At 46.6% G+C, this 283144-nt stretch overlaps 4 protein-coding genes across 5 annotated transcripts; 2 read left to right on the top strand and 2 right to left on the bottom strand.

The window, feature by feature from the left end:
• Positions 1 to 3633: 3633 nt before the first annotated feature.
• Positions 3634 to 35865, bottom strand: LOC141988539 (uncharacterized). Of its 2 annotated transcripts, XM_074954340.1 has the most exons (7): positions 35666 to 35865; positions 34927 to 35008; positions 33647 to 34582; positions 31767 to 31989; positions 22197 to 22247; positions 17965 to 18474; positions 3634 to 7247 (listed from the first exon to the last, which is right to left on the bottom strand). In XM_074954340.1, the coding sequence occupies exons 3-7, from the start codon at positions 34469 to 34471 to the stop codon at positions 5758 to 5760; spliced, it is 3099 nt and encodes a 1032-aa protein (XP_074810441.1). In that variant the 5' UTR covers positions 34472 to 34582; positions 34927 to 35008; positions 35666 to 35865; the 3' UTR covers positions 3634 to 5757. The 2 variants fall into 2 exon arrangements, with proteins under 2 accessions (XP_074810441.1, XP_074810440.1); XM_074954339.1 differs by lacking the exons at positions 17965 to 18474; positions 22197 to 22247; positions 31767 to 31989; ... (1 more) ...; positions 34927 to 35008; positions 35666 to 35865 and adding exons at positions 8348 to 8451; positions 12171 to 12253; positions 13831 to 14529 and having other exon boundaries at positions 3634 to 7463.
• Positions 35866 to 55018: 19153 nt separating this feature from the next.
• On the bottom strand, positions 55019 to 229367 carry LOC141989671 (E3 ubiquitin-protein ligase rnf213-alpha-like). Its single transcript, XM_074956604.1, is given in 70 exon segments — positions 55019 to 55608; positions 56982 to 57142; positions 58841 to 58930; positions 61398 to 61601; positions 63547 to 63624; positions 65121 to 65316; positions 68624 to 68792; positions 69417 to 69491; positions 71717 to 71858; positions 76310 to 76558; positions 77508 to 77599; positions 78134 to 78299; positions 78497 to 78647; positions 78931 to 79025; positions 80976 to 81010; positions 81693 to 81774; positions 84065 to 84280; positions 87528 to 87629; positions 88660 to 88871; positions 91615 to 91798; positions 93026 to 93140; positions 93240 to 93336; positions 93783 to 93958; positions 97819 to 97992; positions 99377 to 99477; positions 100843 to 100963; positions 102908 to 103101; positions 115085 to 115288; positions 115838 to 115995; positions 117283 to 117416; positions 118668 to 118841; positions 119616 to 119757; positions 121954 to 122104; positions 122794 to 122858; positions 123619 to 123747; positions 124987 to 125102; positions 126430 to 126525; positions 126646 to 126779; positions 128840 to 129981; positions 129984 to 132468; positions 133609 to 133764; positions 134423 to 134613; positions 135688 to 137158; positions 140810 to 141001; positions 141912 to 142049; positions 146555 to 146772; positions 147814 to 147979; positions 149250 to 149836; positions 150579 to 150710; positions 151312 to 151491; positions 152160 to 152364; positions 153205 to 153327; positions 154887 to 154985; positions 155065 to 155187; positions 169510 to 169705; positions 172610 to 172683; positions 175925 to 176123; positions 178182 to 178376; positions 180034 to 180254; positions 191595 to 191860; positions 193689 to 193909; positions 197281 to 197457; positions 199222 to 199261; positions 204893 to 204959; positions 209858 to 209967; positions 214385 to 214490; positions 217416 to 217534; positions 224289 to 224373; positions 225497 to 225630; positions 229352 to 229367. Coding segments are annotated over 70 exon segments (15186 nt in total). The 3' UTR covers positions 55019 to 55436.
• A 19185-nt stretch (positions 229368 to 248552) lies between these two features.
• LOC141988537 (uncharacterized) lies at positions 248553 to 251393 on the top strand. The gene is made up of 2 exons (XM_074954335.1): positions 248553 to 248597; positions 249426 to 251393. Exon 2 carries the CDS (start codon positions 249429 to 249431, stop codon positions 251391 to 251393), a length of 1965 nt encoding a protein of 654 aa, XP_074810436.1. The 5' UTR covers positions 248553 to 248597; positions 249426 to 249428.
• Positions 251394 to 260157: 8764 nt separating this feature from the next.
• LOC141988556 (uncharacterized) lies at positions 260158 to 263874 on the top strand. Its single transcript, XM_074954364.1, has 4 exons — positions 260158 to 260280; positions 260899 to 261540; positions 261907 to 262114; positions 263191 to 263874. The coding sequence occupies exons 2-4, from the start codon at positions 260992 to 260994 to the stop codon at positions 263802 to 263804; spliced, it is 1371 nt and encodes a 456-aa protein (XP_074810465.1). The 5' UTR covers positions 260158 to 260280; positions 260899 to 260991; the 3' UTR covers positions 263805 to 263874.
• The last annotated feature ends 19270 nt before the right edge of the window (positions 263875 to 283144 follow it).

The following is a 283144-nucleotide window of genomic DNA, read 5'->3' as shown; positions in this document are numbered from 1 at the left end:
TCCAGTTATGTCAAGTCCAGTTCTCTCATAACAGGGTGACCTGGCCTCAATTTTTTTGCTCTGCACAGGACTCCCTTTTGTGGCACTCCCTTTCTGTACCTCAATTCCGCATCTGTAAGGGACAGGGAGTTTCTGAGGATAAATACACTAAAGCGTGTGAGGCACTCAGATATTCAGAAAAGAGGATGGGTACAAAGGTATAGAGGGCTATAAATGCAAAAGGAGGGATTGCTGGAGGGGGATTGTAATGGAGTGTCATCTAGTCCAACCCCCTGCTCAAAGCAGGACCATGTAAGTGTGAGAATGGTCCTGCTCTTGTGAGGAACTTTCCTGGCTTCTGCACTACCCCAGTGGACTAGGATACCAAAAGGATGAGAGTCCTCACTCCATCTTGTTTTATCTGGAGGCCTGCTTGACCTCAAGGATTCCCCTTCCACTCTCCTGTGAGGCAGAGTCCTCCTAACGCTGACAAGGCTGGGCCCATGATTCCTGGAAAGCTTAACCTCCAGTCTTCTCATGGTCACTTAGAATGGGGCTAGGGTGTCCCCACTCCAGGGTGCTTTCTCCACACCAGGCATTTCCCTGACCCACTAATCACTACATTAAGCTCAAAGCAAATTTATGAAACCGCAATTGTAAGAGGAATAAGGGGAAATGGAAAAGGTTAAAGGACCAAAGAATCTGCCCTAGGGGCACAGGGAACACAATAAAATAGAAAAGTTCATAGTCTCTTCGCAGCTGTGCGAAGGGGTCACTGTACGGGGAGCTGCTCCCCTGTCTGTCCAACCCCCAGGCACCTGGAGTCTGCCTGCACTCAGACATCTCTGCCCAGCCCCACCCTCCTGCATCCAGACCTCCACCCCCTGCACGCAGACCACCTCCCACTTAGTTCCCCCATATTCAGACTCCCACCCCAGTGAGCCCCAACCAGCTGAACCCAGACCCCTGCTAAGCCCCACCCTCCCCCACACCCAGACAACCCCTGTTGAGCTACAACCACCTTCACCTGAAACCCCTCAACAAGCCCCTGCACATCCAGATCTCCCCACCACACCCAGACCCCTGACTGAGCCACCCACACCCAGCTTGCCCCACACAGAACCCTCTCACCCCACATTAAGTGCTGCCCCCCCCCACACTTGGATCCTGCTGACCTGAGTCTGCTTGCTCCACACCTGGAGCAGGGGCTGTGGCTGGGCATGTGTGTAAGACTCTGTCCCTCTTGCTTGCTATCTTGTTGTGCCTGGCGTGGAGGGGCAGGCCCAGCCCTTGCATTGTGTCAAGATTGGGTGCAGCCTCACCACTGAGTCCATGTCCTGGGAGGGGCGGGGGGCTGCAGGGTGAGCACCCACCTGCGTGCAGCCAGTGTCCTGTGCTCCCCACCGCCATGCTGTGGGGATTTATTTATTGATAGACAAATACAATATGCAGAATTTTGCAGAATTTTAAAATAGTGTATGAGAATTTGTATTCTTTTGGCACAGAATTCCCTCGAGTATTTTTACAAGGGGAGACTGGAAGAGCTTGTCTTGTTTAGCCTAATAAACTGCAAGCAGAGGGGGGATCTGATTGCTTTCTATATATACACTAGGGTGGCAAACACCGGGGAGGGAGAAGACCTATGGAAGCTAAAGGTCACACTGACTCAAGAAGAAACGGGGCTAAACTGGCCATGACTAAATGTAAATTGGAAATTAAAAGGTTTCTCACCATCAGAGAAGTGAGGTTTTGGAACAGCCTCGCAATAGCAGCAGCAGGGACACGAAACTGAGCTGGTTTTAAGATGGGAGTTTGGATTATATGACAGGGTTGGCAGCAAGAGCTGGGGACTGGACCTCATGACCCACAAGCTCTGTTCTGGTCGGTTGTTTGTTCCTCCACTGAACCTGGGATAAGGCTCCTGTTGGCAGACTAGCACCAACCTGCACATACAGCAGAGACAAGCACAGAGGGGTGATTCTGCAAACTGGGCTGGAGCTATCAGAGATGGCACGTTTGCCATCAGACATAGCACCCCCAGTGTGTTAACAGGAAAGGGCACCAGTCAGTGGAGACCCAGGACCAGGGTGTGTGGATACTGTCATGGAAGGGAATTATAGGGCGGGGAAATAAGCATGGGGGTGGTTGATGGTGCCTCTCCACTGGATGGGATTTTAATCCAATTCAGCCAATCCAGTTTAAATGCAACCTCTTTAGTTAATTTTGATTAATTTTCCTGAGCGTAGACAAAGCCTTCGGAACTTTGGACAATCCCACTCACATGGATGAGAGCAGCGCCACTGTATTGCTCATGGCTGGGGAGGAGGGGGGACTCTTGCCCTACTTCATCTGGCCCTAGCTATGCAATGAGTTCTGGATGTCTGCCAGCCAGAGAGAAGGGTTTTAGCTGCTCCTGAACAGAGGCAGGGAGGTAGCTGGGCGCTCCATGGGGAAGCCAAGAGATACCACACTCAGGTCATGCTGCTGCCTGCCATAGCCCTAGCCATTCTCTCTAGGCAGCGGACACATGGGGATCAGAAACATTTTGTCCACACAGGTGCTAGCTGCATACAGGAAGCACCTGGGCTACAGCACCTTTGTCCTTGTGGAAGTAATGTGGTCAGTAATCTGGTCAGTTAGTTGTGTATATAGGGCTGTGGGAAGTAAAACCTGTGGATGAGACAGTGATGTCACATCTGAGGACTCAAGGACCATATGGGTCCAGCTACTTAGTCTCAATGTTTCCTTACCAGTTCGGAGGGGACAGGACCCAGCAGCTTCTGAGAAGAAAATCAAGACTGGGATCAGAAGTAAAGGAGTCACCTCTACTTGAATAGTAACTGAGTCCATTCATGGGTTTTTATTAACCAAGTGCAGAGTGGCGTTGTGGTGACTGGGGGTTTGTGGCTGTGGCCTTCAAAAAGTACCAACCATACTTATCAGTGAGTCCCCCACTCCTTGGGACAGCTACCTGGGGTGTAGGAACTCTGAGGCCATACAAGTTCTCATCATCCCTTCCTGACCCGTCATTCAGGAAGCTGTTGGGTTTGGATACAGCATAAAACTTTTCTCACTAAATCTTTTTCTTTTTTAAACTACCAATGTTGCTGTTTGCATGTAACCACTTCTTCTTAAAGCACAAACCGCTCTGGCCTGAGCTAAAAGACTTCCCTGTTAATCAAGGCTGGAGCAGGTTCATCTCTGGCCTCAACATGTTTTTTACACCCAGGACACAAGAACTGGGGCCAAAGCATGCTGGGTTGAGGGGATCCAGCTGAGGAATGAATGGCCAGAGGGGACTAAGTGAATGCAAAGTGTGAATGTCTCCAAGACATGCTGCCAAACCTTCCTCTGTGAAAAGGCCTTTACACCATAAGAATGATAATTGCAACCCTGACCCTGTCTATTCAATAAGACCCAGATCTGACCCTTCTATCCCCAAATCCCAACACTAACCCCCTTTCTACCTAATAAACCCCAGAACCTTGTGACATCTACTGCTGACCTTTTTGCAACATTAAAAATAGACCATTTTCCCTCCTTTTTGTTGCTGCTCCAGGACGGTACTTTGCCATTCATCCTTCAGAGCCTCTCATGAAGTACCTGGGCCAAAGCCTTGTTAAAAGTTCAAGAAATGACATCCATGACTTCTCCTTTAGTCACTATTTTATTGACACACTCAAAGAATTCTAATAGGTTAGTGAGGCATGGTTTCCCTTTGGGGAGGCCGTGCTGGTTAGACACTAGCATATATCACTATCTTCTAGATGTTTGGTAACTCTATTTTTGTTTATTGTTTCAACCGGATTTAACAGATACGGTGAGGTAGGGCTCACTGGTCTGTCATTCCCGAGATCGCCCCAACAGCTTTGGTAAAAATCACTTGCAAAAGACATACATAAAAGAGAATCTTTCGCCCCTACACTCTGCATTGATGTAGGGATTTCTAGTTGAGGAACTCAAAAGCTCTTTACTCATAGATGAATCCTCACTAGCCCAGACGGACAGGGAGAGGGGAAGTCAGTGGAAGGGCTGCTGAGAGAACCCAGGAGTCCGGGCTGCCCGGCTCCTGGCCTAATCACAAAGATGCTGCCTAGATTATCGTGTTAGAAAATAAAAGCTTTTCCCAGAAAGCGGTTCATGCTTACAGTGAGGTTGTCTGCATATCTGTCTCAGAGCAGAAGGAATGAATATCATTCCCTGCCTGTGTCTGCTCTACAATATTTTGTCTAGCCTAGGTGCTCTCATTATAACTGCATATTAGTGACAGGAGCGCTTTCAAAACCGGGACTGCCAGACTGTATCGAACCAGGGATTCATCTAGCCCAGTGTCTTATCTCTGACACTGGACTGGCACCAGATGCTGCAGAAGAAAGTGAGAGGAACCCATGTTTGGGATCATCTACCCACATGAATGTCTCATCCTAAATCATAATAGCTAGAGATCACCTTAAACCCTGGAACTTGAGGTTTAATATTCTTTCCAAACCCGCTTCTTTATCATTTACTATCATACAGGTCTTGTTATCCACATAAACATCCAGTCCCTCTTCGAATCTGGCTAAGTTCTCAGCTACAGCAGCAACCTGTGGCAGGGAGTTCCACAATCCAACAACATACAGTGTGGAAGAGTCCTGAGGAATTGGTGGAGGGCTGGAACCTAGTTTTGCAAAAGGACAAAGATGGACATGCAGGTGGCAAAAAAAGGTGAGGGACCAGCTCGAAAAGGAGGCTAGGCACAAAGATCAGGTTTCCAAAAAAAATCCTCTAAGCTTAAAGGTCTCTAGTTTCCCTCTATAGCTCTTTGAATACAGGAAGAGGCTCTCAGTCTTTGGCAGCCTGGTGATTAGGGCTTTGCTGTCTTCCTGAGCCAATCGTGGGTTTGAAGCTTGTGGAAACTGTCCATTTCTTCCCACAATTACTTTCCTGTCTCTTAGCTCCTTTCCGATTCACAATAGCACCTCACCTTTCACCCTGTGGTTAACAAAATTACTTAGCAGTCTTCTTAGTTGTATTAGACCCCAAAGCACAATCTCTCATTTCCTCATCCTTCTTAATAACAAAACTCCAAAGGAGTCAGCAAAATGAGAAGTTTAGTTTCAGTGTCATCAAAGATTTGCTAAAGACGAGAGTTGTACAATGGTCACCTAACAGAGAAAGTGAAATCTCAGCCACTAGGGATATGCAGAACAAGACCTGGGCCAATACACTGTTTGATCAGTCCTGCATTGGACAGGGAGGCAATGGACAGCAGTACATGTAAGTGATGTAAACCAGAGACTGTGGTTGACTGTGTCTGTGCAGCGCCCGGCATGACGGGGCCCGATCTCAGTCGCTGCGTGTCTGTGCAGCGCCCGGCATGACGGGGCCTGATCTCAGTCGCTGCGTGTCTGTGCAGTGCCCGGCATGACGGGGCCTGATCTCAGTCGCTGCGTGTCTGTGCAGTGCCCGGCATGACGGGGCCTGATCTTGGTTTGCCTCCATGTGCCATGGCTGCATCCTGCTTCCCTTATGGAAAGGAACAACCAGGGCCATCCTGATGCAAGATAGGCTGGGATCTCCAGCATGTCCATGGGATGTCCTGGTGGTCTCTCTATAGGCTCCCCTTGCTCGGAGGGGAGAGGGGGGAAGCAGGGAGGGGTCCCAGTGTTGCCCTGGCTCCTGGGGATCCCCATATGGGGTCCATAATTGGAGATGGAGCTTGGTGATCCCCATATGGGGGGACCCGAGAGTCCCAATACAGGGCCCCAGGCTCAGGTAGGTCCCAGCACAGCTCCCCTAGCTGAGATGCGTCCTCTGGTGTTTGCTGAAGGCTGAGCTCCAGCAAAAGCTCTTGCCACACTGGCCGCACTGGTAGGGGCGCTCGCCGGTATGGGTGTTCTGGTGCTCCAGCAGGTTGGCGCTCTGGCGGAAGCTCTTGCCGCACTGGGGGCAGCGGTAGGGGCGCTCACCAGTGTGGGTGCGCCGGTGCTTGATGAGGTGCGAGTTCTGGCAAAAACTTTTACCGCACTGGGGGCAGGTGTAGGGGCGCTCGCCAGTGTGGGTGCGCTGGTGCTGGATCAAGTTGGAGCTCTGCCGGAAGCCTTTGCCGCACTCGGTGCAGCGGTAGGGCCGCTCCCCAGTGTGGGTGATCTGGTGCTTGGCCAAATAGGAGCCCAGGGCAAAGCTCTTGCCACAGATGCCGCAGCGGTGGAGTTTCTGGCCGGCGTGCGTGCGCCGGTGCTCCGCCAGATTGGAGCTCTGGCTGAAGATCTTGCCGCACTCAGGACACTTGTAGGGTTTTTCGCCGGTGTGAGTCACCTGGTGCCGCAGAAGCTTGGAGCTCTGGCCGAAACTCTTGCCGCACTCGGGGCACTTGTAGGGCTTCTCAGCCATGCGGCAGCTGCGGCGGTGCTCAGCCAGCCGGCAGCTCCACAGGAAGCTCAGGCCGCACTGTGGGCAGCGGAAGGGTTGCTCTCGCTGGTGGTGTCTCAGGCCAGCACTCTGGGCATAGCCCTTGCCGCACTCAGAGCACTTGAAAGGTTTCTCCTCCCCGTCGGCGCTGTGCCGGGTGCGACGGTGCCGGGCCAGCTTGGCGCTCTCCAGGAAGCACTCCCCACAGTCGGAGCAGGTGAAGGCCTCGTCGCCGGCATGGGTGCGCTGGTGCACCAGCAGCGTAGCGCTTTGGTGGAAAGCCTCCCCGCACTCGGAGCATCGGTAGGGCTTCTCGGCACCATGCTGGCTGGCTCGATGGGCAGCTAAGGCGGCGCTCCAGCCAAAGCCCTCCCCGCACTCCCCACAACGGTAGGGGCCTTGGCCGCCGGTGTGGGTGCGCTGATGCTTGGCCAGGTCCGAGCTGACTACGAAGCTGCGTCCACACTCCAGGCAGTGGTACGGCTTCTCGCCGGTGTGGGTTCGGCGGTGGGTCACCAGTGTGGACTTGCGGCCGAAGCTGCGCCCGCACTCGTCGCAGCGGTAGGGACGCTCCCCGGTGTGGGTGCGCTGGTGGTGCACCAGCGTGGAGCTCTGGCTGAAGCGGGCGCCACACTGGTGGCAGCGGAAAGGCTTCTCGCCGGTGTGGATGCGCTGGTGCTCCAGCAGGGTGGAGCCACGACTGAACTTCTTCCCGCACTCTGGACAGCTGTGCGGCTTTTCGCCAGCATGAGATTTCTGGTGCTCCAGCAGCGATGAGCTCCAGGTGAAGGCCTTGCCACACTGGTGGCAGCGGTAGGGCCGCTCCCCGGTGTGGACCCGCTGGTGTTTGATCAGGTTGGAGCTCTGGGCAAACCCTTTGCCACACTCAGAGCACCGGAAGGGCTTATCCTCCTTATCGCAGGCCTGCTCACCCGCACCTGCATCACGCCATCTACCCTGTGGCCTCTCAGAGCTCCCGCAGGAGTCGTCCCCTTCGGAGCGGGCTGAGAATGGCCCTTCTGGCTCCCCATCATCGTCGTCCTGCTCCTGCACATCGTCCGCCTCCTCGTCCTCACTCAGGGCGCCGTCATCTGGCGGAAGGAAAAGAGAAAGGGAACCTAGACACACGTCAGTCATGCCAAGGGGAGGAAGTATCTAATGGGGAGGGAGGGCCCTGCACTGAGTCATAGGTGTCAAGGACAGAACAGCCCACTGTGCCCATCGAGCCCGGCCTCCTGCCTAACCCAGCCCAGAGCATCTCCCCCAACCATTCCTGCCTCCAGCCCAGTAACTCCTGGCTGAGCTAGAGCGGTGCTTGGAGGAAGACACCTCTAGGGTTGGTCGGGAATTGTCCGCCAGAATGATTTTTCTGACGGAAAATAACTGTTTCTACAAAATTTAAAATTTGCTACGGGAAAACTTCAATTTTCTGTTACAAAAATTGAAATGAAAGCTCCAGCTCAGCAGCTCTTTGACACTCACAAGGTAAAGGTGCAGACCCAGGGCTCCCAGGGCTTGTAGGCTCCCTGGAGGAGCTGGCAGCTACTTCAGTACAAACAGTAAATAATAAAAAGGGGTCATGCAGTGAAAGTGAAAGGCAGCAAATTCTAAACCTTTTTCGTATGGTGTATAAAACAGCCCATGAAACTCATTGCTCCCAGATGTAGTGGAGGCTGAAAGCTTAGCAGGACTCAGAGCAGGCCTGGCTGTCTATGTGGATAACAGGAACATCCAGAGCTACTTAATGCTAATGGCTTGAGCCGACCTCTAACGATTAGAAACCACGATGGGATCGAACATGGCAGCAGATTAGCCCCAATCTGCTACTGCAGGTTCTCCCACCTTCCCCTGCAGCATCTGGTGCAGGCCACTGTCGGTGACAGGAGACTGGGCTAGACAGACCTGGGTGCTGATCCGGTCTGGCAACTCCCTACGGTCCTGCTCCCACTGCAGGTTCTCTTCCGGAATTCCTCACCTGTCAGGACAACTCTCAGCTCCTCCCGCTCATCTGAGTCGGCGTCACATAGCTCCTCTCCTTGCTCCATCCACGAGAACTCGGCTGAGTGTGCCATCGGGAAGCTTGTGCATGGGAAAAGAAGACAGGAGACAGCCATTGGTATGGGTGAGACACTGGATCCCAGTTCGAGGCTGGTCCCCGCAGGGGGGAGCTGACAAAGTTAACACATTTTTATTGTGAGCCATAAATCAGTGCCAGCTCAGGCCTTGAAGCCACCCTTTCACAGGGCGGCTGCCTCTTTAAAGGGAGATAGGTCTCGGCCCCACCCAACTGTCCCAGGAGGGTGGGGAAGGAGGAATGGAAAAGGCCATGTGACCCAATCAGGCCTCTGGGGCAGATAAGGAAGAACCCTGGGAAAGTCAAGGTAGGAAGGCATGGGAGGGGGATTGGCGGGGCTGCAAGCAGTGAGAAGGCTGCTGCAGGGGACACCAGGGGAGAAAAGACCCCAGCTCGGTAAGGGGGACTCCAGGCAGAAGGCCTGGGAGCGGCTGGATGAAGAGTCGGGAAGGATGGATATATAAACCTCAAAATATATCAGCTTCCGACTTGGACTCTCAGGGCTTTATTTTGTAGCCGTTTATGATAACAAGCCAGCCCAATACGGGTGTTACTGGTTATGAGAGAGCCTCTGAGAAATTACTGAGGAAAGAGAAACTATGGCTGCAGGGCCAACCCATGTCTCAAGGGGGAGCTGTGGAGGCAGAGATCGTTACACCCCCCTACAATGCAGCCTGATCCATTATTATTGTAATTTGTGTTAGTTGCACACAGCCCCTGCCCAGAAGAGCTTACAGTCAAGACAGACAAAGGGCAGGACAAGAAACTAGGCACAGAGCGGGAAAGTGACTTGCCTGAGGTCACCCAGCAAGCCAGTTTTATAACTGGGAGTGAACCCAGGTGTCCTATGCCCTAGGTCTAGGGCTCTAGCCCACAGTGACTCAGTGGATTAATACAGATGGATGCTCCGCCCTGCACTGGGCCTGTTATTTCGAAGCTGGGTCCACCCAGGTGTAAGGGTCAGATCACATGATCAGGGCCCACACCTGTAGTTAGAACCTTTCCTCTGTGACTCAGGCTTTAGCTACACTGGGGCTTAAGCAGCAATTCCAGCCCTGGTGCAAATCTCCCATGTAAACAGGGAAACAAGTTGTTTCCATAAACCACCAAAATTTGCATCAGTTTAACTCTGCTTCTGAGCAGGCTCCATCAGTGCAAATAGAGGGCCACTGTCCACACGGGATGAGGGGCAGATCGTGCGCTTAACAGCAAGTGCCTTACAATGAACATTTGATCCCTGAGCTGGGAGGCTGCTTTGGCCTGGCCCTAAAGTTAAAGATGACTGAAGAGATTATTGCTCTTCAAATCCTTGCCCTGAACAAGATAGCACTGACCAGCCTCTTTGCATGGTTCCCATGCAGCCTGCGGCGCTGGAACAAGGAACAAACTGCAGCGATCAGGACAGGAAAAAATGGGGAAGAACAAATTGTTGGCTGTAAATAAGTTGGCCCACAATTCTGCCAACCCAAAGAGTTCAAAAAAGACGAGTCAGGCCCCCAAAATATCAGAACATCTTAAAAATGAGATTATTTGTATATAGCTACATTTTTTTAATTCTGCTTTTGGAACCTTTAGGACCCCTCCCCTCCAAACCACAAGGGCTGGAAATATACTCCCCCCCCACAACATAAAAGCTGAGATTCTCCCATAAATACAAGGACCCAGTTGCTGTGGCTTTGAGGGGAAAATAACAGGTAAATATCCCGACGCTCACAGTAAAAAAAAATCACCAGAGCTGACAACACTGGGTGAACAAGTTATTTGATGATAATAAATTAGCCCAGCTACAGCACATAGGGATTACTGGACTGCCTTAGCACCATGGTCTGTCTAGCCCAGGACTTGATACTGCAGAAGAACGAGCAAGAAACTCCACCGTTTATAGATTCATAAATTTTAAGGCAAGCAGGGCCCATTGTGCCCATCCAGTCCAGCCTCCTGCCTAACCCAGGCCAGAGAATCTCACCCAGTGATTCCTGCCTCTGACCCAATAACTCCTGGCTGAGCGAGAGCACAGCCTTGAGCAACAGACACCCTATCTCCACTGACAGGCTCCCACTGATGGAAAATCCACCCAGTCCCTAGGGAAGCTGTTCCAACCATTAATTCTGCTCCCTGGTAAATTAATTCTTATTCTGAGCCTGAATTAGTCTCCCTTCAGCTCCCAGCTATTGGACCTGGCTTTGCCTTTGCCTGGATGTTAAAGAGCCCTCTGCCCTCAGAAATCCCCTCCCCATGTTGGTGCTTAAAGACAGGGATCACGTCAGCTCTTAACCTTCTCTGAGTAAACCAAATACATTGAGCACTGTTAGTCTCTTCATGGATGACAGGTTTTGCAGACCATGAATCATCCTTGTAGCTCTTTTCTGAACCGTAACAATTTCTCAGCATCCCTTCCGAAGTGTGGGCACAGTACCCAATAGTGGTCTCAGCAATGCCATAGAAAGAGGTACTCGATATTCCCCTGCTTACATAGCCAAAGATCAAGTTTGCCTTTTCAGTACAGCATTGCACTGGGGTCTCCTATGCCAGATGTTTTCACCTGTCCTTTCTAGAGTCACTGCTTTCCAGGATACAGGTTCCCATCCTGCATGGGTGACCCATATTCTTCATTCCCATGTGTGACCATGCATTTGGCTGGGTTCCAAGGCACATTGTTCACATGAGCCCAGCTTACCAAGCAACATGGGTCTTTCTGTATCCCCACCACTAACTACCACTCCCACCTATACTTGTGTCACATTTTGTCAGCAGTGATTTTTATATTTTCTTTATGATTCATGTTGCAATTAGATTTTCAGTTAGAGGATACGGGGACAGACGCCTCCACTCCTTGCTAATAATGGAGAGCACAAGCAGATTGCGTAAAGATGCCCATATTATTATTATACTGTGGGTGCCTGGGCAGCACCCACAATTGGAGGCAGATTTTCCAGGCAGTTAAGTCAGTGGTTAAATTTCCTAGAGCACTAAGCACACAGCAGCTCCCACTGAGAACAGTTAAAGTCCCCTTGGCCCTAGCATTTTGCTTGTATGTCATCTGTACTTTACTGTGTGCCTGGTGTGTCTAGTTAGACTGTAGACGCTTCAGGGCAGGGACTCTCACTGAGTGTCTGTGCAGCACCCAGCACAACTGGATCTCACACTCGGTCACTGTGTCAGCCTGTGACATGCCTGGCGTAACAGGGCCCTGATGTTGGCCACTGCGCGTCTGTGCAGCGCCCAGCAAGACTGGGCCCCCTATGTGGTCACTGTGTGCCTGTGCAGTGCCTGTGCATGACAGGGCCCAATCTCAGTGGAGATTTAGACTACACTGTAATACAGATATATAACAACAAAAAGATTGGCTCTTGCCTTTAAAAGGTATGCAGAGGACTTACAGATTATTCATATTTACTACTGATATCATGATACCACCAAGAGACCATAACTGAGGTCAGGATCCTGTCACTGCTAGCATTGCACAGACTTGGAATCGCTGGCCCAATAAGGGCTCCCTGTGCAACCAGCCAAAACCATTCTCCTCACTTTACTGTTGGAGAAACTCAGGCCCAGGCAGAGTCCATGACTTGTTTGAGGTCACCCACAAAGCATGTGGCAGCAGGAACTGAACTCAAGTCTCCACAGTCCCAGGCCTAGACCTTAACCCCAAGGACACCCTGGCCGAGTAGTAAGACCATCACGTGCTCAGTCTTATAAGGGGCAAACAGGCTTGGGCCATTACCTCTCCTCGCTGGGATCCTCCAGTGGAAAGGGGCCATTGCTCTCAGTATCAACCAGAAAGTCAGGGTACGTCACAGACTCCACCTAAGACAGGAGAGACAAGGGAGTGTGGAGGGATTTACGCTGGCCTGGTGGGACGGGGCGGCCCAGCTGAGATGTCCCACTGAGCCAGCTCCTCAAAGAGAGAAAGGGGTTGCTCCCAGCTCCAAGAGCCTCTGCGCTGGAAAGGCCCCCACACACCATGGGCCCCTGCCCCATAGGGAAAGTGCACACACAGGGTCCAGGGTAAATATCACAATGACATGCACACACACATAGACCCTTCCTCCAATACTGAAGGATCACACACACAAGGATTCTGGGATAAGTTACACACACTGGGGGCTGAGGCAAATCTCACACACCTGCACATACATACACACTAGCATCTGCATGGATGTGCACACACACAGGTCCCAAGGTAAATCTCACACACACACACACTGGAGTCCTGGGGGTAAACGACCCAGGCATGTGTGCAGACACACTGTGGTTCCAGGAGTAAATCACACAGGTGAGTGCACACATGCGTCCCAGGAGTAAATCACACACACACACACACACACAAGGGTCCCAGGAGTAAATCACACACACACATACACGGGTCCTGGGGGCACAGCACAGACAAACACACACACACACACGGGTCCTGGGGGCAAATCACGCTCTCTCACACGCGGAGGTTTACAGGGGCAGATCTCTCTCGCGCACACACACACCCTGGTGTGGGGCAGGCGGGGGGCAGACGGGTCTCGTCCCCGCCGCAGGCCCCGGCCCCGGGCAGCGCGACAGGCTCCAGCAGGCCGCAGGGCCAAGCCAGCCCCCGGCCCCTTTGTCCATCTGCGCCTGCCCCGCGGCCTCCCCGCTGCGCACCCGAGCCCGGGGCGTTCCCCACCCCGCCGCGGAGCCTGGCCCGGGGCGCCCGCGGTGACAGGCCCGGGGTAAGACCCTGGACAGACGAGAAGAGCGGGGCTGGCCTAGCCTAGCCCCGCACCCAGGCCGATCCCTTGGCGCACCGAGTCCGGGGGTCTCCGCAGCTTCCCCGCTACAGCCCTGCACCCTGATCCCGCTGCACATGCCCCCCACCCCCCGCACTCAAATCGGGGCGTCCGAGTCCTGCTGTCTCCCCCTGCACATGGGCCCCTCCCCGGTGCCCTGAATCCAGGCGCTGAGGTCGTGGCATCTCTCCCCCCCAGCGCCCCGCTCCCCTCCTTCCCTGGGGCCCTGAACCTGGGCGCTGAGTGCGTGGGACTCACCTTCTCCATCTCCCCCCTGTGCCCAGCGCCGGGGCCCACCGCAGCCTGCGAGGGGTTAAAAATCCACAGACAATGCTGGGGCTGGGAGGAAGGAGGTTGGGTGGGGGGGAGGAAGAGGCGCCTCCTCCCCGCTCATGCCATTGGCAGATCTGCCGTCCCCATCAGGAGCAGGCAGAGCGATTGATTTGCCTGCGTAGCGTGTGTCTGCTCCAACGCCCCCATTACCCAGGCTTCCTCCCGTGAGCCTACCCCCCCGACATTTCTGGGAGATCAGTGAGTTCCCAGCGCCCACGTGAGACGGTGTCCGCTCCCTTTCAATAACTGGGGTACTGGGTGCGGACACCCATTTCCAGCTCTGCCACTGACCTGCTTTGTGACCTTGGACATGCCACTTCCCCTCTTTGTGCCTCCATTTCCTCTCCCACTCCTTTGTCTGTCTGGTCTATGAACAGTGTAAACTCCTACGGGCAGGGATTGCCTCGCCCCACGGGGCCTAGAGCCTCTAGGCACTTCCGCAATACAAACAACCGATGCCTTCTGCACAGTCCCCAGGCTCAATCACGCCAGGGGCTTCTCTACAGCCTTACAGGCTGTTTGTTAGCACTTGCTGTCCGGCTCAATTTAATTAACGCCTGCCAAAACAAAGCAAACCTAGAGTTAATTAGATTGAGCTCCATAATTCTATGTATCATTTGCACCATTAAAGTGTAGTCTAGCCAAAGCCACAAACTCACTATGTCCCGCCTCCAATCCACTGCTCTGAGCTACAGGTGCAGAGTTAGTCTACTCCAAAATATTCTCGTGTCTGGTCATTAACCAAGGTAGTGATCTGTCTCTTTTTTGTTTCTGGATGCATGTGCAATGGTTAACCACTAGCCAGGACCTAGAGATACCTAAGTTCAAATCTCTACTGTATTACAGACTCCCTGCCAGACCTTGTGCAAGTCACTTAGACCAAGTCTATGCTAGAAACTGTTTGCTGATATAGCTGTAATAGCAGACTCTCATACTATAGACCCAATCTTCTGACAAATAAGTGCTTTTGCTGGCATAGCTTATATTGGTTCCACGAATGAAATAAGCTTAATTGACAAAAGCATTTTTATGCCAATATAACTGTGTCTAGACTAGGCTTTTGCTTGTACAGAAGTGTTGTTGTTTTTTAAATTGCATCCCTAACTGGTGTTACTATGCCAGCAAAAGTTTCTACTATATACTTGCCCTCGGTTTCTCTGTGCCTCAATTCTCCATCTGTAAAAATAGAAATATCTCCTTACCTCAAAAGAGTGTTGTGAAGATAAACACATTAAAGATTTACTTAGTTACTATGGTGAAGGCGGACCCTATAAAGTATCTGAGATCGACAGACATGAAAACTACATTCTTAAGATTGCAAAGTCGGATACACAAACATTAGGAAATGCCAGAGTTAAGGTTACCTGAACTTTAACTCTGCCCCTTTTGTGCACGTGCATTAAAGTGCAATCTCTCCAAGGTGCTCCCAGCATTTATACTTCTTGTGACATGGACTGCCAATTACATCTGTCTGTACAGCACCTAGTGCGAATGCAACAAATAGATAATAATTGTAATGGGGCCCAATGTGATTGAGGCCTTTAGGAATTACCACAATATCAATGTTAAATAAACCCAACAGCAATAGTTGAATTTTTTCAAGCAAAAAACATTTTTGTGAGAAACTGCCTTTCGAAATATAAATATTTTGTGAAAAGCTGACAGTCAAAAATGTTCTTTTGGTGCAAAAATACTCTTTCCTTTTAATTTTTATTTTAAAAATTATTTCAACATTTTTATCAAAACACTGATTTTGTTTTCCAAAAACTAGGCATTTGGTAAACAAAAAATTTCAGTACTATTTTTGATTTAAAAAAATTGTAAAGAATTCATAATAAATTGCAAAAAATACAAATTAAAATTAGATCAGTTTCAAATACTTTGAAATAAAAAATTGACATCTTTCCTTAAAATGGATTTTTTATCAGTCCTAGTTGTTAATCAACATTAATATTCATTCTATTAATAACATATTAATTGCATCATATACTTTTTTCCCCAATTGGGGCAGAGTCAAGGTTGCACAGACAACCTTAATTCTGATATTTCTTAATTTTTGAATGCTTGACTTTGTAACTTTAAGAAAATCCATTTAATACAGTTTTGCAGTATAGCTGGGGGATATAGTTTCCTAGATTTTTTTAGAACAATGACACAAAACTACCCAGAAATTCCAACATGTGGAGTTGTAATGACCCCAACATCTCCAGTGGAATTTGAATCCAGGCTTTGAAATAAATATCTAAGTGTCAGCTGAATGTTATTTACTTTGATGTGTGTGGTCCTAATAGTGATTCTTTTCTTTTCCTTGTCTAAGGTAAACAGGACTCCTGGGTTCTATTTGTGGCTCAAGGAGGGGAGTGGAATCTAGTGGGTGAGAGCAGAGGGGTAGGGTGCAAGTCAGGATGCCTGAGCTCCCAGCTCCCCACTCTGTGCCTCAGTTTCCCCTTCTATAGAACGGGGACAATGATACTCCTTGTAAAGTGCTCTGAGGCCCACAGATGGGAACTGCTGCCGGCAGATTATTACATTCGTGTTTACCACAGATCTCAGTAACTGCTGGATATACTGAGTAAGGAAAACAAGGCAGCTTTGAGCCCATCACTTTATGAATCCTATTGAGCAGGTGCTCCAGCATAGTGCATATGGGGAAGGATACCTCCAGGGTTTGTACTAACCTTGCTTTCCCTGCAGACGAGGTGAAGATGCAGCTGTAGAAAGCTCAGCCTTCATCCTCGGAGTCTGTCTTGGGGTTTGTTAATGTCCTTGCTGTTACAGATTGTCCCGGTTGTTATGCAGACAGATCGGGTGTGTTGGGGCCAGTGACCAAAACATCAGACAGGTGGGATTTCCAAGGAGGGGCATCTTTGTGTATTCCCAATGATTAACATTTATTTTTTCCCAATATATTAACATTGTTTTCCTTGTCCCTCTCTGACAGCTGGGACTCTACGCACCACACCAGCTTTTTCCAAACCAACCCGCTGACAAATATCACCCAAAGTGAAAGGCCAGGCACTGAGCGGGATATAGGAGACCTGAGTTCTGTTCTTGGCTCTACCACTGAACTGCTATATAACCTTGGGCAAGTCCCCTCTGTGGCCAACTCTTTCTTTATTCAGACAGTGAGCGCTTTTGAGCAGGGACTGTATCTCACTTTGTGTCTATGCAGCAAGGGGGCCCACATCTCAGTCACCGTGGGTCAATGCAGCACCAGGAAAAATGAAGCCTTAATCTCGGTCACGGTGTGTCTTGGCAGCAACAGAGCCAACGTATCATTTGTTGTGTGCTTTGCAGCCCTAGGTTGTCGTGTGCCTGTGCACTGCCCAGCATGGCCAGGCCCTGATCTCTGTCACCACGCAAAGCGCTCAGATACTACAGCGCTGGGTGCCATATGTCCCTCAGATAGATGTGTCTGTGCATGACCTCACATGACAGGGCCCCAATCTCCATGGGACCTTTCAAAAACTACTGTACTATAAATAATAGCAATCATAAATTAAGTCTGCCACCAGTCAACCTCCCGCAACCTACTCAGCTGTAGAAGCCTGAAAACAAAAGCTTTGAAAATCCCGTAACAATCCTGTTGGTGCACTGGGCTGGAGTCTCAACCAGCCAGGATCGTATCCAAGCTCGTAGTCCGCTTAATCTATCTGGCAGAATGACCAGAATGAGATTCAGGGCAGGTGAATGCCTGGAGTGTGTTAAGGGGTGGATGGACAGGCAGAGGGGTGAGATGTATGGGGAGAGACAGATAGATAGATAGGTGCATGTGGTGATAAAAAGACAGAGGGGCAGTACGGGGATGAACAGGTAGAAGAGTAGGGCTAAGGAAAGACAGACAGTGTATTGTTTATGGGGATGGGTGGATGAATAGATGGAGGGACTTATGTTGTTATGGAATGGATGGATGGACAGACAAAGGGATGGTGTGTATAGGGAGTGATCAATGGGGAGAGAGAGACAGAGAGAGAGAGAGAGTGGGAGAACATATGATTAGATTAGATAAAGCATGTCTGGGGTTCGATAGAAGAACAATGCTAAGGTGAGACAGACAGAGTAGTGTTTTTGGAGATAGGTAACCTGTTTCCTTCTCTATCCAGGAGAACAACGCAGTAGTCCCATCATCTCTGCATTGCAGTACTGTTGTTAAGTTGTGGCACTGGGGCCATTCCCATCTCACATGTACTTGGAACCCCGAGCTGCATCACAACCCCTTGTTACAGCAAACTCTGCCTCTTGTCCCTAACTAAGCTGGCGCTGTGCGCTTTCTGCAAGCCTCTGGCCTCTCCTTCTTGCTGCACCGCTGGTGAGAAATGAGTAGCCCCCTGCTGCGGAAGGCCTCCCCGCATCCCGCACACCGGTAGACCCTCTCGGCCGCATGGAGCCTCTGGTGCCTTGTCAGATTGGAGTTGCGCCCAAAGCTCTTGCCACACTGGTGGCAGCGGTGGGGTTTCTCGCCAGTGTGGATCTGCTGGTGTCTTGTTAGGGTGGAGCTCTGGCTAAAGCTCTTTCCGCACTCACTGCACGTGAAGGGGCGTTCACCACGGTGAATCACCTGGTGGATCAGGAGGTGGGAGTTCCGGACAAAGCTTTTCCCGCACTCAGTGCAGTGGTGGGGCCGGTCCCCCCGGTGGATCCGCTTGTGTCTGAGCAGGTCAGAGCTGCGGCAAAAGGTTTTCCCACACTCAGGACATTTGAAAGGCCTGGGCTGGGGTTCGGGCTTCCCCAAATCTGGTAGGGGAGGGGCTGGTTCCACCTGCCTTTTCCCAGTGGGGCTCCCATGTTGCCTCCCCACCCTGCGCTGAGTCCGTGACGCCTTCCCTTTGTATTTTCCCAGGGACACCCTGCGTGGCCCTGCCATCTCAGTCTCCTCCTGCTGGGGACTTGCGCTTGGCACCTCCAGCTGGGGACTTGCGCTCAGCACCACGTCACCTGATGGAATGAGAGGAGAGAGAATCCAGAGGTAAGTGGGGGGCGGGGGGAAGATGTGTTGCCAGCTTTCATGATATTTGCTCTCAAAGCGCCCAGTTCCTGGAGTCATGTGATTATTGGAAAATCATCATTTTTTTTTAAGTGAGTCAATTTCTAGCCCTACTGTTTGAGGAACAAACCTGGAAAATTTTAACGCCTAATGGCTCAAAATCCAGAAAGGTGAATAAACAGAACCCAGAATGTACTAGTATTTTTTAAAAATCATGTTTTTTAAGCATTTTGGGGTTCATGATATTTGTAAAGGAGACTGCAACTGTTAACAGATCGAAATCTAGAGCCAAACTCACTCCCTCCTGCACACCACACACATACTGAACCCTTTTCAAAGAGAAGGGAGCAATTCAGCTATTCCAAAACTCAGTGGGGGTTGGGTGACTGACTCCTTCAGGGTCCATCATTAGTCAGTATTTTCATAAATGACTTGGATAATAGAGGAGAGAGTATGCTCATAAAATCTGCAGATGACACCAAGCTGGGAGGGGTTGTAAGCACTTTGGTGAACAGGCTTAGAATTCAAAACGACCGTAACATATTGGAGAATTGGTCTGAATTCAACAAGATGAAATTCAATAAAGATAAGTACAAAGTACTTCATTAAGGAAAGAAAGATCTACACACAACTACAAAATGGAGAATAACTAGCTAGGTAGGAGCACTGCTGAAATGGATCTGGGGTTATAGTGGATCACATATTGAATATAAGTCAACAATGCGATGCAGTTGCAAAAAAAACACTAGTATCATTCTGGGGTGCATTAAGAGGAGTGTTATATGTAAGACATAGAAGGTAATTGTCCTGCTCTACTCAGCACTGGGGAGGCCTCAGCTGGATCCTGTGTCCAATTCTGGGCTCCACATTTTAGGAATGATGTGGACAAATTGAAAAGAGTCCAAAGAAGAGCAACGAACACGATAAAGGAGTTAGAAAACCTGACCTATGAGGAAAGGTTAAAAAACTGGTCATGTTTAGTTTTGAAAAAGCAGAGGGGAACCTGATAACAGTCTTCAAATATGATAAGGGCTGTTATAAAGAGAACTGTGATCAATTCAGTGGACATGGAGAACAAGTAATGGGCTTAATCTGCATGAAGGAAGATTTAGGTTAGCTATTCGGAAACTTTCTAACTATAAAGGTAGTTACATTCTGGAATAAGTTTCTGAGGGAGGTTGTGGAATCCCCGTCACTGGAGGTTTAAAAGAACAAGTCGGACAAACACCTGTCAGGGATAGTCTAGGTTTATTTGGTTCTGCCTCAGCACAAGGGACTGGACTTGATGATTCTCAAGGTCCCTTCCATCCCTACATTTCTATGATTCTATGAGTTTAAGGGTTTGCTCTGAGAATTAAAAAGGAATTTATTTGTAGATTTTAAGGCCACTATGTGAATACCTTCACCTACAGGTAAAAACCCAGAAGTGTTATCATTATAATAGGACAGTGCCATCCTAATGTATTTGAAGAAGCAAGGAGGTATTACCCATTCCTGACACTCAGAGCATGTGAATCTCCCATATAACTTATATCCCAGACATTGCAAGGTATTTACGTGTCAGATATGGTAAACATTCATATGTCCCCTTGGCCACCATTCCACAGGACATGCTTCCATGTTGGTGACGCTCGTTAAAAAATAATGCATTAATTAGATTTCTGACTGAACTCCTTGTGGAAAATTGTATGTCTTCTGCTCTGTGTTTTACCTGCATTCTGCCATATATTTCATGTTATAGCAGACTCAAATGATGACCCAGCATGTTGTTTGTTTTAAGAACACTTTGACTGCAGATTTGACGAAACGCAAAGAAGGTACCAATGTGAGATTTCTAAAGATAGCTACAGCACTTGACCCAAGGTTTAAGAATCTGAAGAGCCTTCTAAAATATGAGAGGGACGGGGTTTGGAGCATGCTTTCAGAAGTCTTAAAAGAGCAACACTCCGATGCGGAAACTACAGAACCCGAACCACCAAAAAAGAAAATCAACCTTCTGCTGGTGGCATCTGACTCAGATGATGAAAATGAACATGTGTTGGTCTGCACTGCTTTGGATCGTTATCAGGAAGAACCCATCATCAGCATGGATGCATGTCCTCTGGAATGGTGGTTGAAACATGAAAGGACATATGAATCTTTAGCGCATCTGGCACATAAATATCTTGCAACCCTGGCTACAACAGTGCCATGTGAATGTCTGTTCTCACTTTCAGGTGACACTGTAAATAAGAAGCGGGCAGCATTATTTCCCGTAAATATAAACAAACTTGTCTAAATGAGTTGCTGAACAAGAAGTAGGACTGAATGAACATTCAGGCTCTAAAGTTTTACATTCTTTTGTTTTTGAGTGCAGCTATATAACAAAAAAAATTCTACATTTGTAAGTTGCGCTTTCACGATAAAGAGATTGCACTATGGTACTTGTATGAGGTGAACTGAAAAATACTAATTTTTTTGTTTATCATTTTTACAGTGAAAATCTCTGTAATAAAAATAATATAAAGTGAGCACTGTACACTTTGTAGTAACTGATATCAATATATTTGAAAATATAGAAAAACATCCAAAATATTTAATACATTTCAATTGGTATTCTATTGTTTAACAGTGTAATTAAAACTGCATTTAATCGTGATTAATTTTTTTGAGTTAATTGCGTGAGTCAACTGCGATTAATCAACAGCCCTACTTTGTATATTTTGACATGTGGATAATTTGTATTTTAACTGTTATAAGCTTTAACTTTTTGAATCTTTGTGTCTATTGTCATTTAATAATTATTGCCTCCTGCCCAAGTTGACTGACTCCCTCATAATTTCCTGTAACATTGAAAATTTAAATCAATAAAAGCAAAAAATGCTTAAAAACAAACTGATATTATCTGTCTACATTATAAAAAAATGAAAATCAAATTCTGCCAAGCTTAATTATAATATAGTCTTTAATTACATGATCACATACACTTTTTTTCACAGGACCCCTGTCTCCTTTAGTGCATAGGATGGTCTGTGCCTTGGGGATGAGTCAGGGTTTTGTAACAAAGGCGGCTGTATGACAGTTGGCTCATTTGTCGCTGAAGTCGGAAGGTGTACAGAGAACGAGGCAAAGGATTGAAGGAAGAGGTCTCTTGGTTGAGGCAGTTAAATGCTGCCCTAGAGAAATAGATTCTGTTCTTGCCTCTGCCATAGAGTTCCTATGTGATGCTAGGCAAGTCACTAAACCAAAATTTCACAGGTGGCCATTGTGTGTTTCTCATTTTCTGGGTCCCCAACCTGAGTCACCAGGGGTCAGAGCTGCAGATGTGCTGAGCACTCAGCTGCAACTTAGATCAATAGCTGTGCTTTGATAATATCCAATGCTATAAAAATGCTAAGTAATCTGGGCCTGGCAATCTCAAATTTGAAACCCAAATTTGGTAGAGACTTTTTGATAACTTTGACCTTCATTCCATAGATCTAAAGTGGGGATAATACTATTTCACCTCACAGGGGTTTATGAAGAGAAATTCATTAATGTTTGTAAAAAACTAAGATATATGATGAAAGCAGCATAAAAAAGTCCATGAGGAAATTAATAATTCTGTATTCAATGCAGGGTTTGGATGGTGTGCAGTGAATAATGTCTGAAGCCCCTCTCTGAAGGTGAAGGATAAAAAGAAATATTAACCTACCCATCATCCTGTGTTCACCATCCATCATGTGCTCTGAATGAGGCAGGGGGCCTGTGGAAAAAAACAGTATGCAACAATGTAATTAAAGAGCGTATCATCATGCGTATGCATGAGGACAAATTATAGGTTAATTGATTTTAAGGTTTGGAGTGACTGTTATGATTATCTGGTCTGTCCGCCTGCATAACCCAGGCCAGAGAATTTCACCCTGTGATTCCTATATTGAATCTCTGTGCATGTGAATCTCTAGTCAGCATGTTGGGGGCTTAGTTTCCTACATCAGATGCTGTGGATGCCTCCCTTGTAATCTGGGAGCTTGGTTTGAGCAACTGCTGCTCACTTGGGTTTTAACTTTTCCTTTCTAATTTTTGAATAGTGATATAAATCCCGCAGACGTTGATGTTTTTTCCTCATAATGAAATATTGATCCTAATATCCCCTCAAATTCCTCTCATTGTCTAATTATTAAATATTGATAGAAAAATCTCAAAATTCACATTTTCCCTCTCTAATTACTGAAGGAGATAAAATCCCCTCTGTTCTTGAGGGAAACTGTTGCTCTGATTTAATTATTCCAAAGTGGGGGCAGAGGGGCTTAAACTCCCTAAGGATCAACTTTTTCTCTTATCTTTGAGGGAGGGTCACAGGAAGAGAAAGGGAAAGCAGGTGTCTCTGAGGAGGGATTGGCTACCCAAGGAGTTATTCCAGAATACTTTCTGTGGAATACTCTTATTCCAGAAAGAGAGTACCTTGACCCTCTATAGTCCAATCCACCTTTGAAAATGGCTTAAGCTAAACAGGAACAAGGAGGCACTCTTCTCTGGCGTAACAGTGTCCACAGAAAGAGTTATTCTGGAATAGATTTTCAAGTCACTCCCTGTCTTAATCCCAATTAACTTTCAAGTGTAAAGAAGCCCTGATGAGTCTGCCCAGCCCCAATTTCATCCATCCTAGCTGCTCCCCAGACCCCAACAACCCAACCTAGCTCCCCACCTCCACCTGCCATTCACTCACCCATCCCCCTCTGATATCCCCTCCCAACTGCCAGAGAATTTTCCGGAACTTTTAAGGTCCCTTCCAGCCCTACATTTCTATGATTGTACAATGCACTCCCCCCACCCCCGAAATACACCCCTCTCAAAGCACAGGACTCCTTATTGCCTATATCAATGACAGGGCCAAGCCACGGTGGCAGGGGATGGGGTAGGGACTGTCTAGCTATTGACGGAAATCTCCATGGCGACATGGGAGATCAGGTGGAGAGTGATTTCATCCCCTTTTCCTCTAAGTATCAATGATTGTTAGAAAAATCTTAATTTTCCCCTCAGATTTTTCCATTTCTCTCTAATTTTTGAATATTGATAGAAATCTCCCTCTAGTCTGACTTCCTGTACATTGTAGGCCACAGAACCTCCCCCGGCTTCTCCTGTAATAGAACCTTAACCTCTGGCTGTGTTACTGAAGGCCTCAAATCAGGGTTTAAAGACTTCAAGTTACAGAGAATTCACCATTTACACTAGTTTGAACCTGCAAGTGACCTGTGACCCATGCTGCAGAGGAAGTCAAAAAACAAAAACAAAACCCCAGGGTCTCTGCTAATCTGATCCAGAGGAAAATTCCTTCCCAACCCCAAATATGATGATCAGTTAGACCCTGAGCATGTGGGTAAGATCCACCAACCAGACACCAGGGAAAGAATTCTCCGTAGTAACTTAGAGCCCTTCCAATCTAGTGTCGCATCACTGCCATTGGGGATATTTGCTGCTAGCAGTTGCAGATTGCCTACAATGGCATGTAGGCAGTCTCATCATACCAATTCCTCCTCCAAATTATCAAGCTCAGTACTGAAGCCAGTTAGATTTTTTGCCCCCACTGCTCCCTCTGGAAGGCTCCCTCTGATGGTTAGAAAGCTTCACTTAACTTCAAGCCAAAACTTGTCGATGGCCAGTTTATATCCCTTTGTTCTTGTGTCCACATTGTGTTCTTGTGGCACTTAACTTAAATACACTAGAACCTCAGAGTTATGAACACCAGAGTTATGGACTGACCAGTCAACCACTCAGCTCATTTGGAACTGGAAGTAGGCAATCAAGCAGTAGAGACCCAAAAAAGAAGCCAATACTGTACAGTACAGAACTGTGTTAAATGTAAACTACTAAAAAAATAAAGGTCAAATCTTTTTTTAAAACTTTCCAAGTAAGTAAACTCTTTCTGTGCTTGTTTCATTTAAATTAAGATGGTTAAGGCAGCATTTTTCTTCTGCATAATAAAGTTTCAAAGCTGCAATAAGTCAATGTTCAGTTGTAGACTTTTGAAAAAACAACCATAATGTTTTGTTCAGGTTTACGAACATTTCAGAGATATGAACATTTCAGAGTTACAAACAACCTCTGTTCCTGAGGTGTTTGTAACCCTGAGGTTCTACTGTAACTTCTCTCTCTCCCTGGTATTTACCCCTCTGATGTATTTATAGAGAGCAATCATATCTCCCCTCAGCCTTCTTTTGGTTAGGTTAAACTCTTTGAGTCTCCTCTCATAAGATAGATTTTCCATTCCTTGGATCATCCTAGTATCCATTCTCTGCACCTGTTCCAGTCTGAATTCATCTTTCTTAAACACGAGAGACCAGAACTGCACACAGTATTCCAGATAATGTCTCACCAGTGCCTTGTATGATGGTACTTCCCTGTCTCTACTGCAAATACCTCGCCTGATGCATCCTAACACTGCATTAGCTTTTTCATGGCCACATCACATTGGTGGCTCATAGTCATCATGTGATCAACCAGCACAACTAGGTCTTTCTCCTCTTCTGTCACTTCCAGCTGATACGTTCCCAGTTTAGTAAAATTTCTTGTTGTTAGTCCCTAAATCCATGACTTTGCACTATTAAATTCCATCCCATTTCTTTTACTCCCATTTTCAAGATCATCCAGATCTTCTTGTATTATATTCTAGTTCTTCTTATTATTGGTAATACCTCTCAATTTTGAGTCATCTGCAAATTTTATTAGCTCACTCCCAATTTTTGTGCCAAGGGTCAGTAATAAAAATGTTAAATAAGATTGGTCCCAAGACCAATCCCATAGGAACTCCATTAGTAACCTCCCTCCAGCCTCACAGTTCACCTTTCAGTATGACCCATTGTAGTCTCCCCTTTAACCAGTTCCTTCTCCACCTTTCAGTTCTCATAGTAATCCCCATCTTCTCCAATTTCCCATGTGGAACTATATCAACGCCTTACTGAAATCCAGGTAGATTAAATCTATTGCATGTCCTTTGTCTAAAAAATCAGTTATCTTCTCAAAGAGATGAGGTCAGTCTGGCATGATCTACCCTTTGTAAAACCATGGTGTATTTTATCCCAACTACCTTTAAGCTCTATCTGCTTAACTACTTTCTCTTTCAAAATTTGTTCCAAGACCTTGCATACAACTGAGGTCAAACTAACAGGCCTGTAGTTTCCCGGATCACCGTTTTTTCCCTTTCTTAAAAATAAATACTATATTTGCAATTCTCCAGTCATAGGGTACCACCCCCGAGTTTACAGGTTCATTACAAATCCTTGCTATTGGGCTTGCAATTTCATGCGCCAGTTCCTTTAATATTCTTGGATGGCAGTTATCCAGGCTCCTTGATTTAATCCCATTAAGCTGTTTGAGTCCGACTTCCACCTCGGATGTGATAATTTTTACTTCTATATCCTTATTCCATTAGCAACCCTGTCACTACCCCCAAGCTCTTCGTTAGCCTCATTAAAACCTGAGGCAAAGCATTTGTTTGGGTTGTTGGACCATGCCTAGCTTATCCTTAATTTCCACCCATCCTTCGTGTTCAGCCCTCCCACATCTTCTTTCCTTGTTTTCTTTTTCTTTATATGGCTGTAGAACCTTTTTACTATTAGTTTTAATTCCATTTGCAACGTCCAGCTCTGATTGGCTTTCAGCAGTTCTTACTTTATCCCTACACTTTCTGATCTCCAAGAGATAGCTCTCCTTGCTGATCAATCCCATCTTCCATTTCTTGTAGACTTTCTGCTTTCTCTTGAGATGCTTGCTCATCCAGGTTGGTCTGCAACCTTTCCCTATGATTTTTTTTCCCTTGCTTGGGGTGCAGGCTTCAGATAATTTCTGTAACTTTCACTTAAAGTAATTCTAAGCCTTCTCCATCTTCAGATCCTTGAGTTCTTCACTCCAGCCCACTTCCCTAACTAATTAGCTTAATTTTTTCAGGTTTGCCCTTTTGAAATTAAGGACCCTAGTTGCAGTTCTATTTTTGTTTATCCTTCCTTTTAGTTTAAACTGAATTAGCTCATGATCAGTCAAACCCAGGCTGTCCTCTACAACCAGTTCTTTGAGGTCCTCAGTACTCACTAATACCAAATTAAAAATGGCATCACCTCTTGCGGCTTCAGCAATTATTTGGTGGAGAAATCTGTCAGTTATCACATCCAGGAAAACCCGGGCTCTACTATTATTAGTAGCACTTGTCCTTCAATCTAGTTCTGGGAAGTTAAAGTCTCCCATAATCATACAATGCCCAGTAGTATTTATTTAATTAAAACCATTAAAAGGTCTCTCTCTATATCCAAATCAGGTCCCGGGGTCTGTAACACACTCCAAAGTACTATCTCAGGGAAAACTTTAGTAGCTTTCTTCCCCAAAGTGATTTTGGCCCAAACTAACTTTCTTATCCATTCCATCACTTCTAATTTCTTTACAGTCTACCTCATAATTAGCATACAATGCTACTCCACCACGTTTGTCATCATTTCTGTCTTTCCTGAACAGCCCATACCCTTCAATCCCTGTACTCCAGTCATGACTACTAGTCCATCATGTTTCTGTTATCCCTATAATATCTGGTTTCTCTTCCTGCACCAATAGTTCTAGTTCCTTCATTTTGTTACCCAGGCTCCTTGCATTGGTGTAAAAACATCTTGACTGGCGTTGCTGCTGTTCCCTCATTGCTGCCCTCTCCTAACTGTCACAGAACCTTCCAGCCTCATCTCCCAGTTGCCAAACAACTGCCCTTCCACCACCGCTTCCCTCTCCCAACTGTCATGGAACCTTCCAGCCTCATCTCCCAACTGCCAAACAACTGCCCTTCCCCCACTGCTTCCGTCTCCCAACTGTCATGGAATCTTCTGGCCTCATCTCCCAACTGCCAAACAGCGGCCCTTTACATGCTGCTGTCCCTCCCAACCGTTCTCCTGCTCCATCCTCCCCACCCTTCTCCTGTCAAAGCCATTTTGCCCTGTGCTCCTGGCTGCCTGTGCAAATGTTTGGTTGGGAACAAACCCTCACTTTCTCTAATTATCAAACGGATGTACAGTCTCCTCATATTTTACCACTTTTCTATATCCCCCTTTTTAACTTCTGGTTTTAGAGGGAAACAATTGCCCTTAGTTGACATATCTTTCAAATATAAGACTTACTATGTGACAAAGGTCCAAAAGCATTAATAGAAATATACTATTAATTTAAATTAATAAATTATTAATATAAATCCCCTGGGATTTTACCCCTTCCCTCCCCCATCTAATTATCCAGTACTTATGGAAAATCTCAATTTCCCTCTCAGGTTTTGCCATTTTTGTCTAATTCTTGAATATCAATAGAAAATCCCAATGTGCTTTTCTCTAAGTAATGACCAAACATTGATCAGATTCCTCAGATCCCCCCAATAATTAAATATCAATATAAAGTCCCCTTAGACTGTGCCCCTCTACATATCAATCAGTTATGTGACATCTCCTCAGACTGCCATTTTCTGTTTAATTATCCAATATTCATATTTGATATGAATAGCAAAGCTCTTTCAGATTTGGGGGTTTCCCACCCTTTTAAAGTGCCATAAATTCTCCTTATTTTGGAGGGGAAATGTTGCCTTGAGTCATTACCTCAGTTCTCCTTAGCTACCTGCTTCCCTAGATTGGTGGAGTCCCTTGACACCCTTGAACAGGCAACCTTAATTTCAGCATTTCCTAACTTTTGCTGCTGGACTTTGTAATTTTAATGTTCTTTTAACATAGGTTTTTTTATGTTATTGATTAATACATGCTGCCTAGTGTATAAATATACATCATGTAATGTATTAAGCACCATTAAGCACAAATATTGTAACAATGATATAGCCTAAACTGACCTATACCATAATCTTGTACACTTATGCTAAGTATCCCTAACACCTTGAATTAGCTGACGTAAACCTTGGCTTGAGTAGATAGAAAAACCGTCAGTATCCAGACAGATGATTACATCTTCATGACGGTAGGAAAGGAGTTACACACAAACCTAGGAGGTGCTTTCAAGTCCCTTAGTACTTGGAATGCATGTGCTCAAAACAAAAATAATGGTGCATCGTGACCTGAAAGACATAGGGTGACCAGATGTCCCAATTTTATAGGGACGGTCCCGATTTTTGGGTCTTTTTCTTATATAGGCTCCTATTACCCCCCACCACTTGTCCTGATTTGTCACATTTGCTGTCTGGTCACCCTAGAAAGACATGGGTTCAGAACAAAAGATAAATGAGTAAATCTGGTATCAAAACCAAGCAAGGTAGAAAGCTGATTAATTAAATCCAGTTTCAAATGACGTATGTGATGCCTTTTACTGGTAAAAAAGTAGGGTACAAAAGAATGGCTTTAGGGGTGTAACTCTGGGAGGACACCTGTGTGAGATTAATGTAACTTCGCTGCATGGGACTGATCTTCAGAAACTGGTATCACATAGTACCTTTTTCCTGTACCATATTGATAAACCAGCCTGACATGTAATATTTGGTCTCGGGAGTATATTTCATAACACAATAACAAGCCAAAGTATAGTCAAGAAATTGACTATACAGTTTATCAACAGTGTAATAAAAAAACAGATCAAGCTTCTTGAACCTCCCACTGTAAGACATTTTCCAGACCTCAAATAATTCTTACAATCTTGTATTCCTTTTCTTACACTTGTTCTTGTAGTTCTTTTCTGAATCCTTTCCAGTTTGTCAAAGTCCTGTGTGAAGTGTGGACGCCAAAACTGACACACAGTATCCAGTAATGGTCTCACTAATGCCATACACAGAAGCAACATCCCTTTCCTGGTCCTACTTCATATTCTCCTGCTTATACATATGAAGGCCATATTCAGCCTCCTAGCTACACTATTGCACTGGGAGCTCATGTTCATTTGTTTACCTATCATGACCCCTAAGTCCTTTTCAGTGTCACTGCATTCCAGGATACTATCCCCATCCAGTGAATGTAACCTACATTTTTCATTCCTAGATGCGTGATCATGTATTTGGCTGTATACACATGCATGGTGTTCAAATAAACCAATCCAGATTGCTATGTATAAATGGCTTGACCCCATTGTTATTTGCCACTCCACCTAATTTTTGTGTCATCTGCAAACTTTACTACCAATGATTTTGAATTTCTTTCCAGATCACTGATAAAAATACTGAATATCATTAGGCCAAGAACAGAGCTCTGCAGGACCCCACCAAAAAAATAAACACCCACGTGCACATGAGGAATCCTAACTTACAATTACTTGCTGAGATCTAACAACTAGCCAGTTTTCACTCCATTTAGTATGGGTGCCCTGGTTTTGTATGGTGCTAATTGTTTAATCAGAACGCTGTGTGGTGCTAAATCAAATGCCTTACAGAAGTCTCAGTACATCATGTCAAGAGAGTTACCTTTGTCAACCAAACTTGTGATCTCATCAAAAAGTGACATCAGGTTTATTTGACAAGACCTATTTTCCACAAAACCAAACTGACTCACAGGCATTAGTTCTTTATTGATTGTATCCCATAGCAGCTGCTCTGTGATCTTCCCCAGTATTGATATCAGGCTAAGTGACGTAGAGATACTCAGGTTTACACTTTTAAATATTGGTTTGACACTGGGAAGTTCCAGAGGACTGGAAAAAAGCTTGGTGTTCCAGGATTTCTTAAAAATCACAATTATTCCCACAAATCTCCAGAGGAGTGAGGAACAGGGGAGAGGGGGCAGAGATGAATGGTGGGGGATATGAGCCTGGGGCTTGGGAAAGGGAGAAAATGAAGGAGCAGCCATGAGAGGGGGAGATAAGCAGGAGCAAATAAGATGCAGAGGACTGGAGCACTGAGCTTGATTAATGTGTATGTGACTTTCCAGGGACTTCCATATTACATTCAAAACCGCTATGTAAACACAGTGTTAAGGTTGCAAAGATGAACACTCAAAGGTTGGGAATGCCAGAATTAATCTTGCCCATGCAACCTTATTTCAGCTTCCTTGTGCATATGCATTATTATAGTCTTTAATTACATGATCACAAACTGTTTTTTCCTCATTCAGAGCACAGGATGGACAGTGTTCATTGAATGGTAGCTATTCAACAACCCTTTTTATCCTCCACTTTGATCATGTGGTCCCATGCGTTATTCACTGCACACCATTCAAACCATGCACTGAATACAGAATTAATGATTCCTCATGGGCTTTTCAATGCTGCTGTCATCGTAGTATCTTAGTTCTTTACCAACGTCAATGAATTTATCTTCACAACAACCCTGTGGGATATGGAGTTATTATGCCATTTATACACGGGGAACTGAAACACAGAGACGAAAGCCAAAATTGTCAAAAATGTCTTCTAATTTTGCATGCCCAATCAGAGGTGCCAAAAACCTGATTTTTCAGAGTACTTAGTATTACACAGCACCATATCTGTTCAAAGCAGAGCTTCCTTTGACCTCAGTCACATTTGTGGTGCACAGCACTTCTGCAAATCAGACTCCAGGCTCTCAGTTGGGCACCCGGAAAATGAGGAACTCACAGAGTGTGTCTACACTGCAATGTAATCCCAAGGTGAGAGGGACTTGAATCAGTTGACCCATGTTAGGGAAGCCTGTGAAAAGTTCAATTTAAGTGGCTTGCCCAACATCATAGAGAACTGCATGGCAGAGGCAGGAATATAATCCAGTTCCCACACAGCTGTCAGAGAAAACTCCCCATATAAAATCATAGAAATATAGGGCTGAAAGGGACCTCAAGAGGCCATCTAGTTCATCCCCATGCACAGAGACAGGATTAAGTATCCTAAATGATTCCTGACTGGTCTTTAACTTGTTCTTAAAAACTTCCAGATATCTTTGCCCCAACTGGCATCTAACAACATATGAAAAGCTGCTGGTCAAAGATTTGGGGAGGGGTGTATGTGAAAAATGTTGAAAGAAAATTAACAGTTTCATTCTAAACTTTTCACTTTCCCCTTCATTTTTTTAAGAAAAAAAAACACAGTGAAATTTTTCAATTAGAAATATTTTGTTTATATTTTTTTCATTAAAAAATTTGGACAGAAAAAGGGGATAAAAATCTGTTTTGAAATTTTTTTTTCTATAAATTTCAGTTTGTATTCTGAATATCACCAGTATTTCTCTCCAACACTGGAAGTGGACAGGGGTTTTCATATTCCATCGCTCCCCACCCCCAAGCAAGCCAGTACTCCCTAGTCCCCGCAAATGTTCAGCCCTGGGTGCTCACCTCTCTGCTGCCCCCTCAGCCCCGCACCTTCCCCATACCTGGCTTATTATCTATTTCCTGGAGGATCGGGGGCTCCTCTTTGGGGACACAGAGTGGTTCATACTGGTGTCCTGGGGTCTCAGCTCGTCCCACCTCCTCCTGGGATACACATTCGTGATGGGGCTGCAGCTGCTCTAGCTGCGAGCCAGGAGCATCCCATAATGCCTCAGGGGAAGCAATCTTCTCCGAAGTCACTTCCTCAACCTTCACACGCACCGTGACCTGAGGATGAGCCAAAGACATCACAGTGTAGCTGGTCCCTGGAACCCACAGGGGAGAGTGGAGTCTGAGAGGGGAGCCTTCGGGGAACATCCTCAAGAAACACAGAGATGGTGGAAGGGACCACAGACCCAAGCTAGATTTCCAGGCTCAGCAGGGGGCACTGTGGAGGGCAAGTAACAAAACAGAGACCCTTACAGTAACACAGGAGCATAAGGAAGAGAATGCCCCTTGAACACACTCTGTGCAGGGCCTGAGGCACCATGTCAAAAAGCCAATTAATAATAAGAATAGTAATAAGCTAAATGAAGTGATGCCCACACAATCAGGTTCTGCCAGGTCAGACAAACAGATTGTCAGAGGCTTGTGAAATTAGGAACCCAGGAACTGCCAGACTGGATCAGACCAGTGGTCCATCTAGCCCAGTATCTCATCTCTGACAGTGGCCAGCACCAGACGCTTGAGAAAGGGGTGTAAGGACCCCATCATTATGGGGAAATCTTCTCCCCAGGAAAGATCGTTCCTGATCCCCAATATCTAGAGGTCAGCTGAGGTAGGTGAAGTTGGATATATACTACAGGTTGTACCTTGCTGGCCCGGCACCCTCGGGACCTGACTGGTCCCGAACCAGGGAACTTGCTGGGCTAGGGGGGGGTCAGGTCAATGCCGGCCCCTCTGCTGCTGCCAGCCGTGGGTCTGTGTGCTCCGGCGGCAGCAGAGGGGCTGGCACTGACGGAGCAGAGACAGGGTGGCGCTCCGGGGAAGAAGCGGGGCAGCTGCAGAGCCCTGCAGCCAGGGGCCCAGAGTGGAGCCCCGCAGCCAGCAATGGAGCCCAGGAGCACTCCCAGCGGCTAGGATGTGCTCCTGGCCCCCGGACACAGGGCTTCACAGCTGCTTCGCTTCATCCCCTGAGCACCACCCTTTCCCCGCTCCTCTCCCTCCCTCCCTGAGCTTGAAAGCAGCAAATCAGCTGTTTGCGGTGCTCCAGAAGCTCTGGGAAGGCGGGGGAGGAGTTTCTAAGCCTGGGGATGCTGGCTTTTCCCTGTGAGTGCTCCAGCCCCGGAGCACCCACGGGGTCGTAGAGGATGCTGGACCACGGATGTTGCTGGACAAGGGAAGTCCAGATTAAAGAGGTACAACCTGTAGTATAATCCTGGAAAGTCCTTCTATCCATAAATATATCCAATCCATTTGTTGTACCCTGCTCCATTCTAGGCTTCAAATAGCATATTGTGTTGTGTGGAAACGGATTTGAAATTTTACATTTTGCTTTATGCCTAGTGGCCTGCCATCCCCTTATTCATGTAATAGGAGACAGGGCAAATAAAAAATCCCAGTTCAATGCCTCTATGATATCCCTTCTTATTCTTCTCCTTTCAAAGGTATGCCTGATCCCTTTCTTCCTCTAGCTCTGATCATGAACCAAAGAGAATCTTGCAGCCCTTCAGTACCAGCTCCTACATCCAGCCATCGCTCCCCGCCTAATAGGAACAGCCTTTGCTCTCTGCTTGCTCTAGGGAGGAGGACTGGATGCTGAGTTTACAGCACAGCAATCTGGTCTGTGAGCATCCAGTCCCATCTGGAGCCTGTCTATATATTTGGCCTCTTCTTTCCCTCCCCACCAGTCTCCACTGGGATTATCAAATTAAAATATTCTTACCTGCTGCTCCCATAATCCAGCCTCTGGCTGCCTCAGTTGGAACCCCTCTGCCAGGGCCACCGCTTGGGCGCAGTTCTCTGGGCCACGTTCCCAGACCCAGTTCTGCATTTCCTCCGGCAGGATGGTCAGGAACTGCTCCAGGATCAGCAACTCCAGGATCTGCTCCTTGGTGCGGCTCTGCGGCTCCAGCCAGCGATGGCAGAGTTCCTGGAGGCGGCTGTAAGCCTCCCGGGGCCCCTCGGCCTCTTGGTAGCGGAACTGCCTGAAGCACCGGCGCCGCGTCTCCAGGCGGGTGTCCTCCCCTTGCAGGATGGCAGCTTTCACCTTCCCATAGTCTCTGCTGTCTCTAGCCTCCAGGCTGCTGTAGGCCTGTCGGGCTTTTCCGCTGAGTGCTGGCACGAGTCGCGTTACCCACTCTCCTCTCGGCCACTGGCAGGCATTAGCCACATGCTCGAAGTTGGCCAGATAGGCCTCGATATCGTCCCCTGGTGCCAGCTCAGGTAGCTGTAGCGTCACCGGGGCCGGCACAACTTCAGGAGGGGTCCATAGGGCCTGCAGCACCTCCTGCCACTGGACTTCCCAGCGCTGGGGCGGCTCGTCCTGCCTCTGAGGCCTGGACTGTTGTGGAGCCGCCCATCTCAATAATTCCCCGATGGTCCCAGAGCAGACAACAAAGGGAAGGTTCTCTCCTTGCTCCACTCCCTGCCCTGGCTCGGGGCCTGGTGTGTCTTGTTCCTCCCTTTTTACTGGGGGCTGCACCGCCTGCTCTAAAGGCACCTGTAATTGGAGACCCAAATCTGCACTTGTACCCAGGTCTGCGGCCATGGTCTGTCTCCGGAGCGGCTGCACTTCGAGCTAGGGCCTGGACTCTCAGACGCCAATCTCAATAAACATGTGTAGAACCTGTCGGGAGCATCCAGCCTCCTCCTTCGCAGCCTGCAGCAAAAGATCCATATGAAACACTACATTAAAAGTACGGTATTTAGGTTGCAAAGCCAACCACTTGAATGTTAGGACATTCAAGATCTGCCCATTCAGCATTAACTCTGCCCACTGGTGCATCCCTCTGGTGCCCTGAGTGTGTCCTGTAGAAAAGAATAGGATGAAACTATCTAATTAAATTAATGCAGATGAATAAAGCAGGCAACCGTGAATCTACCATTTCCTAACTTATGGGTGCTGCTTGACTTTGCTACCTAAACAATGTTCTTTTAACAGAGATTTTTGTACGTAATTTCCAAATATTTTTTATTTTAATACAGACATTCCCAGTACAGTACCTGCTGCTACTGGGTCATCGAGAGGCCAGCCTTACAACGTTTCGGTGTTCAGCTATTATTTTGGCAAGCTGCTGACGTTTTCCTGAGGAACAAAATCAAGAGGAGGGAAATGGCAATTTTTAGCAGTTTATAACTCAGTAGGGTGACCAGGTGTCCCATTTTTAAAGGGACAGTCCCGTTTTTGGGGACTTTTTCTTATACAGGTGCCTATTACCCCCCAACCCCGTCCCGTTTTTTCACAGTTGCTATCTGGTAACCCTAAAACTCAGCCAAATCTGAACAGAATTTCATGGGACAAAGAAGAGGCACTTCTCCAGCCTGCTGCAGAGAGCAGAGGAATGGGAGCTTCTCAAAGAAAAAGTTGCAAGAATTTTTTGTAAGGAAAAGTGTTTGGTGACCTAAATACTAGAGCCCCCTGCAGTAAATGTAGTGAGGGCAAGACCCACGACTTGTACCCCCAGCTCACTGTCACCCTCCGCACAGACAGGTCCCTCCCTGCCCCCCTCAGCACAGACAGATCCCTCCTTGACCCTCCCTCCCCCCCATCTCTTGCGGTGGGGGCTCTTGTTCCTCAGGTCCCAGAGGGAGCTGCAAAGAGAAAAGCCCCCGCCGGGGTGGACATGTCCTGAATGGGCATGTCCCCCTGAGCATCGGGGTGATGGAGGATTCCCCATCGAGCAGGGCAGGAGGCAGGGGGCGGCAGCCCTTCTCCCTTGTGGCTCCTGCAGTGGGGAGGTACCTGGGGCTGGGGCTCCTGCTCTTCCGATCCAGCGCCTCCGTCTGCCCTGTTCTCTCTGTATCCAGCAACTGCTGAATCCCCCCCCACCCCGGAGCCCGCAGGTGTTGTGGAGCTGGGACACTGGGAGGGGGTGTCCCTGAGCGGGGGAGCCCTAGACGATGCTGAGGGGCTGGTCCTACCTAGGAAGTGACAAGGATGCTGGAGAAGGGTTAATCCCACCTCTGCAAAACCAGGACTGGCTGGGCTTGCTGTCAGTCCGGGCGAATCCCTCCCCTGCCTTGACGGCCAGCCCCTAATTGGGATTGGATCATGTGGGAGTATTGAATTTCCAGCACTCCCCCACGGCAACAGCTGCAGCCTCTTGTGAGGAAGCCTGACAGACCATCCCCTCACACAATACTGTAATACAGTGGTGAGTCTGAGTGTCCTGTCAGAGCCCCCCCGGGATAGAATAGAATAGACTAGAATAGCCCCTCACTGTAATGCCACAGGACCAGTCTGGCACGGAGACATTTAACTTCAAATCCGCATGTTCTGCGTTAACTGGGGGATGCTGCACAGACACACAGTGACTGAGATTATTGTGCCAGCAGGCGCTGCACAGACATTCAGGGAGAGACAGTCCCTGGGTTGAAGTGTTTGTAAACTAAATAGACTAGAGAGGCAAAGGGTGGGAGAAAGAGTGTATTGCTCCCATTTTACAGATGTATGGATTCTAAAGCCAGGAGTGATCACTGGATTATCTAATCTGACCTGCCTAATCTAAACCACATAATGGAGATCTCAGGCGCAGAGATTGAGTGACTTGTCTAAAAGGAAGAGGAGCAGAAGAGGCAATTGGGCAGAGGCAGAGTGGCTTGGTGGTAACGGTGCTAGACAAAGATCTGGGAAACCTGACTTCTGTTTCTAGCTCTGTAACCGAGTTCCTCATTTCCTCTCTCTGTGCCTCTGTTTCCCTTCCCATTCTTTATCTATCTGGTCTATTTAATGTGTATGCTCTTCAGGAACGGGATATTCTGTCACAGGATGTCTGTACAACACCTGGCACAACGAGTGCTGATCTCAGTTACTGTTTCAGAGTAGCAGTCATGTTAGTGTAACCCTTCTGCCCATCAGAGTTGGCAGCAACAAGGGCCGGGTTCAATATCTAGGGGATCCATTCCAATAACACAATGCAAACCGGCTCGAGCCCCCACCCAGTGACCTGGGACAAATATATACCACCCCCGCTGGGCGCCTCCAAGAGGCAATACTTCCCCTCTCGCAAGCACCTAATCTGAGTGTAGCAAAAAGCCTTTTAATAACAGAGAGAAACAATGTGGCATTATATACCACCACCAAGATTCATAACACAACCCATGAGCAAAAAAATCCACCCCAAGCAAATTGGGGCATGCCCTTTCCCTTTTGTTCTTGAGTCCAGCAACCCCAAATCACCCAAAGTCCCAAAAGTCCAATGAGCCAAAAGTCTCTGTCCCTGGTCAGGGCAGCCCCAGAGTTCAAAAGTTTATCTACAGAGCTTTACCTCCCAACCTGGGTGGAGACGGGGGGGAGAGAGAGGTAAGAGGCACCTTACATGATCTGAAGCTGACCGCCCCACAGCTCCATAGGCCTTCGCTCCGCTCCACCAGCCGCCTCACAAACTGCTTCGCTCAGCTCCACGGCCCACACGCAGCTCCCGCTGTCCCACGAACTGCTCCGCGTCCCACCAGCAGCTCCCGCCGTCCTATGAACTGCTCCACCAGCCTGTCCACAAGGCACTCCAGCTGTCCCACAAACTGCTCCACAATATACCTTCAGGCTCCCCCGCTACTTAACACAACGCTCAGTGATTTCAGCTCTTAGTCAGTTCAGCTCTTTGGTGAAGTCAGCTTGTAGTAGGGGAGCCTCAGTGCTGGTGCACTATTTGCCCAAAGTGAACTCAGCAGCCTGTAACTAGACTTCTAATGAAATCAAAATTAGCTCTGATATTCCACAGTGGAGAGAGGAGGAAGTGCAATTAGCATGTAAGGCCCTCACCAAGGGGCCCATACCACCAAGTATTAATACTTGTCCCCAGCCTCTCTCCCTTCACAGAGTTTTGGAACCCATGATCCTTGTCTAGCGAGTGCTACTTAGTTGATGGTGAGTCCCTCCATCATAACAAAAGGCCAAGTACAGTTCCAAGCACAGTTCCCATAATTAGGGTAATAACAATTTATTCTTCCTGCCCCAATAACAGAGACACTGGGGATCCCACAGCAGCCAAAGTGACCATTTGGGCAGCTATGGCCTCATTCTAGGCGGGGTGGGTGTGCCTATGCAAATGAGATTGGCCCCTGAAGTTCTTTTCCACAACTTGCCACCAGATGTCAGGGTGGAGCTCATCCTGACACTGCTTACATCAGTCTGTATCCGTAAAAAGAGGAGAAGTACTTGTGGCACCTTAGAGACTAACAAATTTATTAGAGCATAAGCTTTCATGAGCTCACGCTCTAATAAATTTGTTAGTCTCTAAGGTGCCACAAGTACTCCTTTTCTCAGTCACTGTGTTTCTGTGCAATGCCCAGCACAATGGGGCACCAATTTCAATCACCGTGTGTTTGTGCAGTGCCTGGCACAATGGGGCACTGATCTTGGCTGCTGTGTATGTCAATTTCTAAATGTTTCTACACTACATCCAAAGAACCCATGTTAAAAGAATGTTAAAATTGCAAAGTCAAACACTCAAAAGTTAGGAAACACCAGAAATAAGGTTGTCCATGCAATCTTATTTCAGTTCCCTTGTGTGTATGCATTATGATTACAGTCTTTAATTACATAATCACATAATGTTTTTTTCCACAGGACCCCTGCCTTATTTAGAGCACAGGATGGACTGTGCTCACTGAATTATGGGTAGCTGCTCAATAATATCCTCATTGTTCAGTGTGTGGCCCCAGGCCTGACTTACTGCAGACCATCCACCCCCTGCTCTGCTCCCACAGTTATTGATTCCTCCTGGGCTTTTGTATGATCTTTTCCCATCTTCCCTCATAGGTCATGTTTTCTAAACCTTTAATCATTTTTGTTGCTCTTCTCTAGACTCTCTCCAATTTGTCCACATCCTTCCTGAAATGTGGTGCTCAGAACTGGACACAATACTCCAGATGAGTCCTAATCAGTGTAACCCTTCTACCTGTCAGAGTTGGCAGCAACAAGGGCTGGGTTCAGTATCTAGGGGTTCCATTCCAATAACATAATGCAAAACCGGCTCGAGCCCCCACCCAGTGACCTGGGACAAATATATACCACCCCCGCTGGGCGCCTCCAACAGGCAATACTTCCCCTCTCGCAAGCACATAGTCTGAGTGTAACAAAAAACCTTTTAATAACAGAGAGAAACAACGTGGCATTATGTTGGGGAAACACCACCAACAGGTTTCAGAGTAACAGCCGTGTTAGTCTGTATTCGCAAAAAGAAAAGGAGTACTTGTGGCACCTTAGAGACTAACCAATTTATTTGAGCATAAGCTTTCGTGACCTACAGCTCACTTCATCGGATGCATACTGTGGAAAGTGTAGAAGATCTTTTTATACACATAAAGCATGAAAAAATACCTCCTCCCACCCCACTCTCCTGCTGGTAATAGCTTATCTGAAGTGATCACTCTCCTTACAATGTGTATGATAATCAAGGTGGGCCATTTCCAGCACAAATCCAGGTTTTCTCACCCCCCCCCCACAAACCCACTCTCCTGCTGGTAATAGCTTATCTAAAGTGACCACTCACCTTATAATGTGTATAATCAAGGTGGGCCATTTCCAGCACAAATCCGTGTTCCGCACGGCTGAGGTTATGGGGCAAGTGATGCTGCTTTTCCACAATTTCAGCCCATGCACGTCAGCGGAAGCACTCTATGTAGAAGTCCAGTCTGCTGTTTCGACCTTCAGGAGGAGTCCACCTAGAATCTTTCTTTTTGTAGTGTTGGTAGGGAGGTCTCTGTGGATTAGTATGTTGTTCAGAGGTATGTTGGAAATATTCCTTGAGTCGGAGATGTTGAAAATAGGATTCTAGGTCACCACAGAACTGTATCATGTTCGTGGGGGTGGAGGGGCAGAAGGAGAGGCCGCGAGATAGGACAGCTGCTTCTGCTGGGCTGAGAGTATAGTTGGATAGGTTAACAATATTGCTGGGTGGGTTGAGGGAACCATTGCTGTGGCCCCTTGTGGCATGTAGTAGGACTTCTACATAGAGTGCTTCCGCCGACGTGCACGGGCTGAAATTGTGGAAAAGCAGCATCACTTGCCCCATAACCTCAGCCGTGTGGAACACAATGCCATCCACAGCCTCAGAAACAACTCTGACATCATAATCAAAAAGGCTGACAAAGGACGTGCTGTTGTCATCATGAATAGGTTGGAATATGAACAAGAGGCTGCTCGGCAGCTCTCCAACACCACTTTCTACAAGCCATTACCCTCTGATCCCACTGAGAGTTACCAAAAGAAACTACAGCATTTGCTCAAGAAGCTCCCTGAAAAAGCACAAGATCAAATCCGCACAGACACACCCCTGGAATCCTGACCTGGGATATTCTATCTACTACCCAAGATCCATAAACCTGGAAATCCTGGGTGCCCCATCATCTCAGGCTTTGGCACCCTGACAGCAGGATTGTCTGGCTATGTAGACTCCCTCCTCAGGCCCTATGCTACCAGCACTCCCAGCTACCTTCGAGACACCACTGACTTCCTGAGGAAACTACAATCCATCGGTGATCTTCCTGATAACACCATCCTGGCCACTATGGATGTAGAAGCCCTCTACACCAACATTCCACACAAAGATGGACCTCAAGCCGTCAAGAACACTATCCCCGATAATGTCACGGCTAACCTGGTGGCTGAACTTTGTGACTTTGTCCTTACCCATAACTATTTTACATTTGGGGACAATGTATACCTTCAGATCAGCGGCACTGCTATGGGTACCCGCATGGCCCCACAGTATGCCAACATTTTTATGGCTGACTTAGAACAACGCTTCCTCAGCTCTCGTCCCCTAACGCCCCTACTCTACTTGCGCTATAATGATGACATCTTCATCATCTGGACCATGGAAAAGAAGCCCTTGAGGAATTCCACCATGATTTCAACAATTTCCATCCCACCATCAACCTCAGCCTGGTCCAGTCCACACAAGAGATCCACTTCCTGGACACTACATGCTAATAAACGATGGTCACATAAACACCACCCTATACTGGAAACCTACTGACCGCTATTCCTACCTACATGCCTCCAGCTTTCACCCTGACCACACCACACGATCCATCGTCTACAGCCAAGCTCTGCGATACAACCGCATTTGCTCCAACCCCTCAGACAGAGACAGAACGTCACTAGCCGTCACCTTCAGCCCCCAACTAAAACCCCTCCAACGCATTATTAAGGATCTACAACCTATCCTGAAGGATGACCCAACACTTTCACAAATCTTGGGAGACAGGCCAGTCCTTGCCTACAGACAGCCCCCCAACCTGAAGCAAATACTCACCAGCAACCACATACCACACAACAGAACCACTAACCCAGGAACCTATCCTTGCAACAAAGCCCGTTGCCAACTGTGCCCACATATCTATTCAGGGGACACCATCACAGGGCCTAATAACATCAGCCACACTATCAGAGGCTCGTTCACCTGCACATCCACCAATGTGATATATGCCATCATGTGCCCGCAACGCCCCTCTGCCATGTACATTGGTCAAACTGGACAGTCTCTACGTAAAAGAATAAATGGACACAAATCAGATGTCAAGAATTATAACTTTCATAAACCAGTCGGAGAAAACTTCAGTCTCTCTGGTCACGCGATTACAGACATGAAAGTTGCTATATTACAACAAAAAAACTTCAAATCCAGACTCCAGCGAGAAACTGTTGAATTGGAATTCATTTGCAAATTGGATACAATTAACTTAGGCTTGAATAGAGACTGGGAGTGGCTAAGTCATTATGCGAGGTAATCTATTTACCCTTGTTTTTTCCTACCCCCCCCCCCCCGACATTCTTGTTAAACCCTGGATTTGTGCTGGAAATAGCCCACCTTGATTATCATACACATTGTAAGGAGAGTGATCACTTTAGATAAGCTATTACCAGCAGGAGAGTGGGGTCGGAGGAGGTATTTTTTCATGCTTTATGTATATAAAAAGATCTTCTACACTTTCCACAGTATGCATCCGATGAAGTGAGCTGTAGGTCACGAAAGCTTATGCTCAAATAAATTGGTTAGTCTCTAAGGTGCCGCAAGTACTCCTTTTCTTCTTACCACCAACAGGGTTCATAACACAACCCATGAGCAAAAACCCACCCCAAGCAAATTGGGGCATGTCCTTTCCCTTTAGTTCTTGAGTCCAGCAACCCAAAATCACCCAAAGTCCCAAAAGTCCAACAACACAGAAGTCTCTGTCCCTGGTCAGGGCAGTCCCAGAGTTCAAAAGTTTACCTGCAGCGTTTTACCTCCCAACCTGGGTGGAGATTGGGGGGGGGGTTAAGGAGCACCTTACGTGGTCCAAAGCTGATGGCCCCACCTTTCCATGGGGCTCCACTCTGCCAGCCACCCCATGGGCTGCTCTAGGCATCCAACAAACTGCTCTGCTCCACCAGCCACTCTGCTCACTGTCCCGCAAACTGCTCTGCTCCACCAGCCACTCTGCTCACTGTCCCGCAAACTGCTCCACCATATATCTTCAGACTCCCCCACTACTTAACACAACACTCAGCAATTACAGCTTTTAGTAAGTTTAGCTCTTTTATGATTTCAGCTTGTGGTAGGGGAGCCTCAGGGCTGGTGCACTATTAGCCCAAAGTAAATTCAGCTCAGCAGCCTGTAACTAGACTCCTAATGGAATCAAAATTAGCTCTAATATTCCAGTGGAAAGATGAGGCAGTACAATTAGCATATAAGGCCCTCACTAAGGGGGCTGGGCCACCAGGTATTAATACCTATCCCCAGCCTCTCTCAGTTCACAGAGTTTTGGAACCCATGTCCCTTGCCTAGTGAGTGCTACTTAGTTGATGGTGAGTCCCTCCATCATAACAAAAGGCCAAGTGAAGTTCCACTGTCCTTGATTCCCATAATCAGGGTAATGACAATTTATTCTTCCTGCCCCAATAACAGAGACACTGGGGATCCCACAGCAGCCAAAGTGACCATTTGGGCAGCTATGGCCTCATTCTAGGCGGTGTGGGTGTGCCTATGCAAATGAGATCAGCCCCTGAAGTTCTTTTCCACAACTTGCCACACCTCACCACCAGATGTCAGAGTGGAGCTCATCCTGACTCTGCTTACATCAGCATGGAGTAGAGTGGAAAAATTACTTCTCATGTCTTGCTTACAACACTCCTGTTAATACATCCCAGAATGATTACTTTTTTTTTTTTTGCAACAGTGTTACGCTGTTGATTCATGTTTAGCATGTGATCCACTATGATTCCCAGATCCTTTTTCACAGCTTGTTCCTAGGCAGTCATTTCCCATTTTTTGTGTGTGCAACTGATTGTTCCTTCCTAAGCTTGCATTTGTCCTTATTGAATTTCATCCTATTTACTTCCCGCCATTTCTCCAGTTTGTCCAGATCATTTTGAACAAAAGTAACATAAGTACAGCCATACTGGGTCAGACCAAAGGTCCATCTAGCCCATTATCCTGTCTCCCAACAGTGACCAATTCCAGGTGCCCCAGAGGGAATGAACAGACAGATAATCATCAAGTCGCTCATTCCCAGTTTCTGGCAAACAGTGGCTAGGGACACCATCCCTGCCCATCCTGGCTAATAGCCATTGATGGACCTATCCTCCATGAATGTATCTGCTTCTTTTTGTAACGCTATTATAGTCTTGGCCTTTACAACATCCTCTGGCAAAGAGGTCCCTGAATTCACTGTGCATTGTGTAAAAAAATACTTCCTTTTATTTGTTTTAAACCTATTAATTTCATTTGGTGACCCCTAGTTCTTGTGTTATGAGAAGGAGTAAATAACACTTCCTTATTTACTTTCTCCACACCAGTCATGATTTTATAGACCTCTATCATATCCCCTCTTAGTTGTCTCTTTTCCAAGCTGAAAAATCCCAGTCTTATTAATCTCTCCTCATACGGAAGCTGTTCCATGTCCCTAATCATTTTTGTTGCCCTTTCCTGAACCTTTTCCAAGACAAATATATCTTTTTTGAGATAGGGTGACCACATTTGCACACAGTATTCAAGATGTGCGCATACCATGGTTTTATATAGAGGCAATATGATATTTTCAGTCTTATTATCTATCCCTTTCTTGATGATTCCCAACATTCTGTTAGCTTTTTTGACTGCCACTGTACATTGAGTGGATGTTTTCAGAGAACTATCCACAAGGACCTCAAGATCTCTTTCTTGAGTGGTGACTGCTAATTTAGACCTCATCATTTTATATGTATAGTTGGAATTATGTTTTCCAATGTGCATTACTTTGCATTTATCAACATTGAATTTCATCTACCATTTTGTTTCCCAGTCACTCAGTTTTGTAAGATCCTTTGTAACACTTTGCAGTCTGCTTTGGACTTAACTATCTTGAGTAGTTTTGTATCATCTGCAAATTTTGCCACCTCACTGTTTACCCCTTTTCCCAGATCTTTTATGAATATGTTGAATACTACTGGTCCCAGTACAGGCCCCTGGGGGACACCACTGGTTACCTCTCTCCATTCTGAAAACTGACCATTGTTTCCTATTAACCAGTTACTGATCCATGAGAGGACCTTCCCTATTATTCCAAGACAGTTTAACATGACATGAATTTTAATCCTATTCTCCAAAGCACTTGCAAACCTTTCCAGCTTGGTATTGTCCGCAAACTATATAAGTGTACTTTCTATGCCATCATCTAAATAATTGATAAAGACATTGAAAAGAACCAGACCCAGAACTGATCCATGTGGGACCCCATTCGTTATGCCCTTCCAGCATGACTGTGAACCATTGATAACTACTCTCTGGGAATGGTTATCCAACCAGTTATGCACCCACCTTATAATAACTCCATCTAGGTTGTATTTCCCTAGTTTGTTTATGATGTTGTTTTCCTCTTACTTCTTTACAGACCTTAATACATTTATATCTTCACAAACCCCCTGTGAGTGTAAGGAATAATTGTTTTCCCTATTTTACACCAAAATTAAGGCCAAAATTGTTAAAAGTGCCACAAATTTTGGGTGCTCAATTGGAGATGCCTAGGGCCAGATTTTTCAGAGCATCGAGCATTTTTATAGCACTTTATATATTCAAGCACAGCTCCTATTGACCTTAGTTGCAGCTGTGAGTACTCAGCACTTCTGTAAATCAGACCCAGATCTCTAAAGTTGAGCACTCAGAAAATGAAGAACATACATTATCTAGTGGCTACCTATGACAAGTTGAATTTAAGTGACTTGCCAGGTCAGCATTCAGCTTCTTTAATCAGAAACCTTCATCTTCCACCTTGTTCACTACATGCCTTCTATCAGAAGGGTAGCCGTGTTAGTCTGGATCTGTAAAAGCGGCAAAGAGTCCTGTGACACCTTATAGACTAACAGACATATTGGAGCATAAGCTTTCATGGGTGAATACCCACTTCGTCGGATGCATATATTCACCCACGAAAGCTTATGCTCCAATATGTCTGTTAGTCTATAAGGTGCCACAGGACTCTTTGCCGCTTTTGCATGCCTTTTGACACCCTGGTAGGCCAGTCTGTACTCCACTCTAGTTGCACATCTTGCTGGGGATATTAATTGGTGGCTCCTCCATGGAGCTGATACTGGTGTGGAGTTTGCCTCTCTGCACAGTTAGCATAGCCTAACCAAGACAAAAGGGATCATTTTAATCTTTTAGAACTTTATAAGGGAAAAACATCAAAATTGTACCAGGAGCTTAAATACTCTAGAACATTACCAAAGACTTACTACTTATACTAATAAACCATAGGTTACCAACTCATTAACCTTTGTGAGCTTGGACGTGCTGGGCAGTTAGTACCAAATGCATTGTTATGAACAAGAACAAGAGTTGACTCTCCGATATACTGTGTCACTTCGGAGAAGAATCAACTTTTCCTCTCCTTGGCGGCAGGTCCAGCTCCACTCTTGCTGTCCTGTTCTTTGCTTCTCTTCAGCCTGAAGTGCTCCGTGGAGTCGATGTTCCTGTGGCTGTACATCTTTGCACTGAGTTTATCCACAAGCGGGGTTTCTTCACCTAGTGGGCCTTCACTTCTCCATTAGGCACCTCTGAACTGTATTCCGTCAATAGATGTTCACACCGCCATTCTCTCTGCTCGTGTAATTTAAGTCCTTTGTGGGTGGGCATCTTGTTCACCCTTTTCAGGATCTCTTTGCATCTAACACAGATCAATCCCCCTTTCCCTCAGTCTCAGTTCCTTCCAGTTTTTCCCTTGATCCTCTCTTTCTGAGTAAGTCTGTAGATTTTCTTTCCATCCACTTCCCTTCTCTCATAGTGCCTGCTTGTGTACCCAGGTCTGTTTTTTCTCTTCTTCTCATGGCTCAACACCTTTCCTATTTTCCTTCTTTCACTTCCCAATCCCCCACTTTTATTCTCTTGTTCTTTTTTTTAAAAATCCCCTTCTACCCAAGCTCCAGTTCATTTGCTAGCTCCACATCTCGATTCTTCTCCTTCTGTAACAGCTTTTTCCAACTGCCCCTTTGCGTGCATTCCCAGCCCCCTCCCCAGCTCAAGCTGCCTCCTCGCTGGCTGTCTCTCTCCCCAGGACAGCATTCTGTGCTGCTGCATCACAGCTGGATGGTAGCAGCAAATTCCATCCTCTGTTCCGGTTTTCTATACATAGGCAAAGCTCATTCCAGAGACAAAATAGCCATTATTTTGTATTTCCTGAAATGACAACCTAGTCTGAGCTGAATCATGACAGGGTAGTTCAGATTATTCCTAAAGTGTCCCCCATGGTCGATTGTGCAGTGTAGCCTTGTATAATGGGCTTAGTCGTGTTGTTATGCGGAATAGTAATAATCACAGAGCAAACACTTTTTAAAAAAGTACTGAAGAAAAAAAAAAGTACTTTTACAAGCCTAATTTAACCAAATTTTTTACTTTAATTTTTCTTCCTGAGTAGAATTTGTTCTCATGATAGAACAATGTTGTTTGGCTCATTATACTTGCATTATGTTAAAAAAAATCCACCACCACCACAACCTTGAGAACAATACAGAAGCAACCATGCAATGGGAAAGGGGGAGGGAGGAGAGCGGCGAGTGACGGGGGGGGAGAGGGGATGAGGAGTAAATGGAGGGTGGGGCCTTGGGGGAAGAGGTGGACCAGGGGGTGGGGGGAGGTACCAGGACTCCTGCTGTACTGTCCAGTTTTGGGAAATTGGAAACTTGGCAGCCCTAAGGCCATCACCGGCCGCCACTCTGCTAACGTATACAGTTGTTTTGGGGGGGCAACACCCCCTCATTTGCCCTCAAACTCCACCTCTGGCAGACCACCCAGGACTGTGTTGTGGCTCACCTTTGGGCCACAGCCCACAGTTTGGGAACCCCTGCTCTAAGACACCAGTCAGAAAAGATTCCAGCATGGTAGGGGAGACTCCGGGCAGAAGGCCTGGGAGTGGCTGGATGAAAAGTCAAGAAGGATGAATGTATATAAACCTTAAAATATATCAACTTCAGACTTGGACTTTGATGGTGTTATTTTGTAGCCGTTTATGATAACAAGCCAGCCCAATATGGGAGTTATTGGTTACGAGAAAGCCTCTGAGAAATTACTGAGGAAAGAGAAACTGTGGCTTCAGGGCCGTCCCATGCCTCAAGGGGGTGCTGTGGAGGCCATTATACACCCATGCAATGCAGCCTGCAATTTGCGTTATAGTTGCACACAGCCCCTGCCCGGAAGAGTTTATACTCAACATAGACAAAGGGCAGCACAAGAAACTAGGCCCAGAGCGGGACGGTTACTTGCCTGAGGTCACCCAGCATGCCAGTTTTAGAGCTGGGAATGAACCCGGGTGTCCTGTGTCCCAGTCCAGCATGCTAGTCATTAGATCCCATTGACTCTCAGTGCTGCATGTGGATCAATACAGATGGATGCTCTTCCCTGTGCTTGGCCCTAGTCATTCCAAAGCATCAGCTCCATACAGGTATAAGAATCAGATCACATGATCAGGGCCCAAACATGTAGATTAGAGCCCTTCCTCTGTGACTCAGGCTTTAGCTGCATTGGGGGTTAAGCAGCAATTCCAGCTCTGGTGCAAATCTCCCATGTAAACAGGGGAACAACTTGTTTCCATAAACCACCAAGATTTGCACCAATTTAACTCTGCTTCTAAGTAGGCTCCATCAGTGTAAATAGAAGGCGTCTGTCTACCCGGGATGGAAGGCAGGGGGTATATCGTCCCACAGAGCACTAAACAGCAAGTGCCTTATGATTAGCATTGATCCCTGAGCGGGGAGGCTGCTTTGGCCTGGCCCTAAATGCCAAGATGACTGAAGAGATTCTGGCTCTTCAAATCCACGCCTTGGACAAGGTGGCACTAACCAAGTCCTTTGCACCAACCGCACAGGGCGGGGTTCCCACACGGCCTGCAGTGCTGGAACAACAAGGAACAAATTGCAGAGAATAACGGGGAGGAACTAATTGATGGCTGCAAATAAATTGGCACATAATTTTGCCAACCCAAAAAGTTAACAAATGATGAATATCAGAGCATCTTAAAAATGAGATTATTTTTAAATAGGTACATTTTTTTAATTCTGTTGTTTTAATCTTCAGCGCTTATCTCTCCCTCCCCCCTCCCCCATCCCAACCTCTAGGACTGGAAACATACTATTATTTCCCCAAACATAAAAGCTGAGATTCTCCCATAAATGCATGGCCTCAAGTGCTGGGGCTTTAAGGGAAAAAATAGTTAAGTATTACAAAGCTCGTAGTAAAAAATCACCAGAGCTGGCAACACTGGGGGTGAACGAGTTGTTTGATGCAAGTGAATTGGCCCATAGGGATTACTGGACTGGCTCAGCACCGTGGTCCGTCTAGCCCAGTCTCTTCTCTCTGACAATGCCCAGCGCTTGATACTGCAGAAGAAGGTGCAAGAAACCCCACAGTTCACAGATTTGTAAATTTTAAGGCCAGCAGGGCCCGTTGTGCCCATCCAGTCCTGTCTCCTGCCTAACTCAGGCCAGAGAATCTCACCCAGCGATTCCTGCCTCTGACCCAGAGCTGGAGCGGAGCTTCGAGAGAGACGCCTCATCTCCACTGACAGACTCCCAGTGATGTTTAGGTTTTCAAAAAAGTGTGCCCCCCCGCAACACTTGCTCAGTGCAGCACACTGGCCCCCTCTAGTGGTAACTGGTAGCCATACAGCAGCTGATGGAGCTGCTCCAGACTTGGTTAACATGGAGGTCTTTTAGCTCAGGTTGGTGAGGCTTGTGCTTTAAGAAGTAGTGGTTACATGCAAACAGCAAAACTGGTACTTTAGAAAAAAAAAAGATTTAATGAGTAAAGAAGAAAGTAACAGATTCATGAGAATGGGAAGGAGTGCTGTGGATAACTGACCTTAGATTTGGGTTTCTCTGGTGAGTTCCTTGCTGTTGCTATGACTAAACGTTGCTTTGCTCATAAATAAAATTATGAGTTGTTTTTGCTAATGCTAGGAGAATAGTTAGCCCACTTGGGGTAACTAGAAGTTATGTGCTTTGTTTGAATAATCTATAAAAAGATAAGTAAGAGTATGTAATGTAGATAAGTTCAGAGAAGTTTTTCTACAAGCAAGAAGCTGACATCTTACTCCCCAGCAGCTAGGAGGAAGGCTGATCACCTGAAACCTGCTGTTGCCACTCAAAATCATCTCAGACTTTGGGTAACTATATCTGGGGTGCTCTAGACTATTGCTATTGCATATGTGCTTAAAACTCAATGAAGAAGGAGCTTTGGTTGAAAGCACTCTTTTTTGTACCACTGTGATGGGGTCTGCTTACCCCCACACTAGCCCAGACAGGGTTAAGCCCATATTATTGACAGCAGAAGTCCTGCCTCCCAGGTGGGACTGGGCATGCTCCAAATGCTATAGCAGTATAAAGGGAGGAAGCTCAGCTCATTCTGGGCAGGTGGCTATAGGGGAAGGATCAGTCTTGGAAGCACCTGTGGTGGACTAGCCATAGCCTCTGCACATGCCAGGGACCAGAGCCTTGCCAGACCTGCTTGAACCCCTGCGATCAGAGAAGCTGGCAGCAGCAACCGGCACAGCAGACCATGGAGGAGCTGTAGCCTCATGGGGAACCTCCATGTTGATATTGGTAGGAAGTGACCCAGGGAGGGTGTTGGAGTCGTACCTCCCACCTGAAAACACTCAGCATGTTTTGGTAGGACCTCTTCCTCCGCCCCGCACTAAGCCAGTGGCAAACTACTTGGCCACTGTTAGGGCCCTGGGCTGGGGCATGGTGGAGTCAGGTGGACCTGGGCGCCCCTACTGGGGCCACCACATTCATAGAATATCAGGGTTGGAAGGGACCTCAGGAGGTCATCTAGTCCAAACCCCTGCTCAAAGCAGGACCAATCCCCACATAAATCATCCCAGCCAGGGCTTTGTCAAGCCTGACCTTAAACACTACTAAGGAAGGAGATTCCACCACCTCCCTAGGTAACACTGTGTGAGTGACCCCCTCCTGTGGGACTCTGGCCACTAGGCCATGCTGCCCTAACCCCAGGGGACATTGCTTGTGTTTGAGGCCTCAGACCCTGACCCAATCGTCTGAGAAGCCTGGGGGTGGACTTGTAGGTGGTACCCCTCCACCCTTAACCCCTGTCGGTGCGAGGAGGTGGACACGCACCGCCACAACCACTCATTTATCAACCGGTGGCACTGAGACATCCCTCCCCCTGCACTTGATTGAAATTGCCTAGAGAGAAAACTGTAAATTACTACAGATCCGGGCTCAGATAATCCCAGGTAACAGATTTTGTGAGCTAGCCAGGAGTAGTCCGTTGCAATAGGGACTAGAAGATGGAGGGAACAGGGTCGCAACCTGTAATTCCCATGTTGTAGTCTGCAAGTCAATTTACAGGAGTAGTCTATTATGGGGACTTAGGCAGGTAGCCTGGTTGAGGGAGAAAATATGACAGACATAAAGAGAACATCTGAAAAAATGGAAAGGTTGGAAATGGTTTTGGGTAACAGCTTGACAGAATATGGTAATGGCCCCTGGCAGCGTGGAGCCTTCACCAGTCTCAGGGCATTCCCTCAGCTCTGTAAGCAATGGGAAACCTGGGTCAGCATGGGGAGAGCTCCAAATGTTAAGGTGAAGAAACGGACCACATTGCAGGGTTTGTTGTATGGTAGCAATGGTATTAGATAAAGAGCGAGATAAGTTAAAGGCAAGAGTGAATGAGTTAGAGACAGATAAAGTTGAGAGAAAAAGAAGCAACTTGCCTAAAGGCAGAGTCAGACATGCTCAGGGCTACGACCCTGACTCAGGCAGCACAGATAGTGGCAATGAGGAAGCAAGTGTGTGACAGTGAGAGAGAGAGTCTGGAGCTGGGGCAGTTGCCCCACACAGGCCTGGAAGGGGTTAATAGCAGCCCTTGAAGAGGCTATGCAGAAAATGGCCAATCAGGGCCAGGCTGGGCCCTATAAGAAGGCTGCAGAGCTGAGAGGAGCTCAGTCTCTCCTGGGAGCTGGAGGGAAAAGGACAGACTACCTAGAGAGATTTCAGAGTAGCAGCCATGTTAGTCTGTATTTGCAAAAAGAAAAGGAGGACTTGTGGCACCTTAGAGACTAACCAATTTATTTGAGCATAAGCTTTCGTGAGCTACAGCTCACTTCATTGGATGCATTCAGTGGAAAATACAGTGGGGAGATTTATATACACACAGAACGTGAAAAAATGGGTGCTATCATACACACTGTAAGGAGAGTGATCACTTAAGATGAGCTATTACCAGCAGGGGGGACAAGCCTTTTGTAGTGATAATCAAGGTGGGCCATTTCCAGCAGTTGACAAGAACGTCTGAGGAACAGTGGGGATGTGGGGGGTGGAGCAGGGGAATTAAACATGGGGAAATAGTTTTACTTTCTGTAATGACCCATCCACTCCCGGTCTCTATTCAAGCCTAAATTAATTGTATCCTGTCTGCAAGTTAATTCCAATTCAGCAGTCTCTTGTTGGAGTCTGTTTTTGAAGTCTTTTTGTTGTAATATTGTGACTTTTAAGTCAGAGATCGAGTGACCGGAGAGATTGAAGTGTTCTCTGACTGGTTTATGAATGTTATAATTCTTGACATCTGATTTGTGTCCATTTAGTCTTTTGCGTAGAGACTGTCCAGTTTGACCAATGGACATGGCAGAGGGGCATTGCTGGCACATGATGGCATATATCACATTGGTAGATGTGCAGGTGAACGAGCCTCTGACAGTGTGGCTGACAGAGCCAGAAGAGTAACCAGAAGTCACCTACTACAGGACAGGCCCAACAAAGAAAATAACAGAATGCTTTTCTCCTTTTCTTTTTACCTAGAGAGAGTAGCACCTCAGACAGAGCAGCGCTGGGCAGGCTCAGGGGAGCAGAAGTGAGGGAGCTCCTGCCAGACTGAGGTCACTGACCCAAAAGACTGAGAAGGCAGGCAGTGGAGGAGGCAGTAAGAGGCTGCTGTTCGAGGGTCCCTGGGCTGGGCCCCAGATTAGTGGGTGGGCCTGCCCACCCCCTTTGCCCCACTAGCCGCTGGAGAGAGTGTCCAAGCAAAGGACTGCAGCTTGCCCCTGAGTGAGGGCCTAGGCTTGGGACTGCAGTTCACCACTGTGGCATGGGGCCGGACTGAAGATTGCCGGTTCCCCTGGAAGTAGGGAGAATGGAGTTGGGGGCCAAGCCGGAGGGCCATCCTGTGAAGAGGACGCTGCAAGCCAGGGAGCAAAGTGCCTCCCAGATGAGGAGTGGGAGCAACAACGGTGCGACACCACCAGAAGGTGCTAATTCCCAGAGTGACCAGCAGGAGGCACCATGGGGTGAGTCCCAACCTTGCTACAGTTGTACTGTGGAGATCTGGTTGGTTAAGGTTAGAAATTGTCACGGCAGAGAGCCCATTGCCTCGGGAGAATTGAAGTAGGTTCCAATGAACTGTTAGGGTTGGGGTTTTTTGTGCATTTATTTGGAGGCCTAACTTAGTAAAGAGAGCTACTGTCTGGTCAGTGGAGACTAACGCTGCTTGCTGTGTTGGTGCTTTCAGCAGGCAGTCATCCAAGTACAGGAATTTCACACCCCTGAGCCAGCAAGTTAGAGCACTTTAACTTGCTAGTGTAGATGTGGCCTAGGAGCCGGGCTAAGCTAAACAGAAATAAGCCAGTCTTACACTGAAATGTAAGGTTTTCACTAGTTTAACAAAACCAGTATAATTGAGTCACTGGAATTTTGAGAGCAGACTTGGCCTGAAATCACTATTAATATCAATTTAGATAAATTACTGCAAAAGGCCATGTGGACATCATATCCCATTCATGGAAACCTGGCTTGTTTTGGTTCAGCTTAAACATGTCAATTCAGCTTAAGCCAGTTGGGCAAATAAGAATGGCCATACTACGTCAGACCAAAGGTCCATCTAGCCCAGTATACTGTCTTCCGACAGGGGCCAGGTGCCCCAGAGGGAATGAACAGAACAGGTAATCATCAAGTGATCCATCCCCGTCATCCATTCCCAGCTTCTAGCAAACAGAGGCTAGGGACACCATCCCTGCCCATCCTGGCTGATAGCCAATGATGGACCTATCCTCCATGAATTTATCTAGTTCTTTTTTTGAACCCTAAAACAAATCTCTCAGTGGAAGAGCTCAGCCTTAAACTGATTTAAATCAAACTGGTCCAGTTTCTTTGTGCAGGTTTTATGTGCCCCACCAGCAGCATAGATTGAAGCTGTGATTATTTAGAACTAACAGCAGGAGCCGTTCCTACCTGAGCTCTCTGCTGGTAAAAGGCAGGAGCAGGCTCATTCACCTACCTGGTTCCTCCATTGGCAGGAGAGGGAGGAGGGAGACAGATGGCAACAGTCTGTAAGGGTGCATTATTTCAAGAAGGCTTAAAGTAGAACTGAGAAATTTTTGATAAATTGTTTGCTTTTTTTATTGATAAAGGCAGATTCATTGAACCAAGAATGGGGTTGGGTTCAAAAAACTTCCTGGATCAAAAAAAGTTGATGAAAAATGTTTCAAAATTGTCAAACCATTTTGTTTTGAGACTTTCTAAATGAAAATTGTTTTCTGGTGCAAAATGACTTTTTGTTTCAGAATTGAAGCTGATTAGACTGAAAGCAAAAGGTTACAGCTTTGAAATATTTCATTTTTTTCTATCAAAATGAAATGTTTCAACTGATCCAAAATGGAAAACAAGGTTAAGTCTGTGAATATTTGGGGGATTTTGTTTTCTTGACCTGATTCAAGATGGGGTGGGAAAATTTTATCTTTTGAAAATATTCATAGAATGGAGAAACACTATTAAACTTCCTATGCCAATTGATTTCACTAGAAAGAAAATTTTCTCCCAAATGCGCATGCATGCACATGCCCCCACACCCCTCTCGCACACACCCCTCCCTTTCAGTCTTCAAACCTGGTAGTAACTAGAAGAATTTGACATTTTCTTGTTCCATTGTTTATTGAGAGGCAGAGGGAAATGTCTGCACTGAAGCAAGACAGAAAAAATATTTGCAGCTATAGTTTCCTAACACCTAATTTTCACGTAGCTGCAAAGTATTGAGCAGAGACTGAGACTGTAAGGCCAGACGGGACCACTGTGATCATGTAGTCAGTGATACGGCGCATGCCATGACACTGCCCGAAAGAACTGGGGATGATTCCATCTACTAAAGCACAAGTAAAAAGCTAGAATTATAATGGAGGGCGATTCGGACCAAGTCTGAGAATCCCTGGCTGAGAATTCATCAGACTTTTAAAAATTAGGGGCCTAATGCCCTGTTATCCATGGGGAATTCTCCTCTTCTGCTTTGCATCTTGTGTCATTCTTGCACCAAGAGAGGGCACCGTGGCTGCAAAGGACCTTTCTGATTTGGTGGCATTTTACACGTGCTTTGCTCAGGCGCAAATGACAGCAGGAGTAGCCAGGCTGAGAACCAGCCTTGCTGACTCCAGTGCAAGGCCTGGCCTACACTTGGAAGTTGTGCTGGTCTAACCATGTCAGTGAGGAGTGTGATCATTTTATCAAAATAGCTATATTTTGGCTGGGGTCAATTACACCAGTACAATAGCATCTGGCTCTTTTCATCTGCAGATGCCACAGCACTTTATGAAACCGATCAGTATCATTTCCCCCACTTTACTGAACAGAACATAGGTCTCCTGAGTCCCACTAGGCTTCAGTGCTTCTCCTTATAGCTAAGTGCACTTACAGAGGTATAGCTTATTCCCCTTCTCTGTACTGGTATTGTTAAAGCACTACGTGCTGACAAGGCCTAAGTGGCACGAGAATCATGCCCATCATTTGTAGTTCTCGGTGGGTGAAATTCACCTGCTTGCAGAGAGCAACACGCAGAGCAACACTCACATAGCTGGTCATGCCCATAACATCTCCACTCAAATGCCCAGGCCAAGGCACCACTTCAATCCGATTGAAGGCCTATTTTGATTCAAGTGATGCATCGGCCTGGTGATTTGAGACTTTCTTCTTAAAGAAACTCTACTTCCTAAATCTGTGGATTACAGCAGGCTGGGCGCAGTAATTGGTTTTGGTATCCACAGGAAACAATTCACGGACCCATTCACCCTTGGCTGTAGGAGCGGGCGTATGTTTTGTTGATTAGCATGGCAGTTTTCCACACTGAAATGACCTTCTTCAGCTGAAGGTCCGGGCTCACAGCGCTGGTCAGATTCATAATGTAATTTTCTTCTTTTCCCTCTTTTTCTAAATATTCTTGAAAGGTCTCCACTATCCTGTTCATAAAAGAAAACCAAATTGTAAATGTTCAGGACACTGGTTCGGAAAGGCTAAGTGCCAAGTCTGACAGGCACACCCAGTTTCTTGAGTTCCCTTTCACACTGTTGGTCACTTCAGATGGTATAAAGTGGGGTATTTTTCTGCAGCAAGTTTTGACTTTCTGTCAAAAAATGAACCCACCCCCCCAACCTGAAAATGAGTTGCTGAAAACCAAACAAAGAGGAAACATTTTCAGCTCAACACTGCTGAAAAGTGAAATGTTGATGGCTCAAATGAAAAAGTCTCAATTTTTGGTTTTCTGAACCAAATTTTTTTGAGGAAGGCAGATGCTTTCTGAGAAAATTTACATTTAGTCCAAAACTCAATTTTTCATTCAAAAAAGCCCTACATGTAAAGTTTCTAAAGCCTCAATTAGTGAATAGTCAAGAGTTGTCAGACAAGAGGTAACGTTTCCTTCCATCAATTTTTAAGCAAAACAGTGTGCTCTTAAACAGCAGTGGGTGAAATTATCCAGTACTGGAGATAATTCTGGGGAAGAAAACAAAGCATTAAAGAGTCATAAGGAATAGAAGATTCCAAAACTCCAGCCCTTACCTAAAGAATGAGATTTAATATCCCTGCTAGAATTTTTATCAACAACAACGGATGTTCTTATTATCCATAGACATGCCTAATCCATTCTTAAGTCTTACAAAATTCTCAGCCTCAATGACTTCATGTGGCAGTGAGTTCCACAAGCCATGTAAAAAACTATTCCCTATGAATTTCCTACCTTTCAATTCCATTGAACATCCCTTCGTTCTTGTGTTTTATGGGAGTAGAAGAACAGATGCCTCCTGATCTTCCTTCTCTAGACCAGTCAGTATTTTATAGACCATTATTCAATCTCCTCTATTCCTAGGTAACAACCTCAATCTGTTCAGTCTCTCTTCATAGTAGTTTCTCCGCAAACCTGATCATTCTCATTGCCCTTCTCTAAGCCCCTCTAGTTCTGCAGTATGGAAAGTCTGAGAATCTCTAGCCAAGCATGTTATCCAATTCTAGAAGACTTGGAGATCTATGGAAAATGACCTTTTATATGTGATATGATTTGACCTTTCCCTTTTAATACAGCATACGAGTAATATACAGGCAATTTTAAGAGGCTGGGTTTCTTCCCCTACATTTGCCTTGATCTTTTAACCTGCATTTTAAAAAAAACAACCAACCAGACATATCCACAAAGTCTCTTAAATCAATAGGGAATCATATCTAAAGTGGTTTGTGCCTGCTCCAAATTAAAAGTAAAAAAAAATAAAAAATTTTCATCTGGATCTAAATGTTCGTGCAGAGGCCCTTCCCATATTCACAGACAAGAGAAATATGTTACCTCCAACTGTTTCTGTAGCTTTCCAATGTCACTGTGATCATTTCGTGCAGCTCAATGATAAAGAACTCAATATTGACAGTGGATAGCGCAGTTGTCAGCTCCTCCCTCTCCTGGCCAGTCAGCTCGTCATGGAAGCCCTTGCCTATCAGGAAGAAGGGATTCTGCAATGAGAAGCACAGTGTCAGTGGGGGCAAGTGCAGAGGTGCTGCAGGAGTGGCTGGATGCCCCATGCACAGAGCAGTTGAGGATGTGCCTAATGGAAGAGTCTCCTCATTTGGCTCAGAGCAGATGTAGCCTGGTGACGCTTGCTTCTGCCCTATGCATAAGGGATGCTCCTGGGGTGGGATGGAGCAGGTGGCTCTGCACATGACCTCAGGCCAGTGCTGCAGTCCCTGTAGCCAGCAAAACTTTCATAGCTTTTATTGACTAATGTCTGTCCATCCATCTCACATTATCAATATTGATACCACAACGCATTAAACACACAATATCAATAGAACATTATATTGTAGATACATTTCTAGCAGTTACCTCGCCTGAATTGTCTGTCTTTTTATAATCCTGTTCTCTCGTGCTAAGTATCCCATAACACTTTGCAAAACTGAAGTCAGCTTTGGCATTAGAAAATAAGAAACTTGCCAAACGCAAAATACATTAATGTTGTGCCCAGTACAAGCCGGACCAGTACCTGGAACACTAGTATCCAAAACAAAGTAAGGGAAGATACAGAACAACAAGTTAAGGAACTGACACAAGCTGATGGGCTGGATTTTTGTGACGTATAAAGCATTTTGTAACTTGTAAACCATCCTATCAATACTATTTGCTGAAATATGTAACTGGGAGCACACCTTCTGTGTAAAGTGAATTGAACAACAGCAGCACAAGACGGCTTCACGGAAACAGCTATATTACAAAGCCTTTCTTCCAGTACTATGCTATTACTGTCAGTGTTTGTTGTAGCCATGTTGGTCCCAGGATATTACAGAGATGAGTGGGTGAGGTATTCTCACTGGAACAACGTATGTTGGTCAAAGAGAGACACTTTCGAGATGCACTGAGCTCTTCTTCAGGTCAGGGAAAGACCAACAGACATCTCTCTATGCTCTTCCTGACTTTTAGCAATAAACCTGACTGATCTCTTGAATATACTTCGTAAACCAAGATGTGGACAAACAACTGTCTATGCAATTTATCAACAGTATTAAGGCCATCAGGTCCCATCCAGCCCAGCCTCCTGCCAGATCCGAACCAGAGAATCTCCCCCAGAGATTCCTGCCTCTGGCACAATAACTCCTGGATGAGCTAGAGTGCAACTTTGAGAAAGGGACAACGCACCTAGATTTACAGACTCCAAATGATAGAGCCTGAGAGCAGCAGAGGAGGGACTGCACAGCAAGTGAGCAGAGAACGTTGGTCATAACTAGAGCTGGTGGGGAAATGTTGGGATATTTTCCTGCACAAAAGTTTGACTTTTAATCAGAAAACAAAACAATAACTAAAATAATTGTATCTGTGGCTTGCAGCATGACATTTGACAGTGGGATGGCCCTTGGGCCAGGCAGGTGCCATTTGCTGTACTTAAGAAACTGTGTTCAGATCTGGCGGAGTTACAAGCAATTGAAAATCACCACCCACTTCACAGTGCAGCTGGCTTTCAGAAACACGTCCAAAAGAGGAATAGGTTTTCAGCTGGAAAGTTTTCATGTTTTACTTTTTGCAACAAAGTCAAAATTTTCTGTGGAAAAACTTCCGTTTGTCAAAACCCCAATTTTCTGATTAAAAACAATTGCGCAGAAAGTTTTCAGTCTAGTCACAGCCCCATCCCAGGCACTCACTGGGGTGGGTTCCTCCATTACCTGGTTCATTTGTACAAGTAGCGCTGATCTCTTTGCTGACAGGATCTGCCACAGAGACAGGATGTGCTTCAGCCGGGTTTGTGGGACAACCTGGGATGAAACAACACAGACAGGGATTTACCCAGACCTTGGCACCCAGAAAGCCTTTACACCGTTACTTAAATCCTCATCGCGGAAGTGAGCACATTCTATATTTGTTTCACAGTTATCTTGCTACTGCCAAAGTTTTAAAGAATGTCAAACCACTGAGCTGGTGGGAGTCACTGGCTAAGCACCTGGAACCAGAGTTTGCTGAAGAGCAAAACCAGCTTTTGACAGCTTTTTGTAGGCACAGAGAGAATATTTTCTTTGTTTCAGTTTATTCAACTAGTTCAGTTCAATGAATATTTCATTGAGTAGAATGGCCAAGCTCTGGTTTGAAAAGTTGGGATCCTGCTGGTTATCTTTGAAAACTCATGGCGATCGGGGGAGGTCCCGGACGACTGGAAAAAAGCTAATGTAGTGCCCAGCTTTAAAAAACAGAAGAAGGAGGATCCTGGGAACTACAGGCCAGTCAGCCTCACCTCAGTCCCTGGAAAAATCATGGAGGAGGTCCTCAAGGAATCAGTTCTGAAGAGGAGAGGAAAGTGATCAGGAACAGTCAGCATGGATTCACCAAGGGCAAGTCATGCCTGACTAATCTAATTGCCTTCTGTGACGAGATAGCTGGCTCTGTGGATGAGGGGAAAGCAGTGGATGTGTTGTTCCTTGACTTTAGCAAAGCTTTTGACACTGTCTCCCACAGTATTCTTGCCAGCAAGTTAAAGAAGTATGGGCTGGATGAATGGACTATAAGGTGGATAGAAAGCTGGCTAGATTGTCGGGCTCAACGGGTAGTGATCAATGGCTCCATGTCTAGTTGGCAGCTGGTATCAAGTGGAGTGCCCCTAGGGTCGGTCCTCGGGCTGGTTTTGTTCAATATCTTCATAAATGATCTGGAGGATGGTGTGGATTGCACCCTCAGCAAGTTTGCAGATGACACTAAACTGGGAGGAGTGGTAGATATGCTGGAGGGTAGGGATAGGATACAGAGGGAACTAGACAAATTAGAGGATTGGGCCAAAAGAAATCTGAGGAGGTTCAACAAGGACAAGTGCAGAGTCCTGCACTTAGGACGGAAGAATCCAATGCACCGCTACAGACTAGGGACCGAATGGCTAGGCAGCAGTTCTGCAGAAAAGGACCTAGTGGACGAGAAGCTGGATAGGAGTCAACAGTGTGCCCTTGTTGCCAAGAAGGCTAATGGCATTTTGGGATGTATAAGTAGGGGCACTGCCAGCAGATCGAGGGACATGATCATTCCCCTCTATTTGACATCGGTGAGGCCTCCTCTGGAGTACTGTGTCCAGTTTTGGGCCCCACACTACAAGAAGGATGTGGAAAAATTGGAAAGAATCCAGCGGAGGGCAACAAAAATGATTAAGGGACTGGAACACATGACTTATGAGGAGAGGCTGAGGGAACTGGGATTGTTTAGTCTGTGGAAGAGAAGAATTTGGGGGGATTTGATAGCTGCTTTCAACTACCTGAAAGGGGGTTCCAAAGAGGATGCATCTAGACTGTTCTCAGTGGTAGCAGACGACAGAACGAGGAGAAATGGTCTCAAGTTGCAGTGGGGGAGGTTTAGGTTGGATATTAGGAAAAACTTTTGCACTAGGAGGGTGGTGAAACACTGGAATACGTTACCTAGGGAGGTGATGGAATCGCCTTCCTTAGAAGTTTTTAAGGTCAGGCTTGACAAAACCCTGGCTGGGGTGATTTTAGTTGGGGATTGGTCCTGCTTTGAGCAGGGGGTTGGACTAGATGACCTCCTGAGGTCCCTTCCAACCCTGTTATTCTATGGTACCTGACAGGCATTTTCAGAAACTGTGCACATGAGGATTATTCATTAGTATTATTTATTTGTATAGCAATAGTGTCAAAAGGCACCGGTCACCATGTGTTGGGATGTAACAAAGAGACAATCATGTCTGCAAACGAATGCAAGGTAATCTTTTCAGAAGTGTCTAAATGATTTGGGAGCCTCCCATTCTGACCTGGGGCTATGGAGGAGCTGAAGAACCTGGGGAGGTAGGAGTCAGCTGAATTCCTGCAGATTGTTTCAGTTTAATCAAGTCGGCATTTTCTGACAGAAAAATCTACTCTGCTCTAGAATTTATACAGTAGGGTTGGTCAGAGAACGGGTTTTCTTCCACAGAACATTTCAATGAAATGTTTTGTGGAAAATTTCAACCTTTCCTTAGAAACCTGAAAACTGATGTTTTTGTTTCCACTTTTGGGGGAAACTCAAAAGTTTTCATTTTTCTTTTTTGATGGAAAGTTGAAATTTTCCATAGAAAGCAAAAATATTCATTGAGTCAAAACCACAATTTTTTGCTCAAACAATAGTTTTGGAAAGAAACTGTACTCTATATTCATATATTCAGAATGTATAGTAGAAAGCATGAAAACAAAGAATATTTATTATAAAGAGCTTCGTTTTCATTGCTGTGAATTCAAACCAAAGTTAATCTCTTACCGGTAAGTCTCTGAACTGCTTTGCATTAGCCTCCATCTTCAGGTCATTTTTGACATACTCAGTCAGGAGCCGCTCTGGGTCCCCTCCAGTCACGGCCAGGAACTCCGCAGCCACTTTCAGGGTGGAGAGTGCTCTGGAAATGTCATTCACTGAACTGGCCTCTTCCATAATGCGTTTCATTAGACTCACGCTCAGGGGTTCAGCCTATGGATAGCAACAGGAGACGAAAGGCTGTCTGTAGGATTTCCACATCCAATTTCCATTACAATCAATAGCGTCCAAATCCCCTAAGCAACTTTGAAAAACAGCCTTAAGTGTTTCCACACTGGCCTTATATGATCCATGGGATTGTATACAATGTGTGAAGAACCTATGAGGAATTTTGTTAGAGATGCCATATATAAGACAAATGAATATTAGATTCTACGGCCAGAAGTGACTGCTATAATGGTCTAGTGAGTCTGACCTCCTGTGTAACACAAGCCACAGAACTTCCCCAAAATAATTTGTGTTTGAAGTACAGGTCTTTTAGAAAAGCATCCAATCTTGATTTAAAAATTGCTAGTGAGAGCGAATCCACCACAGCCCTCAGTAAATTATTCCAATGGCTAATTACTCTCACTGTTAGACAGGAAATGAAGTAACATTTTTAACTTCAACTTCCAGCCACAAGATCACAGTTTACCTTTGTCTACTAGATTGAAAAGCCCTTTATTATCAAGTATTTGTTCCCCATGTTGGTACTTAGACTATGATCAAGTCACCTCATCGTTAAGATGTGTTCATAATACACACATACTTTCATGACGTATTTTATCTCATTCTGATAGTTAAGATTGTAAAGTTAGGTGACCCTCTAAGCAAAATTCCTATAGAATGTAAGTACTATACGTTTGATTTTGCTATATAATTCAAGTGTGAATTCTATTCCTGCTTGGCATTCTAGGGGAAGGTGACAAAAACTATAGAAAGGATAGGAGTACTTGCGGCACCTTAGAGACTAACAAATTTATTTGAGCATAAGCTTTCGTGAGCTACAGCTCACTTCATCGGATGCATTCAGTGGAAAAAGGATATAATTCTCTATGAAACTGGAAAGATTTAGAGACCAGTTTCTATGGAATCACACTACAGAGACCTTTGGTTTCATCAGTACTAAATTCTATGGGACTTTACCAGAAGGGAACATGGGTATTGCCAGACGGGATCAATGCCAGGTCTGTCTAGTACAGTCACCTGTCTCTGACAACACGCAATACCAGATGCCACAGAGGAAGGCATAGGAAATGCCCTCCCGCCCCAGATGGAAAATAATCTGCCCCCATGCTAGACCCCATCTGATCTCTGATAGTAAGAGACCGGCTCATGCCCTAGAGTGGGAGGTTTACAAAATTTTTGTCATCACTAATTATTGCTAACTGTGGATATTTCTGTGATCTACAGAAATGTCCAATCCATTCTGGAATCTTGCTAACTTCGCCTCAGTGACTTCTTGTGGCAATGAGTTCCACAGAATAGCCACATATTGTGTGGAAAAGTATGTCCTTTGATCAGTTTTAAATTTGCCACCTTTTAATTTAATTGAAAATCCTGTTTTTCCTGTGTCATGAGACAGGGAGAACAAACGGCCCCCCAAGTCACCCTTCTCTAAATAATTATTTTATAATGGGAATTCTTTCAAAATGTGTTTGAACCAATAATGAGAGCATTACGTCAGCGTAATTCAGGAGTAAAATCAGGGCAGTCAATGGAATAAAACTGTTGTGTAGCTGGCATACGAGGGAAGAGAACCAGCCCCCCTGACTCCAAGTGGCCAAGGAACTGTACAAAAATGTGCTTTTTAGTGGCTAAAGCTAGACCTTGATGGGCCACTTGGCTCATCATGGGCCTGATCCTGGCCTACTCTACGGCCGCTTTGTGCTGCTCCAATGTCTCAAGCTGAGCACTCAAATCCTGAAGGCACCCAGAAATGACTGGAGTGTTTAGAGAACGGTGCCCTTAATGGGCAAGTGGACATACTGTAAGTTTTGGATATTTACTCAACCTTCTGACCCTATAGTGGCTATGAAAGCTATTTACAGTGGGGGAAAGAGAGAGGATTATCTGAGTCTGAAGCTGCGGGAAAACTCAGGGTTGTTTTTGATCTCACCTGGCGCAGTTGTTCTTTAACGTTATCTTTCGTGGAGTGCAGAGTCTTCACATTGTTCAGCGTAATGGACGGAGTTGTCTGAAAACAAATGTTAGTGATTAATAACTGGTTTATGAAGTACAGCATTGTTCAGTACAGAAAAAAACCTGAAGCACACTCCAAGGGTTAAAGCATAATTTTCAAAATGCACCTAAGGGATTTAGGAGCCTACAGCCCATTTTGAAAAGTGTCTTAGGCTCTTAAGGCTGGATTTTTAAAAGTGCCCAATGTGATTTTAAAAAATCATCTATTGAAATCAATGGGAGTTCAGGCTAAAGTGTTCAGAATTGCCTAAGTGATTTGGAATGTAAGTACCATTTTCAAAGATGATTTAGTCACTTGGGTGCCCAAATCCCATTGTTTTGCAGTGGGACTTAGGCATCTACCTGCTCAGGTGCTTTTGAAAATTCCAATAGGCCCCTAGATGCCTAAATAATTTCAAAAAAGGAGGAGTCCGGTGGCACCTTAAAGACTAACAGATTTATTTGGGCATAAGCTTTCATGGGTAAAAAATCTAAAGAAAAACCTTGCATCTGAAGAAGTGGGTTTTTTACCCACGAAAGCTTATGCCCAAATAAATCTGTCTTTAAGATGCCACTGGACTACTCGTTGTTTCTGTGGATACAGACTAACACAGCTACCCCTCTGATAAATAATTTAAAAAATCTGGCCCCTAGGAGCCCAAGTATCATTGCAAGTCAATGGGATTTAGACTCCTAAGCAGACCTGGGAGGGAAATGGTTTTGCTATCCTGAGAGAATTTGAGAGTTCAAAAACTTCTCTCTTCCAAATTGAGATGGGAACTCAAAATCTTGAAAATTTTCACAAACAGAAAAATGTTTTGGTTTGGGTCAATTGAAATGTTTTGCTTTGATAATTTCAAAAATGTTTAATTTTGATTTTGACTTTTTACTTTTATTTTTAAAATTTAAACTAATGAATAACTATAATTTCAAAACACACAATTGTTTCAAACCAGAAATCAAATGAGGAAACGAGATGTTTTGATATTTTCAAAACATTTCTCCAATTTTCTTTTTTATTTAAACGAACAATTTGTCAAAATCAGCATGTTCCCATGGGAAGTTTTGGTCCTGATGAATTGGCATTTTCCAACAACAACAAAACTGTGTCAACAAATTCCCAACCAGCTCTGCTCCTATGTCCCTTGTGAAAAATGGGTCCTAGGCTCCTAAGTCACTTAGGCATGTTTGAACATTTTAATCTAAGTCTAAACACAGTGGGGCTGATTTGCCAATGCACTACCCCCAATTTACACCAGTGTAACCCCACTGCAATCAATGGAGCTAAACAGGTGTAAATCTGGAAAAGGCCATAGTGGATCAGGTCTTTCACCGGTCATCACCATTCCACCTGTGCGTTCTGAATTGTTTGTGGTTTGCACCCATTTTGTTCAGGTGTGAATGACTCCACACAGGTGCCAGGCAGCAGAGCAGCAAGCACTGAGAGTAAAATCCTGGCTGCACTGAAGTCTATGGCAAAGCGCCGCCTCCATGATTTCATCCTGAACTCACCTGGGCTTTCACGACGGGCTTCCCGCTGATGAATCGGTGAATCACTTGCCCCTGCAGAGTCAGAAAGTTATAGTGGGTGGTCTTGGTTCCATCTTCCTCGAGCACATACTGGAAGTTCAACAGCGCCATGGTGATCAAGTCGCTCTCAGTAACACTTAACACAGAGGCGTGCTTCACCTCTTCCGCTGAAACAGACCTGGAGAAAAGGGAAGAACAACGTGAGGGGTATCGTCTTTACTGCCAAAAAAAATCTAAGATGGAACAAGCCCTGGTGGGCCATTTAGCACATCTCTCCAGCCTTACGCTCAGTTGACAACTCTTGGGAGTCTCATGCTATTTGTGGTTCCAGCTCCTGGAGTCATGGGAGAAAACCAACTCCCATTTTTAAAAAAGCACGTTTCCCACCCTGGTAGCTGCAGGGAAAAGCTTGAAATCTTGACCCTGAGAGGCAAATAAAAGCACCTCCATCTTTATTATTGTTGACCCTTTGACCCAAGAAATTAGCCAGCATTTAGGGCTTTGTGGGATTGTGTCCATTAAGAGGAGAAATGGATGATACAGGTCAGGTATTTCTTTGGTGCAACCCTATTTATTTACAGAATGCACATGAAGTCCTGGTTCCCTGAACACAGCAGAAACATACAAGCAGGAGGCAGGTCCCTGGCTCACCATTTCCAAGTCTGGAGGCTCTCTGTCTCTGCCATGTCTCTGGGCCATGCTCACCACCACTTGTCTTGTTTTCTGCTGGATTTTTTTTCCCTGTCTTTCTTCTTCTCACACATACACACAGTGTGAGAAACAATCCACTAGCCTTTTACATTTGCAGTCAGTCTCAGGGAAACCCCTCATCCAACATGGCTTACTCTCTGATTGGCCTTGCCATGTGGCCTAGTGCCTGGGGTGGTGTCTTCTATTGTTTCCATGTATCATTATACACAGAGGTAGTAAACCGCTCCTTCCATTCAGCCTGAAATAAAGGTGCTCCCTACAGTCATCAGCTTTAAGGAAGTCTGTGATTGTCTGTAGATCAAAGATCTGCTTGATGGCACCTTCTAGCATAACAGTATTTTAAAAAAATCTTGTGACTTTTGAGGAATCTTGTGATTTCTGGGGGGTGGACTCATGTTCTTTTTCATGCTTGGCAGAGCTGCTGACAGTGAGCCAAACGCTACTCTCCATCACATCAGCACAATAGCTCCACGGGAGTCGGTGGAGGAAGAGCCCAAAGCTGCTCTTAATGATGCGCTGCTAGGCTGATGTTCTTGCCACGTGCGGAAACAGCGCTGGCTGGCTGTGTCGCTTGCTGAGTGAAAAAAGCCCTTGGCCTGTATTAATACCTGTACACAGAGAAAATCACGGGTACTAAAGGGCTCTTTAATCTAGCAGGGAACACAAACCAATGGCTAGAAGCTGAAGCCTGAGAAATTCAAATTGGAAATATGGCACCAACTGTTGACAGTGAAGGTGACTAACCCTGGGATGAACTGCCAAGGGAAGTGGGGGATTTTCCATCCCTTGGTGGCTTCCAATCCAGATGGGATGCCTTTCTGAAAGATACTTTAGCCAAACACAAATTGTTGGTCTTAGAGCTTGTAACTGGCTGACACTAATGGCCTGTGCTATACAGGAACTCAGACTAGATGATCCAAGAGTCCCTTCTGTCTTTAAACTCTGAACATGAATCTTTGCGATGTTTACCCCGACAGCACAACACCCCGTCAGCTAGGCCAACCCCACACATGCTGGGCTCCAACAATCATGCGGCTGGCTTAAGATTTAAAGACTATTATGTTCTGAGGCATTTCTATTCACCTCCTGGAGTTGGCAGACTTGGGGACCACATTTCCAGGCTTTTCCCCATAGCCACAAAGGCCAGAAACGGACAGGGAAGCTGAGACTGGCAGTAAAACAGGGTGAGTTGGCAGCACGGTCATCCAGAGAGATGAGACAAGGGGAAAGCAAAGAGAGACTATGCAATCTCCAGCACTGAGCCCCTTCGCTGTGTGAGCTAAAGGATCAAAGGTCAGCTTTACAACGGTCTTTGGGCACCTACAGATGCAGATAATAAGAAGTAATAACCTCTAGCTCTTGGAGCTAAGTACCATTATCCCCATTTTACAGTTAGGAAGACTGAGGCACAGAGGAAGGCAATGGACTCACCCAACATGCCCCAGCAGCGCCAGGATTAGAACCCAGGTCTTCTGTGTCCACTAGCCTATAGTACCTCCCATTGCAACTATTGAAAACAATGGGAGTTTGGAGCCTAATCTGCCTTGGCACTTTGGAAAAATCCCACGAGGTGCCTCTTTGCACCTTCAGGTGCCTAAACACCGTTGTAAATCTGGCCCTAAGAGTTTCAACCTGCCCTATTAAAGCCAGTGGAAGTTTTGCTCTTGTGGTTGTACCAGCTGAACTGAAATCAAGCGCTCCTTGAGCTGAAATCGGTTTTAAAAAATCAATGTAGTCGCACTGGTGCAAACCCCTGTGTGGATGCTCTTCTATCCGTTTGCAGCTGTATTATATCGGTTGAGCTAGCGTGTTCTACCAATAGATTTTGTACCAGTTTAACTATTTTTTGGGTTGTGCGAGATTTTTTTTTTTTTTTTTTGCTAAATAGATGAATTGGTTCAACCCCTAGCCGGGTGCAGCTGCACTGGTATAAAGACACTTACACCACTATAACTTGGAGTCCAGTGGCACCTTAAAGACTAACAGATTGATTTGGGCGTAAGTTTATACCCAAATCAATCTGTTAGTCTTTAAGGTGCCACTGGACTCCTCCTTGTTTTTGTGGATACAGATTAACATGGCTACCCCTCTGATACCTGTCACCACTATAACTTATTACCCCAAATATATGGGAAAACTACACTGCTGTCAACATCTTCATACTGGTACAGCTGTGATCACACTCTGGATTATATGCCACGGAATGTCTGTGGCATGCCCAGGTTGGCTGTAAAAAGGCAGTTCCCTGTTGGGACCATAAGTATCTTGCTGTGCTCCTCAGTCTGTCCTTACAGTAACATGACAAGTTACCCTGGGGTCAGTATGGAGTCATCCCTTGATTGCTGTAGGGTCAGGTTGGATTCGGATCTCAGCTACCCTAAGGTAAGTCTGGGACCAGGGTGCTGAGTGCTGAAAGCTATTGGACAAACCTGTAAACCCTGTATAGAATGGAAACCACTTTAAGCCAGGGGTGCTACAGGACCCCCTGCACCCCTAGTTCCAGCACCCCTGTCTGGGACACTAAAATAAGACCAAATCAACTTTACATGCCACCTGAGCACACCTTGGTACAGCTTCACCCTAACTGCCTCATTGCACAAGGTCGTAAGAGTTATGTTTTCTTACTGGAGAAGTCTGGCCTGGCTCTCCTCACACAGATGGCTGAAATGAGATGAGACTCAGGATCTATGTTTTAAGATGAATTGTTGATTTATGGGTAACTAAAGTTACCTAGTCAGAGTGGTTCACCTCTAGGGGTGAGGATTGAAAGATACCTTTGCTTTTCCTTAGTGAGTTGAGCAGCGGTGTCAATGCAGCTGTTCTGGAGCTGTATTAAGAACCTTGTAACAATGGAAGTTATGGATGGAGTGGTTGGCAGGAGGTCCAGTATGGCAGTGTCAGCGTTGATCTCCTTGCACCACAGTTCCTCAGGGATATTGATTTCTGTAACAAAGCAAAGAATCTTTCACACTGTGTGCACGGAATCATAGGAACCAGGGTATCAAGTGGCAGGGGAGAAAGAAAATGGTTTTCACAAAATTATTCTCCACATTTTCCATGCCGTCTTTTTGTCAAAATTTCAAACTGAATCTAAATAAATAAACAAAATTCAACCAACTGGCTGGAAGAAAACCCAGCAAGTGTTTTATGAAAAAATAAGTTGTGAAAAACTTGCAACAGTTAGAAAAAAATTAAAAGTCACCCCCACTTCTAGCTAGCAATTTCCATATGCAAAAATGCTCAGTTAGCTTACACAACTGGGCAACCTATCACTGCCCTTTCAGTACGCAGCTCCCTTCCTCACCAATCCTGCAAAGATTTACATCCATGCTGAGCTTTAGACATTTCGAGTAGCCCCAGTGAAGTCAGTGGTACCACTCAGAGTATGTTAAGGATGTTCATGTCTTTGCAGGATAGGGGGTAATTTGGGACCAGCTGTGTGTCAGGGAATACTTGGTAATTACTCTGGAGTAGACTCATACTCAGCTTCACAACTGAATCGTTTGTTTGTTACATGATAGAAAACTATCTAGAAAGGAAAGTAAAATACCATGAAAGTCAAAATACCTGAGCTTGATCTTATATTGCACCAGACTTTCCGAACAGTTTGTATGGCTCTTTTGAAAGTCAAACGCTGATCATCTGAAGTTGGAAGAGAACGTGGCATTTATCAACATACGTTTTCCAGGAAAAAGAAACAGTTTCCCTCTTGCAAAAATACTTCTCATAGTAAAAAGACTAATTGAAATGTTAACGTACCTTGCAACATTAAAGAAGATTTACCAATAGGTATGAGGTAACATTTTGAAAAGTGCCTATGTTTTTTGGTAAAAAGAAAAGGAGTACTTTTCGAGAGATTTAGGCACTGAAGGCTAGATCCACAAAGGGATTTAGGCACCTAATTGTCATTTAGTGCACCTGAAGCCAAAATTTAGATATTTAAAATCACCACTCAGCTGCCACTTAACTCTGCAGTTGCTTAAACTCCCACTGGTAAAGTCCGCTAGGTGCCTAAATGTCTGCTAGGCGGCATGTACACAGCCCTCGAAATCCTGACGCCACCCAAGCCCCAGCAGGGTTCACCGCTCCACTCAGCACTGCGGAGGCCTCAGCTGGATACTGTGTCCAGTTCTGGGCACCACACATGAGCGAAGGTGTGGACAAACTGGAGCGAGTCCAGAGGGGAGCAACAGAAATGATAAAAGGTTTAGAGAACCTGACCTAGGAGGAACCTGGGCATGTTTAGACGTGAGAAAAGAAGACTGAAGGGGGGGACCCGATAACAGTCTCCAGATATGTTACGGGCTGTTATAAAGAGGACAGGGATCGAGTGTTCTCCATGAAGACGGGACAAGAAGTAATGGGTTTAATCTGCAGCAAGGGAGATTTAGGTTTCATATTGAGAAGGGTCATTACATTCTGGAATAGGCTTCCAAGGGAGGTTGTAAAATCTCCATTATTGGGGTGGGGTTTTTTTTAGGAACATGCTGGACAAACACCTGTCAGAAATAATCTAGGTTTACTCGATCCTGGACTTGACGACGTCTCGAGGTCCCTTCCAGCCCTACATTTCTATGAGTCTATGAACTAGACATCTCTCCACCTATCTCATCTGCAGAAGCCCAACCCAGTAAGCATTCTCAGAGGCCTGCTTCCAGGTCAGAGCTGAGACAGAAGAGGTAGTGATGGTGCCCTTGTATCAGTGGTTAGAGCACTCTCCCTGGAAAACCCCCATCTGTCTTACTTAGAGCTGGGACTAGAACCCAAGGTCCCTAGGATTGCAAATGAGTGACCTAACCACTGGACTATTGGGTATTCTGGGCTAGCATCCTCTCAATCTCTCCTGTTGAACCTGCTCCACTTTGTATAAATTACTTAAAGATTAGCTGGAGCAGGGGGACTGGAGCCGGGCTCTCCCAGGTGGGTAACCTAATCACCAGGCTACAAAGCCATTCTCTCTCTGGCCCAATCAGGGTAAGTATTAATCTGTGGATTCCCTTAAGCAGCCTGGTGTGTAACTGTCAGGCATTGCAATGCTGACTTTAAGTCCCCTTTGTGGATCTAGCCCTGAGAAGATCAAGGCCAGGTCTACACTTGGAGCACTTTGCCAGCGTGGCTATACCAGTATCCTGTTCCAGCAAAGCGCTCCTAGTGTGGACACAGCGTACAGCAGCCAAAGCACTTTTGCCGGTTTGGCTTATTCCTGCCTCCCTGAGCAAAATAAGTGGTCCTGGCAAAAGCACAGTGCAGCTGGTAGAACTGTCTCTGCACGAGGAGCTTTTGCCATCAAGCTCCATCAATCACAAAATTGCACCTCATCACACCTGACCAGCCTGGCCATGCTGTCAAAAGTCTGTACTGTGGACCTGCCCACCGTCTTATTGAAAGCCAGTGGCTCTTAGCATTTTGATTGATTGCTCTCATTGGCTTCTTTGACTGGTGTTTATAATTTGCAAATAATTGCAGAACTGCAGGTGTTCTCTTTGATCCACAGGCCTGCTCCAAAGCCCACTGCAGCAAATGGGAGTTTTTCCCTTGATCCCTTGATCTCCCCAGGCATGTCAGTATTATCCCTTGTACAGAGACCACGCCTAGCTCAGCCACGAAGTTCCTTGGGTTCTTTATTGATGCTCAAGAAATAGGGTCATACAGATTCTTGGGTGCATTGAGGCTGACAGGGGTTGTCCCCACAATGCAAAGCTGCCCTAAAGCCACAAGAAGATCCCTGCAGCACTGAGGACTCCACAGGTTTATAGGGCCAGCGCACAGTAATGATTCACACCAGCTGGAGATTTGGCCCCACTGACTCCAACACAACTGTTCCAAGGGTGGATTTGGTACCATCACCCTAGAAGTATGACGTGTACCTGAGAGGTCGTCCCGTTCCAAGAACTTTCTCACAGAAAGCCTTTCACCTTCATGGATATCGCCGTTTTGGAAAAAGTGGATCAGCGAGCGCTGCAGAGCGAGAATTTCGGGCAGGTGCTGCACGTGTTGGATGTGCTGGTGCTGTAAGAGAAAAGTAACCACCTCTTTAACGTGATGTCTGTGTTCAGTGGGAGAGAAAAGATGTTACTGGGAAGAGCGTTGTGTGGTTTTGATGTTCCTGCAAACGTCATGGTTATGTGGGTATCTGGCTGCTTTGCATTACTGGAGCAGTGCAAAACAGCAGGCGGGGACCAGTCCATCTGGCTCCAAGCCCCTTTGGACTTTTTAATAGTAACCTACTTTACCCCTACAGTTCTCTATTGGACCCTAGGAAAGCTATACAAAGATCCTGCTACCTGCCAACCCCCTGCCAACCGCCTAGCGTTTCATACTGGTCATTGCTCGCACACCTGTTGTAATACAAACTCAAAATTGTCCATAGGCAAGCACTGCAATCAAATAAAGCTGCCTGACTGGAATGGAAGTAGCAGATCACACCTGCCTTGTTTCTTTGGGCCAGATTAAGAGGTGTAAACATAATGGTGTAAATTAACCCCCTTGTGAGGATAGCTGTCCTATTTCTTTACATGTGTAGCAGGAAGCCTGTTAGAAGAGGAGGAGTTTAAAGTAGGAAAAAATGGTGTTTTTTTAAAGTCAGCTAAAATGTATTAAGTGCTGTTCATAAGACATGTGAAACCTGCCTACACTAGGTTTTTTCCTAGTCTGGACAAAGAACATTAGGATTAGAGAGAGACAGCGGGCTACAGGGAAACTATGAGTTTCTTTATTCTAGTATTCTTTATGTTGGTAATAGCTCATCTTAAGTGAGTGTGTATGATCACACAGAACATGAAAAAATTGGTGTTTATATAAATCTCCTCACTGTATTTTCCACTGAATGCATCTGATGAAGTGAGCTGTAGCTCACGAAAGCTTATGCTCAAATAAATTGGTTAGTCTCTAAGGTGCCACAAGTCCTCCTGTTCTTTTTGCGAATACAGACTAACACGGCTGCTACTCTGAAACCTTTTATTCTAACAAAGTTCCTTGTTCAGTGTTTGAAGAAATCAGCCATTGTCACATGACTCACTTGCACATTGGTCAGTGCATAATTTATGGGCATAATTTAAACCTGTATGTTCATGTTTAAATACAGACATGATGGGAAACCTAGCATAATTATCTTCTGTCTTTAAATCAAGACCTCAGTCTCTTTCTAAAATATCCATTCTAGGTCACCCAGAAAACACTGGGTGAGGGTCTCTGGCCTGGGTTACACAGGAGGCCAGACTATAGACAATTATAACAGCCCCTTCTGGCCTCAAAATCCGACAAATACTAGATTTTTTTCTTTAACCTGGAATATCACTTCATTACGGCGGAACAATGAGTTCAGGGGGGCGAACGCCAGGGAGGGAGAAGAGCTACTGAAGCTGAAGGACAATGTGGGCACAAGAACAAATGGGGATAAACTGGCCAAAAATAAACGTAGGCTGGAAACCATCAGAGGAGGGAGGGTCTGGAACAACCTCCCAGAAGGAGTGGAGCCCAACACCCTAACTGGGTTTTAAGATGGAGTTTCATAGAATCATAGAAGATTAGGGTTGGAAGAGATCTCAGGAGGCCATCTAGTCCAACTCCCTGCTCAAAGCAGAATAAACACCAACTAAATCATCCCAACCAGGGCTTTGTCAAGCCGGGCCTTTAAAACCTGTAAGGATGGAGGTTCCACCACCTCCCTAGGTAACCCATTCCAGTGCTTCACCACCCTCCTAGTGAAATAGTGTTTCCTAATATCCAACCTAGACCTCCCCCACTGCAACTTGAGACCATTGCTCCTTGTTCTGTCATCTGCCACCACTGAGAAGAGTCGAGCTCCATCCTCTTTGGAACCCCCGTTCAGGTAGTTGAAGACTGCTAGCAAATCCCCCCTCACTCTTCTCTTCTGCAGACTAAATAAGCTCAGTTCCCTCAGCCTCTCCTCGTAAGTCATGTGCCCCTGCCCCCTGATCGTTCTCATTGCCCTCCGCTGGACTCTTTTCAATTTGTCCACATGCTTTCTGTAGTGGGGGGCCCAAAACTGGATGCAGTACTCCAGATGTGGCCTCACCATGCCGAATAGAGGGGAATAATCACTTCCCTCGATCTGCTGGCAATGCTCCTACTAATGCAGCCCAATATGCCATTAGCCTTCTTGGCAACAAGGGCACACTGTTGACTCATATCTGTCTTCTCCTCCACTGTAATCCCCCAGGTCCTTTTCTGAAGAACTGCTGCTTAGCCAGTTGGTCCCCAGCCTGTAGCGGTGCATGGGATTCTTCCGTCCTAAGTGCAGGACTCTGCACTTGTCCTTGTTGAACATCATCAGATTTCTTTTGGCCCACTCCGCCAATTTGTCTAGGTCACTCTGGACCCTATCCCTGCCCTCCAGTGTATCTACCTCTCCCCCCAGCTTAAACAACGAGAAGTCCGGTGGCACCTTAAAGACTATACCATCACAGGACCCAACCACATCAGCCACACCAACAGGGGCTCATTCACCTGCACATCTACCAATGTGACAGATGCCATCATGTGCCAGCAATGCCCCTCTGCCACGTACAATGGCCAAACTGGACAGTCTCTACCTTAAAGAATAAATGGACACAAATCAGACCTCAGGAATGGTAACATACAAAAGCCAGTAGGAGAACACTTCAATCTCCCTGGACACTCAGTAACAGATTTAAAAGTAGCCATCCTTCAACAAAAAAACATCAAAAACAAACTTCAAAGAAACTGCAGGCTGCAAATCATTTGCAAACTTAACACCATTAATTTGGGCTTGAATAGGGACTGGGAGTGGCTGGCTCACTTCAGAAGCAATTTTCTCTCTCTTGGTATTGACACTTCCTCGTCAACTATTGGGAGTGGGCCACATCCACCCCGACTGAACTGGCCTTGTCAACACTGGTTCTGCACTTGTAAGGTAACTCCCTTCTTTTCATGTTCCTGTATATTCGAGCCTGTATCTGTAATTTCCACTCCATGCGTCTGATGAAGGGGGCTTTTTGCCCAGGAAAGCTTATTCCCAAATAAATGTGTTAGTCTTTAAGGTGCCACTGGACTCCTCATTGTTTTTACGGATACAGACTAACACAGCTACCCCTCTGATACTTGCCCCCAGCTTAGTGTCATCTGCAAACTTGCTGAGGGTGCAATTCATTCCATCATCCAGATCATTAATAAAGATGTTGAAAAAAAACCAGCCCCAGGACCGACGCTTGGGCACTCCACTTGATACCGGCTGCCAACTAGACATCGAGTCGTTGATCACTGCCCGTTGAGCTCAACAATCTAGCTAGCTTTCTATCCACCTTATAGTCCATTCATCCAATACATTCTTTTTTAACTTGCTGGCAAGAATACTGTGGAAGACCATATCAAAAGCTTTGCTAAAGTCAAGGTATATCACGTCCATTGCTTTCCCCATATCCACAGAGCCAGTTATCTCCTCATTGATAAGCTATGAAGGAGTTTCTATGATGAACAACAGCAGGGGACTGGACACGATGACCCGGGAGTATATTTTTAACAATGAGAGTAATTAACCATTGGAATAATTTACCAAGGGTCATGGGGGAGTCTCGATCACTGACCACTTTAAAATCAAGATTGGATGTCCTTCTAAAAGCTCTGCTCTAGGAATTATTTTGGGGGCAGTTTTTTGCCTATGTTAGACAGGAGGTCAAACTAGATGGTCCTTTCTGGCCTTGGAATCTATGAGCTCCCTTCTAGTCCTAATGTTCCTATTACTCTAACTATAAATGAGTATTGTTATGAGCTGGGTGAAACCTTATTACGGACGGAGTTAAAACCCCACTGAGATTGATAGGTGTGAACTCACCCTTCAGTTAACATAACTGTAAGTAAAAGCTCCAGCTAAGACAAAAGACGTGTGAACCGGCCCAGGAGCTTTTGACTGAGTATTGTTTTGGGTAGCTGTGTTTGTTTGTGGGAAGAGAGATCACACAGGGCTGGGAAGGCGGATTACCTACACCAGTGGGAGAATCCCTCCTATCGACGTCGGGCGCATCTATACTGAAGTGCTACAGCGGCACAGCATTGTAGTGTAGACGAGCTCACAGAAACAGACAAGAACAGACTGAGAGGCAGAGACTGCCAGAAGGAGGGAGCAGCTGCAAGCCAGTGGGTGACTCTGGCAGAAACCTGGGAAGAGGTCAGGTGCAGGCTCTAAGATTGCTCTTGGTCCTGTGAGCAACAAAAGCTGTTTCCTGCTAGTTGATTCCCCCTGTGTTCAGAGAGACAGGACTTTGTATATTCTTTGTAAATGAACAAAACTGCAGTAAAGAAAATACCAGACTCCATCAATTTCTACTTCCAACTGGAACATCCACAAGGCCCCAAACTTTGACTAGCCTGTTGGGCTGAAAAAGGGTTAAAATGTATTCACATCTGTGCGTGTGTGTGTGTGCTGTTCTAACGCATGTGCTGTTTGTGTGTACACATTAGTTCAGATCATCCCAGAGCACCTTGGACAGTAGTTCCAGGAGCACAGGGAACTGGTCTGCTCTATTTTCTTGTTGCACCAGATGGGTCAGGCGTTGGAGTGTCATCCTCTGTTCAAATTTCCACATGCAGGGCATGTTGATCAGCCCGCAGCTCGGCAGGTGGCTGAAAGGCGGGGACTGGCCATAGGCTACTTTCAGGAGAACATTTGAACTGTGAGCTCCCTCCTCTATGATCTGCTGCTTTGCAGAAGCAAGTTTCTGCTCCAGCACCTGTGGAAGTAGATGTCAGTTAGCAAACGAGTCTTGTTATAAAGGGGCCAGCTCAGGGTTAAGGCACAAGACTAGAGATCTGGGTTCAATTCTTGGCTCTGCCACCAACTCCCTGCGTGATCTCAGAGAAGCTATTTCATGACTCTGTGTCTCCATTTCTCATCTGTAAAAAGGGACAATCATCCTGCCCTTGTCCATTTAGACTGTGAGCTCTTTAGGGCAGGGACTGTCTTTCACTGTGTGTCTGTGCAGCACCCAGCTAGGGATGATGGAAGCTCCCTATGAGTGGGGGGGCCACCGGCCCCCAAAACATAGCCCCATCCTAACCCCTTCTCCCCAAGGACTTAGACCCCTGCTCTTCTCCTCCCCCTCCCCACTGTTGCTCGCCCTTATTGCTGGTAAAAAGTCAGAGGGCCATGGCTCCCTGGCCCCCATGCCCAGCGCAAAGAGACTCTTTGTGTGTGTCTGTGAATTGCCTGGCAAAATGGGGCCCTGATCTTTGTTTAAGCCAACAGGCCCTACTGTGATGATAATAAAAAATAAATAATTATAATAATAATAATAATGAAATGCCAACAGATCTCTTGGAAATACAGAGTGGCAGGCCGTTTAATACCAGGTTTGTAGACACTCAAAAACACAGGGTTTTCCTCTCTAGTATGCTGAACACAATGAACAAGTTTTGCATTGGAAAAGCGAGCTAGGCTTAATATAGTCTATGTTGTTCTATCAGGTTCTTATAACGCGCCCATCACTGTGGTACCTGAGCACCAAGGGGTTCTTTGGAGGCAAAAAAATGGCATTTTAGAAATGTTTTATGTGACTTCTGGTTTCATATTGTGGCATTGAAGTCTCAGGTGGGCTTTTTCTGGCTCTCTCTCTTACCCTGACTAAACAGCTGGTTATATTTGTGATATTTACCATGTATAGAAAACCAGTCCTCACATACCTGGAAGAACGACTGAGTTACGGCTTTTAAGCAGCTTTCCCATTGTACTCTGTCTGCTTTTTCATGCATAAATTTAATAGTCATGTTTGTGTCTGTAAGAAATATACAATTACATGTAAGCTTTCATCATTTAACATAAAATAACGAGCAGATCTAAAGTAGAGGAGTTGCAGTAAATATTGTCGTTCATAATAGTGAAATGAATTACAATGTTACCAGGCAACTGGATTCTTGAGTCATAAGATATAGGAACACATTAAAATATTAGCCAGTTAAAAATCACTTTATTGATAGATTCATAGACTGTAAGGCCAGAAGAGAGCGTTATGATCATCTAGTCCTACCTCCTGCATAACACTGGCCACAGAACCTCACCCAGTGATTTCTACACTATGCCCATCATCTCTGTCTGAGCTATGACAGACTTTTAGAAAGAGATATCAAGTCTTAATGTCAAGACTCCAAGTGCTGGGGAATCCACCTCATCCCTACATGAGCTGTCCTGATGGATCATGCCCCTCTCGGTTAAACATTTTGAACCTAATTTTAGTCTGAATTTGTCATAAATACAGCAGCAAAAAAACAAAACAAAAAATAACAGCCCCTAAAACGAGGCGTTCCTTTACCTGCTGTGCTGTCAAGGATGTATCTGAGGAAGAGGTGGACTGTCATTGTTGCATCGTCTATGTTTCCACTAAGTGACTCTGCGAGGAACTGAATGTCTTTTTCAAGGTGGTCCAAAAAGAACTTTTCTGCGTCCTGGGGCTTCACTTTCATTAGCTCCAAAATGGACTAGAAGGCAAAGTATTTCCATAGCTTAGCTCTGAGGAAGCATTTCCCCTCTTAATTGTACAGACACCTCCACAAAGGCAATGTATAACTCAGACAAAATTACCATTACAATTTATAGCCTGTTAGTGGTGTATAACACTGATCAGTTACTACAGACAGACAGACAGATGTTTTGCTGGGGGCATTTGTTTTCCCACCTGTCTATCGGTAAAAGTCCCCAGTAGCATTGAAGAATGGAGCAGTGCTCTGGCGATGGAGACTGAGGCTGCAGGCAGATCCCTCTCGGTCTCATTGTTCCGTGAGGACGGACTCTCCAGCACGTAGCCTCTTTCTGTTTTATCCTTCGTGCTGTATTAAGAAACCACAATTTATCTGACAGTCAGAAGTCAGACTTTTCTCCCAAACCTTGTATTTTTTTGGTGTTTCACCCAAATCAGTTCACAACTATAGTGACCGTGGGGTCACATTGGGGTGGGGAAAGGGATTGGAATTTTGAACTTTCAATGAAATTTCCCCTAAAATTGGCACCTATAGTTCACCCCAGTAGACAATTCCCAGACAGCTGTGTGGGTTTAAGTTGACACAGTCTCATTCATTCCTTTTACATTACATGCAATGACTTTAAACTTACACATCTACTTCCTCAAATCCCTTCACCGGTTTGTGATCAGTCCCACCGACCTCGGAGCCACACACACATTTCATAATCTCCATGGGCAGTCCGCACTGTTGTCACAGGGATAAGGCCAGCTTTAGTCATTTTTTAAAGAATCAGCAATGCAACAATTGTACAGTGGTTTGCTCGGCTGCTAGCCAGACAGCACCACTCTGCAGCGGAGCAAGAAACAGACGTTGCACAAACCACTGGAGGCAGAAATGTTCAAAACAGTGAACAGGAAAGACAGTGAGTGTGCAATATACTGGCCTTGTGCGTAGGATCATGTTTCTCAGACTAGCCTAGTGGAGTTAGGGCTTGTCTACACAGCCCCTCAGTGCACGGGAGGTTGGGGTGTGAATGTACACGCACCAACTGTCTGCGTGGCGCCTGCTCCCGCACGTGCTAGTGAATCAGCAGCACGTCCAAGTGCAAGACGGAACTTTTAGTGCACAAGAGGCAGCAGCGTCCACACGGTGACAGTGTGCAGGACAGTGTGCTGTAGTTTACACCCCGGCTTGCCGCACACACAAATGGCCACGTAGACAAGCCCCCAGGCTCCCCAAACACACTGAAATTCGGGGGGGAGGGGGCAGCTCCCTTTGAGTGTATACAGCTGTGGTCTCACCAAATGTACGCAGAATGAGCATGACTGCTAGTGGCAAGGCAAAACCAGATCGGTCACTGTTGAAAACCATGTTGCTAGAACAGAGGAGGAGGATTAGGTGCAGGGTACTCAGACCTGCACTTGGGAAGGCCCAGATCCACCAGGGTACTTTGTGGCTAAGTCCCAATTTCAGGCATCACTGTGAGCCCCAAAACTCCTGCTCAGCTACCAACTAATCCTGTAGACATCTACACTCACTCCACGCCTCTGTTTTCAGGGTACAAGTTCCCTCAGTGCTAAGGCTTCTGCCTCTGGGCATGTGCACTGCTGCCCCACTCATGGTGTCCAAATACTGATCTCTTGCCTCAGTCCCAGAGCAACCCATGAACTGGGGGAAGACAGGAAAAGGAGCCCGTTGAAAACCTAGCCAGAGGAGGAGGATCCTTCACACCTTTCAGGCCAGTGGTTAGAGCACTCACCCCAGGAAATCCAGGTTTAAATACTCCCTTGGCCCAAAGGATTGAAACTAGGGGCTCCCACCTCCCAGAAGGGAGCCCTAGACCCTGAGCTATGGGAAATTCTGATGGGGCTCCCTCAATCTCTCCTGGCGATGCTGTTCCGCTGAGGCTAAACAATGAGTCATTGGAACAAGGGGACTGGTCCTCCACCTCCCTAATCACTGGACTGCAGACTCCGTCTCACCACCACTACCTCCTCCTCCTCTGGTTGTTTTGTGTGGAGTGACACAGGCTTCATACAGATGCAGCTTTGGACATGATGAAACTCTAGTGTCACAGGAGAGTAGCTCGGATGTACAGTAGTGAAAATCTCCATCTTTGTGCGGAGTGACACAGAAATGACTTAGGTGCCTACGCCCCTTTGGATCACTGAGCAGAGCTAGCCGCTTCCCTGCAGCCTGGACCAAGGAGTGGTGAAGGGCTTAGCACGATGGCTGGGCCGTAGATAGAGGTTGATGAGCCTGCTACAGCCTGGGCTAAGAGAGGTGGGTCTTTCGGCTCAGACAGGAAAGACTTGTGCTCTTAGCTCTGGAGGAGGCAGGTTCAGCCCCCACCCAGGGGCTCTACCACCCTTACAGGGGTGCCCCAGGAAGGGGCTACATGTGGATACAGCTCCGGATAGGACACTCTCGTATCACAGGAGACTAGCTTGGGGATGCACAGCAGTGAAAAGCTCAAGCCCAGACACTACGTCAGCCCTAACGTGAAGGTTTAGGTACAATTTAAGTGCATATTTTTAAGCAGGGAGATCAGGTTAGGAGTCAGCTTGGGCCTCTGGATCCTTGTGTCAATGGCAAGTAGCCCAGGCCCAAGAAATCCTACACGTACATCCCAGAGACGCAGCACGAGGCTGAAGATACACCCCCAACAAACAACAGCTACGAAGAGACACTTACAGCTTGAATGGGCCAGTGCTGCCCGCATCGGCATCCTGTGTGAGAGAGAGAATCAGACCAGTCAGCTACTGGTACAGTCACCAAAACAACAGTAATGAGAACGCACCAGAACCTCAGCTGGGTGGATCAGCATAACCCCACTGACTCCAATGGAGCGACAACCGATCCTCCTCAGCTGGGTGGATCAGCACAGCCCCAGCGACTCCGATGGAGTGACAACCGATCCTCCTCAGCTGGGGATCTGGCTCACTGACTCCAATGGAGCGATGGCCGACTGACACCAGCCAGGGACCTGGTCCCAAATTTCCTGCTTCTGTAAAAAATGACCTTGTGAACCAACATTCTAAACCAGATTTCTGGTCCGTCTGAAATGCAGTCGCTGTTTTAAGCAGCCTTTACCCATCCCTTGTACCACGGCTGCCAGACCCGTCTTTAACCTTGCTCTAACTTGAGACCAGCTTCCTATAGCCTCAGGGTACTTTTCTGCCAAGCAGGGATCAGCTGGTCTCAGCTGTGTCCCAGTCATGCCCCATTTTTCCCAGCCACACCTCCCCCTGGGGGCTAGGAAAGGAGCTGGCACAGGAACCTCTCTGTATGTAGGCACCATTCGGGTTAAGCGGAACGGCTGCCTCCTGGCAAGCACACCTGGTATTACAACAGTGGTGCACTTAAAAGCAATAAGAAAAAATATTGATATAAAGTTTTTCTGAGACTTACTCCACATCTTTGTAAAGCGAACGTTTTTCCAATTCATCACATCAAAGAGAAGGTCGCCCGGCATGGTCGGAAGGTAGGTCCCCTTGTAAACAAACCACAGTTGGACACCTTTACTACAGCACTGGGGCAGAGCAGAAGGAAGGGCTTGTGGATAGAGCATTGGATGGAGACTTGGGAGGTATAGGTTTTGTTCCTGGCACCTTCCAGACACACAGCGAGTGAAGCTCATTACACCAAGCGCTGCACAGACATACAGTTACCGAGATCAGGGCCCCATCGTGCCGGGTGCCACACAGACACACACTGACTGAGATCAGGGCCCCATCATGCCCCCATCAGAGTCCTGCACTTAGGAAGGAAGAATCCCATGCACCGCCACAGGCTGGGGACCGACTGGCTAAGTAGCAGTTCTGCAGAAAAGGACCTGGGGATTACAGTGGACGAGAAGCTGGATATGAGTCAGCAGTGTGCCCTTGTTGCCAAGAAGGCTAACGGCATATTGGGCTGTATTAGTAGGAGCATTGCCAGCAGATCGAGGGAAGTGATTATTCCCCTCTATTGGGCACTGGTGAGGCCACATCTGAGTATTGCGTCCAGTTTTGGTCCCTCCACTACAGAAGGGATGTGGACAACTTGGAGAGAGTCCAGCGGAGGGCAACGAAAATGATTAGGGGGCTGGGGCACATGACTTATGAGGAGAGGCTGAGGGAACTGGAGTGAGGGGGGGGGGGGTTGCTAGTAGCCTTCAACTACCTGAAGGGGGTTCCAAAGAGGATGGAGCTTGGCTGTTCTCAGTGGTGGCAGATAACAGAACAAGAAGCAATGGTCTCAAGTTGCAGTGGGGGAGGTCTAGGTTGGATATTAGGAAACACTATTTTACTAGGAGGGTGGTGAAGCACTGGAATGGGTTACCTAGGGAGGTGGTGGAATCTCCATCCTTAGAGGTTTTTAAGGCCTGGCTTGACAAAGCCCTGGCTGGGATGATTTAGTTGGTGTTGGTCCTGCTTTGAGCAGGGGGTTGGACTAGATGACCTCCTGAGGTCTCTTCCAACCCTGATAATCTATGATTCTTTGATTCTATGCCAGGCACGGCTCGGACACACAGCGACTGAGATCAGGGTTCTGTCGGGCTGGGCGCTGCACAGACACACAGCGACTGAGATCGGGGTCCTGTTGTGCCCAGCACCATACAGACATATAATGAGACAATCCCTGCCTCAACGAGTTACAAAATAAATACACAAGAGGTGGGAGGAGAAACTAAGGAGGAGAAAGGTTCAGTGACTTGCCCAAGTCACCCAGGGAGAGGTGGGAAAAGAACCCAGGAAACCTGAGTATTAGTCCAGTGCCTGATCCCCCAATGATCCCCCACTGAATGAGTAATAAAATACTGGTACGGAATCATAAAGCAAAATGGGCCTGTCAAAGTGCTCAGCCTCCAAAGCAGGCTGCCGGCTAGGCCAGATCAATTCTCACAAGGGGTGTTTGTGCTACGCCAACCCAGCTTCATGCCAAATTCTCCCCCTTCGTCCCAGGTACAGGTTTCCATTTCCTTGTGCTATGTGGCTTTCTCTGCCTAAACAAAGACCGTATTCTTCCTCTGGGAATTTGGTGCCATAACTTGGGAAACTAGCCACATGAGCACAAAGGGAAAGAGTCATCAATGTCAAGGCCAGAAGGAACCTTTCTGACCATCCAACCCAGCCTCCTGCATAGCACAGTCCAGAGAATCTCATCCAGCAATTCCTATATCCGGCCCAATGACTTGTGGAAATTTTGATTTCCCTTTTGATTTCAACAGGAAAATCTATCTTTATCAGCTGACATTAAGATAATGAGTCACTGCAAACAGACAGACACACACATACGGACAGACAGACAGGCTAATAATTCAGGGGTCCAAACAATGGTAATTGAGTGAGATTCTCTGGCCTGGGTTATGCAGGGGTTATAATGGTTCTTTCTGTCCTTAAATTCTTTCGGTACTATTTCCCTGGAGCCCCCAGAACCTCAGGCAGATGCTGTCATGCACATATCCCCAGCATGTGTCATTGGACAAAGGGGGAAATGCAAATAGTGACTTTGGAAGTTTTTGGACTAGAAAATCCAAAGTCTCTGGTTAGCGACTGAGTTAACAGAAAGGGACGAGAACCAGAAGCAAAGTGCAGGTGGGATGTGGCACGATGGCCATGATTTTGGATGATTTTAGATATATCTGTATTTACAGGGACAGATCTTAAGTTCCTCCCACATCCAAAAGCTGCTGTAACTGACACTGCAGACAGAAAGGGGCATAAAGGGGATTAGGTCAGTGGCACTACAGAGCTGCTGGGGCCGAGGAGGAATACAATGGCTCTTTGCTTTAGACTCACCTTGACAGCGCTGGGCTGGAAGCAGATGGATTTGAACAGCTCGGTGAGTGGGTTCTGGGACAGGATCAGCGTGAGAGCAGTATGCAGCACCACTTCCAGCAAGGCTGCGTTTTCCTGGCTGCTCACGTCACTCATGATCTTTTCCAATTTGTTTTCCACGGATTCTTCTGATGGCAGCGGTGCCTGTAGGAGCCTCTCCATTTGCTTTGTGATGGCCTAAATGACAATCAAATAAAACAGAGAGAGGTTTATGGGCTCCACTTTGCACATTTCACTCAGAGGGTCACACCACTATCTGTTGTGTTTTATAATCAGGGTGAAATTCACCACTGTGCAGAGAAGCCAGCGCAAGACCAAGGTGTGGTGTCCAGTGATCGCTCAGTGCATAGAAGCTTGCAAAGAGATCTGCTTTGTTCTGTCTGTTTCCAACTGGCTGTAATAACAACAGATTCACAGCACCCCACCTGACTGTCTGTCTGGGAAGCTCAGACCTTAAAGGCACATTCCCTATAATTACAGTAAGCACCAGTTAAGACCCATTGCCCACAAGAGCAAACTATCCCACTGCATAGGAATCATAGAATCAAAGAATATCAGGGTTGGAAGGGACCTCAGGAGGTCATCTAGTCTAACCTCCTGCTCAAAGCAGGACCAACCCCAACTAAATAATCCCAACCAGGGCTTTGTCAAGCCTGACCTTAAAAACTTTTAAGGAAGGAGATTCCACCACCTCCCTAAGTAACGCATTCCAGTGTTTCACCACCCTCCTAGTGAAAACGTTTTTCCTAATATCCAACCTAAACCTCCCCCACTGCAACTTCAGACCATTACTCCTTGTTCTGTCATCTGCTACCACTGAGAACAGTCGAGGTCCATCCTCCTTGGAACCCCCTTTCAGGTAGTTGAAAGCAGCTATCAAATCCCCCCTCGTTCTTCTCTTCCACAGACTAAACAATCCCAGTTCCCTCAGCCTCTCCTCATAACTCATGTGTTCCAGTCCCCTAATCATTTTTGTTGCCCTCCGCTGGACTCCTTCCAATTTTTCCACATCCTTCTTGTAGTGTGGGGCCCAAAACTGGACACAGTACTCCAGAGGAGGCCTCACCAATGTCGAATAGAGGGGAACAATCATGTCCCTCGATCTGCTGGCAATGCCTCTACTTATACATCCCAAAATGCCACTGGCCTTCTTGGCAACAAGGACACACTGTTGACTCATATCCAGCTTCTCGTCCACTGTAACCCCTAGGTCCTTTTCTGCAGAACTGCTGCCTAGCCACTCGGTCCCTAGTCTGTAGTGGTGCATGGGATTCTTCCGTCCTAAGTGCAGGAAAGACAGAAAGTATGGCTAGAGACCACCCTGACTTAACCAGGAGATCTTCAATGATCTAAAAATCAAAAAAAAAAAAAAAGAGTCCTTCAAAAAGTGGAAACTAGGTCAAATTACAAAGGATGAATATAAACAAATAACACAAGTATGTAGGGACAAAATTAGAAAGGCCAAGGCACAAAATGAGATCAAACTAGCTAGAGACATAAAGGCTAACAACAAAACATTCTACAAATACATTAGAAGCAAGAGGAAGACCAAGGACAGAGTAGGCTGGTTACTCAATGGGAGGAGGGAACAACAGAAAATGTGGAAATGGCAGAGGTGCTTAATGACTCCATTGATTTGGTTTTCACCAAGAAGGTTGGTGGTGATTGGGCATTTAACGTAGTGAATGCCAGTGAAACTAAGATAGGATCAGAAGAGGCTAAAATAGGGAAAAAACAAGTTAAAAATTACTTGGACAAATTAGACGTCCCCAAGTCACCAAGGCCTAATGAAATGCATCCTAGAATACTCAAGGAGCTGACTGAGGAGATATCTGAGCCATTAGTGATTATCTTTGAAAAGTCATGGAAGATGGGAGAGATTCCAGAAGACTGGAAAAGGGCAATTATAGTGCCCATCTATAAAAAGGGAAATAAGGACAACCCAGGGAATTACAGAGCAGTCAGCTTAACTTCTGTACCCGGAAAGATAATGGAGCAAATAATTAAGCAATTAGTTTGCAAACATCTAGAAGATAATAAGATGATAAGTAACAGTCAGCATGGATTTGTCAAAAACAAATTGTGTCAAACCAACCGGATAGCTTTCTTTGACAGGGTAACAAGACTTGTGGGGAAGCAGCAGATGTGGTATATCTTGACTTTAATAAGGCTTTTGATGCTGTCTCGCATGACCTTCTCATAAACAAAACTAGGGAAATGCAACCTAGAGGGAGCTACTATAAGGTGGGTGCATAACTGGCTGGAAAACCATTCCCAGAGAGTAGTTATCAGTGGTTCACAGTCATGCTGGAAGGGCATAACGAGTGGGGTCCCGCAGAGATCAGTTTTGGGTCCTGTTCAATATCTTCATCAACGATTTAGATAATGGCATAGAGAGTATGCTTATAAAGTCTGTGGATGATACCAAGATGGGAGGGGTTGCAAATGCTTTGGAGGATAGGATTAAAATTCAAAATGATCTGGACAAACTGGAGAAACGGTCTGAGGTAAATAGGATGAAATTCAATAAGGACAAATGCAAAGTTCTCCACTGAGGAAGGAACAATCAGTTGCACACATACAGAATGAGCAATGACTGCCTAGGAAGGAGTACTGCGGAAAGGGATCTAGGGGTCATAGCGGACCACAAGCTAAATATGAGTCATTCAACAGTGTAACACTGTTGCAAAAAAAGCAGACATCCTTCTGGGCTGTATTAGCAGGAGTGTTGAAAGCAAGATACGAAAAGTAATTCTTCCACTCTACTCTGCGCTGATTAGGCCTCAAATGAAGTATTGTGTCCAGTTCTGGGCGCCACATTACAGGAAGGATGTGGACAAATTAGAGAGTCCAGAGAAGAGCAAAACAATGATTAAAGGTCTAGAAAACATGACCTATAAGAGAAGATTGAAAAAATTGGGTTTGTTTAGTCTGGAGAAGAGAAGACTGAGACAGGACATGATAACAGTTTTCAAGTACCTAAAAGGTTGTTACAAGGAGGAGGAAGAAAAATTGCTTTTCTTAACCTCTGAAGATAGATCAAGAAGCAAAGGGCTTAAATTGCAGCAAGGGAAGTTTAGGTTGGACATTAGGGAAAACTTCCTAACTGTCAGGGTGGTTAGGCACTGGAATAAATTGCCTAGGGAGGTTGTGGAATCTCCATCACTGGAGATTTTTAAGAGCAGGTTTGACAGAAACCTGTCAGGGATGGTCTAGATGGTGCTTGGTCCTGCCATGGGTGGAGGGGGCTAGACTTGATGGCCTCTCAAGGTCCCTTCTAGTTCTCTGATTCTCTGATTCAGGTCCTATGTGGCAGATCCTTAGCTGGTGTAAATTGTGCTGGCTCTCTGCACAGGGGTGAATTTCACTTGTACAGAATCACAAACCAAACCATGTTCCATTAAAATAGAAAACAGACACTCACTGTTATTTGCTTGGCTTCTTCAGATTCTGTGTTTTTAATATGGCCTCTTGCTCTGTCTAGCGTCACAAGCATCAGTGGTGTATTGGAGCTGATTTTTATGTCCTAAGGAAATAAAAATATTTTATACTTTTGTTATAAAGAAGCGGTTTATGTATTATTTAAGGCACATCATTTTACAGCAAGAGGCTGCTAAAGAATCCTATCAGACCAGTTACATTTGAAGGTTAATCAAAATGTTTTTCATGTATTTTATTATTAATTATTATTCTTATTTTATTTATTGTTTTATTATTTGTATTATGGCAGTGTCTAGAAGCCATGATCTTGATTGGGGCCCATAGTGCCAGACACTGCACAGACACATAGTGACTGACATCAGTCCCCCTGAGCGATGTAGTTATATCAACCAAACCATGTAGACAGTGTTATGTCAGTGAGCAGGAGAACCTCTCCTGCAGATGTAGCTACCGCCTGTCGGGGAGGAGGATTAACTACATGGACGGGAGAGCTCTCTCCTGTCAGCGTAGGGCATCTTCATTAAAGCGCTACAGCGGGGCAGCTGCACCAGTGCAGTGTTTTAAGTGTAAACTTGCCCACTGTAACTAAGATCAGAGCCCCATTGTGCAAGGCACTGCACCCACTTACTGAGAGACAGTCCCTGCCAAAAAGAGCTCTCAATCTAAATACCAACATCCTTTTGAAAACAACACACAAAAGCACAAAGGTCATGTTTTACCAATGTTATGGTTTGGAGCACTTTTTGCTTATCAAGAACAAAACTGCTTTCAGCAGAGCCATTGGATGGTTTGGGGCAGTTGCCCCGGGCCCCACACTTTCGGGGAGAGGTGGGGCAGGGGTTTGGGGGAAGGGGCAGAGAGAGGCAGGGTGGGGGCAGGGGCTGGAGGGAAGGGGCGGAGCAGGAGCCGAGTGGGTGAGGGAAGAGGCGGGGCGGAGCGGGGGCAGGAAGAGGTGGGGGGGAGTGGTTGTCCTAGGCCCTGCACCCCCTTAGGGATGCCCTTGGCTTTCAGGTGAATACAGGTCACTTGAATTAACCATCCCGTAGAAAGGAGATACAGAAACTGTATGAATAGTTTGTAAGCATAAAATTCTGTTGCCTTTGGAAGCCACTTACCTGTGAAGTCTCAATCCCTCTGGGTAAAATCCACTGCTCTCGCTGAAGAATCTTCTGCATTATGTTCATCCCATAGAAATTACAAAGATTTCTAATAAGGAATATTTGAGGCCAAGGTGTTTGGGCCTTTTCAACCAGATTTTTCATTGAATTCACAAGCTGGGACTGTTTCGCTGCAGTTTCAGCACTGGTCCATGTATTCTGGTCTGCAGCTGCCAAGCAGAGTTCAGTATTAGCCCCAAACCAATGCAATATTGCTACCTAGCTTCACAGTTGTTCAAAGCTCATATGCAATGAAATCCCTGCAGTAATGTTACCACAGTATTTAAGATAAAAGGGGAAAAAGGAGAAAATCAAGAAAGACCCCATTTGAATAGATACACTTCATCTGAACCAGAAGGAACAGTCCTTCCATTAACCCTTCCGCAGTGAAGATTTACAGGTATAAAATGCAATACCAACTCCCAGTGAAAACTGCTTCATGGATAAAATTCACCCTGTAGGACTAAATGTGGCCACCATTAATTTTGTGGCACTAGTGAGTTTGGTCTTGCAGAGCCTACAGCATTCAGAGAGGTCAGACATTTTTAGGTCTCAGATTTTCAGGTCAAATGGGCTCATTGTATCCACCCAGTTCAGCCTCCTGCATAATCTTGTAAATCAAGATTGGATGTTTTTATAAAAAGTGCTGCTCTAGGAATTATTTGGGGGAAGTTCTGTGGCTTATGCTGCACTAGATGATCACAATAATCCCTTCTGATTTGGGAATCTATGAATAACCCAAGCCAGAGAATCTCGCCTGGTGATTCCTGCATCTGGCCCAATAATTCCTGGTTGAGCTAGAGTGGAGCTTTGAGAAACAGACTTAAATTCTTGACTTAAATACTTTAAAAACTCATTTAAAGAAGATTTTACCCTGTCTCTTTTAATTTGGTGACCTCATACCAAGTGAAATTGAGGGGAAAGATCATTTCACTAAAGTCAGCTGGGTAAATGTGCTGGCCATATAGAAGTGGGACATTTGTTTCTGTAGGTACCACACACTTTTGTACATCTTGTCATTTAAGGTTGTATTTTCCAGTAATGATCAGAGCTGGCTGGAAAATGGAATTTCTGTTCTGTGGGAAATTCTGACATTTCTAAATTTTCTAAATATTTCATGTATGAAATATTCCGATTCAGAAAGATCTGTAAGCAGAGTCTGACTGAGCTCTCCCCTGATATCTAGTGATGAGCTGGGGGAGAAGACATCAGGAGCCGACCTAGTTTGCATAGACATGCCCTCTCTGCCTAGGTGCGCAGCATGATGGAGCAGCTTTGCCCAAATGATCACTTTTGGCTGGTGTTGGATTGCATTTTGGTATTGGGTGCAGGAGTAATACAGTTTTATTACCCTTGTTGTGTGAATAGAGGGCAGCAGATCTGTGCTTGGCATACCCTGACTGAGAGGTTCAACCTCAGCTGAACTCCACTTGCTAAGAAGGGGGTAGGAGAGCGGAAGCCCAGTGGAGAGGTGAGAGGGTGGGGACAGGTGTCTGTACATGGTGGTGTGAGCTCTGCCTAAGAGTTCTCGACACATTTATCCTCCCCCTCTCCACTGTTTAATGACAGAGCTGATTAAGATTCAGTTGAGAGTCTTTTGTTTTGGATCACTAGAGCTGAAATCACTGATAACCAGGTCCAAGCATTAGAGCTGCTATGGGACAGCGTCTCTGGTAAAAGTGACTGCCCAGCCTGCCCTAGCAATGAGGCTCCCCCTGTAACAGCTGAAATCACTGAGAGCTGTGTTAAGTGGTGGGACCTCAAGACATTCCAGAGGTTGCACTAGAGGGCAGTGGTGAAGTGAGCGATGGCAGAGCAGCTGACATAGGAGTGAGCGGCTGCCAGAGCAAGCAACAGCAGAGTGAGCTGGTGGAGTGAGTGGCCGCAGAACGAGTGGCCAATAAAGTGGCTGATGGCTCAGCGAGCAGTGGTGGAGCGAGTGGCCAACAGTGGAGTGACAGCTGAAGCATTGCTGGGTGTCTTTCACCCCCTGGATGGGAGGTGAACTCATAGAGATGCACCTCTGAACTCTGGGTCTTCACTGACCAAGGACAACAACTGTGAGTGGGGTGCGGTGGAGGGACAGGGGAGTGGTGTGTTAAAGGGACATTTGTTTGTCAGACTTTCATACCACCAGGTGAGAGACTGAGGAAAAGGACACTCCCCTGTGTACTCTGGTGTGGGTGTTTTGTTCATGGCCATCTGTTTTTGAATCATGTTTGTCGTGTTTTCCCCAATTAATGCTGGGTTCCTTTCCCCTTTTATTAAAAGTTTTCTTTTCCATACACAGACTAAGTGCTTGCAAGAGGGGAAGTACTGCCTCTTAGAGGCGCCCCGGGGGTGGTGTGTAACTGTCCCAGGTCACTGGGTCGGGGCTCAAGCCGGTTTTGTGTTGTACCGTCAAAAAGGAACCCCTAGATACTGAACCCGGCCCTTGTTGCTGCCAATTCCAACAGGCAGAAGGGTTTCACATAGAAACAACCTTATTGAAATGAAATGTTTGATAATGTCAAAACATTTCAGTTTGATCACGTCATACATAATATATGAAAGTCAAAATGAGAAAATTGAACTGAAATGATAAAGTTAAAACAAAAGGTAAAAATCAAAATGAAACTGAATGAAAAAGATAAAAATCAAATAAAACGCTTCATTTCAATTGCAAAATGTTTCAAAACTTTTCTGTTAAAAATTTCATCAAAATCGACGCGTTCCCACAACACATTTCAGTTCGGATGGGACAGCGTTTTCCAATGGAAAACTGTTCAGCTGAAAATGTTTTGATCAGCTCTGGAAATTACTCTGGACAAACACAACCCTTAAAGCAAACAACATCCACGGAGCTGAATGGTTCTCTAACCAATCTTCCCTGATGTCCAGCACGACTGGAAAACGGTTAGAAACTCCACTTACCACTTGGCAGCTCTCTGCCAAGCGCAGCTGCAACGTTACCGATGGCGAGTCGGAGCTTAGCAATGAACTGCAGGTTTTCAATGCTGGTGACAGTGGCAGAGCTGGGAGCAGACAGATCTGCAGTGGAGAACAAGTGCTCCGAATTCTGGCTGGCGTCTTCTTGAAAGGAGGAATACATAAAATCCTGTTCAAGAGAGAGAATTTTTAAAAATGTACAGTAGTGAACAGACAGTACCCCTGTGGTAAAGGGGATGCAGTTGGTTGGGCAGGTTTTTTTTAAGTGACTCAACTTTTCCCTTCTCCCCGCACCACACCGCAGACATTAACTTTAAAGGCTACAAAAAATAAAATTGTTCTGGTCATTTTGAAACAATGCCACTGATTAAAAATAACAGCCTGGGGGTAAGAGCTCCTGTCTCTCCCCCCGTCCACTTCTCCCCACCTTGGTTTCTATCCCCCCACATCTTCTGTCCCTCTCTGCGAGCCTACGGGTAAAATTTTCCAAAGTGCCAAAGTGATTTAGGAGCCAAAAGTCACTGAACATCTATGAGACTTAGACTCCTAAGTGACTTAGGCATCGCTGAAATTTTCCCCTAAGTCTCATAAAGTCAGTGAGATTTAGGCTCCTAAGTACCAAAGTTATTTCTGAAAATGGGAGAACTGGCCATTAATTGTATGTTTCTCCTTTTCTGGGTGCCAACGTGAGATACCTGGGTCTGACTTGTAGAAGTGCTGAGTATTCACAGCTGCAACTGAGGTCAACGGAAGCTGTGCTATGAACACATAAAATGCTATAAAAATGCTAAGTACTCTGCTTGTCAGGCCCTGGGGATCTCAAATCGGGCACCCAAAATTAGTGGACACTTCTGACAATTTGGCAGTAATCTCTCTGTGTCTCAGTGCAACAGCTGTAAAATGGGCATAATAATATCACCTATTCTAACAGGGGCATTGTGAAGATGAATTCATTAACGTTTGTGAGGCACTCTGATACTCTAGCAAGAGCACCGTAGAATTAATACTTCTGAATTTGGCGCAGGGTCTGGGTGGTGTGCAGAGAATAAGGCGGGGGCACACAAGTTTGTACAACATCTGGTACAATGCGGGATATGGCCCATGACTAGTACTCCTAGGTGCTACAAAAATACAAATACATAAATAAATATTGAGTAACTTCATATACTGATTGAGGCAGGGATTCTGTGGAAAAAATAGTATCTGGTTATGTAATTGCAGACTGTATTGTAAAGCATATGCTAGAGCAAAAGTGAAGACTGCACAGGTAACCTTAATTTTAGCATTTCCTAACATTGGAGTACTTGACTTTGCAACCTTAACTATTCTTTTAACATAGTTATTATGGATGTAATAAAATGTCTACATTTCTCCACAGACTCTTCATGGGACTCACCTCAAAGCAGCACACTACCATGAAATAGAAATCATTGCGACTGCTTTGATTTAATGATAATACTTCCTCCATCCTGGAGAGATACCCTTCCAGGTGTTCCTTCACATCGTCTAGTCTAGGAGGAAATGGACATAAGTTATAAACCTGAATATACCCAACGTGGATCTGTGAGTGAAACACAGTTAATATAGCCACTGGAAGAACTAGAACCAACCTGCACCGAAGCAGCATTTTCAAAAGGGAGGACTTGACAGTAGGACTCGGGTCCATGCATTCTTCAAAGGGCGACAAGTCACTCGTTGGTTTGTACACTGAAACCAAAGAGTAGAATGGATTACTTTTTTCTTTTTGAGCATGAGACCAGATCCCCATCTGGTGTGAATCAGCCATAGCTACACTGGAGTCAGTGAGTCCCCAGCTAGCGTCAATCGGCCAAAGCTCCATTGGAGCCAACGGGTCAAATCCCCAGCTGGTATGAATTGACCCTATCTACATTGGAGCCAATGGGCCAGATCCCCAGCTGGTGTCAATCGTCCGAAGCTCCACTGGAGTTAATGGGGCTAGATCCCCAGCTGGTGTGAATTGCCCTAAATTCTCCAACACCAGAAGGCACATAGAAAGAACCACATATTTAGTGTTTGTTTTTTTCAGTCTCATGATTTTAAAGTCACTCATGAGTTTTGGGGCCTGACTCAGGATATCTGAACAACTGAGATTGGCGGGATCGAGCCGTTCCCGTGTTACACACATCACTCACCCTTTCTAACATCTTGATGTTCTGGGTTAGAAGGTTTGCAAGCCACGAACTTAATCAGTTGTTCGATGATCTCTGCAGATGGTGGGATTTTGTCCCCAAAACAGTAACTACTGACAAACTCCACAAAGAAGGAGTTGCACTTCCTCCTGAATTTGTTGTGATTTGCAACTGCCTCCCTAGGGTGAGAAAAAGATTATTTTTTAAAATGTCACTGTTTTAATATACAATGTAGCAGACAAAATTATAATGGCTGGAAGATGAATCTAAATATATTGAGAGTGGAAAAAAGACAAAAAAAATTAACCATGAGGGTGAGTAACCATTGGAACAAATTACCAAGGGAAAAAGAGGTTTTGCCATCATATAAAATCTTTAAATCAAGACTGAATGTATTTCTGAAAGATCTGCTATAGCTCAAGCCAAAGTTATGTGCATGAGGTAGACATCACTGGGTGAGATTCTCTGGCCTTATGATCTAATGGTCCCTTCTGGCCTTAAAAATCTATGAATCTACAAATCTGTCTGTGCTGAAACATGCACATAGCTCCACAACTGCTGCTAAAGTTAAGAGGACTTGGTGTGTGTACCGAGAGTAGACTTCTGTTCTGCAAACAGGGCCTTGCCATCGAAAAGGAGGTCCTACAAGGAGGTCTGTGCCTCACTGGACAGCCCAGACAGCAGGAGCCACGACACCCTTCTCATGGACACCGCGGAGGCCACAGACCTTGCAGCCGTATCCGCAGCGTCCGACGCTGCTTGCAGGGTTGCCCTGGCAGCCGCTGTATCCTCCTCCACCAGAGCTTTGAACTCCTTCTTGTCACACTCCTGGAGGGAGTCCTTGAATTTGGGTAGAGAACCCCACAAATTGAACTCATACAGACCCAGGAGAGCCTGATGGTTCGCCACACTTAACTGGAAACTCGAGGATGAATAAACCTTCCTTCCAAATAAGTCCAGCTTCCTTCAGTCTTTATTTTTCGGAGTAGGGGCTGGTTGGCCCTGCCTCTCCCTGTGGTTGACAAACTCAACCACCAGGGAGTTGGGGGCAAGGTGGGTGTACAGGTATTCATGCCTTTCACAGGCGTCGGTCGGTCCTCCGAGCCCCTAGGGGCGATGGAGAGCAAGGGTCTCCGTGGCAGGCCTCGGCTCCACCTCCCGTGCGTTGGGGAATTAGCGTTGGGGTGCACCGGCCGGAGTCAGTAGCGCGCCCCTCGGGCAGGGGAGCGCCGGCAAGAGTCAGGAGCGCGCCCCTCAGGCAGGGGAGCGCCGGCAAGAGTCAGGAGCGCGCCCCTCAGGCAGGGGAGCGCCGGGGAAGGGGAACGCAGGCCCACCCAACTCCACTGCGTTCCAGCCCAGGGCCCTGACAGTGGCGGGAGGCGAAGGTCCCGCCGCTGGGTCAGCGGGCAATCCGCACCCGCTGACCAAACACACCCACCCCACGGTGTAGTTGGGCCCCTGGGCTACTTCCTACCCGGTCTCTCTCAGGCGGGTCGCTCCGGTCCCTCCATCTCCTCCGGGTATTCCGCTGCGGGCCACTCCCGCTCCCCCTCGGTATCAGACTCACGCTGGCCCGGGCTGCAGTCAGGCCCCTCCAGGTCCTCCGGGTACTCAGCGGCCGGCAGCCCTGGTTGCCACAGGCCTTCCCCCCGGTCAGGCTCCTCCTTGCCCAGGGGTTCGCCTGGGTCAGCAGCAGGCTTGCGAGGGAGCAGCCGGCCACCTGTGTCTGTCTCCCTCCCTGGTGCTCTCGTCACTGGGCAGAGGGCCCCGCCCTTTGTACTTCCTGTCCCACCCCTCCCCTTCCGGGGATTGGCGGAAGCTTGGCCTGGCCCCGCCCACTCAAGCTCAGAGGGTGGCTCTTTACCCTCTGGTTCGGAGGGGAGCCACCCTGGCTCCCTACAGTGCCCCTTGGCGGGCACAAAGTACTTCCATTCTGCCCTCTTAGACATGGGGGGCAAGGAAGCCGGGGCTTGCCACAAGGCATTTGAAATTTTTGCCATCCCTTCATGGAGTGGGAGGGCCACCCTGCCCGGTACCAAGGCCAATAGGACGTTGAAGAGGGAGTCCGAGGGCTCCTCCACCTCCTTGGCCTGAAGGTTGAGACTTGATGCCACCCTTTTCAATAGCTCTTGGTGGGCTTTAGAGTCCTCCTGCAGAACAGATGGAGGAGGGGCCGTAATCGCCTCATCAGGGGAGGATGAGGATGCGGGTGCGGTACTCTGTGTACCCACCGGTACCGGAGGTCCCACCACTTGGTCGCCCTCCGGGCACGGAACTGAAGATGCATGCCCCACTGACTCCTTTCTGGGAGGCTGGGAAAGGGAGGTCGACTGTCTTTCCAAGGCTTCGGCCACTGAGCAAGCCCCCACTGGGGGCTGCATCGGGGGCCACAGGGCCCATTGGTACCCCGGTGCCGGCCAAGGAGCCCGGTGCCACTGCACCTGCTATGGCACCGGCGGAACGGCTGTTCAGCCTAACTAGCCTGTCCCATCGACTGATGACTACGAAGGGAGGCCGGGCTGGCGTACGACCTGCCTCTATCCCTGGACCGGGAGGAGCGGTGGCCTCGGGAATGGTGCCAACCACGAGACCATGATCCGACATGGAGGAATGGTACTGTCAGTAGCAGCTGCTCTGTGATCGGCTCCAGCGGGCGGATTCGTGCCGGCGAGGTGCCGGCGATCGATGCCCGGGACTGCGGGAGCGGTGCTGCAGAGGGGTCCTGGGGCGAGACGATGAGCAGGAACGGTGTCGATGCCCGTATCGCGACGGGCTACGGTAGCCTCTCTGAGACGAGGACCTCCGATGCCATCTGTCTCAGTCTCGACAGGGCCCGCTCCCCTCGTGAGGTCTACGGTCCCTCGAGGCGCAGCGCTGCCTGGAACCCTGTCAGTCGGAACCCAGCCAGACAACTTGGTGGGGGTCGATGGTGACCGGCATGGACTACACACGGGACAGTCGCTGAGCGGTGAACGGCGTCAGGAACATTCCCTCGACCGCAAATGGTACCGACCAGGAGGCGACTGCGGCGATCCCAGCGGTGGCTTGCCTCTGGACCGGGGAGCCAACGTTGGCGGTGCCCCGGGACTGGCAGAGACATAATGTCCTGGGCTGCTTGCAGGGCCTCCGGCGTGGAGGGCACACGGACATCCGGGGAAGCCTGCGCTGAATAGGCCGGGCTACTCTGCTCAACCTGAGTCGGAGGCCTGGAGGCCGACGGGGACCGAGAACTGCCCAACGTGGGTCTAGTCTCTCCCCTGGTCTTGCTCCGGTGCCTCGGCGGAGAAGACCTCTTCTTAACCTTCTTGGTGCGCCCCATGGACGGGGAGCAGTGCAGACTGGTGGAAGGCACCTAAGGGTCACTGCGCACTGACACCGTGGTACCTGGTGCTGACTCGGAGCGGCGCACCGGAGTCAGGGTCAACGCCAACTCCATCAGAATGGCTCGGAGCTGAATGTCCCTTTCTTTTTTGGTCCAAGGCTTGAAAGATCTGCAAATCTTGCAGCGATAGCTGCGATGGGTTTCCCCCAGACAGCATAAACAGTCCGCACGAGGGTCACTCACTGGCATTGGCCGCCTGCAAGTGTCACATGACTTAAAGCCCGGGGCACGAGGCATGCCCTGACCCGGGCGCACTAAACTAAACTAACACTAATTTAAACTACTTTAACTACAGGTAATACTAACTATGAACGAACAAGACTTCAAGAGGAAAGCTGCAGCCACACTGGAGCAGAGCAGCCCAATGCACCCTCACTGGTGGCAAGAAGGAACTGAGGGTGTGCGGAGCGCGCAGTGCCCCTTATACTGCGCCACAGAGGCACCATTCCAGGGGTCACTAGGGGCGCTCCCCTACGGGTACTGCTAGGGGAAAAACTTCCGGCACCGGTGCACTTGGCGAGCACGCACACCTGTTGTGGAATACACATGAGCAATCACCCGAAGAAGCAGCAATCATTCTGGACAACTGTCAGTAACTCAGATTAACAGTTGCTAAACAAGTGTCCCAAATCACAGAGTCAGGCAACTGCACAATACCTGGTGACCTGGGAGGCGGTGGGCATGTAATCCTCGGGGACGCTCTCCTTGCAGATCTTGCACTGCCTGATGTTCCACTCCCGGATGCACTGAGTGCAGAAAATGTGACCACAGGGCAGCTCAGCCGGGTCAGTGATCTCGTTCTGGCAACTTTTGCATTTGTTCACACCCTTCCTGAAAGACACCACAAAAGCAAGATGCAATTCACGGGGGTCTGATTCTCTGCTGCCTTGTGCCTTACAGAGTCCATAAAATAAATAATAATGAATAAAGACTTGCATAGCTGGGCCCAAGCTCCATGGCAATATACATAAGTCCGACTGTCACAGAGTGGCTGGCTCCTTTAAATGAAGCAGGTCCTGCTCCGCTCCACCAGAACAGGTGCTTCCAGTTTGGCCAATTAAAATGCAGAGCAGTATCTGGGGCTACAAAGGATCAGGGAGAATCAGAGAGGGAGGACATCCCTGAAGGAAGCTGCAGGAGGTTCCTGGGGAAAGGCCGAAGGCAGAGGAGCAGCAGAAGGGTTCACTGGCTGACCTCCCCAAGCCAAAGAGCCAGGGCCCGGAAACGTTTGAAGGCAAGGGAAGCAGTGGAGGAGCTTACCCACTGACATCACCACCTAGGAGAGCTGGAAAAGTTAGTGTAACAGGAGGAGTGATGGATGCTCCCTTGGTGAAGATGATCTCCCAGCAGAGAGTCTGCGGGAGTGTGGGTGGGCATTGACACTGGAAAGAGAAGAGTTGCACTCCAGCTGGAAGGGCTGGGGTGGTTTTCCTGGTAGAAGAACAGGAGACAACCAACAAAGAGCCCCAGTGTGGTGGAAGGCGCCAGAGAGTGGTATTTAAGGTCTATATGTACTGTGGGACTCTTGTTCTGGATTCTTTGCACTAGGTTTTTATAATAAATTGGCCCCAAGGAGGAATATTTTTGAGGCAAGAGAGCTGTTGGGGAGTTGTAAGGGGCCTGAGACGAGAAATGGGGAAATAAGCTTGGTGTGAAGGTGCCCAGCCACAAGGGGGCACTGACAGGAGGGGGAGTTGTTCACATCCATGGTACATAATGCAAAATGCTTTGTGTATGTGTGGGTATAGCACTGAATGCTGAGTCAGGTATCCCATGGTACATGGGAGGCTGCAAGCAGGTTTCAGGGGGTCCTCCAAGTAGGGACAGTGTTAGACTCGCTGGGGCTCAGGACAGAAAGCCGAAGCCCCACCACATTGGGCTGGGACCCTAACTCTGCCACCCAGGGCTGAAGCCAAAGCCTGAGCAGCTTGGCTTCACGGGGAGCCCTGTGGCATGGAGACCCAGGCAATCGCCCTGCTTGCTACCCCCTAATGTCGGCCCTGGCTTTTATATGCAGAAAACAAGTTGTTGTGGCCCAGGTGGGCCATGGAACTTTATAGCATGTTGTGGGGGGACCTCTGAAAGAAAAAGGTTGAGAATCCCTGACAATATTTTTGTTAACTTGCAAGTGTAATTAATAGACATATTGCCTGCGAAAGATGCCCTTATTGAAAATTTACCCACAATGGTCTTTTTGCTTGTTTGCTTGACTTACACAAGGTAGGTGGTAGCAGCATTGTTGCAGCATCTCTTCAGCACTTTTGTCACAACTTCAAAAATCTTTGCTGGGTTACCATCTTCAATATCGTACAGTAACTACAGAAAATAAAGCATAATGAATGTCATTACATTCTAAGTGATACAAGAAGTATTTAAAAAGTTACATTAGCAAAAGCAAGCTCTCAAAAGTTAGGATATGCCAGAATCAAGGTTGCCCATTCAACCTTAACTCTACCCCTTTAGTCTTGTATAAGATCACATAGGAAGTCTAGGGCAGAGCCCAGACTAGATCCCAGGTCTCCTGAGTCCCAGCCCAGAGACTTAAATACTCTCCCTCATTCACTGTTCATTCTGTGCACTGAATGAGGCTGGAGTCTGACAGAACCCATAGCACATGATCATGTAATTAAAGATTATATCATAATGCAGAAGCATCGGGGCTGAATTAAGGTTGCAAAGGTTTTCAGAGAGATCTGGGGCCAAACTTTGCAAACTTGGGTGCCCAATATTACACAAACATCTCCATCACTGGGAACACCAGCTGAGGATGGCTGGTCAAAACATGTTGTCAACAGAAAATTGGCTTATTTACTGAACAGAAACTTTAATGGGTGTTGTCTGTGTTCCTGAAAAAAACTCGTTTTTTTGTCAGAAAACCAAAACCCTGAAACCTGGAAATTATATTTTACACTGTAACACCAAGATGCTATTTTGTGTCATCTAATACCAAAACTATTGAAAATCATAATCAAAACGTGGAAATTTTGAATTTTTCAGCTTTTGTTTCAATTTGGAATGAAGCCAGATTTTCAAATCCTGTGCCAAACAGACTTTCTGTCCTGTGCAAGGCTCTAATTCTGGGGTGAGGACTGCAGACGGCCTTAGTGTAGTGTGCACAGGAGATGGGGACGGTAAGTGGGGGAACTGTCCAGGGTCAATGCAGCTTGGTCCACCTGCAGGCTACCTCCTGATCCCTTGTGGGGACACCACGTCCCATGTGGGTGAAGGACAGGGTTGGGTGAATCCTCAACTGATGCGTGAATAATGGATTATTCAGAGCTAGGTGAATAATGGATTTTTCAGTTTGCTGGCAATTCCGAAAAAATTGGGGAAAAATGAGCTTTGTGTCAAATTTGTTTAGTAAGGAACAAAACATTTTGGAGAAAGCCGAAATATTTTGTTTTGATTTTGACCATTTTAATTGTATTAAAAAGTAAAATTAAAGGAAATTTTGAAATTGAAACAAAAAAATTGAAATATTTTGATTTTTTCCCTGAAATAATTTGGAAAAACTGACATGAAGCATTTTGGTATTGCCAACTCTGCATTTTTCTCCAAAAAAAGTTTTGGATGAAAAAGTTCTTCTAGCAGTCCTCCCGATCTCAGCTGGGTCCTAGGGGCTGTAGCCTCTTGTTCCGTGCTGTTTCAAAGGGGCAGCGTGGCGCTATTTTATACACCTACATTCCAGAGGAAGACAAACTGCTTCACAACGAGCTTTAGCAGCTTCTCGTCCATATTGGTTTCATCGTGTAGCAGGTGATCGATGAGCAGGTAGACGATGTTGGTGCAATTCCACTGGTGTCTGAAAAAGAGACAGAATTGCCTCACTGAGAGTAGCTGCGCCTTGTCTGCTGAGAAAAATAATTCTTCCCCACATCTTTGGACAAAACCAGCCACCTGGAGATAGGAACTGAACATGTAAACAGGCCCTTCGGCTCACAATTCCCTCAGGCTGGGTGTGATGGCTTGCAGTCAGGGACACCCTTTACCCGCTGCTCAGAGCGGTTTACAAAAGGAAGGGGAAGTGGATACAATGGGGAAATCAAAGGGAAAAAACCTTTGTCCTTTCCTCTGCTGTCTGCGTAAAGCTTGGAAAGCCTCGGTGGGATTATGGCCCAGGGTTTCTGAGTGGATTTGCTCTATCTTTGTGGCTAGAACAAGCTCTGGAGAAAGGGCCATGACACGAGTAATATCTGGGGTTTTAATAGGAATGCAGGACTGGAAGGGACAACTTGGGCTGTGGAGTCCAGTCCCTGCTATCACTGGCAACCCTGTCAGATAATCCTTTTCATAAATATATCAAGCTTCATCTTCAAACCAGTTAGGGTGTTTGCTCCCCACCACTGCCTCTATTGGGGGCTCTTTCAAAACCTCCCTTTCTCTGATGACTGGAAACCTTCTTCTCATTTCCAGCCTAATTTCAGCCAGGGCCAGTCTGTCCCCATTTGTTCTTGTTCCCACACTGTCCTTTAGCTTCAATAGCTCTTCTCCCTCCCTGGTGTTTACTGTCACCCCTCCCACTCCCAGTGTATTTATAGTGAGCAATCCCGATCCACTCCCAGCCTTTGTTTAGTTAGGCTCAAGAGGCCAAGCTCTTTTGGGCCTGGTCTACATTGACGCTGTAAGTTGATCTAAGTTACACTAGTTAAGTTACATAAGTAATGTAAGTTGACGTACCTTAGGTCAACTTACAGCGGTGTCCACACTATGCTATGTTGCTGGGAGATGTTCTCCTGGTGACATAGCTTCTGCCTCTCATTGAGGGGGATTACAGACGTTGACGGGAGAGTGCTCTCCCATCAATTTAGCATGTCTTCACCAGACCTGCTAAATCGATGCCGTTGCATCGATGGCAACAGAACCGATTTAGCATGGCAGTGAAGACAAGCCTTTAGTCTCCTGTCCTCAGATAGGTTGTCTATTCCCCTGAGCATCTCTTTCTCAGTTCCTGTTCCAGATTCTTGTCCCAGCTCGTGAAACCACTCTCCAGCGCACACACCCAATTCTACAATATTAAAATACACATTTCCAAAGGCAGGATTTGCACCAGCAACACAAGTAGCCAGCTGTGTGCAGGTGACATAAAATATTGAACCTTGAATCACAAGATAAGCCTGTTCCATTAATGGCTCTGATCCTCCATAGACTGGTGCCCTGCCCCATTATTTACATATGTGTAAAACATTCCCACTGGTGTGAGGGGGAAGTCTGATGTAGCAGACTTTTACATCCAGCTGCGCAGGTGTAAATAGCATCACAGAGGACGAGGAAGGGGGACATCGGGGACTAGTGAAGGGATCTTGGATGTTTACATTTGAACGAATAGACTAACACAGCTGGCTTTTATCTTCTGTGCAGGCCGGCCACTAGTGAGGCCACAGCAAACACTGAGCCACCATCTGACAGAGCTGATTGGAACATGGAGGTTTTTCCCCCGTGGAAAATTATGACTTTTCACTGAAAAAACAACCCCCCCAATTTTTTCAGTAACTGAAGTTTTTGGTAAAAAAAATTGCAAAAAATAAAAAAAATTTAAATTTTTAGTTTGCAAGTTTTTCTGTATAAATTCAGACTATTTGGAGGAAATCTGACACTTCTTGCAAAAAAAATGTTTAATGGCAAACCCATCTTTTTGTCTGGGAAAAAAAGGTTTAACAGAAAATTTTTGACTATTATGTGTTTTAACAAAGTTTATATTCTTTAAAATACATAGACATGATTTTGGTGGGAGGGGGGTAACACTCACAATACGCTCTTCAATAATTTCCTTTTGTTACAGTAAAGTCTCATCTGGTAGTCGTCCAATGTGATCAGCTCCAGAATGTGCTTAATGGACTTGATCCTTTTCAGCCAGCTCAGGCAGGCGTTGAATGGCAGAAGCTCCTTCTCTGTGGGCTGCAGCTGCTTCAGGATGATGCTCACGGCATCAAGAGCTACAAACTAAAAATGACATTTAAAAACAAATCCTGTGAGTTTCAGAGCTAGCCACTGTGTTTCAGGGTAGGAAGCATAGAGCAGATAAAATGACAGGGCAGGAGTATCGCTTGCTGAAGAATTGAAGCAACAGAACTGGAGCAGGTTACGAAGGAACGACCTGTGGCTGCCCACACGTATATATACACGCGCACACAGGCAAGACATGATCATCAGCAGGGAGCAGCAAAGACCCGTACCATCTGAGCTAAAGGGATAACCCCATTAATGGCAAGAAAGGAGTAGCAGCCGAGATAAAATCACAACTGCTGCACCAGTGTGTTACACATCCAGCTGCCAAGGCAAAGGAACAAGCAGTACCTTAATGGAACAGAGGGAGAGAAATCCCACACTTGTTTACAAGCAGTGCACACCATAACGGAGTGCCACAGAATATCATTCCCCCTCCTCTTCAGGACCTAAGTGCCCTGAGTCGAGGATCTTGTTACTTAACCAAGTTTGAAGCCTGATCTAATTCCCCATGAAATCAATCCACCTTCCCACTGACATCAAGGGGAGCGGGAGCCAGCCTTTAACCATGGTATTAAACTGGTTCAAGCTGCCTTGGATTTAAGCTGGTTTGGCTTGTTATTGTGGACAAGGCCAGGGCAGGGATAAGCCATTTTTAAAGAGTGGTTAAAAGTGGTTTGGATAATACAGCTCCTGGTCCAGTGTAGACAGCACTTGCATCAAACAAAACCAGCTTAAAATTGTAGTGATCATCTCCCAATGCAATGCACATTATATGATAAAAAGCACATGTGACTCGGCAGCAGCACTGCTGAGAAGGATCTGGGATTTGTGGTGGATCACAACCTCAACACGAGTCAGCAGGGTGAAACTACTGCAAAAAAAGCAAACGCAGTTTGGGGTTGCAGTAGCAAAGGCATAGCATGCAAGTCATGGGAGGTGATAGTACCGCTCTACTCAACGCTAATTAGGCCTCAGATGGAGTAGTGTGTCCAATTTTGGTCACCAATGCATAGAAAGGATGTAGAGAAGTTATGAGTATTGGCTCTATACCTGGATTTCAAATGTTTGCTCCTGGGGTCAGGCCCACAAGGTATTTGCCTACACATCTTGGAAGGGCTATTCAAATTGAGTGGCCCATCAAAAGAACATTTAACTCACAATGGAAGATGCCCATCTACCTTGAATGGACTTTCCTGTGAATGTGCTATTTGAGATATAGGTAATGGCTTCTACTGCATCCAAGCAGAATCATGCATGGACATGTGACTTCAAACACTATCTTGTGTGGAAGTATAACATTGTATAAGTATAACGTTGTATAAGGGGACATGCTGGATACATTGCATATGAGAGGGCATGCCAAAACATGTTACAAAGTATCTGAGGGAGCACACGTAGGGACAGTTAGCTTTTGAATGGAGAAGCAATTAAGATAGAGCCAGCACGTCTAAGAAGCAGGCATCAGAATGGAAGGTGTGAAGGGCAATTAATTAAGTTAACTGGAAGCTGTTAAAGGAGATTGTTAAGGGTGGCAGGTAATTGAAGATACATGACTGGTCTCAGGGATCTCGAAGGGTGGTGACTAAAATCTTTTTCTTCTTTTGTCTGTAACTTCTCTGTAACTTGTTCTCCAAAAAACTGTATAAATTAAGAGACACAAGCCCCACTCGGGGGGCTCACTTCTAAATGTATTAGCAGAGCAGCTTTGCTAATAAAACAGAGTGGTCTGATAAATTGTGAGTCTGAGTCAAACTTTGACAATTTGGAGGTTCCACCGAGATGGCAAGCGGCTTCACTGAGGCTGTGTGATCCCTGACTGTCTTGCAGGACGATCGTGGCAGCCGGCGCCTGGACGCTTAGTCCAAGCGATCCTCCACAAGACAGAAAGGTACACAGCAGCAGCGTAGTCTACGCCATTGAACTTGTTGGTTCCCACTCTGTTCGGGTAGGGGTCTTTGGATCCAGCTTCTGGAATCAGACGTCTCAGGTAATTATTATTTTTGTGCTTTAACCGGTTTGAGGACTGTCTTGTCTTTGTGTCTATCCGTCTTCCCCGTGGTGTGTGTGTGAATCTGGGAGCCATCTCTGTCCGGAGACTGGCTGACCAAGGGGTCCCCGTCCCCACGGTCTGAATAAGTGGAATCTGCACAGCTGCAGCCGCACCACGCCTTGGGTATAACCCCTGGTGTGAAAGCAAGGGCAGTTGAGGCAGTAGCCTGTGGGCTCCTTTCTGTGTGTTGCACCGGGTACCGCTCTGCTGAGCCCGAATTTCCTTCTTGTGTGAGTGCTGTGTGAAGTCCTCCTGGATGGGTAATCAGAAGTCTAAGGTAGAACAGTTCCCTAAGGGAACTCCAGCTTATTTTATGTATTTTAGGTGGGGTCCGGACTCTTGTAGGTTTCTTGAAAAATGGTCCAAATTAGCTCTAGAGAACCCCAAATTACAGTGGCCACTGTTAGGTTCTTGGGACAAGGATCGAGTGGATGCTTTAAAAAGCAAACTCGTCCTCCCAAAAACCAAATTGGAGAGAGGAGAAGTAGACTGCTTCATGCAGTGGTGGGAAGAGGCAAATCGTAGATGGACTGAGTCAAAACTCACCTCTCTTAAAAATTTTATCAAAAAAACTAACAGTTCAATTGGATGCAGTCTCTCCCACCACTAGTCCGAGCGCTCCCCTTTGCCCAGTCCTGTGCAATGATCCGGATCAAACCCGACCCCCACCATACTCCTGCGCAAATAAGAAATCAGAAATGGAAAAATCTTCAGTGACTACAGATAATGAAAGTGAAGAAGATACCCTCATTGGCCTCGCAGCTCTGCAAAATATTATGAAGAAGAAATCCAAAGCAGACTGCAAAGATTCTCTTGACATCTCTTCTTGGAAAAGAGAACCTGATGGGAGGTTAATGAGAGACTCTGATCAAACTGTTGTGGCACCCTTACGAGTCCTTAAGATGGGAGAAAGTGAGTCCATATGGGATTATAAACCCTGGACTCGTACGGAACTTTTATCTATAGTTAAAAGTTTTCCCAAACCACAGGAAAACTCTGTTAAATTTGCTGAGGAGTTTCTGTTAATCTGTGAAACCTATGAACCCTCTGAGACAGATCTCCTCCAACTGTGTAAATTGTTAGCTCCTGCCAGTTATTATGAAAAATGGTTGGCTGCCGCAGACTGGCCAGCTGAGGCACGCCACTCAACCATAAAAAGTACTGGCCCAGATTCAGCATACAGAGACCGGTGTATGGCTCTTTGGAAGCGCCTGCATCAAGCCATTCCCAAAGTGTGGTCTCCTAAAACAAACTGGACAGCAATACGTTGCTGTAAGCAAGGGCAAGGAGAAAGGCCAGGCGACTATAGGTCCCGGCTAACTGATATTTTCCTACAACATTCAGGAATACAAGAGCCCGATGTAAATGGGCAGGGGGCCTTGGCACATGCATTTGTTGATGGTCTTCTCCCTGCCACAGGCAGCATATTAAAATGAATAAGTGTGGGATGGGAGACTGAAACCATGGGCAAATTGCTGGCAGTAGCAGAGCATTGCCACCGCACTTTAAAAGGAAAGGAGGAACAGTCCTCCCAAAAGTTAATGGCTCTGCAGATACAGCATTATTCAGGACTAAGCAGACCACATCGGGGACAGGGACGAGGTTGCGGAAGGGGGCCGGGGGCTGGATTAACTGGGGTTTGTAACTACTGTAAACAGCCTGGACACTGGAAAAAAAGAGTGTCCAAGATGACCTAATAATTGTATGGGAAATCAAGTGAACCCCCCGCTGGTTCCTCCAGCTGATCCCCAACCCTATTTTTCACCCCAACAATGATGGGATGCTGGGGAACCTCACAAAGTTTTAGCTCCCTTATTACCTCTGTCCCCTACTGGAGAATGTGTCCTGACTGTAAATGATCTCTCTCTCCCTTTTCTTGTTGATACTGGAGCTTCTCTTTCTACAATCCGCACCACTGACTTGCCTGAGGTTCCCCGATCTGGAAAATCTGTGTCTGCTGTTGGCATTACAGGGATCCCTACCTCTTTTCCCCTCTCAAAACCTTTGTCTGTTCAGGTCGGTCCCCTCTCTGAGGAGCATGCATTCCTCCTCTCTGATTCCACCCCTGCAAACCTTCTGGGACGGGACTTGCTATGCAAACTTGGCTGTTCTATTTACTGCTCCCCAGATGGTGTCTATCTGCAAATCCCTCAGTCTTCCTTATGTGATTCTGTAGCCTCCCTGCTGTCTGAAACTTCCCTCTCCACTCCGGTCCCTTGCTGTCCCTTAACTCCGTCCCTAGAGCACCTAATCTCTCAGGTTCCTTCCTCCCTATGGCCATCTCACCCATCTGAAGTGGGCCGATTAAATACTGACCCAGTTCGGATTACTGTAGACAATTCCAAACCGCTGCCTCGCCTGTCTCAGTATCCTTTGAATCCTGAGGCAGAGGCTGGGATTGCTCCAGTTATATCTGCATTAAAAGAACAAGGAATTATTGTCCCTTGTTCCAGCCCCTGTAACACCCCTATCCTCCCAGTTCAAAAGGCTGATGGCAAATCGTGGCGATTTGTTCAAGACCTTCCAGCTGTTAACCATATTGTCATACCTTCTTTTCCAGTGGTTCCTAACCCTGCTACAATACTAGCGTCTATTCCTCCAAATGCAACCCACTTTACTGTTGTAGATTTGTGCTCCGCTTTCTTCTCTGTCCCAGTTCACTCTGAATCCCAGTATCTCTTTGCCTTCTCCTACAAGGGTCAGCAATATACATGGACTACCCTTCCCCAGGGGTATACAGAGAGTCCATCCTATTTTTCTCAAGCCCTAGCCAGGGATCTCGCTGATCTGGTTTTCCCATCAGGATCCACACTGATCCAATATGTGGACGACTTACTCCTGTGCTCCCCCTCTCTGTCTGCCTCAGAAACTGATTCACTAACACTTCTCACAGCTTTAGCGAACAAGGGTCATAAGGCTTCTCGCACAAAATTGCAGCTCTGCCAAACCTCTGTCACATACCTAGGCTTCCTTCTCTCCCAGGGCTCCCGTACACTCTCTCCAGCCCGGGTACAAGCCATCCTTAGCTTTCCCCAGCCTTGCTCTCCACGCCAGGTCAGAAAATTCTTAGGCATGACAGGGTTCTGTAGGCAATGGATTCCCCAATATGCTTCTCTGGCTAAACCACTCCAAGAACTCACTCGATCCTCTGTACCTAACCCCATGCCATGGCCACTTGAAGCAAATGCTGCTTTCATCTCCCTTAATCAGAATTTAGCCTCTGCCCCTGCCTTAGGGTTACCTAACTATGACAAGCCTTTTACCCTTTTCTGTCACGAACAATCTGCTTGTGCCCTCGGGGTTCTTACTCAGGAGCACGGTGACAGAAATCGCCCTGTGGCTTATTTTTCTGCAACCTTGGACCCTGTAGCCCAGGGTTTACCCCTTGCCTACGCGCTGTAGCTGCTGCGGCGCGCCTGGTCGAGCTGTCTGAGTCCCTTGTCCTCCACTCTCCTCTCACTCTCATGGTTCCCCATTCTGTGGAAACTCTCCTTCTGCAACGCAACGCTGCTCACCTCTCCTCTGCTCGCATCACTAGGTGTGAACTTTTGCTGCTTTCAGCCTCACATATCACTATTAAGCGCTGCTCCCGGTTAAACCCTGCTACCCTCCTTCCTTTACCTAGTGATGGTGAACCCCATGACTGCCTTGCAACTGTCTCCACTATCACTGTCCCGCGCCCCGACCTTTCAGATGTACCTCTCCCTAACTCTGACCTGGTATTATTCACTGATGGGTCCTGTTATAGAAATGACCAAGGCCACCTTCTTGCAGGGTACGCTGTGGTCTCTCTCTCTGAGACCATAGAAGCTGCGCCCTTACCCTCTGTGACCTCTGCCCAGGTGGCTGAACTGATTGCTCTAACCCGTGCCTGCTTTCCAGCCGAGGGGCTCTCTGCCACTATTTTTACTGATTCTCGGTATGCCTTTGGGGTTGTGCATGACTTTGGCACCCTCTGGCAGGCTCGAGGTTTTCTTACCTCTGCTGGTACCCCTATCAAGAATGGCCCCTACATTGCCGCCCTCCTGTATGCAGTTTTACTACCGTCTGCCTTGGCAATTGTTAAGTGTACTGGCCACTCAGCAGCAGACACCGAGGTGGCAAAAGGTAATGCACTTGCTGATGCTGCTGCAAAACATGCCGCCACTATAAAACCTTCACCAGAAGTGTTTCTTGGTCCCCTCTCTGTCTCTGTAACGCCACCATCCCTGTCTCATCTCGCTCAGCTCCAGGATTCTGCCCCAGAAACAGAGAAAGACTCCTGGAGTGCTTTGGGTTGCTCTTTGCATTCTGATTCCCTTTGGCGATCGCCCACCGGTACCTTTGTAGCCCCCCCTCTCACTCTACCCGTCTCTAGCCGCCCTGCTACATGGTGTTTCGCATGTCAGCAAGGAGGGGATGGTCTCTGCTATGAGTAAGGCGGGGTGGTGGGCTCCCCATTTCAGCTCCTTTGCAACCCGCCACTGTGCCGCTTGTGTTACTTGTCAAAGCCACAATGTAGGCAAATCTGTAAAAGTAACACAAGGGTTCCGGGGTTTGCCTCAAGCACCTTTCCTACACTGGCAACTTGATTTTGTACAAATGCCAAAGTGTCAGAAATATGAATTCATTTTAGTTATAATAAGTCTGTTTTCGGGTTGGATTGAAGCCTTTCCCTGTCGCAAAGCTGATTCATTGTCCGTTGCAAAATGTCTGTTAAACCACATTATCCCTACCAAGGGAATTCCTGCCACTTTGTCTAGTGACCGGGGAACACATTTTACTGGAAAAATTGTTCAAAATCTAAACCAGGTGTTACATGTCACCCACCTGTTGCACTGCCCTTGCCATCCACGGAGTGCAGGGGCAGTTGAAAGGCGAAATGGTGGGCTTAAAATAAGCTGGCAAAAATCTGTAGTTCCACAGGGTTAAACTGGCCAGCTGCTTTACCACTGGCCCTTATGGAAATTGGGTCATCCCCATCCCAGAGACACAAATTGAGTCCATTTGAAATCCTCATGGGACGCCCTATGCGAACAATGGCTACTATTACCCCAGCCCCAGACCTAAACCTAACTCACAGCACGCTCCTCCAGTACTGCAAAGGGCTAATGCAAGCTGTGAGCTCCTTCCATTCACAGGTGAGAGCAGCTTGGCCGACGGAACCCACCTCTGCTGCCTGTCACACTCTTGAGCCTGGTGATTGGGTCTACCTGCGGCACCACCTTCGGAAGCACGCCTTGGAACCCCGGTGGAAGGGTCCATACCAGGTACTGCTCACCACCCAGACAGCAGTGAAATTATCCGGCATCGCTGCATGGATCCACGCCTCACAGTGTAAGCCAGCGCCACCTCAAGGGGACCAAGCACCTCTGCAAGACCACGCAGAACCAGCTTCAACCCCAGAAGACAAAGAGGAACAGCCTGCAATACCTTACAATCTGCGCTCTCGTAAGGGTTGCCAGAAGCAGAGGGTAAGCAGACAGCAGGACCCAACAAACAAGAAGCAGTAGTGAGCCTAGCGCCTGCTGCCTGGTGGATGTAAAACCGTGACTGCGGTTCCCTCGACAGGGGTTGTCGGAACCAGAAAGGGTCCTACTTCCAACATGTGTCCTTTGAGAAGCTTAATCCTCAGCTACTGTGTCCTGAGGGTCTGGGGAATCCAGAGTGACAGTGACAATTCTTTCATCCAACAACAGGTGCAGATAGCCCAGATCCTGAATATTTCTAATTGCTGGGTCTGCAGCCACATCCCAGCTCACTCACAAGCTAGTATCCCCACCATGGCAATCCCTTTGAATTCCTCAGAGCTTGCTGGAGAACCCTATCCACTTAAAAGGACATGGAAGGAAAATGACACTTGGGGGCTGGGAAAAACATATGTTCCTAAACTTATAAGTGTGGTGAAAGGAAAGGGCCACTGGTGCTGGGTGTGTAATGGGACAGGGCTGAATCTAGGGAGGAGCAGCTGTCTCCAATACATCGTGTCCCATGGTGTATGGGACTATTCAAACAAGGTTGGAGAATGGCGAACCGGGTATGGAAACTTCCTCTCAACCTGGGATCAAACCAAAGATTCAATCTCTTGCTCCCCCTACAGCCTCCCTGAGAAAAACAGCACCATCTGCAAATGTCATGTGAATGCTACCTCTTCTCCCAGTGAAAATCATCCTGTGCCCTTTGGGGGATACTATTCCTCCTTCGTAAATTCTTACATGTCAAAGGGTTGCAGTCAACCCTTCCCAGCTTTAATGGGACATCATTGGGTTTGTGGGGAAAATGCTTACACTGTGTTACCAGCAAATTGGTCAGGTATCTGTTATCCTGCTCAGCTTTTCCCACAATTCCGGGTGCTTCAATCCCTCCCACGAAATCGCCTCCGTAATTTCAGGCGAAAAAGGAGGGACTTGCCAGATGCTAAATGGTATGTGGATAACATAAGCCCCCTAACTTGGGAAGAAGCTGTTGGCATTTCTTTAGTCCCAGTAGGGGGGGTAATCCATCATGCAAAAAGGCTTTTAAGGTTACAAGCGGTGGTTGGGATCATGGACAATGAAACAGGACAGAACTTAAAAGCTCTAGCCAAAGAAGCAGGAGCGGTCCGACAAGTGGCCCTCCAAAACCGTCGGGCATTAGATATAATACTGGCAGCCAAAGGAGGGACCTGTGCTCTAATTGGAACAGAATGCTGTGTATACATACCTGATAATACTAATGAGGTAATAAATCGTGCTAGCCATCTGGAGCAAATTGCATACCTTCCCCACGAAGAACCAAGTTCCTTGTGGAAATGGATAAGTAACTTATTCAATTTCTCTAGTCTGGGAAACTGGTTGTTTCAAGGAATCCTGACTATCCTATTTGGAATTCTAATAATCTTTGTGTGTTTTCAATTGATTTCTTGTTGTATCCAAAACTGCATAAGACACACCATCCATCAGGTTACCCCTAACCAGAGTGCTAATCTAATGTTGTTAAATGTCACCAGTGAAAGTAATGAAAAAGAACGATTGATGTATGGAATCCAGTAAGTCATTGGTCATGGGCGTAGCCTTGACCGAAAGGGGGGATTGTGGAAGTATAACATTGTATAAGTATAACGTTGTATAAGGGGACATGCTGGATACATTGTATGTGAGAGGGCATGCCAAAACATGTTACAAAGTATCTGAGGGAGCACACGTAGGGACAGTTAGCTTTTGAATGGAGAAGCAATTAAGATAGAGCCAGCACGTCTAAGAAGCAGGCATCAGAATGGAAGGTGTGAAGGGCAATTAGTTAAGTTAACTGGAAGCTGTTAAAGGAGATTGTTAAGGGTGGCAGGTAATTGAAGATACGTGACTGGTCTCAGGGATCTCGAAGGGTGGTGACTAAAATCTTTTTCTTCTTTTGTCTGTAACTTCTCTGTAACTTGTTCTCCAAAAAAACTGTATAAATTAAGAGACACAAGCCCCACTCGGGGGGCTCACTTCTAAATGTATTAGCAGAGCAGCTTTGCTAATAAAACAGAGTGGTCTGATAAATTGTGAGTCTGAGTCAAACTTTGACACTTGTCACCTGTGATTTTCCACTAGCTGTGCTGAGGGCTTTGTTTGAAACAAGGGGTTTCCCTCCACATAGCAGAAGCTATAAAAGGCCCTCCATTTTGCCTCTTTCCTGCTCCAGCCTCTGGACTATGGACTTATACTAATGGGAGCATTCAAACCAAGGGACTGAGGACCTTTCAAGGATTTGGAAGCAACCAGAGACTTGACTGAGACCAGCAGTTTATTCCATCACTGCTACAATCCTGAACCAAGAACTTTGCATTTATTGTATGTATTTGATTCCTTTAACCAATTTTAACTCTCACCTTTCTTTCTTTTTATAAAAAAACCTTTTGATTTTAGCTAATAAAAGATTGGCATCAGCGTGATTTTTGGGTAAGATCTAAGTTATATATGGACCAGGATGTGGCTGGTCCTTTGGGATCAGAAGAACATTTTGTTTGATGAGACTGGTTTTAAAGAACCACTCGTCTTTAAATCCAGTGTTTTTGGTGGTAATACAAGGACTTGTATTACCACCATACAACCCTGATATTCTATGATTCTATGATTAAAATACCTAAGAAAACTGCGTTCCTGACTTTTTGTTCGCCAGTGTGGTGCAACAGAAGTTTACTTTTGTTGCTGGTTTGGTATATCCTATTGAAGATTAACCACCAGTCTTGGGGTGTATCTGCCGTATTTCTCAGTGGTTTGGCCTGAATTTGGTATTCTCAGTTGTGACCCATGGAGGCACGGTTACAGGCTGCCATAAAAAAGATGGAGAAAAGTTGCTCTCTCTTGCCACAGAGGGCAGGACAAGAGGCAATGGGTTCAACCTATAGCGTATCAGATTTAGATTAAATCTCAGGAAACGATTCCTAACTGTAAGAACAGTAGGACAATGGAACAAACTGCCCAGAGAAGTCCTGGAAGCTCCTTCACAGTAGGTTTTCAAAAGGAGACTGGATCCATCTGCCTTGGATGGTTTAGGCACAACAAATCCTGCATTTTGGCAGTGGGCTAGACCAGTGGTTCTCAAAGCTGGTCCGCCGCTTGTTCAGGGTAAACCCCTGGTAGGCCGGGCTGATTTGTTTACCTGCTGCGTCTGCAGGTTCGGCCGATCACGGCTCCCACTGGCCGCGGTTCGCCGCTCCAGGCCAATGGGGGGCTGCGGGAAGGGCAGCCAGCACATCCCTCGGCCTGCATCACTTCCCGCAGCCCCCATTAGCCTGGAGTGCCGAACCGCCAGTGGGAGCCGCAATCGGCCAAACCTGTGGACACAGCAGGTAAACATATTGGCCCAGCCCAGCCCGCCAGGGGCTTTCCCTGAACAAGCGGCGGACCAGCTTTGAGAACCACTGGGCTAGACTATATGACCCTTGTGGTCCCTTCTAACCCTATGGTTCTACAGATTCTATGATTGGAAGTGGAGAAATACATGGAGGATTCCTAGAATCAGAGATTACCACTGTGATCACCTAGTTTGACTTCCTGCCTAACACAGGCCATAGGACCTTCCTGAATTATTTCCTCTTTGAACTAGAGCAGATCTTTTAGAAAAATATCCAATCTGGATTGAAAAATTGCCAGTGATGGAGAGTCCACCATGACCCTTAGTAAATTATTCCAATGGATAATTCCTCTCACTGTTAAAAAATTATACCTTATTTCCAATCTGAACTTGTCTAGCTTCAACTTTGAGCCACTGGGTCTTCTTATACTTTTATTTTCTAGACTAAAGATCCAATCATCAAATATTTGTTCCCCATGTTGGTACTTATAGTCTGTACTCAACTCACCCCTGAGCTTTCTCTTAATTGAGCTCCTTGATTCTATCACTCTATCACTTGTGGACACCAGAACTGGACACAGTACTCCAGCAGCAGTCCCACCAGTGCCAAATATAAAGGTAATGCAACCTCCCCACTCCTACTCAAGATTCCCCTGTTTATGTATCCTGGGATTGCATTCGCTCTTTTGCTAACAGCATCACACTGGCAGTTCATGATAAGCTGATTAATCACCATGCCCCTAAATCTTTTTCAGAATCACTGATTCACAGGATAGACCCCCATCTTATAAATATGCCTATATTCTTTTTTCCTATACATATGCATTTAGCTGTATTAAAATGCATATTTTTTTCTTGCACCTACCTTACCAAGAAATCCAGATCGCTCTATATCAGTGACTGTTCTCCATTATTTACCACTCCCCCAATCTTTGTGTCAACTGCAAATTTTATCAGTGATGATTTGATGTTTTCTTCCAGATAATCAATAAAAATGTTGAATAGCGTACGGTGAAGGACCAGTCCTTGTCGGATCCAGTAAAAACAGCCTCTTGATGATGATTCTCCATTTACAATTATATGTTGAAAAGATCTACAATGAAAAACTATTCAGATAACCTCGCTCACCATTTTAGTTGTGTCTTCTTCATAAACTTTCAGCAGCTCACTGGTTAGAGTCTCCTCGTTCTTTACTAAATTGATGAACAGCTGATAATTCTCTTGTAGGTAGAAATATTCAATGTGCAGCCAAATCAGGGAAAACCCCACGTTGTCATGTGCCAAAGAGGTGCAGAGCCGCTTCGCACCCGTTACGAGAACATTAGACAAAATCTGGCGATAAAATAAAAAGTATTATTTCTACTCATCGTCAACCACAAGAATAGAGATTGACCCATAGAATTAAGTTCTCTGTTGCTGCTGTGTTTAATGAAAGATGTATGAAACTCTTACCCCAGTCAAAAATGTTGTTAAAATGCAGTTAAAGTTGAAAGCACTTAGCAGTAATTTAAGAGCAAATACAGTGTTTCAGTAAAGTGCATTTATCAAAAAACAGCAGAAGTGGAAAGGAAGTGGTTTTATTTTTGGCAGAAAATTTTGACTGTTAAAAATCCAAAACCTTTTTTCCAAAAAGCTGAGGCAAGACCTTTTCAATCAAAAAAAAATCTACAAAAAATTGAAAATATTCTGCATGAGCTGGCAATCTGCCCCCAATGACTCCAATGGAGTAAGGGCCGATTAACACCAGCTGTGGATCTGGCCCTAAGTTTTTTTATTTTTTTCTGCATTAAGTTTAAATTGTCTGCTATACCATTGGTAACCCCATCCCAACCATTCAGCCTGGTGACGTTTAAAAGTGCTTTTCTGCAGAAACCCGTTTACCTCATAAACCTGAACATCTTGCCCTGGAAAAGCCATCCTCACAAAATCACTGGCATAATGCTGAACCATTTCTGGACTATTGCCATCTGGCACTGGCATGTTCAAGATAGAGCTTTGAAACATCTCAGCAGAGTCCATAGTAGGGTCCTTTGGATAATCTAGGATGATACAGAATGAGCAAAGGAGAGGGGCTTATTGAATTATAGTAAATCACTATAAATATTGTTTAGTAATTATTAATATGCAAGTGAATGTGGGACAAGAGTATAAGCATGGCAGGGCAATGGGAATCCTGTTTTTCTCCATTATAAATGGTTACTTGTTTGAATTATGATGCGGTGTTCTAGGTCATTCTAGTTGGGTGGGGAGGCTCTAGGTCATTCTAGCTGGGTGGGGAGTGGAGCAATTGTGATTCCTTCAAGCAATGAAGGACTGGAGTTCGCAAAGGACAAAGAAGCTCGGACAGTCTAATAGGGCAATCTTCAATGAGGAACTCTTTCCCCCACCAGCAAGACTTCTTTAAGGAGCAAAAGTTTAAGCACAGGCCCTACTGATTTGCATGTCTGAGAGTACCTACATCCCCAGATCTATCTGCAGATTCCTTTCCCAAGTCACTGATTTCCAGGATACAGTCCACCATCTGGTAAGAGTGACCTATATTCTTTAATACTTGCATTTGACTGCATTAGAATTAGAGCTGATTGGAAAATCAATTTCTGTCCCATGGAAAATTCTGACATTTTCCATTTTTTGTCACAAATCATAACAAAAAGCCAAAATCTGAAAATTGTGACAAAATTAAGTTATGATTTTTTTGGTTTGGGACAATCAAGATGATTAATTTTGATAAATTTGCAATGGTTTATTTTGATTTGACCATTTTTAATTTAATTTTTATGTATAAAAAACAAAAACATCAAAACAATGTCATTTAGAACCAAAAAAAAATGAATGAAACTTTTATCCTGAAAACGTTGAAACAAGATGCTTTGACATTTTCTAGTTTTCCCCAATTTGTTTTCTAATAACATTTCATCTAAATTGACACAATTTCATGAAAAATTTCAGTTCTCAAGATGGCATTTTCTGACACCAAACTGTTTTGATTAAAATTTTTCAATCAACTTTACTTAAGCACAACCAAGACTCCAAGTGATGGAGATTCCACCCCATACCTAGGTGAGCTGGGCCAATGGTTAATTTCCCTCCCTGTTAAAAATGTACTAATTTCCTGTGTGAATTTGTCTCCCTTCAGATCCCATGCAGTGGATCTTGTTCTGCTTCTCTATGCTAGACTACAGAGCTCTCTTTTATGGGATATCTCCATCCCACGTAGCTCTTCTAGAAACCTGATCTGGACTAACCCTGTCAAAAGAGAGAGGAGAATTGGGTCCCATATTTTCTTTCGCAGTTAATTTTAATAGATGCAGAAAGTGTGAAGTTACCTTTCACCCGAAGGACTGTCTCCCATATCTTGTCCAGGCGAGCTTTCAGAACCCAGCTGAATGGAAAGCAGCACAACATGGACAGGCTGGGGTCTTCGCTCATTGACAACACGGAAATCTTAGCATCAGGGGCCCTTGAGTGTTTAAAAACAAAGAAACATATACACACCCACATACACATTTATATATATAAAAGAGGGAGAGAGAGTTAAGCAATTTAGAGATGTGTCTTATTCCCCTCAGTCATTTCTAGACATGTGCTTCATTTAAAAGATAAACATGCCTAGAAAGGAATTCAATAAAAAAGAGAAACTGCCAGGTGGGATCAGAGCCAAGGTCCGTCTAACTCGATCTCCTCTCTCCAGCAGCACCAGATGCTGCAGAGAAAGGTGTCAAAACCCACAGGAGTAGATGGGAGGTAATCTGCCTCCCACATTAGGTGTCTAACAATTAGAAATTGGTTTAAGCATTGAAACATAACGTTTAATATCCTTTCCAAACTTTTTGTCAGCATTCAATATATTAACTCTGAATAGTCTTGTGATCCTTAGAAATGTCCAGTCCCTTTTTGAATCTTGTTAAGTTCTTAGCCTCAATAACTTCCTGTGGCAGTAAGTTCCAGAGGATAATTACATGTTGTGTGGGGGAAAAATATTTCCTTTGATTGGTTTTGAATTTGCTGCCTTTCAATTTCATCTATTGTCCCCTTTGTAAAAGGGTGGTCTGCCACTTTAGGGGCCATAGGCCTGGGGCCAGCCAGCCTATTCTTTTATCTGACCTGGCTAGGAAGGGGTCAAGTGTTCTCTCTAAAGGGCTGAGAGTACTCAGTCGGCGAAGAGGCTGGCTCCTGTGACTTACTCTGCAGCAGACAAATGCAGAGTGAAAGGCCTCTGGGCCCCTACAGCAGGGGAATAACTTTGTTTTGTGTTAGTTTGTGAATTAATAAACTGTGCCTAGGGGGAGGGGCCTGAAAGAGATCAGTGATTAGGACTAGATGACCCTTGTGGTCCCTTCTAACCCTGTGGTTCTATTATTCTAAAACTCCCTTCTGATTTTTAAATCTATGGATCTATAAATACTCCTCCTCCTCCTAACACTAATGAATAATGATGCATATAAAAACTGGCAGAAATGACTTTGCCTGTAATTCTGTGCACATATTTGTCTGGGATTACTTGTGTTTAAATAGAACTACTAAATTTCTGGCTTCCAATACAGTGAGTTCCATACAGTTCTGATACAGTGAGGTCCATGGCTTAATTCTTCTATACATTTGTTGCTTTCCCACTTCCTTGAGCATGTACTTATTTAATAAACACACTCTCCACCATGTTTCCCACTCAGATCTAATCCTGAGAGTCCAAGCTTTCCTAGTGGTTTCTTACTTGCTAGTATACTTAATCTTCAGAAATGATTCATCTTTGAACATCTGGAGCCAGAGGTCAGAGAAAGGAGTTTCTTGAGAGATATGATCCAAGTTGTTGTTTGCATCAATTATTGCTAGAATTTGAGCAAACATATTTGCCACAATGTCTTCCAAATGATTCCAGACAGCATGCCTTAAAAACAAGGAACAACATGTCTTATAAAATAATTCTTTCACCTCCCCCCGCTTAACCAGCTCATTCCGTGTGTCTGTAATATGAGGGTTGCTTTGCAGGGCTGGGCCCTAAGATACAACTATGTAAATATCCAACAATCATAGTCATCATAGACTATCAGGGTTGGAAGGGACCTCAGGAGGTCATCTAGTCCAACCCCCTGCTCAAAGCAGGACCAAACCCCAATTTTTGCCCCAGATCCCTAAATGACCCCCTCAAGGATTGAACTCCCAACCCTGGGTTTAGCAGGCCAATGCTCAAACCACTGAGCTATCCTTCCTTCCCTCCTTCCTGTCCACACAGGACAAAACAGGGAGCAAATTTAGCATTGGCTGGGTGATGTCTCTCAAGCAGTTTGGGAGTCAGCTGTCTGCAGTGGCTGAATACCATAAATATGAATTTCCAAAACTTTCAAGTTATTTATCTGCAGGGTTCGGCACATTTCATTCAGCTGATCAATTTTGTTCTTGTTACAAAGAAGACCCTTTAACTGTCGAATGATCTAAGATTTTGTTGCCAATACCCTGATTAATTGTGATTTTTAAAACATATGCTAGTCTTCTATATAAGTTCTTATACCATCTCATCACTGTTGTACCCAAGCCCCTTACAGTAATTCTTTAAGTGACGTGAAACAAACATATCACTTTTCTTTGGTATTCCAAAAAAATGGAACTATTTGAAATTCAAATGGCCAACATGATGCAGCTATAGAAGAACATACAACGTTACCTGAATGAAGTGCCTTCAAGTATGAACTCACTAGACAGAGCTCTGCGGAAAATCCACTCTCTAGGTTCCTCACTCAGCTTCTCTCGTTCTTGTAAAAGGTTACAAATTCTCCTTTTCAAGATGACCATAAAATGATGAGCAACTAGCCATAAAAGAAAAATAAATCACTTTATCTCACAATAGGGCTGATCAACATTTTCTTAATTGCAAATTGTGTTTTCAACTAAATGAAAAATAGGGCAGAAAGCCTCTGCTTTCCTCACATTTTTGATTTTTTGACAGAAAACCCAAAACCTGAAAATTTTCAGCCAAAAACGTTTTGGATTACAGCAGTTTTGGGCCAATTCTTTTTCCAGTTTTCAGGTGTTTGGTTTCTGGACAAAAAGTTGAAATTTACCATGTGGGAGGGGAGAAAAAAACATTTTCAAGGCCACTCTCCTAAAAACATTTCCTGTTTGTCTTCTTTGAAACAGTTCCTTTGGCCTAAGCAATCTGACCTTCCAACTGGAATCAAGAAACTCTTAGATAAAGGGTTCACGGAAAAAAGTGAGCTGTAGCAACTGAGGGTTCCATGTGGCTCTCAGGTCTGGTCTATACTAAGGATTTACATTGGCATAGCTACGTCTCTCAAGCAGGTGAAAAATCCACACCCCTAAGAGATGTAGCTATAGTGACCTATCCCCTGGTGTAGGCAGCATTAGGTTGATGGACAAATTCTTGCGTCGACTTAGTTATTGCCTCTCAGTAAGAGGGATTACCTGCACTGATGGTAGAAGCCCATCGGCGTGGGTAGCGTCTACACTAAAGTGCTACAGCGGTGCAGCTGTGCAGTTGCAGCGTTTTAAGTGTAGACATACCCTCACTTTTTTCAGTTACTCTGGTGTAGATCTGTCATTATACCATTGAATTCAGTGCAATTACGTCCATGTTGTAGCAAAACCCACTCCCACCTGGGCTAGAAACTGAAGCAGTCCACTAGTATTTAAAAAGTACAGCTGGTTAGAACTTCTTTTCTCTCCATGGAAGATTTTGACTTTTCAGCCAAAAAAAAATCTAAAATGAAAAAATGTTGATTCTGAAATGCCACCATGGTGCCTCAGGAGAGTTATCGTTTGTGTGCCTGTGACCGAGAGCTGGCTGCACCACCCTGATCACTGACATCACTGCAGTACAGAAAAGGCTGCAAGCTTGGCTGGGAGGAATTAAACACTTTCTCTTGGTCGATTACAAAAACCTGTGTGGTAACTGCTGGATTGATGACAATTAGCAGGAATGGGGAGAATATAATGGGGAAGAACAGGAAGTTGTGGAAGAGCTCAGAGGGTGCGCTGTGCAGAGGAGAGAAGCTGTGTAGAAGTCTCCTCCTGCAGTGTCCCTGTGTCATGATCTGTTTGCTGGAGAACTGAAGAATAAAGGTATACATGATGAAAAGGAAACAGCCTGGGCATATTTGTGTTTTAGGGACCATGGAAACAACCTATGCAATGAGGCACACTGGACAGCTGAAGAAGCGTCCTGTGACAAGTGCCCCATAGCTCCATTCTCCTCTATGGGCCAGGCAACCCAGCCAGATGACATCTCGCACGATGCACTATGGTGTCTCCACTTCCTGAGGCACCAAGATATATCATAGGACTCCCATAGCCAGAGAGCATCATGGGAAATGTAGTCCAGCTGGGAGCCCAGCCCACAGACGAGAAAGAGGGCATGGATGTAACCAAACTACAGCTCCCAAGAGACATTTGGGTGGCATTTCCAAATTGAAAGGTTTTAGATTTTGGCTGTTTGGTTGCTCAGTTTTTAGATGAAAAGTTAACATTTTCCAAGGAAAATGGACACTTTTCAGTGTCACCTGACACAGTGGTTCTCAACCTGTGGCCTGCGGGCTGCTTGTGGCTCAATCAGCACAGAACAGCAGCCCATGTGACATCCTCAGAGCCATATAGGTTGTATTGGATGTGGCCCACAACTGTAAATAGGTTGAGAACCATTGGGCTATAGTTTCTCTCCATTAAAAAAAAAACACCTTCCATCTACTTAGTTTGAAATATTTACACATTAGTTTGTTTAAAGTTGGATCCCATTTAATCACTAAGGACGATTGCACAGTTGCCTTGAATAATTGTGTAGAACGTAACAAATGTTGACAGCACAGCAACATGAAAGACCGCCACGCTCATTTTTCATTTGATGTCTAAATGGCATATTTTTACCCAGGAATCCACAGCTGTAAAGCTAGTGCCCTAGCTATTGTACCACTAATCCATCCAATTCCTTTTCTTAAAGTTCTTGTAATGGCCAGTCACACACAAATACAAGGCCTTTTATTTATACTCACATCTATTTTTGCTCTGAGACTGAAAAAGTGCACCACAGAGAATCTGTATCCTTTCTGTAGCTCGCTGGCTGTTGTCTTTCTTATCTTCCAGCTGGATCACAGCTTTCTGGACACTTTGTTTGATCATGAATTCAGTGTTGATCAGCTGCAGCTGGAAAAATTTTTGGCAGGGCAATGCTATTGTCCCCATATGGCAGATGGGAACTGAGACACTGAGAGACCAAGAGACTGACTCAGGGACACACAGGAAGCCAGCAGCAAAGCAAAGAACTGAAGGAAGGTCTTCTGAGTCCCAGGCTAGTGCCCAGAATCATCCTTCCTCTTCACTTTCATGGCCACCAGCAGAATAGCATCTGAGCTGCTCCCTGGCAATCTCTGTAGCAGTTTGGGGAGGCATGTGCCGCATCTCAGGGCTGCAGTTCCTGTATCTGTCTCATGTTGCCCCATCTCTGCAATATCTGAGCACCTCACAAACACCAATGAGTTTATCCCCATGTCGTTGGCAGCGCTATTCCCCCTCCCAGCCACAGGTGGGGAGCTGAAGGCCAGAGACATTCAGTGACTTTCCCCAGGTCACACAGGAAGTCAGTGACAGAACCAGAAATGGAACCAAGAAGTCCTGAAACTTACTCCTAATGCCTTTCCCACACTACTTAACAAGGGAGGATGGCTGGTGTTCTCCTCTAAAACGCCAAGCGTGATGCCCTGCAACCTTTCCTCCCTTGGGCAGTGAAACCGGAGAAGCAGGGACCGCCCCAATTTGGACCTGTTATTTCTGAAAAGCTGAGACTGGATTTGATAGTTCTCACTTATGGCAGGCAAGATAAATAAGACACTTACATTTTCCTCTCGGGAGTAATTGGCTTTTTCAGCATCTTCAGGGGCAATAGAATCCTCTGGACAACCTTGAATGATGAGCAATTGCATGTTACTTATCTGTTGCATCAAAACCTTCAGATATTAGATACTTAAGGATTGGCAACAGTGTGATTACTGGGTAAAATCGGAGTCATACATTGACCTGGGTATGTGGCTGGTCCTTTGGATCAGAAGAACCCTTTGTTTGATTAAACTGGTTTAAAATAACCACTCATCATTAACTCTAGAGGTTCAACAAGGGCTGGAGTGCCTGAGAAGACTGCATTTCTGACTTCTTGTTAGCCAGTGTGGTGAGACTGAAGTTACTTTTGTGAGCAGTTTGGTAGCTCTCATGGAAGAATAACCACCAATTTGGCGTGAGTCTGCCCCATTTCTCAGCAGTCTGGTATTCTCAGTTGTGATCCACTGAGGCACAGTGACAGCCGCTTCCAAGCGTGGGCCCAGGGCGATGGCACCATTGCCGCCATAGTAAACCCAATGACTGCCTCTGACTCCTGCGCAAGTGGACCCGTGGACTGGATAACCCAGGCAGGAGCATTACGAGATTCCCTACCCCCCTCTTACGTCTCTGTGCGGGTGTGTAGCCTAAATCACTACTGAGTCCTCACAGGGAATGTGCGTGGAACCCCACAGCTCCATTTGCACAGTCGCTTTTAAACGTACGGTGATGTCTCCTTATCTGATTAAACTTCACTCCACTGATGTTACCATCCCTTATACGGGCAGGGAAACGGCAGAAGGTAGAACAACACATCAGAGATGGGTTTAAAGCAGGAATTCAGTTACTTGTGTCGGTTCCCTGCTGGGTGCTGATCATGAAAATCTCAGCAACTGTCATTTTGGAGAGCTGTCCCAGATTGGCTGCAAAGGTCTCGGGAGGCAGCAGGTCATCCAAGTGAACAGCGCGCCACTCACCTGCAGAGGCACAAATGGAACAGACCACAAAATGTCATTGAGTCACAGAGTTTTAGGCCAGAAGGGACCATTCGATCATCAGTCTGACCTCCTGTATAACACAGGCCATTAAATTGCACCAAGTTACCCTTGTATTGAGCCCAATAACTTGCATATCTTTCCAGCCAGGCATGTAATCTGGATTTGAAGATATCAAGGGATGGAGAATCCACCACTTCCCTTGGTAGTTTGTTCCAGTGGTTAAGTCTCACACTGTAAGGCATTTTCTCCAGCCTTCACATCATTTTTGTGGCTCTGCTCTGCCCCTTCTCCAATTTTTAGCATCCTTTTTAAAACATAAATATTAGAACTGGATGCAGTATTCTAGTGTTTGCCTCACCAATGCCATATACAGGGGTAAAATCATCTCCCTACTGCTCCTCACTCCTCCTGTTTATACATCCAAGGATCTCATTAGCCGTTGTTGTCACAGCATTGCACTGGGAGTTCATGCTGAGCTACTTTGTCCACTGTGACCCCTAGATCCTTGCAGAGTCACTGCTTTCTCAGATACAGTCTACCCTTCTGTCCATGTGTGATTTTTATCATTTGGGGAGAAAGCTCACTTTCTTGAACATCCAGCACCACCAGCCTTTTCCCCTAAGAGTTCCCAACTACAGCTAACAGAATTTGTTTTGATTTTTGACATTTCTGTGACATTTTTCATCAAAACTTCACATTTTGATCTAAATGGGGGGCTGGGGTGAAGAATTCCCACCAAAAAGAACAGATTCCTGGAGGGGGGGGGAATTGTTTTTGTTGAAATTCCACTTTTTGGTTAAATTTTGACTAGCTTTCCCCCATGTTACTTAAAGCACAAGTTCTATTGAAACGGTAGTTATGCTTGTAAGTCACTTAGGCCCAGATCTTTAAAGTTATTTAGGTGTTGCTGTGCTCAGCATTGCAACACATAACTGATTTAGGAGCCTAAGTCTCAATTTCAAATGTGATTTAAGCACCTAGGAGCCTAAATCCCATTGACTGTCCTAAGTGCCTAAATCCCTTTAGAAAATGGGACTTAGGCATTGCAATGGTGAGCACAGCAATGCCTAAATACCTTTAAAACACCAGGCCTTACATGCTACTGAAGATTCCACCCTGAACAGCAATTAAGATGGTTAAAAATTATTCAGAATGTTGCAATAATTTTAACAATCCCTCTTGCTTTCAATTTTTTTCCAAATCAAGACACATTCTTACCACCACTGAATGCCAGGTAACTGCACCCCCCAAGTATCCTTGGGACTTTGGTTATGACGACGGCATGTGATGGACTGGTCTTTTTTGCTTTTCTTCTCTCATCCACTATGCAGTACCTGAAAACACAACAGAAGTAAGATTCATAGCTTCATAGATCTTCAGGTCAGAAAAGACCTTCTGACCATCCAGTCTGACATTCTGCATGATAGCACAGGTCAAAGAATCTCACTTGGTGATTCCTGAATCCGGCCCAACAACTTCTGTGTGAGCTAGAGTTGAGTTTTTAGAAACAGATGCCCGGCCATGATTTACAGACTCCCAGTGATGGAGATTCACCCCATCCCTAGGTGAGCTGTTCCAATGGTTAATTCCCCTCCCTGTCAACAATTTGCACCTTAGTTCTAGTCTGAATTTGTCTCATTTCAGCTTAGGGTGACCAGACAGCAAGTGTGAAAAATTGGGACGGGGGCGGGGAATAGGAGCCTATATAAGAAAAAGACACAAAAATAGGGAGTATCCCTATAAAATCGGGACATCTGGTCACCCTATTTCAGCTCCCAGATATTGGATCTCATTCTGCCTTTTTTGCATTCAGAACTGTCCTCTCCACGTAGGTCCTTTAGGCCACAATCAAGACAGAAGAGGTGTTATCTGTCTCTCCAGCAGTCTCTTCCCTCTGGTTGAAATCCTGATATCTTGAAATCAGTGCCAAAGCTCCCTTTGACTTCAGTGAAGACAGTATTTCACCCTGTTTCCATTCTCCACTGTAACGTCTGAGAGTAAGCCTATGTCTACCCTTAAACCACTACAGTGGCACAGCTGCACCGCTGTAGCGATTCAGTGTGGATACTCACTAGAGCAATGGGAGGGATTCTCCTGTCGCTATAGATAATCCACCTCCCCAAGAGGCGGTAGCTAGGTTGACAGCATTCTTCCATCAACCTAGTACAGTCTACGCTGGGGCTTAGGTTGCCTTAACTACATACAAGGGTATGACTTTTTCACACCCCTGAGACTCGTAGCAAGGTTGATCTAAGTTTTAGACCAGCCTTGAGTCTGCTTTTGACTTTTTGCCATTATATGAGGTGACACCAGCACAATCAGCCATCCCTGCTGTTTGCAATGGGTACTGACTGTTGCAAGTCTGGTGATTTTTATCCAAGCCCCAGTTCCCAAAACGGCTAGATTATGGGAAAACCTGCTTTTGTTTAAGGTTGGGTGCCGAGCTGGCCTTCAAGATGCTTTTGACAGCCTTATTTTTCCCATTCAGCCTCCCTCAGACACTGCAATGGAGTGGAGCGCTGGAAATTCCATCAGCAGGAAGATGCACTAGCACAGAACCACCATGGTTATTTTATAAGGCCCCGATTCAGCAAATCATTGAACCACACGCTTAACTCCTCCACTGTATTGGGACCTAAAATGATAAGAAAAGCTACTTACTTTGCACAGGCAAGAAGCCTTTTGCTGCTCTGCGGCTCGTCAAAGTTGAACTGGACAAAAAGCAGTTTCTCTTCAGTCGATTCTCTGAAAAACTTACTGCACAAGATGAAAAAGTCTCTTTAGATACTTTTTAAAAAATCACACTGAAGACATAAAAAAAAATCACATACAAGACTAAACAACAAGAAAAAAAGTAGGACCAAAAAAACTCCTTACCTAAGTTCCTGGCGGAATGCATGTTCTGTGTCAAACTGACTGAGAAAAAGACAGCGGATTTTATTTTGGAGGTTCAGTCTCTCCCTTACCACTTCCAAATCTCTCTGGTTTAGAAGTCTGGCATGTGTAGAAACCTATGAAAAAGAAGGTCAATTTAGGCAAGATTTTTGCACCTGATTTTGCTATTGTAAAGACATAGGAAAACTGCAATAAAAATCATTCCTTTACCGGACTTTTGAACGGCTGCCCAATAGAACTGATGTGAAAATGGGTTTTTCCCTCTCATGGAAAATGTTGATTTTTTTGTTGAAAAACCAAGCCACGAACCACCCCATTTCCTGCAGCGCAGCGCTCCCTAGCGCTGCACTGGGGCGTTGGGATCAGCCCTGACTGAGAGGGGAGAGCACTCCCTACAGAGCCCCCATCCCACTCCCTGTAGCACAGCGCCCTCTAGCGCCAGAACTGGGGCATTGGAGTCAGCATTGACTGGGAGGGGAGAAAGCCCTGTTCTGAAACATGTCCCCTCCAGACACATGCTGTATGGGTTTTGACAAGACCATAGCATGAGGTACCAACACCAAACATCAGTGGATCATAAGAGTTTCCTTGCAATGGCCACAATAATAATGACTCTCTTTCACTGGCCCAAAGCCCAGAAAGTGAATAAGGCTGGAGGATCTTAGGCCTGGTTGGGATAGCTGGGTAAGATGCAGACAGAGCTGGGTAAGATGCAGAGTTAGGCAAATAGGCACTTAGCAGAAACCCACCTACATATGAATTCAAAGTTGAGCAGGTGCAGAGAAGAGCTACTAGGATGCTCAGGGGGATGGAGAGCTGATCTTACAAGATGACACTGGAAGAGTGGTTTAGCCTAATAAAATGAAGGCTGAGAGGGGTTCCTATTGCTCTCTATAAATACATCAGGGGGTAAAAACCATGGTGAGAGAAGGGCTATTGAAGCTAAAGGACAATGTTGGCACAGAAATAAATGGGGATAAATTGGCCATGAATAAATTTAGAAGAAACTGGTTTTAAGATGCAGCTTGATAAATTTATTAAGGGAATTATCTGACAGAGTTGCCTATGTGAGCAAGGATGGGACTAGATGTTCCAGAAGGTCCCTTCCACTCCTATGTTCTTATATATAGAACTTACTTCTTAGTTTCTCAAAACCACAAACTTTTTACCTATAATGACAAAGTCAAAGAACCTAGAAAAACACTGCTCTGTAGAAAGACTGAAGGAGTGGGATTGTTACCACAGAAAGGAGATGAATAAAAGGGGGCTGGATCCAAATTTTTAAAATGCTCACTAATCTAGCGAAGCAAGATAAGGAGCATCTGTTCTCCCTGTTTCATCACACAGTAACAAGGGGACAGTCAATGAAAATAAAAGGTGGGAAATTCAAAACTGATAAAAAGAAATCATTTTTCACACATGTAATTAGTCTGTGGAACTCACTGCCGCAAGAATTTGTTGAAGACAAGAACTTCATAGATTCCAAGGCCAGAAGTGACCATGGTGATCATTTAGTCTGGCCTCCTGTCTAACACAGGCTATAGGATTTCCCCAGAACAATTCCTGTTTGAAGCAGAACAGAACTTTTTAAAAAATCCGACCTCAGTGTTAAGACTGCCACTAATAGAGTTCAAACACAGCCCTTGGTAAGTTGTTCCAATAGTTAATAATCCTCACTGTTAAAAATGTATGCTTCATTTCCAATCTGAATTTTGTCTAGCTTCAACTTCCAGCCATGGGATCATGTTATACCGAGCAGACTGAAGAGCCCATTAGCTAATATTTGTTCCCACTTATAGACTGTCATCAAGTCAGCTTTGGACCTTCTCTTAGTCAAGCTAAATAGATTGAGCTCCTTGAATCTCTCGCTATAAGGCTTGTGTTCTAATCCTTTCATCATTCTTATGACTCTTCTCTGGACCCTCTCCAATTTGTCAACATCCTTCCCACATGTTTGTACAGTGCCTAGCATAATGGGGCTCCGATTGTGACTGGGGTCCATCGGTGCTACCTTAATGTGAACGATAAATAATAACAGTAGTAGCAGTCATCGTCGTCGTCTAATACTGTGTTTTCAGGGGCACCTGCAGTTATCACGGAAAGCAGCTGGAGTTCTGGTTGCCCCCACCTCTTAGAATCAGGCCCATTATAACAACACTGAAATAAAACCTCTCACCTCCAGGCACAGTCCATTGGTGCCATCTGCATTTGACTCTTGATTCACGGCTCCCCTCAGAATGTCAATCAGGCCATTGTGCTTCTGCTTTCCAAAGTACAGGTCCTGAATCTGCTCTGCGTCCTCCAGCGGAGAATATTTGAGGCGCAGGATGGAATCGGGGGTTGCACACTCGATGAGTTTGCTTTTAGAAGCTGCGAGGACTGACTCTTCATTAGGCAGACAGATCCCCTGAAGGCCACTCGGAGAGCACTGCAGAACAACAGTGGCAGAAGTGTCATCGCTGAAACCAATGAAAACATCACATTCCTGGGGAGCCCGGTCTGCCGGCCTCGTGCAGCAGAAGTCCGTGTTCTTGGTAGTGACGAACAACTTGGCCCATTTGCCCAGCTCCATCCTCAGGCCCTTCTGCTGCCAGTGTAGAATGGTGTTCATCTCCAAGCAGTGCTTCTCCAGCCTGTTCAACAGTGGGGTGGGGAACTGTGTGTAAACCACGTCCTTCTCCTCAATCACAATCAACCTGAACTCCTCCTTCACGCGGCATTTAACTCTGTGAGTTCCAAGGCCAAGGTCGACATAATAGTTTCCTCCTAATCTGACAAAGCACTGGTTCAGCACATCATAAAGGCTTTCATACAGGTTTTGAATGTTTAAGAGAATGACGGGCCTGCCTGTTTCCATGCAGATTTTCACTCTGTTAACAGACCGACACACCTGTGAATATTCTTGGTCCCGTGGGAAACCTGAGCCAAATATAATATCACAGTTCTCTATGTCCATGAGTTTGGTCATCTGTATGATCTGGAAAGCCGCGTGGTTTGTTGTTAACAGCAACAAGTATCTAGATACAAACCCCATCTGTTTCTTGTCTAAATTTTCCTGTAACAAACGAACTGTATGGATGGTTTCTAAGTTGGAAGGCAGAGATATGGGTGAGTACTTTCTGAACAGCTCTAAAGGATTCAGATCTTTTAAACCTCCAAAGTTTCTCAGAATTGCTTTTGAAATGAGCTCCCCTTCTTGAGAGACGCTTTTTATGTTCTTGGTGTAGGACAGTATCATTTTGATGAGGCTGTAGAAGTCACGGAGCCCAAAAAATTCCATGGACTGTTCCTTTAATATCTTACAATAGAAGTCAGCCGGGGGGGGAACAAACGCCCAATCTTGGTAACATGCGTCTCATCAGGACAGATTCCCTTGGCTGTCTTTACCAGCTCGTCTTTGTTGAGGTCGGTCCGGAACACAAGGAGGCCCCGGTTCATTTTAGCAGGGTCCAGGGCCCAGTTCGAAATGCCAACAAAGCCAACTTTCTTGTACGGTTCTGGGGCTTCATCATCAACGCAACCATCTTCAAGAAGAGGGTGCAGTGTCTTCAGGGGCATCTCAGGTGAGTCTTCTGCAAGGCCTATCTCATCCAGGATAACCACAGAGGCAAACTCCTCCAGTTTCTGGCCCCTTTGGAACTGTGCACATTGTTTGAAAGTGGAGATGATTCCTTCTGGCTTGGAATGAGGGCTGCACTGGAATGACACCAGCTGGACTTGCTTGCAGCGTTTGAACAATTCTGTTTTAGACAATCTGCCCTGCATTGCATCAGCGGCTATGGTCTTAGATAAGGATTTGGAGCTACCTGGCTTCCCGACAAGGAAGAGCGGCACTCTCAGGTCCATGCATATGACCATCATGAAGATGTTTTCCCTGAGGGCATCGTTCCGTGCTGTTGTCTTGGGAACAGAGAGGTTATCCAGGAACACCTCTTGGCAAAGTACAATCTCTTGCTGAAGCAGGGATTCAGGCACAGAGAAGCATTTCGCTATCTCTTTCAGATAATCTTGGCGACTCTCGAGAGATACATAATAGCAAACCCCAACTGCAAGAACCAGAGATCTTTGTGCTTCGTTTAATAGAGATATCTGATCTTTCTCACATCCCTTTGCAAGGGCATGAATGGATGGGTCTTGGTCCTGTGAATGTTGAGCCCCACTCTTTTTTTCGTCGATCAGAGGAAAAAGCAGGTCTCTTAAGTTATAAAACCACAGCAGCACCCCCATGCAGCGCTCTATGTCCCGGAGGCTGGTGATTCTGCATTCCTCTCTCTTTTCTCTTAAAAACTTCTGGGAGGTGGAAATGACAGAGGTAAAAACATCCATGTTGTCTTCGGGAAGCTTGTCTTTCATGATGGATTTAACAATCTGTCTGATGTACAAACTCTGAGTCTTTTCATTTATTTCCCCAAAGTCCCAGACAAGAGGCAACATGCTCGGTGGAAGAGGCTGCACCCGATACACCAGCTGCCTCAAAGGGATGTAGCCCAGCTTTTCTAGGGTGTCTTCACTCCGAACTCTGTACCCCAAGCCGGCTTTCTCTAGCTTCTCAATGGTTTCCTTGGTGTGCCTTTTGTAAGGGTTGCAAGCAGCCACCACTTTTAAGCGAGTGGTGGAGATTGGCTCTCCATTCACACTCTGGTCACACAGGACCTCTTTAATTGCAAACACGGCTTCGGTGGTGTTGGCTTCATCAAAGAACAGCACCGTGTCCATGTTGTGCGTCTCTTCATTGTAGCGCGCCAGCTCGATGGCTTCCTTGACTTTCTGGTGGATGATTTTGGAGCTGGTGCCTCCATGAACACGCACCAGGATCATATTCTGAACATCCCTTCCTGCTCTTTGCAAGCTGCACATGAACTGCACCAACTTGGTCTTCCCACAGCCTGTTTCGCCCATGACGATCACGGGGATCCCACACTGGAACCTCAGGTGAATGGCCAGCATTTTCATGGTATTGTCCAGGGTCAGCTGGTAGGATTCATCTGGGTCCTGGGAGCTTCTCACACCGAATACGCTGCAGAGAGTTTCTAGCTGCTCTTGTCTGGACAGATCTTCAAACTTTTTATTGAAAGGGACTTTCTGAGCCTCAAGGGTGAGATATAAATGTCGGTCAATAACCTTCTTCTCCAGAACAACCCGTGAATGTGCGTCAACAGCATCAAAACTCCGACTGATGTGGAAACCCAAGAACTCCATGGAGTGGTTGTCAGCATGAAAAATTATGTAGGGGTGAGACTCTTGCTCCCACTTGCGTCTTAACTGGTACCCTCTCAATACACTGTCCTCATCCATTTTATCCACTTCACTGGGGGAGCTTTCATCTGCCATGGCTAGAGAAGGCAAGGCAAAGTCCTTGGACATGGTGATCATAAATTTTACAATAAATGCTTTAAACCCCTTAAATTCCTCTCCAGCTAATTTGCTGCTGCAGAACACTGAGTTTTCACACTTCATTAATTGGAGGTTTAGGAAGCGCGTGAAGTTGCTGAGCTCAGTCCAGGAAGGGTTTTTTCTCCCGCAGGACTCCAACAAGAGCCTCAGACACTCTTCCTGGGTCCCTTCAGCATTCCTAGGGGTGAAACAGAAGCTGTCAAGATCGGCCTTTCGCTGGTATCTGCTGATGTACTGGTATGACCTTTGGAAGGCATCACCCCTGAATGTGTCACTGTCCAACAGCTGCTGTTCCACTTCAGCAGCAGCTCCAGGACTGTTATTTGTAAGCATCTCTAGTACTTCTATTGGTGATATGCATTTCACAGCTGGAAGGAGATTTAGAAATCCTGTCTCCATTTCACTGGTCATCTAAAAGCCAAATGACAAGGGGTTAAAGCTTTATAAACACTGAAGTTATAAACTGAAGCAATCATCTATAAATTGACATTTATATTATTCATGAGGACATGACTTAATTAGTAGAGCACAAAGAAATTAGATAAGGTAGGACCATGTTCCACAGTGCAAATCATTCATTGTGATACAGCCAAATTTAGATTCATGAAGTAATTTACCTAATCCTCAGATGGTACCATCTCATCTTCCTAAATGATAGTGTTTAATTCACAAAACTTTGAAAGATGAGCAGTTGCCAATTTTAGGTAAACTATAAGCCCTGCTGCGAAAAAAGCCTTACTCTGATATAGTCCAACAGTCTCGCCTCTTGCACACTTCTGTGTGTAGCTGATGCTCTAAAACAAGTGAAGCACCAACCTTGGGGCCTGATTTTCCACTGTTTGGCATCTTGTGCTGTCATTTGTACAATAGTATTAGATCAGAATGGTAGCATCATATCGGTATAAACAGATTCACAAGATTCAAGGTAGGCTCTAACTTTATTTATACATGTATAATGTGTCCAATTTAACGCTATTCTGGATACTGACTAAAGTTGGCCAAAATTTTTTGTCTGAAAACATTTCCTGTCAGAAAATGTGGTTTCATTGAAATTGTTTGTAGGAAAGGATCAATTCTGATTACATTTTTATTACATTTTTCAATTTTCCATACAAAAAATACTGAAACAATTTTTTTTTGCTTTGAATCACATCAAAAATTGTTTTGATTTGATAATGTTAAAATGAAAAAAATGCATTTTGACATATCTGAACATTTTTTTTTCAATTAAAAATGTTGCCATTTTTCATTCTGATATTTCTGAATCAAAACTTCTCAGAACTTTCCAAAGTTAGGATGAAAAGTTGAAATAGCAGACTTTCCAACAGGATGGAAGTTTCATTTTTCAAGCAGCTCTGGTACTGATAATATGTATTTCTTCCAACAGCAATGATTTTATACAACTCACTCATTTTTCTCTATTTTTGGACTGTACAATACAGGCCAAAGATTTGTAGTTCCATCAAAGTCTTCTTACACTAAATTTTAACATGCTGCTATCACATGAGAAAATCTGCTATTCACAGTGCAGAATTCACATTTGGAGAATACCTCTTGTTTTCTTGTGCTGCTTATGCCTTTTCCTCTCACCAGGTATTCAATCAAATAAAGATGGGACTCTCTGCACTTCCAGATCATGCCATCAGGGCTTTGGATGTGTCTCAGAATGCACAGCTCAATCAGTAACTTGTAAAGACCCTTCGAGACCTGTCAAGAAAGATGCAGGGCTGGTCAGTTTCGCTTCATTGCAATGTCAACTGTTCATTGCTTCCCATTGTTACTAAACATTCTGAATTAGTGACGACCCAAAAAAATCAACAAAAGAGAAGAGATGCCCCACGAAAGTACATCCCAGGTCAGAACCTCAGCTAGCGTAAAACAGGCGTCTTCACTGACTTCAAGCAAGCTACACTGATTTACACCAGTCAAGGATTTGACCCATTTATGGTCTCCCTCCTGACATAATAGTAAATGCTGGCCTGTCGCTGTGCCAGTTACAGAGACAATGGCAATACAAAGAGATTTGCTGGCATTGTGACAGAGTATCAGGTGCTGGGACACTGCACAGTGATGCAGAGTTAAAATCTGCTGGGAGCGTCATCTTCTTTTGGCATCACAAGTGGGTGGGTCGAGTTTGGTTTGTGGTGGAACTTCAGGTAGGACAACTAAATTTCAGGTAAGACAACTGTTCACAGTTTAACCCTTTGTTACAGAAACTGAAGGGTATTAACTGCATTGCAATACTACCTACCAGTGGAAGGAATTTACTTATCCGACACTGAAAGGCCATTTTGAATGAGGCCCTGGAAAATCCATCTCCACTGTATATCATGGCATGGAGATTGAGCTCGGAAAAGACACTTACCACAGGGGATACGTCAATATGGAAGATCCTGGGCCCAGCCTCAGTTGGTTTCTGTTCCAGTGAGCGAAGCTCTTCCAGGAGAAATCCAAAATCTATTTCTGACTCTGTCAGCCTAATGGTTTTGTGGCTCAGCCCTTTCTCTAGTCGGGTTTTGGCTTTTCTGGTGGTATTTGCTACAAACAAAGACTTCCCTAAAATGAGAGAGAAGGTCAAGATTCAATTTCTACAGTGCTCTGCCTTCTCATAGTCTGTCTTTATGTTTAGATTTCTTCACCTGAAGCAGAGAAGGCCAGATCCCCAGCTAGTGTAAGTCAGCCATAGCTCCATTCACATCAGTGGGATAGACCCCCAGCTAGTATAAATGGGCATAAGTCACTTGGAGTCAATGGTCCAGATCCATTGGAGTGAGCCATTGGAGTGAGTGGAGCTACGCTCATGTACACAGGTTGAATATCTGGCCTTTTAAAATAATTTTTCTTCAACTTGGGAACTAAAAGAAGTTTCTACACTGGAGAAATCTCACCTCTGCTCCACAGGTTAGGCATGCCACAACTTAGAACATAAGGACGGCCATACTGGGTCAGACCAAAGGTCCATCTAGCCCAGTATCCTGTCTCCTGACAGCAGCCAATGACAGGTGCTCCAGAGAGAATGAACAAAACACACAATCCTCAAGTGATTCATCCCCTGTCACCTCTTCCCAGCTTCTGGCAAACAGAGACTAGGGATACCATCCCTGCCCATCCTGGCTAATAGCCATGGACCTATCCTCCATGATTTTATCTAGTTTTTTTTGTAAACCCTGTTATAGACACTTGCTGTAAAATGAGCTTTCTTAATGGTAAAGGCCCAGTGACTGTGGTACCAGTTCAAGCTCTGAATCCCCACCCCCTCAATAAAGAGCATAAAGCAGGGCTAAAACTGAGGGCAGATTTTCTGCTCCACTCTCTTCAGCCGACTCCTTAACCACCCCCTGCAGTCCCAGAGCCAGGTCTGGACCCAACAGCCCATTTGACTCACAGTGTCTAAAGATATTCAGGAGCCTCACAGGGAAAGTGTGCCCACGGCTACACCTCCAGCTAGACCTTGACCCCCCTATGTAGGTCATGGGTCTACCTGTTCCCTATGTACTCTGGGGCATCGCAGACTGATTCTGCTCCATCTCCCAGTGCATAAGGGCTAAGCAGAATCTAGCCCTTAATCTGTATTCAATTCATACTCATCAGGACAAGTATAATCCAGATTAAATCTCTACTAAAACCTACCCATGCCAGCTCGCTCTGAAAATACAAACTTCATGTTTTGTTGATAGGGTTCTTCAAAGACCTGAGCAACAGGTGCCACCCCACTGCGCACTCTCAGATGTGTCTTCAGGTATTTCTGAATTTCTACTCCTGAATCACAGGAAAAAGAGACTTTGTATGTGTCAAAGGCCGTCATAACATAAGAATTGTGAGCTTTGGCGTCACAAAAAATAAGAAACCTGTAATCAGCATTGCTATAAGATTGTGCAAAGTGGAAGAAGAGGGACTCCAGCTGTTTGGAGACTTTGTAAACTAATTTTTCTGCACCAAGCAAGCAATAGATCTTTTTGTCTCTCGAGTCTGGGGAAAGAGCTCTCCTCACAATCAGCTCAATGTCTTCTTCCTCTGTGTCGGAGGTACAGACCAGCACCTCATCGTACGTTGGAAGAGGTGCTCTCTCGGAGTGCCTATAGATTGACAGCAAGGAGAGTAACATCTGCTCTTCTTTACACGTGACAAGGCAAGGCTTCCCCGCTTCCAAACCCACTGGTAAATTTCTCTCAATGACAGCGGTTTCAGGAGACGTCAGGTATTTCAGCATTTCACCGAAAACATCCAGGCTGATGTATTTGTCCGACACCAAGCCAGTGAGCTTGCTGCAGTAAGCGTTCCAGAGCATATTCACCTTGTAATGGATAGACGGCAAACTCTCAAAGGAAGTGGCCAGTTCATCTTTCGCAAGGCTTTGGAAGGCGGATGGATCCACATCTCTGTTCCTGTTTTTAAACTTCATGGAATTCTGCAAAAAGGCTTCTCTCTGCTCGTCGTATAATTTGCTCAGCTCTTCAATCTTTTCCTCCTCATCAGTGTAGTCTAAGGCAAATTTCATGAGCATATGCTCTGTAATGGCTGAGTTTGGCAGATAACTCTGCAGAGCTGCCTTACCCACTGATTCGTCATACCCAGACTCAACCAGTCCTTGGATGAGCTGAGGAAATTTAACAATGTAGTCATTCCAGGACACGGACTGATCATCTTTCTCAGATATATCAACGGATTCTGCAGGAGTTTCAAGTGCTCTCTTTAATGCCTCTCCGATATCCTCTGCTTTAACATCATGCTTGAAAACAGAAAGCATATTGAGAACCTGTGGGTCTGTTTGTCCTTCATGCAGTTGGGCTAACTTGCTACACAAGTAGAAGAGTTGGCGTGCAGTGAACATGTTTAGATGGCAATAATTGTTCCTTTGAGTCTCCAGATATTTTTTCCACTCTACAAGGCAATGCTCCATGACTTTGCAAATGCCATCTAATTCTTCCAGGATGGGTTTGTTGGTCTGAACAATGATTCCGGCTATTCCAAACTCTGCGTTGATTGTTACTTTGGGGTTGGGTTCACAATAAATTTCAGCTTTCCAGTCTATGAAAAGGATGTTGCCAACGCTGAGAAGTTGCAAGTAGAGCTTCCCAACCATTTCAATTTTTTCCAGGATCTGTAATGTGTCAAATACACAATGGGAAAATAGAATTTATAGAATACTGCTCGTTTTCAAGTTCATTAGGGACTTTCTTCTAAGCATCTTTACAACTTAACCTGGGTAATTTGATTAAGTGGGGATTCATCTTGGGACACCCAACTTCTTTTTTTACATCAGGTAACCAGAACGCTGACATGAAAAGGATCCGCTTTCTGTGGAGTATTTTGATTTTTCATCAAAAAAACTAAACCTCTGGAAAGCACAATGTTCCCATGTGGACATGCTTCTACAGTGCCTCATGGGAGTTGTAGTTCCGCTCTTGCCTCATGTCACCGTCCTCCTCTGTCGGCTGGGCTCCCCCGTGGGTCTCCACCTTCCAGGATGCCACCATTTCCCCTTGCCATGGATGGAATCACGGTGCACCATGGGCAGGGGTGAAAGTAAGTCGAGTGACTTACCGGTACACTGGGGCCAGCTCTGGCCCCTGGACGGGGCAGGGTCTAGGGCAGAAGGGGCAGGGTTGCGGGGGTCAGAGCCAGCCCCAGCCCACCCTGTAATGTAAGTGTCCCCCCCTGGGTAGCAGCAGCAGCAGCCCGGGGCTCCGGGGGCTATTTAAAGGGCCCGTGACTCCCCTCTTCTACTGCCCTGGCTGTTTAAATAGCCCCTGGAGCCCTGGGGTAATGGTGGGGCTCCAGCTGCCTCTGCTGCCCTGGTCCTTTAAATAGCCGCTGGAGCCCCGCCACTTCCCCAGGGCTCCGGGCGCTATCTAAAGTCCCCGCGGCTCCCCTACTTCTACCTGGGGAAGCAGTGGGTCTCCAGCAGCTATTTAAAGGACCGGGGCTGTAGAAGCAGGGGAGCCACGGGCCCTTTAAATAGCCTCCGGAGCCCTGGGGTGCTGCTGCTGCTACCCAGGGGGGGACACTTAGCCCTGCAGCCACTGTCCCAGGGCTCCAGCAGTGGGGCTCTGGAGGCAATTTAAAGAGCCTGGGGCTCCAGCCACTGCTGGGAGCCCCAGGCCCTTTAAATTGCCCCCTGGGGAAGCCGGGCTGCCCCAGTACGGTGCACCGGCTCTTGCCGGGTACGCCATACCGGGGCTTACTTTCACCTCTGATCATGGGAGATGTAGCCCAATGAGGGAGTCCAGCCTATAGAGGAGAATGGGAACATGAGGCACCCAAATGACAACTCCCGTGGGGCAGTACAGTGGCATTTTGAGAGAAAGGATGGTCCATCCTAGCCTAGGACTTAGAAAATGCAGGTGCAAGTCATTCAGCATCTCAGATCCCCCCTCTGGACAATGGGGATAACTGCCCTGCCTCACAGGAGAGTTGTGAGGATAAAGACCTTAAAGACTGTGAAATCTTTAAGATCTACAGATAAAAAGTGCTATCTATTATTTCAGAATCAAAATATTCGGATTTTCATCTGAAAATTTTTGATTTTTTCACCAAAAAGTCAAACTTTTCCCTGGAAATTGTCAGTGAAAACAATTCCCCCTCCCATTTTTGTTGACACTTTCCAGGGGGGAAAAATTGTTTTCCCACCAGCTCCACTCAAGAATCTCGGCTGATCTCACCACAGAACTACTATGCTTCTAAGAGAGCCAAGACCCAACTTATAGGGCCTGATTTTGGTAGATGCTGAGCATGGACCACACAACTGGGTTAGTGACAACTAGAGCTGGGAGAAGAAACATTTTAGCTGAAGCTTTTTTCCCCAAGAAAAAGCAGTTTCAGGTCATCTAAAACCTTTCATGAATTCATGTCAAATTTGTCAAATTGTTTTGGTCAATTCCACCCGCCCCAAATCCTAAAACCGAATTCTGAAAAAAATTGAAACATTTGTTTAGATATTTTCTAAATGAAATTTTTCTATTTTTCAATTCAAAACCATAGAATACATTTTTAAAAACTCAAAAATAAAATGAAATGTTTTATTTTGGGTTGATCAAAATGTTTTGTTTGACCCCAAATGAAGTTTACTTCAACTTTTTGGTTGGCTGAAAATTAAAAAAAATATTGGGTTGACTTGCAAGATCCTTCTTTTTAATTTTATTTTTCGGAACAGCCAGTAGACAACAAAATCAGTCATTCACATAGCTCTTGTGAGCCCTTCTGACAATCAAAGCATTAGTGCTTTGTTGATCAAACCCAACATATTTCCCATGGACATCAATGGAACTGAATCAAAACTTCTCTCCATTTCTTACGGTGCTTAAATGCTGTCATTTTTCATTCATTGCCACAATGTGTAACTGAGGATAAGAACGTGAAGGATTAAAAAAAGAAAAGTTGAGATGATTGGGGTGACAGAAGGATGCAGGCCCGTACCAAGTTATGCCATGCTTTTTGCTTGCCTATACCAAATTATGCCATTTGGTGCCCTATGTTGAAAGTCAGTTTAATCTTTTATATGTATAACTGGTGGATGAGGCAATGCCAAGCCATATGCCTTGCCTAGCATGGGGTGTTGAGGAACTATATCTTGGCCCATCCCCAGTGAATAGGTGAGCCCTGCATGGCTGAAGGATGGAGCTTGGCAATATAAATACATGGCTGAGGGAAGAATTTCTCAGGCTGGGACTGGATTTAAAAACAGGGGGCTTCTCTGCCCCTTCCTACGGATTGATGTGGTAGAGGAGCTTGAGTGCTTATAACCCTGAAAGCTGAGCCAGGGGTAGCTTTGCTACCAACAGGATCTCCCAAGCAAGACAGGATAGATGCCAGACCAAGGAGCAATCCATTGGTTCTCCAGCTTGGGGGTTCTGAATAAGGCTAACAACCGTATCCCATAAACGGTACATCTGTTAAGGATTTCTCAAATAAACCTGGGAAAACCACAAATGATGGTATGGATAAATGCTCTCAGTGACGGAAGGAGGACTGGATGCTTCATGGAATGTTTTGAGCTTATATAGGCCAGGAGCCCTCCAAAATATGGCAAATACACATGACATCCCTGCAAGAAATCAGATGACCGGGAAATATATCAGAGGGCTGGGCACGTAGTTAGGATGATGGGAGACAGACCAGCTAAACATCTCTTGGAAGGACATTCGTATGGTGTCTGACCAAGGAGAAGATGGAGTGATAATATTGAACAAGGCCTAAGAACTCTTAATGAGAATCACCATCAATTGGAAAAACATGCCTGAACTTAAAAAAATAAGTTTTGGATTTTCAGTAAGTGAAAAATTTTGACATTTTGACTTTTTGTCCCGATTCAGGTAGGGAAAAAATTTCAAAATGTTAAAAAATTCTTACAAGATAGATTCCCACCCAGCCCTCCTCCTAAGAGCCACCAGTTGCCTATTCACACCCTCAGAGCTGTACCTGATCTGTGGCCACTCTGAGTTTGTGTTTTGAAAATTTAATTTCCTCTGACATTTCCTTTTTTGTTGTTTTTGTTTCTATGTGGAATGAAAACAAATTTCAAAAAATTGGAATCTCCCGTGGAATGGAAATTCCAAATTTGGACCAGCTTTAGTTCCTATCTTGGCCTCCTAGGACTGAACTAAAGGCATGAGACAGTCTCCTCCAAAACATCAGTTCTTCATCAGGAAAGCATGTTGCTGGAGAAATGGAACTTCCCATCAAAGGGAAGCACAAATATAAAGAAGTGCAAAAAGTCTCACATTTTCTGGTCAATGCAGAGATCAGGATTTACCTCCAGAAACCTGTTCACCTCTTCTCTCCCCTGCTCAGCTTTTGTGGCTATCAGCATGAGCTTGTTCTGCAGCTCAGTGAGCTGAGCCAGACTGTACGTTCTACAGTCCATCTTGTCTTTCTGGTCTTCTTGAGCATCCTTTTCCTTGACATCCCCTGGCAGTAGCAGTGAAATGCAATTATCAAGAGAAGGCTGGAAAACAGAGTTAAGAAAGATAAATGCTGCTGTGCCTTTATTCTGTGGGACCAACATGTGCACCCATCAAGGCCAATACAAAGCATTTCAGAATCTGTTATTCTGCAAGGGTTTTAATCTTAGAAATTTACTCATTTAATCTTACCAATGCAAGACAGTAAAGGTGGAAGAGTCATTCTAGATCTTTGAAGGTATTATGTACAGAGGGCCAAAGATATGCAGAAGCAATGGATTATTTGGAGTGCTATGATTTTTTAGGGACCAACTTTAAACATCTTAAAGGAGCCCGATTTTCAGACATATCCGAGCACCCATCATTAAGATGTTTCCAACTGGATATTCAAAATCATTAGTCGCTTCTGAAAATCATGGCCAGATTCCAACTCTTGGGTCTCAAACTTCTAGTATGAACCAGGCCGAAATGGGGAAAAGGGATAACTCTAAGTCCATAGACTTGGTGATTAGTGATTTTGGGGGGCCAATCTGACCCTTTTTAAAAGATGTGGATTTTCAGACAGCGCTGAGCTCCTGTTATGTTCATGGCACACAAAGAGAAGTTAAATAAATATATAAAATACTCTCGCTGGAAGTTTGCATCATGACACTACTTTATTTCTTAGAATTCAGAACAGTAACACACAAGGATCCCAACAGAGAGAGAGAGAGAGAGAGAGAACAGGCTGCTCCCTAAGGCACAGAGGCACAACTCACTCCACCTTGTTTCAGGCTGGCTCTTTCCAGACTGACTCTGATTGCACGTTTCCCTAGAGCCTGCAAGCAGGATCAGGAAAAACTTCTGAAATTTAAAGTGACAGTCAAACTAGGTCTCTTTCAGGCAGCTCAAGTTGGTCAGCCAAAGTCACTTTGAAAATGTGGACCCTTATATTAAATGCTGCTGAACTTTTACCTTGAATTTCTGTGGTGTGGAGATTATAAAAATCCCTTTGCCATTGATGGCCCTGGCCTGAGACATTGAGGAGCGCTCCACGGACCCATGACAATCATGGACCATTTGCAGCCACTCTCTGTTGTGACAGGAATCTTTCTATTAAAAAAAATTAATGTGTTAGTTCCTGAAGAAGGAATAAAGCTACACACACCAGAATGCTATAGCATCGTTTACTGAGATACCCATAGTACCCCAATCGCTGTAGTGTTCGCTCCCCTCACAACTTCCCAGAGAGAAAGAACTAGGATCATTTCCATTGGCAAAGATGGCAAAGAAGGCGGTGGCGCACAGGGGTTCTGAAAAGCACAAATGATAGATAGGCGTACATTTTGTGTAAGGGGCTAGAGGAATACTGAGGTAACATTATATATAAATATTACACTTCTCTTTTTCCTTCACCTCAGCTTAACTCTCACCAGAGTTCTCTTTTCAGCATTTATCATTTAAAAAAAGGATTACACCACATTAAACCTACCACTCTCCTAATGAGGGCACAGTTAAATCGATGTAATTGTGCTTATACGAGCATAGTTATTTCTGTATTGGAAGAGGAATAAGCTGTACAGGTGTAGGGCACTATTATAGAATATAGAATATCATAGAATATCAGGGTTGGAAGGGACCTCAGGAGGTCATCTAGTCCAACCCCCTGCTCAAAGCAGGACCAATCCCCAACTAAATCATCCTAGGCAGGGCTTTGTCAAGCCTGACCTTAAAAACCACAAAGGAAGGAGATTCCACCACCTCCCTAGGTAACCCATTCCAATGCTTCACCACCCTCCCAGTGAAAATTTTTTTCCTAATATCCAACCTAAACCTCCCCCACTGCAACTGGAGACCACTACTCCTTGTTCTGTCATCTGCTACCACTGAGAACAGTCTAGAACCATCCTCTTTGGAACCCCCTTTCAGGTAGTTGAAAGCAGCTATCAAATGGCCCCTCATTCTTCTCTTCTGCAGACTAAATAATCCCAGTTCCCTCAGCCTCTCCTCATCAGTCATGTGCTCCAGCCCCCTAATCATTTTTGTTGCCCTCCGCTGGACTCTTTCCAATTTTTCCACATCCTTGTTGTAGTGTGGGGCCCAAAACTGGACACAGTACTCCAAATGAGACCTCACCAATGTTGAATAGAGGGGAACGATTATGTCTCTCGATCTGCTGGCAATGCCCTTACTTATACAGCCCAAAATGTCATTGGCCTTCTTGGCAACAAGGGCACACTGTTGACTCATATCCAGCTTCTCGTCCACTGTAACCCCTAGGTCCTTTTCTGCAGAACTGCTGCCGAGCCATTCCCTAGTCTGTAGCAGTACATGTGATTCTTCCGTCCTAAGTGCAGGACTCTGCACTTGTCCTTGTTAATCCTCATCAGATTTCTTTTGGCCCAATCCTCTAATCTGTCTAGGTCCCTCTGTATCCTATCCCTACCCTCCAGCGTATCTACCTCTCCTCCCAGTTTAGTGTCATCTGCAAACTTGCTGAGGGTGCAATCCACACCATCCTCCAGATCATTAATGAAGATATTGAACAAAACCAGCCCCAGGACTGACCGTTGGGGCACTCCGCTTGATACCAGCTGCCAACAAGACATATTATAACTATGTCCATGCTAGGGGCTATGCTAAGTTAACTATTTTGGTTAAAAAAAGAATCACACCCATAACCAAACAAGTATACAGAACAAAAACAGTGCGGACAGCAAGAGTATCATTTTCCAGGGACCAAACGCCTAAGTGCCATTTTCAAAAGAGATTTAAGCACTTAGGTCTAGAGCTGAATGAATAATTGATTTTATTTTTTGTTAAGAGAGGGGGATGGGAAGCAAACTGAAAAATCCAAATAAAAATTCAGTTCAGTTCTAACCAAAATTGAATTTTTTTGTTCCTGTCACTGTGACAGAAAGTACCCATGTGTCCACACTCTACACATTGTTGTAATGTTTGTACAAAATATACCTTGTGAGGTATCATCTGAAAACTCATAATTTGCTGGACTATACTGTCCTAATAAAATACGTGTAGCAAAACTGTATGTGAAGTTACAAGATTTCATTGTATAATGTTATTAACACATGTTCCAAACCGCAGCCGAGGTTGGCAAACAGGCCTGTCTCAAACAAAGGAATGCGTGCTCTGCTAAATTTGCATTTCAGCAGTAAACAGAGTCATCAAGCTGGAAGGGTAGTCAACGAAACCTCAAACAGATGAGGAAAAGCATCAGGAAACATCCTTCTCCACAGACACTTTGTCTCCTGAATCTCCTCTGGAAATATTTCTCAAGGGGGAGCTGACACTATAAAAAGGAGGGACAAGCACCCGAAGATACCCCTAGCCCCCTGCCCATCGATTCACTGCACCAGAAGGGACAAAAGAAGCAGCCATTGAACTGGAAAAGGGTCCTGACCTAAGAAGTTTGGTCAGTAAGACTTCTGAGAGAATGTGGTGAGAAAACTTTGCTTTAAATTTAACAGTTTGTTAAGTTAGGTACTAGTCACGTTTTTATCTTTATTTTTCTCATAACCATTTCTGACTTTTATGCCTCATTACTTGTATTCATTTGAAATCTCTCTCTTTGTAGTTAATAAACTTGTTTTATTGTTGTTTTTTTCCCCTAATCCAATGTGTTTAAATTGTCCGGAAACTCCATTGGGAGTAACAAGATGGGTGCATATTATTTCTATTAAAGAAATACAAACTTTATATAAATGTGTATTTCCAGGAGGGTGCTGGCTGGGCAGTTCAAGATATACATGGGGGGTGGGGAGGAGAGCGAGAATCTTAGACTGGGAGTAAGTTGGAATCACCCTGCAGTATAACCAAGGCTGGTAAGAGCCAAGGAGTGGCTGGCTGGCTGCAGCACACACAGACGTAGCTGGAAGTGATTTGCATGCTGGAGGCTGTTTGTGAGCAGTCCAGGCTGGATGCTACAGTAGCAAAGCAGCATAAAGGGCACCCCAGGCTGGAGGGCAGGGGTGACACAGCTACTTATTAGTCTGGATTGTACTCTCATGTCACAGTCACCAAAACAAAAAAAAAATTAGTTTTGGAGTGAACAAAATGTTTCATTTGATCTGAAACAAATTTTGTTTGTTTGTTTTGCTTAGTTTTGGGTCATTTGGGGGTGTTTTCTACCTTTTTAATTTAAATTAGCTAAATTTTAAAATGAAATGTCATTTCAAAAGGAGAAGTCAAAACAAAATGTTTCAAAATGGCTGAAACAAAACATAGAAATGTTAAGACCATTTCAATTTTTAAAAAACCCTTTCCTATTTTTTTGATCAAAACTATTCACCAAATTCAGCACGAATTCACCATTTTGGTGCCCTCAAAAATATATTTTTCAGCTAATATTGCCATGCTCTATTTAGAAACTTAAATCCCACTGAATTCCAATGTGGCATTAGGCTCCTAAGTACCTAAATCACTTCTAAAAATGTGACAGTCTCCTAAATCAATTAGACATTTATGAAAATTTTACCCCAGGAATTGATAGAATCAAAGAAATGTAGGGCTGGAAGGGACCTCAAGGGTTCATCAAGTCCAGCCTCCTGTGCTGAGGGAGGACCATCCCTGACAAATGTTTACCAAACCTGCTCCATCCTCCAAGGATGGGCTCCCTTGGAAGCCTATTCCAGAGCTTAAATATCCTTATAGCTAGAAAGTTTTTCTTAATATCTAACCTAAATCTCTCATGCTGCAGATTAAATCCATTACTTCTTGTCTTACCTCAAGCAGACATGGAGGACAGTTGATTACAGTCTTCTTTATAACACATTTGAAAACTGCTTTCAGGTGCTCCCCGCCCAGACTTATTTTCTCAAGACTAAACATACCCATTTTTTAAATCCTTTCTCACAGGTCAGGTGTTCTAAACCTTTTATAATTTTTGTTGCTGTCCTCTGGACTCTCTCCAATTTGTCCATCTCTCCTAAAGTGTGGCACCCAGAACTGGAGACAGTACTCCAGTGAGGCCTCACCAGCGCTGAATAGAACAGGGCTGTTACCTCTCATATCTTACATACAACACACCTGAATTATATTAGCCTTTTTTGCAGCCGCATCACATTGTTGACTCACACTCAATTTGTGATTCGCTATAACCTCCACATCCTTTTCAGCAGTCGTACCACGTTGCTAATTATTCCCCGTTTTGTAGTTGCGCATTTGATTTTTCCTTCCTAAGTGTTGTACTTTGCACTTGTCTTGACTGAATTTCATCTTGTTGATTTCAGACCAATTCTCCAATTTGTCAAGGTTATTTTGTTTTCTAATCCTGTCTTCCAAAGTGCTTGCAACCCCTCCCAGCTTGGTATCATCTGTACATTTTATAAACACAATCTCTACTCCATTATCAAAGTCATTAATGAAAATATTGAATAGTACTGAACCTGCAGGACCTCACTAGATACAACCTCCCAGTTTGAAAGTGAACCATTGATAACTACTTTTTGAGTACTGTCTTTCAACCAGTTGTGCACCCACATCATAGTAATTTCATCTAGCCTTCATCTAAAGTTACTTGTTTTAAAATTCCACCAAATGTCACATCACAATGTGTCTTTAAGGTATTTACTTTGAGCAGAGAACAGTAAAAAACTTACTAGCTTCTTTGGAAGTTTATTGTCATTTTCTACAGCGTCTCTGATGGGACTCAGAGCTGAGGAAAAAGCTTCAAACCCTGATTCGGGAGTCAAATTGAATAAGATGGGCACAGAGGCAGAGACAGCGTCTCGGAAGAACCTCACTTTGTCAATGTCCATGTCATTTTCTCCTGCAGAAATGGACGCCAGCTCCACAAATGTAGGAAGTTCTGTTTTGTCTGCAAGAAGAAAAATCCACCAATGAGTGTAAAACAAGCAATCTAAGAATGCTCCAGAATCTATAAATAGTTTTAATCAAAACTTACAATGTCTTTGCCCTCCAAAGCTGAAAAATCCCTGTTGTTGCTCCATTTGGACATGCCAATTAAATCAAATGAATAAAATCTTAGATCTAGGGGTGGTCCATCAAAACTTTTATTAGAAATAAAATTGTGTTTTTGACTAATCACATTTTTTGTGGAGGTCTCTGTTTTCCTTGGAATTTTTTTATTTTTTATTGGAAAACCAAAAACTTGGAAAAATATTTTTGTTTATTTTTCATTTTTTAGATTTTTGGCAATTTTCAGCTACAAGTTTTTGGTTGCCAAGTCAGATTTTTTTAGCGGATATTTATTTTCCATGCAGGAGAAAATCCCAACACTTTTCAAACATCTCTTCTCATTTCCACCAACAGTACGGGCACCTTCTCTGGCAGCTCACCTCTTACTGTGCTCAGAAAGCGCAACATTACAAGTGCAACGTGTAACGTCTTTCCTACTGACCTTACAAAGCGCTCTGCTACTGGACACCTTACGACATACGTGGGAGAAAAATATTTTGCTCATTTCATAATTCCCTACCCCAAACCAATGCCTGTCCAAGTGTTCTTCACTACACATATAAATGTCCAGTGACAACCCCTGAGTGCCACAGTCTCATTATTAGCTGTATTTACTAAAAAAAAGAAGGAAATTGCTGCAGAAAGATCTTCATTATTTTCCAGTTAAAGTCACAGAAATATTGAAAAGGACCCTTACGTGAAAACAGAACTAACTTTAAGATAATTTGATCTTCAGAAAGACCATGAAGCACCAATTAGGGAAATTTTCAGCAATATTTTATAACTGTTACAATTCATACACGTGAAAATCACCATAGACATTACAATAACAATCCTATCTCCGACCCCCAATACGATGACTTACAAACTCTAGCAAGTAAGGGCTACACAATTGGCCCTATGTTCTTTCTTAGCTTATAAATACTGGTATAAATTTCACCTTTTATGACAGTTTTGATCCAAGAGGTAAAGCCTTTCTTTGCACACTCAAGAAGTTCCTTCAAGAAGTCAAGCACACCCTCGGGGATATTACTCAGAGTATCTTGAACTTTTATAATATCATCAGTCATATAACCAAGAGTCTTGTCCTTGAAGTCCTTGTCTTCCTGTTAAAACACAAGATAAAAAAATTATGTGTCTTAGCAAAGAAATGAGATAAGCATTTATTTTAATTAACTTATTGTTTATGTTGCACTTTGAGCTGTACAAACACAGAGAAAAAGACTGTCCTTGCCCCCAAAACTTTGTTAACGCAGAGTTAAGGTTGCCCAGTGCTGCCTTGCGCCCTTCTAGAATGTGGAGTGGCCAAATTTAAATCTCTGAAATGCAAACCTCTGAAACCCAGAAAATCCAGAATTAAAAGTACATGCCACTCCTACTACACAGTCTTTAACACTGCTTCCTAAAGCTGGCAACAGGTAATAATATAATCCTCTGGGAGTCTATAAAAGTCTGCTCAGCCATAGTTGGATTTACTATTGTGGATTTGTATGAGATAATAAGGACTGGTATACACACAAACATGCACTGGTTTAAATAGATCAGGTTCTTAGAACCGATTTAAATATTTTGGTGGACGTCTGTTTGTGGACACTCTCATTTTGGAATAAAAGTGGCTAAAGCTGAGTTAGCTAACGTCACTTTTGACTTGGCCCACTATTATCCAAGAAACGAACTGTCCACCGAATTAACTGAATTGGTTCTAACTCACACCCTTTGTTATTAATGTGATTAAAATTATTGCAAAAATGCCTTAAATACCGAAACCTCTAAGAGGGTTCCCAGCTGTGGATCCCTGACAGAGATAGGTGCCTCCATGCAGCCCTGACTTAGGCACCTATCTCCGAGAGAGGGTCAGGGTCAGCCCACACCCCTGTTGTAGGCATCTCCCATTGACTAGCTTAGGTAGCTCCCCATCTTGTGTACTGGCTTTTGTGAATCATATTCATAGGCGCCTATATCTCTCCACACATTGTATACGGAGCCTGGGCCCTAACCCAAGCTATGTGGATTGCAGTGTGGTTCCTGTGATTTTCTAGGCACCTAAAAGTTCAGTAGCTTTGTGAATCTAAGACTGAAAGTCTGTGCAGAACCTAGCGCAATGGTGGCTAGATCTCTGTCACTGTGAGCCTGTGCAGCATCCGGCCTAACAGGGCCCTGATCTCAGGTTACGGCTTCTAGTAGCTACATAATATGAAAAATTAAAAAAAAAAATCTTTCTTTTGCCATTTTTACATCACTGGAACTCCACTATTTTCCATGGAGTCACTCCAGGCTTTCACCTGAGTAAATGAGATCAGAATGAGTAGATGTGTAAAACGAGACTGAATTTGTCTAACTAATTACTCTAATGATATTTATGAGAGTCCTACGTACGTATTTTGTCAGGTCATCAAGGAGCCGGAAATCTCCACTGAGTCCCAGTGTCCTTCGTAGCTCATCTATCATTTTGGCTCTCTTCACCACCATGGAGAGTTTCACGTAGTTATTAATCTTAACCACTGCGGCCACAGCCCACTCAGACATGCTGCCAGGTCCTCCCTCACTCTTCTCCATGATTTTAAATTCCTTTCTGAGCACCTGTTCAGTTATTGGCAGATTTCCAAACTGACTCTCAATGTCACCAAGGCGGATGGAAAAATCTTTAAGGGTCAGATAGGTGCTTTGAAAATCGTCCATGGCCGGGATGTAAATGTTTTTCTGCACTTCATCCAGGGAAAGAAGGGCTTTGTCTGGGAAATCACCCTTGGCAAGTTTCGCTTTCAGCTTCCACAGCTTCTGGAAGAACTGGCTTTCCTGGAGGGTATGAACTTTTCTAACCATGTCGTTGTGTTTAGCGAGTGGGTGCGACTGCAGACATTCCCTTTTCTCCTCTCCACTTACGGAGTATTTCTTCACCAGTATCTGATCCTTAATGCTCTGTTTATTGTCGTCAACACTTCGCTCCATGGCACCTACATCAACTAAACAGTGTGGGGATATAGATTTATTAATATGTAATGCATAGATTTCAAGGCCAGAAGGGATCACCATGATTATCTAGTCTGACCATCTGTGTAACACAGGCCATAGAAGTCCCCCAAAACAATCCTGCTAGAGCAGATCTTTTAGAAAAACATTTGCCCATTAAATGGCCATGACAACTAGATTGATAAACACTGGCCCCTTATTCCCAGCCAAAATTTGTCTCCCTTCAGTTCCTAGCCAGTGGTCTGGCTCTGCCTTTGTCTGGAGGGTAAAGACCCCTCTGCTCCCAGCTATTCCTTCCTTGTGTTGGCCCTTCTAGACCAGGATCATGTCACCTCTTAACTTTCTCTTGGATAAGCCAAATAGGTTGAGCTCCCTCACTCTCTCACTGTGAGGCATGTTTTCCAAACCTCGAACCATTCTTGAAGCTCTTTTCTGAACCCTTTCATTTTGGCAACATCCTTTTGGAAATATGGACACCAGAACTGGACACAGAGTATCCAGTAATGGCCTCACCAGTGCCATATACAGAGGTAATATCGCCCTGCTCCGACTCTACGTTCCCCTTCTCATAACCCAGCCCTCTTAGCCACAGAATCGCACTAGCAGCTCATGTTCAGCTGATTTTCATCAGGACCCCAACCCCTTTCTAGTGTTGCTGCTTTCCAGGATGCAATCCAGTGAGTGTGTAAGTAATTCCATTACTATGTACTACAGGAGAACAGAACAGGATGGTACCGTTTAGGATGTCCGTGATGCAGCCGCACAGACGCAGAAATGCTCGTCTTTCCTCTGTTTGTTTTTTCAGCTGCTCCAACTCCTTTCCCCTGACATCCAGCACTTCCGTTATATATCGAGAGAAAGATGGCTCTGAAGAAGAGATACACAGGATTTTTGAGACAACTGCTATGATATGGGGAAGCTGCCCTGGAGTTTAACTGATGCAGGAACAAATATCTGCCTGAGCCAGCAAAGAGCTTCAGACAATAGCACAGAGATGTAGGTGGAGCTTATTTTGGGGGCACAACTTGGAAGAGAACTTCTGTCCTTCAGCCTTTTACTAGTCATACAAAGATTTCTGCAAGCAACATGAAGTATTGAAGCTTCTAATGAAACCAGCATAAAGAGCCAAAACTGAAAATTGTAAATGCTTAGAATTCAACTGCATTTATTAAAATAAATGGTACTTCAAATATTCAACTGCTATCAGATGTACATAAAGAAGAGAATGTTTTAATATTAAAAGTCAATCCATCACATTTAACACAATTGATTCCAATTAAAAAACCATATTTTAAGACTCTGCCTTTGAATATTATATTTACCATTAATAATTGGTTTTATGTTCCATAGAAGTGGTAATAATGCATTGTTTTGCATTTTATACTCATTTTTCTTTTCTGACTGTTACATAAAAAAATTAATATGTTGGGTGCCTCTTGGGGTCAGAAATATGAAGCTGCAAATTTACCAATGAGACACAGCATCTTGACAAATTCTTCTGTGTGTTGTAGAATGTCGGATAGCATGTTGAATGGGACGTCTCCGGAAAATACTCTGTGACCCACAAAGGAGAACAACTCATATACCTTTGAAATCAGCAGTTGTGCATCTTCGCTAATTTTAATTTGACCCTTTTGCTTTGATTCTTCTGCAAAATACAAAAAATATAGTGAGATATTGGGGACGATTTCAGAACACATACTGGAGTTTTCTTCTTTGTTTTAACAATAAACCCAAGAAAATGTTAACTGTTTCTCACGTCCTTGACTTCATTGGGACCGTTCACCTGCATTAAGATAACTCTTTGCATACTCAAATTTTTTTGAGTAGATCCAAATTTGAATTTTTTTGAAATTTGTGGTGAATCAGAAAGTTGAAAAATATTGTTTTGATTTTGGGCATTTTAATGATCTTTTCAATTTTATTTTTATAAAATTGAAGGTAATTTCAAGACCTACAGTTGTTTCAAACTGAAAAATTGAAACTTTTTTTTTCAAAAATGTCAAAACAAAACATTTCAATTTTTTCTTGTTTTCTTCCTCCACCAAAACAATTGGTGAAACAGACACAAATTTGTAAAATGTTGAGTTATTGCTCTATTTTTCTCTGAAAGAAAGTTGTGTCTGAAAAGTTTCAATCAGCTTTAGTCCTAAGTCCCTAAGGGCCAGATCTCCAAAGGCATTTAGGCACCTACAGCTGGAGATAGATGACTAGTGGGATTTGGCACCCAGCCAACTCCTTTTCACTTAATTATGATCCCAATAAGCTGAACCCATCCTGAGGTCATCAGAACAAAATGTCCATACAGAAACTCACCGACAGCTGATATAATATCCCAGCCCATGGAGGAGTTGAGCAGCCGTATGAGAACGCCAGCTGTGTTCTTTTCAAACCGGTTAGCATTCGCTATCTGATTCAATTCTTCAGTCCACATCTTTTCAATGATAATAGATAGGATTTGTCCAAAGATTGGCTTGTTCGTCTTTGAAAATTTGCTAAGAATATCTCGCAACTCTGACTTCTGTAAGAAAGAATATTTTCTAACTACATGGGTAGAGATATTACACACACACACACATCATCTCTCACATCTGCTGATGTTTTTGTACCCATGTGTAACATACTACTCATGTCTGTCACATGTCATAAGTAGAGCTAAAGGAATAATGGATTTTGCGTTTTAGGGGCTGACCTTAAAAAAAAATTGAGTTTGATTTGGACTTTTTGTTTATTAAATTTCTCATTGAATTCAAAACGCAAAAAATAACATTTTGAATCAAATAATATGTTCCTGGTTGGCTCAAAGTTTATTTTTTTAAGGTACATGATTTGTTTTAAGTCAACTGAAACATTTTAGTCAACTTGACTAGACACTGTTTTTGAGGTTTTCATTTTGGTTTGGCTATTTTGGGGGTGTTTTACACCTTTGTGTGCATGTGTGGTTTTTTTAATTGGCCAAATTTAAAAATAAAAAGTCGCAATGTTTTGAAAAAGTCAAAATGTTTCAACTTTTATAATTTTTTTCAGGTTGTTGTTTGTTTGTTTTTATCCTAAACTACTTGTTGAATTCAATCCAAAATTGTGAATAGTTTTGGAGCTCCAAAAATGCACATTTTGGCCAAAAAAATCTATTCATCCCCTCCCCCAAAATTGCCCAGTTCTACTAACAACATCTATTAATCATTTAGTAACCTTTTAGAATCCATTTGTAAGTGTTCCCCTAAGTGTACAATAAGTACGCACAAAGCCACCCAACATGGCAGAGTTGGGAACAGCGCTCAGGATTTCCTGGCTTCTGGACCCTTTGTTCAGTGAAGGTCAGGCAGCTCCTACACATGAGGAGAGAGAGATTCTGCTATACCTGGCTTTTTGTCAGACTTTTGATCCTCTGAACGATGTGCTGTGAAAAGCCATTTTCCAGTTCTGTGTCTTGGTACTTTCTAATAAAAGTCAAGTAGTGATCAAACAGGTGTTTATGGTTCACCTAGAACAAGAAAACATTTGTTATGCAACCGTCTTTTGTACCCTCAGAAAAACTTTTCTTAAAGCACATGCAGAGTCAGATCCTCAGCTGGTGTAAATCAGCAGGGCCACATTGGAGTCACACCAACGTAGACCAGCCGAGGAGCTGCCTATCATTATTTTGGTGTGTAAGACAGGAGTAACGTGGTAGTGAATCAGTCCCTTAAATATTATGGAGCTCATTCTCTCCTGCTTGGTGCTGTGGGACATCATTTGCTTCAGTTTCAAGTGGGGGTGAAATGACACCTGAACATGCCCCCTGATGGTAGCAATTTACATTCCTTTTGCACAGGTGGAAATGCCGACCCAGGTTGAAAAACCATGGGGAAGAAGGTCATAGATTCCAAGGCCAGAAGGGCCATTGTGATCATCTCGTCTGACCTTCTGTGTAACACAGGCTAGAGAATGTCCCTGAATTAATTCCTATTTGAACTAGAACAGATTTCTTACAAAAAGCATCCAAACGATATAAAAACTGCCAGTGATGGAGAATCCACCATGGTCCTTGGTAAATTGTTCCAGTGGTTAATTCCCCTCACTGTTAAAAATTTACCCATTATTTTCAGTCTGAATTTGTCTAGCTTCAGCTTCCAGCCATTGGCTTGTGTTAGACCTTCCTCTGCTAGACCGAAGAGCCCATTATTGGGTATTTGTTCCTTGTGTATTGTGTCAAAGGTCCTCCTCTGCCTTGGTGGGTTCTGCGCTTTCTGGCGGATTTGCTCGCCTCAGAGGTTCACAGCAGCCCTCAGTTTGGCTCCTTTTGTTAGTGGCACAAACCTGCTGTTCACTCAGCTAACCTCATCACTGGCCAGCATGGGGAAAAGGAGGAGAACAGTCCCCACAGTCTCTTATGACCCACCTAATGGGTTGGGGGACAGGCCAGGGACCTTCCCCTCTGGAGGGACCCACAGTCCAGGTCACCTCCTCTTGTATCAAATAGGGAGTTGGGGGGATGGGGGGAACCTGGGACCACCCTCTACTCCGGGTTCCAGCCCAGGCCCCTGTGGATTGCAGCTGTCTATAGTGTGTCCTGTAACGGGGGAGCATTGCGGGGGGTAGATTTTTTGTTTTCAGCCAACCAAAACAATTTAGTGAAATCAACACGAATTTGCAAAATTGTTCTGGTATCACTGCATCTGTTTTTTCAGTAAAAAAAATTTTCACCACAAATGTTCCTCAACAATACTTCCAAGGACCTTCACAGCCAGTCCCCATTCTTCCCCTCACTTCGCATAATCCACCTTCCTCTAAATCGCTCCCTTAAAAACAACTGATGCTGTGATTGTCACCCATGGACAGGTAGCTGGTGCACTGTGACCGTTGCTTATTATTTCAGTAATAACAATCTCACAGCTCTCTTGTGCTTCCCCAACTCTCTGTGTCTCCATCCTGTTCTCTCTTGCCTTGTGCATAGATTTTAAGTTGTCTGATTTGTATCTGTGCAGCACCCTACACAAGGGGGCCCTGGCCTTCTCAGGAGAAGAGCTTGCCCAAGGTCTTTATTGTAATTAGTCAACTCACCTTTTTTATCCACTCTGCAAACAAAGATTTAATATGTTTTCGCCAGCCAAGTGTCCACTTATCACAAAACAGCCCAGCGGAAATGAGCTGCTGCCATTTCTAGGAACAGAACAAACCTATCAGTTGACCATTTTTTAAGAGGAATAAAAAATCAGTTTCAATGGTTTTCTGGACTCACATCAATGTCATGAAAAAAGGCATCTTCCTGATCATGTGGTTTGGGCAATAATTCCATGATCCATGATTTTGCTATATCCACAAATTTCTCAAGCCTGCTGGTCTGACTAAGGTCCTGAAACTCCTTGAAGATAAAAAAGGAGCAAGTTACAGAAGTAGCAAATCCTGCTTTTAATCTCCTTTATAGACATTAAATCAAACACTTGAAAAGAAAGCCACCAATTTCAAGACTGCATTCAAGACTTGCTGTTATTCTATAGCCTAAATATGAGGTCACTGGAAAATTCAGCTGTTTAGAACTCATTAGCAGATGATAGAGAAATTATATGTTTAAGTAGCTCTGGAAGCTACAGGAAAAAATAACTGAAACCAGGAATCAAATTGGGCCAAAATGAAGCAATTCAGCGAGCAAACAATTTTTTAGGGTTGCCATCTTGTGCTTCAGAATTTAAACTTCATTAAAAAATGAAGTAATTCTTCTAAGCTGTTAAGGGTGCTAATATAACCTCCAAATTGTGTGTGATTCATAGATTTAAAGCTCAAAAGGGACAACTGTCACCATCTGGTCTGATCTCCTGTAAACACAGGCCAGAGAACTTTCCCAAAATAAATTCCTGTTTGAATTAGAGTATTTAAAAAAAATAATCCAATCTTGATTTAAAAATTGCTAGTGACAGGGAGAATCCACCACAAACTTTGGTAAATTGATGTGACATCTGCCTGAGTCTTCAGATTGCTTAGGCCATGCTCCTCACTGTGGTATCAGAGAACTCAGAACCTTTAGCATGCCATCCCAGTCACACAACCACACTCAGGTGAAGGTCCTTAGGGACTGTCTCTATTGATGTTTCAGTGGAGTGTTAACACTGAAGCCTAATCGTAATTGAAATGTCCACATTCTTAACTATTTCACTGTTGATCAAAACATCCAAGAGATGAGAGAGGGGGGTCACATTGTGAAGCTCTCCACTACCTCCTGAATTGCACCTCATTTTGGAGTCACAAGTGCATGAATGGAATTTAGTTTATGGGTGAAACTTGGGGAAGGATCACTGCCCCCTACCCTGCTTTGCCCCAGTTTGACTTGTGTCTAAAAATTAAGTATGAAGAAAAAAACGGTTACTCACCTTCTCGTAACTGTTGTTTTTCGAGATGTGTTGCTCATGTCCATTCCAATCAGGTGTGCGCGCATCGCATACATGGTCGTCGGAAACTTTTTCCCTTAGCAGTTCCCATCGGAACTTGCTGGAGGATTCTCTGCTCCTTGAAGTCTTTAAACCGTGATTTGAGGACTTCAATAGCACAGACATAGGTGAGAGGTTTTTTGCAGGGGTGGGTGGGTGAAATTCTGTGGCCTGCGTTCTGCAGGAGGTCAGACTAGATGATCATAATGGTCCCTTCTGACCTTAATATCTATGAATCTATGAATCGGATTGGTTGGGGAGCCCCCTGGAGTGACGCCTTCATGGCGCTCAATATAAAACCCTGCCAACCCGACTCCTCTTCAGTTCTTTCTTGCCGGCTACTCCGATACAGTGGGAGGAGGGTGGGTATTGGAATAGATGTGAACAACACATCTCGAAGAGCAACAGTTTCGAGGAGGTGAGTAAGAAGAAGTTACTCACCTTGTGCAGGAACGATGATTCTTCGAGATGTGTCCCCCTGTGGGTGCTCCATTCTAGGTGTCAGTGCGTCCCTGCACCAGAGATCAGAGTTTTCTCGCAGCAGTACTTGGTCGGGAGAAGGGCGCACACAGGAGTCGTCTTGTGCAGCCATTGTCACCTCCTGTAGCGCGCGCATCCCCGACCTTCCCCTCCGTTCCTTCTCTACCGCAAAGCTCGGTGGAGTGAACTCCGAAGTAGAGCGGAGGAGGGTGAGTAGTAGAGCACCCACAGGGACACACGTCTCAAAGAACCATCGTTACTGCACAAGGTGAGTAAGACAAGGTTACTCACCTTGTGCAATAACTGAGGTTCTTCGAGACGCGTGTCCCTATGGGTGCTCCACTTTAGGTGTTCGTGCACCCCTGCGCTCATAATTGGAGACTTTTAGTAGCAGTGCCGGTTGGGTCGCATATGTGTGGTCCGTGTCTCGCGCTGCTGCAGCCAGTTAACCGACACTGTGCGACCAACCCCCACTCAGTTCCTTCTCTACTGAAGACACTAATAAGGAAACTCTGAAGTAGAGGGGAGGAGGGAGGGTAGTGGAGCACCCACAGGGACACACATCTCGAAGAACCTCAGTTACTGCACAAGGTGAGTAACCTTCTCTTCTTCGAGTGCTGTCCCTGTGGGTGCTCCACTTTAGGTGACTTCAGAGCAGTGCCCTCCGATGGAAGGAGGGGCTTCGGAGTTGAAGTCGTGACCTCCGATAGCAGAGAGCATCCAAAGGAGGTATCAGATGCTGCCTGTTGCTCCAAGGCATCGTGCTGTCTAAAGGTATGGGCTACGGCCCAGTCAGCAACTCTACAAATGTCTGTGATAGGTACATTATGCAGGGAAGCCGTGGAGGCTAATAAGGCTCTAGTGGGATGTGAGCAAATCCCCATGAGGGATTTGCAGTCACACTGATGATAGCAGGGTTTTGTGCAATTACGGATCTAAATGGAAAGTCTTTGTTTAGAGATGGTGCTCCTTTTGGAGCATTCAGTGATGGGTAGAAACAGTCTGGGTGATTTATGGGATGGTTTAGTCCTGTCTATGTAAGAAGCCAATGCCCTCCGAACATCAAATTATGGAGTGTGTAATGTGTTCTATCTGTGTGGGGTTTAGGGGTGTGGTCTGAGGGAGGCTTTATCCTCAAAGAAGACCATGTATGGAAGTTCCGCCATGAAAGCCCACAGTGCTCCCACATGTTTTCCATAGATACTAAGGTCAGAAGGGACCATTATGATCATCTAGTCTGACCTCCTGCACAACGCAGGCCACAGAATTTCACCCACCCACTCCTGCGAAAAACCTCTCACCTATATCTGAGCTATTGAAGTCCTCAAATCATGGTTTAAAGACTTCAAGGAGCAGAGAATCCTCCAGCAAGTGACCTGTGCCCCATGCTACAGAGGAAGGCGAAAAACCTCCAGGGCCTCTTCCAATCTGCCCTGGAGGAAAATTCCTTCCCGACCCCAAATATGGCAATCAGCTAAACCCTGAGCATGTAGGCAAGATTCACCAGCCAGATACTACAGAAAATTCTTTCCTGGGTAACTCAGATCCCACCCCATCTAACATCCCATCACAGGCCATTAGGTCTATTACTAAAACCACGTTATCCCATCATAGCATCTCCTCCATAAACTTATCAAGTTTAATCTTAAAGCCAAGTAGATCTTTTGCCTCCACTGCTTCCCTTGGAAGGTTATTCCAAAACTTCACTCCTCTGATGGTTAGAAACCTTCGTCTAATTTCAAGTCTAAACTTCCTGATGGCCAGTTTATATCCATTTGTTCTTGTGTCCACATTGGTACAGAGCTTAAATAATTCCTCTCCCTCTCCAGTATTTATCCCTCTGATATATTTATAGAGAGCAATCATATCGCCCCTCAACCTTCTTTTAGTTAGGCTAAACAAGCCAAGCTCCTTAAGTCTCCTTTCATAAGACAAGTTTTCCATTCCTCGGATCATCCTAGTAGCCCTTCTCTGTACCTGTTCCAGTTTGATTCATCCTTCTTAAACATGGGAGACCATGTCTGACAGATGTCATTGCCACAAGAAATGCTACTTTCATAGAATGGTGTAGCAGTGATTATGTCGTCCTGGGTTCACACGGGGAAGGTGTGATGGTTCGAAGGACCAGGTTCAGGTCCCATGGTGTAGTAGGCTCACGTAGTTCAGGGTAGGCATTATTGAGTCCTCTGAGGAAACATTGGGTCAGTAGATGGGTAAAGACGGGATGGCAATCCACCTTAGGGTGGAATGTTGTGATGGTAGGTAGATGGACTTATTGAGCTCATGGATAGGTCTGACTATTTGAGTTCTAATATATAATGAAGTATAGAGGGTAATGTCCCTGGGATGGAAGTCATCCATTTTAGTTGGCACCAGGCCTTAACTCATCTCCCCTTCAGAATGTATGGGCAACAGTTCATTTCTGTTCAACTGTGTAACTATATTTTGTACTGCCTCTGAACAGGTCAGTTCAGGTTCCATGAGCCGTGGAGGAGCCATGCTCTGAGATGGAGTTTCTGTGGATGCAGGACACGGCCTCAATCCTGGGACAACATGTGAGACAGAAGTGGGAGTGCGATTCATGGATGCATGGTCATGCTGAGGGGGTAAGGATACCATGATTTGGTGAGATCATGATAGCAGAATTACTGTGGCCCATCCAGCCTGATCTTGTGGATCACTCGGTTCAAGAGAGAAATCGGAGGGAAGGAGAGAAGGGGAGCGTTCCACTTGAGGAGAAATGCATCGCGTAACGACTGCACACCGAGACCTGCACCGGAACAAAAACGAAGGTGTTTGGTATTTTGTGCAGTTAATAAAAGGTCTACTGTGGGGAACCCCCAGTGCTGAAATACATGCAGGAGTATTGTGTTGTCGAGCTCCTTTCGCGGTCCTGAGAAATTTGTCTGCTAAGGGTATCTGCTGTGGTGGTGTGGATATTGTGTCTGATGCACCATCGTCAGGGTTTTATGGCTTGCACACAGAGGAACTGTGAGTGTGCTCCCCTTGTCTGTATATATAATACATACAAGCTAAGGCTTCAAATAGCCTTGTCTGTGATGAGTGGCAGGAATTGGGAGCAAGCGTTGGGGACAGCTTGAAGTTCCAATAGGTTTATATGTCGAAGGGATTCCGCAGGGGACCAGCGGCCCTATATAGAATGTGGGTGCAGGTGTGCTCCGCATCCCAGGAATGAGGCATTTGTGGTCTGAATGAAGGATGCCCCCGTGCATACGATGGTCGGTTTTGCCCACCAGAGAAGGGGGTCCTTTATTTTGCCCGATATCGTGGGGTGCTTGTTTATGCTGTGCCTGTGTGGAACAAAGTTGATATGTAGCCTTCCTTGTAGACAACGGATGTTTAATCTGGTGTGTCTGACAGCAAATGTTGTGGCTGCCATGTGGTTAAGGAGTTGGAGGAAAGTCCTGGCAGATACCTGTGGGCTATTTCATGCAGTGGGTATGAGGCTGGTGAGAGTGAGAGAACGTTGTCTTGGTAGTGAGGCTATAGCCTTGATAGAGTTGAGTTGGCCCCAATGAAGTCCAGCTCTTGCACTGTTGTGAGAGTGGCTGGCCAGTATTTATTAGGAAGCCCAGATTCATGAAGAGGGTTACCACCTCTTCGGTGGCTTGCAATGCTGTCTGCTGGGTTGACACTTTTAGCAGGCAGTTGCTTATAGTGTATAGTATGACCATTTTGAATCATTGTGTTTCTGACAAACTTGTTGAATTATTGGAGGTCGAACATTGGTCTCCAACCACCGAAGTTCTTGTTAGGGGAAGTTGATGGTTGGGATGCAGCAACTTGAGAAGTAGATTGTTGTCCCCTCAGGGCCTGTGTCTGCGACCCTGTGAATCAAATCACCACTGTTGTTGCGAATACATTGGCGGGTGGTATCATTGGGATGTAAAGTAATTCCTCTATTTCCTCTTTGGTTTGGGGTTATAGGTTCCCAAGGATCGGAGAGTCACTCGTGAGTGAATGGAGTGAGTCGCCTGTCTTTTTGGCGAATAAGTTGGGCTGGCAAGTCTTTCATCGTGAATTGCACCTCTTCAGGGAAGCCAGAAAGACAGAGCCATGAGGCACTTCTCATTACAACCACCGTTGACACAGATGTTGCAGCCCTGTCCTCAGAATCAAGTGCTGTGAATTGTTCTCCCTTGTCCTTGGCAATAAAATTTATCAATTCGGACATTTTTGTGTAGTTTGTATAGTTGTATTTTGTTAGTAATGTCGCATAGTTGGCTTTGCGGAGGTGAGGGGTAGCCAAGAAGTAAGCCTTATTGCCAAAGCTGATCAAGTCTTTTCCAGTCCTTATCATGAGTTGTGTTTCAGGGCTGTTGTTGCATGCCACCTCACTGGACTGTGTCTATCACTAAGAAATTAGGCACTGGATGCGAAGTCCACACCCTTTGTTGGTATACACCTCCTGTCGGACCTCCCGACAGCTGGAGGGGCAGCCGCAGGGGTCCACAGAATGACCCCTACAGGGTCCATCAGTGCCTCATTCATGTGAAGGGCAACATTTTTTTTTAACAAAACGGATGTATGCAAAAAATCCACTAGCCCATGCTGTATCATGGGGACCTCCTCAAGGGAGATGTCCAGAGAGGGCCACTCTCTCAAATAAGCAATGGAACAGTTTGAAATCATCCCCTATATTAGGGGGAGGAGGCATAAAAGTGTCCTCTGTGGACAATGATGGCAAGTGGGTAGGTGATGTCCTCTGCAGAGGCGGAGATGTTCCTCCTCTTTCCCTGGTACCACTGAGGATATTGGTACAGAAGCTGTTGGGAATTACTGTGTGCTGGGTCTGGCCATGGCGGGCAGTCCCCCCTTGTGTGGGGCATATGACCCATGGAGGCCAGTATGCCCATTGGGATGGGAGCAGCATAGGGGGTCCCCATACCACTGTAAGTACCCGGAGACAGCATAATATGCCCCAGGAGAGACTCCTGGGTTGACTGACTCCTGATGGATAGGAGCCGAGGGGGGAATACTCCCTGTTCTTCCTCATCTTCCTCCTTCAAATAAGGAGCGAGACAGCGAGTGATGCTGGGGACGCAGGGAGACTTGGTGCCGACGGTCTCATGCTCGTATCGGTACCACGAATAGAGGGATCAGGGGCAGAGCCGAATACCAGAACCCTCGGTCAGAGGAACTGCTGATGTGCTGGTTTGATTTGCCCCTGGGGCTGCCTCCTTGTCAGAGCCAGGGCTGCGGAGGAGAAGGTGGTGCTGCGAGTTGGGTGCACCTGTGAAGACGCCGCCTTTTGTAGCGGCGCGGCACCGCCGTTTGCAGATCGCGGTGCAGAGGCACAGGGTTTCGGTTTCCCCTTAGTGCCTGTGTCGGAGCCGGCTCTTGTAGCATCTCTGGCTCTAGCGGTGCTGGGGTTTTCCACCACCGCGGCTCCCGGCGCTGACAGCACAGCTGGTGCCGGCACTGGATGCCTGCCCGTGGAGCGACTGTGGATTGCGGCATGGAGGCACGGGGCTCCGAAGTCTCTGTCTGCAGCGGCGCCGGAGCTCCCAGCCACCGAAGCGCCAGACGCTGACAGCACAGCCGGTGCTATTATTATCCACGGGACGGCTGTGGGGTTTTTTTTATTATTATTATTATTTCTGCGGTGGGGACCCAGGTGCTTCCTCGAGTGACGCCCGGCAGGGCACTCCAATGTGGGGTTGGAGAAAGCACTTCTGTACGAAGCTGCTGCTGGCGAAGTGAGGGGCGGCGGGGGGGGGGGGTCCCAAGCCTCATGCCCTGACGCAGGTCAGAGAGACCTCTCCACTCCCTGCCTTTCTGTGAGCCTGAGGCAAGGCAACACTTTGTTACTGCCTGTGTTGGAGGCACTAACACACAGGCAGCAAACACAGCTGTGGCTCACAAAAGCTTCTGCTCAAATCAATTGGTTAGTCTCTAAGGTGCCACAAGTCCTCCTGTTCTTTTTGCGGATACAGACTAACACGGCTGCTACTCTGAAACCTGTCAGGGACAGGCACTCCGAGCCTAGAGGCAAGGCGCTGAGAGCCCCCATTGGGGGGCTAGGGGGGCTTTCGGCCTCAAAACAGCTCTTTTTCTGAAGTTCCTGGCCGTGAGGTTTGTTTTTTTTCCAACAAGGAAAAGAGGAAAGGTAAACAAGCTAAGTAGCTGCTTATAAGGAAACTAAGTAAGTGACCGTAACTAATTAACTACAAAGTAGCGAGGTGCTGCTGATTGCTCCGACTTGTAGCCAAGGGCGGTAGAGAAGGAACTGAGTGGGGGTTGGTCGCAAAGCGTCGGTTAACTGCCTGCAGCAGCGCGAGGCAGGGACCATGCATGTGCGACCCAACCGGCACTGCTACTAAAAGTCTCCGACTTTGAGTGCAGGGGCGCACAAACACCTAAAGTGGAGCACCCACAGGGACAGCACTCTAAGAAGAACTTCTTCGAGTGAAAAGAAAAGGAGGACTTGTGGCACCTTAGAGACTAACCAATTTATTTGAGCATAAGCTTTCGTGAGCTACAGTGAGAGAATAAAAATGTGTACTCCTTGGAGGGGACAATGTATTTCCTCTCTACTCCCCTCGCGGTGGGTGGGATGGAGGCTGGAGTCTGCCACAGGATTTTGTTATTGTTTTGTATGGTTTTTATACTGGGTAACACTACCCTGGAAGGACCCTCTAGGGTGAGAATATTGACCTTTGGGTCCTCAGATTCAGCCACTTCCTCCACCTGAAGACCCATGTTCCGGTCGATGTGGTGGAGCAGGTCCTGATGTGCCCTATGGTCAATGGATGGAGGACCTGAGGCTGAAGCCTCTGCGACTACCTCATCAGGCAAGGATGATGAAGAGGCCAGTGGGGGTACTGGGTCCTCCTGGTCCTGCAACTGCTCGGGAAGGTCCTGTGCTGAACTAGGGTCCTCCACTGGCCCGGCCCAATCTGATGTGTCCTGGGGACGCGGATGGTTCTGGAGCTGGCTCTGCCGAGTCCTCTGAAGTGTGAGGGGGCAGCCTGCAGAGGGTTGCTTCTGCAGACCGAGGAGTAGGCCTGATCACTGAGGACTGGGAGGGAGGGTGACCGGAGGCCACCAACCTGGAGGCTCTAGAGGGGGTACCCTGGGCCTGACGGTAAGCCCAGGGGGTCCAGAAGGGCCACTGCACGGGGAGGCAGCCACTGTTGGTGCCAGGCTGCTGTCGCTTCTGAACGGCGCCTACTCGAGCGATGTCTACTGTGCCTAGAGTAAGCAGAGTCATCCTCCAAGTCTGAGGATCCCAAGGGCGATGACCACAGCGGCGCAGATGATCCTTGCACAGGGGATCAGTGCCGTGAGGAAGGTGTCGGGGATTGGTGCCTCGATGATCGAGTTGGTGTCAACCATGACCAGTGCCGTGTATCTGGTACCCGTGAATGGGTGCTGCGCCTCGGTGCCAGTTCTGTGAAGAAGACCTGGATCAGTGCCACCCTTCCAGTACTGGGGAAATGGAGCGACATTCCTTCGGTGCCAGGCGCTCACGTGCCAGTGTCGCGGTGACGGAAATCTGGACCGGTGCCAAGCTCGGTGCTGGTCCAGTATCAGGGAGTGCCACATCATTGTGGGCTTACCTCTCAACTGAACGAACCTAGGGGGTGCTGGAGGCTTTTCTCTAATGGCCGGGGGCTGAGGCTCGGTGATCTCTATGAGGTCGTTAGCTGCCTCAAAAGTGTCCGGAGTGGAGGGGGGCTCCAACATCTCCACCAGGCACTCCCCCGCTGGAGAGTCACTAAGAGCTGGACTCAGCGGTGCCTGCTGGGGTGCCGGAGTCAACAGCCCGAGTCTCTGATGCTTGGGCGCAGAGTCCTTTCTCTGGTGCAGCAAGGTCTCTCCCAATGGTCTTGTAGCTCTCTGGGGAGAGTGCCCTCTCTCCACCTTCTTGTGGTGCTTTAGAGACACCGGGCTGGGGTGCTGCGGAGCGGTGCTGGGGTGCTGCTCCATGCTGCGGTGCCAGTGATCTTTGGTGCTGAGGGTCTCTAGCTCAAGAGTCTTTCCTCGGCACCGTTTCTTGGACCGACGCCGGAGTGCTCCACATTGAGTTCGCTCCTAGGCCCTGGTGGTCAGGTGCCGCTGGACGAAGAGCAGCTTCCGTCAGCAATTGTTTACGCCTGAAGTCACGCTCCTTCCTGGTCCTAGGTTTGAAAGCCTTACAGATCCTGCAGCGCTCTGACTGATGTACCTCCCCAAGACACCTCAGGCACGAGTCGTGGGGGTTGCTATTAGGCATAGGCTTCTAGCATACACCAGAAGGCTTGAAACCTGGGGCTGTCAGCATGCTTCGAAGCCCAGGGCAGGTGAGGGGATGTGGACCATCCCGCCCACCAATGTCTCTACTAAGAACGAACTGTCTGTTAAGCTAAGGGAGACTTACAATCAGCAAGCGAGACACTGTTCCAATGTCACCATGGACGGTAAGAAGGAACTGAAGGAGGGTTGGGCCAGCAGGGTCATATATTGAGCACCCTCAAGGCGCCACTCCAGGGGGCTTCCCAGCTGACCCGACAGGAGCTGCTAAGGGAAAAAATTTCTGATGACCGTGCATGCGATGCACGCACACCTGTTTGGAATTGACGTGAACAAGCACTGGAAGAAGAATAAAAAGTGCTTCAGATCTGGATTCAATGTTGAAGACAAACTAGCCAACATTTTTCAGAACCAGGTGAGTTAAGTCGGGTGCCAGGACTGGGCATGTGCAATGTGTTATGCCTCTTGCCTTCCAGCAACTGATTTGTGAGCATCAGAGCCAGAGATTCTAATGCTCCGGTCTGGTTGAGACATGTTCAGTGCAAGTCCAGAGATGGGTAATACCAGAGGTTGCTTTAAACAAGCAAGCCCCTGTTCCTTAGGGGCAGTGGGTGAGCTCTTGAGAGTGTGTTTGTCTGTCTGCTTGCTGATTTGTTTTCAGTTTGCAAAGTCTAATAAGGGGCAGTGTGCTGTGACAGAAGCAGTGCCAATGATTGCAGCTGAACCTTGATTAAGGGGCAGGGCTTCCCTCATCAACAGTTCTATAAAGGCAGCCAACTGGCCAGCCAAAGGCACAGGAGCCAGAAAACAGAGCTAACACCAGAGAAGTTTGGGGAAGTGAAGGGCAGAAGCAGACAGTAACAGAAGATGGGAGAGTAAGGAAGAAGAGAAGAAAGCTGGTCCTAGAAGAAGAAGGTAAAAGACAGTGGAGATAGTCAGAGTTCAGCACTCCAGGAGGATAGAGGATGATGCACAGAAGATTGCAAGTGAGAACACAAGACAAGAGGACTTTCAGACAAAAAGAATAGAATTATGAGGGCCAGAGAATTGCACCAACACCAGAAGAGGTAGGTCACCAGAGATGGTCTGCAGAACAGAAGAGTGTGCTGTTTGCCAGGAGCTAAGATACAGGGTGTTGATCTGAGGCTGAAGAGATTCTAATGGGAGCTGGAGAGAATCCACTGATTGCCCTTCATGTAGGAACAAATGATACTGCCACATTCCCACTGGAACACATCAAGGAAGACTAGGCCAAGCTGGGGAAGAGATTTAAAGAAATGGAGGCTCAGGTGATCTTCAGTGGGATTTTACCTGTCCCTAGAGGAGGAGAGAGAAGACGAGACAAGATTATGATGATCAACAGAAGGCTCAGGCAGTGGCAGGACCGGCTCTAGGCACCAGCAAAGCAAGCACGTGCTTGGGGCGGCACAATTCCAGGGGCGGCATTCCGGCCATTTTTTTTTCTTTTTTTTTTTTTGCTTGGACAGTTGCACTCTCGGAGCTTGGGGCAGCAAATTTTTTGCTTGGGGCTGCAAAAAACCTAGAGCTGGCCCTGGGCAGTGGTGCTATCGGGAGAGCTTTGGGACGTTTGACCTCTGGGACACATTCATGGACAGAGGACTATTCTCATGGGATGGATTCCACTTGAGTAGGGAGGGAAATAGACTTCTAGGATGGAGGTTGGCACAACTGATTACAAGAGCTTTAAACTAGAAATGCAGGGGAGACGGTTGGGAGATGCTCATGGAATCACCACTCCTGATTTTAACATTGAGCGGGAAGAAAATCAAGTAAAAGAGGATACAGCAATGGAGAAAGGAACAACAGAGTGTAGGGAAAAGATGGTGCCGATGACAGTGACAATAACAGTCAGGTAGGTGATACTGGCAGACAAATGACTGTAACTATTCAGATGAGGAATCTGGGTAAAGCCAAGGAGAAGCAACTTACATGTCTATACTCCAATGCAAAGAGCCTGGGTAACAAAAATGGAGGAACTGGAACTACAGTGTAGGAAACGAAACCAAATATTATCGGAATAATGAAAACATGGTGGAATAACTGGAGTACAGGTATAGAAGGGTATGTGCTGTTCAGGAAAGACAGTAATAAAAGTACATGTGGTGGAATAGCATTGCATGTGAATGATAAGGCAGACTGTAAAGAAACTGGAAATCATTGCATGGATAAAACAGAATCTGTCTGGGTCAAAATCAGTTTGGGGAAGAAAGGTAACAGAGGCTCCACTGGGATAGTGCTTGGGGTCTGCTACAGAACCTTAGGATCCGATCTGGATATGGATTGAGACCTTTTTAATAGTTGTAATTAAATAAATGCTACTGAGAATTGTTTGATTATGGGAGGCTTTAATTTCCAGATGAAGGACAAGTGCCACTAATAATGGTGATAGCTGACAGATTTCTTCACCAAATAGTCACCAACCCAACAAGAGGTGATGCCATTTTAGATTTAGTATTGGTAAGTAGTGAGGATCTCATACTGTTGGTTGTAGGGGATACCCCTTTTTCGAGAGATCATGAACTAAACTAAGCTTAAACTAAATGAAGGATAAACAAAAATACGTCTGCAACTAGAGTCCTTGATTTCAAAAGGGAAAACCTTAAAAAACTAAGGGAATTAGAGAACATAAGAATGGCCGTACTGGGTCAGACCAAAGGTCCGTCTAGCTCAGAATCCTGTCTTCCAACAGTGGCCAATGCCAGTGCCCCAGAGGGAATGAACAGAACAGGTAATCATCACGTGATCCATCCCTTATCGCTCATTCCCAGCTTTTGGCAAACAGAGGCTACAGACACCATCCCTGCCCATCCTGGGGAAGTGGATTGGACCGAAGAACTCAAGGATCTGAATGTAGAGGAGGCCTGGAATAAGTTTCTGCAACTTTGACTTAAAGTAACTGAAGCCTGCATCCCAAGGAAGGGGGTGAAATCTTAGGAAATGTAACAGACCAAACTGGATGAACAAGCATCTTAAACAGGTTAAGAGAAAGAAGAAAGCCTATAAGGAATGGAAAGCAGAAAGCCTATAAGGAAAACTACCTCTTGGAAATCAGAAAGGGAAGAAATGAAAACTGCCAAAAGCCAAGCAGAATTGGACCTGACAAAGGAAAAGAAAAAAATTCTTTAACCATATAAATAAAAAGAAAACAAGGAAAGGAAAAGTGGGACTGAAATTGCAAGCCCAATGGCAAGGATTTTTAATGAATCCATACACTCAGGGGTCATATCCAATGACTGGAGAACTGTATTTTCAGTTCTCCAGTCACTGGGTATGACCCCTGGTTTTATGGATTCATTAAAAATCCTTGCTATTGGGCTTGTAATTTCATGTGCCGGTTTCTTCAATAGTCTTGGATGGAGATTATCTGGGGCTGCAAAATTTGGACACATTAAACTGTCTGAGTTTGGCTTCCACCTCGGATGTGGTAATTTCTACTTCCAAATCCTCATTCCCATTAGCTACCCTGCTACTGTCCCCAAGGCCCTCATTACACTTATTAAAAATGGAGGCTGAAGGGTTCATGTAGAGTTCATGCACCTGAAAACATTCAGGGCACACCCTGAGTGTTGTGTAGGAGCAGTGCACACACTGCTCCATCCAAGGACATGGACCATGGGAAGTCGCCCAGAGGACATGAACCGTGGGAAGCTTCCTTGGACTGGGCTCAAGGCCTGAGAGCAAGGACGGTAGTAGATAGAGGCTGGTAAATAAGAATATTAATCAAAGTCATATTATTTCCTTTGTTGTGTCCTTTTGCGGTTGAAGCATGTAATGCGCAGGGGGGAGAGAATAAAAGAGAGGGTGGAAAGCTGACAGCAGAAGCCCGTCGGCAGACCAGCCTGCTTGCTTGCTTAAAGCTTTGTCCTGTCTTGTCATTGAACCGCAACAGGAGGCAAAGTATTTGTTTAGCTCTTGGGCCATACCTAGATTATCTTTAATCCCCACCCCATCCTCAGTGTTTAGCAGTCCATCATTTACTACAGTAGCTTTCATTGTGTTAAGTGCGCTGTACTAAATGGTGGAGGGATTTGTTGGAACAGGTTGGCAGAGCTGGCTGATCTCTAGATGACGTAAATCAGCCATAGCTCCACTTGGGGCCAGATCCCCAGCTGGTGTCAATGGCCTGTAGTTCCACTGGAGTCAATGGAGTTGTGGCAATTTACACCAGAGGAGGACCTGGCCCACTGAGGGCACACTCGGAAATTGTGTAACAAGATTCCACCATTGCTACCACTGGTTCACCCTGGTGTAGACAAGGCTCCGGAGGTTTCTGGCATGTTTGCAAGGCTTTCAATTAGCCTGCTCTGAGCAGTTCTTTTGAGAAGGCTTATGAGGGTTCTCTGCCAGGTCACATGTAACACCTTGGTGACAATTCATGGTTTCACTAATGGACGTTTTTGGCACAGCAAAGTTCATGGCTGCTAACGAGGGTATGAGCGTCCTGAAAGAAACCTTGGAACATTTACAGAAAAATCCTCATAAATAGCTTGAAATGTTCATTTTACCCTTTTGGCTTGCAATAGATCTGCTCTTCCAGAGAACAATTCCAAAATCTGCAGTAACATCATCATTGGGTTGAATGGTATTTTCTTTGGGTGTTTCAAGCAATTGTTGACCAAAGTGAATATTAAATTAAGACACTGCAGAACATCCTCCAACTCCTTTGGCTGCAGAGCATCCTCTGCATTTCCTGTCTGACGTCTGTGGATACAGCAAGGGAAATAGCATTGAAAACTTGGCTCTTCAATAATTTGTGGCATTTTAACTTTAAAATATTTCAAAGCAAGCAAAATATGGGACTATTAGCATATTATCCAAGCACTGCACAGACACACAGTGACAAAGATCAGGGCCTCCTCGCTCCAGGAGCTGAACAGACACACTGTGACTAAGATCAGGGCCCTGACACACAGGGTGTTGCACAGACACACAGCGAGAGACAGTTCCTGCCTTAAAGAACTCACTGTCTAAACAGACAAAGGAAGAATTATTATCCACAGGTTATAGATGGGGAGGTGGGGCCCAGAGAGACTAAGTGACTTGCCCAAATCACTCAAGGAGTCTATTGCAGAGATGGGAACTGACCCCAGACCTCCTGAGTCCTAGGCCTCGTCTACACTGCAGATTTGCCCCTGTTCTAACCATCAGTGGTCAAAAACCTCACAGCTGACAAGAACCTGGGCCAGTGCCTTAGCCACATAGCTTTCTGTCTCCTCTGAGCGGTAAACTACCCTGAACAGAGCCTGATTCTCTATTGCCATGGACCTGGTGGAGTTGTGTAGCATGGCTGTCAGATTCGGCTCTTCTGACCTGGTAGGATTGACACCTACTTGGCACAGGTGTAAACAACAAGGCACAGGGCAGGGGAGAATTAAATCCAATGTGTGAATATTGGCGGGTTCTTAGTTTTCAACAGCAGTGTTAGGATATAGATATTCAGGCCTGTCTGCAAAGGCCTGTACTTTAAGAATTTAGGTGTATTCTTATCACTTGGCTAGTTCTAGAGGTATAAAAGAAAGAATCAAAATCACCGTCTGCCAGTGTAAGGCCCTTCTCTTACTGTGACAGTCTGAGGCCCTGTTCTTAGGCTAAGGCCTTTGGCTAAGCAGCAGAGGCAGCCATAAGCTGGGAAGTGAACAGTCACATCCTCACATTCCAAACTAGTCACACTGAAAGAAGGTACTATTGGGCTCTTAGGAATACAATCCTGTCCTGATAATGCCTATCACCTCCAGAGAAAGGGAAGTGCCTAGAAAATGTAAAAGGAAACAGCATCCTGTCTGGCAAGAACTCACTTATCAATACTGGGATGTGAAATCCTCACTTCTGTATTGTTTTGTCATTATAGTTCCCACTTTGTTATTGTTTGTCTGTATAATCTCTGTCTGGTTCTGTGATTGTTCCTGTCTGCTGTATAATTAATTTTGCTGGGTGTAAACTAATTAAGGTGGAGGGATATAATTGGTTACATAATCATGTTACAATATGTTAGGATTGGTTAGTTAAATTTCAGGAAAATGATTGGTTAAGGTATAGCTAAGCAGAACTCAAGTTTTACTATATAATCTGTAGTCAATGAGGAAGTGAGGGGGCCTGAGTGGGGGTGGGTGTGTGGGTGGGGGAGATGGGAACAGGGAGTGGGGGTGGAGAAATTGGAATCATGTTTTGCTAAAGAGGGGAGATGGGAACAGGGAATAGGGGTAAGGAAATTGGAATCATGTTTTGCTAAATGGGGAAATGGGAACAGGGAATGCGGGTGGGGAAATTGGAATCATGTTTTGCTAAAGAGGGGAAATGGGAACAGGGAATGGGGGTAAGGAAATTGGAATAATGTTTTGCTAAGGGCAGGAATGGGAACAGGGACACAGGTGTAAGGCTCTGTGGTGTCAGAGCTGGGAAGGAGGATACTAAGGAAGGAAACTGGAATCATGCTTGCTGGAAGTTCACTCCAATAAACATCAAATTGTTTGCACCTTTGGACTTCGGGTATTGTTGCTCTCTGTTCATGCGAGAAGGACCAGGGAAGTAAGTGGGTGAAGGAATAAGCCCCCTAACAAGCAGAAACTACACAGGAAATCTAACAGAGCTTAGACACGATATTTAACCAGTCGGCTGGCTCTGTGGTCAATGTGGACAAGGAGCAGCTGTGTTAAGCATTATTCCAGCTAATCGTGATTAAATCCCACTAGGCCCAGGGTTTAACTGGAACTAGCTGGCATGACACTGAAGGTGACTTGCCTTAGGGTAAAATTTCCAAAAGCGCCTAAATGACTGAGGATACTGAAGTCGCACTTTCAAAAGTGATGCAGGCTCAGACCCTCAAAGGTATCTCAGAGCATCTCTAGAGATGCAGATGGGCACCTAGTGCAAAAGCAGCATCTGGACACCTAACTCCCATCGAAATCTTCCCTGATCGCGAGGAGAGCAGGGAGGATAAACCCATTAAAGACGATGAGGTGCCCAGATATTAAGGCAGTGGAGACCAGATAAGTACCTGAGACAGACAGAGGTCAGCTGGGGTCAGAGGTAACTCAGTGCCTCTCTGTGAGGGCCCAATGTGAGTCATTCAGGGCCTAGTTAAGCACTAAGTTACACACAGCTCCAAACAGCCTTGATCCTCTGCTCCAACTAGGGAGTGCTCAGAGTATTACAGGCAGGGGCCAGCAAGTGCTACGCATTATGGGATGTTTCAGGTGACACCTCGTAGCAGTGTAGGACCACATTCAGACACGAGGAAGCAGAGGGCTGTCAGGATCAGACCCTGGCCCTGCCTGAATCCCCACCTCCTGGCCCCATTCTTCTCCAGCGGTGGGCGCTCCTCACATGGACCTGTGGATCAAAGTTCTGTTGGCCCCCAGGGACACCTGCATGCCCAGTACCAGGTCTAAAATTCATATGGAGTTGCAACTAATTAGCCCCTGGAGCAGTCCTGGGAACTTCTAAGTGCTAGGGCCTTTCAGGAAATTGCCCACTAGGCCACACCTGCTCCATGGTGTTATCTGGGCAGCAGGCACCATCACCTCCTCCTGCTTCTCTCCGTGATGGTGGTGGCTCCTTTCTCTTTCTTCACTACCTTGTTGAGAAGTCTCAGTGTAGACTACTCACCTAGCACCAAGCCAAATCTTTGTCCTTCTGGCCATGTCCCCCAAAACTGGATTGACATCATTTTCCTGAAAGGACAGAAAGAGTCCACAACATGGAAATGGGTCAACTTTAGAGCTCATCAAAAATTACATTTCTTTTCCACAGAGGACTTCAACTTTTTGTCCAAAGAAAGAAAAAACCAAAACAGTTTTGATTTTTGGATATTTGTTTCTTCTATGAAGAATCAAAATTTTTACACTAAAAGCATAAAAACACAAAACAAAGTTTTGATGAAAACCCAAACTTTCTTGAAACGCAGTTTTGACAGAAAATTTTCAGTGAGCCCTAGTCACCTTTATCCTCCCAGACTTTGCAGGTCCTGCACCCCGCATGGCTAAGCCACACCTAAGGATCACACTCTCCATGCCCAAAATATTTACCATGTGTCCTGATCCAGCTCCCACTGAAACCAATGGACAAATTCTCATTACACTGGTGTGACAGCACCTCTAGACTTAAAGTTGATTAAGTTCAAGGGTGGGGATTGAGCCCGATGCTATTCAGTTAGACAAGCTGTGGTGGAAAGGCTTGGGTTGGGAAACAAGCAACGAAACCCAAGCAAAGCATCTTGCCAAGGCCTTGCAGGAAATTACTAGGGCTGCTCAAAAGTTTTCCTTCAGCATTTTTTTCCAATAGAAAATTGGGTTTTTGACTAAATGAAATTTTCACCAAAGGTGTCTGCTTTTATGAAAATATTCCAATTTTTTGTAAAAATCATCACACACAAAATCGGTTGTGCGGTGTACCCTCTAATTTTTCCCATGCATGTGCAGAATGAATTTTGTTATGTGCACCAATATGGAGATGATGTGTGACACAACACCCCCATATTGGTGCACATGACAAAATTCATGTGATGGGATGGGGCTGAGAGGTTCGGAGTGCGGGAGGGGGCTCAGGTCTGGGGCAATGGGTGCATGGGGGTGAGGTCTCTGGCTGGGTGTGCAGGCTTTGGGGTGAGGCTGGGGATAAGGAGTTTGGGGTGTGAGAGGGAGCTCAGGGCTGGGGCAATTGGTTGGGGTGCGTGGGGGTGAGGGCTCCAGATGGGGGTGAGGGCTCTGGGGTGGGGCTGGGGATGAGGGGCTCAGGGCTGGGGCAGAGGGTTGTGATGTGGCAGGGGTGCAGCTCTGGGGTGGGGCTGGGGATGAGGGGTTTTGGGTGCAGGCTTCCCTGGAACTATGGCACAGAGAGAGAGAGAGAGAGAGAGAGAAAGAGAGAGAGAGAGCTCCCCGCAGCTCTCTCTCCCCGCAGCAGCACCTGGGCTGGGGGGGGAGAGGCACCTCTCCCCTAGCTGCAGCAGGTTCGGGGCTGAGGGAGAGGGATCATAGAATCATAGAATATCAGGGTTGGAAGGGACCTCAGAAAGTCATCTAGTCCAACCCCCTGCTTGAAGCAGGACCATGTCCCAGTTAAATCATCCCAGCCAGGGCTTTGTCAAGCCTGACCTTAAAAACCTCTAAGGAAGGAGATTCTACCACCTCCCTAGGTAACGCATTCCAGTGTTTCACCACCCTCTTAGTGAAAAAGTTTTTCCTAATATCCAATCTAAACCTCCCGCACTGCAACTTGAGACCATTACTCCTCGTTCTGTCATCTGCTACCATTGAGAACAGTCTAGAGCCATCCTCTTTGGAACCCCCTTTCAGGTAGTTGAAAGCAGCTATCAAATCCCCCCTCATTCTTCTCTTCTGTAGACTAAACAATCCCAGCTCCCTCAGCCTCTCCTCATAAGTCATGTGTTCCAGACCCCTAATCATTTTTGTTGCCCTTTGCTGGACTCTCTCCAATTTATCCACATCCTTCTTGTAGTGTGGGGCCCAAAACTGGACACAGTACTCCAGATGAGGCCTCACCAATGTCGAATAGAGGGGAACGATCACGTCCCTCGATCCGCTCGCTATGCCCCTACTTATACATCCCAAAATGCCATTGGCCTTCTTGGCAACAAAGGCACACTGCTGACTCATATCCAGCTTCTCGTCCACTGTCACCCCTAGGTCCTTTTCTGCAGAACTGCTGCCTAGCCATTCGGTCCCTAGTCTGTAGCGGTGCATTGGATTCTTCCGTCCTAAGTGCAGGACCCTGCACTTATCCTTATTGAACCTCATCAGATTTCTTTTGGCCCAATCCTCCAATTTGTCTAGGTCCTTCTGTATCCTATCCCTCCCCTCCAGCGTATCTACCACTCCTCCCAGTTTAGTATCATCCGCAAATTTGCTGAGAGTGCAATCCACACCATCCTCCAGATCATTTATGAAGATATTGAACAAAACCGGCCCCAGGACCGACCCCTGGGGCACTCCACTTGACACCGGCTGCCAACTAGACATGGAGCCATTGATCACTCCCCGTTGAGCCCGACAATCTAGCCAGCTTTCTACCCACCTTATAGTGCATTCATCCAGCCCATACTTCCTTAACTTGCTGACAAGAATACTGTGGGAGACCGTGTCAAAAGCTTTGCTAAAGTCAAGAAACAATACATCCACTGCTTTCCCTTCATCCACAGAACCAGTAATCTCATCATAAAAGGTGATTAGATTAGTCAGGCATGACCTTCCCTTGGTGAATCCATGCTGGCTGTTCCTGATCACTTTCCTCTCATGCAAGTGCTTCAGGATTGATTCTTTGAGGACCTGCTCCATGATTTTTCCAGGGACTGAGGTGAGGCTGACTGGCCTGTAGTTCCCAGGATCCTCCTTCTTCCCTTTTTTAAAGATTGGCACTACATTAGCCTTTTTTACACTACATCTGTATCCCTGAGTGCTTGTGCAGAGCTTAATAGACTGCTGCGTGGCTGCACAGCTTAGAGGGAACATAGGATTTTGGCTCCTTTTTTTTTTGTTAAGTGTTTGGCCATTTTTGGCTGAAAAATTTTGGGGGCTCAGTTGCTGATTTCTGGGGGAAAAATCAATATTTGGGTTTTTGTTTTTCTGATGAAAAGTCAAATTTTCTGCTAAGAATTTTGACTAGATTAATTTTTTTCCTGTTTTTGTCTAAATTTTCAGGTCTAGTATTTAAGTGCAACACACTAAGTTCCCCCTTCCCCGCCCATCCTCTCTCCACCACTCACTTCCCTACAACAATTCCCAGATTCAATTCTAGTGTCCCTTAGATCCCTGTCCCCCAATATTTGACCCCTACCTTTATTTTGTTTTAATTTACATTTTCCGTAGGAAAAACAAAGATTTTCTGACCATCTAGAAAATATGGCTTAGGAAATAAAGATTAATGGGAGGTGGCCCCATTAATGTGCTTGCTGTCTGTTAGCCTTACGTCTATTTCGCAACGGTCTGCTAGGCGATTGGTGATCCGCTGGTAGACGTTGTTCAAGAGAAGCTGCAGGGGCACATGTATCTGAGGAACAGGATCTCTACAAAAATTCTTCAGGGCAAGCATCTCCATGACATTCTCTGCCAGAGGAGCGCAGCTCCCGATGAAGGTCTGATGGGCTTTTACCATCGCCAGAACTTTCCTATACAGGTGGGATAGAGCTCGACGTTAATAAAAGTCTGCATCCGATGAAGTGAGCTGTAGCTCACGAAAGCTCATGCTCAAATAAATTGGTTAGTCTCTAAGGTGCCACAAGTCCTCCTTTTCTTTTTGCATTTGGGAAGGCATTTCATGTGGTGGAGTGGTTTATTTTTTTAAAATACACTATCATTGTAGTTTTGGCCCAAGGAGCTGGTATCCAAGGTATGAGGATAAGTAATTCTCTCTTCAATACCGTTGCTTTACACTGATTTGCAAAGGGAAAACAAAACTTGGGCTGGCGATGTTTTGGGCCTCTTTAGGATGGATGGTGATTTGTACTGTTGTGTGCTATAGCTGCTTGAACTCAATGCTTTTTATGTCAGTCACTTGCAAGAAAATATGTTGTGTTTTGTACATGCCTAGAATGTCGTATCTGAACATCTATAAAACTACTGATTATACACTGAAGTGGTTCTTGGTGAATTCATCAATTTGTGGATTGGTTAAGAATAACTACTTGTCCAGCTCTGAGAAACACTGTCTAAGGTAAAAGCAGACCTGAAAAGAAGAGAAGGTTACTCACCCTGTACAATTACTGAGGTTCTCCGAGATGTGTCCCCCTGTGGGTGCTCCACTTCAGGTGTCGGTGCAATAATTAACTACCCTCACTATTCAAAACATATGCTATTTCTAGTCTGAATTTGTCTAGCTTCAACATCCAGCCATTGGATCTTGTTATACCTTTGTCTGCTAGACTGAAAAGCCCTCTATCATCAAATTGCTGTTACCAGGCAGATATTTATAGACTGTCACCTTGTAACCTTCTCTTTATTAAATTAAATAGATTGAGCTCCTGGAATCTCTCACTACAAGGCCTTTATAATCCTTCCATAATTCTCCTTGCTCTTCTCGGAACCCTCTCCAATTTCTCAAAATTAGTAAGCTAACACTTCCTGGGCTTAATAAAAAGGATTATCCTAATTAAATTCCACTCCAATATTGCCTATGACAGCTATCAAATTGGCAAATTTAGTTTCCTATATTTCAGCTTTAAAATCTAAAATCAGAAAATTCATAACATAGACACTCCCCCCATTCAGCACAAAATCTTAACAGTGACTTCATAAGCCTTATGACTTCATGACATTCATGACTGGCACATCTGACTTGCACTTGGCCCATGCATCTGTGAAATGATTCTGCTGTAACACTGCTGAACTCAAAAGAAAATGAGACAATTCACCAAAAGGGATAAGATTTTTCTCTCATTATTCTCTGTGTCAATACATTATTCATCAGTTCACCATGAAAAATTCAAATAGTGCTCAAAGTTTAGAATTTGTGTTTGTTTTTTCCTGTTAATCTGAACTCTACCACCCAGCCTGAACCACGGTGCAGCTACCTCTTAAAATCCATTAATTAAATAAATTAATGAAAAATATAAATACAGAAGAAACCCAGATAATACTCCCTATCTCTTACATAGCACTTTTCATCTGTAGATCTCTGACTGGAAATAAGGTGTAAATGTTTAACAGTGAGAGTAATTAACTTTTGGAACAATTTACCAAAGGTTGTAGTAGATTCTCCAGTCACTGACAATTTTTAAATCAAAATTAGAAGGTTTTCTAAATGATCTGCCCTAGTTCAAATAGGAATTAATTCAGGGAAGTCCTGTGGCCTCTGTTATACCAGAGTCAGATTACATGATCACAGTTGTCTTTTCTGGCCTCGGAATCTATGAATCAAAGCACTTTGCCAAGAGGGGCCACATCTTCATCCCCATGTTACAGATGGAGGAACTGAGGCATGAGGAGGTGAAGTGATTTGCCCAAAGCCTCCCAGCAAACCAGTGGCATGGGCAGGAATAGAAGTCCAGGTCCTCTGGGACACACACCAGTTGCTCCAACCACTAGCCCACACAGTCTTCAGTTTCACTACTTGATTTGGAGCCAGCAAGCAAAGTGCTTCCAAGTTATACCACAAATAGCTATATTAAAATTTGCTAGACGAAAGAACTACAACATTCTTCCATGGAATATTTCCCTTGTAGACTCACCTTTGCTTGTCTTTATCCTGCCTCAGCTGAGCGAAGGGCAGGGACTGCATGTGTTGTGAAGTTAAAGGGTACTCTGCATTTTCCAATGGTTCCGTTTGAGCTGCATACATTAAAGGAAGCAGCCAGATCCAGCACATGCTATTAGGGTCTTTGGAGCTTTGGATGCAAACATGCTTCAGAGCTGAAACACACTTCCTGCAATGACAGGGATGCAAAATGTTAAACAAACAAAAAATTCCTTGTATTCAGACAAACCCTGAATCCACAGTTACGTCTGTGCAGTTCTTGATGAGTTTGAGTTTCAACTGCGATCTGGATGACTGACTGGACAGCAGAGTGAAGACATTGCATCCAGTTGTACAAATAGGCCCAAGGTTTTTCTGAGCGCTGATGAATAATTGATATTTTTGTTGCAAAATATTGTAGGAAAAAAAAACTCTGAACCAAATCCAAAAATTCAGAAAAATGTCAACGAATCCAAAAAGTCCATTTTGGGTCAAATGAAACATGGTGCTCAACCCAAAACAGTTTCCATGCATTTTCAAGGACTAGTTTCTCAAAATGACCAGAGAAGGATGTGCTGCCTCTTTTATAACCATTAGTCCAGTTGTGAGGGCACTCATCTGCGATGTAGGAGACCCAGCTTTGAATCCACACTCTGGAATGGGAATGTGAACCCAGGGCTCCCCGGTGAGTGCCCTAACTGCTAGGCAATTCTGTGATGACACTCTCTGTTAGAAGCTTTGTATAAAATACTTGAATAGTCACTGGGCCAGATAAAGCACACAAAAAAGAATGATTCTATAGCCTGGTGGTTAAGGCATTCACCTAAGATGTGGAAAATCTGTATTCGAGTCCCCCTGTTCCAATGTTTCCTGTTATAATAGGGGTTTAGCATCAGATTCCTTGAAAATTTAAAACCCACTTTGCTTTAAATCAATAGTTGCACTTGAAATGTCATTTAAAGTCAAAATGTTAATTTAAAAAGAACATTTTATTGAAACTCGACTTTTTAAAATGAAAAATGTCATCTCACATTGTTAAAACATTTTGTTTCAATCAGAAAATGTCAACATTTTCCATTGTGACATTTCCAAATAGAAATTGTTCAGAACTTTTCATTGCATGAAAATTTTCAAGATGTTGACTTTTTGTCCTGTGTTGCAAATTCTGTTTTCTGATAATAAGATTGCAGTAGCTTGAAAGCTGGCAGATGTTCCTCCTCTCACACCTGTATATCCATCTTTTCAGATTCAATTGGCATTCTACAAACCACAGGTTAAAGACTCCTGCACCTTAAGACTATCACAGAAAACTGAGGTTTGGGATCTTTTGTGTCAATCATTCACATGTCTTCATGCAGATGGGGCAGCCCTGCCAGAGCTCTCACCCATCTGGAGGTAGTACCACGAGCAGCCAACTGGAGACCTGTTCCTTGGAAGCATAAATCCTCTGCTCCCATTGACTTTAAGGCTGTCAGATCTGTTGGCTAGTCTGTTTCCATCTGATTAGCATTAGAGGAGAGCTAGGACTCTCATTACGTGCCACACGGCAGCCTCGACATTTGGTCTTGCTGGTTGGTATCACAGTTTCCAGCTGCTACTGCAGTACAAATAATACATTATAGTAATTGTCACCCTAGGGTTAACCTTGAAGAGGGTGATCCCACGCTGAGCCCCTATTATATATAATGAAAACCCATAAATAATTAACTCTCCTACTTTCCGAGCTGTGTGCTTTGCAAATATGTCAGTGCATAGCATTTAAAGGGAAGTGAATGTGTTACCTTTAAAACCACAGGCAGAGTTCAAGCAAATAAAATTACATATATAGGGAGTTAGATAGATATTACCTTTTTCTTGGTTCTTTCAAGTTTGCGAATTTGCCTTCCTGCAAGTCAACCTTTTTGGCTATTTTTTCAATCTTGCTCACGGTTTCTGCACTTATATGGATATTGTGGTGACATATAGTGCATAATGCAAAGAGGAGAACATCCATCGCTGGAATAGGAGAATTCTGAAATCTGGAGTTTCCGAGTACATTTTCAATGAATTTGCGGATGTAATCATAAACCTAGACAAACAGTAACAATGTTGTACATTTTACAGGAAGTGTAAGACATGTCTGAAATAAAGTTCTCCCAGCATCATCTCAGCTACATTGGCCAGCGGATGGGGATGGATGATGGAGGAGGTATTTGTCATTACTTGCAAAGTGGAAAGGTGGCTTTGAGGCTGAAGGCACTAACATGGTGTTCAGCAGACTCATGTTCAACTCTGCCCTTTGCCACAGACTCCCTGTGACACCTTGGTCAAGTCAGTTAATTGTTCAACTTTTTCTATTTAGATTGTAAGATCTTCAAAGCAGGAACTGTTCTTGAATATGTGACGTGTCAGGGCCCAAAACTTGGTCACTGTGTACCTATGCAGTGCCTGGTGTGACAGGGCCCCAATTTCGATGGCTGTGCGTTTTTGCAGCACCAAGCACAATGGAGCCTGGCCCACACCTAAAACTTAGGTTGACCTAGCTATATCACTCAGGGATGTGAAGAATCCACACCCCTGAGAGAGATAGTTAAGCGAACCTAAACCTTTTTGTAGAAACTGCTAGGTCAACAGAAGAATTCTTCCGTTGACCGAGCTACCACCTCTCAGAGGGGTGAATTAACTAGAGATGGAAAAACACCGGTCTTTATAGGAAGGGTCTACCCTATGCTGGCATAGCTGCAGTGCAGCAGCTGTGTGCTGTAGCATCTGTAGTGTAGACATCGCCTGTGAGTCTGTATAGCCACTTCTCACCATGGTATATGGGTGCATCTGTTAGAACTATGCAGAGGATGGACGTTCTGCTTTGCGAAGAATTTTGAAATTTGTCTTTGTTCTGAATCAGAACAAAATCCAAACATTTCAAAGTTCTCTGCAAAGGGAAATTCTGAAAAAAAATTATTTTGGGTCAGGCATTTTAATTTCAACATTTTTTAAATTGTGTTCTATTATAATATATATATATACACACACACACACTATAATACAAACATTTTAAAAATTCAAAACAAAGTCATTTCAAATAAAAAAATCAAAAGGTTTCATTCTGAAAATGCCTGAATATTTCCTCCCATTTTTCAAGATGAAATTCCAGCTTAAATCAACCTGGTTTCACAAAGCCTTTCAATTTTGATAGTACCACAGTTTCGCCAACCAGCTCTAGGCTTGCTGATTTACTTATCTGCAGTTTCCACAGTATCTAGCTCGCTCTCTCTTTCTGACCCTCTTCTTTCATTTACAAAAGCATTGCATTGATTTGTATTTTGCTGTTTTTCAAGCACAAGATTAACTTTTGCTGGGGTACAAAAGTATATTGTATATTGAACAATATACTAGATCGTATAGTATTTGCAGTGTTGTTGTAGCCAGTTGTTCTAATACAAGATATTACCTCACCTACCTTGTCTCTCTGATAATCATATATTATCAGTAGTTAAGACTTCGTTGGGTTTTTATGTGGCTTGAAAGTCACCTCTGTGCAGAAGGGCCCAGCAAAAGATCTATTTGTAACTTAATTCCTCAAAATAGGACATAAGTGCAATTTAAGAGGTTCACATGCCTCTGGCTGGACCTTCTACATGGGTAGGGTGGAAGTGGAATCAGTGGGAAGATCCAATGCACTTTGGATCAGGACCATAAAATCAGGGCGTAAGCCTGTTCATCAGTTAACAAAATATTCTTTTTAAATGGGACAGCTAAGAAATTTGTCCTGGAGCATGTCATCTTTTTTGTAACCCCTTCTAACTAAAAATAAACTCAGACCCACAAAACCAAAGTTCTCATGCAGCCGCAGCCCGAGAAGTCCTTTATTTATCATAACTGACTGCCCTTTTCTCCATCATGATTACAACTGGCTGGGAAATGGATCTCTCTTCCTGCAAAATTTTGCACCTAAAAAAAGAAAAGAAAATCAATCCTGAACCAGGACGAAAAGTCAAAGCCACCTAATTGTTTACAGGGTGGGATTTCAAGAATATTTTCTGTTTCGGGAGACCCTACATGGAATTTTTCAGCTCCCTTGCTACCTGCCTGAAGAGCTCTGTGTGAGCTTGAAAACTTGTCTCTCTCACCAACAGAAAGTGGTCCAATAAATATATTACCTCACCCACCTAACCTTGCCTCTGGAAGGTTCTCATCAATTGCACTGAACTTGAGAGCAAAACTGACAAGAGCCTCCCAGTCTGGCTGTTGGAGAGACAGAGAGCCCAGCTACTCTTTCCCCTGTTATGAGGGTGGGGACAATGAGTGCCGCACCTCTCTGCCTTTCCAGCCCCGGAGCTGGGGAGAGGCAGGGAGAGTGAGAATACATCTACACTGCAATAAAACCCAAAAACAACCCTGTGGCAGTGAGTCTTAGAGCCCAGGTCAACCTACCCAGGACCCTCCCACCTTACTGGGTCTCAGAGTCTGGGCTCCAGCCCAAACAGTAACAAATGGCCATCCAACACCTTGACAGATGAAAGGAAATGTCAGTCAGTCAATGATTCTTGACAGCAGTGTAGGAGAAGAGCCCAATATGCAAGTAGCAGACCTTCCCACAGTGGTTATAGATCCAATCACCAGATGGAGGTTGAAGTACACTCTTCTTCCTGGCTCACCTGTGGGGCTCAGCCTGTGCTCTCTGATGGCTGTCTGCAATGACTGCACCAGCCTTGAACTAGCTTCTCCAGACTGAGTGGGCAGGGTTCTCCCATTTGTCAGTGGGAATGCTGAATTTCTTGAGACCATGCTTGACCTTGTCACTGTATCGGAGGAGATTTGGCCTTCCTCTGCATCATGGGCAGTTCTTGAATTGGACACAGAGCACAGCCTTCAGCAGATGATCTTGAGGCATATGCTCCACGTGTCCAGTATAGTCTGCATAGACTATAGGCCAGATCTCTCAAGGATCTTTTTGTTAGTGATCCATTGGTCCCTAGTGACACCAAGGATTTTTCTAAGACAGCAAAGGTGGAAGCTGTTCAATTTCCGGTCCGGCTTAGATTATGTGACCCAGCTTTCACAGCTGTAAAGGAGGGTACTGAAGACACAAGCCTGATAAACAGACTTCACGGTTAGGAGCTTGTTATTCCAGACATGTGAGGTAAGTTTGCCAAAGGTGACAGAGACTTAGCCTTGATAGGGAACTCGATGAAAGAACTGGCAAAGTGAGCTGGTTACAGTTGAGCCAAGATAGCAGAAGTGATCCATGCTGTCCAGAGCTTCATTACTGACCTAGATTTTAGGTGGGATGTTGATGCCCTGTGACATGACAACTGTTTTCTTGATATTGATTACCATGCCGAACTTGATACATGCGTCAGAGAACTTATTCATCATGATCTGCAGTTCATCAGGTGAATTAGAGATGAATGTAGTGTCATCTGCAAAGAGCAGATCCCGAATAGTGAGCCGGGTGACATGCCTTCTGCTCTGAAATCATCTGATGTTGAACAATCCTTGATTCAATTACTACACCAGATGGATTGTCTCCAAAAGCATATTTAAGAAGAATAGAGAAGATGCCAAAGCCAGTGGGCACTAAAGTGCAGTCTTGCTTCATGCCAGTATCAATGCTAAATTCAGATGATGTTTCAATTTCATACTGGATGGTTGCCTTCATTTGCTCATGGACCTCCTTATATAGGGAGAGCACTTTTTGTGAACAGCCAATTTTCGACAGGATCTTATAGATGCCATTCCTTCTAACCATGTCAAAGGCCTTTTGTAGGTCAATGAACACTACATAGAGAGGTGCCTATTGTTCACAGCTTTTTTCTTGCAACAAACGCATTGTGAAGGACATGTCAGTCATAGAGTCTCCAGCTGTAATCCACACTGTCTCTCAGGGTGAACTCTCTCAGCAAGAACTTGGAGTCCTTTCAGCAGGACCCCTGCAAGCACCTGGCTGACCGTGCTAAGCAGAGATATCCTTCAGTAGTTGTTGCAGTAGCAGTTTATTTCTGTATAAAGAAATTATGTTTGCATCTTTCAGATCCTGGCGTATGTGGCTTTCTTCCCAGCTGTGCGGATGTCGCTCACAAGTTTTCTCCCCCTGCCTTTAGGAGCTCTGGAGGTATCTGATCATTGCCTGCTACCTTCCCCAAACGCAATCTCTTTGATAGCTTTCTCTACATCTTTGAGAGCTGGTGTTTGGTCCAGCTCCTGCATTGTTGGCAGCTGGGGAATGGCAGCTGTCATAAATATAAAGGGAAGGGTAAACCCCTTTAAAATCCCTCCTGGCCAGAGGAAAAATCCTCTCACCTGTAAAGGGTTATGAAGCTAGGATAACCTTGCTGGCACCTGACCAAAATGACCAATGAGGAGACAAGATACTTTCAAAAGCTGGGAGGAGGGAGAAAAACAAAGGGTCTGGGTCTGTCTGTGTGATGCTTTTGCCGGGGACAGAACAGGAATGGAGTCTTAGAATTTAGTAAGTAATCTAGCTAGAGATGCGTTAGATTATGATTTCTTTAAATGGCTGAGAAATTAAGCTGTGCTGAATAGAATGGATATTCCTGTCTGTGTGTCTTTTTGTAACTTAAGGTTTTGCCTAGAGGGATTCTCTATGTTTTGAATCTAATTACCCTGTAAGGTATTTACCATCCTGATTTTACAGAGGTGATTCTTTTTATTGTTACTTCTATTTTACTGTTTCTTCTATTAAAGTTCTTCTTTAAAGAACTGAATGCTTTTTTTTATTGTTCTTAAGATCCAAGGGTTTGGGTCTGTGGTCACCTATGCAAATTGATGAGGATTTTTACCAAACCTTCCCCAGGAAGTGGGGTGCCAGGGTTGGGAGGATTTTGGGGGGGAAAGACGTTTCCAAACAATGCTTTCCTAATAAAATAAACCCGGATAAACATTTGGTGGTGGCAGTGGAAGTCCAAGGGCAAAGGGTAAAATAGTTTGTACCTTGGCAAAGTTTTAACCTAAGCTGGTAAAAGTAAGCTTAGGAGGTTTTCAGGCAGGTCCCCACATCTGTACCCTAGAGTTCAGAGTGGGGAAGGAACCTTGAAAGCAGCTAAGGCAGTATCACAGATAATAACATCCTTTGAGTAGCATTCTTTGTAATGTAAGGCTGCTACTGCCAGCAAAATAGGTATCTGAGACTATCAGCACACACAAGAGGCGCAAAGCTCAAGCACACACTGGCCATTTTCATTGAGGCTACTATGTTGGCTAATGTTGTGTCCTCAGTGCTCCCAGTCCCTACCCACACGGGCATTGAAACCATTGAGATCAGCGTGACTGTTCCTTAGAGGGACATTCTTGATGATTTGTTCCAGTTGAGAATAGAACTCATCTTTTTGCTGTTTGGAGCACAGTTATTTTTAGCCCTGTAGCGCGAGCCCAAGTTAGTTGACTCAAGCTCTGAGACTCGCTGCGTTTTTTCTGCAGTGTAGACTTACCCAGAGAGTCAGAGCATTCTGCCTCAGCCAGAGGCAGAAAATGAAATTGAGAAGAACCTTCCTCACAGGAAGCTGTGGAGTCATCATGAGACTTGTGTGTGGGAAAACAGGGCCCAATTGTGCCAGCTGAGGTACACAGCACTTTGCAAATGACAGATTATTCCATTCACTGTCAGTTGCAAACAATTGAACAAAAATATTCATTATGGGTTGAAATGAAAGCAAAATTTTCAGAGAATCAGAAAATTTGAAGAAAAAAAACCCCACCTCATTTAGGGTCCAACTAAACATGTTGTTTGACCTGAAACTGAATGTTTCCTTTGGATTTTGGGTTTAACTTTTTTTAAATTTTAAAAAATAAATTTGAATGAAATTTCTAAATGAAAAATAACTTCATATTGAAAAATTGAAATATTTTGACTTCTTCAGCTTTTATTTCCAACCAAAACAATTTGGTGAAATTGACACAAATTTGCATAGTGTTTTGGTATCACTGAATCTATATTGTTTGCCAGAAAAAAGGTTTGGCCAAAAAAATGTGCCCATATACATATACGTAAGATTTTTGGGTGTTGGAACTTAGCAGTGAGCCACTGAGAAGTTATTACAGGGCTTTTCCAGCATGCACAGTTACTTGGTCATGAGAGCACCTCAATTGTTTTGTAACAATTTTCCAAGGGATGTGGTAGATTCTCCATCCTTGGCCATTTTTAAATCAAGGATGGATGTTTTTCAGAATGATCTACTCTCGGTCAAACAGGAATTAATTTGGGGAAATTTCCCTGGCTTGTGTTATACAGGAGATCGGACTAGATGATCAAAAGTGGTCCCTTAGAATCTATGGGAAACTTCAGAAGGTTGGGACAGCAAGACTGTCTGAGAATGTGAAATTTTCAAATTCTCAGTTATGGATAGTGGCCGTACCAAAGACAAAGATGGTTTGCATAAATCACAAGAAAAGGTCAAAGCTGTCCATAAGCACCCCTGCTTCCACAACCACAAAATGTGTCACCGCTACATTCCTTTCTGGGAATGGTCAGTTATCACCATAGGTGCTTTTCAAAAACAGCTACAGTGTTACAGCCTGTCATAAATATAAAGGGAAGGGTAAACCCCTTTAAAATCCCTCCTGGCCAGAGGAAAAATCCTCTCACCTGTAAAGGGTTAAGAAGCTAAAGGTAACCTCGCTGGCACCTGACCAAAATGACCAATGAGGAGACAAGATACTTTCAAAAGCTGGGAGGAGAGAGAAAAACAAAGGGTCTGTGTCTGTCTCTGTGATGTTTTTGCCGGGGACAGAACAGGAATGGAGTCTTAGAACTTAGTAAGTAATCTAGCTAGGTATGTGTTAGATTATGATTTCTTTAAATGGCTGAGAAAATAGCTGTGCTGAATAGAATGAATATTCCTGTCTGTGTGTCTTTTTTGTAACTTAAGGTTTTGCCTAGAGGGATTCTCTATGTTTTGAATCTAACTACCTTGTAAGGTATCTACCATCCTGATTTTACAGAGGTGATTCTCTTTTTACTTCTATTAAAAGTCTTCTTGTAAGAAAACTGAATGCTTTTTCATTGTTCTAAGATCCAAGGGTTTGGGTCTGTGGTCACCTATGCAAACTGGTGAGGATTTTTACCAAACCTTCCCCAGGAAGTGGGGTGCAAGGGTTGGGAGGATTTTGGGGGGAAAGACGTGTCCAAACTACGTTTTTTCAGGAACCCCGATAAAGTTTGGTGGTGGCAGTGGAAATCCAAGGGTAAAATAATTTGTACCTTGGGGAAGTTTTAAGCTAAGCTGGTAAAAGTAAGCTTAGGAGGTTTTCATGCAGGTCCCCACATCTGTACCCTAGAGTTCAGAGTGGGGAAGGAACCTTGACACAGCCCCTGAATGAACTGTTACACAATGGACAGAAATGGTGCTGCTCCACACACCGAAGCTTATAGCATGTGGAAAGGTCCTTACCCTACACTGCATTTTTGCCTGTAAAGCTAGTTGGTGTCACTTTCCCAGAGGGCACAGGAGCAGTAGTATCTAATGTGGTAGCATCCCTTTCAATAGTTGGTGAGCCCTAGTGGTGCTTGTAACCCTGGCTGACCAGGTGCCAGCTCATGCCAGAGCCACAGGCCAATTCACTTGTGTGTTAGTAGATCAAAGTGGGTATTAAATGAGTAAATGTGTATGCAGTGTTGAAACTTAAACTTAATGAAATCTAGTGGAATGTTACTTGCATTGCTTTCACGTACCTGTATCCTGTTATAGCAGCAAATATTTACATTGTGTATGCCCCGTAACTAAATAACCAATCAAACGCGAATGAAGCTTTGTGGAATGCAAATGAAAAAAAAGGCCAATTTCGAAGCAAGTGGTCTGTGTGTGTGATGATCAGAGATCAAGGACCCAAAATGGATTCTTCGCTCTCCATCATCAAAGGAAAAGCCCACGTGAGTATAGACACTGTCAGCTTGCTTTCTGTCAGAAGAAGCTATGAATATGGATTCAAGGAAGGATCCTGCATCTCTGGACTGTTTGGACTCCTATTGGGAAGTTTACCAGATGCAAAGCAGAGATCCCCAGAGACAGTCTGAGTACCCTGAAAGACTTTTGGGAAGCTGGCAGTTTATTACATCACTGCTACCATTTGGAATTACAGACTGTGACTCACCTGTACATTTCTTTTACCTGCTTTAAACCTCTCAATAACTCTCATTTTCTTTTCTCAGCAAATAAACTTTTAGTTTACTACAGAATTGGCTGCCAGCGTTGTCTTTGGTGTAAGATCTGAAGTACCTATTGATCTGGGGTAAGTGACTGGTCTCTTGGGACTGGGAACAATTGATGTGATGTTATTTTTGGTTTAAGTGACCATTTATCACAAAGTGTAGGTTATCTGCGTGGCAAGATAGACTGGAGAGTCTAAGGGGACTGTCTGTGACTCCATGGTAAGACTGGTATAGTGATCCAAGAGTTCACATTTGTCACTTGCTTGGTGAAATCTAATTGTAGGACACACCACCAGTTTTCTGCCCTGTTTTCTGACAGCCTGTTTTGAGGTCATCACTCACAGTTCTGAGCCATTCCAGACAACGTGACAGTACTCACTGTGTTCTATGTTTTCTAAACCCCCAGAAACTAGTCATAGAAGAAGATGATTAGGGTTGGAAGAAACTGCAGGAGGTCATCCAGTCCAACCCCCTGCTCAAAGCAGGACCAACACCAACTAAATCATCCCAGCCAGGGCTTTGTCAAGCTGGGCCTTAAAAACCTCTAAGGAAGGAGATTCCACCACCTCCCTAGGTAACCCCTTCCAGTGCTTCACCACCCTCCTAGTGAAATAGTTTTTCCTAATATCCAACTGAGACCTCCTGTACTGCAACTTGAGACCATTGCTCCTTGTTCTGTCATCTGCCACCACTGAGAACAACCTAGCTCAGTGTTCTTCACTGCAAGGCCTGCGAGCCAGTGGCAGATCCCATGGACCTAAAGTTCGGCTCCCTGTTGATCATGATCTCCGGCGATCTCCAGCAGCACAGGCTCCCTGAGGCTCCCTGCCTGCCCCGGCCCCACGCCACTCCCAGAAGCAGCCATCACACCGCTGCAACCCCGGGGTGTGAAGCAGAGGTCTCCATGCACTGCTCCTGCTAGCAAGCACCGCCGCTCCAGGGCTCCCATTGGCCGGGAATGGGGAACCGTGGCCATTGGGAGTTGCAGGGGCAGTGCCTGCAGAGAGGAGCAGAGCGCAGAGCCACGTACCCCCGCAGGGGCCACAAGATGAGTTGGCCCCTTTCAGGAGCGGTGTGGGGCCAGGGCTGCCTGAAGTAAGTGCTGCCCGCTCCTGCACCCCACCTGGAGCCAGCACCCCATACGCCTCCTGCACCCTAAGCCCTACCCTGAGACCCCTCCCAGAGCCAGCCCCTCATACCTCTTCTTGCACCCCAAGCCCCTGCCCCGAGCCCCCTCCCAGAGACAGCACCCCATACCCCCTCCTGCACCCTGTACCCCTCCTACACCCTGTACCCCCTGTGCCAGCCCTGACCCCCCTCCCAGAGCCAGCACCCCATGCCCCTTCCTGCACCCCAACCCTCTGCCCCAGCCTGGAGTCCCCTCCTGCACCCAATCTCCCTCCCAGGCTGTGGTTGGAGACTGGAAATCAGAGGTAGTACCAGGTTAAAATGGTGAGGCAGGAATCAGGGTCAAAGTCAGGCTGGAGTCACAGACCAGAAGACAAAGCAAAGTCTGGCATTGCAGCAGGCCAAGATCTGGGTGGTTTCCCAGACAAATTCCTAGGGCAACTCCGGGGGTTAATAGGGGCACTTGGCCAATCTGGGGGCTGCAGGGTACTGTCATTCTGGCTCTTGTGGGCAGTAAGTCCTGAGGCACTTACTCTCCACAACTCTCCCTGGCTGTGCCCTTGCATGGCCTCCTAGTGGTACTGTGGGAATATCAGCTGACCCAGGCTCTGCAGACCTAGGGTCTAGTCCCCAGGCCCTTACATTAGGGCTGCAGGTTTGTTACAGTGCAGAAAAAGGCCCAGACACCATGATTTCTCAGTTAATCTGTACCTTTCTGAAGGTGAGTCACTGGCTCAGCACACGATGGGGAGGCAGCAGAGCCAAACCTGCGCAAATAGTGCTGCAACCAAATGCACTCACGGGCAGCGAGTTGTATGGGCCGGTGGTGCCCGTGCTCCACCAATATTTAGAGCACAGGACCCAGCTCCACCAAAGTTCAGGTCCGGGTCTCTCCCCCAGCCCCGCCTGCTGCCGCCCTTGCGTGCCTCCCCCGGGCCCGCCTGCTGCCCCCGGGTGATTGTCGCTGCCACCACTGGCAGAGTAGCGAGGCTAAAGCGGCTTCCTGCCCGCCCACTCCGCTCCAGGTGGCTGCGGCCCTTGGGCAGGGTGTGTGTGTGGTGTCTCTGTGTACTGCCCCCACCCCAAGCGCCCCTGCCGCCAATGGGAGCTGCAGGGATGGTGCCTGCGGGCAACAGCGTGCGGAGACCCTCTGCCCCGCCTAGGAGCTGCTGCCGGGGGTGGGGGGTCACTTACGGGAGCTGCCCCAGGTAAGCGCCACACTCCTCCTGCAGCCCGCTCCCGCACCCAAACTCACTCGCAGAGCCCACACCCCAATCCCTTGCCCCAGCCCAGAGCCTGCACCCAAACTCCCTCCCACAGCCTGCACCCCAATACCCTGCCGAAGCCTAGAGCCCGCACCCTGCACTCAACTCTCTCCCAGAGCCTGCACCCCAAATCCACTCCTATACCCAAACTCCTCCCAGAGCCTTGGGGGGTGGGGGGGTGGGACTTGGACCCGTTCTAGGCACCACCAAAAATTCTACAAACCTGCCACCCTGAATGCACTAGCTCAAAACATCCAGAGTGGGGAGCTAGGCCCAGTCACACAGGAGCTGCCTTTGCTGAGTGTAGGACAGGCTCATTTTTCCTTCCTCACTGAGCTGAGATTAGGGTTGCAGTGCTGTAGCAGAGAGGGCTGCTATAGGTGTTCAATGCCCCCTCATTTGTCAGGGCATCATTTATCCAAATTCATGGAGCAAACACTAAACCTGTGAATTTTATTAAATTTACCATGACTGCTCTGTGATTTTTGATTAAAAAAAATGCCATGACACATCTCCAGCCCCCATCAGGTCCCAATCTGGTAGAGATGATCCCAGTGGCAGTCCAATCCAGCTCCCATTAAAGCAGATGGAAATCCTTCCATTTCAATAGGAGCTAGACTGGGCTGTTAGGATCTCATCCAAAGCCCACAAAGTCAATGGAAAGACTCCCATAACTCCAGTGATCTTTGGAGCAGGGCTCAAGGCTAGAGAAGGAAAGAGCAGTATATATATATGACTCCCAGCTTTTAATGATTCTCTGATGATTGTCAATGCACCATGCGCAGGTACAGCTATCTCCAGAAAGGTTCAGTGGGGGACTTTCCAGCCATTGTGGAGCTGCCATGAGAGATGGGCATTGCTCACTTACCTTTCTCTCGTCAAAGTCAGTTTCACGATAAATTATTTTTTCCTCTGCATCACCGATGCTCCTGGTTTTGAAGCACTCCTGGTAGCAGTCAAGCTTCCTTTCCACGTCACCAAAGTCCTTTCGGAGAGAAAGTTCTTGGAATAGCTCATTTTCCAGGAACTGCAGAATAGACTTGCTATCATTCTCTTTGGACATTCCTATTGAGAAAGAGTCTTTCCAGGACTTTTCTGGAGACTGACAGATGTCATCGAATTGGGTCCACACTCCTAACGAGAAATAAACATTGTAAACCTTCAAATAAATGCCTGTAAACCTTCAAACTTGCAGGGGGGCAGATTGTGGGAGGTAATAGTCCTCAATCTGTCAGAGTTAACGTTTTCATTTGATATTTTATAGTGCTGTTTGCACCATTCATTTAATAGATTCATCGATTCTAAGGCCAAGCAAGGCCCATTGTGCCTATCCAGGCCACCCTCCTGCCTAACCCAGGCCAGAGAATCTCCCCCAGCGATTCCTGCCTCCAGCCCAGTAACTCCTGGCTGAGCTAGCGTGGAACTTTGAGAGAGAGACGCCCCATCTCCACTGACAGATTCTCAGTGATGCAGAATCCATCCCATCATATGGGAGCTGTTGCAATGGCTATTTCTCTTTCCTGGTAAACACTGTCCCCTTATTCCCAGACTGAAATGGTCTCCCATGAGGTTCCAGCCAATGGATCTAGGTCTGCCTTTGTTTGTGAGGTTAAACTGCCCTCTCCTCTCAGAAATCTCTCCCCCACGTAGGTGCTTGTAGACCAGGATCATGCCCTCTCTTAACCTTCTCTTGGATAAATAAAATCTCTCATGCTAAGGCAGGTATTCCCAGACTTTGAAACGTTCTCATAGCTCTTCTCTTGTGCCCTCTCCAATTGGTCAAAATCCTTTTGGAAACGCAGACACCAGAACTGGAAATGTGGATAGCACAACAGGACTTGAGTCTAGAGAAGATGGCCAGGCCATAGTTCCATCTCCTTCCCATGTCCCAGCTCGCATTATAGGACTAACACAAAGGAGGGAGTAAGCTACAGCTCAGGAAGGTGTGTAGATTCATAGATTCATGGATTCCAAGGCCAAAAGGGAACACTGTGATCATCTAGTCTGACTTTCTGTCCAATACAGACCAGAGAGCTGCCCCAAAATAATTCCTAAAGACATAGGCATGGGAACTATGGGTGTGTGAATGGGGGTGGGGGGGTACCGCAGCACCACCAGTTTTTGTGCAGATCCCACCCACCACTCCACGTCCAGGGTCCCAGCACTGCCGGCTCAGTATCCAGGGCTCTTCTCCTGGCCCCACTCCTGGAGTCCCTCTGCTCCTGACCCCATGCCCAGAGGCTCAGCTCCTGGCTGCCACCGACCCCATGGCCAGGGCTCTGTTCATGGCCCCACACCTGAAGTCCGAACACAGGTCCCAGCCTTGGCCCCCTCACCCCTGTTCTCATCCCCCTGTCCCCAGAGCCATGGCTGTGCTCCTGGCGGCCCAGCTCTGGGGAGTGGGGGGCATTGACAGGAGTAAGGGGGTAAGGTAAAAAGTTTAGTGGGAGGACTACTGGCTTTCAGCCTCCCCCGCCCCACACGCACACACAGGAAAAAACATTCCAGAACCACTGCCTAAAGAATATATTTTTTAGGGGAAAAAACCTAACCCAAAGGGTTGGGCACATCCCACGTGCCCCTGGAATCTCTGCTAGGTACTGTCTCCCCAAACCAAAATATTCATTACTTATTGGGCTGTTCGGAAATGTTTCCGCCTAAATTTATTTTTGACGTGAAATTGGGTTGTCAACCAAACAAAAAATTGCACTGAAAATGTCTTATTTCCCTTGGTTTTTTTTTTTTAATTTTCATTGGAAAACCCAAACCCTGAAAACTAAACTGTTATGGCTGACAACCCCAAATTTTTCAGATTTCAGCTTATACAGAATGAAAAATCATTTTTTCTTGAGACAAAAGCCTCATTTTCCAACCATCTCTAATTATTTATATTGTAGAAGCACCTGAGAGCTCCAGTCATCATCATTTATCGCAGAATTGTGATTGTGATTGTGATTCTTACCTCCTGCTTTGATGGCCGAATTGGGCACAATTAGAACTCGGTGGAACTCAGCCTTTTCTTTTTTTTGCACTGTTTTATAAATATGCTCTAACTGAATTGGTCTTTTACTACTGTGCATGTCAATAACCCCATATTTATAATAGATGGGTTGTCTGCTTTGTAGATCCGAAACAGGAACTTTTGCTTCACATACCGTAAGCATCCCATACTTATTGCTGACACTAGGAAATTAAAACAAAACAGAAGAGTTGGCTGTTTATTTTAAATCATAAAGAGCTCCAGTTGACCCCCCCTTGCCCTCAGTGGGATCATGATCAAACCCCAATAAAGCATCGATTCTGCAATGAGGTCAGTGCGACAAGACCAGAGTTACCAGCCCTCAGAATATTATTGCAAGCTGAGAATCTCAGCTCTCATTAAAACAAAAAGTAAGATTCTAGCCCTCATGACTGCTCAGAAGAGCTTGAAAATGTGGCCAAGACCCCTGTAAAGGCTCAGAAACCAGAGGATAAATAGAATGAACCCATGGCATTTATTCTGTAAAAATCTCATAAATTTTAAGCCAATCTCATGATTTTTGAGGACTTTCTGATTATTTATTAGCTGAGAACCTCAGCTTTCTTTTCTTTTTTAACATAAGCTTCTAGCCCTCACAGTTGCTGAGAAAAACATGACAATGCTGATACTAAATGCTCTGGCACCAGGAAGCAAACAGAAACTCCAGATTTAACATTTTAAAAAAAATCTCATGATTTTAAGCCAATTTCAAGATGCGGGGGGGAGGCTTGTGGGAACTATGGTTTTAAATTGAGTTGGGATATTAGCATAAGCAATGGGCCCGAAGTATGTGTCCAAAAAGAATGAGATCGTGAGAAAGAAGAGTTTTTTTGTTAAACTTGCAGTGAGCCTTCGAAATACCGGTGTTATCCTATTTAAGGTTTGGGTTGAAGTAAGAGAAATAAAACATGGTTTTCTGGGTGCCAGATGCAATAAATAATTGGCTACATAAGTTTGTTTTACGTATTATAATAAAACTGCTTCATCTGGCCTTAGCTAAGAGTGGCTAATGGCCAATGACATCACTTGTTTGTTAAAGTATAAAGAAGTAAAACTCTTGAAGGGCTCATTGCTAACACCTGCCTGACCAAGCTGGAGCTGATCGATATGGATCTAAACACCCCTGGGTCCAATCCATTTGTAAGTATCTTGATCAAATGCTCATAAATGTTTAGTTACTATTTGGATATAGTACATTTCTTATTATTTAGGTTTTTAAGGCATGTTTAGAGGAATCATATAGGTACCATTTGGCATTTGGATTTAATAAAGGAATTTATGGTTAAATTAGTATCGTGGTAACACCCTGCATAAACAACAACTCCAACAGGTTTTTGATTCTTTAAAGCTTGGTAATGGTGATACTGCAAGACTGAGGCCTAATTCAATCAACTTGGTAATGATAAAGACACTTATACAACAAGCCTGATTGTTCTCTCTGTTAAACCAGTGTTACTCCATTACTCCGGTAACTTTAATGGGCTTCTTTGGATAGGCACCATCATGGGCTGAGTGCAGGGTTTGTAACTGGAATGTTCAGCGCTCAGACCATAAGCCTCTACCACTCGAACTGAAGGACTCAGGGGCAGATTCTTACAGGTATTTAGGTGCCTGACGATGCAGATTTTCAAAATCCATCTGGGTGCTTATCTGCATGGTTAGAGCCAGATTCTTACAGGCACCTAAGTTCTGCTCTCCATGCAACAGTTGCTCGAACTGAACTAAAGTGTGTTACCTCGTGACAACCACACACAGGAAAGCAGCAGAGGCAGAGCAGGCTGAAGGAACTGGTGATCAGAGTGCACTCGGAGAGGAAACATGTCAGACAAGAACTTAGGAGAAAGAAGATCTGTCCCCGCAAACCAGGCCCCCGCCCATTAGAAAAAGGAATAAGCAAAAGAACATTCAGATGTTCAAATTTCACCGTGTTTGAAACCTTGTGACAAACATTAAGGCCCAGTCCCCGCTGTATGCCGTGTGGATGGCTGCTCTGAGAAAATCCCTGATCCCCAGGCCAGTTTTATGCCAAGCCTGGTGGTGTTTAGAGCAACATGGGTAATTCCTTTATTCCTCCTTTTTTAATTCTGCCTTTCTCCAGCTGCTGCTGCTATTACTTTTTCGTGTGGTCTCCCTCTCACGTTGGAGGTGGACGTTTGGCATTTTTGCCAAAACCTTCCTTATCAACCGTGTGCAATGGGGCCAAGAGATATAGTGCTTAGGGGTCAAGCTGTTAAAGTAACTAACACAAATTCATAGATGTCAAGGCCAGCAGGGCCCATTGTGCCTATTAGCCTGACTTCCTGCTTAACCCAGGTCAGAGAATCTCCCCCAGTGATTCCTGCCTCCAGCCCAAAAACTTCTGGGTGAGCTAAAGCAAAGGTTTAAGAAAGAGAAACCCCATCTCCATTAACAGATGCCCAGTGATGGAGAACCCACTTCACTCCTATGTAGTTGCATCGACTGCCCTCTAGGCATCAGTATGTCCTGGAGTCTGGCTTTCCTGGCGCATCTGACATGTGACCTTGATTAACTCCCCCTAAGCTAAAGTTGTCAGATGCAGCCTCTGATTGTGAGCGTCTCAGTTTTGGGGGAAGTGGAGCTGACATGAGGCACCTTGGGCCTGATTTACAGGGCAGGGTACGAGCCCCTGCAGCCCCCACTGACTGTAATTAGGGCTGAGGGTTGCAGCCCCTCTGAATATCAGGGCCTACAGGCCTCAGGCTAAGCCCACCCCACAGCAACTGAGGCACTTGCGCTCCAAGGCCATTTTGGAAAATGTTGGCCTCAGATCAGTGGATTATATAGAGGCCAAATCCTCAGCCCCCATCTCCTTCCTGCTGTATAACCCACTGGTGAGCGAGTGTTAGTGTCCCCTCTGTGCCAATCCACACAGGAAACGAGTCTGCTGCAGCCACCGGCTATGAGGTGTTGGTTCAAGATGTAGCAGCATAGGCTTTTCATTCCGGAGGGTCCCTGGTTCAGTCCCCAGTGTGTGGGCTCTTACAATCCTCCCATGGCTCACAGGAGTTGGATACAGCTCTCCCCCTGCTGCAGGGATATAGCTAGCTGTCCTAACTGGCTCTGTGCCACGCCATTTTGACTCCTGCACCTACCCATAGTGGACACGAAAGGGGGTGTGGCAGGTCATTTTGCTCCCCAGCAATCCCAGGCTGGTTGTTCCAGTCCACACAAGTTAGAGCTGCCCTAAGTTGTGCCAGGGGTCAAGCCACCCCAAGACTGCTCCTAGGAGTGGGGGGACAGAGAGGTGACAGTTGCCAATGTCTCCACCTAGAGGGGTAACAAATGGAGCTGTGGTGGTGGACATTTGATTCTGCCCTTGCATTTCATCATGGCTGCTCCTCCTGAGTGATGGAGTAACATTCCCAGTGCAAGTTGGTTTCTACAGGCCAGAGGTGACTTTACCTGTGGGATTTCCCCACCTGCTGCCTGAAATGTGTCTCATTATCACATTCTTCCCCGCACCAAGAAAGATCAAATGACCCGTCAGCGTAATCCAACTCTGGCATCGTTTTACCTTTTTTTCATCCTAGCAATTTCTCCGTATCTCCTGGGACTCTTGTAGGCTGCAACAACAATCTTGTCAAGGTTTTCATCAAACACAAAATTTTTAGACCATACGACAACAAACTCCAGAGTCATCATGTCCTCCCCGCATCTTGTGTTTGTAAAATATGGATTTTCCAGTAAAATGCTAAAAAAAAAATTAAAATGGCATAAGCTAATCTCTGTGCCATCTTCCACACAGCCCCCCAGGCATGAAAACCCTCAGCATCTGGACCCCTCCACTCTCCCCAAATCTGCCCAAAAGAGAGGAGAGATGATTTGGAGTTAAGGCAGGGAAGAGGGACTTAGGGGACCTGGGTACAGATCTTGCATAACCTTAGGCAAGAGATTCCATCTGCCCCTGCCCGCCCCTTGCCCCCTTAGCCTTCTAAGTTATCACTTCCTAACAAAACCTACCCCAAACAAAAGCACGTGACCCTAACATGACATTTGCCAACCATCTCTCTGCTGTACATGGCATCTCAACTCCTCCCCTGTCCTATCCACTTAAATTATGAGCCCTTTGGGGCAGGGCCTGTCTCTATCTGTGTAGCACAGTGGAGCCCAACTTTGGTTGGTCCCTACATACAGCTGTAATAAATAATAATACCCGTGGCTCAGTTCCCCATCTGGGAGAATAAACCTTTCTCTGTATATGTATTTTATATACTTTCACCGTGCCCCTCTTCCAGGTCTCCTTTCCAAGGTAAGCAACCTGAGTCTTTTCATTCTGTCTTCTTGTAAGAGTGCAAAGCAGGTGGAAAAGGCTAGCTAATGGGCATGGGGAGCATGTCCTACCTATTCTGCACTCAGTGTACATAGTGGTAAATGAGTACACAAGGGGCAAGGACAAGGGCAATCAGGCCCTGAAGCTCTACTTTAACTCAAAAAGTGAACACAGCTTAATTGCAGATTGGCTCTTGGTGCCCCCATAACATTTCTGTGGGTTAAATCAAGGCTCTCCTACACATGCTACCAAAACTATTCAAAGGTTTAAGGACAGAGAATGCATCCAGTCTGGCCCATGTAATCTCGCGCAATGATTCCTGCCTCTGGCCCAAAACCTCCTGCCTGAGCTGGAGTGGAGGTGCCCCATCTCCATTGACACACTCCCAGTAATGGAGAAGCCACACCACCCCTCAGGGAGCCATTGCAAGAGTTAATTCCCCTCCTTGTTGAACATGGTCTCCTTACTGCCAGTCTGAATTTGTCTCTCCTCAACTCCTAGCCAGTGGTTCTGGCTCTGCCTTTGTCTGGAGGTTAAAGACCCCTCTGCTCTCAGAAATCCCATTCCCATGTCAGTGTTTGTGGACTGGGATCACATCCCCTCTTAACCTTCTTAACTGAATGGATTGAGCTGCTTCAGTCTCTCACTCCAAGGCAGGTTTTCCAGATCCTGAATTGTTCTTGTAGCTCTTCTCTGAAACCTTAAAAATTTGGCAGCATCCTGTTTGAGGTGTGGACACCAGAACTGGACACAGGATCCAGTCATGGTTTCACCAATGCCATACACAATGCCCCTCCCTGCTCCTACTTCATATTCTTTCACAAATGACTCAATTATGAATATTATGAGTGAACATTTATATTATGGTAGCACTGAGATGCCTCACGGGGTCCCATTGTGCTGGGTGCTGCTCAAAAGGAAGACAGAGAGGCTATGGCTACACTGCAGTCAGGAAATGCAATTGCAGCTTATGTAGGTGTACCCAAGCTGGTTTTGATATAGCGAAGGTTAGGGTTAGATCAAAGCTGGCTCAAGTAACAACAGCAGCACAGCGAGAGCTCGCTATGCAGCACTTAACTCTCGGGTCTCAAGCTTCCTTGATTTTCAAGCAAAATCGGCTTCTTTTACACTCTTATTTGCACTGAGTCTGCTTCACAACATCCATTTCTGAACAATGTAACAAACCTCTCCTTCGATGTTGAGGTCTCTTCATTTCCCTTGCGATCTGCAATTTTTATAAAGAGCTTTCAGTTAAACTTGCAAAGGGTGAGGAAATGTTTCACATGCTTAAAACAAAGGAAAGAAACTTCAAATTTACAACATTTACAGCTGACAAGTTGCGTGTTCATTACAAAAATGAGGCCTGGCAACAGGTCGAAGTGCCTCAAAATACTTTGTTACACCTTAGCTCGCATGCGGTCAGTAGAATGTATTTGACATCTGCTGCTCCAATCGTCTTGTTGCCCTTCACCCAACTTCATTTCTTTAGCTAGTGGGTGATCCACTGGTGAGTGGGTGAGACAGGTCCCCATTTGTGCCCGACCCACAGAGGATATGGGCCTGTTGTAGCCCCATTCGGGCACAGTTAGCTGTGTAGCTCAAGCTGCAGCAGCATGTGCTTTTAGCTCTGGAGGGCCCCAGTTAAATCCCCGATGTGTTGGCTGTCACATTTGCAGCAGATAAAGTTTTCTTTCATTATAGTAAAATTGAAGAAAAAAAGTCCCATTAAAATATTTTGTTCACACTCTCAGCTAAAGCTAAAGTTCATCTGGGGAGCAGACGAACAGAGTAGGAGTCACTGAGAGAAAGGGAAGGAGGACTTGTGGCACCTTAGAGACTAACCAATTTATTTGAGCATGAGCTTTCGTGAGCTACAGCTCACTTCATCGGATGCATTCAGTGGAAAATACAGTGAGGAGATTTATATACACACAGAACATGAAAAAATGGGTGTTACCATACACACGGTAAGGAGAGTGATCACTTAAGATGAGCTATTACCAGCAGGAGAGTGGGGGTGGGGGGGAGAGAAAACCTTTTGTAGTGATAATCAAGGTGGGCCATTTCCAGCAGTTAACAAGAACATCTGAGGAACAGTGCGGGGGGGTGGGGGATATGGGAAAAAAAGTTTTACTTTGTGTAATGACACATCCACTCCCAGTTTCTATTCAAGCCCAAGTTAATTGTGTCCAGTTTGCAAATTAATTCCAATTCAGCAGTCTCTCGTTGGAGTCTGTTTTGGAAGTCTTTTTGTTGTAATATTGCGACTTTTAGGTCTGTAATCGAGTGACCAGGGAGATTGAAGTGTTCTCCGACTGGTTTTTGAATATTATAATTCTTGACGTCTGATTTGTGTCCATTTATTCTTTTACGTAGAGACTGTCCAGTTTGACCAATGTACATGGCAGAGGGGCATTGCTGGCACATGATGGCATATATCACATTGGTGGATGTGCAGGTGAACGAGCCTCTGATAGTGTGGTTGATGTGATTAGGCCCTATGATGGTGTCCCCTGAATAGATATATGGGCACAGTTGACAACGGGCTTTGTTACAAGGATAGGTTCCTGGGTTAGTGGTTCTGTTGTGTGGTGTGTGGTTGCTGGTGAGTATTTGCTTCAGGTTGAGGGGCTGTCTGTAGTCAAGGACTGGCCTGTCTCCCAAGATTTGTGAGAGTGTTGGGTCATCCTTCAGGATAGATTGTAGATCCTTGATGATGCATTGGAGAGGTTTTAGTTGGGGGCTGAAGGTGATGGCTAGTGGCGTTCTGTTATTTTCTTTGTTGGGCCTGTCCTGTAGTAGGTGACTTCTGGGTACTCTTCTGGCTCTGTCAATTTGTTTCTTCACTTCAGCAGGTGGGTATTGTAGTTGTAAGAATGCTTGATAGAGATCTTGTAGGTGTTTGTCTCTGTCTGAGGGGTTGGAGCAAATGTGGTTGTATCGTAGAGCTTGGCTGTAGACAATGGATCGTGTGGTGTGATCTGGGTGAAAGCTGGAGGCATGTAGGTAGGAATAGCGGTCAGTAGGTTTCCGGTATAGGGTGGTGTTTATGTGACCATCACTTATTAGCACCGTAGTGTCCAGGAAGTGGATCTCTTGTGTGGACTGGACCAGGCTGAGGTTGATGGTGGGATGGAAATTGTTGAAATCATGGTGGAATTCCACAAGGGCTTCTTTTCCATGGGTCCAGATGATGAAGATGTCATCAATGTAGCACAAGTAGAGTAGGGGTGTTAGGGGACGAGAGCTGAGGAAGCGTTGTTCTAAGTCAGCCATAAAAATGTTGGCATACTGTGGGGCCATGCAGGTACCCATAGCAGTGCCGTAGATTTGAAGGTATACATTGTCCCCAAATGTGAAATAGTTATGGGTGAGGACAAAGTCACAAAGTTCAGACACCAGGTTTGCCGTGACATTATCGGGGATACTGTTCCTGATGGCTTGTAGTCCATCTTTGTGTGGAATGTTGGTGTAGAGGGCTTCTACATCCATAGTGGCCAGGATGGTGTTTTCAGGAAGATCACCGATGGATTGTAGTTTCCTCAGGAAGTCAGTGGTGTCTCGAAGATAGCTGGGAGTGCTGGTAGCGTAGGGCCTGAGGAGGGAGTCTACAGAGCGAGACAATCCTGCTGTCAGGGTGCCAATGCCTGAGATGATGGGGCATCCAAGATTTCCAGGTTTATGGATCTTGGGTAGCAGATAGAATGCCCCAGGTTGGAGTTCCAGGGGTGTGTCTGTGTGGATTTGTTCTTGTGCTTTTTCAGGGAGTTTCTTGAGCAAATGCTGTGGTTTCTTTTGGTAACCCTCAGTGGGATCAGAGGGTAATGGCTTGTAGAAAGTGGTGTTGGAGAGCTGCCAAGCAGCCTCTTGTTCGTATTCCGACCTATTCATGATGACGACAGCACCTCCTTTGTCAGCCTTTTTGATTATGATGTCAGAGTTGTTTCTGAGGCTGTGGATGGCATTGTGTTCTGCACGGCTGAGGTTATGGGGCAAGTGATGCTGCTTTTCCACAATTTCAGCCCGTGCACTTCGGCGGAAGCACTCTATGTAGAAGTCCAGTCTGTTGTTTCGACCTTCAGAAGGAGTCCACCTAGAATCCTTCTTTTTGTAGTGTTGGTAGGAAGGTCTCTGTGGATTAGTACGTTGTTCAGAGGTGTGTTGGAAATATTCCTTGAGTCGGAGACGTCGAAAATAGGATTCTAGGTCACCACAGAACTGTATCATGTTCGTGGGGGTGGAGGGGCAGAAGGAGAGGCCCTGAGATAGGACAGATTCTTCTGCTGGGCTAAGAGTATAGTTGGATAGATTAACAATATTGCTGGGTGGGTTGAGGGAACCATTGCTGTGGCCCCTTGTGGCATGTAGTAGTTTAGAGAGTTTAGTGTCCTTTTTCTTTTGTAGAAAAGCAAAGTGTGTGTTGTAAATGGCTTGTCTAGTTTTTGTAAAGTTCAGCCACATGGAAGTTTGTGTGGAAGGTTGTTTTTTTATGAGAGTATCCAGTTTTGAGAGCTCATTCTTAACCTTTCCCTGTTTGCTGTAGAGGATGTTGATCAGGTGGTTCCGCAGTTTCTTTGAGAGCGTGTGGCACAAGCTGTCAGCATAGTCTGTGTGGTATGTAGATTGTAATGGATTTTTTACCTTCAGTCCTTTTGGTATGATGTTCATCTGTTTGCATTTGGAAAAGAAGATGATGTCTGTCTTTATCTGTACGAGTTTTTTCATGAACATTATAACATTATAACATTCAAAAACCAGTTGGAGAACACTTCAATCTCCCTGGTCACTCAATTACAGACCTAAAAGTCGCAATATTACAACAAAAAGACTTCCAAAACAGACTCCAACGAGAGACTGCTGAATTGGAATTAATTTGCAAACTGGACACAATTAACTTGGGCTTGAATAGAGACTGGGAGTGGATGTGTCATTACACAAAGTAAAACTTTTTTCCCATATTCCCCCCCCCCCCCACTGTTCCTCAGACGTTCTTGTTAACTGCTGGAAATGGCCCACCTTGATTATCACTACAAAAGGTTTTCTTCCCCCCCGGCCCCCTCCCCCGCTCTCCTGCTGTTAATAGCTCATCTTAAGTGATCACTCTCCTTACCGTGTGTATGGTAACACCCATTTTTTCATGTTCTGTGTGTATATAAATCTCCTCACTGTATTTTCCACTGAATGCATCCGATGAAGTGAGCTGTAGCTCACGAAAGCTTATGCTCAAATAAATTGGTTAGTCTCTAAGGTGTCACAAGTACTCCTTTTCTTTTTGTGAATACAGACTAACACAGCTGCTACTCTGAAACCTGAGAGAAAGGGATGGTTTGGAAGAACAGATCCCTTAGCTCCATCAAGGGGGGCATCCCCAGGAGAAGAGCTGGGAAGGAGCTGTTAGTGCTAAATCTCTTGGCACATGGCGTGATCTAGATGCCTCCCTGCACCATGCCTGAGGCCACTGGAGACCAGCTGCCTTGCCTTGTAAGCAGAGATCCCCTCCCTATGAGCACCAGTTACTAGGCCCTACATTCATAGATGTCCTTGTAAGAACCAGGCTGCAGCTGTGTGTTGGTGAGACTCCACACACAGTGACAGCTTCTTTGCCCCCAAGGAGAAATGTTTCAGCTCAACAGACTTTAGGGGAAAACTGGGCAGATTTTTAAATCACAGATTCACAGATCTGAACACCAGCAGGGAGCAGACTCCAAGTGATGGAGAATCCACCATGTTCCCTAGGTGAGTTGTTCCAATGATTCCCCTCTCTGTTAAACATTGGCCTCTTATTTTCAGGCTGTATTCTTCTAGCTTCACCTCCCAGCCACTGGGTCATGTTCTGCCTAGGTCTACTAGATTAAAGAGCTCTCCACTATCAGAAATCTCCTTCCCATGTAGGTATTTGTAGATTATGAGATCACGTCACCTCTTAACCTTCTCTCGGATGAGCTAAATAGATTGAGCTTCTGAGTCTCTCACTAAAAGTTTGTTTCCAGAGCTCAAATCGTTCTTGCAGCTTTTTTCTGAACCCTTAACAATTGGTCACCATCAGTGTGGACACCAGAACTGAACACAGCCCTGGTCTACACTGCAGAATTACTTCAGTATAACCAGGTCACTTCGGGGTATGTATAATCCACACCCCGGAGTGATGTAGTTATATCGACCTAAGCACCGGTGTAGACAGCGAGCGCTATGTCAGCGGGAGAGCTCCCACCAGAGTAGCTATCACCTCTCGCGGAGGTGGAGTTATGAAGCGGATGGGAGGGCTCTCTCCCGTCACTTAGTGTGTCTTCACCAGAAGCACTACAGCAGCCCAGCTGTATCAATGCTGTACGTTTGTAGTGTAGACCTGCCACAGTCTCCAGTAACAATCTCTTTAATGCCGTGTACAGAAGTAGCACTGCCTCTCTGCTCCTACTCGATATCCCACTGCCCCTCTCTCTGCCTCTGCTTGATCCCACTGCTTCTGTATCCAGGGATCGCCTTGCCACCTTATGCACAGCATCGCACAGGGAGCTCCTGTTAGGCAGGTTTCTACAGGACCCCCTTCTGCCCTTCCCAGGCAGAGCCCCTGCTTTCAAGGATACAGCCCCCATTTGGCAAGTGTGGCCTATGTTGTTGGTTCCTGGACCTTGCCCCTGGGTTGTATTAAAATGCATGTTCCCATGGGCCCAGCTGATCTGGAATGTTCTGTGTAACTGCTCTGCTTCCACCACTATTCACTACCCACTGATTGTGTCATCTGTGAACGACATCAGCAGTGATTTTGTATCTCCTTCTGGATCATCAAGGATGATATCAAAGAGCTTTGGGCCAAGGACAAATGAACAAGTTTGTGCTGATATAATGGAATGGTTACCTGCTCTGTGGGATTTCTTCTCCAGCTCCACTGTCTCCTCTCTCATTGAGCTGCCAGGGCTCTGGGTCTTTGAAAAGAAAGTTTTAAAACATAAATACCAGTTAAAGCACCAAATTGGTGACCCTTTAACGGCAGGGCCTACGGTGTAACCGAGATGGAAGGAGTGCATTGGCCTGTTTCCTGTCTCTGTGCAGCAGGGAATGCACTCCTGGCATGAGAGTCATCTCTACATTAACTGAAAATGAGAGATGCAAGCAGCCCAGTAAAATGGGTGTCTTGGGGGTCTGGCTTTCATTGTAGTGCCAGAGGGCTGGGCTTTAATCCTGAGGCAACCCTGATGGTGAAAGTTACGGAACTCTTAATTTATAAAATTCTGACCAGGTTAGAGAAGGGAAATTGGTCACACCTGTTCTCCCCATCCTGTAACATAGGAAACTGCAAGGTGGAATTTTCAAACTGAACAAAAGAAATACTTTTTCACACCACATATGATTAGTCTGTGGAACTCACTGCCACAGGAATTAAGCCAAACTCTTGCTATCAGAGACCAGGATGAACTCTCGCATAGTGGGCAGATTACCCCACATCTGTTACTGTGGGGTTTTTTATCCCTTCCCCTGAAGTACCTGGGGCTTGGACTGGGCAAGATGGACCTTGGGTCTGATTCTGTCTGGCAATTTGTAGGCTCCTAAACTGTGGGTTAGTTCCTGGGGTTTGGTGTGGACAAAACACAGAGGAAATGTCTTTCTTACCCAAGGCACTTAGAGAATGGCTGATGCAGATTTAATTCTCTTGCGTATTGTGCCCCAATCTGAAGTAACTCCTGATGTTTTCATTATCTTTATAAAAGCCCAGTTCTTCTTTGAAACTTGCTAAGCTTTTGGCTTCGGTGATAGATGGTGACAGTGAGTTCCACAGGCTATTTACACATTGTATGAATAAATATTTCCTTTGTTCAGTTTTGAATTTCTCACTTTCAGTTTCATTGAATGTACTCTTGTTCTTTTGTTATGAGGCAGGGAGAACAGAAGTGACCAATCTCCCTTCTCCAAACCACTCAGTGCAGGCTTTTATCATGTGTCCTCTTACCCACCTCCTCGCTAAAGGAACCACACTCCCAGTCTTTTCAAACTCTCTTCATGGAAGATAATTTCCAGGCCCTTGATCATTCTCGTCTCCCTTTTGTGAACCTCTCTAAGGCCAGGTCTACACTATAAATTTACATCAGTATAACTAAGTCGCTCAGGGATGTGAAAATCCACACCCTAATCCTGGTGTAGACTGCACTATGTCAATGGGAGGACTTTTCCTGCTGACACAGATACCAAATCTCACAGAGGTGGATTAACTACGCCAACAGGAGCTCTCCTGTAAGCACAGTAGCATCTTCACTGAAGAGCTACAGCTCTGCCATGTTTTATGTGTAGACCTGCCCTAATTCTGCAATATCCCGCAGGAGACTAATTGACCCAGCACTGCACACAGTATCCAGATGGGGCAGCCACACTAGTTTATAAAAAGGCATCAGAACAGTCTCTGTAATATTCTCCATCCTGTCCTACTACGTCTGAACATCTCGTTTGCTTTTTGAACACAGCTGCACTTTGAGCAGAGGTATTCACTAAGTTGTCTATAATGGACCCAAGGACTTTTTCTGAGCTGGCACAGTTATAATAAACTCCTGTAAGGTGTATCAGTATTTGAAATTGCTCCTTCTAATGTCCATTACTTTGCCTTTATCATCGCTGAATTCTCTCTGCCGGGGTATTTCCCATTAACCTTGCTGGGTTAGGTCTCACTGATTTTCCTCACAGGATTCTGCAAATTTTGCTCCCTTCCTGCTTAGCCTCCTTTCCAGATATTTACTATATATTTTACCACAGTTTCCTCCCACAGACTCTTCTGACACCTCCATAGTTAAGCTAGAGCAATGTTGGGAATTGTGTCTTTTGTGCTTTACAGAACAAACAACAACATCAACAACACGGAGAACCCTCCTCCAGGCACAGCTGATCTCAAATAGAGCTGGGCAAAAGTTTTCTACTTAAACATTTGTTCAGTTAAAAAAATGCAGATTCAGTGTGTAGGGAGCCAGGATGGCTTCCCTCCGAACCAGAGGGTAAAGAGCCACCCTCTCAGCCTGAGTGCGCGGGGCCAGACCCAGCTTCTGTCAATCCCCGGAAGGGGAGGGGTGGGACAGGAAGTACAAAGGGCAGGGCCCTTTGTCCAGTGAGGAGAGCACCAGGGAGGGAGACAGACGCAGGCTGCTCCCTTGTGATCCTGCTGCCGACCCAGGGGAGGCCCTGGGCCAGGAGGAACCTGACCGGGAGGAAGGCCTGTGGCAACCAGGACTGCCAGCCGCTGAGTACCCAGAGGACCTGGAGGGGCCCGGCTGCAGCCTGGGCCAGCGTGAGTCCGACACAGAGGGGGAGCGGGAGCTGCCCGCAGCGGAAGACCCGGACGAGCCGGAGGGACCGGAGAGACCGGGTAGGAAGTAGCCCAGGGGCAGAACTGCACCGTGGGGTGGGTGTATTTGGTCAGCGGGGGCGGATGGCCCCCCGCTGACCCAGCGGCGGGACCTTCGCCTCCCGCCACTGTCAGGGCCCTGGGCTGGAACGCAGTGGAGTTGGGTGGGCCTGCGTTCCCCTGCCCCGGCCAACCCGCCCTGGGTAGCAGGACTGTGCGCTGCAGACTCGTCCCGGCGCGCCCCTGCCCGCTAATTCCCCAGCGCCCGAAAGGTGTGACTAAGGCCTGCCAGTGGGACCATAGCTCTCCATCGCCCCCTAGGGGCTTGGAGGACCTGTCCCACAGTGACACCAAAATATTTAGCAAATTCATGTACATTTTGCCAAATTGTTTCAGTTAAAAATACTTTTAAAAGTATATTTAAAACGAAGCATTTCATTTTGATATTTTCTAAACAAAATGTTTCAATTTTTCAGACCGAAACAAACTTTACTTAAAATATAAAATTAAGGAAATATCATAATTTAACCATTAAAATCCATTTTAAAATGCTCAAAATTGAAATGAAACAAAATGTTTAGTTCAACCTGCAATGAAAACTTTTTAACTTTTTGATCCACCAAAAAAAAATTGAAAAATGTTGTTTTTGGTTTGACACAAAACAATTGTTTTTCAATTTTTCAGAATTTCCAGTGAACCGGAAAAAAAACGTTATTCATTCAGCTCTAGTGCCAAAATTAAATGAAAAATCCTTCAACTCAAAATGTGGGGTTTTTTCCAGATTTTTTAATTCAACCCCTGAATTGAAAAATCAGGTATTTGCTCGGCTCAGCTCATAAAGTCAAGTCGATGCAGGCTGTGGCTGCGCTCTTGGTACGCAGTGCATCACAGTTAGGCCCAAGTGCCAGGGCTCCAAGGTCAGCACTGGCTGCTGATTGGCAGTGCAGTTTAGGATGTTGGTTGTGACCCAGAAAGCCCAAAATGGCTTGGGACCTTCCCGTTGAAAATTCCGTTCTCTCCCCGTGGGATACCTCTACAGCTACGACCAGCAAAGGCAACCGAGCTAGTAGGCCCCTGGTTTAACAAACAGGGATACTTTCTGCAAGGAATTCACAATCTTGCCACTCACTTCACGCCTCCAGATCTGTTGACCTTCAGGGATTACAAAACTCATCTGTTTTCTTGGCTTGCAGGACTGGGTTAATCTGCTCTAACTCAGACAGTAGTTATAGGGCTGGATGCAGAAATAGCTGGGAGAGATTCTTTGCCTGGGTTATGCTGGAAGCCAGACTGGATGGGCACACTGGACCCTGAAAGCCTTGGAACTGACAAGCGTGTCACTTGTGGCTTATTGTTTTTTCATTTACGTGAAGGCTTCAGGTATCAAAGGGGCTTTTATTATGTTGTACAGTATCTTTGGACAGAAGTACTTGGTGCTTCTACAACTATTAAAACCTACAGTCAGAGATAAATATGCTTTGTACAAATCGGCCTAAATTTTCAGAAGAGGCCACTAATATTTGTGTACCACCACAATGTTTGGCTGCCCAGCTAGGGTACATCTACACTAAGACCATGCTTTGACTCAGGTTTAAGCCCAAACCGCCTTCCGTTCACACAAAATCAGTCTGACTCAGGTCAGCCAGCACTCAAGACCTTGCTAGGGGATGGGTCAGAGCCCAAATCCCACTGTGACTCAGATCCAAGCCCTGTCATTTTGCAGTGTGGATGCAGGTCAAGTCAGAAGGTCCGTGTAGTGCAGTATGGAAGTGTTAGCACGGCTGTGAGACCCAGGCCCAGCAATTGTAAACACAAGTTTACAATGCAGTGTGGACACTCAACCTCATTTAGCTGAAAATCCAATTCTCCATTAAAAACCAGTTTTGATGGAAATATTTTGACCAGCCCTAGCTGAAATAATCATAAGTAGCAATAAATCTCAGTGCAGATTAATAATAATAAATCTAGATCCATTTACCATTTAAAATTAAAACAAAATTAAAAAGCTCAGTTCTAGGGTCTGCTCTGGATAGAGCTCTTCTGCGTTCTCTCTGTGTAGGAGCAATCGTGAGTATTTTAAGAGCTGCTGGAGCAGCTTTACACCCCTCACCTCCCAGGCCGCTGGCCCACAGGGCGCTCCCAGGGTAAGGGGATGCCAGTGCAGCATCGCCATGACAGACTCTGGGCCAGTGTTTGTAAATAAGCCATCCATTTAGCAGTCACTTGACGGCAACAGAAAGTGGTGCCATATTCATCCCTGACATGAGGTTGGGTGAGGTTCTCTGGCCTGGGTTAAACAGGAGACCCGATTTAGATGATCATAATAGTCTCTGTGAATTTAGGCCCTCTTGGTCCAAACTACAAAAGTTTGCTGGCCAGACTTGAATTGGGATCTTGCTCTGGGGCACCACCCTGTGCCACCAGCCAAACTGGCATGCCTGCTAATTATTGGAATAACTATGCTCAACTGATCTTGACTGAGTTAAATAAAACTCCCACCTCATCTGTTACTCCAGCTACATGGCACTGCGGCTGTGATCCAGGTCCCAATTCCCATCCTGAACTCAGCGGATGTGCTTTGTCTTGGTTCAGTTCTGTAGTTCTCTGTTCTAGGTGCAAAATAAACAAGTAGTGAAGATCACCAGTTTTTACCCATCCCAGCCTGGTAGCATCCTTCACACATGCCTCGTGCCCCTCCTTTCTGGAGCTGTCCTGCAGGACACAGGAAACGAAGAAAGAGTTTGGTTTTCTATAATTTTGACAGGACTTTCTCCAATTGGCTGCTTGCTCCAACCCTCCCCGTCCCCACAGTAAACTCACCTCAGTTTCATTCCACACCTGTCCCTCTTACCCTCTTCTCCCCTGCCCTGTCCCCTTCAGCCTCCCTTCCCTTCTGCGTCCCCTCTTACTTCTCTTTTCTGTTTGTGTAGTTGGTCCCCTCCTAACTAAATCCTCCAAAAACGCTTTGCCACCATTCCACTGGCTCACTCCGCTGTTGTGATCTACCCCTTCCCCCACCCTGGGTGTATCTGGTTTGTTAAGATTGTCAACTCTTCGGGACAAGGACATCTACCACTCTGTGTCTGTGCAACACCTAGCACAATGAGGCCCCATTCTTTTGCCCTGAGGCACTGCCGTAACAAACATGATTACTAATGATAATAAGGAAACAGGCTCTCAACTTCCTTTGAAGCTGAAGACAAGGCCATTGTGGAGAAGCTAAATGAGCTCTTTGCATTGATCTTCACTGCAGAGGACGTGAGGGAGAATCCCACACCTGAGCTATTCCTTTTAGGTGACAAATCTGAGGAACTGTCCCACACTGAGGTGTCAATAAAGGAGGTTTTGGAACAAAATTTTTAAATTAAGCAGCAATTAGTCACCAGGACCAGATGGTATTCACCCAAGAGTTCTGAAGGAACTCAAATAGGAAGTTGCGGAACTACTAACTGGTATGTAACTTATCACTTAAATCAGCTTCTGTACTAGATGGCTGGAAGATAGCTAATGTGATGCCAATTTTTAAAAAGGCTCCAGAGGCAATCCTGGCAATTACAGACTGGGGAAGAGTCAACATGGCTTTTGTAAAGGGAAATCATGCCTCACCAATGTATTCAAATCCATGAGATGGGGGTAAACAAACATGTGGACAAGGGTGATCCAGTGAATATAGCATGCTTGGACTTTCAGAAAGACTTTGACAAGATTCTTCACCAAAGGTTTTTAAGAAAAGTAAGCAGTTATGGGATAAGAGGGAAGGTCCTCTCATGGATCAGTAACTGGTTAAAAGAAAGGAAAACAAAGGGTAGAAATAAATAGTAATTTTTCAGAATGGAGAGAGGTAAATAGCAGTGACTCCCAGGGATCTGTACTGGAACCAGAACTGGTCAATGTATTGATAAATGATCTGGAAAAAAGGCTAAAGAGTGAGATGGAAAAGTTTGCAGATTGTACAAAACGACTCAAGACAGTTAAGTCCAAAGCAGACTATGAAGTTACAAAGGGACCTCACAAAACTAGGTGAGTGGGCAACAAAATGGCAGATGAAATTAAATGTTGATAAATGCAAAGTAATGCACATTGGAAAACCAGAATCCCAACTATACATACAAAATAATGCAGCCTAAGTTAACTGTTATCACTCAAGAAAGGTCTTGGGGTCATAGAGGACATCTGCTCAATGTGCAGAGGCAGTCAAAAAAGCTAACAGAATGTTAGGAACCATTAGGAAAGGGATAGATAATAAAACCAAAAATACCATAATACCACTATATAAATCCATGGTACGCCCACACCTTGAATACTGCAGGCGCCCCATCTCAAAAAAAGATGTATTAGAAATAAAAAAGGTACAGAGAAGGGAAACAAAAATGACTAAGGCTATGAAACAGCTGACATATAAGGAGAGATTAAAAAGACGAGGACTGTTCGGCCTAGAAAAGAGACAACAAATGACAGTGATCTATAAAGTCATGAATGGTGGGGGGGGGAAGTGAATAAGGAAGTGTTATTTACCCCTTCACATAGCAGAAGAACCAGGAGTCACCCAATGAAATGAATAGGCAGCAGGTTTATAAACAAACAAAAGGAAGTCTTCTTCACACAAAGCAGAGTCAACCTGTGGAACTCATTGCCAGGGGATGTTGTGAAGGCTAAAAGTATAACTGAGTTCAAAAAAGAATTAGATAAGTTCATGGAGGATAGATCTATTAGCCAAAATGCTTAGAGATGCAACCCCATGCTCTGGGTGTCCCTAAGCCTCTGACTGCCAGATGCTGGGCCTGGATGACATGGGATGGCTCACTTAATATTGTCCTGTTCTGTTCATTCCCTCTGAAGCACCTGGCATTGGCCATTGTTGGAAGACAGGATACTGGGCTAGATGGACCTTTGGTCTGACCCAGTATGTCCATTCTTACATTATGTTCTGTAATGCTGGATTTCAACCAGTCACTTAGAGGGTACATCTATGCTTCACTAAAAGACCCATGGCACTGCCAAGGTTGGCCCGGATCAGCTGACTCAGGCTCAAGGGCTCAGGCTGCAAGGCTATAAAGTCGCAGTGTACATGTTCACTGCAAAGAGGGTGGGTCTTAGACCGCAGGCTCCAGCAGCTACGGTACAATTTTTGGTCCCGCAGCCTGAGCCCTGAGAACCCGAGTCAGCTGACCCAGGCTCTGAACTTGGTGCCAGAGGTTTTTTATTGCAGTGTAGTCGTACCCTCAGGGTGTGTCCATGCTCTAGACTCTAGTGATCCACCCTCACGTTTCTTCCCTTCTGTTAGCCACACACAGCCTCTGAAACCCACGTTAGCCTGTCTTGTGGGAGAGCAGCCACGCTACAGAACAACAGCGGAGGTCTGCAAGGGTAGCTATAGTACATCCTGCGCCCCCTGGAGCTTGGCTCGCTCACATGTGGCTCAGAGTTCTGGGGCTGCATGCCAGGGTTCATAGCACTCGTGTGAGCTCCACCTCTCTAGAAAGGCTTTCACAGTGTACAGTGGGAAAACTTGTCTGTCCCTCCTGGGGATGATGGGTGGCAATGGCATACAGAGTGGTGAGAACAACAAGGAGTCCTTGTGGCATCTTAGAGACTAACAAATTTATTTGGGCATAAGCTTTCGTGGGCTAAAACCCACTTCATCAGATACATGGAGTGAAAAATACAGTAAGCAGAATATATATTATAGCACATGAAAAGATGGGAGTTGTCTTACCAAGGGGGGTGTCCACCTTAATTGAATTGGCCTCATTAGCACTGACCCACCCCCCACTTAGTAAGGCAACTCCCATCTTTTCATGTGCTCTAATATATATACTGCCTACTGTATTTTTCACTCCATGCATCTGATGAAGTGGGTTTTAGCCAATGAAAGCTTATGCCCAAATACATTTGTAAGTCTCAAAGGTGCCACAAGGACTCCTCGTTGTTTTTGCTGACACAGACTAACATGGCTACCCCTCTGAAAAGAGTGGTGAGAGTTGCAGCCCCAAAGACTCAGTGTGTAACTTGATGATATTCACAGCATCAGCTGTACATCTTAGACACTAGTGCAAGAGAGAGTCTGCCTGAGCTATGCTCATTCTCTATTTCCTGTGCCAGGGTGTAGGTGACGTCCAACTGGCAGCTTTGCGACCTTACACCAGCTGAGAACTGCCTTGCATAGGGGAATTCTCAGCCGGCCAGCATGAGCAAGACCTCACCGCTGGCGAACCCGCTACTAGAGATCCCGACCTGGATCTGCTCCTGGCTTTGCCTGGTTTAGATAAAAGTGTTATCCTGTTGTTAAGTGTGGTGCTTGTCCCAGGGGTTAATTCTGACACACAACCCGAGAGGGAAGGTTGGGTTTGTGCAGAGGTGCATGGATAGGACCTGGGACCCCTCTCCAGACCATAGAAATCCCCCACCAGACACCCAGTTACAAGGCACCTCTGCCACTGCCCAGTATACTGCCCTGGCCAGTTTGTGCATCCCCTCAGTCACAAACACACACCAGATTGTTACCCATTCACCAAAGTGTGTATTTATTCTTTCCTTGCAAAGCATAACAGTGGACTGGGGGTTTACGACAAGCAGAGGCTGCCACACAGCCTTCACTCCTCAGCCCAGCTTCAACTTCTGAGCTTCCCCCTTGCCTCCTGTTCCTTCCACTTGTATCCTACCAATTACATTGTTAGCCCAGCGATTACTACTCAGATGCGCATAATCCCCCAACCGACAGTGTTTAATTGCTCACAGCTGAGCTTGCAGCCTTCTTCATGCTGCAGCCACATCAGTGACCGGGGAGCTACTAACAGTCCCCGTCACACACCCCTTTTGTCAAGCACTTAGAGATAAAACAACATCTAACTCTTATCTGTGTAAGAGCCCTGGATGTCAGTTTTGCTCCCAATATGGTCATAAAAGGGTAGGAGACGCCCCTCTGGTCTGCAAAATAACAAGACAGACATTACAGCGGAGACGGACTGGTGGAAAAAGAAAATCTAAACAAAGATTTTCTTAAGCAAATTGTTTGAAGCTGGTTACCTGCACTGGGGGGTAGAATCACCCAGGAGGAGTCATCCTTCAACTGCAGGTCATCACCGCTCTCTGACTCAGCGAGGTTGCTCTCTGAGCTGGTGTCCTTGTGTCCCTTTGAAAAGAAAAGTTACAAGCTAGAAAATAAAGGCCATACAGCCCTGAGAGAGCTCAGTAAAGCCCAGAGAAAGACCAAAGGTATCCTGCCTCAGATTGGGGGTCTAGACTAGATGGTCTCTTAAGGTCCTTTCCAGCCCTACATTTCTATGATTCTGTGTCCTGTAACAGGCAACTAGCTGGGGTGAAATTCATGCCTAGACAGAAATCCAAAGACAAAACAGCTGCCTAGGTCCCTTGGGAGCTCTCTAAGATCTGGATCGTGCAGAAAACTTGATGTAACTTTACAATCAGCCTCAAATAAGGAGTAATGCATAGCTCTGTCAGGCCAGGAATAGCCCAAAGAGCGCGCTGTCTCTTGCACACAAAGACTGTATGTTGTTAAGTCCCGTTGCTTTCAGGATTGAGGCGATGCCCAGAATTTGTGCTGGGGTAAATTTCATCCAGAAAAACCTTCCCTCTCATCTTTTGTTGGCTGAACACAGGGGAATTTTATATTGAACGGGTCATTCACTGGAGGGCAATTTCCTGGGCTTTACTATGGACAAAACAGATCCATAGATTCCAAGGCCAGAAGGAGCCACTATGATCATCTATTCTGACCTCCTGTGTATCACAGGCCAGAACATTTCACCCCATGATTCTTTCTGACTCTTCACATCACCTGTGAGAACCCATCTGCCCACCAAGCCACTGAAACCTACTTTCCATCATCATGTTTCCTTCCAGGAGCCATGGTATCAAATCAGCTCCTAGAAGCCCTTCCTTCCACACATTTCACAAGGTGTGCGATAACATAGAAGCAGGATCCAAGCAGCATGAGGTCTGACTAATGATCCGTCCAGCCCAGCAGACTCTCCCGCAATGGTCAGTGACAGCTTCTCCATAGGAAGGAACCCCAGTGTGGACAGTTATGGAATAACTTATTCCTATCCACAGTGGCTGGCTCATTCCCCAAAGCAGGTGGGTTTGTTTATTATAGTCTTTTACCGAATCTACTCAAACTGTGCATAAACTTACTAACCATATAAACGTCCATACTCTTTTATTGGAATCCTAAGTTCTTGGCCTCAAGAATTCCTTGTGTCGGTGAGTTCCACAGGCTAACTATCTGTCCAATAAAGAAATAGCTACTTTGGTCAGTTTTAAATTCATTGCTTTTCAATTTAGCTGAATCTGTCATCTGCTCTTGCGTCATGAAACAGCATAAATGGAAGCATCTGACTGACCTCCTCTCTGCCATTCATTATTTTAAAGTCCTCCATCAGGCCCCCTCTTATTCTATCTCTGGTATTTAGATGGCCCCCATTACCATAATATATGAGCACCTCACAACCTTTGCTGTATTTATCCTCACAATACCCCTAGAAGGTAGGAAATGGCTACAACGCTTCTTGTACACATGAAAAATTGAGGCACTGACGTGACCAAGCTCACACAAGAAGTCAGTGGGGGAGCAAGGAAATGGACGATTACATCCCAAGGGCTAAGCTAATACCCTAACCACCCTTCACCACCCTTTCAAGCTAAACCTATTTAGACTGTAAGCTCTGAGGCAGTGATCATCTTTTGTTGTTTGTTTGTGCAGCTCCCTGCACATTGGGCCTGGGTCTGGGCCTGTAGGCACTGTCACAGATAAATAATAATCCTGATGTTTCGAATCATTCTTCATATATAAGTCTCCAGGCATTGATCCTTCTCATTGCCCGATTCTCACATCCCTTCTGAGATGGGGTGACCAGAACCGACTGCACTATCCATGGGAGGGCATAACTCTGGCACTAGTATATCACAGAATCATAGGACTGGAAGGGACCCAGAGAGCTCATCTAGTTCAGTCCCCTGCACTCATGGCAGGACCAAGCACCATCTAGACCATCCCTGACAGGTGGTTTGTCCAACCTGCTCTTAAAAATCCTCAGTGATGGAGATTCCACAACCTCCCTAGGCGATTTATTCCAGTGCCTAACCACCCTGACAGTTAGGAAGCTTTTCCTAATGTCCAACCTAAACCTTCCTTGCTGCAATTTAAGCCCATTGCTTCTTGTCCTATCCTCAGAGGTTAAGGAGAACAATTTTTCTCCCTCCTCCGTGTAACAACCTTTTATATACTCGAAAACTGTTATGTCCCTTCTCAGTCTTCTCTTCTCCAGACTAAACAAACCCAGTTTTTTCCAATCTTCCCTCATAGGTCATGTTTTTTAGACCTTTAATCTTTTTTGTTGCTCTTCTCTGGACTTTTTCCAGTTTGTCCACATCTTTCCTGAAATGTGGTGCCCAGAACTGGACAGAGTAGAGTAGAAGAAGTATTTCTTGTTTTTTATTTACAACACTCCTGCTAATACATCCCAGAATGATGTTTGCTTTTTTTGCAAGAGTGTTACATTGTTGATTCACATGGTGGCGGGTATAATAGGCCAGGAGAGTTTAAGTCTCCCCTGACCCAACCTCCGCCCCGCCACCTTTCAGAGTGCGGACACCAGGGCCATGGCCCCTCGCTCTTCCCCCCTCCCCACTCCACTTCCCACCCTCCCCTCGCTCCACCCCTTCCTTGCTCAGCCCCGCTGCTTGCCCTTACCGCCGAGGAGAAGAGGAGCGATGGAGAGCGGCAGGCGGGGGGGCCCGAGTGGGGAAGGAGCTGAGTGGCTCCGCCCATTCCCACTCAGCCCTGCCGCTCATTCCTCTTCTCCGCAGAGGACTCCTCCTATACCTTGGAATAACTGACTTAAAAAATAAAGCTTAAAGGCAGAAAAGACACGTGCCTGCTGATAGTAGGAGGGCAGCGTGAGGGAAGCCAGCTTCAGCAGTGTTACTGAGCATGCCCAGTCCGTGTAAGCATGCTCAGAACAAGCCAAGCAACAAACCTGGGGGGGACACGTGACTGTCCCACACGCATCGCCTCTACTGGAAATGACACTCCTACCTCTGTTTTTGCCTGAAGCTGGGATCCAGATCCTGATTCCTGCCCAGACAGGTCATCTTTCAGAAGTCCTGGACTCACAGGTTTTTCTTCATTTATTTCTGGTTCTAAACTTCCAGATCCTGGTTAAACCAAATATTAATAAAAATAACACTAATAATAAATAATAATAATAATTAATAAACAGTTCTCCCACTCACTTATCAACCTCCCATTTAGTCCAGTCGAATCCCTAGCCCCTTTCTTTAACTAGTTATGGGAAAAATTGAAAAAATATCTACTTAAAAAAAATTAAACTTAGAGTTAGGGCTGGTCAATATTTTTTTAATCAAAATACCTTTTTAAGGGAAATACCTTTTCATTTTAACCTAAAAAAACATTTTTGCAGAATGTGTCTATTAATTAATTTTTCATGGCAAAACTGAAAACTTCAGTTTTTGGCTGCTGAAAACTGAAATTTCTTTTGTTTGTTTTCAAGTTTTCAACAAAATGTTAAAATATATATATATAAAAAATATATATTGTGACAGGGTCAGGCCAGATGGCTACAGGAGAGTGATAGAAGGCAGATATATTAGCCCCGGGTTAAGTAGGTCCCTTTTCCCTGGGTAAGGTAACAGGGAAGGTTCCAGAACAATCAGGAACTTTCTGGAAACAATTAAGACAGACAAGCTGATTAGAACATCTGCAGCCAATCAAGAAGCTGCTAGAATCAATTAAGGCAGGCTAATCAGGGCACCTGGGTTTAAAAAGGAGCTCACTTCAGTTTGTGGGGCGCGTGTGAGGAGCTGAGAGTGAAAACACGTACTGTTGGAGGACTGAGGATAAAGAAGGTGTTGGGAGGAGGCCATGGGGAAGTAGCCCAGGGAGTTGTAGCTGTCGCACAGCTGTTCCAGGAGGCACTCTAGACAGCTACATTCCACAGGGCCCTCGGCTGGAACCTGGAGTAGAGGGCGGGCCCGGGTTCCCCCCAAACCTCCCAACTCCTGGTCAGACCCAGGAGGAGTTGACCTGGACTGTGGGTTCACGAAAACGGCCAAACTGAGGGCTGCCATGAATCTCCGAGGCAAGCAAATCTGCAAATAAGCGCAAGACCCACCAAGGCAAAAAAAATTGGGGATTGGTCCTGCTTTGAGCAGGGGGTTGGACTAGATGATCTCCTGAGGTCCCTTCCAACTCTGATAGTCTATGAGGAGGAACTTTCTCACAATATATATATATATTTTTTCACCTAAATTTTTCCCAGAAAAAAAAACGCTCACTTTCTGACCAGCAATATTCACAGCCTCCTGGGGAAGAGACTAATGACTCAATGTGACAAAGGGATGGTTCTGAAAAACAGAACCCTTAGCTCCATCAGGGTCGGGATTCCCAAGAGCAGAGCTGTTAGTGCTGAACCTCTTGTTAAATGGCATGATCACCTTGGTATCAACCTTGCGTTGCATCAGAGAAAATGAAGACTTTCTGGACAGAAGTCAGCATTTGGTTCTGGAGGTACAACATGCTGAAGAATCAGAGAGTGCAGCGCAGAATGGGGAATCATAGAATATCAGGGTTGGAAGGGACCTCAGGAGGTCATCTAGTCCAACCCCCTGCTCAAAGCAGGACCAATCCCCAATTTTTGCCCCAGATCCCTAAATGGCCCCTTCAAGGATTGAACTCACAACCCTGGGTTTAGCAGGCCAATGCTCAAACCACTGAGCTATCCCTCCCCCTGAAGAATATTGGCAGCATGTGACCTCCAGAAGAATGAGGAGAACCCATGTACCCCCTATGCCAGAGGTGGGCAAACTACAGCCCGTGGGCCACATCCGGCCCGTGGGACTTTCCTGCCCGGCCCCTGAGCTCCCGGACAGGGAGGCTACCCCCGGCCCCTCCCCTGCTGTTCCCCCTCCCCCGCAGCCTCAGCGCACGGTGCCGCCGGCGCAATGCTCTGGGCGGCAGACTGCGAGCTCCCGGGCCAGCGGGGCTGCAGAGCTGCAGCCTGACCCGGTGCTGCACAGTGCACGGCTGCCTGTACTGGTGCAGCCGCACCACCAGCCACCCATGCTCCAGGCAGCACAGTAAGGGGGCTGGGGGGGTGGATGGAGGGCAGAGGAGTTTGGGGGGTAGTCAGGGGGCGGGAGTGTGGATAGAGGTTGGGGTGGTCAGAGGTTGGGGAACAGGGGGGTTGAAGGGGGCAGTCAGGAATGAGAGGAGGGGTTGGATGAGGCAGCAGGGGGCAGTCAGGGGTGGGGGTTTCAGGGGAGGTCGGGGACAGGGAAAAGGGGTGGTTGGATGAGGCAGGTGTCCCGGGGGGGCGCGTCAGGAAGGAGAGGAGAGGAGTTGGATGGGGTGGCAGGGGTAGTTAGGGGTGGTCAGGGGAGGGGGTGGATGGGGCAGAGGTCCCAGGGGAGGCCATCAGGAAGGAGAGAGAGGTTTGGATGGGGCAGGAGTCCTGGGGGGGCTGTCAGGGGGCAAGAAGCAGGGGGGGTCGGATACGGGGCGGGGGCCTTGCCACGCCTGGCTGTTTGGGGAGGCACAGCCTCCCCTAACCGGCCCTCTGTACAATTTTGAAAACCCAATGTGGCCCTCGGTCCAAAAATTTTGCCCACCCCTGCCCTATGCAGATAGAGGTAAGAAACTGTTTTCAGGCTTTCTGCACACATACTACTGAGGAGAATGATTTGGAAGAGCCATCTCAGGGAAGGGATCAGAAGGAGACCCCATCAACTAGAAGGCATGAGATGCATTGTCCTAGGGATGGGGGTTCCATGACCACCACTCCCAAGAGGAGGAGAGGGGTGGTGGTGGTGATTGAGGACTCCCTCCTAAGGGGGACAGAGTCATCCATCTGCCGACCAGACTGAGAGACTCAAAGTGTGCTGCTTGCCTGGAGCTAGAATTCAGGATGTGACTGAGTGTCTGCCGAGACTGATCAAGCCCTCAGACCGCTACCCTTCCCTACATCTCCACATGGGCACCAATGATACTGCCAAGAATGACCTTGAGCGAGTCATTGCAGACTATGTGGCTCTGGGAAGAAGGATAAAGGAGTTTGAGGCACAAGTCGTGTTTTCATCCATCCTCTCTGTTGAAGGAAGAAGCCCAGGTAGGGACTATCGAGTTGTGGAGGTGAATGCGTGGTTATGCAGCTGGTGTCGGAGAGAGGGCTTTGGATTCCTTGACCATGGGATGTTGTTCCGGGAAGAAGGATTGCTAGGAAGAGGTGGGATCCACCTAATGAAGAGAGGGAAGAGCATCTTCGCAGGCAGGCTTGCTAACCTAGTAAGGAGGGCTTTAAACTAGGTTCGCCGGGGGACAGTGACCTAAGCCCTGAGGTAAGCGGGGAAGTGGGATACTGGGAGGAAACACACGGAGGAGGGTGCAACGGGAGTGTGGGGGGTGAGCGTCTGATTCATACTGAGAAAGCAGGGCAATTGGCTAGTTATCTTAGGTGCATGTACACGAACGCAAGAAGCCTGGGTAACAAGCAGGAAGAATTGGAAGTCCTGGCACAGTCAAAGAACTATGATGTGATTGGAATAACAGAGACTTGGTGGGGTAGCTCACTGGAGCAGTGTCATGGATAGGTATAAAATGTTCAGGAAGGACAGGTACGGGAGGAAAGGTGGAGGAGTTGCACTGTATGTAAGAGAGCGGTATGATTCCTCAGAGCTCCAGTATAAAACTGGATAAAAGCCTGTTGAGAGTCTTTGGGTTAAGTGCAGAAGCGAGAGCAACAAGGGTGATGTCGTGGTGGGCATGTGCTATGTGCATCCAGAAGGATGAGGTAGACGAGGCTTCCTTCGGACAATTAACTGAAGTTTCTAGCTCACAGGCCCTGGTTCTCATGGGGGACTTCAATCACCCTGGCACCTGCTGGAAGAGCAATACAGCAGTGCACAGACAATCCAGCAAGTTTTGGAGAGTGTTGGGGACAACTTCCTGGTGCAACTACTGGAGGAACCAACCAGGGGCCATTCTCCTCTTGACCTGCTGCTCACAAACAGGGAAGAATTGGTAGGGGAAGTAGAAGTAGGTGGCAACCTGGGTGGCAGTGACCATGAGATGGTTGAGATCAGGATCCTCACAAAAGGAAGAAAGGAGATTAGCAAAATATGGACCCTTGACTTCAGAAAAGCAGACTTTGACTCCCTTGGGGAACTGATGGGCAGGATCCCCTGGGAGGCAAAGTTGATGGGGAAAGGAGTCCAGGAGAACTGGCTGTATTTTAAAGATGCCTTACTGAGGGCGCAGGAACAAACCATCCTGATGTGCAGAAAGAATAGCAGGCAACCAGCTGGCTTAACAGTGAAATCTTTGGTGAGCTTAAACACAAAAAGGAAGCTTACAAGACGTGGAAACTTGGTCAGATGACTAGGTAGGAGTATAAAAATATTGCTCGAGCATGCAGGGGTGTAATCAGGAAGGCCAAAACACAACTGAAGTTTCAGCTAGCAAGGGATGTGAAGGGTAATATGAAGGGTTTCTACAGGTATGTTAGTAACAAGAAAAATGAACAGGGGAGGCAACCTAGTGACAGATGATCTGGAAAAAGCTGAAGTACTCGATGCTTTTTTTACCTTGGTCTTCACAGACAAGATCAGCTCCCACACTACTATCCTGGGCAACACAGTATCAGCAGGAGGTGAGCAGCCCGCAGTGGTGAAAGAACAGGTTAAGGACTATTTAGAAAAGGAGTATTTAGAAAAGCACAAGTCCATGGGTCTAGATCTAATGCATCCGAGGGTGCCGAGGGAGTTGGCCGATGTGATTGCAGAGCCATTGGCATTATCTTTGAAAACTCGTGGCAATTGGGAGAGGTCCCGGACAATTGGAAAAAGGCAAATATAGTGCCCATCTTTTAAAAAGGGAAGAAGGAGAACCGGGGAACTACAGACCGGTCAGCCTCACCTTAGTCCCTGGAAAAATCATGGAGCAGGTCCTCAAGGAAACCATTTCAAAAGCACTTGGAGAAGAGGAAGGTGATCAGGAACAGTCAGCATGGATTCACCAAGGGCAAGTCATGCCTGACCAACCTGATTGCCTTCTATGACAAGATAACTGGCTCTGTGAATATGGGGAAAGCAGCGGACATGATATATCTTGACTTTAGCAAAGCTTTTGATACGGTCTCCCTCCCACTGCATTCTTGCCTAAAAAAGTATGGATTGGATGAATGGACTATAAGGTGAATAGAAAGCTGGCTAGATTGTTGGGCTCAACAGGTAGTGATCAATGACTCCATGTCTAGTTGGCAGCTGGTATCAAGGGAGTGCCCCAAGGGTCGGTCCTAGGGCCGGTTTTGTTCAACATCTTTATTAATCATCTGGATGATGGGATGGATTGCACCCTCAGCAAGTTCGCAGATGACACTAAGCTGGGGGGAGAGGTAGATACACTGGAAGGTAGGGATAGGATACAGAGGGACCTAGATAAATTGGAGGATTGGGCCAAAAGAAATCTGATGAGGTTCAACAAGGACAAGTGCAGAGTCCTGCACTTAGGACTGAAGAATCCCATACCCTGCTAAAGGCTGGGGACCGACTGGCTAAGCAGCAATTCTGCAGAAAAGGACCTTGGGATTACAGTGGACGAGAAGCTGGATATGAGTCAGCAATGTGCCCTTGTTGCCAAGAAGGCTAACGGCATATTGGGCTGCATTAGTAGGAGCATTGCCAGCAGATCGAGGGAAGTGATTATTCCCCTCTATTTGGCACTGCTGAGGCCACAACTGGAGTATTGTATCCAGTTTTGGGCTCCCCACTACAGAAAGGATGTGGACAAATTGGAGAGAGTCCAGCGGAGGGCAACCAAAATAATTATGGGCCTGGGGCACATGACCAATGAGGAGAGGCTCAGGGAACTGGGCTTGTTGAGTCTACAGAAGAGAAGAGTGAGCGGGGATTTGATAGCAGCCTTCAACTACCTGAAAGGGGGCTCCAAAGAGGATGGAGCTCGGCTGTTCTCAGTGGTGGCAGGTGACGGAACAAGGAGCGATGGGCTCAAGTTGCAGTTGGGGAGGTCTATGTTGGATATTAGGAAACACTATTTCACTAGGAGGGTGGTGAAGTACTGGAATGGGTTCCTTAGGGAGGTGGTGAAATCTCCTTCCTTAGAGGTTTTTAAGGCCCGGCTTGACAAAGCCCTGGCTGGGATGATTTAGCTGGGGTTGGTCCTGCTTTGAGCAGGGGGTTGAACTAGATGACCTCCTGAGGTCTCTTCCAACCCTGATAATCTATGATTCTATGTCTGAATCCACTAGAGACCACACTGCGGTGACCCCATCCCCGCTGCCAGACCACAAATTTCTGGCTGTCCATTTAAGGCACTAACCATGTCTCTGTGAGATTGTGCACACAACATCTTCACTTGTTCCCAGGTGGTAATAGTTCACATCAACAGAGACTTTACAGGTGGAAGGAGCAGATTTTTGGATTACATTTATCTTTATAAATAAAAAACTTGTAAATAAAATTACTAGAGCTGCTCAGGGAAGGGAATTTCTATTCTTGGGGAAATTCTGACATTTCAAAAAAAAAATGTTCTGAATTGGTATGAAAAGCTGAAATTATGAAATTTCCTGAAAATGAACATTTCAGAAATTTTCTTTTCAGGAATATTGAAATTCAGTGGTGTCATTTTTACTTTTATGTTATATTTAAATGTTAAATATCATATATACATATTATTAAATATCATATATGTGATACTAAACTTAATATAAAAGTCAAAACCAAAGTGAACCAAAACAATATTATCAGAACAAAACATTTTGACATTTTCTAAATGAGATGTTTCAATTTGGACAAAACTGCATGGAAACTCTTCTGTTTAAAATTTTCAAACAGCTCTAAAAAAAAAAAAACCACACACAGGGAATGAAATGGTTACCTGTACCATCTTCTGTGTTCCCCTCTTTCTGGTTCTCTGTCTCTGCTTTGCCAGTGGCTCGATCTGTAGCTCCGACCTTGTGTTCCTTGGTAAAGGAAATGAATCAAAGCATGAATGGGGTGACTAAACACAGCAGAGGCTTGATTTATGCCAAATGCAGCCCTTTGACAGGCATGAGGGTAGCTGCATAAACAACAACTCTGCTAACCGAAGGCAGAAACAGATTAACGGAAAACGTTAATAACAGCCGGGTTATGGCTCAGATTTTCAAAAACAGGAGGCCCCTACATCCATAGTTAGGCAATTAAATAAGCGGACTAATTTTCAGATGTGCTGAGCATCCAGCAGCTGAGCTGATTGGAAAATGGGAGTGGGAGTGGTTTTCATAGGAAAAAAGCAACTATTTGTCAAAAAGCCGCTAAACCCAGAACACTTCAGCCCAACACTTCCAAAAATCAAAATAATTTTTGCCAAAAACTGTAATAATTTTGACCCCAAACTGCCAAAAACCTTAATAATTTTGGTCAATAATAATTAAAAACAGAATAATTTTTGGCCAAAAACTGCTAAATAATAAAAAGATTTTGAGGAAAGTGGAGACTTTTCAGGAAATTTTGGTTTAGTCAAAAAAAAATTTTCCACCAAAAAGAAAAAGTTCTTGGAAAGATTTCCACCAGCGTAAGCCAGCAGATCCCATTGACTACACTGGGAGCTGCTGGGTGCCCGATGAGTCTGAAAATTAGACCATTTAGGTCCTGATCCATAGCCCGTGGAAGTCAGGGAGACCCCCACAGTAAGGAGCAGCCCAGACAGTCCCCCGCTGCACATTGGGAAGCCTAGAACACCTGAGAGCACCAGATCCAGCCAGGTCTCCAAGAACTTCCAGGACTGTTACACTCAGGTCTTCATGGCAGGAAGCCTGGAAGCCCTAGGGTCTCTGCCCAGTTGCAGTCTGCCTGGTGAGGTTGCCCTGAACCCATGTATTCTGTAATGCCAGGCCCCCAAGCACACCACCAAGCGAGCTGGCAGGAAGTCAGGCCTGTGTTTTGGTGAAACTTTATTGAAACTGAAATGTGTCCGCAAGGAATTTCAGTTTCAATAAACCAGCATTTTGTGACAAAAAAACAACAACATATCATTGGAAAGTTCCTGATTAGCCATAAAACTAAGCTCAGTTCCCATTGATCCTAAGGAAACGAACGCCCCACCTCAGCGGCTGCTTCAGCAGAACCAGCTGGCGGCTGGGGTCCAGATCCCGGGTCCTGTTCAGCAGGGGCATCTTCTGACAGTCCTGACCTCAGAGGCTTTGGTTCATTTTTATCTAGTTCTAAATATTTCGTTCCTGGAATGAAAAAAAAAATCAAAAACAGAAAAACAGCATCTGTTCACTGAGCGTAACAGCATATTCCCAGTGTTCATTTAAATGACCATTTGAGAGAGAAACTATTACAGTAAGTTTCAATCACAGGGAAAGTATTTTCCCCATTTTATTCCACTGCTGAGTAATATGGGGAAATATACATTTTTCAGTATGTTAACTCTTCACAGTAGGGTCAGTATCTTCGTATATATCTGTGCAACACCCAGCACAATGGGACCCAAATCTCAAGCCCTCAGCAAGATGGGGCCGTGATCTCCGTCACTGTGTGTCTGTGTAGTGCCAGCATGATGGGGCCCCATCTCAGATAAGGTGTGTATTATTATTTATGGTAATGTTAAGGAAAAGTTAGCACATGTGACTCCATTTTGGTTTGAGGCCCACCATTGTCTAAAAGCAAGCACATCATGCACCAGGAGGCGTGTTCCTTAGATACTGCATTCCTGTGAAAACCCTCCCCCTTGTCTCCAACCTGCCTTGACTCCCAGTATCTGTTTTTTTGTCAGTCCCTAACTCCCTATCTCCTGGCCTTTGATGTGAGGCCTCCCATCCTGATAATAAAAGTTACTGATGCATGGCTTTAGGACCATGCTGTGTAATTAACTTACTGGTTTAGCATGAGGAATGAACCAAGCAGGGATAGGTGGTAGATAAGAAAAGGGTTTGTTTATTGGCTAAGGTTTCTGATGCACGAGGGCAACATGCTTTGCTAAAAAGTATATAACCTTTGTATAATCTGTATTCAGGGTCCCCTCCTGGCTAGCAGGGGGGCACCACGCTCGAGCGTAATAAACTTGGTGTTTTTTGGGAACTCTGCAGTTGTGGACTTTGTTTCTGTGCCTCAGCCTAGATTTGAACTGTGCGTGACCTACCAGGTATAATTCGCAGCATTTGTGTGCGTGACCTACCAGGTGTAATTCGTAGCATTTGTGTGCGTGACCTACCAGGTATAATTCGCAGCATTTGTGTGCGTGACCTACCAGGTGTAATTCGCAGCATTTGTGTGCGTGACCTACCAGGTGTAATTCACAGCAGTTGTGTGCGTGTCCTATCAGGTGTAATTCGCAACAGTAATAATTATTAATGATAATAATTAAGTGGAGTGGAAAAACCAATAAATGTTCAGGAAGATGTTCAAAGATGTAAGAATGTTTTTGCAGAAATTTTGTGAACATTTTCTAAATATTTTAATGAGGTTTGGGGAAATATGACGTTAATAGCTATTGGTAAAGTATCGACAAAACAGAAAGCAAGTGCAAAAGAAGGAATTAAGATCACAACACACTTGAGGCCTCAGCTTTGGATCAGACTCTTAATTTGATAATTCTGTCAAATTGAACTTCTCTAAAGAAAACCAATGAATATGTTAATATTAAAATGGACAGCTTCGGAGAAATCTAGGGGTGCTGAGAGCCACTGAACCAAATAATAAACCCTATATATAATGGCAACCACTTCAAGCCAGGGAGTGTGGCAGCACCCCTAGTTCCAACACCTACGGAGAAATACCCTCTCCCCAGCATGCATTTCATTAGCAAGAGACAGAAATCCTGCTATAAAACAACTTTCCCTATTGTATGCTATAGATGGTCAGCCCTGCAGGGCTGACCGTCCTTGCTTTCACTGGTGGTAGGGTGTCACACACACTTTGCACAAGTGTGAATGATAACACAAAGTGCAAGTATAACCCACCGCTGAGTGGGCTACAGGTGCCCATCTGTGCCAATCCACAGGGGATGTGAGTTGCTACAGCCCCCAGCTGCAGAGGATTGGCTTTTTAACTCAAGCTGTAGCAGCTTTTGCTGTTTGCTCTGGAGGTCTCTGGTTCAATCCCCAAACACTAGCTTAAGGGTTTGTCTACACTACAGGGGCTGTAGCCGTATAGCTGCAGTGCTGTTGCAACCTCATAGTATAGAGGCAGTCTACAGAGACAGAAGTGTTTTTTCCATGACTATAGGTAAACCAACTCCCTAAGCAATGGTAGATCGGTTAACAGAAGCATTCTTGATTCTTCCATCATCCTAGCTGTGTCTACACCGGGGCTTAGGTTGACATAGCTACGGTGCTCAGAGGTACAGACCAGGCCTATTGTGTCATGTCCCTTTCCAGTGGCTTAACCACTTAGGGGGAGATTTTCATAGGTGCAAATTGCAGTTAGGCACCTAACATCCATGTCTTTGAAAATTTAGCTGATCGAGGATAAAAACCTACTATTGCTTCCAGCTAACAGAGTTGCTCCTTCAGCTCAACTGGTACAAGCCTGCATTGTGGAGGTAAAGATCTTTGGGTCTCTCTATACAGTGGAGAATCAAACCCTGCGAATTTAGTTTCAAAAGACTCAAGATCAGCGTGGATAAAAAAAATGGCAATTCCAATGAAAATTTTTGATTTTGAATTGACAGTTCATTTAATTTCAGTTTCAAAATGACATTTTATTTGAGATTTGGAAACTAAAACATTTTGGTTTGGAGATCTGGGTTTTTCCTGCCCTCTTTATCGCCACCCCTACCTTTTACTTTCACTGAAAGAAGGGGAGGAAAGTTTTTAAAAAGTGAGAAGCAGTGTGTGTATGGAGAGGGAATCCACTTTCTCCCACTTTCCCCCCCTCCTCATTTTTTACTCTTTCCAGCTTGGAAAATAACTAAAAAGTGAGAGAGTTTTTTTGGGGGTGTCATAAATATAAAGGGAAGGGTAACCACCTTTCTGTATACAGAACTATAAAATCCCTCCTGGCCAGAGGCAAAACCCTTTCACCTGTAAAGGGTTAAGAAGCTAAGATAACCTCGCTGGCAGCTGACCAAAATGACCAATGAGGAGACAAGATACTTTCAAAGCTGGAGGGTGGGGGGGAACAAAGGGTCTGTCTGGCTGTGTGATGCTTTTGCCAGGAACGCTCTTCATAACTCCTTAAGTTAGTAAGTAATCTAGCTAGAAATGCGTTAGATTTCCTTTTGTTTAATGGCTGGTAAAATTGCTGTGCTGAATGGAATGTATATTCCTGTTTTTGTGTCTTTTTGTAACTTAAGGTTTTGCCTACAGGGATTCTCTATGTTTTGAATCTGATTACCCTGTAAGGTATTTAACATTCTGATTTTACAGAGATGATTCTTTTACTTTTTTCTTTGTCTCCTGGTTTTGGGGCCTTATAGGGATCATGTTGTGTAGCTTTTCTCCCCAACAACGGAAGATAGGATCTGACTTTGTTTTTAAATGGAAGCTGAGTCTCACGTAAACACCTGACTCCAGGAGCTGAGGATTTTAAAAAGCACCAAATATCACAAAACAATAAAATTATGAGAGCAGCCAACATTGTATCAATTACAAATCTGAAAAACAGCAGTGCCTCCACCTTAGTATTCAGGTAAGAGAAGTAAAGTGAAGTAGGTAAGAGTTGTTTTTTTAAAAACATTTTAATTAATTCTGAATCTCTAGTTTTGTTAGCCTTAATTCTCTTCAACACTTGATCCCAGGTTTGAATCTCAAGGCAAAAACTATCCAGGATTTGAATTTCAAGGTAAAAGCTATCCAGGAAGAAGCAGTCTGTGTGAAGATGCAAGGAAGTGAGAGAGCTGTGTCAAAAGTTGAAAACAAACCTAACAAATTCAGCTCAGCTTGCAAGGTTGGAGTGTAAAGCTTTTCATTGAAGACACAAAATGAGGACGTAAAACCAAAAATGCATTCTCACGCTCCTCCTGCCCCATCCTTCCATCAGCACAACAGCTTTAGCAAAAAATAATATTTGTCAAATATAATCAGCAGCATCAAGACATATTAAATTAGGCGACGTTGATAAATCCCATGCAGTAGTGCATAGACAAGTAAAAAATAGTTTTCACTACATGCAAAACTGTTCTCCTCATGAAAGGACAGTGGAAGAAGATGGGACTGTCAGATGGTAATATTTTACACTCTTTTTCATGCAGTTAATATTGTTAATGCATTATGCACAATGGAACATAGGCCTTGATCTGGCAAACACATACACACCTATGCAGGAGTTTACAGGATGGAGGCCAGAATCATGGGAGCTTTCACTTGTGCATTTCTGAGCTACAAGCATTACATTTTCAAGCACAACATTGCAATTAATTTGTAGCTGTTATTAACCCCTAGCAGATGGGAACAGAGATGTTGTTCTCCTTTCCCCCACCCCAATCCATCTCTTCCCTCCCCTCCTGTTCCTTTATCTTTCTGTTCTCCTGCCTTGCTTGCTGTCTCTTAAAAAAAAAAAATTACTTCATTCACTCTCTCTTTTGTGTGGTTTTATACCTAACACTGAGATTGGCTCATTGAGTAGGAGGAGTGAACTTATAGTCAGCTGAAAGAAATCATGTCATTTCATATACCACCTGCTATCTGTCTGAGCAGCACCTAGCACCATGGGGCCTCATTCTTGGTTGGCCCACTGGCAGTTCTGATTATTATACCTAGGGAGTCTACCTGTGACACAGAACAGGCGTTGCTGACACAATCTATCTGTATATGTTTTTTCATTATGTCTGGCAGATTTTTTTGTATATAATTTTGACGGATAATATCAATATTTATTTGTAAGCATTTTTTCTATTTTAATCTATTTACATTTTCACTGTTGTGCAAAATTATAGGTTTTAAGCAATTTTTAGATTTTTATCTATTTAAATTTTCATATTGGTTGGAAATGAAGAAGGGTCAGACAATAATCATTTAATGATGTAGATGTTGCAGTTCAAAAAGTTAAAGCTTTTTAACCATTAAAACGTAAATTGTCACCATCACATGTCAAAATATACTGGGTAAATAGCCTTAAATCGAACTCTGATAAGTTCTCAAACAGCATTTTTCTTACTTTGCTCATCTGTAAATTTAGATTATTATTGATGGAAATATTTTTTCCATCAGTTTGTGGGTGTACGGTAAAAATCAATGTTTAGGGACATTTATAGATAAAAATATATTTCTTCCAAGCCTATTTATCATACAAATTCTTGATTGCTGGACAATGGCTGTTTTGCTGATCTAATTGTCATAACTGTACTTCCCCCCCTAGATTTGTGATTTTGTGTTTCTCCTACTTGTGAGGGGGAGGGAAAAATCTATAAAATGTAAATAAAAAATAATAATGTGTTTACATTCAATTCCCTTGTTTTAGCACACAGGTATAGGACAGTATCCATTTAAATACTTTGGGACCCCTCCCATGGCACTCACTGTGTTCTCTGCTTTAGAAGCCAGTCGAACTTTCTCAGAGCAACAGTAGCTGGGCCTGGTGTGTCTGTGTGTAGTTAGTAAACATAGTGATTTGGGGCCAGCTGAGCCCAAGAGAATCTAGGGTGACCAGATGTCCCGATTTTATAGGGACAGTCCCCATTTTTGGGTCTTTTTCTTATATAGGCTCCTATTACCCTCCCATCCCGTCCCAATTTTTCACATTTGCTGTCTGGTCACCCTAAGAGAATCCTTCAGATTGTTTTTGTTGTGTAAAGAGCAAAAGACACAAGGTTTTTGAAAAAGCCAACTCGCCCTCTACTGGCAGATTTTGCTCCAAAGTGGAAATGCAGTTAAACAGAGGAAGAGCCCCCATTCTCTAGTTTTTATCATCTGTAGACCTCCAAGCACTTTTACAAAGGTGACCAGTTTCATTATCCCAGTTTACAGATGGGGAAACTGAGGCACAGACCCTTGCCCAAGGTCACCCAGCAAGCCAGAGCCAGGCCTCCTCAGCCCCTGTCCAGTGCTCTACCCTCATTTTCCACTGGTGTTAATGATGGCACAAGGTGAAGGGCAGGGGGATTCAACCCAAATGGCCAAGCCTATGGTGTTTCTTTGCACACAACACATCACCGCAATCTCACATTTTTGTCAGTACAGATATCGGACCTGATTCTGCTCTCAGTGACCTCGGGATTAATCCAGAGTCACCCACTGACTGCAGGGCACTTGGGGCCAGATTCTGATCTCAGCTCCCCTTGAGTCAATCTGGAGTCACCCATTGACTGCAGTGGGGTCAAGGCTGGATTCTGATCTCAAAGCCCACAGGCCAAGTCCGGGGTCTCCACTTGCACACAACACATCATGACAGTCTCACATTTTTGTCCGTACAGGTGTTAGACCTAATTCTGCTTTCAGTGACCTTGCTCTAAATTCAGTCACTCGCTGACTACAGTGGGGTCAGGGCCAGATTCTGATCTCGTTTACCCCAGGGTAAATCCAAAGTGACCGCGATGGAGTCAGTGCCAGATTCGGATCTCAACTCCCTTGAGGGTAAATCTGGAGTCAGCCACTTAGTGCAGTGGAGTCAGGGCTGAATTCTGACCTCAGTGACACCACCACTACTGTAAATCTAGGAGACTCTGAAAAAGTTAATGTCATTATCCCAGTTTAAAAAAAGACGTAAATAAGGAGGCACATCTATGTTAAAGGCATATATCAGAATTTATACGACAATGTATCAATTCCTGTGAATCAGAATTTAGAAAAGAATTTCTATAAATATTCTATCCTCCATTCTAGTCATCAATGCAATTTCCCCAAGACAGGAAATGTAATTTCCGTGTAATACGGCTCATGCAGAGGAAGCGGCAGCTATCTGTTTATCCTTAATTTAAAGATTTGTTGTGAAATTCAAAAAACACAGGGAACTCCTGCCGGCTTAACTCAGGCTTCCCAAACCAAGTGAGAAAGTCATGCAGGCAGTTAAAAATATCTTAGCATTCATTTATCCTACCTTCTACTGGATTCCCAGCCATAAAGATGCCTTCATGTGCCTTTGTCTTCACCAGGAAATAACATCTGTTTCGTGTGTGCTTGTATATACTGGAGTCAAACTGCCTGCCCAAACCACATGATTTCTTTGCTCTCTGTCTTGCAAGTAATATGCATTCATTCTGAAAGTGAAAGTAATTCAGTAATATTTCTAATCTGTGCAAAAGGCTAATATTGTACGTAGGGTTTTCAGTTACCTCTATGTTCCTGACATACTTCTGGGCAAGTCTACACCACAAACTTACATTGGTTTATCTACGTCGATCAGGGGGGTGAAAAATCCACACTCCTGAGCGACAAAGTTATACCGATCTAATCCCTGATGCAGAAAGCGCATAGCTACGGTCTCTCACGGACATGGATTAACTGCACTGTCAGCATGGTAGCATCCCCACTGAAGCATTACACCATCACAGCTGCACAAATGCAGCTGTGCTTCTACAGTGTTTTAAGTGTAGATCTGCCCTCAGTCTACTGAAATGAGGGAGGTTACAGTGTAACTAATAAATATGGAAATATTAAGAAACAGGGGTTTTCAGTATCACCAGCCATTCAAAACTCATGGGGTTGGCTTAAAAATCACCAGAGTTTTAAAAAATAATAAATTGGGGGAGGGGGATCTTTACTTTTGCTTTCTGAGCCTTTAGGGTCACACTCAGGACATGTTTTTAAGCTTTTCTCTGGAGTCAATAGAACTAGGAGCTTTTTAACTGAAAGCTGAGTTCCTCACATAATCATGTGACTTCAGGAGCTGGGACTTTAGAGGAGAGACCCACCATTATGGTAAAATTGCCAAGTTGGCAGTGAATTTATTTTTTCTTAAGTTGCAGCTCTGCTTTGGAGTCTCCATCTCTTGATATCTTAATATTCAGACAAGATGCCTTTTTGAGGATATTTTTGCCAAACACAAATTTTTGGGTTCAGAACAGGGGTGATAGGTGAAATTAAATACCTTGTGATATACAGGATGTCAGCTAGATCAGAGGTTCTCAAACTGTGGTCCGAGCTCCATTCAGGTGGTCTGTGGATAGTTCCCTCTAAGCCTAAGAGTACTCCCATTGACTCTTAAGTAGCAAGCAGCACTAGGTTTGGTGGGGGTGCTGCTAGGTGTTTTGTAGGATAAAGACCTTATTTGCAAGCTCTCTGAAGCAGGGATCTGTCTGCAAACTCCAAGTCATGTGTTAATGAGTACTCAATGAGTGCACTGTGAGTTTCTGAGTTGGTGACACACAACACAATGTGAAACCAGGAGAACTTTGTCTGTTTCTACAGGGCTCTGGTGCATTTGCACAGGGTGGGTCCTAAACCCTCATTTAAAATACCCATAACCAACCACTTGATATTTTACTTTCTTTTGTATTTTCAGTGTTGTCACTTGGTTTGGTTTTCCTGTTTGTGTCACTTTATTACTTAATTTTACTGTTCTCTGCTTGTGAAGTATTAATCAAATTTAGAGTGGACATCTCAGAGAAATTGCATAAGCCTGACTGAATGCCTTTTACTCTCCTTTCCAGTATCAGAAAATATTGTCGTAATATTTGCAATGAGAGCATGCCTATTTATAGTTGACTCCTAGATTTGTTTAGAATCGTAAAGCTGAGCTATGTATGCAGATAATATGCATGCAAGAGGGACAGTTAATTATTATTAAGGATTTTTTTATATAGCGCTTTATGCAAAGTGCTCTACGATAATTAGCTAACGGTACAAACAACATTTGGAAAGATCATTAAGTGGTCCTGCAATTTTCCAGTGGTCTGCGGAAAAAAAAGTTTGAGAACCACTGAACTAGATTATCTAATTGTTCCTTCTGGCCTTAGAATCTTTGCATCTCTGAAAGTGACTGTGTAGCAATGGTCCCATCTTACTCACCATATGCATCCTGGTAAGAAATGCTGTCCTAATGACATTTTTCCCCACATTTCCTTTTTCACTCTTGTGATCCACACCAGCTCAGAGACAATCCAGTCTTTCTAATTCCTGATCAACAGGATTGTGTTCTGGGAGAACGGTAAGAACCAGAAGAGAATTCAATAGGGCCAGATTCCCTGCACCTTCCTGAAATTTACAGAGGTGCAAACTGGGTGAGAAACCACTGACTAGTAACTGATGCAAGAGTCTACAGTCTCAAGAAATCAGCACAGGTTTGGGAACTAGGATTCTTGGGTTCTATTCCTGTCTCTGCTACTGAATTCTATGTGTTTTATCATATCCGTGGAGTGGACTCCCAGAAGCCTCTCACTCCCAGACCAGGTCTTTGGCTCCAGCCCTCTGCTCACCAACCAACTAATTGGCCTCAACCCCTTCAGGCATGGTGATGAGCGGTTAATACTGTCATGAGGCAGCCTTCTTAAACTAAAGTATTATTAAACCCTAACAATAGGCGCACAGAACAGCACATGAGAACAAGCCAATAGTCCACATGCATGTCTCACTTCCCTAAGCCTCACCAGACCCCTGGAAGTTCACCAGTTTCTGACCTTTCTGAAGGGTCTGCCTTATCTGTGTCAGGCTGCTCCATGACAGTTGCCTCCCTGGACAGAGTTTTGTGTCCTTTTAATCTGTCACTGTTCCCAGCCTTAGCAAAACAGCTGTTGCTGGAGCCTGAAATTAGCATCTTCACAACTCAGAGATCAGGTATTGTGTCTCACCTCCTGACTACAGCTGGGCAAAAGGTTTTACCCGGAACTTTTTTCCCGCAGAAAAAGGCTGATATGGGCCAACTGAAGCATTTAGCAAATTTGTGTTAAATTTGCCGACTTCTTTGTTGGAAACAAACCCAAAATAAAAAAAAAATCCAAAAGAATCAAAATGGTTTGTGTCAATGTGTTCAAAATGAAATATTTTATTTTTTAGTTGAAACAGCTTTTGGTCACAAAACTTTTTTTTTTAAACAAAATGGAATGTTTTTAAAAACTCAAAACTGAAATGAAACGTTGTGTTTCAGGTCAAACAAAAAGTTTAATTCAATCAAAAATGAATTTATTTACTTTTTGGGTTACTGAATTTCAGGTTAACCCAAAAAATTTGGGGGGAGGGGGGGAGGAGAGGCCCCAGTTGTATGACCAGCAAACCAAATATCAAATATTCACTCAGCTCTCTTCCTGACTTTCTTTCCTACTAGTTTACTAACAGCCCTGCTATTAAATTAAATCAACATACTGTGGCAAGGCACCTCTTTTGCCACCTCAGCATTTCTCCCTCTGCAAGGGCCAGTATACCAGAATAAATCAATCATATTCCAGAGATCTTTAATGCTTAACTTTGGTATATTTACAAGGTGGACCTCAAGATAGACCCAAGTAATTCTCTTAAGCAAAAGACCAGCCACAACACAAAAGACATACATTCCTTGTGTAAGGGGAGTGTTGCCCCCTTACTAACATTCAGTGGGGGTGTTTTGGTTGGCTAGCTCCCAGTACTAAAAGGGGAAGGGTCGGTGGGAAACCAGGACCCTGAGACTGACAGCCCCCAGGAACAATGGGGAGAGGCCAATGCTCCAGGTCAGCCTGAATGATGGGGGGGGGGGGCAGGCTAATCAGGGAGTCAGGAGGCCAGGGAGGTCCCGTCCTCCCTGTGAGCTGCATTTGCCTGGGTCAGACAGAGTGGGGGCTGAGCTAAGGAGAAAGCAGGGGCCCAAGCTGAGCTGGGGAGCAGAGCTGGGCCAGATCCAGAGGGACCAGAAAAGCAGCCCAGAGAGAGCAGACCCTGTCCTGGGAGCAGAGCTGCAGCCCCAAAGCCAGAGGGGCCAGAAAAGCAGCCCAGGAAGCAGATCAGTGCTGGGAGCAGAGTCACAGAAGCAGCCTGCAGAGCAGACCTGTCCTGGGAGCAGAGCTGTAGCAACCAGAGCCAGAGGGGCCAGAGAAGCAGCCCAGGGCAGAGTGGTGGAGCTGGGTGCGGTGAGCAGCTGGGGAAAGCGAGGGGGACCCTGGGCAGCAGGCCCAGCACAGGGAGACGCCTCAGCCCTCCAAAGAGACATAAACTCAGTGTTTACTGAGGGAGAACAGCCCTCTACAAAAGGCCTTAGTTTCCTGCTTCTTCTAACCTTAGTGCAGTTACTTCTCATCACTCTTCCCCCTCTCTCTCTCTCTCTCTCTCACCAGTGGAGGGTTTTTAAAGGTCACCAGCAGCCTTTAATTGGACTCAGGTGTCTCTAATTAACCTGAGGTAACCCTTTTTTCAGTTCATAGGGAAACTGGCCTTCACCATTCTAGTACTGATATATTTGCTTTCTGCCACTCTCTTATAGCTGCCAGGTCTGATTTTGTCACATATTTCCCCCATCCCGCCTAACTCAATATTATGAGGTTGGGTATGAGGATGGAGAAACAACATACCCTTTACAGGCCTTCAGCATTGCCATGCCTGATTCCTGCTCTGTGCAGCACCTTGAAGTGGAAGGGCTGTAGTGACTGGAACCATCTTGCTACTCTTGCCTTTTTTCCTTTGTTCTGGTGCATCCACTTAAGGGAAGCATGGGCCATAATAAGGGTAAACCTCTGTCCAAAGAGGTAATACCAGAGGGTTTCCGTGGCCTATTTTACCATGAGGCACTCTTTCTCCACTACAGCTTACTTTTGTTCTCTGGGAAGGCATATCTACTGAGCGAGACAAAGTTCCTCCTCTGCCTTGGTGGATCCTGCGCTTTCTGACAGATTTGCTCACCTCAGAGGTTCACGGCAGTCCTCAGTTTGGCCACTTTTGTTAGTGGCACAAACCTGCCATTCACTCAGCTAACCTCATCACTGGCCAGCCTGGGGGAAATGGAGAACAATCCCCGCAGTCTGTGTTGTCCCACCTAGTGGGTCGGGGACAGGCCAGATCCCTTTCCAAATTAGACCTTCTCCTCTGGTATGTCTCACAGACCCGGTCAACTCCTCCTGTGTCAGATAGGGAGTTTGGGGGGATAGGGGAACCCGGGCCCACCCTCTACTCCGGGTTCCAGCCCAGGGCCATGTGGATAGCAGCTGTCTACAACGTCTCCTGTAACAGCTGCGTGACAGCTACAACTCCCTGGGCCACTTCCCCACGGCCTCCCCCACAGCGTCTTCTTTATCCTCAACACAGGACCTTCTTCCTGATGACTGATGACTCTTGTACTCCTCAGTCCTCCAGCAGGACATCCTCTCACTCCCAGTTCCCTATGTGCCTCTCACTAACTGAAGGGAGGTCTTTTTTAACCAGGTGCCCTGATTAGCCTGCCTGCCTTAATTGGTTCTAGCAGGTTCCTGATTGTTCTGGAATAGTCCTTGTTATTTTACCCAGAGAAAAGAGACCTGCTTGATCTGGGGCTAACGTATCTACCTTCCACCACTTTCCTGTAGCCAGCTGGCCTGACCCTGTCACATGAGGTACGAGATGAGAAAATATGGCTCCCAGCCTGACTTCAGAGGCATCCATTTATAGTCTGAACTCATTCTCAGCTTCTGAGGTTACTAGCACTGGATTATCCCAGAGAGCTGTCCTCAAATCCACAAAAGCATATTCTGCCGCACTGCTCTATTTTAGTATGTCTGGGCCTCTGGACTTTATCAGATCTATCAAAGGTATGCCCTGGTGGCAAAGTGGGGAATGAATCACCTATAATACCCCACTATCCCCAGAAATGCTCAGACTTGTTTCTTCCTGATCAGTCTGGCCAACTTTGTATCACCGCTAACTTGTTCAGCTGGGGTTTCACTACACCGTTCCCCATGATATACCTGAGCTAATTTGCTTCCATTGCACGTTTGGACAGATTAGCAGTGAGATCCGCTTTACTCAGTGTATCCAATATTGTCTGCTTCCACCTTTTCTAGGGGTATCCCTCGTCTTGGCTGTATATGATTGCATCATCCAAGTAAGTGGCTGCATACTTCGCATGTAGGCATAATAACTTATCAATGAGTCACTGGAAGGTTGCTGGAGCCCCATGAAATCCAAAAGGGAGGATTGTGTACTGGTATAGGTCCTCTGGCCCAGAGAAGGTGGTCTTCTCTTTGGCTGCCTCTGCCAGAAGGATTTGCCAATAACCTTTGGTCAGCTGGAGGGTAAATAAGAATCTTGCTTTTTCCAGCTAGTCAATTAACTTGTCTATTAGCGGTATGGGGTAGGGATCAAACTAGGACATCTCATTTAATTTTCATAAGTCATTGCAGAGCCTCATGGTACCATCTGGCTTAGGTTTCAGAACAATTGGGATGGATCACCAACTGTGAGACTGTTCCATGACTCCCACCTCCAGCATCCTCTTAACTTCTGTACTAATCTTTTTTCTTTTAGCCTCAGGGATCTGGTATGGTTCAACCTTCACCTTTACTCCTGGATCCATGATGATGAGGTGATGAGCTTCTGTGGTTTTCCCTGGCTTCCCTGAGAACACTTTGTGGTTTCACTCTATCATGTTGACAACTTCTGTACGTTGCCCTGCAATCAATTTGGGAGATATTTTTATTTGTCCCTTAAGTTTATCTTCCTGGAATGCTGTCTCTAGGGTGACCATATAAGCTCCTCTATTTTGCCAGGGCTTTAATAGGTTTTATTTGCTCCTGCTTTCAGCGATCAGGTTGTCAAATCTTAGGGCTTGTCTACACTGGCATTTTATTATGCTGTATCTTGCTTGCTCAGGGGTGTGAAAAATCACACACACACACCCCCGAGCACAGCAAGTTTCAGTGCTGTAAAGTGCCTGTGTAGACAGACTCCGAGAGCACTCCCAGCTATGCCCCTTGTGGAGGTGATTTACACAGAGCACTGGGAGAACTCTCTCCCCAGCGCTGGCATCCATCCACTCCGTCACATTAAAGCACTGCCACAGCAGGGTCTGTGCTACCATGTCTTTACTGCTGTTTCTAGACATGCTAGCTCAATTAAAGCTAACACAGCTATGCACACCTTCAGCTGTGATCACTCCTCTGGGTGCAGTGTAGATGTCCCTAGACATTTTTCCTGGTACAGCAATGTTAATTGAGGGTGATTTTTGCTAGCAAATTCCCTAGTGTTTATGCAGTTATTCTGGCGTAAAAGTGCTTTTGCTGGAATGGATCCGATGAAGTGGGCTGTAGCTCACGAAAGCTTATGCTCAAATAAATTGGTTAGTCTCTAAGGTGCCACAAGTACTCCTTTTCTTTTTGCGGATACAGACTAACATGGCTGCTACTCTGAAACTTTGCTGGTATAGTTTATTTCACTTGGGGAACTGGAATAAACTATACCAGCAAAAGTATTCTGCTGCTGCTGTAAGTTGCATCTGCACTAAGAGGGATTGGCTACTGTAATGAGACTGGCAAACCTTTTAAATCCAAACCTGGTCCAATTCCAATAGGATTGTTGTCAGTCACAGCTCTTTGAAGAATTTGGCTGTGTTAGAGAGGTGTCTCATGCTCTGCAAGGGACAAGGTGTCATTAAACACTCTATTTACTGTTGTAACTGAAAACCCTGGGTGTGGCCTGCAATTTCCTGTCAAGTTATTGCTCGTGACTCCTGTGGAAACCACTTTCTAGAAAAAAAACAAAAACGTGCGCTCTTACCATACACAAACAGAAAAAAAAACAGCTAAAGAGTTTGAAATGTAAAGCTTTCATTGTAACAATATCACTTACTCCCTTTCTCTTAGAGAAGAGTTTGATAACTGTCCTTTTGGGGAGAAAAGTGGCAGCTGCAATGATCTGGAGTGATGGTTGGTGTTGCTGAAGGAGCTGGATCCTGTTCCCTTTCATAAAAAACAAACTTGTACTGCGAGGTCAAAAGGTAGAAAATGCAGTCTCTGTTTCTGGCACTGACTCATACTTGTAGCCTCACTGCTGGAAAAACAAGCCCAGCACTGTGCTCTGATCAAACCACTCTGAGACCTGACAGACTTTTACCGGACTCGGGCAATTTGAGGCATTGCTTTTAGCTTCTTCTCTGGTCACAGGCTCGCAGCTTTGTTGCAAGGAGTGGAGGTTTTTTGCTGACTAATCCAAACTCTTACTAGATAGAAGGCAAAAAGAGAGATGCAGGGAAGAGAAGTGAAAAGGGGACGCAAAGTGACACATGAAGGAGTGTGTGGGAGCAGGAACTCAAGTCTCTCACATCCCAGCTGTTGGTCAGGAGTTACCATGAACTGGTGGCCGTGCAGCTGTCATTGGTTCCTTCTCTCTGGTCGGGACACCTTCCATGCTCAGGACAATGGAGACCCAATGGTGTCATGGTGGATCCCAGGGTCCCAAGGTGAAGTAGGGGTGGAGGTAGAAGAGCAGCCATGATGCTGAAGCTTGCTCCTTCCAGTCCATATGTCCTGCTGCTCCATTTAGGGGCTCCCAGATTAACAACATGCAGAAAGAGGGTGGCAGCCTCATCCCATAACCAATCAAATTGCATTTGGGGCTGATTATAACTGAACATTTCCTCCCATTTCTAGAACCTTCCATCTCACCATCCTGCCAACCCGAGCAGCCTTTTTCATGGATTCCAAGGCCAGAAGGCACCAGTGTGATCATCTCGTCTGACCTGCTGTGTAACACAGGTCAGAGGACTTCCCCCAAATAATTCCTACAGCAGATCTTTTGGAAAAACATCCAGTCTTGATTTGAACATTGCCAGTGATAGAGAATCCACCGCTACCCACAGTATTGTTCCAAAGGCTAATTACCCTCGCTTGTTAAAAAAGGAAAACCTCTTCTCCTGGCTCCTTTCCCTGGAACAATCTTAGTTCATACCAGTCCTTCTCCAACTTCTGCTGGCTTTTATAAACAATATGATAGCCTAGTTGATTTTCTGTTACTCTTTTAATGTGGGTTTAATGTGTATGGTGGCTAATTAGAATGACTGTTGCTTGTGAACAGATACCTGAGTTTTTGGAAGTAGAGCTCTGTTAGCTCTCTCTGAAGACCCTGAGCATGAGCCCTCCTTATGGAGCTCAGGGAAAGGGTTGCTCCCAGGGCAGCTGCGTTTTTTAACCCATGACACACTTTTCTGATCAAACAACAGAACCAGGCTCAGCTTGGTGGGTCAGAAGTTCACTTCACTTTGGAACTGTACTACCAACTCCCTAGTGTTCAAAAATCCTGAGATATGATTTTTAAGCCAGAGATGTTTTAAAAATAATAATGAATTTGGGGTTCCCCTTTGGGACGTTTGGTGTATGATGAGTTAACCATTTTGCAGAATGTAACCCTACAGGTGATATGGATGCCAAGCTGGAAGAACACAATTTTAAATTGGCCACAGCCTGAAGCTGAGAATATTCCCCGACATGCAAACGTATGGGAGCCATTGTGGGAGCGGGTGCAGCCAGCGCTTTTCAGTGTGTCCTTTCACTCTATTACATGGGTCGTATGCCGCAAGGGATGGTGGGTGGACTAAATTCATCCCAGCTGTAGTGCATACAGAAAAGGATTGAAACAACAATTTGATTAGTGGGTGAAGGGGCGCACCTGGAATCGTTGTTGGAAAAGGGGATTGTGGGCAGCAGGGAACACTGTGCTGGGTACATGGAATCTGAGGGGCGAGTGGGTAACCAAACAATTGATAAGCCAAAATGTGAGATTTCAACAATGAATGAATGGCACAGCAACTATCAGCAGATGCCACAGGATGGAGGACGGCAGTAGAGGTGAACCTGCGGTTAACTCATTGGGTAGGAGGCCTTGTGACATGGGTGGGGGATGGCTTCAGAAGGCTAACATGGGGAGAAGTGTGTGTAGATATACAAAATGCTCCGTTAATAATGTTAATGGATATCATGAGAGACACTTGGTCAGAACAGTGACCTCCGGTATTAAATCGGGAAGCTGGCCCATATTTATCCACACTTGCGAAAACATACCCATCATCCTGAAAAATAATATCCCCTACCTGTGGGGCCAGTACTTGTGTAATTGTTACCATGATACTGTGGGAAGGGAATGCAACTAAGGTGGTCCCCCGAACCCTATCGGAGTAACAAGAAAAGGAGGCATGTGTTGGGAACCTCTGGGAAATAGATGGGGAGGGTGGAATGATGTGAATGGACTATCATTACATTAAGCAATTGCATACTCAGAGGAGGCATCTGGGTGTGCCCCTCTCCTATGACTATGGAGGAGCAGGATCAATGGCTTCTTGCAAGGGGGGGATATTTAGGTGTAATATATAGGGGTGCAGTGTATTCTGTTTGGAATATATGCAATCCTGTAATATAACACTAGGAGGCAAAATCATACCAGCATATGACCAAATTATAAGTTTCTATACATTGCCAGCTGGACTATGGTGCACGAATGGATCAGTGGACCTAAGCACTGTAAATAATCGAACTCGCACCTATTACCCCATCCCGTAACAAGTAGTCGAATTGGTGTGGACAATACCGAATTTCACTGTGGATATTCAATGGGCACAAAATATGGACAAGAGTACACAAAGATTACAGGAGCAACTCACCGTGACCGCCAATAGTTGGACACACTTCAGGATGGCGTTGACAGAATTTTAACCCTATCGAAGGAGGAGAAGCAGTGTTTTTGGTGGTGGCCAGGATCTTGGACTATACTACAGTGGTCAGAAGTCTCAGTATTGCTGTGGATTGTCATGGAGGCTGGTGTATTGTTAAGTATACTTGTGTTACATTGCATATGGAAGCCGTCAAGAGAGGCACAGCTCTCTAAAGAACAGCCAATAATTATAATCCATACGTAATACAGTGAGCCCCCCGCCCCACGTACTAGACAACCCGGACCCAAACTTCTCGGGCCCACTATAACGGGAAGTCTGGAACACTAATTGGAATAGGTGTGGTGTGCCCGTACGAGAGAAGGTGCAGGGCACGGTACTACACAAGGAGCAGTGGGACAGATGGAGCATCGACACCGTCCACCTTGATGCCTGGCCCTATCAGGAAATGTGTCGCCATATGTCCTATGCTTTTCCAGGGATACCTGGGCAGGAGGATCCCAAAAGAAAAGAAAGGGGTGGACTGTTAGAATATAGATATGCAGGCCTGCTTGTAAAGGCCTATACTTTAAAAACTTAGGTGTATTTTTATCACTTAGCTAGTTATAGAGGTATAAAACAAAGAAGCAAAATCACACTCCACCTGTGTATGGGTCTTCTCGCACTAGGATAATCTGAGGCCTGGTTCTTAGGCTAAGGGCTTTGGCTAAGCAGCAGGGGCAGCCATAAGCTGGGAAGCGAACGGTCACATCCTCCCATTCCAAACTAGTTACATTGAAATAAGGTGGTATTGGGCTGTTAGGAATACAATCCTGTCCTGGTAGTGCCTATCGCCTCCAGATAAAGAGGGTTAAAGAAAACTTAGTTTGATAGCATCCTGTCTGGCAAGAAATCACTAATCAATGGTTGTGGTTGTGAAACTCTCATTTCTGTATGTTTTATCTTTATGGCCCACACTTTTCTATTGTTAATCTGTCTGGTTCTCTAATTGTTTCTGTCTGCTGTATAATTAATTTTGCTAGGTGTAAGTTAAGTAGGGTAGTGGGATATAATTGGTTAGAGAATTATGTTACAATAGGTTAGGATTGGTTAGAGAGATTTCAGTAAAATGATTGGTTAAGGAGTAGCTGAGACTGTTACTATATAAACTGAGGTCAAACAGGAAATAGGTGGTGAAATTAGAATCATGCTTGCTGGAAATTAACCCCAATAAACATCACATTGTCTTCACTTTGGACTTCTGGTCTTTTGCTGCTTGCTGTCTGCGTGACAAGAACCAGGGAAGTGGGAGAGTTGAAAGAAAGCCCTTTAACAGTCTGCAATTTCCTGTCAAGTTATTGCTAGTGACTCCTGTGGAAACCACCTTCTATAAAAAAAATGGTGAGCTCTTATCAAACACATACAGAAAAAAAAAACAGCTAAAGAGTTTGAAATATAAAGCTTTCGTTGTAACAATATCACTTACTCCTCTTCTCTTAGAGAAGAGTTTGATGGTATTAACTGTCCTTTTAGGCAGAAAAACGTCCGTTTCAATGATCTGGAGTGATGGTTGGTGTTGCTGATGGAGTCTGATCCTGTTCCCTTGTACTGAGAGAGAGGTCAAAAGGTAGAAAATGCAGTTTCTGTCTCTGGTGCTGACTCTCACTTTAGCCTCGCTGCCCAGTAAGCTAAAACAAGCCCAGCACTGTGCTCTGATCAACCACTCTGAGACCTGACAAACTGTTACCAGACTCAGGCGCTTTCAGGCACTGCTTTTAGCTTCTTCTCTGGTCACAGTCAACATGGATTCACCAAGGGCAAGTCATGCCTGACCAACCTGATTGCCTTCTATGATGAGATAACTGGCTCTGTGGATATGGGGAAAGCAGTGGACGTGATATATCTTGACTTTAGCCAAGCTTTTGATACCGTCTCCCACAGTATTCTTGCCAGCAAGTTAAAAAAGTATGGATTGGATGAATGGACTGTAAGGTTGATAGAAAGCTGGGTAGATTGTCGGGCTCAACGAGTAGTGATCAACGGCTTGATGTCTAGTTGGCACCCGATATCAAGCGGAGTGCCCCAGGGGTTGGTCCTGGGGCCGGTTTTGTTCAACATCTTTATTAATGATCTGGATGATGGGATGGATTGCACCCTCAGCAAGTTCGCAGATGACACTAAGCTGAGGGGAGAGGTAGATACGCTGGAGGGTAGGTATAGGGTCCAGAGTGACCTAGACAAATTGAAAAGGAGTACTTGTGGCACCTTAGAGACTAACCAATTTATTTGAGCATGAGCTTTCGTGAGCTACAGCTCACTTCATCGGATGCATGATGCTGTAGCTCACGAAAGCTCATGCTCAAATAAATTGGTTAGTCTCTAAGGTGCCACAAGTACTCCTTTTCTTTTTGCGAATACAGACTAACACGGCTGTTACTCTGAAACTAGACAAATTGGAGGATTGGGCCAAAAGAAATCTGTTGAGGTTCAACAAGGACAAGTGCAGAGTCCTGCACTTAGGACGGAAGAATCCCATGCACCGCTACAGGCTGGGGACCGACTGGCTAAGCAGCAGTTCTTCAGAAAAGGACCTGGGGATTACAGTGGACTAGAAGCTGGATATGAGTCAGTAGTGTGCCCTTGTTGCCAAGAAGGCTAATGGCATATTGGGCTGCATTAGTAGGAGCATTGCCAGCAGATCGAGGGACGTGATTATTCCCCTCTGTTCGGCACTGGTGAGGCCACATCTGGAGTATTGCATCCAGTTTTGGGCCCCCCCACTACAGAAAGGATGTGGACAAATTGGAGAGAGTCCAGAGGAAGGCAATGAAAATGATTAGGGGGCTGGGGCACATGACTTACAAGGAGAGGCTGAGGGAACTGGGCTTGTTTATTCTGCAGAAGAGAAGAGTGAGGGGGGCTTTGATAGCAGCCTTCAACTACCTGAAGGGGGGTTCCAAAGAGGATGGAGCTCGGCTGTTCTCAGTGGTGGCAGGTGACGGAACAAGGAGTAATGGTCCCAAGTTGCAGTGGGGGAGGTCTAGGTTGAATATTAGGAAACACTATTTCACTAGGAGGGTGCTGAAGCACTGGAATGGGTTACCTAGGGAGGTGGTGGAATCTCCATCCTTAGAGGTTTTTAAGGCCTGGCTTGACAAAGCCCTGGTTGGGATTATTTAGTTGGGGTTGGTCCTGCTTTGAGCAGGGGGTTGGACTAGATGACCTCCTGAGGTCTCTTCCAACCCTAATCTTCTATGATCCTATGACATTTTGTGTTCCTCATGGTGGCATGGGGTTTGGTTAGTGACCCAAATTTAGGGCCTTTTGAACAAGCGGCTCACAAGATACTGGACACATACACACACACACACCCCCCCAGACTAAAGTTGACATGTTTTGGCAATGATGTTTTGCATAGGGATAGAGATCAAAACAGGGCTGAGGTCATCGCACCAGGCTCTCAGTCATTTGAAAGTTCCCCCAATGCATGTTATACACCAGCCCTTTGGGAGGAATCAAATTACAGTGTTATCCGCCAAAGAGTTTGGTTCTTCTGTTAGGTGGGTCTCCATGCCTTGGGTCACATGCCAAATAGAGTATACTGAGCATGCACAGACAGTGATTATGGACTACACGTTTAATTGCAGCAGGATAGCCCAAGGCTACATGTAGGTAAGCCTTTAAACAAGACCCACCTCTCCCTGTCCATGTAAGTCCCGTGCTTGGCAGAAATCTGGAAAAAGTTGGAGAAAAAAATCTGTTGCTGTCCAGAATTTTTATTATTTTATTTGGAGGCAAAGTAATCAAAGTATTTTTGTAAAAAACTTGTCGTGAATTGGGTGGAGGAGTGGGGGGAATAGGGGGGAGAGAGTTTGGGGGCTGCACTGAGGGGACTGGGTATTGTGGGAAGGGGGATAAATGGGGATGGGGTGGTGAGAAGGTTTGGGGGACTCAGGTGAGGGGGAAGGACACAGGGAAGAAGGAATATGGGGTGAGTGGCAGGAGAGCTGGAGGAGAATAGCGGCAGGAGTGCCTGTCAAGTCAGCCTCATATTTCCCCCTTTTGTGTGTGTGCTAAGACCTGGGGGGCCTAGCCCCTCTTCCTACCTTTGCGTGTGTGTCAGGATCTGTCCCAGCAATGGCGTCTGAGCCCCTTTCCTGCCCCCACATGTAAGCTGGGATATAAGGGGCCTGGCCTCTCTGGGGGTAGCTGAGTCCTGCTCCTGTGTATGTGTGCCAGGGTCTGGGGCCCCTCACCCATTTGTGAGAGCCGGACCACCACCCCCAACCGTGCATTCCCCCACATAGCCGGTTCTGGAAGGGCCTGAGCCCCTCTCCCTAACCCTTTATGTGAGTTGGAATCAGGAGGTCCCTGCTGACCCCTGATGCACCCCCCCCCCGCCCCAACTCTCCAACACCTGCTCCCAAAACATCAAAGCATTGACAGGCCAGAAAGCACATCTAGGGGTGAGGAGACAGCTAACCCCGGTGGGATCACACACAGGACCCAGGACTGTAGCCACTGGGCTGTGTGTGGTTCTAACCACCCTGTGTAACGGGACATTGCTAGAGGAACTGAGAGTGGCAAGGATGACAAAGGACAATCCCTTCCTGTCCCCATTTATCTCCTTGCCCAGATCCCAGTCACTCCTTCCGCAGTTAATAATAACCCCCACAATCTCCTGACACAATTAACCCATGCCATGCTGAGAGGCTGTAGAGCTGGGATCCCTCACCCAGCGCTGAGACAGAGCTGCTTCCCCAGTGGGTGGTGGAGGCTGTTTATACTGGGATCACAGTCTGCCATTAACACAGATTTGGTGTGTGGAATGAGGGCTATTTTACAAGGGAATCTGTCCCCCACCACTGAGATGCAGCTGCCTCTGGTGTGGGTGGCTGGGGCTATTTACATAGGGATCTCTCACCTCACACGAAGAGACAAACAAAGAGACGGTTAAGGGATGACTTGGTTACCTCTATAAGTACCTGTATGGGCAACAAATCTTTGATCATGTGTTGTTCAATCCAGCAGAGAAAGGTAGAACAGGATCCAATGGCTAGAAGTGGAAGCTAGACAAATTCAGACTGGAAATAAGGCCTCAATTTTGCATGGTGAGAGTAATTAACCACTGGAACCATTTACCAAGGGTCGTGGTGGATTGTCCATCACTGACAATTTATAAATCAAGATTGGATGTTTTTCTAAAAGCTCTTCTCTAGGAATTATTTTGGGGCAGTTCTCTGGCCTGTGCTATACAGGAAGTCAGACTAATGGTCCCTTCTGGCCTTGGAATTTATGAATCTAGATGCAACCACCTCTGGGGAAGGGCAGAAAGGCAGTTTATAAAAGGAACTCTTGCCCAGTGCTGTAATGCAGATGCCTCTGGGGTGGGACAGCTGGTTGTACAACCATCATTTGCCGGGCAAGATGCATCCCCTTCCAGAGTATACCTGCTATCTGTATGGGGATCCCTTGCCCGGTTCTGAGATGCAGTTTCTGGAGTGGGGCAAGAGTTTATGGAGTGGATCAGAAAGCAGTGTGTAATCTGGCTGGACTCTGATGTGACCTCTATGGGGGCTTTTAATGCCTTGAAGGAAGGAATGAGGGAAGGAGGGTCAGTGTCTCTGTTTGATGTCACAGGAAACCACATACCCAACCCCCAGCAGCTGCCGAGGCTGATATGAGGGGTTGGACTCAGGATCCCTGATGCAGTCAGTCAGCCCAGTGGGAAAAGCTGCCCGCAGAGCAACCTCTCAATCCACAGCTGGGAGTGTGGGAGACACAGGTGGGAGAGCAACCCCAGCAGAGACCCCCGGTGAGTCCATGGGGACGGGTAATCGTCAGTGAGATGCAGTCACCTCTGGGGTGGAGCAGCTGTTTGTACAGGGCACTCTGGGTGGGGGGAAGCTGTTTAATCTGGGGATGTACCACTGATGGCATGGGGTGCAAGGGCTGTTTATACAGTGATCCCTCACCCGGTGCTGAAGGCACTAAATGCCAGATGTTTTAATCATGCTCCCCTCATGCAGATGGCACTGGGGGACCTAGTTGAAGCAAGGGCAGGGGATACAGGCAGGTGGGGACTGGATGTGGTAATTACCTGGGGGGGGGAGGTGGCTTCTCCTCCTGACTGGACCAGCTGCTGTGGGTATAAGGGGAGCAGAAAATACAGGGTTGGGTGGAAGGGAAACTACAGGGATTGATTCAAATCTTTTGAGTTTAGTACACGCTGGGGGATGGGGAGCAGGTGTGGGGGTGTCAACTCCTTGTAAGTGGTGTCAGCTCCCTGACACTGTTACAGCACCAGAAGGGTTAGTGTAGATGGTCCCCAGTGTGGTCAGGATGCAGGTGCAATGAGCTCCTGCCTGATGGGACAGAGGGCACTGGGCAGCAAGGGAGCCCTTGTTATGAGAGCTAGTATCTGCTCAGGGGACCCAATGCTGTTGCAGCACCAGCTGCATTAGTGTAGATGGGACCATTGTGGGATATCCCCCCAAGAGTTGTCCCCCAGCACTCCAGACGGGGGAGTCACACGTCTCAGTTAATGTTCACAGGGTCGCTGTATTGTTGCAATCTGAGCTGGTTAGTGTAAACATGCCCTGTGATGTCGGTGCCCTGAGCATGCTCTTGACCTCCCCTGCAGACCATGCTGTGCCCCACCTCACCTCACCTAGCCCTCCTGGCCCTGCTCTCTGTGGCTGGCGCTGTGGGTCCGGGGGAGCCATGCCAGTCCGAGATGAACCTGATCAAGGACCAACTGCAGGTCAACTGCTCCGGGCAGGGGCTCAGCGTGGTGCCACCTGCCCTGCCCAAGAACACCGGCATCCTGCTGCTCAGCACCAACCGCCTGGCGTCCGTCTCCACTGCCTCCTTCCAGCACCTCCCTGAGCTGGCTGAGCTGGACCTGTCAGGCAATGGACTGGGTGCGCTGCACACTGGGCCCCCCTTGCCCTTGCTGCAGGAGCTAGTCCTGTCCCACAATGCCCTGGGCGTCCTGCCCACCCTGCAGGGCCTGCCTGCCCTCACCCGCCTGGCCCTGGCTCACAACAACATTTCAGAGCTGCTGCCAGGGGCCTTCCGGGCTGTAGGGCAGCTGAAGGATCTGAATCTACGGGGGAACCAGCTGCGGACGCTGCCAGAAGAGGTCTTTGAGGGCCTGGCCGGGTTGAAGGACCTGGATCTGTCTGATAACGCCCTGGACGAGCTGCCGCTGGGGCTGTTGACTGGGCTGGAGCTGGAGACACTGAGGCTGTCAGGGAACCAGCTCCGCACTCTGCCCAGCGGCTTCTTTCCCGAGGAGCACATGTTCGCCTTCGTCTTCCTGGCAGGGAACCCCTGGCGCTGTGACTGTGGCCTGGCCTATCTGCGGGGCTGGATTGCGGACAATGACTTCAGCGTCTACACCCAGGAGCAGAGGTCAGAAGGGCTGCAGATCGAGAATGATCCCCGCAGCCCCGTGTGCGATGCGCCCCTCAGACACCGAGGGAGCCCCGTTCTCGAGTTCAAGCAGGCCTGCGGCAAAGCAGGGGACGCGGACTTGGATATTGATGGGACAATGACAGAGGAGGGAACCCCTGTCCCCTCCACCACCCTGCCCCCAACCACTCCCGTGCCCCCCACTACTGCCCCCTCCACCACCCTGCCCCCAACCACCCCTGTGCCCCCCACTACTGCCCCCTCCACCACCCTTCCCCCAACCACTCCTGTGCCCCCCACCACCCTTCCCCCAACCACTCCTTTGCCCCCCACTACTGCCCCCTCCACTACCCTGCCCCCAACCACTCCTGTGCCCATCACTACTGCCCCCTCCACCACCCTGCCCCCAACCACTCCCGTGCCCATCACTACTGCCCCCTCCACCACCCTGCCCCCAACCACTCCCGTGCCTATCACTACTGCCCCCTCCACCACCCTGCCCCCAACCACACCTGTGCCCCCCACTACTGCCCCAGAACCTGCATCCCCAGCACCCCCACGGCTCCCCAGCACCCCCATGACTCCCACCACCACCACCCTTATCCCCTCGCCTCCCTTCCATACCAGCCCTCTCCACATCACCCCCTGCCACCAGCCACCCCCTCCAACGGGGGCTCCCCGCCCCTGCGTGTGCCCCACCCCACCCCCAGCGATGCCCGTGGCTGGGCGTCAGCGGGGCAGGGAGGGCCCACCGTGGGGCCACTGGGTGCTCGCCCACTGCTGCCTGCTGCACCTGATGCTCTACCTGGCCTCCTTGCTGCTGCTGCTACTGCCCATGGTGGCTCTCATGGGCTGGATGGGCTGGGTATATCTGAGCTGGTATCGCCCAGCTCTGAGGGGTCCCCCGGGGGCACGGCTGGTGCGGTACCAGCTGCTGAGAAAGGGGGAGCTGGCAGCGCCCACCATGATGCATCTCAGCAGCTTCAAGAGCCCCACCGAGCCCCCGACCTTCCGCACCACCAGAGAGCTGCAGATCCACCGTGACCCCCCTGTGCCCTCCTTCCGACGTGTTACCAGGAGGCTGCTGAGTGTGGGGGGGCTGGGCCCCTGGCGGGCTCCCTCCGCCTACAGCCTAGACAGGGGGGAAGCAGCTATTGGGGCTGTCAGGGTGAAATATGCAACCACCACCCTCTAAGGGGGGCAGGACACCTGGGTTCTATTGCTGGGGCTGGGGAGGAGGGTCCTGTGAGCTAGGGCAGGGGGTGCTGCTCGCCAGAATGCCTGGGTTCTAGTTCCGGTTCTGTTGCTGTGACCATACCCACTGTGCACCGGGGACAAGTTTCCTCCCACTGCTGCAGTAGCTGGGAGGCTCCCTTAATATATGTAGAACCCAGGAGTCCTGACTCCCAGATGCCCCTCCTGTCTCAGACCAATGGGACCTTCTAACCCTGTATTTCCCGCACGCACACACCTGTTGCAGAGGCCAGATCTGGAATAACTGTCCAGAAGGACAGTTTCCCCCTAAAACCAGGCACTTCAGGGCTGGCTTGTGCCCTGGCAGAGCCCTGTAGATATTTCCTCCACTCTGTATCGAGTCTCTGGTTCTTCTTATAATACACATAAATGTTGATCCTACTCTGAATCCTGTGGCAGACAGTTCCATTGGCTAATCACAGAATAAAGACCTTCCCTGGATGCATTTCAACTAGGTCACAGTTCAAAAACACTGGGCCGCTAGTTGTCTTTGCCGGAAGTGAATAATGATGCTCAGTTGATGCTAGCTGACAACTCATAGATGGGAAAGGCCCCATATCGTATTCCCTGACCTGTCTGGGCCAGCCAATTCCCTTGCCTTGTGTGTGGTTCAGAGACAGCACCCTCTAGAGCGAAAAAACCCCATATCCCAATCCCCACCACTCTAAGCTAGCTAGATCCCCTACCCTGGGGTCACATCAGCCGGTGCCCCCTAGAGCAGAAATAGCCTATCTGCCACCGCCCTAAGCCAGCCAATCTCCCACCCTGGGGCTGGATTGGAGCTGGCACCCCCTACCAGGGGAAGGCCCCATGTCCTACTCCCCACCCCCATCAGAGGGCCAATCCCCTGCCCTGAGGCTAGATTGAAGGTGGCCCCCACTAGAAAAGACAGGCTGCATGTCCCACTCCCCGCTGCCCTGAGCCAGCCAGTCTCCTGCCCTGGGGACTGATGGGAAGCGAGGACAGTGCCCCCTAGAGGGGAAATGCCCCATCTCCAAGTCCCCAGCACTCTGAGCTGGCCAGTTTCCCCACCTTGCAGCTGATTTGCAGCAGCATCTTATAGGAAGGAGAAGAGTGGGTAATTGTATGATTGTTTGATGGCTTTAAGTTCTGGCTTTATTTCCCATATAAGTGTCTGACTTCCCATATCATTCCAATGCACTAAGCTGCGGCTGGAACACTTTCTAATTTCTATTTCCTCTGTAACTAACACACAATATATATATAATCCAAACCCCATTTCATATGGCAATACTCCTTGAGAGTCTTAAAGGGAAATCACAGATGGTTTTGTGGAGATGTGAGGAGTCTAAAATTTTCCTGTCTTTCAGTTTCAGAGCTTGTCATAAAAATAAAGGGAAGGGTAAACACCTTTAAATCCCTCCTAGCCAGAGGAAAAACCCTTTCACCTGTAAAGGGTTAAGAAGCTAAGACAACCTCACTGGCACCTGACCAAAATGACCAATGAGGAGACAAGATACTTTCAAAGCTGGAGGGGGGGGGGGGGCGGGAAACAAAGGGTTCTCTCTGTCTGTGTTGTCTTTTGCCAGGACCAGAGCAGGAATGCAAGTCAGAACTCCTGTAAAGGGTTAATAAGCAATCTAGTTAGAGATGCGTTAGATTCTGTTTTGTTTAAATGGCTGATAAAATAAGCTGTGCTGAATGGAATGTAGATTCCTGTTTTTGTGTCTTTTAGTAACTTAAGGTTTTGCCTAGAGGAATTCTCTATGTTTTAAATCTGATTACCCTCTAAGGTATTTACCATCCTGATTTTACAGAGGTGATTCTTTTACTTTTTCTTTCATTAAAATTCTTCTTTTAAGAACATGATTGCTTTTTCATTTTTCTTAAGATCCAAGGGTTTGGGTCTGTGTTCACCTGTACAAATTGGTGAGGATTTTTATCAAGCCTTCCCCAGGAAAGGGGGTGTAGGGCTTGGGGGGATTTTGGGGGGAAAGACATTTCCAAGTGGGCTCTTTCCCTGTTATATTTGTTAGACGCTTGGTGGTGGCAGCAATAAGGTCCAGGGACAAAAGGTAAAATAGTTTGTACCTTGGGGAAGTTTTAACCTCAGCTGGTAAAAATAAGCTTAGGGGTTTTTCATGCAGGTCCCCACATCTGTACCCTAGAGTTCAGAGTGGGGAAGGAACCTTGACAGAGCTAGAGCAAATTACAGTCCAGGTTTTTAAGGGACATTGCTATAGTGTAGGGTCACATCCCAAATCTATCCGAATGACACAAGAAGGGATCTGGTTAGTTTAGCAGCCAATGTCTGTAACCACACAACTCCTTTGGAAGGAAAAGAAAGCATTTACAGTATGATGAGAAGGGAAGATCAAATCAAAGAATTGGCAACAAAAGTTTATCTGGCATGAATTAAAATTGGAGAGGGGAAATATTTTGTATAATCAGATTTAATTCAGATTTTAGAAGATAGTTTTCTCCAGTTCAATGGGAGAATGAGATTTCATGATTGATACTTTTGTACACCACAAGGGACATAAACCCACAGGTGGTTTCTCTAATGTAGTGATTAGCATCTTGGTCTAACATCTGACAGGTCCCTGGTTTGAAACAAAGCAGAGATGATACATTTTCCTTATTTTGTTCAATTGCTCTTGTTTTAAATATAGTCTAATATTTAACGTTTTCCCAGCTCATTGGGGTCTGTCATAAATATAAAGGGAAGGGTAAACACCTTTAAAATCCCTCCTGGCCAGAGGAAAAACCCTTTCACCTGTAAAGGGTTAAGAAGCTAGGATAACCTCGCTGGCACCTGACCAAAATGACCAATGAGGAGACAAGACACTTTCAAAAGCTGGAGCGGGGAGAAACAAAGCCTCTCTCTCTGTCTGTGTGATGCTTTTGCTGGGGACAGAACAGGAATGGAGTCTTAGAACTTAGTAAGTAATCTAGCTAGATATGCATTAGATTCTGATTTCTTTAAGTGGCTGACAAAATAAGCTGTGCTGAATGGAATGGATATTCCTGTTTTTGTGTCTTTTTGTAATTTAAGGTTTTGCCTAGAGGGATTCTCTATGTTTTGAATCTAATTACCCTGTAAGGTATTTACCATCCTGATTTTACGGAGGTGATTCTTTTTACTTTTTCTTCTATTAAAATTCTTCTTTTAAGAACCTGAATGCTTTTTCATTGTTCTTAAGATCCAAGGGTTTGGGTCTGTGGTCACCTATGCAAATTGGTCAGGATTTTTATCAAACCTTCCCCAGGAAGGGGGGGGGTAACTTTTGGGAGGATTTTTTGGGGGAAAGACGTTTCCAAACGGACTCTTTCCTAATAATATACCAGTTAGACATTTTGTGGTGGCAGCGAAAGTCCAAGGGCAAAAGGTACAGTAGTTTGTACCTTGGGGAAGTTTTAACCTAAGCTGGTAAAAGTAAGCTGAGGAGGTTTTCATGCAGGTCCCCACATCTGTAACCTAGCGTTCAGAGTGGGGAAGGAACCTTGACAGGGTCAAAAATCATATTCACATATGGGAAGTGTCATGACTATCCTAAATGGATGGACAATACATTAGTCCTTCTTGTTCCTCTTATGCTTTTATTGTGGCCGGTAGCAAGTTGAGTGATCATGATAGGTGACTGTAGATAATATTTCCTGGTCGTGTTCCCACAGTGACATTCTCAGATGACCAACATCCCCCATCTTTGGAGGAAATAAACTGCTAACATCTGGACCTGAACTTGGAAACCCAGCCTTGAATAACAGGAAGCTCAAGTTTGGAATACATTTTTACAATTTGTATAAGATTCAATAATCCTTCAACCTAATGTCACAATAACTGAAATTGCTTTATCCTTATAATTTGCCTAGCATAGAAATAAATATGTCTTTTAATATAACGGAGTCGAGTTAAATCACTTTTCAGAGTCAATAGTTATTTATTTACTTTACTTTACTTAGCATTTGTGTGTTCACCGAGCCAAGCAGTCGCGTTCTCAGTGGCCAAGTGGAGCTCTGAATTTGGTTAGCGAGCACTCCTCGACAACGTGCATCATTGCTTGATCTGCGCCACAGCTGCAGCTTGGGTTGTCTCGAAGACCCCAACAGTGCTGGTTGGCTGCACATAGGCCTTGCCCTGTCTGGAATTAATTAAAAGGACCCAGTGATGACATGGCAGGTTGAAGCTGAGTGGGCGAGCAATAGGGTCTGTGATGAGGAACTGGTTGGTGTTAAGCACTACTCTTCCCACCACAGGGACTCTGTCACTTCCTGGCATGGCAGCCTCGACCACAGTGGGTGTTGTGATGAAAGACGTGTGGCAGGTGGGTTAAAAAGGTTGTTGAAGAAGGGCAAGCTTGGGCTGGCACATACCTTCCCAAGAAGCTTGCCAGCTGCAATCTCCCTCCTGATGTAAGGTGGGGGCGATGTGGCTCAGAACTGGAAGCCATGGAAGATGAGTTGGTTGGAGAGTTTCTGTGATGATGCACACTGCTGAGTTGAGTTGCATTTCAACAAGTTTGGTGTATTAAAGATGTGTGTTGTTTTTCATTTCTTAGGTTCTGGTGCAATGTGTGGCCATTTTGTTTCACTCCTTTCCTTTAAAATGTTAGTGATTTCCACGGAAACATTACTTCTTTGGGAGAGACTACATTCATTTAATCTACGCCCTCACCCCTCCAAAAACAGAGAAAGATTGAAATAGGCAAATCTCAGCAGAGCCAATATTTTGTGAAGTAGCATGGAGAAGTCAATCTTGCTGTGTTAATGCTCCATAGTATGCAGTGAATATGTTGTAAAAATAACAAGCTCTTACCAATTTCAGACCATTTTTTCCCATTTGCTGATAACTGATCTGCAGGCAGATTAGAAGCCATCATTTCTGGGCATGTTATAAAGGGACCTGGCTTTAGATGGGATTTTACTGCCCTTCCCCCTATCATGGCCAGCAAAAGGCGTATGACTTGGCTGTTTCCTGGGGGATGAGGGTGCTGGACAGGGCAAAGAAGTCCCTGTCATGGAGACACCAGTCACCTCCCACCAACATCCCTGCGCCAGCCCCAAGGGCAGTCATCTGAGATTTGCTGTCCATTCATCTGTGCGCAGAAAATTGTGTTTCTGTGTAAAATCCAGGAGGGACATGAAATGACCACCTGGTGGCACCATATCCTAAGGAATGAGGGTGAAGGACTCAGAACAGCACCCAGGCTGAGAACTGATTTCACTCCAGTCTCCTGGAATGAACCTTTGGTAATAGTGACTCTCCCCAGGCAGGCAGGGAGCAAAAAGAGGAGCCAGTGGCTAAGAAGATGACTGACAGTGGCCCAGTAAAGTGTCTGTGAATGGCCTGGAGGATGAACAGAATTTACTAATGAGTTGACACAATTTGAAAAAGAAATTAATTTATAAAATGCCAAGAGTGTTCTGGGCTAACTTGAGAAGGGGAAAACTGGCCACATAATGAGGCGAACTGATTTCCTCTGTCCAGTTTGAACCATAGTCCTTTAGCATTAGAAAGAGTTTTTTCAGGTCAATATTTTCCGATCAGAATATGTGCTGTAGTGCCTGGTTAGTGCAGCTGGTAGCACATGAGACTTTTACTCTCAGGCCTGTTGGTTTGAGGGCTCCCCCCCATTGGGATATGCCTTAATATTTTTAGGCTGATACAAACTCCCACTAAGGGACGGAACTGAAAACTTTTTTATTCCACATAGCAGAGAGCTGTTTCCTACCTATTTGGCTGGGGATTATTCGTGGGAAAGATGGAGAAATCCCCTAAAAAAAACTTTGTCTATGTTTAAACTGCCTCAACCCGAAACTACCCCTTTTTGCCTCGGAGAAAAAGAAAAGCACCGGCCTCTCTGAGAGTGATGTACCCCCCGGGCTCTGTCAGTAATGCTGAAAGTTGTGCCACTCGGTGCATGTGTTCCCGCCTCTCTCCAGAATTGTGGCATCAGAAGGGGGAATTTGCTTTACTTTTGTAGAATAAATAAACTACTTCTGTGTTTATAAAAGGAAAATAATGTTTTCTGTGAAAAACACCATTGTTTAATAAAAAAAGGAGTGACATGAAATAGCTACATGACGGCTCCAGAACTCCAGGAATGGGAAACAAGAGGCTGCTAGTCTGCACATTGATTACGAAAAGGGATGGACTCACTCTCCTCTGTTCACAGAGAGATTCATTTATTTCTCCAATAGGCAAACTTAAATTTAAACACATTTCTAGTGCGGATGAAAGGGAATTCGGGGGTATTTCTGGGGGCATCGTGCCTGGCACAGCACTGCTAGTAAAAGGGCTGGTGCGATGAACGGGTACACGGTGCTATGGCAGAAGGCTCATGCATCATCTATTGATGGAGGAGTGATTTCAATCCCAGCTCTCACACAGGGTGAACAGGTGGCTGCTTCCCTCTTGTTTTAAGGATCCGAGCACTTCAGGCAATGTGGGGATATAGCTCAGCGGCAGAGCTCCTGCTTTGTCTGTAAGAAGCTGCTGGGTTTCAATCCCTGCCATCTTCTGAAAATGCTTGCTTTGATTCCTGCCAATGGGAGCTGATTGTTTCTTTACATCCTAAGATCAGGGCACAAATGCCCCACACCTCTCTGCTGCACAGGGGCTGGCCTTCCATTCATGTGGAAATTTCCCTTCTTCCTCCAAGACAGTACTTTGTGCTCATGGCTAGGGGTGACTCAGCATTGTATGAAATAGACCTAAAATGTCTCCCTATATAAGCATTGCTCTGTTGAGCTTTAGTCCAGAGCTAGGGCCACGTCCCCCAGCTCTCAGTTTAGTGGATCTCAGGGAGGGTCAGACACATTCAGATGCTGGGCTCTTCCACACACCCCACTCTGCTGATATCCCCGTATCCTGAGCCGGAGGTTCCAGCTATTCCAGCTCACTCTGCTACCGCAGTTGGGAGAACAAAACCGGCCAAAAAGTCAGGTTTGTTTTCCTTACTGTGGCAAAAATAAGGTGACAGGGATGATTTAGTTGGGGTTGGTCCTGCTTTGAGCAGGGGGTTGGACTAGATGACCTCCTGAGGTCTCTTCCAACCCTAATCTTCTATGATTCAATGACAGTCAATTTTTATGGCTGCTCAAAGAAGGTTCCGTGATTTTTTTAACCTTGTTTTAAAAAAAATCACTGATTCCTCTAAATAATATCATCAAGAGACATAAACATACCTGTTTCAGAAACTACGTCCCAGTCTCTATACTCCAGCCTGTCAGTGGTAACATCCCCCACACTGGGAAAACTGGCCAGAGTTTTGCCCTCTTTGGTGCAGTTTGAGTCACACACATTGCCCCAAAGATAAATCTCACAGCACAAACCAGCAAAGATCTCGTCACAGCAAAGAGTCTGGGAGTAACCCAGCCCTGGACCTGTGTTTGCTGAAGTGTCTGACACATAAAAATCAGTGATCTTGGGAGATGTGGCAAGAAGGAAAGTGGCCAAGTAGGGAGAATAAATTCCCTCTGAGCAGCTGCTGCAGCTCTAGGATCATTCCCTGTGATTGGCCAAAAGTGAGAGTGCTCACAAACCATCGTCAGATGGCATCTTTCACTGATAGGCTGGTAAGTAGTAGCGCGGCTAGCTCAGTTGGTAGAATAGGCACCTTAAGGATGCTGGTTTTGAGCAGCACATGGGGGGAAGTGTGTTTCAATTTAATCTCTCTATGTAACAGCTTCTTCCTACTATTAATCAGAAACAAAGAACGTATCAGAATTTAAAGTATTTTCCATCTGGACAATGAGCTAAAAAGTGGCCATGAAGCAGTTTGAGTCAATTCGAGAAAGAGGAAGGGGAAAAAATCCTGCCTCTGTGGGACAGAAGCAGAGACAGGAACCATCCTAGGGAGAGGATCTGCTGCCACATTGTATCATTCTGAGACACTAGAATGAACCCAGCTAGATTATCAAACTAGGGAGTTACTGCTGTTGATGGGGATTGGGGACCAATCCTACAGAGGCGTATCTACACACATAAAACTTCCCCTTCCTGCCAGGAACATCCTGTTATCATTCCATATCTCGGGCCTCTCTCTGCTCTTTCACTTTCACATTCCCCTCTCCAGTGCTGGCTGCAGGTGGGAGGAGCACATTCAGCTGCTGATTACAATCTGCCGGGACAGACGATTTCTGCTACAGGGACAGAACTGGGTGCCCTCCATTGCAAAAGCTGCTTGTGGATTGGCTCTGATTCTTGGGAGGCCCTAGGGGACCCTTCACCCTGGAGCAGAGCCTGGCACATTCCTGTGGTTAGATAAGTGAAGGAGCTCGGAGACTGAGTGTGGCACTGTGGGTGCAGGGGCCCAGTCCCCAGATGCTAGTTCCTGCTCTGTCCTTGCTCCTCTCTGGGTGAGACCAACCCCTGGTCTGTAGAGCCAGAGAGCATGGAGGCTGTGAGTTGGGGCAGCAGCTCTGCAACAGGGACTCTGCCCCCTCTGTAGCCCATGGCGTCTGAAGTAGCAATAAATGATTCAAAGGGGCTGTAGCCAGCCTCCAGGGGAAGACTTTGGCAGTGTCTGAGCTGGGAGTCTTACCGCTGGTTAAACCATTGCAACTCCAGGCCTTATTTGGCGTGTGCATATTACCACATTTTATCATGGCGGAACCCAGCTGGGAGCACACTTTCCTTTCAGACTGAGCCCAGACGGTCATGATGGGTGGCTGTTCCCAAGCTGTGTGCATGATGGTGCAATCTTCATTATGGTACATGATCCCATGCTATTTATTCCACAGGACCCCCTGCCTCATCCGGCACACAAAGAGGGTGAAGTTCAGGCTGTTCATACATCCCAGCATTTCCTAACCCTGAGGACTCAAGTTTGGAACCTAAATAATGTTCTTTTAATGTGTTTTTTGTAAGTATTATTATTTGTATTGACGTAGCACTCTGAGGAGCCCCAGTCATGGAGCAGGACCATGCTTAGCTAGGGGCTGTGCAAACACTAAACAAAAGAAAAATAAAGAGGAAGTGAAAATGGTCAAGACCACAAGGCCTTTTGCCTGAACTCTGTGGCTAAATTTAAGGTTCAGTGCCTGGTTTTCCTAAAGGGGCCAAATCGTCGCCTCTTGCAGGAATACCCATCAGGGAAGGCAAATGGTTCAGGAACATCCTCCCGGTGCTCCCTATAAGACTTACTAATAAATTCAGTGGGTGACCTACCACCTTGTCAGGACCCCGGCAAACAGCCCAGCATCCCCCTGAGATCTCACATGCTCATCACTGTGATGAGACACAAAACAAAATTGATGGATTGGCCTTTGGGGAGGGACCAAATGCACCCCACTCTGCAAGAGGGTCAGGGAGGGGCCTGTCAAGCTGAGTGGGGCCAGGGAGCTTGGGTTATGTGGTGGGATGGGACGGGGTGGTCAGAGAGGGGCCTGTCTGTTCTGAGCGAGAGCAGGGAGCTGGGGTTATGGGTCGGCTCTCGCTCTTCCATCACACAGTAAAATGCACGTTGGATCCTTTGCTGCAGGCTGCATGGGGAGCCATACGTTCCTATAGGCCCCACAAGTGAACGACGGGGTTTGTTCCTGAGCTGGAATTGCAGTCATTCCAAGGATAGACAATGGCTGCAGAGCTGGGTGCAAGTGCAGCTTTGGGTTTCCAGTTCCAGGCACCACTACAACACGGGGTACAGCCCCCAGTGAAAATGGAGGAGCAGGACCCAGTCAGCCCCAAGCCAGGGGAGAGAGCAGAAGGGGCAGAAAAAGCCCTTTGTGTCATCCAGGCTGGGACCATCAGGGGGCTACTGAGATGGGCAGCACCACGATGGGTTAAGCAGGAGCCACAGGAGGAGCCAGCCACCCTCTGTGGGGACGACACCCACATAGAGACGCGGCGTCGGCGCTTCAGGCAGTTCCACTACCAGGAGGCCAAGGGGCCCCAGGAGGCTTACAGCCACCTCCAGGAGCTCTGCCATCGCTGGCTGGAGCCACAGAGCCGCACCAAGGAGCAGATCCTGGAGCTGCTGATCCTGGAGCAGTTCCTGACCATCCTGCCGGAGGAAATGCAGAACTGGGTCTGGGAACGTGGCCCTGAAACCTGTGCCCAGGCGGTGGCCCTGGCAGAGGGGTACCAGCTGAGGCAGCCAGAGGTTGAGGGGCCAGGGCTACAGGTGAGAGCATTTAACCCTGATTATTCCACTGAGGGATGCGGGGTGGGAGACAGACTATGCTACATCTGTGAATGGACCAGGACCATCGGGCTCACTTCTGTGGTCCCTGTTCCCCCTATGCTGCCTGCCCAGCCCCATGGGAGCTGCTAGGCATCCAGTGGCAGAGCCAGGACTATTGGCCACTCATCCCCATTAGCCCCTGCAGCACTTCTTGTCAACCCATGGGTTTGTGGGTGGATCTGTGCTCCCGTCCCCTGTCGCTGTGTCCTTGGGGGGACATTCTCTGCTGTCTCCCCTCTCAGACCCCACTCTCCACAGCAGGCCCCAGGCCCTGGCTCCCTCATTACATGTTTGATTCATCCCCAGGTCATGGTGCGTGTAAAGGCTGAGGAAGTGGCCTCAGAAGAAAAGGCGTCCCCTGGGGTGCTATGGGAATCTGCTGGCTCCAGACTAGAGCAGCCCCAGCCCCATCCCAGGTGTGCATCCCAGGAGGGGGGATGGAATGAAGCTTCAGGATCCCTGTACAAGCTGCCTCATGTCCCCAAAGAGGAGCACCAGCCCCTCCAGGAAATAAGTAATAAGCTGGGTAGAGGGCATGGTGGGCTGTGGGTCACTGAGAGGGAGGTGGAAAGGGGAAGGTCCCTGCCGCTTCTAGGAGTGGCGCGGGGGCAGGGCAGGCAGGCAGGTAACCTGCCTGCCCCCAGTGTGTGCTGGGCTGGACCAGCCCCCCGAACCCCTCCTGCAGCTGAACCCCCTGCCCTGAGCCCCCTGCTGCACCCCACACTCCTTCTGCACCCCGACCCCCTGCCCTGAGCCCCCTGCTGCACCCCAACACCCTGCCCTGAGCCGCCTGCCGCACCCCACACCCCTTCTGCACCCCAACCCCCTGCCCTGAGCCCCCTGCCGCACCCTGCACCCCTCCTGCACCCCCTTGGGGCAGGGAGGGGGTGGTAATTTCAGGGAAGGGGTTGGAATGGGGGCAGGGAAGAGGCAGGGCAGGGGTGGGGCCTCATGGAAAGGGTGGAGTGGGGGCAGGGCCAGGGCAGCAGGAGGGTGTGGTCAGTGGTGCGGACCTCGGGCCAATGTACTAGTCCTCATGTGGCCCTCATGGTCATTTGAGTTTGAGACCCCTGGACTAGATGTATCCTGTGAGAGGGGTGGGTCACAATGAGGCCTGCTGCCACCAGATGTGTCAGGCCTCTCACAGGGCTAGTGGGGAGTTAATTAGCTTGTGCACATTGGGGAGGATGAGGGAAACTCAGAGAGGGCAGCTGCCTTCCCAGAAGCTGTTCTCTCTGGTAGGGCATCTGGTTTCTGGAGGGAGGGGCAGGATGAGATGGGGAGGGTGAGCTTGTGGCAGCTTTGCTGGGGGTCAGATATTTTCTGGACCATTTCCTGCATCTCTGGTTCGGTGTCACCCCCCAGCAGGCATCATCCCATCAGGGTGCACGTTACTCATGCTCCCTCCCATTCTCAATGACCTCTCTTCTCACCTGAGAGGCTGACAGAACCAGCCCCCTCTGGGGGAGTGTTTGGGGGAACTAAACCTTGATCCCCAGCCCTGTTGATGAGGAGCCCTTTGTGGTTTCCCTGCCCCAAACTCCTTCTCCTGGTCAGGGAATTAATCCCATGTTGCTTTTCTTGTTCCAGCCGATGGCAAGGCCAGTGGTGACAACAAAGGGGAAATGCGTCACTCAGGAGAGCAACCAAACCAGAGCAGAAAGAATGGACAGCATCGCCCTGGGGAACACCACCCTGCAGAACAAGCTCATAAGCACCCCAAGAGTGGGAAGGGCATCAGTGTCGGCTTTGCCCTTATTACACCCCAAAGAGTCCATGCGAGCAAGAAATGCTGGACCTGCGATGAGTGTGGGAAAAGACTTGGCGACAGCTCGGCTCTCACAAAACACCGGAGGATGCACACCGGCCAGAAACCCTTTGTCTGCACTGCCTGTGATAGGAGCTTCAGCCAGAGCTCGGTCCTCATGACACACCAGAGAACTCACACCGGGGAGAGACCTTACGTCTGCACCGAGTGTGGGCGACGCTTCAGCGACAGCTCCAACCTCACTCGGCACCAGAGGACCCACATGGGACAGAAACCCTATATCTGCACTGGCTGCAGGAGACGCTTCAGCCAGAGCTCACATCTCACAAGACATCAGAGGACCCACACATCTCATAACCATGGGCATAGCTGCACAGCAGGTCCTGAGCAGCTGCTGCCCCAGAGCAGCCCCATGGTAGGGGATTTTGTGGCCTAGCATGTGTCAGGTATCTGGGCCTCTGCCCTGGTCACACAGATATAGAATGGGAAAGGATTGGGGAGAAATGTAGGGAGCACTTTCCTGGGGTGACTGACTGCTGTGAGGAGAGATGTGATGGGTGATCACAGTGAGAAGCAGATATGGTCTTATGTACCAAGAGGTTGGGGCGGGGGTGGGCTGGGAATTCTGTTCCCAGCTCCAGGAGAAGTGTGATATCTAGATTTGGAGCAGGGACTGTCAGCTGGGAGATCCTGAGGTCTGTTCTTGAGGCTACAGATATGTTTTCTCCCCATGCCCACACCCTTTATTTGTAAAAGGCTTTTGGCTCCCTGGGTGGAAACACTGTTAAGTAGTAAAAAGTAAACAGGGTCTTAAGGACAGGGATGCATTTGCAGCCAATAAGAATGGCCAAACTGGGTCAGACCAGAGGTCCATCTAGCCCAGTATCTTGTCTTCCAACAATGGCTAATGCCAGGTGCTTCAAAGGAAATGAACAGACAGATAATCATCAAGTGATCATTTCCTATCACCCTTTCCCAGCTTCTGGCAAACAGGCTACAGACACCGTCCCTGCCCTTCCTGGCCAATAGCCATTGGTGGACCTGTCCATAAATTTATTAAGTTATTTTTTGAACCCTGTTATAGCTAGGGCTCACCATCCATCTTGGAGCTGAACACCAGATGGGAGCTGATAGATTGTCCTTGGCGGGCAGTGTTCTGTGTGTGACGGAGCTGTGTGCCAGAGAGGGCCAGGAGCAGATGCACCACGCCTGGCAGGACCGGGCTAAACAGCCTGTAATGCTAGGTGAGTCAAACCACGGCCACAATACAGACACCCTGGGCATCCATGGGGACTGAATCTGGGCCCTTCACTACCAAGAGCACAACGCATTCCAACTTGAGTCATGACAGTGGTGACCCCTGCCAGCCCCTCTGAGGTGGGTCAGTATTATCCCTGTTAGCTGGGGCATAGGGATAGAAAGCAACTGGCTGCAAGGTCACACACAACGTCACTGACAGAGGCAAGAAGGAAGCGTGGTACTGATACTAGTCCAGCGCCAGCCACTAGACTCCTCCACCCACTTCCAAAGTCAGAGAACCCAGGAGCCCTGACTCTGACAGCTAGGCCTTAAATGACAAGACCAACCTCTCTCCCACTCAGGAAGCCATAGAAGGGACCATCTGCTGAGCTCCCCTTTGCAATGCCACTGTCAGAGACCATTGCTAGTGGGTGCCAAGTGACTGAGCAGGGAACTCCTTGAGAGCCTCCTAGAGACTCACAGGTGTTTCATTGGGACCCTCTGGGAGCCGTGGAAAGAGTGCTGCATTGAAGAGACTCTCCTGCTCTAACAAAGGATTTCTGTTCTAGACAGTCAGCCAGTGAGGCCAGTTTGCAGAATGTGGAAGAGCCCTTTGGCGATGGGTTGGAGGATTCACCATGGAGGTGGCAGTAGCTGCAGTGCCTGGGGTCCCCATGGGCCAAGCCTCCCCTCCTGACACTCCAGGCTAATCTCCTACTGCTCTCAGTGGGGCTTGGCTTTAGCTGCGGGGGGCCTGTGTGCCTAGACAGAGGACTCAGGGATTTCCATCAGGCTGCTCAATGGCAAATGCAGCCACCCAAAGAAGTGAAGAAGACTGGAAGTGAAAGAGCAAAGCTGGACCATCCGCTGAGCTGCTGCAATCAAGTGAGCAGAGGCGAGGAGAGAAGAGGGAGAACTCGAAGGTGGCTGGCGGCATTAGGGAGCAGACGCAGTTTGGGAGCCAGGAGAGTAGAAATAAATAGTTAATGACAAATACTGCGGGCTTTGTCTTGTGTGGTGAAGGGTTGAAAAGAGGTCTCTTTACTATCACACTAAACTTTAAACTAGCTGTGTATGGTGAAAGGGCAGGTCTATAAAGGTAAGAGGTCACTCTAGGGGCTTGAAGTCCCAGATTCTGGCGCTATTGCCTGCTTCTACCAGCTGATCTCAACCCAGCAAATCCCTCAGGTGGTAGCGGTTGTGAGCTCTCGTCCTCCTTTTCTGGACTAGCCACCAGAGAAAGGACACGGTACATGTGGCCAAGGAAATAGAGAGGCAGTGTTGCCTGTTAATATGGCTCTTGCGGGGGAGCACGGCAGGTTACTTTGGACTAGGTAGGAGCCACATGTCTCCAAACCTGCACATCCCGAGGCTCCAGAGACCTCTCTCCAGATCCCAGAGCTTCCTGAGTGTCCTAAAGAGCCAGATGGAATCTGGCCTCTCTCCCCCCACCTCAGCAGTCCAGAAAAAGTTAGTTGTAGACATGTTATGTGTCCTCTCCTGCCACACTCCCCTGTTGGTGACTAATGCAGTCCCAGAGTCCAGGCTCGGTGTCATGCATTCCTCTGGGCTGTGACAAGCAGGAGGACGCGAGCTGCAATGGATTCTCCTGCGTATGGGTTGAGTGGGCAACGTCTCTACTGCCATATCTGGTTTCCAGCCCACACGCACTAAGGAGGAAGTGATGGACTTACCCCAAAGGTGGGGGTGGGAAGAAGCAGAGTGAAGAGGTGATCAGAGAGCCATCCCCTAGCATTCCTCCTGGAGTCACTCCAACAACCACCTGGCTCCTTCCTGCCGTAGGCCGCAGCCCCTAGATTCCACAGGGAATTTCTGAATTAACGCTCCAGAAAGCAGCCTCTGGCTTTCTACAGGCTCTCTCACAGCCCTCTCATGAGAGGTAAGGAATAAGGTTCTGCCTCCCTCAACTGCTCGGGGGAATCCTCTCAGAGAATCAGTGGAGGGCTTTATGCATCTCTACAAACGGATCACTTTGCGTGGTGTTGTCAAGAAGCTGCACACCCCTTGGCAGCTCTTTTTAGAGCAACATTAACTCCCACGGGGATTTCTGCCCTCAATGCTCAGGCCTGAGGATTCTGTGGAAAACAGGCCTTTCCCTTGCTCCAGTCCAGGCTCTGCTGTTCTGATGCTGCAGAGGCTTGAGGGTTCCTGGAGAGCATGCTGCAACGCCAGCAATCCCATGCTGCCTCAGCCCTGGGCACACGTTCTCTTTCTCCCCCAGCACCTTGCAATGGAGGGAAGAAAGGGACACGTGAGATGGAGTCTCTCCCTGGCTTACAGATAACCCGTCCTGCAGTAACACAAGGGTGGACTCAGGGGAATGCTGTGCTGCGGTCAGGGGTGGCAGGTTTGTAGAAATTTTGGTGGTGCCCAGAACCTGTCCCCACCCAAACTCTGCCCCATACCTGCCCAAGGCTCTGGGAGGGAATTTGGGTGGGGGAGGAGGTCTTAGGTGCAGGCCCTAGGCTGGGGCAGGGGATTGGGGTGCAGGGAGCAGACTCTGGGAGGGAGTTTGGGGATGGGAGGGGGTGCAGAGGGAGGGGGTGCAGGGTCTGGGAGGGAGTTTGGGGATGGGACGGGGGGCAGGGCTGAGGGCTGTGGGGTGTGGGGTATGGGAGGGGCTCAGTGCAAGAGTAGGGGTGTAGGGGGAGAGGGCTCTGGGGCTGGGAATGAGGGGTTTGGGGTGTGAGGGGCTCAGGGTGAGAGTAGGAGTGTGGGGGGTGAGGGCTCTGTCTGGGGCTGGTGGGTTTCGGGGGTTAGAGAGGCTCAGGGCTGGGGCAGAGGGTTAGGGTGCAGGGGGATGAGGGCTCTGGCTGGGACTGGGGATGAGGTGTTTGGGGTGTGGGAGGGCGCTCAGGGCTCGGGCAGAGGGTTAGGATGTGGGGGGATGAGGGTTCTGGCTGGGGCTGGAGATGAGGGGTTTGGGGTGTTAGGCTCAGGGCTAGGGCAGAGGGTTGGGGTCTGGGGGGTGAGGGCTCTGGCTGGGGCTGGAGATGAGGGGTTTGGGGTGTTGGAGGGGCTCAGGGCTAGGGTAGAGGGTTGAGGGTGCTTCTTAACCTTTTACAGGTGAGAGGATTTTTTCCTCTGGCCAGGAGGGATTTTAAAGGGGTTTACCCTTCCCTTTATATTTATGACAGGCTCACTATCAAACCCCAAAGTGAATAGGAGTTATTGTGCCTCTCTCTCCTGCTGGTGAACCTGAGCTGTGCTGTGACTAACCTGCCTGAGGAGTACATGTTAGCTAAACAGTTTGCCAGCCCCAAATGGTTAAAACTCATGAGACTGTTCTAAAAAAAGGGAAGTTGGAGGTTTTTGCTTGCTTTAGGTTTCTGAGCTGCGAAGGTGCACTGGTTTCATGTTTTCAAGGTTTCAGCCAATCATAACCTCTCCACAGACCCCTTACATGACAACCTTTATACAATAGTCGCTGCAAATGTATAACAGTGGTCTCAACACTGATCTATAGAGTTACAGATTATGTCAGTAACGTCACGGGAGGTGACACGGCATCAGTGGACTGATATTGGAATACGGCCTCCAGCTTTGGTGTCCTCATTTCAAAAAGATGTTGTGAAATTGGAGCTAGGGCAGCAAAGAGCCACCAAATGTTCTGCAGGCTGGAGAAAAATGCCTTCTCGTGAGCTACTGAAAGAGCTCAACCTGGTCAGCTTATCAAAAGGAGATTGAAAGGGGACTTCACTGAAGTGTTGAAGTGTCTCAATGGAGAGAAAATATTGGGTATTAAAGGGCTCTTTAATCTAGCAGAGAAAGGCAAAACAAGACCCAATGGCTGGAAGGTGAAAAGAGACAAATTCATATTACAAATAAGGCACAAATATTCAACAGCGAGGATGATTCACCACAGGAACAAGCTACCAAGGAAAGTGGTGGATTCTCCATCTCTTGATGTCATTTAATGAAGACTAGATGCCTTTCTGGAATGTGTTTGCCCAACAAGTAGCTGTTGTGTCATACAGGAGGCCTGTGATACACAGGGGGTCAGATTAGATACTCTAATGGTCTCTTCTGGCCACAAAGTCTCCTCATTTCTGAAAAACTGAGTGGAGCATTGGGAGCAGCGTCTGATGTTTTACGGTCTAGCCGGCTTGCTTCCGAGAATGAACACTCCTTGAGTGGGGTGATCCACAGGGAGTAGCTCAAACCTCCAAAGTGCCTGGCCAGCGGCAGGACATTAGCACAGCAAGGGAGGGGTATGGCAGTGACATCACAAAGGCCTTTTGCAGGACCTCAGACTATTGGTCCAAGGTGGTGAGGAGGTGGTGACCTCACAGAGAGATGCTGACATCAGCCAGGCAGGACAGGGGCGAGGGGCCAGGGAAACCTCACAGACCCGTGTGGCTTTGCTTCAGCAAGTCTTCTTCTCGAGGTCTCTCTCTGAGAGAGTATTAGGGTTCACGTACGTGAGCGGAGGAGGAACCTCTTTTGAGTTTTCTCCTTTCCTTTTACTGATTTGACTAGAAAACAGACGTCCCTGTTTAGAAGGTAAGAGCCTCCTCAAAGTTTGAAACCTGCTCAGTCTGATCCATCTGGTGACAGTTGAATTCTAGGCGTGGAAAACACGAGTTTAAGGAGGCAGAATTTTATTCTGCACCTAGAATTTTGTCCCTTAGAATCACTGGGGACATTAGGGTTTGTCCTTTTTGTTTCACCTTTTCCTCCATCCCGCCCTCCTTTCTCTTCTTCTCTTGCTTCTTTTGTCCTTTCTCCTGTTCCCCTGCCAACACCAGGAGGTGTGTCTGTCACGGGGGAGAGCTCTGCAGCTCCCATTGTGGGAGGTCCCCCCACAAATGTGGGGCTGAAATAGTGCTCGGGCAGTGATCCCCACCAGTGACCTGGGCCATCCTTTGGGCTCTCTGGTGAGAACCCTCAGCCTCCCATCCTCAGTCTCTACCCTGATTGCCTGAGCAGGGGGTTATTGACAGGGAGGAGACTCAGGTCCTTGTTGTTCTCTTTTAAGACCAAGTAAAAAAGTCATAACCAGTCATATGTTTGACAAATTTTGCTGCTTCTCGGCATTAATTGTCTCTGAGCAGTTCATGATTCTCTCTAACATTCCAGTTCTCCTAAAATACTTGCTGAATAATTCCTGTGTAGTGTTGTTGGTCTGGAGCTCATCTGAGAGCACTTTATTCAGGTCATTCAATGTATGAAATTTGAGATCCGATGGTTAGTTTGAAAATCAGGGCTTTTGGGTCCTATTCCCAACTCTGCCGCTGACTGGCTGTGTGACCTAAGACAAGTCAATTCTCCTTTCTCAGCCTTAGCTTCTTCTTTCAAGTAGGGATAATAATGATCCGGTCCTACCTACCTCATAGTGGGTGGAGGATGGGGATCCATTGGAGAGTGTCACTAGGAGTAGTGCATAATATGAGGTGTCCTATCACATGTACTCAGATCAGATTATGACATCATAGAATAGCTGAAATATTCTATTTTATTGGTATGTTTTTATTTTGAAATTGTTAAGAGCAGCAACTACTTAGCTCAGACTGAAGCATCTCATCTAATTTTCGAGATCTAAGTGTCTCCTCTTTGTGTGCAACGAGACAATTTAACACATTGTGAGAAACAGGAGGTGCTTTTGTTTTGCAACAAAATATTTTTTCAAAGAACTTTCATCCCACTTGTTATGATTTCAAGAAACAAACTGGTGTAGTCTGAATGGGATTTTCTGACAGAAGTGGTTTCAGTGAAATTTCCCCACCATCTCGATTCCTGGGCTCTATCCCTGCCTCAGGGGGTGGGGTGGGGGAGTTGTTGTCCATTAGAACAGGAGTCAGGACTGGTGGCTTCTCTTTCTGGCTCTGCCACCGCCTTGCTGTGTAGGCCCTTGGGTAGGTCACTTCCCTTCTCTGTACCTCAGGCTCCTCCCCATCTGTGCAATGGGAACAGGGACAATTCTCTAACTCTGGGCAGTCGTGAGCCTGAGTGAGAGAAGGGGCATTAAAGCCCTCTGTGAAGGAGAGAGGGGAGTTTCACGGTGTTTAGCACCAAGGAATGCTAAAGTTTGCTAAAATGTCTAGTGTGTGGAAACAAGAAATGTTCGGGGCCAAATTTTGTAACCATTGCCTTGTTTAAAGCCCATTCAGGGATGTGAGTCCCTGTCTTTTAGGTACCTGGGGTTCTTTGCCAGCAGGAGAGAAGAGGTTCCTGCCTCCATTTCTGTGGCCTTAACACACCAGGTGCTGTGCCCCAGTTCTCGTCTGAGATCCCTGAAAAAGAACATCTTCCCATCCATTAACAAGACAGGACCTATCTTTGAAAGGGGAACAAAGAGAACCCTGGAACTTACCGACTAGCTAGCCTCACTTCCATAGCTGGAAAGATACTGGAATATGTTCTTAATCAGTTTGTCAGCACCTACAGGATAATTTGGTTCTTAGGACTAGCGAGCATGGATTTGTCAAGAACAAATCATTCCAAACCAATCCTATTTCCTTCTTTGGCAGGGTTACGGGCCTGGTGGAGGTGGGTAAACAGTAGATGTGATCTATCTTGGTGTTACTAAGGCTTTTGACACAGTCCCATAGGACATTCTCACAAGCAAACGAGGGAAATGTGGTCTAGATGCAATTAGTGTAATGTGGGCAGGGCCGGCTCCAGGCACCAGCTTTCCAAGCAGCTGCTTGGGGCACCATTCAAAACGGGGCAGCAATCTGTGTCTCGCGGCAGCAATTCGGCGGCAGCCCTGCCGCTCTTCCCACTGCGGCGGCTTTTCGGCGGCAGTTTCGCTGCTCTTCCGGGTGCTGCAGCACTTTGGTGGCAGCTCCGCCGCTCTTGCGGTGGCAGCAATTTGGCGGCGACTGCTTGGGGTGGCAAAATGGGTAGAGCCGCCCCGAATGTGGGTGCAGAGCTTGTTGAAAGCCCATACTCCAAGAGCCCTTCTCCATGTTTGGCTGTCCAACAGAGAAAGTGTATCTAGTGGGTCTGGCAGGGATCAGCAGTGGGGCTCCTAGCCCTTCCCTTGTGGGAGACTGTTCCCTAGGCTGAGAGTCTCTGAGCTGGGCCAGACCCTGTGAGTTGCTGAGCATGGAAATCAATGGGTAATGAGGGGGTCCTGACCTTGCTATGCCTGGGGACTTAGAAGTGGGGAATGGTTTCCCAGGAGAAGTCTGGACTCCTGAGTTCTGTTCCTTCTCTAGCCTGTGGGGCGGGTGGGAGGGGGGAGAAGTGTGACCTGGGATGGCAGGAGGGAGCTGCTTGTCCAAAGTGGCCTATGGTCTTTGTGACTGACCCCAGTGCTCGAAAAGGAGGAGACTCCCCTGTTATTGCAGAACCAGGGATGATGAGAGGGAATGTTGGGAGCAGATCATGCAATGAACTCCTGCCAGTGTGTGTATCTTGCACTCCCTGCACCCCTGTGGGGGGAGTAGGAGCTGCTCTGGCTGGGGCAGGGATGGGGAGGGACCAAAAAGGCTGGTTCGTGAGAGGCTGGCTTGACCCCAGACTCACGCCTACTCCCCGCTTGGTTCCAGGAAGGCCAGGCTCCTGAGGATGTTCAGGAAGAAGGCTCTGCAGGTGGCCCCAGAGCCTGAGGGAAGCAGCTGCCCATCTTCCCCAGGAGCAGAGCAGAGCCTGACTGGCTGTGCGACCTAAGACAAGTCAATTCTCCTTTCTCAGCCTTAGCTTCTCCCTCTTTCATGTAGGGACAATAATGATCCTCTCCTACCTACCTCACGGTGGCTGGAGGATGGGGATCCATTGGAGAGTGTCACTACGAGAAGTGCATAATATGAGGTTTACTCAGATCAGATTATGACATCATAGAATAGCTGAAATATTCTATTTTATTTGTATTTTTTTATTTTGAAATTGTTAAAAGCAGCAACTACTTAGCTCAGACTGAAGCATCTTATCTTTCATCCCACTTGTTATGATTTCAAGAAACAAACTGGTGTAGTCTGAATGGGATTTTCTGAAATTTTCAATAAAATTTCCCCACCATTTCAATTCCTGGGCTCTATTCCTACCTCTGGGTGGTTTGTTGTTCGTTAGAACAGGAGTCAGGACTGGTGGCTTCTCTTTCTGGCTCTGCCACCACCTTGCTGCGTAGGCCCTTGGGTAGGTCACTTCCCTTCTCTGTACCTCAGGTTCCTCCCCCTCTGTCCAATGGAAACAGGGACAATTCTCGAACTCTGGGCAGTCATGAGCCCAAGTGAGATAAGGGGCGTTAAAGCCCTCTGTGAAGGAGAAATGGGAGTTTCAGTGTTTAGCACCAAGGAATTCTAAAGTTTGCTAAAATGTCTAGTCTGGGGAAACAAGAAATGGTTGGGGCCAAATTTTGTAACCATTGCCTTTTTTAAAGCCCATTCAGGGATGTGAGTCCCTGTCTTTTAGGTACCTGGGGTTCTTTGCCAGCAAGAATGAAGAGGTTCCTGCCTCCATTTTTGTGGCCCTAACAAATCAGGTGCTGTTCCCCAGTTTTCATCTGCGATCCCTGAAAAAGAACATCTTCCCATCCATTAACAAGACAGGACCTATCTTTAAAAGGGGAACAAAGAGAACCCTGGGACTTACAGACTAGTTAGCCTCACTTCCATAGCTGGAAAGATACTGGAATACATTCTTAAAAAATCAGTTTGTCAGCACCTACAGGATAATTTTGTTCTTAGGACAAGTGAGCATGGATTTATCAAGAACAAATAATTCCAAACCAATCCTATTTCCTTCTTTGGCAGGGTTACGGGCCTGGTGGAGGTGGGTAAACAGTAGAAGTGATCTATCTTGGTGTTACTAAGGCTTTTGACACAGTCCCATGGGACATTCTCACAAGCAAACGAGGGAAATGTGGTCTAGATGCAATTAGTGTAATGTGGGTGCTGAGCTAGTTGAAAGCCCATACTCCAAGAGCCCTTCTCCATGTTTGGCTGTCCAATGGAGAGGATGTACATAGTGGGTCTGGCAGGGATCAGTCCGGGATCCAGTACTATTCAATATTTTCCTTAATGATTTGTAAAATGAAGTGGAGAGTATGCTTCTAAAATTTGCAAATGACACCAGGCACTTTGGAGCACAGGATTAGAGTTCAAAACGCCCTTAACAAATTGGAGAATTGGTCTTCTTGAGCCAAACTCCATGGCTGGGCCCCTCTCTAGAGACTGGGCTGAAGTGAAACCCCAGAGCCAAACACTCCTCCTCCTGCGCAGTGCGCTCCGATCTTTAATGGTCAGACGCTGCTTAGCATTGTCAGAGCAGCTTTCGCTGGGGGATTCTCCCAGCACTTTCCAATAGCGGGAAAGTATTAAATCCCAATTTGACTGCTGGGGACAGAGCCATAGACGAGGGAGCATCTTGCCCAAAGTCCCACAGAAAAAGGAAAACAACCAGCAATGGATCAAATAGGAAACCCAGCAATGGAACTCAGGAGTCCTGACTCCCAATTCCCTGGTCCAGTCACTCCAGCGGAGCACACTCCCTCTCAAAGGCAGGGGGAGCGGACATGAGGGCCTGGTTATAATTGCCAGCTGTGGGAGGGAGTGTGTAGCAGTGGTTACTGAAGGGGCCTGGAAATAAGGACTGCTGGGTCCCATCCATGGCTCTGACACTTGGTGTGACCCTGAGCCAGTAGCTTCCCCTCCCCAGGCCTGTTTCTCATGAGTAGGGTTGAGGTCGCAGTCCCTACAGCCCAGAGGGTTTGGGAGCCTTCAGGAAGGTGTGTAAAGTGCTGGGATGTCAGGATCCTGGAGGCGCTGTCACCCCCGCACTAGCGGCGATGTTCTACATCCCCTGCTGCAGGCCGAGTTTCTCCGTCCCTTGGCAATAAGACAGACTCTTGTTTTCGCAGCCAGTCGATCGCTCAGTGTCATCGCCCTGCCTGCTGGCTGGGCAGGGTAACTCCTCAGGTCACCACCCTCTCCAGCCTGCCTTGGCTTGGAGAGAGAGGAGAAGGACGAGGGACGACACTGAACATCCTCCATCCATCGCTCCATCACCTAGAGCAAGTGAGTGGCACTAGGGTTCCTCTGTGGTGTTCCCTGTCTGTCTGGGGAGAGGACAAAGAGGGGGAGAGAGTCTCTCCCAAAGGAGATTGGATTTGCAAACAGCCCCCAGGAGCCCCTCGCTCTCAGACCGGGGAGGGGCTTCTCCAGAGATGTCTCCAGTATGTTTGGAAAGGTCCCAGCAATGGGGCTCCCAGCCCTTCCCTTGTGGGAGACAGTTCCCCAGGCTGAGAGTCTCTGAGCTGGGCCAGACGCTGTGAGCTGCTGAGCATGGAAATCAATGGGAAACGAGGGGGCCCTGGCTTTGCTAAGCCTAGGGACTTTGAAGTGGGGAATGGTTTCCCAGGAGAAGTCCGGACTCCTGGGTTCTGTTCCTTCTCTAGCCTGGGCGGGGGAGCGTGGCCTGGGATGGCAGGAGGGAGCCGCTTGTCCAAAGTGACCGATGGTCTTTGTGACTGACCCTAGTGCTCGAAAAGGACGAGACTCCCTGGTTATTGCAGCACCAGGGATGACGAGGGGGAACGCTGGGAGCAGATCATGCAACGAACTCCTGCTTGCACTCCCTGCACCCCTGTTGGGGGAGGAGGAGCTGCTCTGGCTGGGGCAGGGATGGGGAGGGACGAATAAGGCTGGTTCGTGAGAGGCTGCCTCGACCCCAGACTCACGCCTACTCCCCGCTCGGTTCCAGGATGGCCAGGCTCCTGAGGAGGTTCAGGAAGAAAGCTCTGCAGGTGGCCCCAGAGCCTGAGGGAAGCAGCTGCCATCTTCCCCAGGAGCACAGTGGCCCCTCCGTCCCCGCTGGTGGGGAAGGAGCCCCTAGCCGGGCCAGGAGGTGGAAGTGCCCAGCCTTCTGGCAGAGGAAACCCGCTCCTGGCGCAGGTGCCGATGTGGGAGAGGCAGTGGCCAGGCCAAAATGGAGCTGAGCCAGGATGCGGCTGGGCAGGCAGGACCCAGCCCAGGAGCAGAACTGGGCAGGGTGGCTCTGGGGCTTGTTGTGTGGGCAGCAGCAGGCCCAGGAGCCCAGCCCTGATTTCCAGCAGGAGGCATCGCCCTGCCTGGTCCCTGAGGACCTTCCAGCCTTCCCAGGGCAGGAGGTGGAGGATCCCTGTCCCAGCACCAGTAGCTCGGCCCATTCCCCATAGGACAGCCACAGCGCCTGGGACTTGGGCAGCAGCGAGGCCGATGGACGCTTCTGCTTTGTTCCAGGTGAGGAGCCAGGCTGGGCTCAGGGAGGGGTGAGGAGGGGGCTGTGAACCCCCTGGGCCCAGGCCCTCGACCAGTGCTATGGGGGTGGGTCCCCAGCCCAGGTGTCTGTCCTGAGCCACGTAAACCCCACTGACACTAGATGCTGCCACTTTGGTCCTTGGTGCTCCATTGGGCGGGGGTGGAGGGTGGAGGCATATCCCAGGGAGTCCAGGAGAGTGGGGGGGAGGGGTGTCTCTTTGCTGTGGTCTTGTGAAGGGGTTGGGGGCTGAAGGCATCACTGAGGCAGGGGGGAGTGTGGGGCCCGATCTGCCCTAGGTCCCGGAGGTGGGAAGGGGGCACATTGCCCCACCATGCCCCTGTCCTTCCCCCAAGTGGCAGCAGGAGTCACCCTGTCCCCTTCTCTCTCTTGTGCAGGGACTGCCAGGGACTCAGAGGATGAGGAGGAGGAGGACTGGGTGGATGTGGTCACAGAGGAGGCTGCTCTCAAAAACATCCGAGATCAGCTCCAGGGCTGAGAAAAGGTACAAACGTCCCCCAGCTGTGCTAGAACCGAGATTGTCCTGCTCCTTCCCAGCATCCCAACCCCCTGCAGCGGGTCTTGGCCCTCAAGAGCCACCACCCCTAATGGGGACCTTTCTTCTCCATGATCTAGGACCCCCAAGATAGGGGTGTTTGTCACACATGAGCCGGGGTCTCCTCCCACCACAGGCACTGTCCCAGTTCCCTGACCCTGCTTGTGTAGGAGTCGTGGGGGATTTGGACAATGGGCAGGTCCCCACTATCCCCCATTCAGGCCTAAGTCCTGCAGCTGGTGTGGCTGGGGCAGGGAGGTCCCCGGCTAACTGGCTCTCTCTCCCCTAACCCCACTCCTGGTGGGCACAGGATGAGGCCCAGGAGCTCATGTTCCTGCACACCATCCACCCCGCGTGTCTCGCTGCACAGCAGAGAGGGCAGGACACACTGGAGCCGCACTGCTGCAAGGCGGCTGTGGTGGAGAGGATTGTGGTGAGCGAGACAGGGCGCCCGGGAGCTAGAGGGTGAACAGAGACATGGGAGGGGCAGGGGTCTCCGCAGGCCAATGGTTGGGGGATGGCTGGTGCTGGAGGGGCAGCTGTGGGCAGGGATTGCTGGGGCTGAAGCTTGGGACGAAGAGACGGGAGAAATAGTGGGCAGGAATCGGAGGAGCGGGAGGCAGGTGGGGGGATCCTGCTGGCTGTGTGGGGTGCTGGCTGTGTAATCTCCTCATTGGGAAAAGTGAGTGAGGCCCAAAGCTCACACGCTCCTTTGGGTCTCACAGGAGCTCAATGAGGAGCTTCCCGATGACTCTCCACCCAGCGCTGTCCTGGCCAACTCCGTGACTGCTGTGGGCAACCTCAGGTACCGAGACCCTCTTGCCCGGTTCCCCGAACCCCGGTGCTGCTCAGGCCCATGGCTGGGAGTCACTGCCCCTCCCACCTCCCAAGGGTGGCTCCTCTGGCAGAGGTGGCAGAAAGGTTCACTCTCTCTCCTGGCTGCTCTGTTCTTTTCCCTCCAGTAACATTGCAATGGCTTTGGGGAGAGGCTGACTCCCAGGATCAGATACAGGAGGGGCAGCAGGGTCCAGGGAACAGGCGCCATTCCTGCCCTGCCACTGTCTGTCTGGGAAACCTTGGCCTTATCATTCCCTGGCCCAGTGCCTCAGTTTCCATTCTCACCAGCCTCTACCTATTTCCCTGCAGCTTCACGTCCGTGTTGGTGCCAGTCCCACCCCTACACTGCACAGTCTAAAACCGGCTCCTCTCTCTTGCCAGCACCATGACACCTGCCCTTGAGCCAGAGCTGGAGACCCACCTCCTTCGAGCTGCCCTGCATGCAGTCTTCACCTTGGGCACAGAGAAGGACACCAGCCAACTCCAGGTGGATTATGCTAAATCCTGGATTGAAGAGCCAGCTGTCATCCTGCCATGAATCCTTGCTAATTGCCTGCAGTGGGATGTGAATGAGAGAGGCCAGGATATGTGTTTGGGGGTCTCACCAGTGCTTCCCAGAGACCCCCTCTTCCCATCCTGTGGCAGGTGTAGCCCCAGTTTCCCTAACTCTGACCCACGACTCTCCCTTGCTTTGCAGGATCTGCATAGGGTCTTACCAGGCCTCCTGGATGCTATGCTGGGGAACCTGCTGGCAGAGTCCCCATACACCAACAGGCTCCACTACACCTTGGAGGTGAGCCCGATGAGAGGGGTGGGGGCTATTTTCCCTTAACTCTTAGATCCCTTTTCCAGTCTGTCCTCCTAGCTGGGCCCCCAGTGGGCCGTCCTTGGTCAGGGCAGTCAGTGCAACGCAGTGTCAGGCCCTTCCTCCTTGAAAGACAGAGGAAGGAGCTGGGACTTCAAGCCAGAGTTCTGGCTGGTTCTGTTGAGCACTAACTATGGGGCCCTGGCTGGCTTGGGAAGTGAGAGTCTGAACCCCTCCTGTGAGATCCAGAAGATTGTCCTCAGAGAAGAGTCACAAGCTCGTTCCTAGAGAAACAGGAGGACCCCAGAGAAGCAGCCCTTGTCTCTGATGGGCCCCGAGATTCCTGGGGGGATTGTGCTCACACTCAGTCCCTTCACCCAACCAAGGACTTGAGGGAGAGAGGGGTGAGGGGTCTGTCTCCTTCCTGGTGAGCTTTTCAGGAATCAGGAGTTCAGGGAGGATGGGACCAGCCCTGACACCGAGTATTGTCCCAATGTAGAGAGACAATGACAAGCTGTGACCTACAAGCATCATCCTGGGCACAACAATCCCCTTCTAAAGCTCTGCGATCAATGAATCAGATATTCCACCCCGCATACAATGTCTCAGCCCCCTGGGGATGGGGAGGGGCTTATTAGCACAACACATGCACCTGCCCATTGATCCTGAGCTGCCGCCTTTCCCCACAGCACATTAACTACTGGATCGTGTCCAGGGTGTCGCGAGAGAGAGCCTGGGCCATTAGGAGCAGCACGGCCCTGCTCAGATCCACCATCACCCTCCCTGAGTTCGACGTAAGTGGCCTCTGACCCCAGCTTCCTGACTCCAGGCGTAGGTGGGCTGGCTCCTACAGGCTGTTGGATCCGCTGCTGCAGGGGCTGTGGGTTAGGAGTGCTCCTCTTGGGGAGGCAGAGTCGAAGCAGAGAATGAGCCTGGCTTGAGTCAATTTCTTCTTGTCCTGGTTAAGTGGCGACTCTCGCTTTTAAGGGGACCATGCTCCAGATTTTGCCTTCCTGTCGTCCTGGAGCAACTGGGGAAGCAAATCCTCATGGAGAGCCTTGCCCGCATCCCTGTGCTCCAGGCTCCCTTGCGGGCAGAGACAATTAAGGATCCTATCCTCTAGCATCTCCTGCAGAGGGGCTGAGGGGAAGGAGAGTCCTGGCCCAGGCGAGGACTGGGAGCTGACAGGAAAATGCTGATGGAATCCCCTCTCCCTCTCCCTTCCATTAGAACTCAGCCGAATTCCCCAGGATGGGTCACCACGTGGCATAGCTGGCTCTGTTCGTCGGTGACCCAGCCAAGGACATCACCCGGCAGGCCAGGGAGGCGGTTTACCGGCTCTACCAGCTGCTGCTGCACCAGAGGGGTAAGGAACCCAGCTGGGAAATGGCACCCGAGAGAAGAGTGAGACTGGGACCCCAGCCAATTTCTCTCAGACTGACCCTGGCTGGAGGATAAGTCTCTCTCTCTTTCTGTCTTCTACACCACCCCCTGCAATTGTGTTGGGCCAGGCACACAGCGAGGACTCTGCCCACTCTGCAGCCAGCAATGGGATTGGAAGGACACAAGCACTGCAACCAGAACGACAAATGTGTGTGTGTCTCTCTCTTTCCCAGGCCTGACCGTCCATGAGGCCGAAGACCTGTGAGTCTGGGACTGGCACCAGGACAGCAGGTTCCTGGGCTACAAGAATACAGCCAGGGTGGGGGAGGTAAGGACACTCTGCCAGGGCATGACACAGCTCTGGCAGTGCGGGTTGCTGCCTCCTGGAACCACTAGACGGAGATGCCGTTCTAGTCCAGGATTTGAAGCCTGGCTCTGGGCTATCTGCTGAAGCCTCACATCCGGTTGGTTTTAGGTCTTCGGAAAGTTCTTCTCGGAGGGGCAGAGAAGATTCTTCCTGCGGACAGCAGTGCTGGCCATCCAAGATCCCCTGCTGCGTGTCAGCCAGGCTGGGCTGCTCCTCACCTACTCCCTCCTGGGGGAAGCCCAGCAGCTGATGGGGGACAAGGTAAGCAGCTGCATTATACTCAGGAGATTGTGGCGGGGCCCAGGCCTCATTCCCGTCCTATGGCCATTCCCTGGCCTGGCAGCAAGGAGACTGGTGGGGAATGAGAGTGACAGCAGGTGCTACTGGGAAGGGAGATGAATTCACCTCCATGAGCAGGAGGGAGCCAGCTTGTCCCCAGAGCAGCTCCAACCCTGCTCTTTAGCAAGGCTAATTAATGACCAGCATTGCCTCATCACGGACGTATGTTCTTGGGAAGGGCAGCAGAGTCCTCTAAGTGCCCCCTGCGAGCTTCTCCTGTCACCTGAACCACCACCCAAAGTTGCTCCCATCACTGGCAGCCTGGGAGGCCAAGGACTGATGGGTGATGGCGGCTGACCAGGCCGTTCTGAGGCACATGGGTGGGGGAAGCTTGTCCTGCTGCTGGCAGGGCTGGACCCGCTCTAGAGAGAACGGGAGGATTCAGTCAGCAGGGGCTGCTGATCTGCCCCATTCACCAGGGCTGCCATCCTCCGGCTTCAGCATTAGTGGCTGGGATGACTTGGGGAAAGGTCTCAACCTCCCCACATCCCACTTCACTGCTGCCAGAATCCTTCCTGCCCCTCTGCTAGAGCCCCCTCCCTGCCCAACCTGGGTGGGGGTGGAAGAGAGGGGTCTGAGAACTTGAGCTGTGGATTGGAGGTGGAAGAGCTGTCAGGGGCACTGAGGGGGAGGTGGCAGGAGCTCACCCTACAAGGAGGGGTGTTGGCACTGGAGGTCACTAGAAAGGACAAGAAGACTCCATTCTGGGGGTCAGCAGGGGGAATCCATCCCTCAGAGGTGGGCGGGTGCTGAGTGGAAATGCTGCTGGTTCCAGGTGCCCTTAATTGCCCCTGATTCCGTGGGGGCGTCTGAGTCTCTGACAGGTCCTCGTTCCCTTGCAGCAGGAGGGCGTCATGGCCAATGTGATGCGCCAGCTCCACATCATCCGGCACTTGCGCCAGGTGCCTGAGGCGCTGCAGGGGCTCTGCCTCTGAGGCCACCAGCAACTCCCGCTCCCTGCTGCAGGTACTGCTCTGGTTCCCTGTGAATGGGGAGCGAGTGGAAGGGGAAATGGAGCCCCCTGGCACTCACAGAAACTCTCTCCCCTCTCTGTGGAGCAGGATCCCTCCTTCTGCCGTCCAAATTCCTTCATCTGGGACAGGAGCTCTTTCCCTCACACCCACTCCCCTCCCCCCTTTTCTTGGTCCCCATCCCATTCCCCCTGTGCCCAGGCAGAGCTCTCCCTGCCCCATATGGAGAAGGAAGGCTATTGTGTCAGGGCCACTGAAGCTCGGAAAGCTCCACTTTTGAGGAGGTGGGGATGGGACAGAGGCTCAGGGCTAGCTTCACCTCCTGCCCTTTATTCTCCCCTTGGCCCCTCTATGGGGTCTCTGGGTGTGAAATGAATAGGAGCCTCCTTCCCAGCTGTCTTCCAGGCCCTGGGATCCTGCACAGCCTCCCAGACGGGCACATCCTGTAGCTGAGCCACGTCAGAGAGTAGTGGGGACAGGTCACCTCATCCCATCCAAGCAAGCAACACTCGCTCTCAAAGAGGCTTAGATGGAAGACCCCACTCCCCCATGGAGCTAAGAGCCATGGGGCGGGTGGGTCTCTTGGGGGAGAAATGGCATCCTCGATGCATAGCCTGGCTGGGAGCTTCCCCCGTCCCTGGCTCCCAGCTCTGGGACAGAGACGTCTCCATCATCGTACCACCCTGATTTTGTTCCTAGGAAGGGGCTCCCCAGAGATGTCCTCGAACCTGGACTCCTGAGAGCGTATCTGGCAGGAGGCTCCAGCCCCTCAGACATGAAGAGAGCATCAGGTAGTCTCGTTCACATGGCATCTCCGGTCTCCAACTCCACTTCCCGCAGCAGAGCAAACGAACCCATCAGCTCCCAGAATCCCAACTCTTTGACTTCCTTCCGCTCAGCAGTGGGGTTTCTCCAGCCCCCTCACCACACCTGTCAGCCTCTGAATGATGAAGGGCCTGAATGTCCGAGTCACCGGAACAAGCAAAGTCCAGGTCCAGACAATGGGGCCTGTGTGTACTCAGCCCCTCTGGAAACCAGGTCTGAAATGGGGAGCAAGGACCCCCAGGCCAATAACAGTAGGAGTGGGCAGAGCAGGCCTGTAACAGGGTGCTTTCCCCTGGGCTGCAGAGCCTGGGGCCTAGCCAAGCTGATTACAGAATGAGCCCTAACTGAGAGGCACCAGGTACCTCCCCCTAAAGAGCCAGACTTCAGTGGTGACACAGCCCAGCTGGGGTATCAACACGAATGAGAATGAGGTCATTCAGAGCAGCAAGGAAACTTGAGAAGAGAGGTAGGAAGTGCCCAGGGAAACCTGCAGCAAAGAGAAAGGAGCAGACCTAGCTGTTGGGTACAAGGCCCTGGGCTGCTACCAATGTCAGGGTGGGACTGTGTTCCCCTACTGGCCCCAACGAAGGGGGTGTACACACACCCAGAGAGGGTTACGAAGCCCAGCAAGGGGGTTGCAGGCTGAGCAAGAGCCCCAACTATGGCAGAAGGACTTCTTTCTGTGAAAAGACCTCTTTGGACTTCTAGTGTGAGACAAGCTGGGCCCCAGAAGGGTGGACTAAAGGTGGTGACCTGGCCGGAGGGCTAAGTTACTAGGCAGAGAAACTGCCATGGTGCTGGAGCGACCATGGATGGGGGACGTTAGTCCAGCGAGAGGGCTGTGATGCCATGCCTGGCCTCCAGCGGGGGCACGTAACAATGAGTAGATTCATTTATGATTGGCATAGTCAGGAGGATTGAATTCTGCCTGTGATCTACGAGGACTGATGGAAGACTTGTTTGCTGAAGGAATGTCTGCCCTCCCAAGCGGGTCTATCGAGGGACCGAGCCGGTCACTGGATTTCCCATTTCAGTTCCAGGGACTGGTTAAGCAGCCAAAGCAGGTCTAGGGGTTTCTCCAGCAGCTCCTAGAAAACCAAGAGAGGCAGAAGGAAGTGGAGGCAGAGCTACAGACGCAGCAGCAGCAATACCTGTGAGAGATCTTGCAAAGGGAATGCCCATGGACAAAAAGAGCAGACATGGAGAGCATGCCTGGGCTGTGCTGAGAAGGTTAGCCAAGGAGAGCAGGGCA

This window comes from Natator depressus, chromosome 6 (genome assembly GCF_965152275.1).
Source record: "Natator depressus isolate rNatDep1 chromosome 6, rNatDep2.hap1, whole genome shotgun sequence".
Lineage (NCBI taxonomy): Eukaryota > Metazoa > Chordata > Testudines > Cheloniidae > Natator > Natator depressus.
The sequence above is the reverse complement of the archived record's forward strand: the minus strand, read 5'-3'. Positions and strand labels throughout refer to the sequence as shown.

What these genes read in the sequence shown, in the direction of transcription:
- LOC141988539 (XM_074954340.1), bottom strand. Translation starts at nt 34,471, where the DNA reads ATGGCCGCAGACCTGGGTACAAGTGCAGATTTGGGTCTCCAATTACAG. An exon ending in CTGGATTATGGGAGCAGCAG is followed by an intron (nt 31,990 to 33,646) that starts GTAAGAATATTT and finishes GCTCATCCTCAG; the next exon opens with GTCACGGTGCGTGTGAAGGT. An exon ending in TGGTGAACACAGGATGATGG is followed by an intron (nt 18,475 to 22,196) that starts GTAGGTTAATAT and finishes TCATTCCATCAG; the next exon opens with GTGACGTGGTGCTGAGCGCA.
- LOC141988537 (XM_074954335.1), top strand. Translation starts at nt 249,429, where the DNA reads ATGCTGTGCCCCACCTCACCTCACCTAGCCCTCCTGGCCCTGCTCTCT.
- LOC141988556 (XM_074954364.1), top strand. Translation starts at nt 260,992, where the DNA reads ATGGCTGCAGAGCTGGGTGCAAGTGCAGCTTTGGGTTTCCAGTTCCAG. An exon ending in TTGAGGGGCCAGGGCTACAG is followed by an intron (nt 261,541 to 261,906) that starts GTGAGAGCATTT and finishes ATTCATCCCCAG; the next exon opens with GTCATGGTGCGTGTAAAGGC. An exon ending in CCAGCCCCTCCAGGAAATAA is followed by an intron (nt 262,115 to 263,190) that starts GTAATAAGCTGG and finishes TTCTTGTTCCAG; the next exon opens with CCGATGGCAAGGCCAGTGGT.